Source organism: Malaya genurostris, chromosome 3, assembly GCF_030247185.1.
Source record: "Malaya genurostris strain Urasoe2022 chromosome 3, Malgen_1.1, whole genome shotgun sequence".
NCBI classification, from domain to species: domain Eukaryota; kingdom Metazoa; phylum Arthropoda; class Insecta; order Diptera; family Culicidae; genus Malaya; species Malaya genurostris.
Window position 1 is genome coordinate 304,425,825 of NC_080572.1, and position 288,358 is coordinate 304,714,182.

Genomic DNA, 288,358 nt, shown 5'->3' on the forward strand with positions numbered 1-288,358 from the left:
CAGGCTCACTATATACAAACAAAAAAACTATACTCTTTGTAACTGAGACCCCCCCCCCCCCCCCCCCCTTCCCCCAACGGCCCCAAGAATCATTTGCAAAACATATAAAAATCCTCACGTTCGTCGCCGGAAGGTCTTCCAGAGCAAGAGAACAAGGATGGAACAATCTCACGGATTTAGATTGCCTTCTTCTAAATATAGTGTACATACTTAGGGATCTTGCTGCTATTTTTATGAATTCCATATTTATTTGGTTTTTACGATTCGGGAAAAAAGGGAAGCCAAACACTAGAAGAGTTTATACTCATTTAGTCGTCACTCATTTCACTGTGGTTGGGTGTTGAATAAATGAGTGCCGTTAGAGCTTGATTGGATCCGGCAGTTGTATGCGCCATCAGTCAATGTTACGTAGGTTAGTGTTCCGGAATTAATCATCTGTATACGCAGAAAAATCCCCCAATTGTTTCAAACAACAAAACGGTTAGGCCTATCCAACCAAGATATCGTAGATTTTAGCAAGCAAGTGTATCATTTAAACTAGAGCATGGTTGTCCCAAGCACGTTATTTATTGTTACAATAATTATTTTGCGTGGAGGCGAGGAATTTATACCAAGGAAAAAGAAATCCCTAACGATGAAAAATCCCTAAATACTAGATGGGGTGAAAAACAACCTCTTTGAATGTCAAAATGTGTCGCATTTGCACGCAAAACAAATTATGATGCCTTGTTTATACAGCCATTTGTTTTGTTGTTGTGGTGGCTAAGTAAAACGAAGCATGCTTGGCTCTTCTAATCAATTGGGCTTTCTTATCATGTGTTTTCATATTCAGTTGGTTGGTAGTTTAATTAATAAAACAATTTCCCCGGTTAGGAGTTAGCTACGGGTTCGAGTACCGTTTCTGCGATGAGATTTTCGCGGTTTTCGTCACATAGTTGCAATCGCATGTCGTTTTCTAATCTGTTTTCCCCGTTAGATAATGATCAACGTCAAAATATATACCAATCAATAAAAACCTGTTTTAATCCACCTAGTGGTGTAATGATGCCTTTCCCATATTACTAAAGACTGCCCCAGAAAGTATGGACGCACTTTGATTTCGCTGTAAATAATTCACAAGTGTTAGATATTCCAATTTTATTCGATATACTGATAATATTAGACTACAACAACAGAATATTATTCTCAACATTTGCTACTTACCTTGGGGTGTGGTTAGATTCCAAAGGCACGTGGGGAGGACACATTAGGTTTCTGATAACAAAATGCCAACAAAGAGTAAATTTTCTTCGAACAATAACAGGATTTTGGTGGGGTGCTCATCCGAAAGATCTAATAAAATTGTATCAGACAACGATAATTTTAGTGATGGAATATGGATGCGTTTGCTTTCGTTCCGCTGCAAACTTTCATATTATCAAATTAGAGCGAATTCAATATCGTTGTTTGCGAATTGCTTTTGGCTGCATGCATTCGACACATACAATGAGTCTTGAAGTTCTGACGGGAGTTCTTCCATTGAAGGATCGTTTTTGGGAGCTTTCATCGCGACTGCTAATAAGTTGTGAGGTGCTGAATCCCCTGGTTATTAATAACTTCGAAAGGCTAGTTGAGCTTCAATCTCAAACAAAATTCATGACAGTATATTTTAATCACATGTCACAGGAAATCAACCCATCAAGATATATTTCTATCCGTGTCAGCCTCCTAAATGTACCTGACTCAACATTATTTTTCGACACATCCAGGCAGCGCAAAGTGCGTGGAATCCCGGACCACCTACGCTCGTTGGAAATCCCGAAAAAATTTACAAGTAAGTTCAGGCATAAAATATTTTACACGGACGGATCACGAATTGAAGAGGCTACTGAGTTTGGTATATTCAACAATAATGTTTCGGTCTCATTTAGGCTTCAAGAACTTGAATCTTTTTATAAGGCAGAGTTAGTAGCAGTTCATTATAGTTTGAGTATAATCGTCACATTATCTCCAAACCATTATTTTCTCTTCACAGATAGTCTGAGTGCAATTGAAGCCATTCGCTCAAACGCTGCTGGCAAAAATGAACCGTTTTTCTTGGGCAAAATAAAACAGTGCATGAACGTCATATTGAATAATAATTATCAAATCACAATAGTTTGGGTCCCGGCTCATTGCAGGCAATGAAAGAGCCGATATTTTACTCAAACGTGGTGCTATTGAAGGTGAAATTTATGAGCTGCTTTCAACGAATTTTATAGCGCGACTCGCCAAAAAACACTTGCCAGCTGGCAAGCTTCTTGGGATAGAGATGGTCTGGGTCGGTGAATGCACTCAATTATTCCGAAAATATCGACAAAGGCATGGTTCAGGGGACTGGATGTGAGTAGGGATTTCATTCGTGTGATGTCCAGACTCATGTCCAATCACTACACGTTAGATGCACATCTCCTTCGAATTGGACTTCCCGAGTCTAATCATTGTGCTTGTGGCGAAGGTTATCGCGATATTGACCATGTTGTTTGGACATGCGTGGAGTATCGTGATGTCAGATCTCAACTAATAAATTGCTTGCGTACCCAAGGTAGACTATCCAATGTCCCAGTTCGCGACATTCTTGCTTGTCGTGACGTTCCTTTAATGAAACTTCTTTATGATTTCATTAAGTCCATTGTAGTTCCAATTTAAATTTCATTTTATGTTAGACTGTTTTTTCTTCCATGAGTTCAACCAATAGCCAGCTATCTTATATTAAATAAAAATGATGAACTGATACAAACAAACCTGAAATAGTTATAAGATCATGAACAAAATAAATGTATTTCATTTGATGTATTTTATAATAGCAACTCGCTTGATAAAAACAGTGTTTAGATTAGCTAATAAATACCAACATACTACTCAAGTAGCAAACGTAACTTATTGAAATTTCAAGAGGTTCTAGAATTGTTTTAGAATTGCTTTTTATGTAAGATAAGTTCAGCAAGATTTTTAAATATATTCAAATCGGTTGTGCAACTTATCACTTTTAAGTTTTACAATACTACCGAAAAAATCACTACAGAACAATTTAAGGTACATCTAAAACAATTGTGCAGCAAATCACCAACTTGCCCACGTTGCACTAGCAGTTATAGAAGCTCTGCAAAAATTTTCATATCGTCATGTACAAACGAAGTAACTAAAACAATTGTTCAACTTATCACAAAATTTCCAAATGGCTGTCATAATTGGCATTGGGTACAATATGTGCCGAAATGACTCTATATATCGAGTGAAGAAAAAAATTAGTGAATCTATGCTCTCCGCAAGGCAAAAAATGGTAAGCCGAATTGAAAACCTTGCACTAAAAACTATTTTGCTACCGAGTCCGCATAGTCTCGGCTGCCTCATGAAATTTTAGGTAAGTGTGTGCAGTTTTCTTCATTTTAGGAAAAACAATTCGAAACTTGCAAATAAGTTGTACCAGGTTTATCTGCTTGAAATGAACACAAAACTTGCCGACATGAGAATATTATCATAAAAGTTTCAGTAATACAACATTACATACGCAATGAAAACAAAAATCAAATCAGATAATTTGTATTCGGTTTTCATCTCGCGAAAAAATGAACAGATCTGACATCACTTTTCAAAGATATTGAACGTAAAGTTAAGTTCATCATAGTTACTCTCATAGTTATATATTACCGCTTGAGCAACTTGTTTTTGCAACTAAAGCACATGGGCTCACCAAAATAATACCTACAGTGCGTATCACAAATGTCGGGCTTACTAAGATGAATTACTAAACTGTATTGTGTTTAAGTCAACTAGTTTGATAAAAATAAAAACAACTATTTTGATAAAAATAAAAACAAAAATTTCTCTTTTCAATATTTACATGTTTATAATTTCTTTTATTTAGGTAAAATAAATCATTACGTTGGGTGAACCATTTTCTTTTCAACACACTGTTACCCTAGATGCCATAATGGAAAATATTGAAGAAGAATTCATTTCAAGATTTTTCATAATAATTGAATCATCAATATGATTAAAATCCTCTGAAAAGGTGTATGAATGTTTGATAGCTTTCTTATACATATTTTAAACACTATCTCGATCATATTCATTGGAAAGAATAGATTGTTATTCTCATAGAAATTGATGTTCAATCATCAAAAAACGTTCATTCAAAGGCGCTTGAAAATTAACGTACAAAGACATGTTTCACCATAAAAATGCAGTTCGTTGTTGATTTTCTATTTACTAAAACATAAAAGATCAATTCTACAATATGTAGTATTACCATTTATTTATGTGCAGAATATTTTTAAAGTTCCATGTTTGTTTTACGGGCAGTTGTATTTAAAATCAAATGTGAAACTTATTCATTAGAAGTTATGTATGCTATGTTTTTGTAAACATCAATTCAATTCTTGTTTACATTACGAAGTAATTTCCATGAGTTTCACAATGGTTTTTTCGCTGATTTAATTGCTGCCTTTGTAATGGGATCGATGCATGAGTTTTTGTATTAGTTGCACAATAATTGTGAATAAATCTTCGTAACAACGGAAGTACTTAAAGATATGTTGCCCAACAAAGAAAAATTGCGCTTTTTCCATAACACAACAGTCACCAGAATAGTAATATAAACTAAATTGATAAATTGAACAATCAGTAGAAAAATACAGGACAGCAACTTAACGTGCTACTTGGGTAATATGATATTCGAAATGTATTAGGTTTAAAGTACTATGTATTGTTGATGCCACGGCGAAGAAAAACTTATGTATATTGCCTATGAAATAAACGTATTTATGAAAAAAATAATCAGATAAGATAAACACATATCATAAGCATTCTGTTCTGAATGCTAGAACATCGAATAAATAAAAAAAATCATCTTCTATAAATATTTTGTTCTTGCTATGATATTACAATGATAGAATTTTATATACTGTCGTGATTTTCTCATGCAGACTTTGCTGTGATTTTTGATAATTCAACTCTTATTTCAAACTAAATAATGTTATTTTCAACTATTGAGATGTTTGGTTTCAATAATAAATGTTTGGTTTTAAAAATAAATTTCTACCCGGGAGAAGCACAGCATTTTGCATGTCTCGAACACACAGCAGACGCAGCTTTTCAATACTTGTTACTTTTGCATGTGATATCCAAACTAAATTGGGTAATATTCTTTTATCAGCTGAAGAACATGCTTCCTGAATGGTTATTGTTTTTATTATAACTATATTCATCACAGCACTTGCACCACAACCTTAATAAATTTCGAATACATCACCACTATTGATCCTCTTATCAACAGAGCTAAGCTAAGAATTTACCCATTTCTTTTATTTTAACCACCCTACGCGCACTGAACATTCTCAGAACGGTTCAGGTTTTGTTAATCGGCGAATTTATTCATCATGTATTCTGCAATGAATTGAGATGTAACGGCAATGAAAATTCATTCCAAAAAAATCTTCTGTTCGAGAATCATAAACGATATAACGAATAACCCTTATCACGTCTCACTTATCCGCACTTTATTCTTCACATCCTTGCTCTTCCTTGAGTACTATGGCTCTATGATTTCATATTCTTTCTCCTCTTATAATCTCCAGTTAGTTTGATATCGTTAAAAAACCGAAAAAAAAATAAACGATATATTCAATGTGCGAACTTTATCTTTAATATCATCGAGGAGAATGTTCGCTTGTAAACTTTTACAACTGTTTTTTTGTTTTGCTATGACTGAGATTAGTTTCAGCGAGAATCGCGTTTTCAAAAAATCAGTAGTGAACTTTTCTTCAGTGAGTTTTCTGATCGATGATTTTTTTGTCTAGAAATCAATCCGATTATTATTCGAATTTGAAATAGCAACAAAAAAAAGTATTAAAATAGCATGAAATCTCGAAAAAATTAGCCAAATTGGTTCAGTATCAACCAAGATACAGCCATTTGTAAATACCATTCCGACTGTTTTCGAGGCTTGGTGGTTGGTGTAAGTAAAATAGACATGGTTGAACGAGTGTTAAATGAACCGTTTCAGATTTATTTCTTAGAAACCAGAGCATTTTCCCCCCACGGATAAGCCAGACCATTGTTTTTTTCTCCACGGATAATCCTAGAGACTGTTCCACAAAACAAGCGTATGTATTGATAATTAATATTTCTGCAAATTACGCACATTACATTTTCTTTATTGAAAAAAAAAATCGTGCTGAATCAAAAGCTTGGCTTAGAGGTATTTCAAATCGAATATGCATCGAATGGTATTAAAAAATTCGCTTGCAAATTAGTTCTCTGCTTCGCGGCTCGGCCAACGTTCTAAATATTCTAGCGATAAGGTTCATTTTACACCTTCCGGGGCAGTGATGAAAAGCTTCAGGTGGAAACGTAAGACGTGATCGAACAAAGTATTCAGAAAATAGAAATAAATAGAATTAGTGGCATAACTTACCTAGCGTTCATAGTTTTCGATTTTCCATCGTCATTATCATTGTACGAACATAATCAACCTTCAAAGGCCGCCTTGATTTGAAAGCACGTGACTGAGCGTGGGAAAATTAGTCGCTAGTCGCATGCTTCCCATTCACGGTTACTACAAATTGTATATTTTTCCATCACCTTCTTTCCACCAGACAACAACCAACAGACAACGTAACAAAGCGTTCTCGAGTATTTGATGCAACACTTGCATCGCCCGTTTTGCAACCTAAGTAGGTATAAACACTCACCGATGAGAGCTCTTAGACGTCATCTTCCATCACAAAATCTTATATTACCGAAATAACTTCTCTTAGTTCTGCAGAAGTTTGTTTTTTTTACGGTGGACTAATGTTGCTTTAAATCGAATAAACAGTAGTCCTTTAGTTGAATGCATTTTAAAGTTTTTTAGAATGTTTGGAAAAATGGCTTGTGTTTGTGCGCAGAAATTTTTTGGCATTTAGAATGTCTAAAGACTGTCCCAGAAAGTATGGACACAACCAAAAACCGCTGCCATTTCACAATAGTTCAGAATCTGTCAATTTTAGTGGCTGCGTCCTGTTGTTTAAACTCTTCTCTAACCACTTGTGCAGTTGTTTATTCGTTTTCATTAGTTTGTTTCGAAATGCGTGGACTTTCAGCAAAACATATGGAAAGGAGTAAGTGAGAAAGCCGTGCGAAATGCAATCAGGAAGTTCGGTGAGGATAACACCTTTGAGGATAAACCGAAAACGGGTCGAAAAAAAAACCCTGCTAAACCTCAGTTGGATAAACGTATACTGAAGGCGTTCGAGCAAAAGAAGGAGGTTTCAGTTCGGAATGTGGCCAAAAAAGTGGGCACTTCGAAGTCAAATGTTCTTCGTGCTAAAGAACGTTTGAATCTTCAAACCTATAAGAAGCAGAAACAACCAAAATGTAGTCCGAAACAAGAAGCATCGATCAGGCCGAGGGCTCGAAAGCTATACAATACGATTCTTGCTGGAAATTTGAACTGCATAATCATGGACGACGAAACCTACGTGAAACTCGACTACAAATCATTGCCGGGACCACAATATTATACGGTGCGAGAAGGGCAAGTGTTAAACCAGTCCGAGACATCGATTGAAGTCGAAAAATTTGGTAAGAAAGCTATGTTCTGGAAAGCAATTTGTAGCTGCGGTAAGATTTCGAAACCCTTCATCACCACTACTTCAATGAACAGCGAAATATATATCAAGGAATCTCTGTCATCCGGCCAGATCTTGCTTCTTGCCACTACTCGAAATCAACTGTAAAATGGTGTATTACCAAAAATGTCACTTTCGTCGCAAAAGACATGAATCCACCAAATTGCCCACAACTTCGACCAATTGAGGAATTTTGGGCATTAACGAAGGCACATCTTAGGAAACATGTCTCGGCAGCAGAAACCATTCAACAGTTCGAAAAAGATGGTAAAAAAGTGTCAAAACTTGTCGCCAAGAAGTCTGTACGGAATTTAATGAGGAAGGTGCGCCAGCTAGTTTACAATGGCTAAGTAGCAAATGTTGAGAATAATATTCTGTTGTTGTAGTCTAATATTATCCCTATATCGAATAAAATTTGAATATCTAACACTTGTGAATTATTTACAGCGAAATCAAAGTGCGTCCATACTTTCTGGGACAGTCTTTAACTCTCCACTATACGAAGTCGGGTGTCAATTAGAAAATTCAAAACTAGCCGCGTAACCTTTTTCTGTCATAATTTTGAACGATTAAAACAGTCATTTATTGGTTGATTAATATGATTCAACAGCCAATCGATTTGGAAACATGCGACTTAAACACATATTGCAACGTCGTTATAAAGGGGCCATGCATAAACCACGTAGACTCTGTGGGGGGAGGGGGGTTTGTGCAAAGTCTACGTAGTCTCATTTTTTTTTATTCACAAAAAAATACGGAAGTCAGCCAACCAAGCCAGAATTATGTTTCATCAGCACAGCTTTACTTGAAGCAAGTCAGATTCGAAAAAAAGAAAATATATAGCATGGCTGAAATGCTAATTTGCGAGAAATATCTCTTTCCTATCGTTTATCCAGTAAAGACGTTTGGAAATTATTGTATCTCATTGCCGCTTCTGTATATGTAATAACTGAGCACTGATGACATCTCCCTGTGAACGACTTTCAAATTTAACGATATAACTAAACTAACATTCAACACAAATAGTACACTCCTGCGCTCGCTTTGGGGCTTGTAGTATTATCTTGTTGAAAAACAAAATTTAGCAGCAACCTAAGGGTGAAGCCAGAGATGAAGCGACACGAGGCGCAAAACGATGCGAAACTTGACAGATCGCACTGAGTCGCGCGGCAGAGCTCCATCCATTCAAGTTCAGCAAAAAATGACATGTATGTCAGAGTGAGTGCGATGCGATCGGTCAGTAGTCCCTTCGCAACGCATTGAGTTCACTCTGACATACTTGTCATTTTTTCGCTGAACTAGAGTGGACGGAACTCTGCCGCGCGACTCCGTGCGATTTGTCAAGTTTCGCATCGCTTCGCGTCGTGTGTCGCTTTCTCTCTGGCTTCACCTTAAGACTGTGGACCATCTCGCGAATTATTTTAACTTTTAGTTCAAATTTGACAGTCGAGCAGTTGGCAGTTTGTCGTTATCAAAAATAACCCTGCTCGAGAGCATGATGTTTTTTTTGCAGTTTGATAGTATTTGTATTTTTTTATACTCACAGTAAAAGAAAATACCCCAATAGGAAGTTTAAGAAAATTGTCAAACGAAGTTAGTTTTTCTCGAAGTTTTTCTTGCATTCTCAGTATACCACTTGTTATCAAAAAGTCTATGAGGGGGGACGGGGGAGTTTAAAAGTACTAAATTTTGGTCTCGTGGTCCCTCATAGGTAAATTGAACCAGTTTTTTTCTTGATATAAATGTAAAACAGGATTGAATCCTCATAGATATTGCTGATACCATCAACTCAACTTTTGTTGTCAACAATGAAATTACCCGCAACATTCTTTTCTTTTTTCGTTTGGCTAACCAAAAGTTTTATTCAAATCAAACAGAGATTATTGTTGATGTTGAAGGAAGATATCGGTTCAAAACAGTCATTTCTCTGCACGTATGGAGATAGGATTGGCGAAATATTGACATTTATGCTCGAGCACCGACTTGAAAGCATTCGTAGCATTCTGTAGAAATGGTCATAATTTGCCCATCTACCCTAAATCTGAAATAAATACTATACGTTCTTCTTTCATTGCACATTGATCTAGAATTGAAAAGTCTGCAGAATATAATGCTATTACATTTTTGTAAAAATCAATTCAGCTACCGTCTGTCGTAAGATGTTAAACGTAAGCAATGGCAAACCGAATGCATATCTACAATATGACTGAAAGAAATATGAAGCGATCAAAGCGTAATGTAAAATTAGAAAATTAACCCATGGATGCTATGGACAGCGAATGTTTACTGTTTCCACGTTTCTTAATTGCACGTTCAGCCAGGGCAAGCGAAGTATATTGTTCTGTGCAAATTGTTCACTCGGATCATTTGTTGGCCGAACGACGTAAGATGACCAACCCGATGATCGCATCTCTTCAGTAGTAGTGACAGAACTTCTTGAGTTTTCTGCTGAAATTCTGCAAGATCAGACTTCCGTAACCAGCATTTATCACGTTTTACCAGCTCAATGGGTATAAAGAGCGTGAAAGTGAATCAGTGAATAAAAAATAAACGTATTATGGTAATATCGATTCTTATCACTGTGTTAATTGGATAAATTTTACGATGACAAAAAAAAGTGTATGTGAAATTCATAGCAAACAGTGGCAGCTCCATAAACTAATCGAAGTAGACCGAGCGTGAGGAGAAGGTGTATTTTTTTTCTATTTGTCCTGTGATACCTCCGCCGTTTTTTTTCTTCTTTCGTATACTCACCGATGGCGCGTTCGTTTGAAGACGCATAAGCTGTTCAGTTGTTGTTCTGATATCCAAACGATCGTGACGAAACAAAGATAGTAGATGGCCCGCAGAAGAAGGTATTGCCGTTGGTTTTTAAGTGTCCGCTAGTGGGAGTATGTCGTGATAGATAACAAGATGTTGTGTGGAGAGCATGATACATTTATCAAAAGTTCGAAGCTGCAAAGTTGCGCACTGTGTCGTTTAGATAACGAATACGAAACTCATGTACGAACATCTTATATTAAAACTCACCCGAAAATTAAAATTTCAGATAGTTTTTTGGTTGAATCAAATTTTTGTTCAGTTTGTTGTGTAAATTAATTCACCACGATGACTGATAATTCGGTGGAGCTTTATTCTACGGTTCATTAGATTAAAATCATACAGACCTGCACAATGAAGATGAATAGTTATGACATCAATGCCTTCCAACATCATGCAAAAAACAGAGCAACAGTAAAGTTAAGCGAAGGTTCAAATTGAAAGATGTGAAAAATAAGCAACAAATAGTGTGCTAGCTATTCGGCTATAATCGGAATCGCCACTTGCAACTGGTAGCAAAGTTATGATGGAATAAAAAGAAATGTGATAAATGACAACACGTAAAGCTTTTATAAAGTGAAATTGCTATAATTAACCCCGATTTTTGTGTCGTCTGTCAGTTTCGGAAGAGTTTGGCTTGTCTGCGAAGTTTATTCAACTAGTGATTGTTTCTGTACCTATCTATACTGCAGTAAGTGAAGGTAGCCCAGCGAAGCAAAGCCATTATTGTTTTACAAATCAGTTTGCTACAACGACAGTCATAAATCAATCGTAGTGTCTTTGACAGTAGGAAATGTGCAAATGAAAACACAACTTGTTGGAATGTTAGAATGTTAGTAGCATTAGAACGCTCACTGCGTTATAATGAATTCCAAATACATTTATCAGTACATTAATAGAAAATGTTTTCATCAATTGTGTCTACAAACAAAACATTCCAATACTGTATGTGTTTATATTTTAGTTAACTACTCTTGTGGAACATGAAGCTGCATGTCTACCTTGAAAAAATCAAGATTGGGTGCTTTAATTAGAAAACAAAATGAAAATAGAGTTAGCTGAGTTCAACCAGAAGCTGCAAGATTATAAGAAGCTTCTGGAACGATTGCAAGATGAGCATGAAAAATATCAAAGCAAACGTGATCGGCTTAGGTAAGTGTGCTTATCTTTCTGCTCAACGAAATTTCCGTACATTAAATCATAAGTTTCAAGTCACTAAAAACCTTTGCTATTAAAAGAAAAAAAATTACAAGGAGCACTTATAATATGTAGATACAAACAAGCTTGAATTTAGAAAAAAACTGATTAAAATGGGTTCTCGAGATATCCGAAGAATATGAAATAAGCGTATGGGAGACCAGGGCGAAAATGGTTAATTTTCGTCTTGCGCAGAAAATAAAGCTATAATATTTTCGCAGAAGTTGTCAAATTTTTTCCGAAGAAATTTTAATGAAACTAAAAGGAGAGGAGATATTTTAAGAATCAGGAATCAGAACAAATTGGCTCAAATGGCACGTTCCCCTTGATATTTGGAGATTTGTGCCTGGCCATCAATATGTTTTTAGCATCATTTTCCCGATATATGAGAGGGAAGGATTGAAAGGAAATGGTAAGGGTTGGACTAGGAGGATGGGAAAAATTTACGACACAAAAAACACATAAAAGCAGAAGTAAATTCTGCACTCCTAAGGGATGCTGAACAATCTGCTGAGGATCACATTTAGTGGAAGCAGAAGTAAATTCTGAACCTCTACGAGGTCCCGAACAATCTGCTGTTAATAAAACCTCCAACCCCCGAGAGGTTTTAGAGATCTTACAAAAGCGACACCATTCTGCACTCTCGGAAGAATGCAGAACGATTCGCAGTATGAAGGGCGCAATCCTGCTCGGAGCGCACAAACCTCGAAATAGAAAAGCTCAAAATAGTTGGCGCGAAAATGGCTAGTCGAATTTTGACGCAGGAAACAATCAGAGTTGACCGAGTTCTGTGTTTAATCGAAATTTGCTAATATCTTACAACTGTTTCGTTCATGAAAAATATCATTTCATCTTTTTTTTTTTTTCATAAATACGTTTATTTCTTAAGGCAGTTTACATAAGTTTTTCTTCGCCGTAGCATCACTTTTACATAATATTCTTATCCTAATTTAATTCTAACATAGTCACAACGTTTTGCATTTATTAAAACATATTCTCTTATTACTTAAATATCATCTTAGGTAACTCGTCATTAATTATGAAATCTACTCGGAAATATTATTTGAACCAAACGATTAACTTCTATAAATTATAAAATAAGCTGTTATTTTCAGACATTTTGTTAATAATTTCATAAACTGTTTCGAGTTTGTTTGTATCATTACATTATTTTTATTCTAATTTAGCTATTGGTTGAACTCATGGACGCAGCTGGGATCAGAACTAAGTCTTGAAAGGGGCCTTTGTTAAATTGAAACTCCAGTTTTCTTTATGAAATGATAAATAAGTTTCATGTATGAAAGGTCACGACAAGCAAGAATGTCTCGAACTGGGATATTGGATAGTCTACCTTGGGTACGCAAAGAATTTATTAGTTGAGATCTGACATCACGATACTCCACGCATGTCCAAACGACATGATCAATATCTCGATAACCTTCGCCACAAGCACAATGATTAGTCTCGGAGAGCCCAATTCGAAGGAGATGTGCATCTAACGTGTAGTGATTGGACATGAGTCTGGACATCACACGAATGAAATCTCTACTCACATCCAGTCCCCTGAACCATGCCTTTGTCGATATTTTCGGAATAATTGAGTGCATCCACCGACCCAGATCATCTTTATCCCAAGAAGCTTGCCAGCTGGCAAGTGTTCTTTGGCGAGACGAGCTATAGAATTCGTTGAAAGCAATTGGTCTCTCATAAATTTCACCCTCAATAGCACCACGTTTGGCTAAAATATCGGCTCTTTCATTGCCAGGAATGGAGCAATGAGCCGGGACCCAGACTATAGTGATTAGATAATTATTGTTCAATATGTCGTTCAGGCACTGTTTTATTTTGCCCAGGAAAAACGGTTCAGTCTTGCCAGTCATGTTTGAGCGAATGGCTTCAATTGCACTCAGACTATCTGTGAAGAGGAAATAATGGTTTGGAATTAATGTGACGATTACACTCAAACTATAATGAACTGCTGCTAGCTCTGCTATATAAACAGATGCAGGTTCTTGAAGCCTAAATGAGGCCGAAACATTATTGTTGAACATACCAAACCCTGTCGCTTCTTCAATTCGCGATCCGTCCGTGTAAAACATTTTCTCAGAGTCAATATGCCTGAACTTACTTAAAAATATTTTTGGGATTTCCGTCGAACGTAGATGATCCGGGATTCCACGCACTTCGCGCTGCATGGATGTATCGAAAAATAAAGTTGAGTCAGGGACATTTAGGAGGCTGACACTGATAGGAATATATCTTGAAGGGTTGATTTCCTGTGACATATGGTTAAAATATACTGTCATGAATTTTGTTTGAGATCGAAGCTCGACTAGTCGTTCGAAATTATTAATTACCATGGGATTCAGCACCTCACATCTTATTAGCAGGCGTGATGAAAGCTCCCAAAATCGATCTTTTAATGGAAGAACTCCCGCCAGAACTTCAAGACTCATTGTATGTGTCGAATGCATGCAGCCTAAGGCAATTCGCAAACAACGGTACTGAATTCGCTCAAGTTTGATAATATGAGAGTTTGCAGCGGAACGAAAGCAAACGCATCCATATTCCATCACTGAAAGTATCGTTGTCTGATACAATTTTATTAGATCTTCCGGATGAGCACCCCACCAAGATCCTGTTATTGTTCGAAGAAAATTTACTCTTTGTTGGCATTTTGTTATCAGAAACCTAATGTGTCCTCCCCACGTGCATTTGGAATCGAACCACACCCCGAGGTATTTAAAAGTTAAAACCTGTTGGATCATTCTTCCCATCATATGGAGCTGAAGCTGCGCGGGATCATGCTTTCTTGAAAAGACGACTAACTCTGTTTTCTCCGCAGAGAATTCGATACCAAGATGAACAGCCCAATCGGACAAGTTATCTAAGGTATCTTGCAATGGTTTATGCAGATCAATAGCTTTGGGTCCAGTAACTGAAACCACGCCATCATCTGCCAATTGCCTTATTGTACATGGGGTTACTAGACAGCTGTCAATGTCATTTACGTAAAAATTATAGAGGAGCGGACTGAGGCATGAGCCTTGCGGGAGACCCATGTAACTATTTCTGAGTGTTGCCAAATCGCCATGTGAAAAATGCATGTGTTTCTCTGACAAAAGGTTGTGCAAATAATTATTTATAACCGCTGGGAGTCCATTTTGGTGAAGCTTGTCTGAAAGAACATCAATGGAAACTGAATCAAATGCTCCTTTAATGTCTAAAAATACAGATGCCATTTGTTGCTTTTGAGCGAAGGCAATTTGGATGTCAGACGAAAGTAATGCAAGGCAATCATTCGTCCCTTTATTTCTACGGAAGCCAAACTGAGTATCTGACAACAAACCGTTCGTCTCGACCCAAGTGTCGAGACGTCGTAGAATAATTTTTTCGAACAATTTTCTGATGCTGGACAACATCGCAATGGGTCTATATGAGTTGTGATTGGAAGCTGGTTTCCCCGGCTTTTGAATGGCGATAACTTTCACTTGTCTCCAGTCAGGTGGAACAATATTTTGCTCAAGAAACTTGTTGAACAATTCCAACAAACGTCTTTTTGCGAGGTCGGGCAGATTCTTCACCAAGTTGAATTTAATTCTGTCCAACCCAGGAGCGTTATTGTTACAAGACAAGAGTGCTATAGAAAATTCCATCATTGAAAATGGGTTATTAATAAAACCATTATTTGGAGGAGATTCCCTTATAATGCTCTGCGTAGGAACAGAATCTGGGCAAACTTTCCTAGCAAAGTCAAATATCCATCGGTTCGAGTATTCATCACTCTCATTGCCCACGTTACGATTCCTCATTCGTCTGGCCGTGTTCCAAAGAGTGCTCATTGAGGTTTCTCTTGACAAACCTTCGACAAAATGTCTCAAAATTCTGAGGAGTTCCTCCTCCCCGTTTTAGAAACGTCTTGCAAGCATTTTGTTTTGCGAGTTTAGCCTCTGAGCACTCTTTGTCCCACCAGGGGTTGGGAGGCCTTCTGTTAGTCGTTGGCCCAGGAAAGCGTTTAGTTTGGGATTGTTCGGCTGCCTCCAGAATCGAACAAATGAGGAAGTCATATTCTTCAAGTGGAGGGAGCTCTTCCATTGAATTCAAAATACTAGAGATACTACTTTGGTATTTAATCCAAATTATCGATATTTTTTGTCAAATCATATGGAATACTAGCGGAAGTAGCAATGCAATTGCTACTGCTAATTGAGATGATGATTGGTAAATGATCGCTACCGTGTAAATCAGGCAGTATTTTCCAGGTGCAATCTAGTCGAATTGATGTTGAGCAAAGAGATAGATCTAATGCACTTGGGCGTGCCGGAGGTCTTGGGATCCGTGTCATGCTACCCATATTTAATACCGTCATGCTAAAATTGTCACAAATGTTTTGTATTAAAGATGATCTGCTATCATTGTAAACGGAGCCCCACATAATACCGTGCGAATTTAAATCCCCCAGAATCAATCGTGGTGCAGGAAGGGCTTCAACCATTTCATTAAGCTGTTGCTGTCCAACTTGTGCTTTTGGAGGAATATAAACCGAAGCTATGCAAATATCTTTGCCTTTAATGTTTATTTGGCAAGCAACAACTTCTATACTAGAAGTTGAAGGGATGTTTAATCTATAAAAGGAATAGCATTTCTTAATTCCCAAAAGCACTCCACCATACGGAGAGTCTCTATCGAGACGTATAATGTTAAAATCATTAAAATTTAAAGCTATGTTTGAAGTAAGCCATGTTTCGCATAAAGCAAATACATCACATTTTTGACTATGCAATAATATTTTAAATGAATCAAGTTTTGGCATGATGCTTCGACAATTCCACTGCAGGACAGTGATTGTATCATTTGCGACGGGTGATAAATTATCCATCAAAAGATACAAAACCTGAGACAATTGGCCATTGAGCTGATAATTGCTTCAAAAAGGTTCTAGCTATTGGAAGGAATGCCATTATGAGGGTCTTTAAGGGTTCAGATATATTGAATGCTGAGAAAATCCATTCAACAATTTCCGAAAACTTCAGTAATCCTGTTGGTGGCTGTGAAATGGAGCCCACTGGATTATTATCTTTTTCTGTACTAGATCCTGGATTGGTTTGTGAATTTGACAAACCAGGAGGCACAGTCTTTGGTTTTGACTTTTTTTGTTTAACACGGGGATCTTTTTTTGAAGATGAAATTTTAGGTGACTTTTTTGGTAATTTGGAGGAAGACTTCTTTCTCTTAACTGACCCTTGGGTAGTGATAAACGAATTACCTTCACTATTTTCGTCAGAGTCAGAGTCCTCTGGTTCCTCTAGATTTGAAAACCCGTTTTCGGTTTCCAAAGGGGGGACATCAATGACCGTTTTAAGCATTTCTGCATATGTGCGCTTAGACCGTGCTTTTAAAGAAAGCTTAATTTTGTCTTTGTGCACTTTAAATGCAGTGCATACTGAAATATCATCATGAGGACTATTCCCACAATAAATACATTTTTCAATTTCCTTGTTGCAATCATTATCTTTATGAGGCCCTTCACACTTAATACATTTTGGTTTATTACTACAGTAAGTAGCTGTGTGGCCGAATTTTTTGCAGATCGTACAATTCATTACATTTGGAACAAAAAGCCGAACAGGGAGGCGAATTTTATCGACATAGACATGGGACGGCAACGCAGACCCGGCAAACGTCACTCGAAACGAGTCTGATGGGCGATAAACTTTTTTTCCTCTTCATGAACTACTGAGTACAGTTGTTTGCACTCCAGTATTTTCACACCCTCAAGCATAGAGTTCTTAAATCGACCAACACCATGCTTGAGTAAATCATCTACCGAAAGACTCGCTTCGGTAACAACACCGTCAATTTCGACATCCTTGGAGGGTATGTAAACTTTATACTCTTTATTGAAATGTTCCGAAGAGACAATATCATTCGCGTGTTTCAAATTATTTACCACAACACGAATTTTATCGTTATTTACTTTTATGATCTCTTTGATTGAAGAGTATCGTGATGTCAAACCTTTATTAATTTGAAAAATGTTTAATGGCTTTGATATACGTCTAAAAAAGACTATCCAAGGCCCAGAAGAGCTCTCCTGATATTTTTTCGTTCGTGGGGGTATCGGATTCATGCTAGGATTTACGTCCATGGATTCATCCATTACATTAAAATTTTTAACTAAACTTTAAAATAAAATTTGAAACCAACACTACACAGTACTCAATCAAAAGGAAAAGAAAAAACTTCTACCTTGAAATTGTTGTCTATCTCCGTTGCACTGCCGTGTAGATCCTCGTTGCTCTAGATGTTCTTGTTGGATGTATCTGGACGTTGATACAATGCTGAAGCTCACTGTAGCGATAGAATATGATGTGATGCTACTGCTACCTGACATCCAGCACCACTCGAATTCCGATTTGCTTTCGTCTTCGCCAGCTGTAACCAGCGCAGGTCACCGGTGTATACCTGCGTGTTGTATGGCAGTGGAAAGACCGAGTTGTCTTGTCTCCTTCTTCCTAGTGCTCCGCACCGATATGCTTCTGCACCGAAGTGCCTTCGCACCGGTGTGCCTTTGCACTCTCCTGCTTCTATGTGCCTTTGCACTCTTCCTCTTCGATGTGCCTTTGCACTCTCCTGCTCAGCACTTGTGGCTGTATATTGCGGCCTGGGTAGAGTTTGGGAAACGCCCTTTGTTGTTTCCTTCACCAGCTTGGCCCAGCACTAGGGCTCTCTTATGCAGCACGACTATACGTTTTAACGGCTGCTGCCAACAGGTCTCTACCTGTAGTTCAACCGTTGTCGTATTTAACGCGTGTAAACCAACCAGCGTTATTAAACTGTACGCTTCTATACACAACCTTCTCGGTTGAACGGCTATTACGAACTGATCATTTCATCTTTCTCATATCTCATATTCTCATACATACACAGATAAAAATATTTTGTGAATTTACATCTATTTTCATGCACATATTTGGAGCAGGTAATTAAACATAAAGTTACTTTACAATTCTGTAGGTTTCAATATAATTTAATCGCAAACTAAGCGTTAATTGAAATATACGGTTATATTCATTGAAAATTCAATGCAATCCGATTTAGTTTTGCACCGATGAAAGTTTTCAATCAAAATTTCGATTCAACCCATGTCTATTCCATGTTACTATTGATTTATATGTCGTGTAAATTTCATTATTTCTTTCTGTGTAAATGTGTGGAATTCTCCATATAATTTGAAAAATTGATTGATGTAATTTACACTGATCTTAAAGCTTCTTTTGATACAATTGATCATGAGATTCTACTAGTAAAATTATCTAAACTAGGGATTTCTGAGCGTATAACTAATTGGCTGAGATCATACTTGACTGGCAGAACACTACGTGTTAAGCTTGGTTCAACTAAATCCACAAGTTTCACTAACTCGTCCGGAGTACCCCAAGGTAGCCACCTAGGTCCGATGCTGTTCATTCTATATTTCAACGACATATTACAAATTCTAAGCTTACGTTCAATTATCATCGATCTGCAAAAATTTCAAAAGCTAATCGACATCGAAACCGATTACATCAATGATCCGTACTTTTACATCTGTTCAAATTTTTTTAAATTCGAAAAACCATCTTGCCGATTCATAACACGGATTAAAAATAATTCATTCATGTAACGTGAAGACTACAGTCAGATGGAATTAAACAAAAAAAACCTGTTTTAATCCACCTAGTGGTGTAATGATGCCTTTCTCATATCAACCATACTGTCTTATATAATACTGTGGTATTCTTCAAAATAATTTTCTTCGATTCTTAAAATAATAACCTTCGGCTCGTCAGTGCTTAAAGCAGTTCAAATTGAACTGCCATCTCGTGCCTAGCAGTTCAACTTAAACCGCTAAGCAGACGCAAAGCTTACACAACGCTTTTGGATATTACACAGAAGTGCAATATCCTTTCTGACGTATCGGGCGTAAACGAATGACGACTGGCTACTGGTCGCCGCAGAGATTTGAACATTTAGGGGTTTTTTGTTTTGTGCAAAAAGAACATATTTTGTTTCAATTTTCTTTGCGTTTCGCCTTCGGCTCGTCAGTGCTTGAAGCAGTTCAAATTGAACTGCCATCTCGTGCCTAGCAGTTCAACTTAAACCGCTAAGCAGAAAACAAAAAAACCCTAAATGTTCAAATCTCTGCGGCGACCAGTAGCCAGTCGTCATTCGTTTACGCCCGAGGCGTCAGAAAGGATATTGCACTTCTGTGTAATATCCAAAAGCGTTACATAAGTTGTGTAAGCTTTGCGTCTGCTTAGCGGTTTAAGTTGAACTGCTAGGCACGAGATGGCAGTTCAATTTGAACTGCTTTAAGCACTGACGAGCCGAAGGCGAAACGCAAAGAAAATTGAAACAAAATATGTTCTTTTTGCACAAAACAAAAAACCCCTAAATGTTCAACCGAAATCTGTTTGTTTGACCGTCTACTGATGAAAACTATCAATTGGAAAAGATTTGAGGTCGATTTAGAAGTTTTTAATGTGGAACACATTTTTGTTTTCTATATAGGGGTGCAAATTAGAAACTCAAGAAAAATACACTTAGAAATGTGGTCAGGTTTTGAACAATTACAGCTCAGTCAATTTTGTATCAATTATTAATATTACATCACCATTTGATTGGAAATATTTCTACGTATTGATTTGAATGTTCATAGCCATGTATTTTCAGTTGTATATCATTGAAATGTTGATTAATAGCTAGTAGTGTCCTATTTTGTCTGCAAAAAATCTCCGGCATACCGGATTTCCCTGCCATAGTTGACTGTTTCGAAGGAGTAAACGATGCTAAAGCGAATCTATAAATATAAGCGAAATTATAGCTAACGATTCAGTCCTACGCGTAGCATGCTAGATGTAGGTTGTTGCTAGACAGCAAGACAAAAAGTGCCATAAAACGATTTGAAGTTCTAATCGATATGCTCTGACCTTGTGTCATGCAAGTTCGGATGAAATTCCATGTTAACATATGTCATTTCGCCTGACAACTACTCCCGGGTAAATTTTGAGTGCATATGATTAATTTCTAATTTATATAAGAAGAACTCGATTGATAATGAGAAAAAGTTTATCGCAGAATGGTAGTAATGGTAGAGAAACGCTATAAAAATTACTGCTTGTATACAAAACTTGAACACAAGCTTGGCGAAGAGAAGCTTAAATATCGATATCCGTATCGCAAGCGTGTACAAACATATAATTGCATACATTTGGACTGTTGGTGTAATTTCGTCTGCTACAAAACAAATACAAACCACGACAAACAGAGTCTATATTCTGGGTTCGCGTGTTTGGTGTTGGTTCCTAATAAATATCAATCTAAGCAGACTATCGTGCATTTGCGGATTCAAAAGTGTGACGATTAATTGAAAACGATGATCATTAGAAATTTTGGTTGCCTTGTTCCACATCAATGGCTCGAACAACAACATGGGGCTGATCCTTGTAGTTTTTAAAGGTTTTGCCCCATTTTCAGTGATGGTATACAATTTTTAACCCACTTTACCCTATATTTCCGGATCCGGAAGTCGGATCCGCATGAAATTCAGGAATTACGTATGGGACCACAGGACCTTTCATTTGAATCTAAGTTTGTGAAAATCGGTCACGCCATCTATGAGGAAAGTTAGAGCACATATTTTCTTTTTTTTTACACAGTTTACCCCATAACTCCCGAACCGGAAGTCAGATCCAAATATTATCAGGAATTTTTTATGGGACCTCAAGACCTTTTATTTGAACCTTGTGTGTGAAAATCATTTCAGCCATCTCTGAAAAAAGCTAGTGCAAAAAAACGTTACATAAACACATACGCACATACATACACACACAACACACACACAGACATTTTGCGTACTCGACGAACTGAGTCGAATGGTATATGACACTCGGCCCTCCGAGCCTCGGTTCAAAAGTCGGTTTTCACAGTGATTGCATAACCTTTCTATATGAGAAAGGCAAAAAATATAAATAAACTTTACACACACACGATTGCTCAGCTCGACGAGCTGAGTCGAATGGTATATGACATTTGGCCCTCCCTTCCTACCCGATTTTTCAAGTGATTTCATAACCTTTCTATATGGAAAAGAAAAAAATAGTCGATTAAGGAAATCAGCTAGTGTGTCAAATTAAAATAAAATCGATTATTATTTTTTCATAAATTACCTTTAAAACATGTATACAAGACATGGATGAAATGATTTTTCGAGATTTGAAGTGGTTGAAAAATTACACGCGGAAGAATGCGTTGGATTCCCGTTGGATGATAAGGAGCCCGCTTAACTTTCGAACGCGCATTTCTCAAAACAGGATTTTTTAAAACTGCTGTCATGAAAATCTCGATTTGATTGCTTCTGCTAAAATTGCTATCTCATCTTACAACTTTAAATAGAACTAAAATAATTAAGATTGCTTCAAAAGTTTTTGTTTTTTTTTTTGGACTTTTATAGACCCCTAACATAGTGAAACATTTGGATTTGGAAACTTAGATTCAAATGAAAGGTCTTATAACTCCATACAAAGTTCCTGAATTTTATTCGAATCCAACTTCCGGTTCCGGAATTACAAGATGATATGTGCAAATAAAATGAAAACAATTGTACGGTTTTCTCAGAGATGGCTAAACCGATTCTCGCAAACTTAGATTCAAATGAAAGGTATAAACGTCTTATACAAAGTTCCTGAATTTCATTTTGATCTGACTTCCGGTTCCAGAATTACAGGGTTATTAGTGTAAGAATTACAATTTCAAATTATTTCATCACTTTGCTAAGAGATGGCGTGACCGATTTTACCAAAATGAAATTCAAATGAAAGGTCTCATACTCCTTTACAAAATTCAAAAGTTTCACCCGGATGTGACTTCCGGTTCCGGAATTATAGGGTGTATGTTAAAACTTTGATACCCTCACTTAAAGTGGCAAAACAAAAAACATAAAAGAATTCTAAACTGACCTCGTGACTGCAGCAATTATCAGTGGACGAATAAAATAAACCACTCCCACAAATATCCTTAAAACCATATTTGAGATTTTCAAAATGTATGTATGATTTTAAAAAGTATCAATTCTCTTTAAATAAGATAAATTTCGACATGGCCTCCTCAAATTAGGAACGCTTGTCCTAATGATCATCTCTAAAGAGCAAGAAGTACCTATGCCAAGTTTAATTGCAATACGTTCAGTAGTTTTGGAGTTATGCCGTTAAAAAAATTACACCCCCACATAATCATACCTACGGAATGCAAAATGTTTCTCATGACAATACAATAAGTTTCTGTATCAAGTTTGATAGCAATCCGTTAATTAGTTCCGGAGTTATTACATTACAAACATTACAACCCCTTTTTTAAAGGCACTTGCTTTTTAAAGGCACTTCCACCACCCATATAATCATATCTAATATATGCAAACTGTTTCTATGGTCTAAAAAAGTATCAATTCTCGTCAAATTAGACAAATTTTTTCATGACCCCCCTGTTAAGGACTCTTACTACGCTCCCTCCCCCATTAAAATACCCTCATGACCTTCTCAGAAAAGCAAGAAGTATCTGTGCCAAGTTCCGTTCAATAGTTTCGGAATTGTGCCGTTTCAAATATTACACCCCCCTTTTTAAAGCCACTTGCTAAATTCACCCCCCGTAAAGTCATATCTAATGTATGCAAAATTTTTCTATAGTCTTCAAAACGTGTCGATTGTCGTCAAGTTATATGAATTTTTTCATGACTCCCTCCTATTAATTACACTTGCTACGCTCCCTCCCCTATAGAAATGCTCTCTAAATCATCTCTGAAATGCGAGTAGTACCTGTGCCAAGTTTGGTGGCAATCCGTTCAGTAGTTCCGAAGTTATGGCGTTACAAACACACAAACTTACATCCATTTTTATATATATATAGGTTTATACCGTTACAAAAAGCGGTAAGTAAAACACGTAAACTAATTTCTAAACTTGTCTCAAAACTATTCCAATCGATTGTCATTGTTAGTAGACGGCCAAACAAATTGATGTCGACTTTTTTGATTCCCGGTTTTCGATTAACGACCGGATATTGTGACTATAGACTCAAAAATGGATACCAGTCTCGAACCGGTTGTACCGGTTTTGGAGATTTGTGGACGTCGCACTGGCTGACCACCTTAAGCGAATTGAACGAACGAAATCCTGCGCTCATGTTACTTTTGAATCAACAACATAAAATATATTTGTGATCGATTTTTATTATATGCGCGCTTTATATGAAAGTTTGAAATTTTTTATAGTAACTCTGTAATGTCGGAACCGGAATTCGGATCGGGATGAAATTCAGGAATACCGTACCATTTAAAACAAATTTTGCGAAAATAAGTCAAGCCGACACGGATTTACAGAATTCTTTTTTTTATGGTATCCGCCTTGACTTTCTTTACAATATAGCATATATGTAAAAAGAAAAATCCATCGGAAAAATGGAGAAAATCTAAAACATTGTTTTGTATGGAATCGGAAATTTTTCACTGAATGCATGCTAGATCTTCATTGTTTGACGCGTATCGAGTTATTAAATGCTTGCCCACCGAAAGGGCAAAAAATGAATACTAGAGTTTTAAATAAATCGTTTGGCGCGAAACGAGTTTTTTTGTGTGTAAATTTAGGTAAGCCTACTTGCTCCATGTGCTCCACTATTTCGAACCATATGCTAAATTCAGTATGGGCATCAAATGAACAGCATACAGCCTATCTATTTTAAATGATTTCACACCGGATTGCCAGTGATTGGATGGCTAGTTGTTACGATCTTAATGACTCTGAGAATTCGTCATGGATCCGAGCGTACGAACTTTAGCTGATCAGACTTGTGTCTTGTCGCTTGACGTAGAGCAGTTTTTTTAGTTACTTTAAACTAGCACTAATCGTTCCTCGGCACATGACACTAATTGAAATATCAACAACCGATTTTGTGTGCGCACCAAGACTTTGTGGGTCCAATTTTGCTTACTCGTAATATTCTGTAAATAAATGTAGAATTGAAACGAAACGGAATGATTTTAATCAATGCATTAGATTGCATAATGCTTCTAGTGGCACACCGGTTTGCCTAATCATTTGGCATGACCTCTTCGTGGGCCGCTATAACTCGTTCCTGCAACCACAAAATCGTCATCAGAAGTGAAAAGTCATCATGTAAAATAAGAAATGCTCCCCTGCTATGCGATTAAAAACGCAGAAACAGTTTTAATTGAACCCTAGATGCAAAAAGTTTGGAAGTTTACTACCCTTATGCACTTTCAGAAATATTTACATATTTATGTTCGGTTTATGAACCGAACCAAAATCGAAATCTTAGAATCTATTTTTATGAATGTGCCAAAACATTTAATTATCTCAAAAGCGCGAGAATCAAATCAATCTTTATAATTCAGTTCACTGCATGACGTCGTCCTAGAGCTAAACGGCTCATGGACTTTATCACACCTATCACACACCAGTTATATTTGTATTTATCTGCAGGAGTGTGTTGGTCAATGTAAACATTGTACTACAAGTTTGATTACCTGGTACGTGAGAATTACTGGTTTGCATACATCCGTTCAGTGAAGTAGCTCATTCTAAGTTCAAACTACAGTTATTGTCCATCCGCAATCTTTTGGAAAACAAGGTCCCAATATGAAATAAGTATGAATGTAGAAACTACACGGTGACAGCGTGGGTGATTTATACAAGAGATGGGGTGTTTAGTTGAACATGTGACAAATTCTGATAGCGGCGAGAATGCGACGAATTCCAGCCAGAGTGATAACAGCCAACAATTCGTCCAGTTATCCATATCTTACTGCGATTGTTAAACCAAAACCTGCAAAATTGGTGCACTTTTCGAGCTGATCAGTGTCAGTGCGAGTGAATATGATTTCGAGACGACACATTTTCGTTTCCGTAGATTGTCTCTAATGGAAGTAAATCGCCTTGGCGAGCATTGCCAATTAGTAGATCAACTGTGATCAACAGTGACCAATGGAAACTCCGGGTGAAGTGATTAGCAAGTTCTGCGAGTGACAAGCCTAGTAGTGAAAACAACTATTGATTCGCGTTTTTTGAATGGCTATAAGCAGTTCCGGCGTAGACAATTAAGCAAGCTATTACTCCAATATTGATCCTTCAGATCAGTTGGGGCAATAAACTGGTGATCTGCTGTTTGTGAAAGTGTAAGATAAGAATATCTAAACAATGAAATAGTACGGGAAATTAGATTGTTTAAAGTATTCTATTCTTTCTTTAATCTCTAAACTTCGTATAGTGCTAATTATATTGCGAGTGAAACTCAAGTCGCGAAAACACCGAACAGTTTATTCACAAAATCTTTTATTTCAGTAAGTTTGAGTAAGCGTAAGAAAGGAATAGCAAGAAAGTATCTATTTTTTTCTAATGCCATCCAAACTAACATTTCGAAAAAAGAAAGATGTCTTTAGGTAAAAGAAAGTTAAAATAATGTTGCCTCACTACATGCACTACTTCAATTATAGTTTGAAGAAATGTGAATGAACTGTATTTTAATTGACCGCTTTGCTGAATTTAGTGAATGTTTAAAATTTGTTTCCACCTGAGCATAATCCAAAACGACGACATCATGTTCAACGAATTAAAATTCACCCCGGGAGTCGGCCTTTCTTTGCTGATCGGAGCTGTTGGCAGCGTATATTTAATCATTCAAAGTCATCGATACTTTAGGTAGGTTCATGAAAATAATCTAGTTCGTATAGTATTATGTCGTTTTCACTTGATGCCAAACCTAACCCAGCTTACACTCTAACTGCTGTCAAACCGTTTGTTTGAAGCCAGTTTCGAACCTAGCTTTATCGTTGGTAAACTGAAAATCGAGTTAGTTTCAAACCTGGTTTTTATATCAGGTTTGCTCAAACCCCTGTTGCCAAGTGCGAAATCAACACAGTTTCGTGAAAAGTGTTTGTTTGATGAAATTACACTGTTGGCGATAAAGAAAAAGGGTGTTTCTGCTTTGTGAAAACTTTAATGGTAGATTTACAAATTTCTAAAAGAATGAGAATGATTTAAAGTGGGTTCATTTTTAATAATAAAGTCGACTTACTGCAGTGTCTTTTCGCTACCGACCAACAATTTATCAAAGAAACTGTCTGGAACTCGATACTTGAACCTTCAGAAAGAACTAATTTTACTTTTTTAGTATTAGATTGATCAATTTTACAAATTTTACCTTAACCTTTAAGTTTTAATTCACGCGATTAGGTTAAGTTTTAACTTTGCTATTTTTAGTTTCGAATCCTAAATAGTATTAATTTTAGATATAATTCACTGCACAGTTGTATAATTAATTCTTACCACTATGAAGTTATTCTAAATAGCGATTATATGTAGCTTTAGTTATATCAATAATATCAATAATAATCAATAATTTTTCCAGACAGAACGTGAACCTTTTTTTCTAACTTTGTCTTCTTCTCTCTTATTTCTGTTTACTCATCTCGGCTGTCAGTTCATAGGAGAGTAGGTCGAATGGTGTGTTTAACTTCCGTGGTTGTCTCGACGGGGAATGTCGTTCGCGGTACAAGAATACTCGCTGTTAGACGTCGCGCATGTAACACTCCCCCCTTCAATGCGCTTAGGCTTCGTCTGAGCAGCATTCCCATTTACGCCAACGTCTAATACGGCGAGTTTAACGGCTGGTCGCTCGAAGATACCGTGAGCTGTTTGAACTGTAGCCATTCTCACCTGGCCGTCCGGAGCTACTTTGGTGGCTATTATGCGTCCTTTGGGCCAGCTATTGCACGGGAGCCTCATGTCGACGATTATTACGATGTCGTTGATCTCGATTGGCTTCACTTTCGTAAACCATTTCGTTCTGCGAGTTATTGTGGGGAGGTAGTCATGGATCCACTGTTTCCAGAACTGGTTTGCCATTGCCTGTGATAAGCGCCAACTTTGCTTCAACGCCAACGGATTATCATTGAAGCAAGTCCACGGAGGCAACCCATTGGACGTTCCAGTTATGAAGTGGTTGGGTGTTAGTACTGGAGATTGATCGTCATCGAGAGGGATATCTGTCAATGGTCTCGAGTTAACGATATATTCCACCTCTATCAGCATATTTCTCAAAGTTTCATCATTTGGTAAGTGGCTTGGAAGCAGTTTGTTCAAGTTTTGTTTGACCGTTTGAATAAGCCTTTCCCATGCACCTCCCATATGTGGTGATAAAGGAGGGATAAAACTCCACGTCGTGTGTGATGTCGTTAACTCTGCCACAATTTTATCATGATTCAACTCCTCTAAAGCCATTTTGAGTTCTTTGTTTGCACCCACAAAGTTAGTCCCACGATCGCTGTATATGGTAATTGGAATTCCCCTCCTAGCGATTACGTTGCGTAGAGCCATTATGCAGGAGTCAGCTGTTAGCGAGTGAGCGACTTCTAAATGGATGGCACGTACAGTAAGACAAGTGACTAGAACACCCCAGCGCTTTTCTGTGCGACGACCGATACGTACTATCATTGGGCCGAAGTAATCCACCCCCATGTGACAGAAAGGACGACTGTAGGCAGCTAAACGTGCTGGAGGTAGATCGCTCATCATAGGTGCGTGTGGACGAGCGAGTTCGTTCTTGCAGAGTTGACATTCATTTCGCACTGATTTGTAAACAACCTTTAATCGAGGAATGTAGTAGCGTTGCTTAAGCTCGTTTATTATTGTCGCATGGTTTCGATGCAGTAGTTTTCTATGGACGTCCATCACTATGAGCTTGGTTACGCTGTGTTTCCGTGGAAGTACAACCGGATTAGCGACAGATCTATCAATGAATTTGCAACCATTCGCTCGCCCACGATTCCTTAGAACGCCGTTTTCGTCCAGGAATAGATATAAGCCATAAAGAGGACTAGTTTTGCTGATTTTCGATGGTGATTGTTCCTGTTGACTTACGGACGTGATGGAGACTTCTCGGTTGTACGTGCTTCGTTGAGCAGTCCGGTACAGGTAGGCCTCGGCTTCAACTAACTCGTCTCGTGTGAGTGGTCCGCCGGTTATAGGGATCCTTCGTGTGGTACATTGGAAGTTCCTAACGGCTCTCATTACGTATGCTGTTGTTCTCAGAAGAGTGGACCATTGGCTAAACCTATCTACATCAATAACTGGTTCCTGGACCTTCAGATGAATTTGAAGGTGCGGTCGAAGTTCGGTGTCGGTGACTCCAACTGATGATAATTTCGCTGGCCATTCTTCTTTGCATTTCCAGAGAAAATCGGGTCCACGAAACCACCTACTAGTGCTGCTGAGATCTGGAATGGTTTTCCATTTGGTTCCTTCATCCGCAACATTAAGTTTCGTTGATATCCAACACCAATCTTGAATGTTCGTCGTTTCTAATATTTCGCTTATTCGTGCTCCCACGTACTGACTATAGCGTCGATGATCCGATTGAATCCAGCACAGGACATCTCTGGAATCTGTCCAGAAGAAGCGTTTCAGGATGTTTTTAGAAAGAGACCGTTGGATTGTGTCTGCTAGTCTTACTCCGATGACAGCTGCCTGCAATTCTGATCGCGGAATTGAAAGGAATTTCAGCGGTGAAACTCTTGTTTTTGCTCCGGCGAGGGCGCATTCTACAGTGTTTCCTTCCTCGAAACGGAGATAGATAACTGCTGCAAATCCATTTTCGCTTGCATCTACAAAGGTGTGCATTTCAACGATATTACTTTCATTTGCCGTTGTTGCGATGCGATAGCATCGAGGAATCTTAAGATCCGCAACTCTAGGAAGTGCATGCAGCCATTTGAGCCATTTCTCAAACTGTTGAGCATGGATTTGCTCATCCCAGTCGACGGATGCTCTCCATATCTCTTGAAGAAGCGATCGTAGAAACATTGTAAACTGGCTGATCAAGCCGAGCGGGTCGAAAATCATCATGAGGGTCCGTAAAACTTCACGCTTTGTAGGACATTTTCTTCCAGCCAGCAGATCGGGGTCGTGTCGTGTGGATAATTTGTACGTGAAGCAGTCTGCCGATGTATCCCACCACATGCCGAGAACCTTTTCTGTGGTTCCAATCTGCCCGATATTCATGGTTTTCTCTTCGGTTTTCTCACCGTTCAGCGCGGTTACGATCCTCGATGAGTTTGACACCCAATTTCTCATTTCAAATCCTCCAGACCTATGGATCATTTTTACATCAGTTGCCAACTGTATCGCCTTCTCCTCACTTTCTGCACTGATCAGCATATCATCAACATAATGCTGATGAATGATCGCATCTACGGCATCTGGGTAATCGTGCTCGTAGCGTTTCGCATGCATATTCTTTACATATTGCGCAATGCTTGGCGAGCAACACGCTCCGAATGACAGCACTTGCATGATATACGTGCTTGGATTTGTGTCCGTTTCCTTCTCTTTCCAAAAAAAACGCTGACAGTGTTGATCTGCTGGCCTCATCAGGATTTGATGATACATTTCCCGAATGTCCCCGGAAACCGCCATACGAAACTCACGAAAACGAATCAGCACTGATATTAAGGATGTCAGAAGGTCAGGTCCTTTCAGAAGTACGGAGTTCAGAGATACTCCATAAGATTTTGCGGCTGCGTCCCAGACGAGTCTCGTCTTACCAGGTTTGTTGGGATTTACTACCGGAAACATAGGAAGATACCATATATGGCTTTGCGGGGTCGTGAGTTCTTCGACAGTGAGTTTTCTGATATAACCTTTTACGAGATAGTCACTGATAGTTGAATTAATCACTTGAGCTAGATCACGATCTTTCAACAACCGCCGATTAAGGCATTCCCAGCGCCTTAATGCCATTGTTTTACTGTCAGGAAGCCTAACGCTTTCGTATTTCCATAAGAGTCCAGATTCATATCTTCCATTCATGCGCCTGGTTAATGTTTCCAGCAACTCGCCTGCCCTTTGATCTTCGTTAGATAGTAAGAGTTTGTTCGGTGTACTAACTCCGAGCCCTTCCAACGAGAAGTACTGTTTCATAATCTCGTTCAGGTCCTCATCTGCCTTACCTCTACATTGGCATAGTTGTGCGGTGTGATGATTTACGTAACCATAAGTAGCCTTCGTTTTGCAGCAGCCGTAGACGGTCCATCCTAGTCTAGTCTTAACGGCTATTGGTTCATTAGGCGTTCCTTCACGACATTTCCTTATGTTACTCAAACTTGCGTGATCCAATCCAATAAGAATACGAGGACTAATTTCTTGATATGACTCTATAGGTAGGTCAGCCAAATAGCGGTATTTTTGCTTCATTTCTGGTACTATCAGCGTCTGCGGTCGAAGCTGTAGGTTTCCAACAGTATGTACGTTGGACAGCGGGAATTTCTTAGAAGGATTTGCTATACTTGAGATCTGGCAGGTCACCTTCTGCGAAACGTCTTCCGTTCTTGTAGTACCACCGGTCCATCGCAAGCACAACGTTTTTGCGGGTCCTTTCACTCCTAGTTCATCAGCTAAACTTTGTTCCATTAGCGTGAGTTCCGAACCGTCGTCCAGGAAAGCATAGGCACGCAGTGTCTTCGATGGGCCATGCAGAAATACCGGAATAATTCGAAGTAAGACTTCAGACTGTCCCTGGTGGACGTTACAGCTCGTGTTTGCCCGTTGACTTCTCCCAGATTGTGCGGTATCTGTAGAAATTTCATCGGTGGATGACTTTCTATCGCTGTGTAGGAGCGAATGGTGCAGGAAAGAGCAACCATTTACTCCACATGCCTTATTTTGCTTACACGGGCCGTAGTGTTTTCGTAAACATTTTCGACACACTTTGAACTCTCGTGTGACCGCCCATCTGGAGTCGCTACTGAGTTCATTGAATCGTTTACACTGGCCCAAGTTTGAACAACTCCCTTTGCAACAAACGCATACTTTCATAAGCTCTTTCGACCCCGGGCATCTACTGTTATCCTGCGAGTTTAACGGTTTATTAGAAGGTGAAGTGTCCTCCCTAGAGTGAACGTTCAGGTAACTGTCTTTCTTGCCAACTCTTGAACGGTTTTCGCTGCCGATGAAAATCGAAACAGAGCTAGCGTCTTCTGCGATTGAACGTAACCACGAACTGAATTCCAACAGATTGGGAGTAGGATTGTTACGAGAATGTTTCGCCCAATCCAACTTTAGCGTCGGTGGTAATCTTTCCATTAATTCATACTTCAAGGATGCGTTGTACATGAAGTCCTTGATTTCGCATGCTTCGACCGTTGCTACGAGATTCTCGACGTTAAGCGCAAAGTGGATTACAGTATCCAGCTTCTCTATACTCGGTGGAGGGAGCGCTCGAATTTTTCTGACGATTCCTTGGATAATAGCTTCGGGTCTTCCGTATAGCATCTTCAGAGTTTGCATTACCCCATGCACATTCGAAGGATGCAACAAGCGACATTTCACAGCTTCCAATGCCTTGCCTTTTAGGCATTTACGCAGTCTGAGCATATTCTCTTCATTCGTGAATCCGCAAAGTTGAGTAGACGAGTTAAATATCGAGTAGAAAAGTGGCCAGTCCTCCGGATTTCCACCAAAGTCCGGAAGATCTTTCGACACAGCCTGTCTAGCGGCTAACTGGCTTCGATTTAGCGAGTACACCATTTCTCCATCTTCATTCGATACCGCCGGCTCAGTTACTCTCGATAGTGTCTGACGGACCGGCGTCGATCCTTGTCTGGGGATGAAATCTAAGCCGCCAGTAAACGTTCCGGTTTCTCTCGGGTTTGTAGAATAGCGATGTGATTCGGTACGATTGTACAGATACTGATTGTATGGATCCGGTTCTGTAAATTGGTTCGAGACTCCGGGCCTCGTAGACACGCATCTCCCTGTTCCAGTGAAGGTCACTCTTGGTTCGACATTTTGCCTCGGATTGCCAGCGTTTCTATGCTTGAGATAATTCTGGAGATTAACACAGTTATGAACTGGTCTTTGTGAGTAGTTTCGACCTTGGCCTTCCCCGCCAATGAGCCCTTTCGGTGGCTCTGCACGTAACCCAGGATGATTATGACTTTCTTGCTGATGACTTGTCTCGGGGTCTTCCTCTGGATATAAATCGACGAGTCCCGAGTCGTTGCCGTGTATTCCCGTATCTTCCATCCATTGCTGCACCTTTGACATATTGTCTGCAAAGGATTCCAAATCGCTAGCTACAGAAGATTTCTCGCTTTCCAGGTCCTGCAATAGCTTGTATTTCCGTTCCAAATACTGCATCTGGATTACTCTTTCTTCTTCCAGTCTTTTCAACAGCAATTCGGTTTTCCTTCTGGAAGCACTACTTTTGCTTGTAGTACCAGACGATCTTAACGAAACAACAGCGTTGGGGGGTGGATTATCTAGTATTTGAACATTTGTTAATCTTCGATTCACAGGTTCACTAGTTAGATGTATCATCGCACTGGGGGTTTGCACATTCGTCACATTTGCACTTATCACTTTTGCACATCCCGGACACGACCAGCTTACTTCGGCAATTGACTCACTCACGTCGACGCAACTAAAATGGTACCAACTATCACATAAATCGCATTGTACCATGTTATCGTTATCGAAATTTTCGCATAATTTACAGCTACTGACTCTATTTTCGCGAACGCGGGGGCGTAAGTTACGCGTGACAACTACATCATTGGCTTTATTCTTATTATTCGCACTATTTTGCGCCTTTTGTAATTTAGGAACTGTACCAGTTCTATAACTCTCCGTTCTACTAGTGGTTACCTGTTGGCTAGGAAGGGAAACAACTGCGACCTTCGAATGGGACTCGCTTTGAAGCTGGATTACCTGACGTGGTATTGCCTCTACCTGACCTGTCGAATTTGGTTTAGAAGCTTTCTCCATTTGTCCCACCATCTCCGAAGAAATTGCTGTTTCCGGATGGTTCATGTTGCTGAAACCCGTAGCTACGTCATCAACATTTGTCGAACTACCTTTCGTAGACTTTCGGCTTGTCATGATAATGCAAAATTTGTAATTTGTTGGCGATAAAGAAAAAGGGTGTTTCTGCTTTGTGAAAACTTTAATGGTAGATTTACAAATTTCTAAAAGAATGAGAATGATTTAAAGTGGGTTCATTTTTAATAATAAAGTCGACTTACTGCAGTGTCTTTTCGCTACCGACCAACAATTTATCAAAGAAACTGTCTGGAACTCGATACTTGAACCTTCAGAAAGAACTAATTTTACTTTTTTAGTATTAGATTGATCAATTTTACAAATTTTACCTTAACCTTTAAGTTTTAATTCACGCGATTAGGTTAAGTTTTAACTTTGCTATTTTTAGTTTCGAATCCTAAATAGTATTAATTTTAGATATAATTCACTGCACAGTTGTATAATTAATTCTTACCACTATGAAGTTATTCTAAATAGCGATTATATGTAGCTTTAGTTATATCAATAATATCAATAATAATCAATAATTTTTCCAGACAGAACGTGAACCTTTTTTTCTAACTTTGTCTTCTTCTCTCTTATTTCTGTTTACTCATCTCGGCTGTCAGTTCATAGGAGAGTAGGTCGAATGGTGTGTTTAACTTCCGTGGTTGTCTCGACGGGGAATGTCGTTCGCGGTACAAGAATACTCGCTGTTAGACGTCGCGCATGTAACATACACACTTACCTTTTTTCCCGAATCTCGGCAAAATTTTGCCGAGATTTGACCAGCCGAGATTCAAATGGTCGTAATATTATTTATCTTCTCTTCTGTTGAATACGAAGCCGTTCCTAAGTTTACAGGATCGGAATAACGGTTTCTCTTATTCAAATTGATTTCTCAAATTTTCAATGGCTGCTCTCGTGACTGAGTCGTCATTGCATTTTCAGACGCAATAGGACTTTTCAACCCGAATGTTAAATCATTTTAGATCAACAGGAGGAAAATTCTTTTTTTTACTTCTCTTCTCTCTCACCGCTAGTCTAATACCATAACAAAGTCCTAGTGAATCGATGTTACGAATTGTGTCAGATTAATGTTCTATTAAAAATAAAGCAATGGAATGATAAATTGCTGGACGTTAAAAAATTCAAATGACAGTGGCATTCAATATACTGTTCTTTAACCTGATAATAAACAATGAATTCATTTAAATATACTCACACACACAAATTTTGAATTTTACAGGGAATCTAATCCAACATATGATGTAAATCATTAAGACCTAATTTGTCAAATGACGGAAAATTCCATTAGTAATGACCTAATTCTGGATAAGCCTGAGTTTTACTGGTTCCGAATGTTATTTCTTTTCTGCTAGCAAGTGCAATTGCTTGAATTTATGTGTAAGAAACGCTGATGCGTGCTTCCATGGCTCAGTCGATTAATGGACGTACTTTGCGATCCAATGATTCTCGGATCAAGTCGCCGCTCTAAGAATCGCAATGAGAGACCAGAGAATCAATGTGCAAATAGTGCAATACTTATGTTACAGTGAGGCGAAAATAAGCAATCAGTGTACCAGTACTAGTATTATTATTTGTGCCAATGTATTGAACAGGAACAGCAGATCTTATAAATAATGGTTTTAAGTTATCAGTATACAGACTCTTCTCGATAGATTCATAGCAATGGAAAAAATTTGAGTCATAGAACGAATCTTAAGTAAAACTCAAAAACAATTGTGACTGTCTTCTTTTGAATGTTCAGTAATGACTGCAAATGAGTGTTTCTCTTTGTTTACTTTTTCTTTCGCGGTTTACGGAACTGATTTTATATTTGACACTTTACTCTTCGCAAAACTTTCAAGGTAAAACTACAAGCTTTCGATTTATATTGTATATTTATATTGAATTTGCAATAATGGCTCCGTAATAATGAAAGAGAAAGTAAACAAAGAGAGGTTCTTATCTGCAGTTTGGCCCTTTTGTCGACTAGATTTTCTAGCGATCTAGTATTCTTTTTTTCGGCTGCCAAACACTTATGCAACTCGTTATGTGCCCAACACCTATCGATGATCTAGCAATCATTGGCGACTTTTTCAATGGAAAATTCCATTATCCATACAAAAAAACTTTATGGATTTTTCCTACTTTTTAGGCAAGTTTTCGTAATTTATTTTTTTTTTTTGGTGTACGAACCCGGTGGGAGTAAAAACTGATCAAACAAAAAAGAATCATGTAAATCCGTCCATCCGTTCTTACGTGATGCGATTACAAAGAATGATCTCTGCATTTATATATATACGCAAAAACTAAACAAACGCACCGATTGCCATCTCAAAACCGTACCGATTGTTACGCAAAAACTAAACAAACGCACCGATTGCCATCTCATCCTTCGAGTCAGTGTATTAAACAGAGATTGTAGATTTATCTCAAACTAAAGGTTTGGCATATGGGATGATGGATTGGATTGAATCATATCTGACTGGTCGTAGTACGACCGTGAAAATTTGCGACTGTGCTACTCCATCATTCATAGTGAGCTCTGGCGTTCCTCAGGGAAGCCATCTAGGACCATTCATATTTCTACTATATCTAAATGATCTGAATTTCGCATTGCAATGTATGAAGCAAACATTCGTCGACGATTTCAAGCTGTTTCATCTCATCAAAGATCCGAAAGACTCAAATTTCTTGCAGTCACAGTTGGATGTATTTTCTAACTGGTGCAACGTCAACAGAATGGTTATGAATGCCTCTAAATGCTCCGTTATCTCCTTCTCTCGTAAACGAACCACGACCATGTATGAATACACTATTTCGCAAGCTGTACTAAAACGGGAGACATCAATTAAGTATCTAGGAGTGTTATTGGATTCAAAACTTAGTTTCAAAGGTCACATAGAATATACCCTCTCTAAGGCATTAAAGATGCTAGGATTCATCTTTCGCATCTCAAAAAATTTCAATAACACATACTGCCTGAAATCGTTATATTGCGCTCTAGTTCGCTCTACACTGGAGTATGCTGTCGTTGTTTGGGCACCATATTACCAAACTGATAAGCTGCGCATTGAAGCTGTCCAGCGCAAGTTCATTCGTTTTGCTCTGCGTCGCCTGCCCTGGAGAGATCCATTGAATCTTTCAAGCAACGAAAATCGATGTAGACTCGTACACCTCGATTTACTAACTGTCCGCCGTGATACACTGAAAGCTGTTTTCGTCGCGGACCTCATCCAATCTCGAATTGATTGTTCAGATCTCCCACAACAGCTAAGTTTTGACATTCGTCAGCGTAATCTGCGGTTTAATCCCTTTCTCAGAATTCCTCGTGCTAGAACTAACTATGGTTTCAATGAACCGTTTTCGAATATGTTTCGCGTATTCAATACTTGCTCTGATGAATTTGATCTCAATTTATCTCGTAACTCCATTAAAACCTGTTTTCTTCGAATCTTTTCCCGCTAGTTTTATTAAGATAATTAGACGATATCAATAGTTGTTAGTTAGCTTTGTAGTTTAAATAAGTTTAATCTAAGATTTCGTTATGTATCATTTGGACAAATGTTATCTGTTAATACAAAAGATGAAAGGTTTTATGCTTGCGGGAGAAGGAGAATGAAAATCTCAGCTTCAGCGGGCTTTTCTCTTGCTCCTAAATAAACAAATAAACAAATAAACAGATGGATGGAAAAGAGATGACTAAGATAAATACTTTAAATTTTTAAAAATTTAATAGCAAATCCTTAGGGATTATCGAAAGTAATAAATTGGTTTTGAACGGTTGTCCATAACCTGCTTCACCGCTAGTGATATTACTTAGTCGTGTTTGATGAATGTTCGTAGCATGATATAGTGATTTTCACTGTCGGCTAGAAAAGATTGCGATGCGATAAGATAGCGACAAAATGCCGCAAAGATAGCGAAACTGTCATTCGCATCGATTCAACCCCTTCGAGACCACAAGCCAGAAAAAAATATTTTTTAAATTGACCGTTACAACAACTAAATTTTTTATTTATTATTAAGAAAACTTCAGTCATAATTATTTCATATTGATAATGCGTAAGTGGCAGATTACGGCTACAACTTGCACGGATTTTTTAAGCGTGTGCTATTTATTTTACATAATATACGATTCTGACGATCCGCATCCTTTCGTCACCGTCACCGGAACGGCAGCTTCCGTCAAAATTAGTTTAATACTTTCTTTACCGGAACGTTCACACGTTCCGTCCGTCAAGACGTTCCGTGACGGTGACGTTACGTGTGAATGGCTCCATAACAATGCATGTAATTAATGTTGACGGTGCCGGTGACGGAGATTGACTGTGACAAAAGAAGACTGATCGTCTGAATCGTACATAATGATTATTTTGTGCTTAGTATGTTCCCTTTTAATTTATATTTTGTAATAATCGACGCCTTGGTTTTCAAAACCTCGTGCTTTAATCGATTGTGCTATTTGTCTACTCTAAAAAGGTGGTCGTCTTTGACAGATATACATTTTTTGATGCTTTCGATGAACAATGAAATAACAATTGTCGCTAAGGAATTTTACCAGTTGAAAATGCAATTGGCCTCAATGCAACAGCCGATTAATTTCTCTTTTGCCTCTAATTCTAGTTAATTTCAATACAACAGACAGCGAAGGGGTTAAAACAACTGTCCAATTTTCTGGCAGCGATGCCAGGTGAAATTTTAGGCGTCTGCGTATTAGAAATGGTCCTATGCGACCTCAATATTTAGAAGTATGACAAAAAATCAAACGAAAACCCTACAGTAATAGCAAAAGTCATTAAAATGGACGATTGTTTCTAAAAATTTCGAAAATCTGCAAAAAAGTCTTAATTACAAAGTCTACTAACAAACGAAATTGCAAATTTACATACCAATCTGCAAACCTGGCATCAGTGGTTCTGACGCTCATTATTTCGCAATCATGCGACGATTCCGTCGCATTCTATGACCAGCTGAAAACCACTATAATGACAGGATAAATTTCCAATTAACGAATTAGCGATAAAATGAAAAATTCTTGGACGATGTCATTGTCTTATTTGTAACGAAAACTTTCGTTTTTTGCCGCAGTTGCAAATGCCCGGCCAAATCATAAATTTTCTTGCAAATTTTTCGGCAAAAACAAATTTAAATTTGGCTGGAACATCCCCCGGGCCGTTGCCAAGTAAAATTTTTGACCTGGGACTTGACCGAAGTCAGCCTTGACACAGGTTTCATCGTCCATCAGAAGACACCCGTTGAACTTGGTCAGCACCTGGTCATATAGTTTCCGAGCACGAATTTTGACCACACTATTCTGTTTCATTGTCCGATTTGGCTGTTTGCTAGCTCGATACGACCTGATTCCTTCCCGGAGTCGAGTTCTCCTCACGGTACTATGGGCAGCACCGAATTTTCTGGCCAAATCACGGCCCGACAGATTAGGATTCCTCTTAATCGTCTTCAAAATCTTACCACGCAATTTCCGGTCGTCAGTTCGACTCCGACGATCGGCTTGAGGCTTCCGAATCGTCGTCAATGTTTCCTTACACCGTTTGATAACGCGCCATACGGTATTTCTGGGCAAATTCAGCTGTTTAGCTAGCCTAAATGCAGACCACAATGGATTTTCCAAATAACTGTGCACAATTTTTTTTCCTTCTTTCGACTTCCATGTTGATTGTTTACAAAGTACAGTCGATTTTCGGAATGTCAAAAATCATACGTGAAGCTGACAAAATTCCCGACACGTGGGTGCCAAGAGCTTCCAAATCCGTCCACCAGGAGCGCCACAATATGAGCAAAAGTTTGTTCCAATTCTAAATGAAGCAAGCTTTATTCGCATAGCGGTCCCATCTAAGCATGCTATGCTTATCTCGCACGTGCCCGCATAGCGTTTTGGCTACCTGGGCAGCCATGGCCACCAGACGGCTACCAAAATTGATTCAGTGACGGTTGTCAAATCCTATTTGACAAAACAATGTCGCCTGTATCTAAGTTAGCCGAGCGTTTTTATCTTCTCACCTTCGCTGAAAATGTCAAAGATTTCAATGTGGAAAAATTCTGGTGGATACGGTTGTATCGTTTGAGTTGTATAACTGCCAGCGGTGAGGCAGTCGGTCACCAGAATGTTTGCCAGCTATATTTTTCCAGCTGGCAGCGTTTAGTAAGCCGTCTGGCAGCCATGCGTATGCGGGTGGCAAAATTTCATATTTGAATTTTCATGCTACCAACATCCTTTAGAAATATTATGAAATCTCTTGTTCAGCACAATACGTTCAAGATAATTCCAATTTGAAATATTCGCATATGCCTGTTTATTCCATTTCTAAGCGATAGGCTTCTACCGCCAACAAAATTGTAGGAATCAATGAATCTATGATTTGAGCTTTAACTGGAATGTTTATTTTATCTATATATATATATAAATGCAGAGATCATTCTTTGTAATCGCATCACTTGAGAACGGATGGACGGATTTACATGATTCTTTTTTTTGTTTGATTAGTTTCTACCGCCGCCGGGTTCGTACATAAAAAAAATGCAAAACTTGCCGGAAAACTGGAAAAATCCATTAAATTATTTTGTATGGAAAATGGAATTTTCCGTTAAAAAAATTGCAAATGATTGCTAGATCTACAATTGATGTTTGGCGCGCAAGGAGATGCTCAGTATTTCGCCGTTGAAGAAAAGAATACTAGATCGTTGGAAAATCGTTTGGCGCGCAACGAGTAGTTTTGGGTGGAGATTTTACATGCATGATTGATTCGTCATTTGGAAACACGTGCCTAATAGGGTATCAAAATCATTACTTGCCAAATGACCTCATGGTAGAATGCACATGACGGTTTTAGCTATACCGTAAGCAGAAACAAAAGTTCTAATATCTTTTACCAGTAGGTGTAGTTAGATGAATAATGTTGGCCATCGTGGGCGTGAGTTGAACAAATCAAATAATATAACGATTTTTTTTACGTATCAATGATAGGATTCTGCTGTTGAAATAATGAGTTCAGATCCTTGCATTTAGCATGCTGAAGTTTGTTCAGCCGATTCGGGTAAGTTTTCAAGAGTGGTTTACTTCAAAACGGTCTGCTTAGGATGCACATATTCAAGACATTTATGTATGAAATGTTCAAAACGACGAATGTAACAATGAGAGATTCTCTTTGTTTACTTTCTCTTTCGATTATTGCGAAACATTCCTTCTTTTTGTCGGTAATTTGTTCAGTGCAGATTCAAAGATGATAGCTTCAGTTATTATTATCGGTAAATAATTGGAGTGAAGGATTGTTAAGAGTACCGTACCATTAGTTGTGAGATCTGCTGTTTTGTACATTGGCTTTAACGATAAGAAGAATACTGGTATAATCACTGCTCATGTTCACTCCGCTAGAACAGAATATTGATTCTCAGGACTGAATACTAAGCAAAACGATGTAGTGGCTCGACGAATGAAAGGCCTTTTGATACAATTCTTGAACGAATCCAGCGTTCATGTCAAAGTTAATAGACACAATATTTAAAAAAGGGTAATTTGAACTTTCGATATACCAAAAAGAGTGTCTCCAAAAACGAATTTTGCCGTTCATTCGATCCCACGACCATCCTGTAATGTTTTGGCCAGATTTGGCAAGCTGTCATTACAGCAAAGCCGTTTAAGAATGGTATGCAGAGAAAGTGGTCCAGTTTGTTCCGAAAAACCTTAACCCACTCAACTGCCCCCAGTTCCGCCCTATTGAGAAATACTGGGCAATCATGAAGAGGAGACTCAAGGCAAAGGGAAACGTTGTCAAAGACATCAATCAGATGACGACCTGGTGGAATAAGATAGCTAAAACGATGGACGAAGAAGGTGTGCGCCGCCTACTGAGCCGTGTTACAGGAAAAATTCGAGAATTTCTTCAAAACCGTGACGAATAATTTATCCGTATTTTTCCATAAAAGTATGAAGAAAACGCTACATTTGTATAAAAAAAGATCTTGAATACAATAATAAATAACTGAAATACAGGCAATTGTCTTTGTTCCAATTCTAAATGAAGCAAGCTTTATCTTTTCGCTCGTTAACGAATTTGTACGATAGCGGCTCCTAGATTTGACAAAAATCATTGTCAGCCGTCGAAAACATTTTGAACATCCCTCGATCGCTGCTTGTTACCCCTAGGCATGTCTCACTCAGACAAGTTTCGGCATGAAAGCCACAGTCTGTATAGAATGCAGTGTGAAGAAGGCGAATGATTACTTCACCGTTTTGCCGCGTACTAACTGCAGGTGAGCGCCGATCATGGATTCGGTCATGCAACCTGGTAAGTGTGACTAAAAACGGAAATAAAAACATCATAGCGATCATGTTGGTGATTGTGAGCAGCGGTTGGACGAAATATGTGACCAGATGATCTAGCCACTGCTGGTCCAGGTGAATGGCAGAGAGAATGTGTGAGACTTGAGCGATCTGTGGCTTCAATAGGCCTTTAATGTACGCCACTGGCCTGCAGGTATTTTCCTCGAAGTCTTCTTGAGGAAGGTTAACATTTCGCAATAAACTATTGCATAAGAAATAAATCGCGAAGAAAGAAGACCGACACTTTTTAAATGTACTTTTCGTATCTCAATGCTACTCTTCTTACCGTAAGGTGTTTTGTAACAGTAATGTATTTGTAACAAGTTCGTTTGCGTTGGTGGGTACCGGTAAACTTCTCTCATATTGTCACGATTCACTGATCACCCTCTGCTTTTGTAATGTTTTCATTATTGTTTTATATTTTGCTGATTATTTTATTCCACTCATGCAATGGTCTCTGTATGGGATCGTTTCTAACCATTTTACTCCCGCACACATTTCACCTGTGATGAAGGTGTGTTGGCTTTGGACACTCGACTTCATTTTCCTGGAGTGGAAATGTGCGAAGAATTACACAATTTGTCAGTTGATGATAGAACTTTGTTCAGCTTGGCCACAATAAACTGACCATTCGGATAAACGTGTGAATGAGTGCGATTCGATTGAGGAAGCCCAGAACAAAGCATTGTGAAACCTTGATTTTTTGTATTGTTTTGTGATATTAACAATCCATGTGTGTCATTTGGATAAACGGAACTAACAACTAAACGCTAGATGAAGAATTATGTGCTCTAGAAAAGTTTTGAATTTCGGAATATTTATGTAAGCTTTTCGAAGTCGTTTGATTGTAGAAGTAGACTAGTTTCAACTGTAGCGTACTTAAAGGTATAATACTGAAATCAATGAAAAAATATTAACGGTTTTATGAGCATACAATGATTATTAAAACAAAAAAAAAATACTCTTATAGATCATGAATTCGAAAAGCCAAGTTGCAAAATAACGGGAGAAATCCGCGAAGTTAACGAGCCGTCCGTTGAACTGAAGCCACCAGTACGCATTTTTTTTTGTAGAAGTGGCTTCAATTTCTCTTCCTGTTCAGTAGCAATGTTCTTTCTACTGTTCGTTGGCGATTCCTAATTAGAATGTGTTCAAAGGGTAATAGCGTTTATGTATGCCTACAAGGTACAGTAAGCGAAAGGAAGTGAAAATAGTTCCAGCCCCATTCAGTCTTCCTGTGTTTTATGGAAATTCAATTATTAAAGACAAAAGTAGCAATAGAAGAGCAATGGGGGGAAGTCTAAACATTTCTTTTTCTGGTAATATAGCAAGGGTTCAATTTGAGTTGCGATGTACTAGTGTTTTTTTTTTCTTAATTCAACTAAATAAACAGAGCAAATGAAAACAAATAATCAATGTTGAACATTTATGAAGACGATACTCTACAAAACAGTGCACTGCTGCAAAACCGGCTAAACTAGAATATGAAGTCATTATAAGTTTCGTACTCTGGTGCTATTCCTGCATGTGTCCTTAAAATAAATATTTTAATATTTTCCACAACACAAAAACGAGTAAATTGTTCAGTTTTCTACCGTATGGATATATTTCATCAAAATTTACATAGAAAACGGCAAGCATGTGAGTAACTCACCGAAAACCCGAAGTAAAGTATATGATCAACTTATAGGATTATATTTTTATTGAATGTTGCTTTATTTTTCTCATTACTATGTGGGATTTTTGTTTATTTCCACACATTTGGTATAACTTTAAACGAATGTATTACGCGTGATACACCAGAAAGCAAACCATACAAGATTGCCAACGTAATTCCAAGTTGGCCATTAACACAAATCACTAGTCCTGAATGCCTACCATTATCTCATTGAACCCAACTGAGGCAATAATGTGTGCGATGTACAGTTTTTTGTTCAGTCCCTTCAATTGTCTCGTTGTTTTATGTACATATTATCAGCATCATGATCATCAGCCCGTTACGACTTGGATCTGTCGACTTGATCGTCCCACAGGATCGACTATATTTTCCACGGGAACATGGTTGTTGTTGTTGTTGTTGTTGAGCTCCGCTCCGATGTCCACCGTCTGAGTTTGTGTTCCTCTCGTAGTTGCATTAGTATCCGTAGCGATTCCAGTCTGGGTGATGTACGAAATGAACTTAATGAAGACCACTTCGATTGCACAGAACATAAACAAAAACATAAACACGCCAATGTTTGCCTGCGGTTGGATTTTCCCCAACGGTAACTGGTGCCTGTTGGACATTCCACTAATTCCAGGTGGAGGTTCCACGAGGACGGTTAACGTTTCCACCATAAATGCGGAAAGAAGCATTTTGTTTTTTTTTTTAGTACATTCTTCTATACACGTTACGCAAATATAACACCGCGGAGAACTGATCTATTCCGAAGATCGGAGGGTCGAATTCGCGACGATGCAATCGCTCACTCGAAACTTATTAGTAATCTCTTTAGTGCTGTTGTAACAAACCAGTTCTATACACACCATATTTAATACTAACAAACGGTTCACACTGTCCTGCACGGCATACTAGCCTAGGAGGTTGTGGCGATCGGCACGCTGGAAAGAAATAAAACGATCGTGAGTGGAGAGTGCGTCCCTCGAGCGTTTCTAGACGGTCGGAGACAGCGACACGCGGTCCTAAAAACCACGATTCGCTCGTATTGTTAGCTACACCTGCATAACGCGTTTGCACGTAAACCACGTTTCCCCACTATTGAGCAGCGATTGGTTGCCACCTGCGCCACCGTCTTTCTCCCAGGCTATCTAATAATCTAATAGTTTTATATAAGCACTAGCAATTGGTGTTCTTTCACCAAAAGTAAGTCTTCTTGAAAAAAAAACAACCTGCTTTAATCCATTTAGTGTTGTACTAAGGCCTTTCAAATTACCGGTAATATGCGAAATTGATGCAAGTTTAATTTTAGAATTTGTGGCTACACAGATAAAAATTCATTGCATTGTATCATGATTAAAAACGTTCTTAATCCACGTTGCAGTAATATGATACCTTTTTTTATCAATCCGCATGAGTTATTGCATGAATATTCGCCGGTGTTGTTAGTTTTTCAAATAGTTTATGCGTCTAAAGCTAAAGTAATAATTGTTTCCCATTCCAAACAGGGTTACAAGATATACGGATTTTTCAGTATTCTACTGATTTTCAAGTACATTGGAAAAAATTACTGAATTTCATACGGATTTTGCAAAACATACTGATTTTATACAGATTTTTAAGAAAGTCGTTGTTTTTTCCACCAATGTAATATTACGGAAAGTTTTTCTTGCTTTATAATGTCATGATAGAGGAACGTGATCAATCGGCTCGAACCGATTTCGACCGACAAATCTCATTAGGTTAAATCATTGAAAACCTGCGCAAGTTGAACTCAGTTGAGCTGAACTGAAAATGATAATACTTGGAAGAAGCAAATCATTTTCACTGTGCATACCCACCCACTCAAAACTTTTCATTATATGTTTAATAACGATACCGGCTGTACTACTAAGGAAGGGAAGGAATATTAGTCCGGTACTCGTTGTTTCTAGAGACAGCAGGTACCACTGCATCTCCACGAGTATCACATCAATGGGAAAAGATCTGGAATATGTCTTGATAAACAAAACGATCTCAATAGAAAATAAGGTGTAGGGAACGACAAACTTCTAGAACTAGTAAAACTACAGACAGTCGGCTATCAGGAGATCTGGCACATCATTCATCTGTCAATTTTTCTACTTTTGTCAATACCTAATTCATAGTAATTCATAGTATATCGAAGATCGAACTATTGTTGAACCAAAAATTAACATAAAGCGCGATGAAAAACTATTTTGAAACCTACTACCTACTACCAATATATTCAAATAAGTTTATCTGGGAAGCTGGCTGCCGGAAAAAAAATCCTTGGTTTTTCTTGTAGTAGTGTGAAGTAATCTAACTGAAGATCTATAACCTGTTATCAAGAAAGAAATGATTAATCAGATCAAATATTTACGTTTTTATTCATTCAATATATCATAAAGGCAGTGAGGCAGATTTATTTCATTCCTAATATAGTAATTTTAATTAATTTTCGCGTGGGATGTTTTTTATCAATCAAATTGTAAAACTGAAGATTAGAAATAATATGCAAAAAGAAAATTAACTTAGTAAAATAGAACAATTCTTAGATACTAAAAGAAATTGATAAGAAAGAGTTCTCTCGAAATATTAAGAATACATATTTTTAACACGTATGTTGAATGAAGGGAAAGTTTAATAGAAACTACCAAATTGAAACACTAAGAAACCCTGGTAGTCAAAATTGGTAAAAGAAAATCTCCTGCAAATGTGACATTTCAAAGTATGAAACTGCGCTAAATATTCTCACATATTTCTCTACATCACAATAAGTTCGTTCAATCGAAATTTTTTTAAAATTCATTGTCATTTATTTTAGTTACATACTCGACAAACCAGCGAATCCTGCTCAGACTAACTAATTCGTTCTTCCTTATTACATTGGTATTTCATTGAGAGATCCCTAGTTGGTCATATAAACACTAAACCAAGCATCAAAACACTCTGTTAAGTTAGAAAATGTATGGACTCGATTGGCGTCACCCGGTGGATACGTGTTCCCTTACAATGTCATCACTTTCGCGTACATACGACAGCAAATATGCAGTTGATGATAAAATTACAACACAATTTTAGTTAGCAATGAGATATGAACTGATGGAGAATGATAGCATTACTGACAAATCGCTACTTGAAAAAAGAAATGGCGACAAGGGACACGGACGAAGTGAGCTCATCATCACTTCTGCTCAAGTTGAAGTTTTGTGTATTCCTTTCATACAATACACTCATGCTTCTTATTTTCCTTCAATTGCTCTCTCTTCTCGACAGATTGTTGCAGCTTCTATATATTAATTATTAAGGTGCCAATATTTCAGGGTCATCTCTGATCTCGTTGAGCGGTAGTGCTCAAAAGTTTAATTTTGAAATTTGAGCTGAGTCAGGTATGGGTAAGAGGAACCGTCCGGTGGTCAAAGTTTGAAAAGGTTGGGGTTGGGGGAGGGGGCTAGGGATGTACATGAAATATCCAGTATGGAAAAAAAAATGTTTTTTAATGCCTACAGTCTTAGAATTGAATGAAACGTCGAGATTTAGTGTCATCCCGAAAAACAGTTTTTTAATCGGCTTTCTGGAACTTATTTTAAGATCTCCAAAATAAAAAACAAAAAAGTATTTGATGCCAAATACCTTACAATTATCTGAAACGTCGAGATATAGTGTCATTTCACAATTTTTTGTTGTCTTGGAAAAATTCGACTCGATGGGAGTTGAAAAAGTTTTAAAGTCTCCGAAATCGACATTATTGTTTGTTGTCGGTTACCCTAGCATTACATAAAATTCTCATAACATCAGATCTCCACGTTTAATGCAATTCTAAGAGTTTCAGCTAACAAACATTTGAGAAATCATAAAAATTTTCCAAGTCTCAAAGTCGAGTTTAAAAAAAAACCAGATAATACAAAATCTTGACGTTTCATATAATTATAAGACATTTGGCTGTTGAAACTTCTTTTTTCGACATGGATGTTTTTTCCTTTTGTGTTCAGGTACTTCAATGAGTGCTAATTTAATCTGGAATATTTTTTGTTTCTTGTTAAATAATAAAAAAATCGTTTGAACACCAAAAACTCATTCTTACATAAAAAAAATATAATAAATGTAAAATAAGCTATACGGATTTATACTGTTTTTTTCCTCTATGACCAACCCGATACTAGATGGAATACGGAAATTCAGCGCGCTCGATCTGGAATCGCTGATTCCAAACCATTTAGAATATTTGATGGTCCCGATTTAGACTGAGGCCTTTCAACAAATGTCACGGAACTTTAAGAGACAAACTCACAGCCATGTAAATTGAAGTCAACTACAGTTAAATCTTGCGACAGTTGCAGTGAGCCGTGTAAAGAGCTTCCGAGGCGTTTGTATTTTTCTCTTTTTACTGTGAGCCAGAAACACTCGAAAGCTTCAGGATACAGAAATGAAACATATCATTAAATTAACCCTAAATTTACATTCTATACTAACTCTAAGGTTGTCTGGGTAGAATATCGGACTAACTTCGAAGGATGTTGGTCTTACTCTCAATAGGTGGCGGTTTTTTTTTGTTTAAAATGGTCAGTAAAATCGATTCCACGTATTTAGAAAGACTAGTACTGTCATTCCCATTGTGTTTAATTGGATCACAGATGTTTTGTACGTAACATGAACCAATATTGGTAGGTCATATTGGATCTGCTTCGGGATTGTAAATCTGAAATCAACCTAAAATTATATTTGTGGGAAAATTGGGGTAAAACGATGTAGAACGATTCATGCGATCATGGAGACTCTCTGTTAACTATTTTTTGAGGTTATATGTGAAACATAGAACTGTCTTGTTTAGCCATAATTGGTCCAAACACCGATCATTAGAACTTTTATCTGTAAATTCACGGAAGAAAATGATTTGGGGTAAAAAAGAATACAGGTATTTGCGGCCGGTCTTATAAAAAAACAATCCATTTATCAAACTTATGAACATAAATTAGTCGAATTCATTTTTTCAGAGTTTTGCAGTTAGTCTTCAAAGTAATGTAATGATAGTATATTTTTGCATAAGATATACTATCTGTGAAAATATTTGCTTAGGTTTTAATAAAATTATTGAGCAAATTCGCGTTTTTGATCGTTTTTGACCCCACTGTGCACTGCTTTAAACATCATAATTTCAAACAAGTTTTTTTAAGCACGCACATATGTTGTTGAAATTTCAAGCAAAGTCTAGGCTTTACATTCCTTTTGTAGAATTTGGCCTTTCTGTTTCAACAGACCTCGCAGCCGATTCTTAGCGTACACAGAAAGAAATTATGAAATTTACACGACATGTAAATCAGTAGTGACATGGAACAGACATGGGTTGAAACGAAAGTTAGATTGAAAACTGTGATCGATGCAAAATTAAATTGGATTCCATTAAATTTTCAATCAATAGAACTGCGTCTTTCAATTAACGCTTACTTTTGCGATTAAAATATATTTAAACCTACAGAATTATAAAGTAACTTTACGTTTAATTGTCTGCTCCAAATATGATCATAATAATAGATTAAAATTCACAAAACATTTTTATCTGTGTACAGAATCATTGCATGACTAGTACTACTTCCAGGTCGGGGCTCGAACATATGACAAATGGCTTGTAAGACCAGCGCCGTATGCATTGAACCGCCATCCTTTGTTGTTGAAATGTACCTATATTAAAATATGGCATTGATGGAAGATTAGAGCTCTCTGATACTAGAAAAAAAATAAGCCCAATTTTTGTGGTGGGTCCTGAAATTTACGACTCTATATTCTGTGACCCATATACACACAACCAGACGTAATACTAGACTGCGATGTGAAATATGTTCCTTTTTGTAAATTCTCAAATACGAAATCAATCCCAACTAAAGTAATGAACGCAAAACTGGCTAGTGCACACGTCCCGCATAATCGAATACGAAATCTTGCGATTTTACATCTGCTGTTTCAGCTGTGGTCCCATATTGAATTCGTAAATTTCATCCGGATCATCCGGACATCCGGCTCCAAAATTACAGGGTGGAAATTGTTAAAAAAAATTATACTGTCACTTTAAACGGCGAAGCAAAAAGCGTATGAAATATTCTTAACTTGCTTCATAACTACTCCAATCGGTAGTCATAGTAGTTTATGCACAATTATTTCATGAGGAATGAATTATTTTTTTATGGGGAATCAGCTTTTTTATGATGTGAGAAGAGTAGTTTCATGATATCGTGATTTTTTAATAATGGTACCGGTAATGGATTTGTACACTGTGTACTATTTCCGGTATCGGAATAGGCAAGTAAATTTGTATGGCACTTAACCTAGAAACTCTGTATATAAGATCAGTTTTAAAAATGATTTCGTATTTTCTCTCGTCATTTTAAATGACGGTTTGAAATTTTCAGCTATATTCTCCCTATAATTCCGGAACCTAAAGCCAGATCCGTCAAAAATTTCATAGCAACCAATGGAACCATAAAATCTAAAATTTCAACCTAAGTATGTGTGGTTTTGACTACTAGGTAGTTGATGAGTAGTTGAATGCTCGAGACTAAATCTAAACTGCTCCTGTATAAAAATATAATTCTCATTTATATGAGACCTCATTCTTAATAGGGTAATTTTGTCAAAAAGTTTATTAGTAAAGTAAAATGGATGGTTCTCCGATGAAAGTAAGAAAATGCACAGCATTTGTTTGGGAAGATTTTGATAAAAAAATTAAAAATTCCATCATTACCAGGAGCCTGGATGAACATTCTCAAACTAGTAAGTTTTGGAGCTTTTTCGCGGTTCGTAAGAATATTTGGAATTGGTTTTTAACGATTTGCAAGAATCTTTAGTTTCTTAAGTTTCCTGAATAGACTGAAAATGGCGTCGGTTGAACGGAAAGGGAGTCTTTACGTTTTTTTAACCTTGGGCTTGTTGCATTGCTATGAGAGCTACAAATCTTCATATAGCCAGGGAAACGTGACACTTGAGCCGATTCGTTTAGATTCTGATTTCTGTGCCCTGGTTTTCTCTGTGAAAGTTATTCGAAGTATATAAATTAGGCTAAAGTAGTCTTGGAGTAAACTCCTAGTTTGAATAACACATGGATCAATAAGTCCCGAGGCTAAAGCAGAGATGGCGCTCGTAGTAAACCAGTAACCACGTCTTTCTAGAGTACTAACCATTGCTTGAAACGGGTCAAAATTTTAAGTCGATCCGACCAGAAACAGCTGAGTTATTGAGGTTGGAGTAAAGTCGTTTTGTAGTTTGTTTAAAAAATGGAAAAAACCGAGTTTTGTGTTTTGATAAAACATTGTTTTTTAATGGGTAAAAACACCGTGCAAGCGAAACAATGGATTGAAAAATGTTATCCGGACTCTTGTCCATCAAAAGCAACGATTTGTCGGTGGTTCGCCGAGTTTAAACGTGGTCGTACCGACACAAATGACGCGGAACGCTCGGGTAGACCTGTGGAAGCCGTTATACCGGAAGCTCCGTGAGATTGCTGAGATGACACAGATATCATATGGAAGTGTATTTACTATCCTTCATGAAAAATTGAGCATGAAAAAGGTTTTTTCCAAGTGGGTGCCGCAATTGCTTTCGATGGAACAACTGCACCCTGCCACAAGTCGATGAAAACAATGGCGAAATTTAACGAATTGGGCTTTGATCTGCTTCCCCACCCCCCATACTCGCCAGATATAGCCCCCAATGACTACTGGCTCTTTGCTGATCTTAAAAAAATGCTCCAGGGAACAGATTTGGCTCAAATGAGGAGGTCATCGCTGAAACTGAAGCTTATTTTGAAGCGAAAGATAATTTTTTTTATAAACATGGTATTGAAAAATTGGAAAAACGTTGGAACCATTGTATCACCCTAAAAGGTTATGTTGATGAAATAAAAAAAAATTGCAAAAAAAATGTTGTTTCCATTGTTAGTCTCGGGACTTATTGATCCATGTGTTATGTCTTGAAAAAGACTGATATTGGGTTTGAGTCTTAAAAAGGACTAACTCAGGTATAGACTTGAAAACGACTAATATGTTCGGAAAATATTTCATTGGATAGTTAGCCTTTCAAAAGGTTGATAGAATATTCGTCTTTGAGAAGTGTATTAGTATTTCAGGTGAAAATGACTGTTGGCACTAGGCAGACAAAAAATATTTCAGGAGTCAAGAGCTATTCGTGGGCGGTGCAAACCACTGTTCAATTTTCATCTAACAAATCAATAATATAAAACGATTTTGTGTAATTTTTAGGATCTTTAATCGTGTCGTACGAATGTCACCTGATGTGTGGAACAGACAAATGAATATGTTAATAGTGGAAAGTCTACGATCTAGTGATATCAAATGTTAACTTTAAAAAACTTTATTGAACTTTTAAAAGGTGATGACTTTTTTTGTTATAATAAAATTTTTATTCTGGCCTTTTTGCGTAAAAGCTTTACGTGGCCGATTGGCTTACATTTTTGTTACTAAAATTTTTTTTTGCTATTGAATCTCACTTTTTTACTAGGGGGAGATGAGTTTCCATTTCCATCCAACGAAGATCGGGGGTCACTTCGTCCGCAGTTTATCTCATCATCCTCATCATCGTCGGTGTTGTGTGTGATTTCCGTTTTATTTTCGTTTTCCTTGTTGATCGTAGTCTTGGGCTCGTTGAGAGTTGCTGTAGATGTGCCTTGTTGTACATTGGTTGTAGTTGCTGGTTGGTTGGAGGGTAAATTGTTAACTGCAGCTGGTGTACTTTGTTCTATAGGGGATGCTGATGGTTTCGTTGAAGGGGATGCTCCATTGTTGTTGGTGGCTGTTACAGATGTATTGGGGTTGCTTGTGGTTGGTGTGAAGAAAGTACCGTTGTCCTTTGGTGTAGTTGTCTCCTTGTCCAGTTTATCACATGGCTTACCGTAGTCAACAACTTTTTGGCAAAATTGACATGTGGCCATCTGATAGTCATAGGTGATGATTTGCACGGGATTCTTTTATCCTGACCGAATGTCACGTAAGGAGGTATAGGTCTCTTCAAGCGCATGCGTAACAAACGTACGCCATTTAGAATACCGGGGAAAAAGTTCTTCCACTTTTCTTTTTCGATAGAGAGAATCTCTCCGTATTGTGACATAGTTTTACGAATATAAGGATCGATGACGCTTGAGAGAAGATCATGCACACGCACTTCTATAGCACTATCTACCATATATACTGGAATGTTGTACTTAATGTTCTCGTGCTCCACATAGTGCACATTGTTATTGTCTTCTGCGAATTGAAGTGCATCCAACTCTTTATAAAACCGGATGTATTAAATAACATTATTTGTCTTATTGCATTGAAGTAAATGCACACGTTTAATGTCAAGATGCATTTGCTCCTTAAGCAAACCTTCTAGTTCTCGTATCGAAGGTCGAATTTTGCACTGACTGAAGTCAACAACAATTGTATTCTTTCGTGTCGGCGGTAGCTTTTGTTCGTTTGGTTCACTCATTTCGAGGTCGTTCTATTGTTCACTACACAATACTGTACTTGGTTTCTTCTGTCCCGAACGTAAGCGGTTTTGTTATATCGACTGACTTGGATGAGATGTGAAAGCGAACTGGGGTGATGACTTGATCAAATGTCACATATTAATAGTAAATCATGGTTCGAAGTGATCTAAGTTTTAATGCTGTTTTCTACAAATATTTGGCCATTTCGTTGAAAATTGCAATTTTTAACTTAGGTTGTGTCTCATGTCAAGGGATTGTCAAGTTATTTACAAAGTTTTGGTTTATGGAAACCCATAAGTGTTACATATTATTCGACTCAGCTCGACGAGATCGGAAAATATCCGGGCGTGTATATGCATGTAGTTTTGAAAAAAATATTTTACCGCACAATTATCTTGGAGATGACTGAACCGAAGTTTAGATCATATTCACAGATTTTTCTACAAAACCTCAGATTTTTTGCCTATTTTGCCACACAGATTCTGTGTTACAGAACACAGATTTTATCAAAATTCACAGATTTCTACAGATTTTTATGAATATTTAATAAAAATGACAGTTTTTTTTAAATGTTTTTCACAGATGGTACACATTAATTTTTTTTTTTGTAGACATGATAGAATGAGTGACGTAACCAACTAACCGCACATTTTTTATTGGCTGAATTTTCTCGAAGCAAATTTTTCTTGCTTATTTTAAAGCTAACAATGTCAATAAAACTTAGAAGATTATGGCGTACATTTTCGGCTCGAGTGATGTAATGTTAAAATTACTCGGAGATAAAAAAGAATCAATTTCGAACGCCTTATACTCATTTGAAAACTACTGTTAGGTTATTTGATTACAATACTAATGGCCGAGGATTTTTTAATGAGACTATTTAAATGGCAAGACAATGGCTTTTTCTTTCACCACATTGTTTATTTCAGTTTAGCAGTTTTCGCTTTGCCTTTTCACCACGAGCCTAAGAAAATAAAGCACGTTTAGTAGATGAGAATATCACAACAAACTGTCTTTCGTTTTAAATAAAACATTTATGCTGAGGCAGTGTGCCTCATTAAATATATCGTATAAATAAAAAAATATAATACATTTAAAAATATTTGATAATTTAGCTCACTGTTTCTCATCAACTTTGTATATAACCCCTTAAAAAGTCCTAGTCGATTTTCCTCGACATTCCATGCATTTATAAGACATGATTTGATTTTGAGTATCCTCACTATTGTGATTTTAAAGCTGACATCATTTACCCATGTCCGATTTAACTCAAATTTTTCATACAGACTTTTTTTAGGTGATCAATGTTTGCTTCGGAAATTCGCTATAAAAAGTCCACAATGAATGAATATTAGGAACAGAAACAAGAATGCCATTCCATCAAGATATACTTTGAAGTCTATTTCATTTCATATTCTCTCGTCACTTCAGTCTTCAATTCAACTTGTTCTGAACAGAATTCAATTTGAATAAATTTTTATAGCACCTTTGCCTACAGGCTGCAAGGGACCGTTCATAAACCACGTAAACCAACATTTAGTACTTTCAATCCCGTTACGAATCAAATGTTATAAGGAAATGCATGACTTTACGAGTTGTTTCTACTGACGATAACAAGCTTTAAACTTTACTCAAACTGAGAAGTTCAACACTTCGCAATTTTTATATGGCTTGGAATCCCTCTACTAACGTTGCTACTTAAATATTATGTTTATAAATGATGATATTCTTGATTTTTGATATTAAATCCAGCATATTTTAATTACAATTTCCAGTAAACTCAGCCAACGGCGTTGCTCGTCCATTCGGAAACCAGATGTTGTTTGCTACATGTGTAACACAAACATAAAAATCGAAGATGGTAACAGGTAAATCTTGTATTATTCGATATTCTCTGGTAATCGATACTAATTAGAAAATTCTCAGTTTCGCAACTTGTCGTGGTTGCGAAAAACTAGTGTGCCGGAGTGAAGAGAAACGATGCTGCGAATGGATATCTGCGATTGGCATTTGGGAATGCAAAAACTGCAGATCCAATCGAGTAATTCAGCAGAAGGCCGGAGAATGGCTGCTAAATCAGTTAACAGTACGGTTGCAAAATCCTGGACCAGTGAATCTGAAAGATGAAGATATGTTGGGTTTATGTGTCACAGGTAATCGTATGTAAATAACGTGCCTTATCTGAAAACTGAACACATAATCCGTTTCAGATTCTGACGATGCTAACAGTTCCACGTCTTCAGTTTCGAACAACCAGAAAGTAAAGGTTCGAGAGTTCATCGAAGAACTACTGTCGACAATGTTGAACGGTCCGTTAGACGATGTATCCGTTGGAAAATTAATGGAAAATGAAAGCTGTAAGTACAAAATTAAAACGTTTAATCACCGGATTAAAAACGATCACCGGATTCACATCACTGTGAATTAAACATTCAAATCGTAGCATACTTGAAGGCGAAAACATCATTTAACATCCAAACCATTTCCCACAAATTATTGATTCACAGACATAAAGGTGTTCCACAGGTATCATTCTCATTTGAGCAGGTGTCTGTACAATCTCGAGCTATCGATTCATCAGTCACTGTCGGGTAAGAATAAAGAATTATCTTCTCCTGATAACCTCTGATCTGCCTTGTTCTTAGTCTGTTGTTATGATTCGCACCTCCACCAGCACGTGCATGTTGAACTTCACCTTACGCACAGAATTATCTCATAAAAAGCGGAACTATTTTACTACCGTGAATACAAACCAATTCGAGCATTTATAAAGAACGATATCTTAAACTTATATAATTTTTTATTGACTGGCAACAGTTACTAGGAATGTCATCTATTATATTAAATCTAAACAGCTATAAATATGATATACAAGCTACAAAAGTATGTCATGAAATGGTCAATAAATTTGATCGATTTTTCGCGCAATCAACTCGTGGATCAATAAGTCCCGGTTAGTAACTAAGAAAAACACGTTTTCTTTTTGGAAAACTTAACCTTTTTTCATTAACATATGGCCTTTTTCATTGAAAAACACTGGTGGCGTGGATTGTTCTGGGCTGACATTATGCATCTCGAATCGAGTTTCTCGAAACGATTATTTTCGAAGTCGATTCAACTGAACTGTGGCATTACGTATCGCTTTCGACCGCTTGATCGAGACCCTAACAAGGTGGTACTAGATTTCGACTAGCGCTGTTCGAACTGTCAAATAAAAATAAACAAACCCAGCTATTGCAATCACGAAAAAATGAAACTGGATATTTTTGATTACATTTATTTAGTTCAAGTACTGGAAAGAAGAAAAATGTTTGCAATGCGAAGTTTCTTTTTGGAACAATATGACAATCTAAAGATAAACTTTGGAAATTATTGTTGCTTTGTTACAAGTCAAATACAATTTACGTCGTCCATATATGTAGTTTTAATCAAAGGCTTTTAGGTTCTGCAGCTTTCGTTGTAGTATGCCAGGAGTAGATCATTCATTGTAGTATTTATTGTTTGCACACATACAAATTTTATTTAAATGATACTACCTGTGCAAGCTGATAAATGTGATCAATTTTGATCAAAATTTATCAGTTAATCTTTAAATCCAACCATTAAAACTAAGAGTTTTCCAGATAAGTAAATAATACCCATTTTAAATTCTCCGAAATTCATATTTCATTTTAAGATTATTGGTTAATTGAATAATATAAATCGAATATAGCACAGAAAATCACAACACATTATAAGTAATTCAGATAAGACTGAAAAAAGTCTAAATAAATAAAAAAAATCCCATTTTTCTTCGCTTTTTCCCACTATCCGTTTGAGTAACATTTTCCGTCCACCGGTTCCAGAAGTATTATTACAAACCACAATTACTAGACATAGTTTATTTTCGACTTACTCTAGTTATCTTTTTAAATGCCATGCATCTTTCAATTGATATGATTCTTAAACAATATGCCAAACATGCTAAATATATCAAATCAATATATATATATATATATATATATATATATATATATATATATATATATATATATATATATATATATATATATATATATATATATATATATATATATATATATAACGGTTCATTACAATAAAGATTTTCAACGCTAATATGTTTATGAAAACCCATGATGCTATCGATAATTACCTTTAAATGAAAAGAAACGCATTCGAAAATTCAAAGTCGATAGCAATAAAGCTTTCGACCATTTCTTATCGAGTTTAGTCATTTACGAGCTCGATTGTTTTGGTTTCATAATACCAAAACTTTTCGATAATCTAATACCTCTTCGAGTGAAGTCGAACGAAGCCCGATGATCGAGTTCGAATCGAGAACCATAATACGAAACATGGTCGATTCGAAAAAAATTGAATCGAATCGAGATACATAATGCCATCCCTGGTTTCGGCACTTTCGAGCAGAAATCGCAATGAGAAACACCGTCAGAATATTGTATTTCTGTTCGAAAGTGTCTCCTTCAAGAGCAATACACTGAGGTCTCTTTTTACGCGGGGGATACGCATCGCGTTAAAAAAAACCACGCGAAAAAAACCGCGTAATTTCGAAAATCTGCGTAAAAAAACCGCAAAACTAAACAATTTTTTTTCATGCTTATTGTTTCAGAAATGCATGAAACGTCCAAATCTGGTGTAATCTCGATTTTTTTTAATTTGGACATTGGACTTTAAATCGAAAATTTCGGCATAGCACCAGATCTCAACGTTTTATACATTACAGACAAACCAAAAAAAAAACAATTAAAAAATATGCGTTTGTTTCTACGATGACTTCCTAGTTGGAGTGGAATCTACTTCCTTGGAGCAATTTCAGGCCTAGAAAACAGGTAATAGTCGTTGGCCCAATTAACACAATTTTGCCATAATAGCAAGTGACATAAACGACACGGCGCATTGTCAAAAGCACCTTTTTCGTCTTCATTTGGAGTCGTTTCTTACCGATTCTGTTTTTCAAATGCATCATTTAGCCAATGCAACGTTCGCTGTTGATAGCCTTACCTTTTCAAAGTAGTCTATAAGTCCATGAGCATGCAAAAAATGCAAAATATGCGGCTTTGGCTTCTTTGGACGGTTCTCACCGACTGCAGTCCACTCGGTTGACGATCGCTTTGACTTCGAAGTACAGTGATGAATCCAGGTTTCGTCCATTGTCACATATCGATGTGAAAAATCCTGTTTATTTCGTTGAAACAGTTCCAAACAGTTCAGCAACTCAACGGTACGTTGTCGTTTTTGGTCTATCGTAACGAGGCACTTTATTTGACAAACTAACTCATGCAAATTTGGTTTGTGGATTTCACAACTTTTTGTACGGTTTCCGGTGTAATTACCTCATTTGGCTGACCGGAGTGTCCAGTGTCAGTACGTCAGTGTCAGTGTCAGTACGAGCACGTTTGAACTCAGTATATTACCGGAAAATGATTGTTTTTTATGGAGCAGATTCTCGTAGCACTTTTCAAGCTATTGCTGAGTTTATACTGTATTTTGTTTTACATAAAAAAGAAATGATAAAAAACACACGAGGTTCCTCGAACCCACCATCGAAAACAATTTTAGTGTCATATAGTGTAAAGTGGGCACCTTTCTTTGAATGAAGGAAGGAAACTAACAATATACCATCGATTTGCAGATAAATTACAATCCGCTACTTTTTGCTACCTTTCTGTTGTCACCTCACCAGGTGAATTTACACTGATGTTCTAAGGCACTTCTATAACTACAAACTCAAAAAAGCGACAACTTCCGCAGAGTGGCATCAAAATCTTCTTCACGCTATATCAATAACATTTTTGGATTTTTCCAATACTCCCGTTTGCAACCAATGCAATGTTTTGTCGATCGTATCCAAACCTTCAGTCGTCGAAATCAACCAACAAAGACCTCTGGACATGAAATTATTATATTCCATACATCTGAGTTTAGTTCAGATAGGCGGTGCTAAGTAACAACGACCTAATGCTTGAGTCGGTTTTCGTTTAGCACGTCAGTAAAGACAAATAACAGAAACTTTACGTCTGCTTAGCAATTTATGTTCATTTGCTAAAAGGCATAACCATTCGCCATAGACTGTTATGCACTGACGAGTTAAAGACGACACAAAGAGAGAATTAAAACTGGTTAAGTGCTCTCAGCACAAAATAAGGCTACCCCGAAACGATTAATATCAATAAAAAGACTACTTATTCCCAAACAGATATAGGTATCTAGCAGTACCAGTATATCAATAATTTAAATTTCAATCAATTATAACTAAAAGCGACTACTAAATCCATTACATGAGCTACATGAGTGCCAATTTGAATCTTTTCACACGACTAATGACACAGAAAACCATATTAACTAGTCGATCCCGTTCTTTCCAAAAATAGAGCTTACTTCGATTTCTCAGCAACGGTTTAATCGATTTTCGCAAATCCTGATTTACATTACTGCACTCATTGTTTCAAAAGCACCTATGCTATTTCATTTGGATTCGATTTCCTGTTCCGGAATTACAGGGCAATGAGTATCAGAGCTCATTTGAAATGAAGATGCAAAACCGGTACGAAATGGCACGGAAGAAGAAACCGCCATCGCTATTACGAACAATGCACAGCGAATAATACAATGTTGATCTGAATCGAAGGATCGCAGTAGGCGTACGTGTCGGAAGTGAAAAATTTTCGCTCACATCAAAATTGTTTCGTGCAAAATAGGTTCCGTCGGTTATTGAGATCTCAAAAAAAAAATGAGATCGAAAGGGTCAAATTTCCACGTTCTTAGTTTTTCGTGGTGTTAGAATTAAGTCCAAACAGCTGACAGGATGTTGTTATGCGTGTTTAAACCGGTTAAAACTGTTGAAAGACGAAACAGACATCCAGCAAATTCGTATTGACGGAAACTGGTATCCGGAAACGGAGCTTATCTAACAGTTTGATTCTTCCGTTATGCACCAGCCTGGAATCACAGCCAAGTGAAAAATTGTCCCTTTCGAAAAGACGGTACACAATTTCGGTAGGCAGCACCCGACTGCGCACGGTGTTTTTGCACATGGTACTAGAACTCGACGGGGAAACTGTGATGAGGGCCGACCAGCATATCGGTCTCTTGCATCGTGGCATGAAAAGTTGATCAAGTACCTAAGGGCTGCCATACAGCATGTTGAATACCTGTGAGATCGTTTTATTATATTATTGTTCACTTTTGTGTGTATAATTACGATTATATATTTAAGCTCGTACGTTTGAACGTATGATAGATGACAAATATTTTTCCCATCTCTCGCTTAGAGCGAATTTTAGACCCCTTACCAATCCATATCATCAATGAAAAAGAATGATGAGTCGTCGTTCTTCCGGAAAGTAGGTGAACCATCAACATTCCCTCTCTTCCTTATCCTTTATCCTTTCTTATGAAGGATGGAGATTGGGACAGCCGGTAATGATGGATATCCTACGGATGAAATGTTCAATTTAAATTGGAATGGTATCAATTCCCAATACCATATTCAAAGCAGCTCTTATTGGTCAATCAGCAGAAAACATGTGCATCCGTCAAGATCATCGTCACAACGCAACGCAAACGCCTTCATTATCAATGCACAGCATTTGGAATATTTTTGTTACTGAACTTATTATATGTTGATAAAATTCTATGACACAGATAACCACGTAATTTTCAAAAGTTATTTCAAAACTATTAGTACTTGTAGGGTTGGCTATTTGATGACCGTAAAAGCTTTTTACGACTATGACGATATCCGGGTTCCGGCTCTAGAACCAGATTGTCAAAAATTTGAAATTTGCACCGATTGTTTATGATAAGTTTATTAGAAAGGCATCATCACACCACCAGAAGGATTCAATCAGGTTCTTGATGTGAATACGTCTTACTTTACTATGGGACGCCTTTTCCAAATTCGCCCTGTAGAAGATTTCTTTTTCCATGCCATCTGAAATAGGACCAGCAATTTATGATAGAATTTACAACAATCTTACAATCTTAAATAACTAAAAAATTTAGTTTTCTCAAACTTTTGGAAACAATGAGGAAAACTCATTGCTCACCTTTTCCGCATTCGGATGATGGTTTTGAGGTAATCTCAGTCCGATATTCAACTGGACCAGGATAGAAGGAAAACCATGGTACACTTGAATCCTGAACTCAATTTAAAATTATTATGTAAGACTTTGAATCCGGAATACGGGATCAAAAGTTAAACTTTGGAACTGAATCCTGATTTTTGGAACTGGTTTCTTAACTACATTTCGGAACTGAATTTAGTGCCTTAATTTAATTTCGGAACTAATATCAAAAATTCAATTTCAAATAAAATTCAAGATATGAATTTTAGATCTGCATTCAGAAACCAAATTATAGATCTGAGTTCCGAATCAGAATTTTGGAACTGACTTCTGAACCATAATGTAATTCCTAAATTCAGATTCAGAATCTACTTGCTGGAATCGAGCTAGAAACTTCGGTTCTGGAACTAGAAATTGGGACTGGATGCAGTTCCGTAATTCAGGTTCGGAAATCAAGTTCAGTTCTAGAATTATCTTTGGAACCGGGATTCTGAGAAATTTCTAGAATTATCTTTGGAACCGGTATTCTGAGAAAGAGTTCATTTTCAGAATTCTAGAATTAAATACTGCACTGAATTCTTGATCTGGATTTCGAACTTGAATTTCGAAACTAAATTTGGAGCCCAGGTTCCGAATTTAGTTCTTTAATTATGTTCCGGTTCGTAAATTTCCAGTATTCAGGTTCTGGTGTAGATCAGAAAAAATGGTGGCAAAAAATACTTCACATCGGATGAATTTCACAAATCGGTTATATTTTAAAGTGTAAAAGTATTATGAAAGAGCTATGCGATGATTTCCTCCACTGAATATGTAAATCTACAAAAAAAAAACAATAATTTCAGGAATCAGAACTAATTGGAGATTTGCGAAAAAAGCATGCAGGTTTTATTCGTATTCACATCCTCCAGTCTCTGACACTACCCATTCGCCTTTTTCCGCTCGTTTACTTTATTCCAGTTTTAACCTAGAACACAAAGCCCAAAAATTGGAATTGATAGTACCCTAAGAAAATTCATTGAATAACTGGGTTTTAGCAACTAGAATTACTGAAAATATTACGTATCTGAGGTTCTTCATGGATCTGGATCATTTCGCCGAAAGCCGTTTCTCCGAATGATATTTCGCCGAAAGAGTCTTTTCGCCGAAATCCATTTCGCCGAATTCTTCATTAGTCTTCATTTCGTGATTGGAATTGATAGAAAAAAGACAAATAAAAAATGATTATGTTCACTCCGGTTCAGTTGACCTACAATCGTACTTCTGAAATGATCCAGAGACTTGAATCATTTTTGTGCACACCAACAAAAATTTAATAATACACGTGACTTAATTCCTCATACGATGTAATTCATAAAGACCTAATTTGTCAAATGACGGAAAATCTCATTTGTAATGACTTAATGTTAGATGAGCTTGAATTTTACTGGTTTCGACTGTAACTTGCGTTCTGCTAGCAGGTGCGACTGTATGAATTCAAATGCGCCTTTTACCAGCCAAGCAGATGCATGCTTCTGTGGCTCGGTCGATTAACAGACGTACTTTGCGATCCAATGATTCTCGGTTCAAGTCGCGACGGGTTGCTCTCAGTATTCTTTTTTTTATTTCAATGAATTTCATGTATGGAGTTTTAGACACAATATTAAATGTTCTTCCACGTAAATTTGCGTGAACTGCGACGATCCATTTATGTGTATCTAATAACATGTAAAAATTTAAAAGTGTGTAGGTTTATTCAAGATCCTCAGAACGGAATTCCCAAACAAATGTTGACTTTATTAGTGTACTTATCAGGCAATTGTTTGCGGTATTTTCTGATAAATGAGTGCAGATGAAAAATATCTAATGCGGCTTCGCCACATCGTTTTGTTCGTATGCTATCCGACCTCGCTTCCGCTCGTTCCTGAACCTAACTGAAGCAAAGAAACCTAGCTTTCAGTAGACCGGGCAAACTGGCGTGCCGCCGAGCCATCTCGGCTTCGGTTATGTGGCTGCGCCACATCAATTCAATTACACTAAAATAATATGTTATGTATTCAAAATTACCCTTTCCGTAAAAAATTATGGTCTTTCGGCAAAATGACCCTTTCGCCGAAATAACTCTTTCGGCGAAATGACCCGCTCCCATTTGAAAAAAAATTAAATGTTTCCTAACCCTTCTTAATCCACCTAAAGGTGTGATACTTCCTTTCTCTTGCCGTTTAATAGTTAAGAAACCTTTCTATAGAGAAAGGCAAAAACCAAATCCATTGAACTGTTTAGAGCAAACAAAAACGGCAATCAAATTCTGGCTGATCTGAATTTGCGACCTCATCTATTGATGCTTGAGTACACCACAAGAACGTGCAACCACGTGTAATAAATGAACATTGATTGATTTATGAGGAAAAGATCCTGCCTCAAATAAACCGACAGAGTTATCACGTTAGCCATACAAAACCATCCTCTACGAACCGAAAGCGTCAAAGCATCTACTTTATGCATCATTTGTGAGCGATACTGAAATTGAGTTTGACGGCTCTTTTCCGGTAATTGGGCGCGTTAGCTAGATTGTCCGTCCGGTTTCGGATTACTACCTCTTGCCTACGATATGATAGACTTTTGGTGCACTTCAATGTTGTTTCGATTGAATTGCTCAACAGTTTGTTTTTTATCAGTACTAAATTTTCGCCGGCTTTTATATGACCGGGTTCTTTCAGTATTCTAGAAACAATGGCTGATGACATAATTCAGGTAAACTGTTCAAGGTTTGATATTTTTTTCTATACTAATCGCTATCTTCTTTCATATCGAAAATTACGCAAGATAGGTATGAAGATAACCTCCGAAAGTTGTAAATACCTGGTGCCGTCTCACACTCGGTTCCACTGTATAAATGCTTCATGTCACCAGCTAGCGATAAGATAAAATTAGTAATGCTGGTGTATTATCATAGATAGCAAAGCAACGCGAAAAGTATAGAATATTTGTTTCAATTTGCTAACCGTTGAACCAGTAAATTCGATGCATCTTTATTTAGCTTTCGGTTATCTTTCTAATCTATAGCAAGATTAATGAATTTCCAAAATCCATTTATATGACAAGTTATTGTTTTACTTTACTTATAAAGCACGATCACAACTCCGGTGAACGGAAAATGTAGATTAAAATAAGGGCTAAATAAAAAATACATAATATTAATAAGTCCAATTTCAAATATGAGAACACACAACGAATGTGTAGGGAATAATAGACATAATGCTTTATAACACTATCCAAAATAATAAATATTTAAACTAAAAATGGTTTTACAAATCAGTACAAATATTCGGTGAAACATAGTATTCCTTGTGTGTATAACCTAGAATCGTGACCATTAATATAACATTCGTTAACGATTGATTACTGCATCGCAATCGGTCGCGTTTTGTTACACAACCTCGAACTTTTTTTTGTAGTTTAATATGAGTAAGATGATCGCTTGGTGGAAGTTAGCATCCATCAGAAATATCGTAAATTAAAACTCGAAAAACGCAAGGCAGTTTCCATTTTTCGTCTAGTACTTCAATGAAGATATTGCGTTAGGATGCAATTATAGTGATGCTTAAGTGAAATTAAATTTCACCGCTGCATACGGTACCAGGTTCAATCAGTATACAGATTGTTATTTATAATTCTTGGCATCCCTGTTCCGGCCCCATATGAACATATTTTCAGAGATTTTATCATTGATTGATCACGCAATTTCGAGAAGTCTCGGTTGTTTTAAATTTCTTGAACAACACAATATTTCATTATAAACTACCAGATAGGATTCAGAGTGCGTGAACCGAGTATATTCATTTAGAAACTCTTTCCTTTTTGCGCTGCATATTTCGAAACGACACCCATACTAGCATGACGATGTGTTCCACATCAAAACTTTTATTTCTGCGTTTCGTGCGGGCGTAGCCCGTCATTGAATGTGTTAGTGACAACGCAAACTTTTATTTGCGCACTGCAAACGCTTCACAAAACTGATTATTTTCACTTGCGGTGTGCATATTTCAACAGTTGAATAATTCTTATAGTTCTTCAGTAAACATGTATAACTCTTAAAAGGCTGGTTTGTAAAATTTTCTCCATCGTTTATCACTTTTCGTTGTACTTTTCTCCAATGCAAACGACCAACAATTGAAGGCTGATGTAATTGCCCTTGTTTAAAGCGAAACACACACTGCGAACAGTGCACATCAGAGCAACCACTGCGTGAACTGCGAACGGTGTGCAAAGGCGATATGCAAAAGGCCGATTTGCTAATACCAAGAGAAGGAAAATGTCATAGTCAGTGCGGTAAAACCTAATTTCCATACTCAAATAAAGCTCCCAGAAATCATCATCAATTTAATAACCGTACCTAGTCACTTGAAGTTTTGCTTTCCCAGTTTCAAGTGCCAAGTAGTCTACCTGCTTCATTGTCTTCACTGTTGGTAGCGAGCAAGTTAGAATGAATAAGCATGGACATCAACTGTCTCCGACCAGAATTATGAATAGAGGGTGGCGGTTCTCATTTGAGTTTTCGATTATCACCAGCAAGTTTGAATCAATAGTTTTCGACAGTTTGAAATGTATTGAGATGCGATTGAGATTGAGTAATAAAAATGAAAATTGCAAGAATCTTAGTTTGTAATTTATATTCCAGTTATCATGACTGGTTTACCTTTCATCCATTATTTTGAATCAATTCGAATTTTTGCATAAACCTGATTTGAAGGCCGCTCTGATTCAACTGTAAGGAATATTTTATATTAAAAGCAGTGTTGGTGATTGCCGAACATTTGACAGAAGCTGCTATATTGTAAACAACATTTTCAATCCGGTAGAAGATGCTACAAGAACTCGAGTCGCTCAATGCATGAACCGTGAGAGAATTTTGCTACATTTCTTCGCTCCACTTCATACTCTCTGAGTATTTCACGCCCTTAAAAAAATTACAGTCTGCTAATGATCGTTGCTGTGTGGAATTTTCCAAGAGAGAATCGCAAGTTGACAATTATCGCAGAAAATCGAATAGATGATTCAACTTGATGATTCTCATACTAGGTTGCAATATTTCAAAACCCTTGTGTGGAGCATTCACAGACATTTTCATAGACACAACTTATACAAAGGTTATATGCACATAGTTAGAATAAGCGGCAATAGTAAAATGATTCTATCGCAATTATCCACTGCCCATGCAGAATCGGATCGCGAAACGAGAATAAGCGACCGTTTGTTGCTTCAGAGAGGATCCCCACAGCAGCGTGCTAACCTTTGATTCTCAGAAATGTCATCGATAGAAATTCGCTCTCGCACTTGTGTCGATTCTATGTTAAATGAGCCATGCCGGGTTTTTGTTGTTGCGATGATTTCCGTTTCTTTTTGATGGCACTGATTCATTCGTTGAAGAGTTGCCAGTGAGCGTTCTTTGATACGATAAAAGCCACCCTTGATTAAAAGATCACCTTACGGTGGTGGTTAAACTGAGCTTCGATTTGAAGGGAAGCGAATGAGGAACTGAATGCTACCCGTTCTGTACGTCAGCGAAGGTTATGTGTTAGAATATGAAGTTTACTGCAGTGGAATAATCGTCAATGTGTACCACATTCGGTTTCAATTGAATTGAATGAAGTTTTACAGCACTGAATTCATAGTAATTCTTTGTGAAAAATGGTGTGGGCCCTAAGAAGAATTCTTTATTCGAAACTGATATCTGGAACTAAATGTTTCATTCTGGAACTAGATTTTGTATCTAGATCTGACCCAGGTAACCAGTAAGCGCTAATAATGGCATTAAAATAACCTTTTATGAGCACCAAGAATGCCTATAGCTTTATATCTGCACTCTGAAAGCTCATCTGTTGTAAATCAATCAGGATTCAGCTTTCAGAATGCACATCACACCTACCCAGTAGGTAGCATGTCGCTTACTACATCAAAACTGTCGTCCCAGGTATGAGAAAAGCAAACACTCGTCATAAGTCTTCCTCTTTGATGCTCGTTTAAACCAAACATTTCAGAAAACTTCAATTTTTAATTATTTGTGATTATGATCTTGATTGATGATTTTAACAGTTCGGCTGAAATGTTCGTATCGTTTAATAGAAACACACATTTTTTTGCCAAAATTCGTTTTTATTATTCAACATAATTTCCATCATAGGCGATACAGCGATTATAGCGATCTTCTAACTTTTCGATACCATTTTTGTAGTACGATTTGTCCTTTGCCTCAAAATAGGCCTCAGTTTCAGCGATTACCTCTTCATTGCTTCTAAATTTTTTACCAGCGAGCATTCTCTTGAAGTCTGAGAAAAAGTCACTGGGGGCCAAATCTGGAGAATACGGTGGATGAGGGAGCAATTCAACAGCTCCAAACACTGCTCAGAATCATCAATTCGTTGTTGTTTTTGATCGATTGTGAGCTCACGCGGCACCCATTTTGCACAAAGCTTTCTCATATCCAAATATTCGTGAATAATATGTCCAACACGTTCCTTTGATATCTTTAGAGTGTCAGCTATCTCGATCAACTTCACCTTACGGTCATTGAAAATCATTTTGTGGATTTTTTTCACGTTTTCATCGGTAACAGCCTCTTTTGGACGTCCACTGCGTTCATCGTCTTCGGTGCTCATATGACCAGAACGAAATTTTGCAAACCACTTACGAATTGTTGCTTCACCCGGTGCAGAGTCTGGATAACACTCATCAAGCCATTTTTTGGTATCGGTGGCACTTTTTTTCATCAAAAAGTAGTGTTTCATCATCACACGAAATTTCTATTTTTCCATTTTTTTCACAATAACAAAAGTAGCTTCACTCAAAATGCAATATCTCACAAACTAATAATCAGACAGCTGTCAAATTTATACACGTATCTTTTGAAGGTGGATACTAACTGAAAATGGTATGGATTTAATTCTAGTGGCGCCCTCTCATAGAAACGATACGAACTTTTCAACCGATCTGTTATCAACGACATTTCCTTCATACTCAAAAATCTAAAAGTGCTTATATATGCAGACGACATGAATCTCGTCATGGAAATTAAAAATATCAACAACGCTGTAATATTCCATATTGCTATATGTAATACATATGTCAGACCCATTTTGGAATATTGCAGCCTAGTATGAAATCCATGTAGAATTATTCACGAAGAACTCATTGAATCGATACAAAAACAATTTCTTTTATATGCACTTCGTAAATTAACTTGAACAGCATTTCCTCTACCATCATATGAAGCACGCTGCTTGCTCATCAATATACAAACACTTAAAGAACGTCACGACTTTGCAATGCTTTATTTTATCAGCAACATTATTTCTCAATGCATACAATCAGCTCCATTATTATCGCAATTAAATTTTTATATACCTAGCCGTCAATTACATTCCAAGAAATTAATTTTAGAAAGACATACTAGAACAAATTATGCAAAATACAGTCCATTCAATCAAATAATGCGCCATTATAATCAATATTGCGAACATCTTGACCTTACTATGTCAAAAAATCAAAGAAAATCTCAGTTTTGTCGTAGAAATAATAGGTAGTATGCAGATGAACATTGTAAAACATTTATGTATATGTGGTCTACATTTGCTTGACGAAATAAATATATAAATAAAAAATTTCAGATTTGAAGATTAGTTTCTTAATTTACCTATGTTCGGGTCTCGAACTCAGAATTTTGTTTTAGGATTTCCACTTCATAATTCATCAACAAAATTCTGGAACTAAATGTTATATCTGAACTCCGAACTTGAATTTTAGAACTGACTTCTGAACCAGAATTTATCTCCTAAATTCAGTTTCAGAATTCTAAATCCGGAACGTGGATCCTGGACCAAGATTTTGAAACTGAGTTCAGTTCCTTTACTAAGGTTCGGATTTCAAGTTTAGAATCCAGTTCTAGAACTAAAGTCGGAACCTATATTCTGAAAATTAATTCATTTCTATATTTCTAGAATTAAATTTATGACATGATTTATTGATCTGGATTCTAAACCAGATTTTGATTTTAGTTCTTGAATCCCGTTCCAGAATTCAGTCCTAGCCCAGAATTATAGTTCTGATGTAGGTAAATAAACTATTTTTGAAAACCATTAAATTATTCCCAAAAGATTGAGGGTAATTAATATCTACTGAATATCTAAATCTACAAAAAAAAATCTGTTTTGGCATTAAAAATGCCTTTCTCTTCACTATGCAGTATTCATTTCTAATGTAATCGTGCTCGGTTGTGTCTTGTATACAGCCCTTCAATTTTTGTTCCGAGTTATTTAATGGTTTGTAAAATCTTTATGTCGTCAAAAAGTCGTAATTAAGTATAGATGCGCCGTTACAGTTCTGGAAGCGAAGCAATAAAGCTGTCAAAATTCACTCAATCTACTAATACGATCCATTAAGGAGTGTATCGAAAATAAGCTATCCACATACATTTGTGTTGTACGCATGTATGTGTGATGGTTTTTTTAAGCTCAGATAACAGCATGCTGTGCGTTTGACTGTCAGCTTTTGTTAGTTCACTTGTTTGTGCGGCTGAAATTCTGCCTTTTCAAAATGTCACGTGTTGAAAAGGAAGTGAGAATTAAGATTCTGAACACATGCCTAAGTGAGAAGGGTATCACTATGCCAAAATTGACGAAGCGGTTTGGAATTCATCATACCAGTGACAAAACCATCATTAATAGGTTTGGGGAACACTATTCTTTGGATGAGCTACCAGGAAGAGGCAGAAAACCCGGTTCTTCCAACCCGAAACTGGACCAGAAAGTGGTATCTCTAATCATGAAGAACAAAACAATATCAATACGTGATTCGGCCAAAAAAGCAGGAATGAGTGTCGGAATGATCCAGCGTTTCAAAAGGCGAAATCACCTACAGACCTACAAGAAGCAGAAAATCTCGAAACAAAGTGTAGAATTGTATTCACGTCTTTTGCAGTGTCCGGATGCATGCGTTTTGATGGACGATGAGACTTATGTAAAAGAGGACTCAAAAACCCTTCCAGGTCTACAATACTTTACTGTCGTTGTTGGGGAGGATGTGAGCGATGCGGACAGGTCGATTCAAGTGGAGAAATTCACTCGAAAGGTATGGCGAGCAATATGTTCCTGTGGTTTGAAGTCAACCATTTTTTGCACTACCGGAACTATAAATGCAGATATCTATCGATCTGAGTATCTCCAGAAGAGATTGCTGCCTTTATATAAGAAACATAGTACACCTCCACTGTTTCGACAGGATTTAGCGTCGGCTCACTATGGCAAAACCACTCTCAATTGGCTTGCGGAAAAGGGTATAAATTTCGTTGAGAAAAATATCAATCCACCGAATTGCCCTCAACTTCGACCCATCGAACGTTATTGGGTAATCGTGAAGAGGGCCTTCGAGAGACTGGTAAGACAGCTGGGAACATGCAGGAGTTCAAAATATTGGGGCTCAAGCGACCGAAAAATTCGATGCAACATTTGTCCGGAACTTGATGAAGAGCGTTCGATTAAAAGCTCGAAAATTCGTGAAGGAATAACTTAAATTTCGTCCGGTTTTCATTATGCTCAAGCTTAACCTCGTACAATAAAGGATCAATTTTTAGTTTGAATATCTTTTTTTATCATAATTTGAAAGAAAAATGTGTGGATAGCTTGTTTCGATACACTCTCTATCTATATTTGGAAGTGTGGAAAAAGCATTTAAGATTTATTTGTATATACGTCCTCCATTAATATCGAAGGCATTACCTACCCGCCTTTTTTTCTTCGAGGACAGCTGATTTTGACGTACTTGGGCTTATTTAAAAATTATCAAAAGAAATTATCTTTTCTCCGCATCATTCGGCCTCATTTGAATTTACTATTATAGAACTCGTTATTATATATGTATATGAAGTTCTAATCATCAAGTCTAAAATGAAAATTGGCGCCGATTACAACAATTTTTGATTAGCTGAAAAATCCTTGCATAAATCTGATAAATTTTGCACCTCCGAACTTCAGGAGATTTTATTTTTAATCCCATAGTCTCATAAACCATTCCTGTCTGATGAATGCAATCGGTATCTACTCGATAAAACAGTACTTTTATCGAAGTTAAACAAGATTATCGTTTTGCGCTTGTAACGACCATAATCCTAGAGGGATTTCAACCTCTAAGACTTTTGATTCTTGCCAAAATAGACACCGTTCCGTAGTTACTGCATCGTATATTCAACGAACGTATGACGTTTCTACTATTATTGGAAAAAAAATTATCCAGAAGTGAATCCGTTAAATTAGATGACGGGTCAATAATATGTTCATGGTCATTCAGTTGGTGAGCAAAATAGGAGCAAAAACAGATATTTGATAGCAACGGCTTTCGATATCGTCCATACAAAATTGGCAAACGGTTGCCTATGTCACTAAAGATAAAACGCAACAGGTTGATGGGACACGTGTTGTCAGTCGAAGTCCACAAACAACTCTCTGTGCGCCTCTGCTTACATGCTTTATTCACCTTCGAACGCAAAAGCGTGAACTTCCTCCCATTTCAACCCTTGAAATACAAATCACCGGCGTCATCAGCGTGTTGTGTTTTTTTTGTTGTGTTCGCTCCTTCATTTCTACGCTCGTTCGCATTCGTAGCAAAGCCTTTATATCTCGGTGGAATCACTATCAAGCAAAAAAAAGCTTTACCCACTGACTATGGGAAACCGAACGCACCTGAATGCTTCGTCAGTTCTGAATGGGGCGCGAACAGTTTCAGGCTCAAAAAAGCTTTCTACGCCGGGTGCACGAAATACCTACACTCTTCGTGATCGCTGTTTCAACTGTTTACGTGAAAAGGATCCGGTTGGTGATTTGTTCTAGTGATCTATTCCTACGAATACGGTTTCAAGCCAAGAAGAACTTGTGACATAGTAAATAAATATTCACAGATATTGTACCGAGTATCTCAAAAGCGATTGATTGATGATACGAAAGCACAAATATAGGTGGATGGCGCATTTGAACATACCGAGAATTCTTGTGTTTCTTAGAATTTTTAAATTTGCTTCTTTACTAGAATCTGTTACTTAGTTACTTAGTTTGAGGGAGAAAAAAACTACTATTTATTTAACTAAACAAACAAGCGGAAATCACCTTTACCTTTGCGTGGCGGCAAAATGACGTGAACGACTCGTAACAAACGAATATACTGTGATAGAAAACCCTAGACGGTACGATAATTTCTCTAATTGAAGGCGAACTTTTTGATTAGAATAATGTGTATATCAATTTGTTCTCATGTTTGAAGCATGCAACAAAATAACTCACTCAACTGAAGGTCAGTTGAATTGCATCAATAAATTAACAGTCCGACATGCACTTTTTTTTCTCTTCAAACTTTTATGAACTGATTTATCATTTTCCGCACAATACAATTGTCTGATACAAAAATGAAGTTGGAAGTTAATTCCCAAACCGCTGGAAAAATTACTTAAAAATACTCGATATTTTGATTCCTCATAAACTTTTATAGCGTAAGAACCATATTATAAATTAGCAACTAAACCCGTAATAGGAGAATGTTTCGAAGCCATACCTAAATTTAATGCCTTCCTATCAATCAATTAGCTGAAGTCGGTATCCGCGAATCGCAGAAAGTGGTGCCATAGAGAAAAGGCATTGTTTGAAATTTCTAAGTAATCGAAAGTTGTATCAGCAGTGGATAGGTATTTGTCTGATTTCTGAAGAAAAAATGATTGTGGAAATTAGTTCCTGCAGTATCGCCGGCTGGTATCTGGTTACAGCCGTTTCAACATACCTAATCGCACATCTTCTACAGGTTGTCTTAGGTAAGCAAATTTAAGTTAATTTGACTTTATTCAAATGATTCTTACGCAAGATTTTTAAATATTAATAGACCAGTCAATTTGATTACAACAATTAATGCACTGATAACAAGAAGTGTTGTGCAGAAGTATGGTACAACACTTTCATTTTAAATGTAAATCACCTTAAATCTTATACAAAAAAGTATTAAAAGCTTTAGATATTACTCTTGAGTTCCATCTACCAAACAGTCGATTTAATTCAAATGTTTCACACTAAACATTCAAAAAGCTTGACACTTACAAATTATATCTCAGATAAATGCATATTAACTGATAAGAGTACTTTGATAACAACAGATTTTACTGTAATGCTCATGTGGAATACATTTAAATAATAAACCGCACAAGAAGTGACCGTTGAAATGTCATCAATTAGGTACAAAGATTTGATTAACATGGTAAATATGATTTATTTCTTGAAATTTTTTTTTACGTTTCGTTGACTCATAAATAATTCCTTCGTGTATGAACTGAATGATGTTGTTCGAAGATCCACAATTCTATTATCTGAAAACAAAACCATCTTATAATAATGAAATTTTTCTTGGCGAGTTTCACAAAATGTTTGCAAGTTTTCTTTAAATCATCTATAATTAATTTGAAAATACTTACTGTCAACAAACTCTAAAATATGTGGTTCAAAGCCTGTTCGTGCTAAAAATTTGTTCAAAACTTTTCAAACATATGTTTGACATTTAATATTGCCGCTAAGAACACATATATACTTCAATATGGCAACACTTCAACGTGACATATTATTACACAAATTACACACTTTCATCATATATGCAAAAAAAATCTATATACATCTATACCGATCTACAAATGATTTTGTTCGAAAGGTGACGTTTATGCGGAGGTTTTGGGCTATATTGAATAAGGGAAATCCTTCAGGAAAGTGGACAAAATCTAGAAAATATTTTCTATGGACTTGGAAATTTTCCACTCAATGCATGCTATAGATGTTCTATGATTGTTTCGCGTGTATCAAGTTGTGCAATGCTTGCCCACTGGAGAACAAAATATGTATACTAGATCTATATAGGGTAACGGCTCCCTATTTCATCTGAGCTCCTATTCCCATCTCATCCCTTCACCTCATTACTTTGAACATGAATAATATTTTAAAACCTACCTGAACCAAACTGTGAAATGTTTCAAAATGATTATAAAAGCTATTGTCACACTTTCCTATTGAAAGAAATGGTTTTAAGTTCTTCGGTTATCGTTTTTTTCATTTCAAATAAACTCACTTTTCAATTTAGGACACATTTTCGTCTCAAGATTTACAGTTCGTCATGTTTCTGATTATCTACTAATCGATTCGTCTCAAAACATGATTACTTTTTCGCACAATTACACTACCATTGAATGCTGGATGACTTCATAATTAGTAATGTTCACTTGCTACTTGTTTAATTAACGATTTAATACTTCAAAAACTACCCGACAAACAATAAAAGTCTTTAAAAATATGAGATGAAAGTTTTTCACTTAGTTCACTTGATTGCGCTTTGTTTTCATCTCATTTGGTTTCGCAAAGTTGCCAAGTTATCTCATAATGTTACGAAACAAAAATTGTTTTTCTTCTTCAAAATCTCATCAATAAGTATGTTTTTTGGTATCCGTGACATTAGTTTAATTATATTATTGATATTAATATTTCAATAAAACTGTTTTGGCTTCGAATATTACCAGGAAGAGCATGCTTATTTGATTCATGTGGTTCGTCATTCCGAGCCACGTGATTTTTGGGTATTGGGTATCAACATTATTGCTTGCCAAATGATTTAATGATGGAACGCATATGAGTGTTCTAGCTATACCGTAAACAGGATCAAAAGTTCTGATATTGTTTACCAGAAAATGCATTGTGTGCAATGTAATCAGTGAGATGATTATTGTTAGCCATCGTAGGTGTGAGTTGAACAAATCACATTATAGAACGATTTTTGTACGAATCAATGATATGATTCACCTGTTTAAATAATGAGATCAAACAAAGAGGTTTGTCTTGCATTTAGTTTGCTGAAGTTCGTTCGCGTCGAATAAATTCTGGTGGATTGAAAACCATTAGTTGTGAGATTTTATGCATTGACTCGAACGATAAGCTGAATACTGGTGCAATCACTCCTCATGTTCACTCCGCTATAAAAGAAGAATTGCACATTATTTTCATATAAAACTTTCTGATATAGATTCTCAGTACCGAACTCCACCATTCGTTAATCGTAGGTGGGGTACTAAACAAAATGATGTGGTGTCGACTAATGAGACGACTATTGATAAAACTATTAAACGAATTCAGTGTTCATGTAAAAGTTAATGGACACAATATTTAAAGGAATGTTAAATTGAACTTTCGAATGTCCAAAAATTATTTATTTTATCTTTCGGTTTTTCAACAATATCAAACTAACTAGAGATTGTGAGAGAAGAAAGAATATGAAAAATGTAGAGCCATAGTACTCAAGGAAGAGTAAGGATTTGAAGATAAAGTGCTGAAAATTTCTACGTAACAAGGTTCATTTAAGGGGCGGGAAGGGTCTAACACTTTTAAAAATTCCTCTATTTTTTTCTTTGTATTTTCTGATAGTAAAACATTTCAAGAATATTCTGTGAAATTTTAAAGCCTACCGGACTCAGCAAGTTATGGGCCTTCATCTCATACTGCGAAGAAGTAAGAGCTCGGCACACAGGCTTAAGATTTCTGCTTCGGTTGACTTAAAAACTTGATAAAATATTATTGAAATGTTTCATTATAACAAATTATAAAAGAAAAATATATGATTTTTTGAAAATGTTAGACCCTTGAGTAATAAATTGTTTCCATTGATTTTATAGACAAAAATCTTAAAACGCGTTTTCCTCTAAAACAGGTTTTGAAAGTCCGTGCCCATCGTCATTCAAAAACTACTGCACCAATTTTTTTCAAATTTTGCACACATTTTCTACATATAAAAAACCAGACCCCAAAGTTTTACTTTTCGTTGTTTGGTACTTTAGGGAGGTTTTACAACTACAAAACGGCGGATTTTTTCGTGAAAAATCGTTGTTTTCACTTTGAACAACCACCAAAAATTCAAAAAATTAAAAAAAATCAAACAGAAACGTTGGGGTACAGAAAAACATGTACTCTAACTATGCTGCGTTTATTTGTTAACTTCTGATTAGGCTGCGCTGAGATGCAGTGAACAACGCAAATCATGATTTTTAAGAAGCGTTCTCAAAAATACCTCTTAACCGACTTATTTCTCAATATTTTTCAACGAAAAAATTGCAAAGAGTTGTTCGAATGATGCTTTTTATCATGCAAAACATTTGAATTTATTTTGTTGAACGATAATTCTGGAAAAAATTCGCAAAAATGATGATTTTTTTTCATCGTTTAGACCCTACCCGTTTAGTTAAAACCCGTGTCCATTCGTGGTCTTCAAATTTTACAAAAATATGAATGATAAATACAAGCACTACAATTTCCCGAACGTTGTAATAACATTTTTACCATTACTTCTGTAGCCCTCCTACTATCAAACATTATCTGAAAAATGGCTTCGTTTCATGAATAAGTCATTCGCACGCACCGTCATCATCGCTAAAGTTAATTATAATTGAATTTCCAAGATATCACAACATTATTTTCATTATGCTACTATCGCTTAAGCAAATTATTGTTGGTATCGTCTCAAGTGTGAGATTTCAGATTCAAGACATCATCTTCACTGAAGGCTGGCGTTCGCCGTGAAACCGGTTTAGAGGCTATGTCGTCATTGCCAGGCCGCTAAGTACGAAATATGATAACATCAATTAAATAATCATCTCGTATAATGCACATTACAGGATAGACAAAAAAAAAACAACAAGAAATGGAAAATTAGTGTGAGGGTTACAAATCTTTTTTTTCTGTTTTCATTCGTATATGTTATGACCGGATAAATTGGACCGTTGCCGGTTGACGATAGCTGATACATTTCGGTCGTTTTGGTTTCGGCTTCGTTTTGGATATGTTAAAAATGAAAGGTATCACAATTGTTACCTGTTTCCACGAACGATGCAGCGAAGCGAGGTAGCCCATGTTTGGGTGCCCATCAATCCACTAACGGCAACTAAATAGTTTTATTGGAATATGATTCAAACAAAGTGGTCACTTTATGGAAAAATAATCAAGAAAATCAGGAATGATCCCATACAATATTCATCGATGAAGCTATTCAATTTTGTTCCCTTTTAGCTCGCACGGAACCCCTGAAAACAGTCACGTACCCAGAGGGGGGGCGAGGGGCCCTGGCCTCACCCGAAATAAAAAACATATAATTATTTATAGTGTCTCAGAATGTTAAAAACAGCCGTAAAAAGCACACAATTAGGTACATAAGCAATTTTCAGTAACATTATTTTTTAATCTTTGGGCCTCTCCCGAAATTAAATCCTGCCCGAAAATCACAGTATATTTGAAATAATTAACATTCCAGTTGCTTGTGTTATATTGACAGTGTAATAATGACACACTCTAACCGATCTAGCAGGTAACTGGGTTGAAATCACTAATTTATAAAATGAATCTTAAATTAGCACTAGTTGAATATTATAAGTGGCTGCTGGTTTACAGAAAACAAAAAATAAAGTTTTTTGCACTTTCAGAATCTTTACATAAACTTGCTGTTTATCAAAGCCAGAGTTCAAAAGTAGATTTAATACAGCAAAAATTTTACGACTGTAGTTTCCAATATGTACAAACATTGCAACAGTAGTAGAAAAGTTAGCCACTATAATTTACTGAAAATCAAGTAAAGCATTATGAAATTGCATAAGGAGTGTATCGAAAATAAGCTATCCACAAATTTTTCTTTCAAATTATGATAAAAAACGATAATTTATTCAAACTAAAAATTGATCTTTTATTGTACGAGGTTAAACTTGAGCATAAAGATAACTGGATGAAATTTAAGTTATTCTTTCACGAGTTTTCGAACTTTTGATCGAACGCACTTCATCAAGTTCCGGATAAGTGTTGCATCGTATTTTTCGGTCGCTTGAGCTCAATTTTTTTTAACTCCTGCATGTTCCCAGCTGCCTAACCAGTCTTCTTGAAGACCCTCTTCACGATTGCCCAGTAACGTTCGATGGGTCGAAGCTAAGGGCAATTTGGTGGATTGATATTTTTCTCAACGAAATTTATACCCTTTTCCGCAAGCCAATTGAGGGTGGTTTTGGCATAGTGAGCCGACGCTAAATCCGGCCAAAACAGTGGAGGTGTACTATGCTTTTTATATAAAGGCAGCAATCTCTTCTGGAGACACTCAGATCGATAGATTTCTGCATTTATAGTTCCGGTAGTGCAAAAAATGGTTGACTTCAAAACACAGGAACATATTTCTTGCCATACCAGTACCTTTCGAGTGAATTTCTCCACTTGAATCGACCTGTCCGCATCGCTCACATTCTCCCCAACGACGACAGTAAAGTACTGTTGACCCGAAAGGGTTTTTGAGTCCTTCTTTACATAAGTCTCATCGTCCATCAAAACGCATGCATCTGGACCTGCAAAAGACGCGAATACAATTTCCGGGCCCTTGTTGCTGCTTGCTTTTTCTGTTTTACACTTTGTTCCGAGATTTTCTGCTTCTTGTAGGTCTTTAGGTGATTTCGCCTCTTGATACGCTGGACCATTCCGATACTCGTTCCTGCTGTTTTGGCAAAATCACGTATTGACATTGATTTGTTCTTCATGATTAGAGATACCACTTTCTGGTCCAGTTTCGGGTTGGAAGAACTGGGTTTTCTGCCTCTTCCTGGTAGCTCATCCTAAGAATAATGTTCCCCAAACTTATTAATTCAGTTTTTAACACTGGCATGATGAATTCCAAACCTCTTCGCCAATTTTCGCATAGTAATACCCTTCTCACTTAGCCATGCGTCCAGAACTTTAATTTCCACTTCCTTTTCAATACGCGACATTTTGAAAACAGAATTTCAACCGCACAAACAAGTAAAGAATCGAAAGCTGACAGCCAAACGCACAGCATGCTGCGATCTGAGTATTAAAAACCATCACAAATACATGCGTACAACACAAATGAATGTGGATAGCTTATTTTCGATACACTTCTTATGGAAGCGATTTTCCATAGAATCCTTAGTTGAAGTATGTACACTACTCCATTGAAACATATGCTTCCCAGTCGAGTAGCGCTTCACTTCTTACAAAAAAAACTACCATTGAAAAAAAAGAAGATCAGAAAGCTTTCCAAAAGAGGTCCAACGTTATAGGAAACGATGGACAGTACTTTGAACGAACGAAATTAGCCGGATCATATTTTGAGAATGTTCACACTATAGAACAAGTAATTTAGTATTTAACAAAAAACTTTGAAATGACTAGAAGATTTTTCTCTAGCAAACAACGAGAAAATAAATTTTGTTTTAAAGTTTACTAAACAAAGCATTTCGTGAAACAATTGCCCGTGGAAGTGAGATTAAAAAAATCAACTTGGTGCATATGAGCAGTACAATTTGAGCTTACGGAGCACAACAGTATCAGCTTGAAGGGGGTCCACGAAAATCAATTAGTCATAACATGTCACAATCTGCTGATATCACTGATAACTTTTGCAATAAAATAACCAATAACGTAGAGGTGACAAATTTAGAGTACCATATAGTATTTACGACGTCCTCGATCTTCATTGTTAGATTTTATACCCAAAACCGATCTCGATTGTAAGATTTTATATCCAAAATCGACAAATAAAAGGCAGGTAATTTGCTAACTTTTAGCAAAATTAAAATTATTTCACCGGCATCCATAGCGTGCTTACCACCTTCTTAGTTGTGTTAATTGCAAGACTCAGTGTGGATTGACATTTTTGTTTTTTTGTAATAAAATTTTTATTCTGGCCTTTTTGCGTAAAGCTTTACGTGGCCGACTGGCTTACATTTTTGATGTCGATTTATTCATTTCGGATGTGCATATTTCTGTGAAAAAAAAACTATCAAATTGTGTGAATTATCTGCGATATTTAACACAGTTCGAAGCATTTTTTTCGAACACGAAGCAGTCAAATGCTGTGTCTTTATTCGCACTCGTTCGGTGAAAATTTCGCTTTTCTAAAAGTGCACCGAGCTAATAAAATTGTTAAAGATTTGCACAAAATCGATGATTTTTATTTCCGATTTGCAGAAGCAACCTGTATAGTTTTTGGAGGCTTTATAAGAACCGATTTTGTATAATGTTCCCCGTTGTTGTTCCCTTTTTGTTGTATTTTTCCCCAATACAAACGACCAGCAGCTGGATGAGCAATCGCTCTTGTTTGCAGCGAAACTGATACTAAAAGAAATATATCAACTGTAATGAGTTTTCTTCTTTGATACTCTTTGATACCAAATGGTTCAGAAAACTCTAATTTTGAATTATATGTCATACAACTGAAAATGTTATCATATATTGATGATCATATTTTCGATGGCATGTAGCAAAAATTATGTTGATACGTTGGACACAACAAGAGATATTCACGATCAAAAACTTATCACTCTCTCATAGGGTAAATTTTGAAAAGGCGCCCCAAATAAAGTAAATCGTATTTACGTCAAAAAACATTGACGAATATTTTGCATTTGGTTTCAATTCCTATTTCGGAATTATCGTAGATTCTCCTATCAATATTTGATAAGTCAATAAATTGTTGGTCAATCTTTAGAACCTATGCAAACCTTTCCACCTTCCTTCTACATTCACTGAATAAATCCACAGAATAATAGTTTCACTTTTTTCGATTTGCTTACTTCTATGCTCCTTGTGTGGATAATGAAGTTACGTTATCGTATATTTTTTGTGAAATTACCTGGTATTCGGTATTGAGACAAATCTGCGGATGATTCCTCAGGTAATGAACAGTTCAGAAACCATCTAAAGTTACAAAAAGGACATAATTTCGCCCTTCTTCCCTAGCCATTGAATTATAGCTCTGTTTGTTCGCATGGAAAACGAAGGGATAAACTTACGAAACCAAATGAAATAGGGGAAAAAGGGGTAAAACGTACCCCCGAGGCATAATGCACCTTTTGCTTTTCTCAAAAGTTATCAATTTTTCCACTGGAATTTTAATAAAACTGAAAGTCCGCCATAACAACAGATTACTGTAAAATTTTGGTAGCGTTGGTTCAATCATATCTGGAAAACTTAAAAAAACAATTATGTCTCTGTTATAAGTAATTTTTGATGTTCGTTCGTAATTTTCTAGTATGAGGAAGATGATTTTAATTTTGTAACCAGTGAACTTCTTTGCCAATCATTCGGGTTTCTAAAATTAGTTCTAATACAGACGATGTATTTGCAGTTTTATAAAAAATCGTCAAATCGATCGTCTCATATTTTTGGGGGCAAAACGACCCGAATTGTGTGAGGCAAAATGCTCAAGAATTCCCTTACAACAATTATCCATAAGTTATCAATTTAATGAACATTAGTGAACAATCTTCCACCTGGCAAATATTTCGTCAACGAAAAGTCTAAAACTTTCTTTAAATAAGAAAAAGAAGCTTTATGAGGGTGCATATTGCCCCGTGGTTGTTTAATCCGTTGTTTTGATGGATGTTTACCCGTTGTTTAAGATCATCCTGCCTCTATGCTCATATAATCGTCACTTCGCGTAACTTAAAATGTATATTTTTCAAATTTTTCACGATCGGTAGTCATGCCCCGCATATATTTCAATAGACAATTTTTTAGTATTTGTACGTAATTTTGAGAAATAATGATTACGGAAGATAGTTATGCATGAAACTCTTCCGTGTTATTTTCTATAGTTAAGATATAACTACATTTCCTTAGAGGGTTTTGTTTTGTTTCATAAATACGAACTAATAAAATAAACAATAGTAGTACTGAATGATGACTATGGACGATCAAAAGGCGAACCAACAGAAAGTGTAACATCAAATTTTGAAATTTTTAAAAACATATATGGATTTTCCGCTAAATACATCAAGAATTCATAACGTAAAATATGTGTATCACTCTGGCTTTCTTGTCTAGGGTCCTTTTCAAGCTAACGACTATAAATCAACTAAATGGAGTAATATGAAGACTCGCAACAGTCTTCGTTTCAACAGATGTGAAGGGTAATTAATCAAAAACTTGGTATTTACGCACTTATCACTTTTAAATAAATCACTTTAGAACGTGTGTTTGTTCTTTCACAACAGCAAACAGTACTACCATGCTAACATGTTAACCCTTTTTCAGATCTGCCAATATGCGAAGGTCAAAAGTTTCCCGAGAGCCCAAGCGACAAACACTTTGAACTTCGTAAGCTGATCCAACGCATCCTAGATGAGGTGGCAAAGTTACCGGAGCTACTGAATCAAAGTGGTCATCCATTGCGGCCGGAAGAGCATCTACCCTATTTCAGTCCGAAAAAATACGAGCAGCTGTTGGCGACGGCCGTGCTCAATAAGGTAATCAGTTTGTGCTTCTCATAACGGCTTTAAGTCATGCATTGCCGATTGTATCTTGAATACTAAAATATTACCAACAAATAATTACTGAGTACTTACTAATAGTATCTCGAGTTGATGGTTCAAAGAGTAGGGCGCTGGTGTTGTTTGTTTGAGCCCCGACCTAGAAAAATTCCTATGCCGTTTTCCATTGAAGAACACTGAAACACTGACTTGGATTACTCTGGTCTTGCACTTTCTGTGATTACTATCGTAATCGACTGTCCGAGTAGAAATAAATTCGTTTGCTATACAAACCTTGTTGAAAAGATGTCTGTACTCCGCAGAGAATCGCAAAGAATTTTTCATTGAGATACGATGCAGAAACCTCCCAGTGAACGAGATTGATCTAATCTCATTTCACGGCAGTAGACACTAGCACTGGCTCGTCCATGAAACAAACAAACAAAGGTTATCTATTCGTCAAGGTGTCAATTCTATCAGTCAGGTAGTCTTACTTCACGATGGGGAAATGATGCTGGGGAATATGAATAATAAGTCCAAAGCGTCACTTGTTGTGAAATATGGTGAGTTTTGCCTTTCTAATATAGAATGGTTATGCAATCACTGTGAAAGCCGACTTTTTAACCGAGACCCAGAGGACCGAGTGTCATATACCATTCGACTCAGTTCGTCGAGCACGCAAAATTTTTTTTAGAACATTTTTTTTCGAAGATGGCTAAACCGATTTTCACACACTTAAATTGAAATGAAAGGTCTTGTAGTTCTATACAAAATTCCTGAATATTATTTGGTTCCAACTTCCGGTTTCAAAAGTAAGGGATAAAGTGTGCAAAAAATTTTTGAAATAAAAACACCAACCTTTCTCGGAGATGGCTGAACCGTTTTTTCACAAACCTAAACTCATATGAAAAGTCTTGTGATCCCATACAAATTTTCTGAATTTTGTTTGGATCTGACTTCCGGCTGTTTTAAAGCAAAATGGTCTTGTTTACCAGACGGTCAAACAAACTAATTTCTGCTATCCTGGTTCCCCGATCTCACTCATTTTTCTCAGCGATGGTTTGAGCGATTTTCACAAACTTGGATTCAAATGAAGGTCTGGTGATCCCATACCACAGTGGTTTGAATCGACAAAAACGTGAACTTGATTCTCTAGCTGCTAAACCGTTGACCCGATATACATAGTTCCTTTGGAGAACTCATTCACAAAAATATATCTCGTGATTTGATAACAATAAAAAATGTGCAAAGCCTACTACGAAAAAAGTTGATTTCAACAACTTTTTTCTCTTAAGAGGTAGAAAAACGATGTCTTCTACATAGTTTTAGAACTTCTAATGAGAAAAAACTTTACCGAAGAAGCTATAGTTCTAACGCAAAAAGTTTCGGATATATGAAGAAATTTCGTTTGAATGCACTTAAAATCAATTTTTTTTGCATAACTTTTTTTACAATTATTTTCAGTGTCTATTATGTTCGAGACAATTACTAAAAACGTAAAATTACACATTTTTCTTGAAGATTGTGCACGGTTTGACCTTTTCCTTAAAAAGTTATTTAACATTTAAACTTTTATATGCAGTAACTTTAACTACCAATAGGAAGCAGGGTCGCAAACCAAAAGGCACATACATATACTTTTGGAGCTTAAATTAAATAATACAAAGTTACGAAGTGTGTAGCGTGGCCCTTTTAAATTGTATGAATGAGACAACAAAATATAGAGTGCTTTTTTGACAATTTTCTTAGCAAAAACATTTACTAAATCGACTATGTTTGGTTTATCAAAAGGAGCTTTGTAGGAAATGTTCAAAAATTGGAATCGGTCGTTAGAGTAGCTTTGGTGCAATGGTGTAATAATTGAATATAATTTCATGATGCAATCTTATATGCAATTGAACAAACTAAAGAAGCATGTTAACGTGCTCATTAAAGGCTATAGCAGGATAAGCATGTAAAATCTGCCCTCAAAGGGAATTCATATTGTTATACCACATTCGAAAGGTCATAGACTGTAAACTATTTTCTCAAAGTTTCAACCCTTTAACTGCCATATTGACGGAACTAGGGTGGTTCTATTGATTTTTATTTTATTTGATTTTTGAAGAAACTGCTTCTCCGAAAAATTTGAAAAAAATCAGACATGTTTAAGGCATTATGGGGATGCTTTAAATTTTTTTCAAAATTTTTGAAGATGTATTTCTTTTATTAAAAAATACTAGAAAATTTTGAAACATATTTTTTACCTCTTCCAATTTTTGCACCACCCTGGATTTTTTAGTGATAAATAAAGAATTTTTGGACATGTTAAAATGGTATGTTTTCATATTTTTTAAAATGTGGACGACCAAAATATTTGATTTTTTCTAAAAAATTAATAACAGTCGACCATGCGTCCCCATCGAATTCTGAGAGAAGGAAACGCATGGTGCTTTATCTTAGCAGTTTCTAGTAGTAGTCGACCATGCGTTCCCATAAAGTTCTCTTAAAAGGGAAACGCATGGTGCTTTGTTCTAGTAGTTTATGATGCAACTCAAGCGCAAGGCTTAGAAATCAAAGTAACGAAAAGAAGGAAATGAGTATCAATCTTTGCATAATACATACACGATCATACTTCGGGTACAACCTAGAAAGCTACAAAGCGAGAACTTACTGGTATGTGGTTCATATATGAATGGTAGTAATACATGAACGTCGCGAGTATCACACATATGAAATTCGGTTATGGCAGTCAAGAACTAGAGCGAGTGTCAGTTTTTTACGTGTTGCTGATGGATGTAAAGAAAGAATAATGAAAGAAAGAATGAAAATTTCATTACAGTGTCAAAAGTTATCATAAAGGTATGTTATCGAGGGATGTCTATAGTTTTCTGGAAAAATGTATGATAAAGATAAAGTTGGAATTTTGTGTTTGAAAACGTCAATCGAATATCTTCATGATGGTTTTCATGGTTTGTAGACTGATAGCGCTATATTTTTTTATATTTATTCTAAAATTTGAAACAACAACAGATATAAAAAATAGTGATGCGTTATTTTTCGTTTTTGTTATAACCTTTGCATAATTTCAAGTCAAGCATTTATCGACCATGTCTATTAAAAAACTTGATTCGCTGAGTCGATTTTTACAGGTTTTTACAGGTTTAATATGGTCAAATATCATTGAGCTTCGTGATATGCTGGTGTAAATAAGAAAGATTTATTCGTATTTTTGTTCAAATTGCGAACGGGAAGTTCTAATAAGATAATATTATCAATCCTTGGATTGGAACGAGTGCAACAAGTATCGGAATATAGTAACTCTGGAACAGAAGCTTTTGAAAAGGATGTTCTGCCAAGTAATTTTGGATTTAAAGCTTTATCACGAGATGACCCAATTGAGACACACAGATCACAAAAAAGCTATTCGGGCCGGTAATAAGTCTCATTTTTAAAAGCTTACAAATACTATATCGAGTACACTACAAATTCGACTGGATATTTGGGAATCCAGCGCCGTTGCTGTGAATGCGTTATTGGCAATAGAACTGTTGGTTGCTGTTCACACGAGGCCGCCATTATTCACTACCTTTCCTTATGCTCGGTTTTTATCCAGAATTGTGAGACCGGCGAAAATATTGTCAGAAATGCTTAAATCAGAACAGCTACCAAGTGACGATGATAATTCTATAGAATAAACGAAAAGAATCAGAGAAAAAATGTGTGCATTGAAACAGCAATGTATTTTTATAACATTTTTATCCCATTTCCTATTTAAATGAATAATACAGTCAATAATTTTTAGAAATTTTTTTCGTGACCTTTCTTACATGGAACTTCTTAATCATTTCATAAAGACAATTGAAGTTTCAATTTAATAATTGACCCTTTTGAGTCTTAGTTCTGACTCCTACTGCGTCCATTAGTTCATCCAATAGCAAAATTTTATTAAAAATGATGTGCTGATAAAAAAAAACTCCAAGTGGGTTATGAAATCAACCACAAAATGTATAAAAATTTCAGCTTATTTTAAAATTTATAGCAGTTCATCGTTTGGTTTAAATAATATGATATTTAAAAAATATGAGGAATATGCTTTATTAAACTCAAATTGATGTGTAGTATTATATTAGGATAAGAATTCTATGTAAAAGTGATGCTACGGCGAAGAACAACTTATGTAAATTGCCTTAAGTAATAAACGTATTTATGGAAAAACAATTCTAAGAAATCGATTCCAACCTTCATCAGTGGCAACTTTTGTTTGACACCAATATAAAAAAGAAAAAATAAATTCACTGCTGTTTCAACTCGCTATGTATTTAGTGAAATGTACAGAGCTGGCAAAAAGAAAACCGCGTTGTACGAGACCCAACAGTGCAAAACGATTTGACCATTTAATGAAACACTATCGACTCATCGAATTATATACAGTCACTCGCTCTAGTTCTTGACTGCCGTAACCGAACTGCATATGTGTGATACTCGCAACGTTCATATATTACTACCATTCATATATAAACCACATACCAGTAAGTTCTCGCTTTGTAGCTTTCTAGGTTGTACCCGAAGTATGATCGTGTATGTATTATGCAAAGGTTGATACTCATTTCCTTCTTTTCGTTACTTTGATTTCTAAGCCCTGTGCTTGAGTTGCATCATAAACTACTAGAACAAAGCACCATACGTTTCCGTTTTAAGAGAGCTTTATGGGAACGCATGGTCGACTACTACTAGAAACTGCTAAGATAAAGCACCATGCGTTTCCTTCTCTCAGAATTTGATGGGAACGCATGGTCGACTGTTATTGATTTTTTAGAAAAAATTAAATATTTTGGTCGTCCACATTTTTAAAAAATATGAAAACATACCATTTTAACATGTCCAAAAATTCTTTATTTATCACTAAAAAATCCAGGGTGGTGCAAAAATTGGAAGAGGGAAAAAATATGTTTCAAAATTATCAAGTTTTACTTATTCTTTTAATAGAATATTCCTTATCCGTTCTTTTAATTCCAATCCAATTCATTTCAAGGATAATATCTCACACCAGTACCAGTACGCCTAAAAACAAATACGTTCTTATGAATTAATACATACACTGAAAAAAATAATGAAATTCACACTATTTCTTAATAAATAATACTATGAAATGGACATCAGTTGAATAAAAAAATTCGATTCAAATCCATCCTCGATGTAAAACTAATGGCGTTTTCGTTTTTAATTTGCACTACACCGGTGCAGTGCTACACTGAGGCATGAATAAACGAACAAAAAAGACGAAAACATAAACAGTAACCATTGACTACAATTAACGATTCCATTGCACAGAGCTACACCAAACTTTTGATGAGTGCTACACCAGTGGTGTCGGTGCAGAAAAAGTGTAGCACTGGTGTAGTGCAATTGGTAAAAACGAACGGTTTAGGTGCAGCTTTCACTACACCGGTGTAGTGCAATTTAAAAACGAAAACGACATAAATTGGAATACATTAATTTCAATGAATATTGACGCTTAGTTTCACTCTTAAAGTATATTGAAATATTAGGTACAGTGAAATAACTTTATATTAAATTACCTGCTCCAAATATGCACTGTTGGTGTTGGTGAGAGCAGCGCTGAATATTATTTTTAAGAACACCAAAGAGTTGGGTGATAAAACAAATGCTGGAGCATTTGGTCGATGATAATATTACAATAAAATGCGTGAGTGGTTCAACGTTACATTCAGGCGTACTCGGTAGAGTATCAAATCAAATTATGTAAATTATGAGTCTAGACATTTTTTAAAAGAGAAATGCCTGAACTTGAGTATAAAAACGTGCACAGGCTAAGAACAAAGAATAATAACCAACAAAAACAAGTTTGCTTGGTTTCAGGAAATTTGAAACTAATCTGTTTCCTAACTGCAATTCTATTACATTTTCCACTGAAGTCGGTAATGTCTCGCGATTTTTTTGTGATAACGATCACCTATCAACAATCACTTTGAAGAGGAATCCTGAAAGACTCGGTACTCGCTGAGAGTAAGTCATAATAGTAAGCTACAGTGAAAAGTTTTCTCTTTCGTCTGGTACGTTTTTCCTAAGAATATGGTAAAAAACGTGTTTAATCCACCTAGCAGTGAGATGATACCTATTTTTATCAATCCGCATGTGTTTTTGCATGAATATTCTTCGGTGTTTAAGTTTTCATGACATTATTTTAATGACCGTCGTTTTAAGCGACAATTTGAGATTTTAATCACTCATTACTCTGTAATGTCGAAACTGCAAATCGGATCACATTTGAACCTAGAAGTGTGATAATCGATTAAAAATGCCATGATATGTAAGTTCCACTCTAGAGTTTACGGTAATTTAAGGTACTTCCAGAGCCGGTATTCAGGAACCAGCATAACCCAAACCGATTCGTATGGCCATATGACGAATAAATTACAACAGTTTTGAGTCCAACTTTGAAGCTTTTCGGGGTTGTCATCTTCTATATCGGTTTGAATTTTAAAAATTCATCAAGTTTGTTTTAATTTGAATTTTTGTTTCTGAAATTTGATTAGGCTTTTTTTGAGAAAACGATTGAGCTTTGAGAAACGATTTTATACTGGAACCGGAATTCTAAAAAAGTTAATTTTTTTATCGACTATCCAAATCTGCTAACCCGATAAACCTGATTAATTTATGTGGAATAGACATTTTTATACTATCCCCGAAACCCCGGAAGTTGGATCTGACTGAAAAGCAAGATGTTTTATAGAATTTTGAAACTTTTCATTTGAATCTTAGATGATTCTTAGATTTCATTTGAATCTTAGATCGGTTCAGCCATCTACGAGAAAAATGAGTTACACAATTTTGATTTCGTTTCACATATCATCCTGTAGTTCCGGAACCAGAGGTCGAAACCAAACATAATGCAGGAACTTTGTTTGGGAGCATACGACTTTTCGTATAAATCTGAATTTGCAGAAAAGAAATTTTCCGAGAAAATTAAGTGAAATTATTTGTCACACACGCATTTGCTGATCTCGACGAACTGATTCGAATGGTATATGGATGTTATGTTGTTCCAGCATTTATTGCTGTAAGTAGTTTAAAACAAAATAATTAAAAAAAATTCTGCCATCATCTGGTTTATATATGTCATATTCGAACGATTATGTTGCCAAAAACGAGCCGTGCTAAAATCGGTCCGAGGCTAAATGTCATGAAAAAGGATGCTGTACACAATCCTTTTGGTACTTAGAAACAATTGTATGTAACAGTATAAAAAATCGTGTTTTCCGTTGCTCCCAAGCATTTCTTTGTCATACAGCGCTCAAAACTCCTACTGCTGGAATAGAGGGAAAAATCGCTTACAGAAAAATTTCGATATCTCTGTTAAAAATGGACGGATTTTAACAATCTATGGCTTGTTGAATAGGTATTATCGTGCGGAATCTATGTCTGAAAACATATTCTGTTTTCAAGGTCAATTGTGACAGATACTGTAAAAAAAACGTGATTAATCCACCTAGCAGTGAGATGATACCTTTTTTTATCAATCCGCATGTGTTTTTTGCATGAATATTCTTCGGTGTTTAAGTTTTCATTACATTATTTTAATGACCGTCGTTTTAAGCGACAATTTGAGATTGTAATTACTCATTACTCTGTAATGTCGAAACTGCAAATACAATCGAATTTAAATCTAGAAGTGTGATAATTGATTAAACATGCCATGATATGTAAGTTCCACTTTAGGAACCAGCATAACCCAAACCGATTCGTATGGCCATATGACGAATAAATTACAGTTTTGAGTACAACTTTGAAGCTTAATTGGATAAAATTCATTAATTTTTGTATGTATGTATAAAACTAATTAATTTTGTATATAAGTTTAATTCAATTTGAATTTTTGTTTCTGAAATTTGATTAGGCTTTTTTGAGAAAACGCTTGAGAAAACGCGTTGAGCTTTGAGAAACGATTTTATACTGGAACTTGAATTCTAAAATCGGTATGGCCGAAGTCAGATAAATTCACCTGAATAGCTGTATAGTTTACATTTGTTTCAAAATATTTGAAAATCAGTGAAGACATTTTTGAGAAATCATAGCTCGAATTAAATTTTTAGGTGCCTTCTGAATCGACAACTGAATATCACTAAAACTAAAAAAGTTTTTTTTATCGACTATCCAAATCTGCTAACCCGATAAACCTGATTAATTTATGTGGAATAGACATTTTTATACTAATCACCCTGTATCCCCGAAACCGGAAGTTGGATCTGACTGAAGAGCAAGATGTTTAAAAGAATCTTGAAACTTTCCATTTGCATCTTAGATGATTCTTAGATTTCATTTGAATCTTAGATCGGTTCAGCCATCTACGAGAAGAATGAGTTACACAATTTTGATTTCGTTCCATATATCATCCTGTAGTTCCGGAACCAGAGGTCGGAACCAAACATAATTCAGGAACTTTGTTTGGGAGCATACGAATTTTCGTATGAATCTGAATTTGTAGAAAAGAAATTTTCAGAGAAAATTGAGTGAAATTATTTGTCACACACGCATTTGCTGATCTCGACGAACTGATACGAATGGTATATGGATGTTATGTTCTTCCAGCATTTATTGCTGTAAGTAGTTTAAAACAATATAATTAAAAAAATTCTGCCATCATCTGGTTTATATATGTCATATTCGAACGATTATGTTGCCAAAAACGAGCCGTGCTAAAATCGGTCCGAGGCAAATTGTCATGAAAAAGGATGCTGTACACAGTCTTTTTGGTACTTAGAAACAATTGTATGTAACAGAATAGAAAATCGTTTTTTCCGTTGCTCCCAAGCATTGCTTTGTCATACAGCGCTCAAAACTCCTACTGCTGGAATAAGGGAAAAAGTCGTTTACACAAAAATTTCGATATGTCCGTTAAAAATGGACGGATTTTAACAATCTATGGCTTGTTGAATAGGTATTATCGTGCGGAATCTAAGTCTGAAAACATATTCTGTTTTCAAGGTCAATTGTGACAGATACTGTCAAAAAACTGAAAATTTTGACTTAAAACTTCGAATAACTCAAAAAGTAAACATCCGATCTCAAAACCATTCAATAGCGTTTTGGGTGACGGGGAGACCTTTCATTTGCGACTAGTTTGATCAAAATCGGTTCAGCCATCTCTGAGATCTCGACCTCTTAGTTGACAACACACATACAGACACACACACATACACACACACAGACATTTGCTCAGTTCGTCGAGCTGAATCGATTGGTATATGTAATTCGGCCCTCCGGGCCTCGGAAATATTTTCTAAAGTTTGAGCGAATTCTATACCTATTTTTTATATATATAAAAATAGGTAAAAAGCATTCTATATTTTGTTGTCTCATTCACACAATTTAAAAGGGCCTCGCTACACACTTCGTAACTTTATATTACTTGATTTAAGCTTTCCAAAAAGTATATGTATGTGCCTTTTGGTCTGCGACCCTGCTTCCTATTGGTAGTTAAAGTTAGTAAATATAAAAGTTTAAATGTTAAATAACTTTTTAAGGAAAAGGCCAAACCGTGCCCAGTCTTCAACAAAAATGTGTAATTTTACGTTTTTTTAATTGTCTTGAACATAATAGACACTGAAAATAATTGTGAATAAAGTTATGTACAAAAAATTGATTTTAAGAGATTTCAAACGAAATTGCTTCATATATCCGAAATTTTTTGCGTTAGAACTATAGCTAGTTCGCAAAGTTTTTTCTCGTTAGAAGTTCTAAAACTTTGTACAAGACATCGTTTTTCTATCTCTTAAGGGAAAAAAGTTGTTGAGGTATATTTTTGTGAATGAGTTCTCCAAAGGAACTATGTATATCGGATCAACGGTTTAGCAGCTAGAGAATTAAGTTCACATTTTTGTCGATTCAAACCACTGTGCATACCGAATCCCTGAATTTTATCCAAATCCGACTTCCGGTTCCAGAATCATAGGCTAGTTTCACACTTCAAATCTGATTTTCTCAGAAACGTTGACGAATATGAAAAAAAAACCGACAATCTCTTACAAAATTAGTTTAGATCATTCTGGGAAAATTTCAGAATGATTCGTTAACTTTATCGGTCAAGAAAGTCTTTTTTTCTGAAGGAAGAATTGCATGGCTGAAAACGCCGTCTTTTAACTTGTTCATTGAATATCTCTCCTTCAAAAACATGGATCAAAAATCTATCCTGACAATGTCTAGATAATTTAATTTAGATGCGACTAGTGCATAAAAACATATATGTTGTCGCGATAAGAATAAAGTGAATGTTATTTTTGTCAAGGTAAGTCGATTTCTATGTACGAGCCATTTTTTCTGCTCCAGTTTCCTGGTTGGGTAATGAAAAATGAGAGAGAAATAAAATCGGCTCAGCAAGCAAGCGGTAGCTTTATTGGATGCAAACACATTTTATGCAAACTTGTAACCGAAAATATCGAAACTTTTCTGGTCACCCGGCCCATCGAGAGTCATTTTGTACATATGCGAGAGAACATGGAGAGAAATGTAATACGCAAAGCGAGACACGTGATTATACGCGACCTACTGGCCTCGGCTCTTAATGCTCTTGCTAGAATCCGGAATCGGATTCTTCCACGAGATCATCCATAACATTAACTGATTGATTTAAATTAATTCAGTTATAGTAAAAAAATTAAATTAAATTAAATCTACCTTGTTGGTGTTGTCTCTGTTACTGTATGTTCCGGCTGTACCTGTAGTGCGTTGCCAACGATTTCTGGTGTCGCTTTTATCTCCGTTGCTCTGCCGTCGTGGGCTTCACTGAACTTGGTGTGTGCTGTCTGTACCTGGCCGTTGGTGCAGCACTGTAGCTCTTGATGGTGATTAAATGTGCTACTGTGTAGCACCACGCGATATATGTCGTCTCTTCTGAGCCACCGCAACAGGTACAGTACCCCGTGAAAAATCTGGTGCCTGGAGGATATCGCAGCGGCTCAACCCTTATGTGCCTGTGCCTCAGCACTTCCATGCGTTCGCAGTCCTCTGTGTGTATGAATGGGATGACCTTCCTTGTCTGCTTTCAAGTCGGGAACACCCCGAATATTGACTGTGCACCAACCTTCTCTGCGGCTGTGATTGGCATCAACAGGTTTTTTCATCTGTAGTTAGAGTTGTTTCGTTTCGGTAGCAGCCGTTAACTCACGAGTCAGTTATAACGAAACAAAACCTTTTTGCCTGAATGCTATTTACTGAATGACCTGTAACAACTTATGTATCCATCAACAAACTTTCCACCACACCCGAAGTAGCAAATCGTCAATCAGAACATGAGGTCTGGAACGAAACAAATAAAATTTACCTTTTGTGTACGAGAATATAACTCAAAGACTCCCGACCTACAGGCTAAAAATCATACGTTTGCCTTACCATAACGACAAATGTTTCTGGATTTTTTTCTCTAATTTTTGTAAATTGATCTATTTATATTTGGCTTCTAGCATGATGATTATTTATACACTTTATATGAGCAGTTTCCCCACTTGGAATCATTGCTTCGAATGTGCAATCTGATGATTTCTCACTAATTGAAAATAAAATTGCTTAAATTACTTCAATATTGTGACAATTTTAAATGTAAACGTTCATGTACCCCTCGAATCGATTGCCGATAAGCGAAACATGGAAAACTCAACTTCTATGGTTTCGATATGACCACATTTACAGTACCTTCCATATGAGCCAGTAGCTTGTCTATACGATCAGAATTCTATATTAGTTCACTTCAGTTCTAATTCAACTTCCGAACGGTGATAACTAATTTTTCTACCTTTGCTGGTTGTAATATTTCCGTCGAGAGTGTGCTGGATGAAGTGCTCTTATCACAGATTGTGTTAGTTGATACTCACGAACAACAAATTTCAATTGTTTATTTAGAAAGATGATGTGTCATAGTGTCAAAACAGATACTTGAAGGCAATGACTGAACTTTCCTAAAAGTCTAAATTACGATGGTGTTAACGGTGATACTGTGCGCATTTTTTTTCTATATTGTCTGCGAATATTTTCTCCTAGGTGGTGGAGGACTACCGCAATCCGAAAAACTTTGAGCACGTTAATAGTTCGGCTGAGCCAACTCCAACCAAGCAGCAGCTGGAAGTAAAAGAAACTGCTACGGAACCGATCATCTCAGAACCGGTAACAACAGCCACCTTCGACATCAATCACAACAAGGTATCCGGTAAGTCTTTTTGTTTTTTCATCTTTGTGTTATCATAGAAATTCGCATAATATTCAATGTCCAACCACGTGATAAATAGATAAATGTTTAAGTCCAGAGCTAAAACTACATAAATACAGAAAATCATCTAAACACAGACAGCAAAAAATTATGAATTTTACAAATGACGTAAATTGACACATGACTCAATTTATAAAAACATATTCCGTTGACTTCAATCTGAGTAAAAATATACCCAGTCTTTCTCGCAGATACGTAAAATATCCAATCCAAGCAAGCCGTATTTACGTAGGCATTGATTCATTTTTGCATGCTTTGTGGTGTGAATTCAAGTGAATTGGGACGTTTTTTTATGTGCATCAATCGAGACGCAAATTTATAAGATTTTTCCTAAGTGTGTACTGTGATGTTCTCTGATTTCAAAAGAATTAAACATTCATGTATTTTACTGAACCACGCGTAGTTTCTTTACGGCCGAGATTTTCCTGAATAACTTCCTACAAAAATTACAACCAACTTAAATTGAAATCCACCGTTCCAATTTCAATTTTGCAACAAAGGTTGTTTTCCAAAAAATTGTCAATTCCCCGTTGCTGATCTGGATCAGTTGGGAATGATCAGGAATCAGGAATCAGAACAAATTGGCTCAAATGGCACGTTCCCCTTGACATTTGGAGATTTGTGCCTTGCCATCAATTTGTTTTTAGCATCATTTTCCCGATATATAAGAGGGAAGGATTGAAAGGAAATGGTGAGGGTTGGACTAGGAGGATGGGAAAAATTGACGACACAAAAACACATAAAAGCAGAAGTAAATTCTGCACCCCTAAGGGATGCTGAACAATCTGCTGAGGATCACATTTAGTGGAAGCAGAAGGAAATTCTGAACCTCTACGAGGTCCCGAACAGTCTGCTGTTAATAAAACCTCCAACCCCCGAGAGGATTTAGAGATCTTACAAAAGCGAAACCATTCTGCACTCCCGGAAGAATGCAGAACGATTCGCAGTATGTACGAGCAGAAGTAAATTCGGCACCCCCTAAAGGATGCCAAACAATCTGCTAAACCCTATTTAAGGTGAATACAGAAGGGATTCATTCACTCCAGGAAGAACGATGAACCCTTCTGACTATAGCTCCTTACCACATTGGGTGAGAAACGAGAGAATATCCTTCAATTTTAGCTCCGCATACACAGACTCAACCATGTATGGAGAACCAAAAACCCGGATACGTAGCTGCGTCAATGCGGGACAGTTACATATCAGATGATATGAAGTACCATAATCGCATTCACACAAATCACACGAATAATACTCAGCACGTTGAATAGTTCTTAAGAAACTGACATTAAAGTCCTTAGACTTCGAAAGTAACTTATTTAATCTGCTAGCCTCGTTGAGACTAGAGACATTTGTGCAGAGGCTTTTCCAACCACTTCGCTCAGACGATCGAAGAGCATTTTCATTCATTTTTGCATGCTTTGTGGTGTGAATTCAAGTGAATTGGGACGTTTTTTTTATGTGCATCTATCGAGACGCAAATTTATAAGATTTTTCCTAAGTGTGTACTGTGATGTTCTCTAATTTCAAAAGAATTAAACATTCATGTATTTTACTGAACCACGCGTAGTTTCTTTACGGCCGAGATTTTCCTGAATAACTTCCTACAAAAATTACAACCAACTTAAATTGAAACCACCGTTCCAATTTCAATTTTGCAACAAAGGTTGTTTTCCAAAAAATTGTCAATTCCCCGTTGCTGATCTGGATCAGTTGGGAATGGTAAATCATCCCTGAATGTACTACAGCCTAACCCGAAAGTAAATCGGCTAAGGAATAGAGTGAACCATTAGTATATCATACGGCGCACTCCACAAGTGTCACGGACTTAAAAACTATATCTGGTAAGGACCTATCGGAGATTTGGTAGCTATTTATTAAAACTGAAACGCCAAATCTAGGTTTATTTGATTTAAACTGCTACCAAGTAAAAACTATTGATTTACCTTGTACACCCAAACCTCCGTTTACGCACACATTATTTACCTTACCTCTTTCTACATACTTTTTTACGAGCTAAATCCCAAATTACGCAATCTTTTTTTACGAATCTACATCGTAAGATGCGGTTTTTTCATTAAAAAAAACCATTTCCGATTCATTGATGTTCCATAGAAACCACTATTATATGGGAATTTTTGGAACGAGTGTATCCGGAAAACGGTATTTGAGTTCCTTACGTAATCTACCGGTTTATTGATATTTTTTGAAAACCTTACAATATTGCTATTTTCGGAACAAATTTTAACAATGTTTGGGGTCGCTCCGAAATCCAAGATGGCGACTTCCAGTTTAAAGATATTGAAAACACTGATAATTTGGGTACTTTCGGAAAGGATTCTTGAATTACGAGTTATATGAACGAAAACAATGTTGGAGATTGTTCCCAAATCCAAGATGCAACTTCCGGTTTGTCCACATTTCTTGAAAACCCTTACAATATGCATATTTTTGAAACGGGTCTCGCTCATGAGGCTCATTTCAACTATTCATCAGTTCACCTCATGGTTTAAGATGCCTTTCGTAAAATTATGGTAAAGATGAAACTCATCACTGATCTAAACAAACACACTCACATATACAGAGCACCACTGAAACCAAATTATGGTGGTATTGATGGTGCTCAGTTTTGATTTCATAGTACCTAACTTTTAATCAGAGTTTTAAAAAGTGAGTACTGAGTTTGGCATCACCGTCCTGAGCTACGCTGGTGAGTGTATGTTGCCAACACAACCAAGATTTTCGGTTTTTTTAGCTGGTACTCAAAACGAGCATGAGCATTAAAAAAAAAAAACAAAATATAGCGTGATTTTTTACGGCACACGATTGAATTTTATATTTCGAGCTAAACACAACTGAACCGAGAATATGTGTTTAAAGTTGGATTGCAATGACATCGGTTCAAATATCAACCACCCATGGTAACTCTGGTAGATGGGAATTCAAGTGCAAACACATCAAATCACAAATCACAAATCGTCTCTGAGTGTGTTCCAATATTTGACATGCGCTCAGAGCTCATCTGCTGATTGCTTGACACTACGAAATTGAGACGATGTTTTCTCTATCCAAATGGTTGCCCAGTCACTCAATTCGCTCAATAATGCTACTGGAACCTAAGACAAGACCTGACAACTGGCTTTTTATTCTACCTTCCGAATCATCCTTCTCATCATTTTCGCCCTGTGGAATAAATACCAATGTATCGGCTACAGTGTAGCCATACTTACAGATTTTTTAATAATTTTATGCTAAGAAAAAATATATTTATTAAATTTAAATTTTTAGACTCGGTTTTTCATTTGAAATAAACATGAAAAATGCTTTGGTGAATGCATTTTTTATTATATATTGACGCTTAAAAACAATTAATTGAGCTTTGATGACAAAACACGAAATATCTCATCTCCTGTTGAACGCAAAATCGAATCCATTGTTGACGTATTACCGGATCTTTTGGAAACCAGAAAAGGTTAAATTTGGATAGAAATGCTTGGTGGAAGACAACTGAGGGGGCTGCTTTTGTTCCAAAATGGACCAGTTTCTGATTGGCTGATTTTGATGTTGCTACCCTCACATTGTGAAAAGAAAAAAAAAATTGCAGGGTACGCGAGCAACGATGCCAAGTAGACACCAAAATAGAGAAAATCAGAAAACAAGTTTATTAAAATGTATAATTTTAGCACATCAATGAAAATGAAAAATCTCATTTGCAATAAATTTTTATAGTGGCAGCACTGTGTAATTAAAATCAGCATCAAGTTTTTCTTTTTAGTGAATTAAAATGTAACCAAAAAAGATTTGTTAAATTAGTGTAAACTCGAAAGTGTGTGTGTGTGAAAGTGTCCACACTGTTGTCGCACCAAACATTTCTATCCAAACTTAACCTTTTCCGGTTTCCAAAAGATCCGGTAATACGTCAACAATGGATTCGATTTCGCGTTCAACATGAGATATTTCGTGTTTTGTCATCAAAGCTCAATTAATTGTTTTTAAGTGTTAATATATAATAAAAAAATGCATTAACCAAAACATTTTTCATGTTTATTTCAAATCAAAAACCGAGTCTAAAAATTTAAATTTAATAAATATTTTTTTCTTAGCATAAAGTTATTAAAAAATCTGTAAGTATGGCTACACTGTAGCCGATACGTTGGTGTTTATTCCACAGGGCGAAAATGATGAGAAGGATGATTCGGAAGGAAGAATAAGAAGCCAGTTGTCAGGTCTTGTCTTAGCTTAGTACAGAAGAGTATCCAGACTTGAAACATCGAAAAAATCTCGTAATTGATAGTAGGCAAAAAATTGGACTATTTGGCACCTTTTACGACATGGAAGCAGGAGCTCTGTGGATCTATCCTTGGCTAAGATTTTTTTTTTTGCACCAAACAAACTATGTCGTGTGGTCTGGCCTGGCTTAGTTGGTCCTACCAGATACTTTCAATCTCTCCGTTGGCCCCGACCTTTTAATAGTTTCTGGGTTGAATTCACATCACATGCATCTTCAAATAATATACCATTAAAATGGTGTGAGAACATATGTAACTTTTGACATTTTCAATTCATTGACTCAAAGTAGATTGTTGCTGTGTCACTTTACGGAAGTATCAATGTTTCACGTATGAATAATGGGCTCAAAATGCATCTTTCAAGTGCAGAACATCGGAGGTCATCTCCAATCGATCGTGGGTCACACGAAATATTTACCAGGATTTTTGTAAACAATTTTCTTGTTTCCAGCGTTGTTTTTAATCCATTTACTCCAGCTGGCGCCAAATGCAATAACGACACATTTCAATTTGCTTGTCTTGGAATGTTACAGTTGGGTATTATGCTACACTGTACGAGGAATGACTAGACTGCATTTTACCAGGATCCCGATTCCTCTTATGTTTCATTCTATGTAACGGATCCCACGCTAGAGTTGATAGTGCTTATGTCGTAATCTAAAGTGACCAACCATTTATGACAGCGATCTAAGCGATTACAACTTTCCTACATTGTGGAACACTAGCAAAATAAATGATTGACAATAGGACAAGAAAAACACAGACAGAACCAAAGTCCACTTTAAAAATAGGTTAGCAGACGGTGAACACAAAAGGAAATAATTGCATTACGTTTTCATCATTGCTGTTTTGGACGTTCGCGATCGATTTTAAGAAATTGACATATTTTACTGCACTCTTCGTTCGTTTAGCTTGAGGAAGGTGTCGGTTAGAAATATGACATTGGATTGAAAATAAAACAAGGTTATGCTTTTTACTTGGTTAACAGCTGCTTTTGCTATGTGCTACTTGATTTTGATTTGTTTTGTTAAATTTGTTCTTATTATATAATTTTACAACTATTGCCGTACGTTTTTGCACAATGATTTGATTCGTTATATATTCAGTTCGTATTTATCTCCTATTCCAATAATCCAACATTGTCTTTCATTTTTCATTTTTTTGATAACATCAAGGTAATAGTGAATTAATCCAAGACAATCTTAGGCAGATGTCCATGAATGTAAGTATGATAGATGTAAGAAACTAACTATTCGAACATTTTTTAAAATGCTATTCAAAAACCAATTATCTTCCTCAGTTTAAGTTTCAAATTTCAGACCGGATTGCAAAAGTCTCTAAATCCAAAAAAAATGTCTGCAGGCTTTCATTTCCCTATACAATATGAAATACAAAACTGACTAAGCTAGCAAAAAAATCGATGCGGCCCTTTTCAAAAGACTGCAAATTTTTGTGAAAGTCTACAAAAAAAATCGATTTTCAAAAGTGAAACAAAAAAATGTCTGCAGTACTACAGATTTACAGACAAATCTCCACATCTGTCATCTCTGGACAGGAAACGAAATAAATTATCCCCTCTTAGTGTCTAAGTTTACACAGGAAAAATATCTGAAAATTTTACTCACGGAATGCCGAATACACAAATTTTGTGAATTGCCCTTTTAAGGATGCATGATTGTATCGAATTGCTAAAGCCTCTAAATTTTCCTGAGGATTGATTTTAGTTCGAGCTACGCACGAAATGATCACAATTAGCTCAAGGAACTAAAAATGTTCCTGCTTTAACCAAGCCTACTTCGGTAAGACGCAGTTTGGTTCTTGTTGTGCTCTTAGCTTTCGCAGAAGCAAAGACATCATATTAACAAGATATCCAGCTTTCACATTTCCCAAACAAATCATTGAGAACATACTTTTTTTGCGAGTATGGCGCCCTCAGGTGAGTCCGCTTCGAATCTCCTCCATATAAGTAGAGGAGAGAAATGTCAAATTCGTGCGCACCAAAATAGCAGCACTGCGCACCCATACAATTGACATAATATGTTGAATGTGATGCCGTGCGATGTCGTTGCTGAACTGAAGATTGATTTCACTCCAAACTGACAGGGTCTGGCAGAAGTTATAAATGATTATCATATAAGCATAATTAGGTTGGTTCGTCAGAACAAGGAAGCCTTCAGTATTTCTAATAATAACAGAGCAACTACTGTGAATTCATAGACTCTAGCGCTTAAAACAGGAACATTTTTCTCGCACACTAGCATTACTACAAATGTCACATGTCGTTCACATCAGGGTTATCAGGTTGAATTTTTAAACAGATTTGAAAAGTTTGTGCAATCAAACTGCTTCAATGACAGTGGGAAGGATCGTTTTAGCCAGTAAAAAATAAAAGTCAAGTACACAATATTTTTAAAAATGTTTATTTAACATGTGAGAATAATTGAAACTGTGGGTCAATAAATATCTATGCGTGAGAGTATATGCTACTGAGCAGACCAGTTCCCTTGCTTGGTAAATTGCCTGTGCTCTCAGTCTCAGTTAACACATGAATTAAGCAATCCATGGAAATGCAATGAAATGAAGGGTTCGCTCTCGGTGTACTGTACAAGAAAGAAGAACTTTGCTTCACAGCGTACTACGAGCCGTGAATCAAGGTCATACAGGCAAAGTTTACGGTGTTTTTTCAGCGTAGGTTTTCAGAAATCATTTTTGATCATAATGTTTGCATTCCAAGACCAAGTTTGATCAGATTTTAAAAATATTTCAAACATTGTATAGCATTATTTTTTGGCATTCAAGCCCAATTCCAAAACGACCAATTTGTTTCTTGGAATATTCATATTGTTATATATTCTAGAAACACTAGAAGCAATGTTTTTTTTTTCAAGTTATATTCATCGGAATTAAAAGTTATGAATCTAGTTTTCTCATAGGCATCTTCAATATTAAAACCGTTCATCAAATGCTAACCTCATGAAGCATAGTCATCAGCTGGCGCACATCTTCCTGAACTAATGAACGAACGAAGCAGCTCTCATTGCTTGGGTTGCGAAACCACGCTTTCTATGACTAAATAATGACTCAATTATTTAAATTACTCACTTATACTCAATTAACGAAAAACTAGCGAAAAAATTACCTTTTTGATCAGGAATCAGGAATCAGAAATTGGCATAAGTGGCACATTCCCTTGGTTATATGGAGATCTGTAACTTGCCGTGGTTTCTCATCATTTTCCTGATAAGAAGGGAAGGATAAAATGAACACGGAAAGGAATTGTAAAATGGTTGAGGTGGGAAAACAGCACAAAAAAAGAACAAATCGTTCTGCATACCCGAAATGATGCTGAACAATCTGCAGGTGCCAAAATGCACATTTAATAAAAACCTCCGACCCCATTCTTCATTCCCGAAGATTGCAGAACGATTCGCAATATTCATGAGCGTAAAGAACCGTTACTAGGCAAGTGCTACGATCCTACTGACACTGAGAATTCTTCCAGATCAGGATTCGAACACACATTTCTTGTGGTGGTGTTATTGTCAAATATATGTTTAGCTACGTTTATATCATTTTGATGTGCACAGAATATGGTTACAGAAATGAAATCTTATCTGATACTGAAATGCCTGAATTTCTAAATCCGGAACTGAGGATACAAAAGTCGAAGAAGTTATATGATAAATTTGAAATGTTACGAACTTTCATTGTATTTAATGTTAATATAATTCTAGTTAGAAGGAAGATATGATCTTTGCATAAATACAGCATCTGGCAGGAAAATTATACCAAAAAAACAAAAATTTCATGTCAATCATGTCAGAGGGGCAGTTGAAACATTTTCTAAACTGAAATATGAAGAAATTTTTCGATGGTGCAGTGAGCAAAGTTCATTTTATAGATTTTGTATTACGACTTATTGTCGATAAACGAATGAATGAAAGAAAATCAACAAATAATGTTTGAGTAGTTCTTTTTTGGATTTTCATACTCAGTAGAGGAAAACTTCGCATAATCCTTTGGCAATATTTTAATGATTCTAAAAAGTATCGATTTGCGAAATTTATCCGATCAACTGTTGAGTACTTTTTGCTATCATTTATTTATCCAAAATTCTGGTCCAGAATTAAGAAAATGAAACTGAATTCTAAAATTTTATTCGGAATACGGAACAATCTCAAATGGAAGAATTGAGTTCGTGAATTTAGTTCTAGAATTATGAAACCTGTATAAAGGAGCTGAGTTCAGTTCCAAAATCCAGTTCCAGCACTCAAGTTCCAAACTTAGTTCCAGCATGCAGGTTCTTAATTCTGAAAATGAGATCTAACACTGCATTTAGAAGTTGAATTCTGAAACTAAGTACAGGAAATAAATTTCGGTTCGAAAGTCAATTCCAAAAATTCAGATTCGTTGTTCAAATCCAACATTTAGTTCCAGAACACAGATATTTGATCAAATTCTGTTTCTGGATTCTACAAAATTCTAGGTTCAAATTCTGATTATACAATAAGGAACTAAATTCGGTTCCAAAATCTAGTCAAGACAGCAGTTCCAGAATCCAAAATCAGGAATCGGTTCCAGAGTCATAGTTTTAATTTCTAAACCCATCGTCTGGAGCTAAATTTTGAAACTAAATGCTAAACCTGAACTTACGTTCAAAATCCAAGTGAACCAGAATCCAGCTTCTGAATTAGGATTTTATCAAAGAATCCAAATCAAAAATCCTGCCCAATCGTTGGAGGCTCTATATCAAGTAAACGTTCAGTTCCGTGTGAGGCGCAGGAAGAAATGACCGGTTTTCAATCATGGTTTGTAATTTATGCTCGGGTACGAGAAAGTCAAGCAAGTGTGATGAGTTTCTCTCATTGTTTCAAAAAGTTGCAGGAAAATGAAATATAGTTTATTGCTGATAATATTGTTGATGGCATGGAGAAAGAATTATGTTGTTGCGTTTAGTAAAACTCAAGATATTCACAATTAAGTTCTACCCATTGTTCCACAGGGCGAATTTTTTAGTACACGCGAGGTCTCTTCTTACGCGGGGGATATGTACCGTAAAAACAAACCGCGTAACTTCGGAAATCTGCGTGAAAAAACCGCGTAACTTCGGAAATCCGCGAAACCGCTTTAAAAAACCGCGTAAAAAGAGACCCCAGTGAAATAAGTCATATTCACGTAAAAATATCAAAATGGCGTACATATTGAGCAACGAAGTTGAACTTTGAACCATTCAAAGGGTATATCACATTGGTCAGGAGACTTTTTTCAAGTGCGTGAACCTGAAATAACATAAGACTGTTAAATATTTGCATATAAAAGAAAAAACCACTGTCAACTAGCTGGATAAAGCACAAGATTCGTTTTTAGGATACATCCAAACATGCCAGCTACTACTACCAGATTTGAATCTGAAAATGTCAAAATATCTATCGCATTTCTCTAAACACTATTGCAGGTCAGAGCTCTGACTGAACATTACTCACTCAACTATCAAAAGGCTACTATTCAGAGTGCTGAGTATTATTCGTGTGATTTGTGTGAATGCGTTTGCGATACTTCATATCATGTGACATGTAACAGTCCCGCATTGACGCAACTACGTATCCGGGTTTTTGGTTCTCCATACAAGGTTGATTCTATGCATGGGTAGCTGAAATCGAAGGATATTCTATATAGCTATAGTCAGATGGTTCATCGTTTTTCTGGTGTGAATGAATCCTTTCTATTTCTACTTTAACACTCCTAATACCAAGCCTAAAAAAGTTACGCGAAGCACCAAGCCTCAAAAAAAGTTGGAACGGTAAGTTTGAGCTATCATAGCTCAGTTGTTACTTGACCAATTTCGATAAATTTTTCACCCTCGAATTTTGTGAAATTTGTAGATTATTTTAGGTATATCATTATTGACGATCTTTTAGGAAAAAATAATGAAAATCAGATTTTTCCCGTTCCAAGTTTTTTTTCAAGCTCAAAACGTGCCCAATCTGCATTCATGCGGCACCTGCATCGCGAATTGGATATTGAAAACTTCAACTTTACCGAGTCATAACTTTGTTGTTAGTCAACCGATCTTCAAAATTTGTTCACCATTGGAAAGGTACTACTTCCAAAAATAAAATGCACTGAAAAAAACTAAAAATAGGGTTGTCTACCCAAAGTTATAATGAAAACTGTAGATAGATGTCCTAAGAAAAGATGAGACTTTTTACAATGATCGTAAATATCTCGAAATTCAAAGCGATGACCTATATATTTTTATACATCATTCGATTGCTAGTGATACCAGCTACAATTTTCGCTTAACTACCATTCCTGCACAATCAAAAGAAAACATTAAACAATCGATGAATTTATAAATATATATGAATTTTTCATTTTTTTTCACATGTTTGTATATAACTCAAAAGTTAAAGCGATGACATGTACATTTTCTTTATTCAGAATATTGGAATCATTACCAGAATCAATAAATAATATAACCTAAAACTCTAAAAATAGTTATATTTTTGTATTGGACAAACGATCTAAACAATTTATATGCACAACCCAAACGCAATTGATAACTACTAAAATTCTGATTTTGTTGTAGGTTTGCCGTAGAATCTCAAAAAATAGGTAAAAGATCGGAAGTTTTAAAATTTCCGAGTTAAATTGCATTGCACAGTGGTCCGGATCCACAATTTAGGGAGACAAAAACATTTGTGGCTTAACCATATACTTTAGAGCTGTTTTCAAAACAAATGATCAGTGAAGATAAGCCATATGTCGATGTACATGGTATTAGGGTGGCTCTTATTATTAAGGTGATCCAAAACTTATTTTCCGGATGTATTGAGATAGAGGACTGCATTTTTCGGCAAAATTGTAGATAAACTTATATCGAGCAGCTTTGCTGAGGACACCATAGTAGTATCTGCAACGGTTTTAGTGTTACAGCTATTTTTAAAGAGCAACTTAGAATGTTCCTCAAAAAATCAGATTTTTTGCTCTAGCTTTTATAATATTCTCTTTTCGAATAGGTATCTTTGAACATCTTTTAGAGTTTGTTAAAACCAATTTTTTAATGACTGGCGTATTTAGGTAGCGTTTCTGAACCGAGGTTATGAGCAAAACTAGTTTAAAAACAGGTTATTTTGAAACTGCTATATCTAACATTGAGCAAATGAAAAAAATCCGTTTCTTGTATTTGACAGAAAATATTTTCGAGCATGTTTGTAAAATAAGGCGGAGGAGATATTTTTTAAACATTTTTTAAATTATTTTTATACATTGGGTTTTTTCATTGAAAAATATTCGCATTCTTCGGGAAATGCAGAATGGTGTCGCATTTGTAAAACCTCTATGGCCTCTCGGTGGTTGGAGGTTTTATCAACTGCATTTTGGCACCAGCAGATCGTTGAGCGTCCTTTCGGGGATGCAGGACGATTTATTTCTTTATGTTGTGTGCTGTTTTCCCACCTCACCCAATTCCCAATTCCCTTCCATGTTCTTTTTATCCTTCCCATCCCATCAGGAAGTTGATGAGAAGCTACGGCAAAGCACAAATCTCCAAATAACTAGGGGAATATGCCACTTGAGCCAATTAGTTCTGATAACATAGGTGTAGGGTTTCATTCAGTAAAAAGCATTCAAACGAAGAGGTTGTTTTTCGAGACGAAGACAACTTTAAGCTGCAAATAGATTGCACTTCACTGAGAAAGATGGCCTAACCGATTTGAGAACTGTTTCATTTTGTAGGTTACACTAGTTCATGTACTAGCTTTCATGTTTTTCAAAGATCAAACAAAACTGTTTGAAGAATACATTTTTTTATATGAGAATAAAAGAGATATAAGAAAGGCATCATTTCACAACTAGGTGAATAAAATCAAGTTTTACTTAATTTTGTGTGATTTTTTGTGCTAAATTCAGAATTCTACTTTTTCTGAATTGTTTACTAATAGAAAATTCAAAAAAATTTCGAACTCTATACATTCCGAAATAATTCTAAGTTTGTGATATTTAAATTTTAATATTCTATCGATTATAATTGATATTGTTTAGGATAGCGGAAAATTTAAGATACATGTTTTTGTTCTTAATTGTTTGTAAAACAAAAATCAAGCAATAATTTTTTTTTAAATTGTAGTTGGTTTCTTTTGCCATGGGTTAGTATATGAAATTCATATAATTTTACGTTCTATTTCTTATTGTACAGCCATTGAAATAATTTAAAATTTTCGTGTTGTCACAAAATTTATTTTATTAATAGAAACAAATTCTACGTCTCTTTGAAACAGATGAAATCAAAACGGATTCCAATATTTTCACTTTGATTTGCAGAAACGTTGGATCGCAATATATATCAGAAATTTTGAAATTTCCGATCTTCTACCGATTTTTTGAGATTTTACGGAAAACCTAATTTGAGTAGTTATCAATTCCATTTGGGTTGTGCATAAAAATTGTCCAATACAAAAACATAATTATTTTTAGAGTTTAGGTATATTTACCAAAATTTTCAAGATTTTCGGTGAAATCCAAGATTCAGTTTTTTTGTAAAATTTGTTCATAATAAATTTCCAACTAAAGTAATAAAAAAATATATGTTATAAAATTTCAAAATTTTTGATTTGTTTTTTTTCTGGCAAAATTTTCCCAATAATAGAAATTCTTTGTATTTGTACCAAATTTCTTGAGTTTCTTTGAACGGATATATAATTTTGATCATCAGTACATTGTTTCTGGTAATGATTCCAATATTTTGAATCAAAAAAATGTACATGTCATCGCTTTAATTTTTGAGTTATATACAAACATGTGAAAAAAAATGAAAAATTCATATATATTTATAAATTTATCGATTGTTTGATGTTTTCTTTTGATTGTGCAGGAATGGTAGTTGAGCAAAAATTGTAGCTGGTATCACTAGCAATCGAATGATGTATAAAAATATATAGGTCATCGCTTTGAATTTCGAGATATTTACGATCATTGTAAAAAGTCTCATCTTTTCTTAGGGCATCTATCTACAGTTTTCATTATAACTTTGGGTAGCCAACCCTATTTTTAGTTTTTTTCAGTGCATTTTATTTTTGGAAGTAGTACCTTTCCAATGGTGAACAAATTTTGAAGATCGGTTGACTAACAACAAAGTTATGACTCGGTAAAGTTGAAGTATTCAATATTTTCTATGCGACGTTTAAGCCAAAGGAACGAAAATTGGGAAGCAGATAGGGCATATTGGGCGCGTGAAAAAAACTTGGAACGGGAAAAATCAAATTTTCATTGGTTTTCTTTTACCAATCGTCTGCTACAAAGTTTTGGAATCAATCTACGAACTTCACAAAATTCGAGGGTGTAAAATTTATTGAGATTCGTTGAAAAACAGCTGAGCTATAACAGCTCAAAGTTACCGTTCCAACTTTTTTTGAGGCTTGGTATTTGGAGTGTTAAAAGGTTTCAGATTGTTTGGCATCCCTTATGTGGTACCGAATCTACTTCTGCTCATGAATATTGCGAATCGTTCTGCGTTCGGCTGCGAAGTATGTTCAAACAGAAGGTCAAATTCCACCGGCTTTGCTAGGGTTTCAATATCAGATCTAGAATCACACTAATGTATATTCTCAGAGACTGCTCTCAAAATAAACTGTACATATACCATGATCATAACGACCTGTTATTATTTCCCCAGGCTGAGGAAGTCCAGTTAAAAGAGGAACTTTCCAGCCGATCACTATCGGAATCAGACGAATCATATCTGAGTGATTATATACAAAAACACACAGTTCCACTCCCGGATCTGTCGGACACGACCGGATCAAGTCCCGAGGACGACATAGTGTCACTTAAATCAAACGCCACCGACGGAACGTGGGAAGAAAATTGGCTATTCAAAAGGCGTCAACTGAAATCGAAGGAATCCTCCATAGCAATGCTTGTGCCATCGCCGACAGAAGAAGTGAAAGCGTTGATCGGAGACCAGAATGCCGATGAAGTGAGTGACTTATCAGAAACCGGATCTGACTTCGAGGGATATGAATCCGATAGTGTCGGAAAAGACGCACCCCTGCCTTTTTCAACTTCGTCGATACCTAATACAGCAAAAACTTTAGAAGATATCGTGCTAGATAGCCTGATTTCGATTAATTCAGTTGCTTCTGATGAGCAGGCTCTCTCGGAAGCAAAAAATAGTCTACTATTGACTGAAATGTCAAATAATGCATTAAAACAAAGCTTTCCGACCGATGGTCTAGTAAGTATAGAAACAGGTACAGGAAAAGCGGAGGCATCGAATTCGACATTGCTTAAGACTAGTCAGAATCAGTTGGCCAATAATTCCGAATCTGAATTGATAAGTCACCAAAGTTATGGAGCAGCTGCAGTTGAAACAGATGATGTCAAACTAATGCAGGAACGCATTCAAAATGATCAAACGCAAAAAGATATCGAAGGAAATATACTGCATCCAATTGGGATTGCTCGGTAAGTAGAGGTGATCATTTTCAGTAGATTAAGCCGGGCGACTACAGCTTCTGCTTATGCTTGGCTTTTTGATTTGTGTAGAATTGAGGGTTCGGGTCGGAAATCAAATATCTTCTAACACAATACTTATATCAACTTTTTTTTAATTTTCAGAACAATCGGCAACGTCGACAACCAAACCTCTGAGTGTGATCGAAAAGAAATCCCAATAGACCGAGGTAAGCACGTGTTTCAATTTTCCATATCCTATGTCGGCAGAAAACCTGCTAGTTAGAAAAATTGTCTCCATATATGTAAAGAGCGAAACTGTGATTCTGTTGAACAATTGTTCTTTAAAATTAAGTAAAATTTTGAGATTTCCTTACTGGGAACACCGCGCACTGTCTCAATTTCGCCCTTGTCAAATCATTGTTAGGGGTAGTAACTAACAGTAATTTGTTATTGTTGTACTTTTCCACTTACCAATTACACAGCATACACAGACATCGAACACATTCGCCCAAGTATTTTATTCCAATCCGTAGAAGTAGATCACATAAATAACGCAAATAATCATAGTAGTGATAGCAACTCTGACGAGTCTAACAATAACTCCTATTCTAATCAAACTAACATGATGAACATAAGCACAAAATCTACCGCAAATGCTAGTGAACTAGTTGAACAAAATCCGCAGCCCCTTTCACCTCATCCAGTAGCGCTGACAATCACGGAGCTATTCGATCGTTCCGTAAAACCAACGCTCACCTCTATTTCAGAGAAAGTCACTGAACCGGATGGGTCCATGGCTTCTCGTTGGGTTCTTTCACCTGCGGACAGCTTCAACACCGCTGACGAAAGTGAATACAAAACTGTCTCCATGGGTAACTCAGAAGCATCGGCAAACGTTGAGCTTGATTCTGATGCCAGCTTAGTGCTTGAGGATCAATACTCTCTCGATTCACTGGAAACATCTTTACCATACGAGAAATGTCGGAACAACGAAGACGCTAACGCCAGTGATCAGAACATTCTATTCGATGTTTCGGGAATAGAGCAACTGGAGGCTATAAAATTTCCTCCAAATTTATTCGAGATCACTGAGTCACCTGCTGTTGTTTTTTATGTGTGTGAACCGAATATGCATGATTTTGCTGCGCAATCAGATGATGAGACAGATGAAGAAGATCAGGGTGCAAGAATCGAAGAAATTACAGAACAGGACATAGACAGAAGCGATCAGAATCCTTGTGAACGAATTTCAATTAGTTTTGAAGAGTCAAGTGAGCAGCCCAGCGATGAAGAAAATGCGGAAACATCTGCCATTGTTGTCAATACATGTGATCCAGAAATACTGGAACTGACTGAAGTTGTGACTACAAAAAGCGAACAAGTTATAGACCTAAATATTATTAACAATAACCGAAGCTCCGACAAACAAGTGGATATCAGTTCTGATGTCTCAAACGAAGAAGATCCTACACTTTTGCATTCTTCAAACAGTTCTGATCAAATGAATCAAGCATCCTTGGTCGAACGAGAACAGATCGATAAACTGACAATTATTTCAGATGGTACTGCACATGCGAACGAGTTGAACGCATTCAGTTATACCTTACAATCTCAGACTGAGCCAAACGGGACCAATCTTTCGGACCTCAACATTGAATGCACCACTAGCTCCGCATCAGAATTTAGCAGTAATGCTGACAAGCCAGATACGGTGAGCAATGTTATTGGTGTCAAGGAAAATATTTATCCACAGAATATCGACGATGACACGCAGTATGGGAAAGATGAACACCATCAATGTGCGGAAAATATAGTAAATTTACAGCTTTCAGATTTTCAAGATCTTTGCGCACCAAAGGTTGTATTGAATGTTACCAATGAACTATTGAGAGATTCTAGTCAGAAAGTGCCTGATGCGTCCACTGCATTGGAATCCGATTTAGCTATCACAAGTGAGAATCAAAACGAAATTCTACTGATGAGAGAACCTCAGAAATCCGACAGTCAAACTGTGAAGAGTAAACAACCATTGAGTCAGGAAAGCAGTTTGGAATCTGAAAAATCACTTATCATACAAACAAATTCCGTAAAAGGAACACACGAGCAAAACAGTGAATCAAAAATCAAACACAAATTGTTGAGTGATTCGAGCCATGATTCACAAGACACAACAGAATCTGCTGATTCGGAAAGTAGACATTCAGCAATTATGGTGAGTTCACTCACCGTTGGAAATCAAACATTCACTGATCCTTTGCCAATCAATTCATCCACTGAGTCGTTCGCACATCAGGTTGAGTATGATGACTCGATTTCGATTCGCAATGAAACCACAAATCCAAATGAGAAAACGGACAAATGTAGTGATCCACTGTCAGGAAAAGCTGATAACAATCAGCAATTAGAGCAACAAAGCATCGAGGAACCCGAATCAGTTTCGATTGAGAATCTGAATGATCAGGATGCTACCAAGATACCATCCTCAACTAATACTTCGTCAACGAATTTATCAGTGAATATTTCTCAGATACAACAAATTAGAACAAGCGATGAAAATGATGTTGGTTCAAATAACATCACTGTTATGGAACAAGAAAGTAATCCTATAAGTGATATTGGCTCCTCCTGTGATAACCCGCAGCAAATGTCGGAACAAACTGATTTCGAGAGTGACACAATCGAAAAACAGCAACAGTTGAGTTCTTCGCTAGACGACTCCGTCAACACAGCTGTGCCTCTTTCTGATATAGATAATTCAATAATCATAGAAAATGAACCACCAAATTCTACTACCCGAAACGGTGAATGTGATGAACATTGTTTGACTGTAGAAAACAAAGTCGACAGTACATTAGAAAACATGAGCTCTCTAAAAATGCATAAAAAATCGGATCATAGGGTGCTAACCGTTGTCAAAGATGATGGATCGGGAAATTTGCAAGAAACGGAAGCTACTGAGCTCGATACAATTGAATCATCTGAGCTTTTGAGAATCGATTCTTCAAATCAAACTTCTAACGTTACCGATTTCGATGGATCAAAAATCATCAACAAAAGCATTGAATGTGAAAAGAAGAACATCGAAAACGAAAATTTTCCGACGTTAAAAACAACAGGACGCAAGTCACCGCCTGCTTCGATCATTGAATTGTCTGCTCTGATGGAAGATTCTGTTCAGAATACGAACGAGACCGAAGAATTAGGCTGCCGGGAGAGTGCAATTGCGTCTACTGCAGCATATGCTTTAGACACTAATGAAATTCAAATACCCGAGGATTCGTTATCCGACGATTCACTAGATTCAAACAAAAGCATGTCGAAAATCGAAATAGAAAATTTGGCCCTTGATGAGACTAAAGTTGACAGCAACATCACAGAAAACAGAATTGAGCAAGAATGCACCACCATATCCGGAGATGCCTGTCAGAATGTTCTGATAAATGTCGACAATATTAATACTGAAACAGAAGAGCTTGATACTATTGGAACTGATGTTAGTTTAATTCCATCCAAGGTCGAGAGCATCTCACAAAGTATCAAATGTGATGCACTGAATAACATAGACAATAATTCGAATGTTGAAAATGAAGCAACTATTGTAACGAGTACAGGTGATGGAAGCCAAGCATCAGAAGATCTGGTGACAAACTCACTTTTACACAAGAAGACAGATTTCTCAACTGTTGAAGAGACTTTGGATGCTACTGAAAGTCGACCGGAAATCGATGCTACGGAAGATGTTAATACACAAGATGCTGGAACACCCAATCCATCGATGCCACTCGAGGAAGCCGAATGTTTTGCTCTCACAGATAATGATGTTAACACTGAAACGATCAAGTGTAACAATCAGATCGCTGAATGTGAATACAATAATGCATCGGGAAATACGACAACATCACCAACTGTTGATGAAACCCCGTTAACATGTGTTGAAGATATCAATTCACTAAACGCAAAATCGCGGGAGACAACGAAATCAATGGCTTTTGATCAAGATACAACTGAAAAGCAACAATCCACGGAATGTTCAAATGAACTCGAATCCAACAAAGTAGATCAATCCAATAATGAAAATCGCTTTTCTGAAGGAATTGAAAATTGCTCACCCACAAATTCGGAGACAGTTGATGGACAGCTTCAGGAAGAATCACAACATCCGGTAAATGTTTCTTGTCTAGAGATGCATGACAACATTGAAGTATCAACTCTCGAACCAGAGTCACCCGTTCAAGTAGTTTCGGATATGGCAGTTGACACTTCAGAAAAGCAATCATCGGATCAAAATGCAAACTCCTTTGAAATTATCGACGAAAAAGAAATAATTGTAGCAACACCAGATAACTTCCAACACAAATTTCCTATTGTTGGGGAATTTGAAGACGCAACCACCGAACAAGGCATAGCTTTGAAAGATAATACAACTATGCGTAATGAACTTGACACAATTAAAAAAGAAAAATCAATGGAATCGTTGAAGGACCATAACACGAATGAAACGGTACACGTTTCTGACATAGAAAATTCAAGCACTTCCGAAAATGCTAGTGAAAACCTGACTCTCTCTGAAAATGAAAAGAATACACAAAATATGGAATGTATTGAATTGAATATGGTAAAAGAAAGTGATTCAGGGCATATTGAAGCGGCTAGTGCATTCACTGCGATAGAATTGTCTACTATTGAAGAGACATCCGATACTAGTAAATTAGCAGATGCAGTGATGAACATTACTGAGACCAATACATCATCAGATGTCGAAAATGTCATTGACGATTGTGAAAAGCATATCAAAAATTCAGAAAGTTCCTTAATGTGCAATTCAACTGTTGAAGTAGAATCGTTTATAGATGTCAAAGATACCGATTTACGAAACGAGGAAGAAATGATAAATTCAGTTGCTGCTGAACTCCAAACCTCTGAAAAACAACAATCAGAGGAATTTGTGAATGATCGTTCAATCTATCAAGCAACAGAGAGCATTGATGTAGACCAATCAGAAAGTGAAATCCAAAACAATAAGAATATCGATGCAGTAGGTATCGAGCAGCATACAGAAAATGATAAAAATACAATGCAACTTCAGGAACATATCGCAGGTGGATCACAACAACTGGAGATACCCGACACAAATCAAGTACCTTCTGCTAAACCATCCGTTCAAATTGAATTGGAAACCGCTGAAATACAACAAGCAGATAATTGTTCACGAGCAGATCCTTCAGAACAAAACATAAAATCACAGAAACAGACTTCCGATACTGATACTGATGAACCTGAGAGTTTCGAACCAAAAATTCATATTGTAAGCCAAGCAGTAAATGAGAGTAGCGTCGCCAGTGATGAAATTATAGATATTGTTCTCGAGAATTCGAAAATTACAGAAAACGCATATCAAATCTTAACTCCCTGTAAACAAGATAATAACACACAATCTGTCGAATGTGTCGAGCTGGATATGGCAAAGGAAAAAATATCTAATATTGAAAATGAAACAACAATAGAAGAAACGCACCTAACAAACTTTGAACCTTTGAACCGAACATCAGAGGATCTGGAAATAAACGCAAGTACACTCCCCATGGAAGAGTCAATTGATACTATTCAGAAGAAAGTACCAGATACCATTTCAGAAACACACAGTCTCTCAACATCACTTAAAGATGTAGAAAAACCTGATGATTATGTAACGAGTAAAGAATGTAATGAAACAGTTCCAACAAGCAGTCAAAGTGTGCACGAAAACTTGCTGGAAGATGTTCAAGATGGCAATTTACTGGAGAATGATTCTCAGGGATCAATCGATCTAGTGGATATTGAAAACCCTGTCATCGAAAATAATCAACCAAAGGAGTCAGAGGAATTACTTGCAATAGATCATTTACAATGCAAATCAGATACCACGAGCTTTGACAATATCGCTTCAAAAAGCATTGAAATTGACAAGCAGGATATAGAATCTAAACAACACTCGAATACGCAATTGAATCAATATTCAACAGAAAATTTATCTATCGTTTCTGTGCAGATTCAAGAACATGTCATGGGAGAATCACAAAAAAACATTCTACAAGATGTGAAAGAGGAACAGCTACAGCTCACCTCCGAAAACTTGAGCTGTGCATCGACCAACCAAACCAGAAATGCCACCGAAATCGAAATGTTAAGCGGTATCGAAAAGAAACAAGCAATGGACGATTCAACGAGTACGAACAATTCTGAAAAAGATGGCGTACCTTCGACTGAAAGAGATTCTAACATCAATCATTTAAATGAAAATCCACAAGAACGTGAAGATTTCGAAAATGATACACACTCAGTACAAGAAAATTTAGATAATGATGAGAAGCCTCTATTTATGCAGAAAGGTTCATCAGATACTACTGCTTTCTCTGATACTGTCCCAATTCAGTCTCTAGAAGAAATAGCTAACGACATCAAAAATAAAGAATGTAACGAACTGGTCGTAGAAAAAGAACACGACAGCACTGAAGAAAATATAATTACTTCAACACCTAATCTTACAATTGATGATAAACCGTCAAGTGCTGTCAAGACCATCGAATCACCGAACGCGGATTTACAGCAAGTATCGACTCCAGTTGATACCGAGCTGGATGAAATTGGAAATGATACATCGATAAAACCTACAGAACAGATTGATGGACTAAATGTAGATGATAAAAACGATACAGATAAAAAAGAGTTTCATGCTAAATCAGAAAACACGACTTCCTCGACCAACCAGACGATTGTCGATGAACGCGAACGATTGAACGAAAACACTCAGGAAACAACAAAAGTAGTAGATGAAATGGCTACAAATGAACTATCACAAGAATCCTTGAAAGTTGACACAACCGTAGATGTTCTTGAAGTAACTGAAGCTACAAGCGATATCTCCGACAAAAACAATGTCGATCCAGAAATTACTGCTGGTATGGAAATTGAAGAACTTGTGATTAATTGTCAGATTTCGGATCAAAGCTCGGAAAATAAACCTACAGAAGCGAATGAAGTAGCAAATATAGTAGGAGAAAATTCACCTAACGAATTAAATAGTATCGCTCAACAACAAACGTTAACATTAGCTAGCCTCGAACAAGACGTGATCGATATCGAACCGAATGAATCTTCTAAGCTCGACTCGTCAAGAACAAGCGATGAAATTCTTGATGTAGAGTGTCTTACAAAAGAACTAGTAACAACAGAAAATAATGTTCAACCTGCGCCTGAAAACACAACTTTCTCAACAAGTAATCAGATTATCGAAGAAAGCTCACCGGCAGATGTTGGAATAAACTATTCCCTGAACGAGGATTCCCAGGATACAATGAAAACAGTAGATTCTAAAATGGTTACAAATGAGCTATCACAAGAATCCTTGAAAGTTGGCCCAACTGTAGATGTTCTTGAAGTAACTGAAGCAACAAGCGATATCTCCGACAAAAACAATGTCGATCCAGAAATTACTGCTGGTACGGAAATTGAAGAACTTGTGATTAATAGTCAGATTTCGGATCAAAGCTCGCAAAATAACTGCACCGAAGTAAATGAAGTAAAAGAAGAGCAATCAATGCATTCTTTGCAACAGAATTCACCAGTCGTAACAGTAACTACAAACGAAGGTGTTCCTCAAGATGAGACAACAATACATGCTCCAGAAAAAGAAACAGAAAATATAGTATCTTTCACAGACAATCCAATGATCGGAGAAAATTCACCTAACGAATTAAATAGTATAGATCAACAACAAACGTTAACATTAGCTAGCCTCGAACAAGACGTGATCGAAATCGAACCGAATGAGTCTTCTAAACTCGACTCGTTAAGAACAAGCGCTGAAATTTTTGATGTAGAGTGTCTTACAAAAGAACTAGTAACAACAGAAAATGATGTTCAAACTGCACCTGAAAACACAACTTCCTCAACAAGTAATCAGATTATCGAAGAAAGCTCACCGGCAGATGTTGGAATAAACGATTCCCTGAACGAGGATTCCCAGGATACAATGAAAACAGTAGATTCTAAAATGGTTACAAATGAGCTATCACAAGAATCCTTGAAAGTTGGCCCAACTGTAGATGTTCTTGAAGTAACTGAAGCAACAAGCGATATCTCCGACAAAAACAATGTCGATCCAGAAATTACTGCTGGTACGGAAATTGAAGAACTTGTGATTAATAGTCAGATTTCGGATCAAAGCTCGCAAAATAACTGCACCGAAGTAAATGAAGTAAAAGAAGAGCAATCAATGCACTCTTTGCAACAGAATTCACCAGTCCTAACAGTGACTACAAGCGAAAGTGTTCCTCAAGATGAGACTACAATACCTGCTCCGGAAAAAGAAACAGAAAATATAGTATCTTTGACAGATAATCCGATGATCGGAGAAAATTCACCTAACAAATTAAATAGCATCGATCAACAACAAACGTTAATATTAGCTAGCCTCGAACAAGACGTGATTGAAATCGAACCTATTGAGCCTTCTAAACTCGACTCGTCAAGAACAAGCGATGAAATTTTTGATGTAGAGTGTCTTACAAAAGAACTAGTAACAACAGAGAATGAAGTTCATAATGCACCTGAAAACACGACGTCCTTGACAAGTAATCAAATATTCGAAGAAAGCTCACCGGCAGATGTTGGAATAAACAATTCTCTGAACGAGGATTTCTTGAAACACAACCCACCAGTAGATGTTCTTGAAGTAGTACAATCTGAAAGCCAAATCTTGGACAAAGACAGTATTGCTTCAGAAATTATTAAGAAGCAAGATGTGGAAACTGAAATACTCTCGAATTTGGGGACTAAGCCATTACTCGATCATCTACCGCTTGATCAGCAAACATCACACAATCAAGCGAGAGATTCAAATCAAAGTGTTCAAGAAACCAGTATAAAAAGTAATGAGACTCCGGTTACACTTGAGAGTCTTCCTCAAGATAAGAAAGAAAAAGCGGAAAAAGAAACAGAAGATATAACAGTCAATCTAATGAAGAATGAAAAAATAGCTGACCCCGAACAAGATGTAATTGATCTTCAGCAGCCAAATGTGTCTTCTAAACACGAATCGTCAAATAAAATTGCCGAACCCCTTGATGTTCACCGTCCGACACAAGATATTGACGGCGGAGAACTGGAATCAAAAGAAAATACAATTCGTAGTGTTGATGAAAACCTACTTACAGAAATTATAGATAACGATTCAATGATCGAGATCTCTCAAGAAACAAAGAAAGTAGTAGATTCTGAAAAAGGTACAATTGAAAAACAACAATCACAGGAATCCTTAGAAGTCAAACCATCAGCAGATGATTTTGAAATTACTGAATCTATGTGCGAAATTTCCAGCTTAGATGATGTCAGCTCAAAAAGCTTTGATGGTGAAAAGCCAGACACGGGAACTGAAGGTCACCCGACTACTGAAATTGAGACATGTTCAACTACGAACACATTAACCAACAATGCACAGGTTGATCAGCTAACGTCACCAAATCTATCGATCGATTCAAATCAAGAAACACAAGATGCCTATATTGAAAATAATCGAGCCGTGGTTACGCACGAAAGTATTCCACTAGACGAAACAAATGTAAACACAAGTGACTATGGGTGTGATGTTACTGATAGAGAAACAGAATCCTCAAAAGTCAATCCAATTATCGATGAAAACTCATCAAACGAACTCAATAGTATCGACTTGGTAGGCGATAACTCATTAACTGACCTTGAACAAAATGAGATCGATCTTCAACAACTCGACAAATCTCATTCCCCAACAACAGATTACGTCGAATGTCATCCAAACGAGTTGGATAAAGTTAACCATGAATATAATAACGATTTGATTAAAGATAATACTGTTAGTTCAATAACGAGTGAACCACACATGGAAATCCAAACAAACGAACAAACATTGCAATCACTACACGATTTATCGATTGTCTCAAACCATAACGATACTAGCGATGCATCAAAAGCTTCGGACTCCAATGTAAATGTCGTCGATACAATATCCTTCGAATGTGACAAACTGTTATCAGAAAAGGATGGTAATTCGACAGTTGAAGATATGATGGATATAACGCCAATCGTTCCGACTACAAACATACAAATTAATTCAGCTGATTCTGGCAACAATGAAAACCAGGTCACATTAGGAGATTTACAGATGGAACTGCCTCTGGAGGACCCATCTGTACTGCACGGTGAAAGCAAAAATATATTCACTGGTGAAAAAGACAGTGATGTAAACTCAAATGAATGTCACGAACAATTAATCGATAGCAAAACATCAGAAAATATGATTTCCTCGTTGAATACATCAATTGAGGATGAAAAACCACCAGCAGATTTCAAAGATATCGATTCGTTAAGTGATATAAATTCGACTGTTTCGGTGGAACATTTAAGTATCGGTTCAATTTCTAACGCTAAGGACGACACTCAACAGTTTGTGGAAGAGAACCACGAACTAGCTATCGAGAGTTCTGAAGATACTCATGTGCATGAAGAAAAAGGCAAATCGGAACCAGTTTCTGTCGTACGTTCCGTAACCGAAGGGTCTACAATAGATAAAATTATTCAACTACCGGTCACCATTAGCGAACAAAATCAAGTCGAATTTCAAGTATTACAGAACACTGTACACAACTCAGCAGAAGTTACAAATTCTACTATTGTTTCTGAATCTACATTCGACGAGACCTTAAAGACTACATCTACACATACCAGTACTGAACATGAAGATCACCTAATTGATAACACGGCTGAATCACTTCCAGATTACACGGGTTCCGATCTTACCGAACCATCCAGCCCGGAAGATACATCGACGGAAGCGATCGCTGGATCCATTGACAGAGCATCTAGCCTCGAGGATGTTGATTCATCATTTACGGGAGAAAAAACGGCGGAGACTGCAATCGCTGCGGTAACAAGACAGATGCGACAATATTGCGAAGAATTGAAAGGTATTCTCCATGCTCATCAACCGCTGGAACAACACGGAGAAGAATTGGAGAATGTCGCAGATCTTAATGACAATACATCAATATGCAAAACAGAACTTGGTGTAGAGGCTGACGAACAATGTGTAGTAGCAAATCCACTCGACGCTTTTGAACTGAAATCAGCGGAATATAACCAGAGCTTACGACATATTGACTACGTAGAGGAAGATGTAGCTATAACCGAAAGTGCGGAACATTTTTTAATGGAAAATCTGAATCTTGTTACCACTTGCGAAGCAGTTAATGTAATACCGAGTGCGGAAGAGCATGCAGTCAATTCATCAATTCTAATAGAGCATACACCGACCCCGGAACCTTTTCCATCGTACGTTTACGAAAGACAAATAACTGCCAACATTGAAGATGTTGAATCACTTCCTCAAAGTTCCCAGCTTACTCTGCAGGACAGCATCACTTCAATCGATGACATTGATCGTCTATCAAATTCTCCGGACATGGCAGAACAAACCATAGATGACATAACACCGCCGTTCAATCGAAGTGACTCGGAAATGTCTTCACTATGCTTCTCTTTACCTACGGTTTGTGTGTTGAATGGCACTAATAGCACTAACCAAACCACTGCTGATACTAACACCCTAGATTTGCATGATCAACCTCAAAGTTTTGTATCGGAAACCTCTTTCTTGACAATAGCATTAGACTCATCTGAACCTCCACAACTTTCAGCACAATCAGAAACCAACGTACATAAACCAAATGAAATCGAGGATGTAGACGAGGGAGCTTCAAGTGAAATGTTAATTCCTGGTAAGTGATTAGTTATCTCAAGGGATCGTTAGATTAGATGACCAAACATTCCATTTTTGGTCAGGATCTATTGCCGAGCGTGAGCACCTAAAATGGCGAAACGCAACTCCAATCGCCAACAATCCTTACTCGGCAGATATTCTGCAGAAGAGGCTATCTGAGTCAAACCACAAGTCGACATTTGATGACCTTAGTCGGCTCACAAGCAAAGATACTTTAGAATGTCATCTCGAACCAGAAGGCAACAGCGAGATTGTGGAGAACGATCGATCACTGCAATCGGTGATTGATGGAAACCCAATTCAATACACGAGGTAACGAGTGAAGTCATGACACTATTCCTTAAATTCCATCCACTTGATTCACATTACGCAGGTATGGTCGAGATTACTATATAAACGACGCGAAACGTGCCTCAGGGACCAGGAAACAAGCTAGTGTTGGTCAAGCTGCTTCCCACAGTACAGATGATGAGAAAGTGAGTGAACGAGAATTTTTTTCATTGTCCAGTTCCTATATCATGAATAAGTTTTTATATCATAATGATAATGATTCATCCGAAGTTAGTCAAAGGTTCCCCGTCAGTTCCGTCTCCCCTTTTCCACTACTGCCATTATCCGTACGATCTTCACAAGGTTTACCTAGACAACGGCGCATTGCTCCACGACCGGCTTCCGTAGACCTAGGCTATTTTACAAAAACTTCATCGAATGCAGACAGCGATAATGAAATACCTGCACACATTATAGCACAATTTGAGCAGGAAATGTTGCACAATAATTTCAAACGAGACAGTTTCCGCGCAAAGAATACTTCAACGCGCCAGTTCGTTCTAAATCCCATTTTTGATGAATCAATTGGATCCTCGTTTGGCAGTCAGGAACGTACCGATAATCGTAGCACCCAAACCATACAAGACAAAAGCTATATTTCTGAAGTAGCTAGCTCATCTGAGTTTGTATCAGCAGCAGGTCCAGCAGTAGTGGTAGAAACAGTTTACACCGATCTGGGAACATTACGCCGTAGTGCGAGTACTCGTAGTAGAACTGGAAAATGTTCCCCCGTCAGTTGCCATAGAAGTAATAGCAGTAGATAGAAAATAATTAGTAAATTATACAGCGGTAACGGTCGCAGACTGGACAGGGAAAAATTTAGTGCCAAAATGCTATCTCAATGTAGTATTTGACGTTTCATGTTAGTCGCAATAATACAATGCAATCAAATTCTTCAGACCAATCAATAAAACTATTACTGTTAAAACTCTGTTGTGTTGTTGTATTCTAAGAAGTACAGTTGGTGAAGAGCTGAAGCGATTATTTAGGAATGTTGTTTTTGTTTTCTTGCAATACACAATACAAGCACACAGTAAAAGAACCATCGAACATTCGCACATTTCTTGTTATCACGAATCCTGGTAAGTCCATCCAAATTCTAAGCTGAAACATACCTGTTTTATGTTATGCATAAGTGCTGAACAATTGCCGTATATTGGAATGGTGATGGTGATGGTGATGAATGATAGCTGTTTGAAATTGCATTAGCATTTTTCGCCGAACAAAAAACTCAATAAATAACACAAATCAAATGTGTCATACACAATTAGCCTCATCAGCCAAATTAGACTTCTTCTCACACCAATTGTCTTCTAATAGTACTAACCAACCGAGTTTCAACATTTCTTCATTTATCAAAAAAAAAATCCGATGTGTACTTCAAAAACCATACGATGATGCTAACAATGATGGCTTCCAAGCAAACGCAAATCGTCCTAAACGATGAAGCCTTTAGGACGACATCAATTGCAATACAATATGCTTGCATGTCGTAGGAGCTTGATTTGCCTTTTTCGGCCATATGGGGATTAAGGTGAGACAAAATTAAGATACCAGCTCCACCAAACCTATCCGTGTTCCTTTTGGGTCCAATAAGAACTAGGCAACATTTTAACTCGATCGGTGAAACTATTACCGTTTTCGTTAATCGATCAGAGTAGCCCGAGAGCTGAGCCAGAGTCGCCCTAACGACGTTTGAGATGTTTGTTTTAGCAACCTGGGATCGCTCTAGTTCGTAGCGTAGTTTCGCTCTGAAATTTTTCTCGGGTCGCACCGTGACATCCGCGCGAGTTTGTTTATTTTTTCGTTTATTTTAAGAGTTGTTGTTTAGGGCGCGTACCACGTGTTCGTTTTACTCGGAGTCAGAGTCGCCCGCGTGTAGGTTCAAAAGCGAAAACGGTATGAATTTTAACAAAAAGTTTATAGTCTCAAAATCAGTGCATGTGTAATTTTCGTAGAAAATTCAAAGAGGAAGAAAACCTTCAAAGACCGCCAAAAAATCCGACATTTGTAGAAAAATAGATGCGTCAGAATAATGGCCCATTCCCTACTATATATCTGACATCACTGCTGCTAGTGGTCGTAAGATTATTTGACTTTCTTTTGAAGATTCATTTTAAATAAAAATGCATGTTCCAAAACTCACTGTAAAGACACAAAAAAGCCCAACTTTTTAATTTAAAAAAATAGGTTTTTATTGTCTTCGACAATGTTATAACAGTTCAAATACAATAACATGAAGCCGGAGGTATGAACTCTCTATCTCATGTAGTTTAGAAGATATAGACAATACCATTTTATGCAAACATAAGATCAATGTCCATTACTTTGTTGCATTTACAGTGAGTTTTGGAACATGGGTTTTCACTTAAATAGAATCTTCATACTTTGCTGTGTAGCTTTCGTGAAAATATCAAACAGCTAATATCAACCTTATAACTTATACAGCTAATATCAACCTTATACTTATAACAGAATTAAATGGTAATATTTAAAAAATTTATCATTGTAAAATCATTCTGTTCAAACACTCAAACGAAAAGTTAATAATATCAACCGTTGTAGCACTATAAAAGAAAATCAAATCATCGAGTAACAGAGGTAACATTTTGTCCAATTTGGGAAAATATCCACCAAATGTTGTAATATCTTTGAAAAACTCTTCCGCAATAGGTAACTCAATGTGATTAGCCTCAAATTGATGCAACATGGGTTACTTAATATCGATTAAATTCATAAAGTTTGTTAGGCGGGCCAAAATATATGAAATAGTCAAAATACCTCTGTTACCCTATAACAGGGCTTGCAAATTGAAGCAACGAATATGAACAAAAGGGTTTCACCATCCGTGCTATTCACACACATTCGTATGTCAGGTAGAATTCACAGCGCAACCCAAGCAAGGAGAGCTGCTTCGTTCGTTCATTTGTTCATGAATATGCCCGCTTGCTGAGACCTATGCTTCATGAGGTTAGCATTTGATGAATGGTTCTCATATTGTAGATGCCTATGAGGAAACTAGATTCATAAGTTTTAGTTCCGATGAATATTAATTTAAAGAACATTGCTTTTAGTGTTTCTAGGATATATACACAGTGTAAACTGCCAAGAAACAAATTGATCGTTTTGAAAATGGGCTCAAATGCAAAATTTCTGCTATAAAATGTTTAAAGTATGTTTGAAATGTGATCAAATTTGGTCTTGGATTGCGAACATTTTGTAAAAATGATTTCTGTAAACCTACACTTTAAAAATAAACCGTAAACATTGCCTAAATCACTTTGCTTCGCGTCTTGTAGCACGCCGTGAAGTAAGGTCTTTTTTCCCGTACAATACTAACGAGAGCGAATCCTTCATTTCATTACATTGTCATGGATTGCTTAGTTCATGTACTCTCACGCATCCAGTTTCTCTCTAATATAGGTCTCTCATTCAGCTATATCAAGCAAAGTGTTCACAGCAGATGTTTTTTGTTGCTTCGTTCGTTTGAAGATTCACAATACAAGCCCTGCCCTATAACGACCACGACCCCAACAGTGATGTCCGGATATGTTCAAGAATGAGCCATTGTTCGGACCTTATATCGGTTTTCCTATTCCACAAACATCGGATCGTTTTGCAACATTCAAAAATTTTCATCCTTGTTCAATTTGAATGTAGATTTGTTTATCGGCTATGCAGTCAATAATGGATTAAAACGATTATTTTTGTTTTAACGCCCAACGTTTCGACGCTACTGGTTTGCGTCTTCTTCCGTGGAACTGTATTTAAAAATAGACGTCACAAACTATGTTCAATTTTCTACGAAAATAATACATCCACTAATTTTTACAGTCCATAGTGTGATCTCCAGACGATTTTTGTTGTATAAAGTACAAACTTTGAACCTCGGGCGCATAAATATAATTTCATCAGTCGAGCTACAATTTTACATAAGGATCCAATAGGACAAGTTTGATTGAGCTGAAATCTAAATTTGGCATTAGGGTGCCAATTTTTTTGGAAACATCTCCAATTTCGTAAAGCGGTAGTGCTCAAAAGTGCAAGCATCTGAAAAAAATCCCTTTAAAATATTCAAGCAAAATTGAATATGGGTAAGTAATGCTACTTGAAAAAAATCGATCTTGAAAAATCACCATAGGGAGGAGCGGTATAGGTAATTTATGGAATCGAAAAATCTCAAACGATTTTTTTTTTAAATAATTTTTTCCCTGAAGACACTAGATTTCGAATTTCCTATACTATCCTACCCCCAATGGTGACTTTTCAAGATCGAAAACTGTCAAACTTTAACCGCCGGGAGGCACCACTTCACCCATATTCGATTTAACTTAAATTTTACGAAGGGATTTTTTTGACGTGCTTGAACTTTTGAGCACTACCGCTTTGCAAAATTAGAGATGACCCCAAAATATTGACACTCTAATGGGGATGCTTTTGATTTTTTTTAGCAGACTCTATGGTTTAACCAAAAATTTCGTGTGGGTGTTTTTTTTATATGATTTGCTTTGTATTGTTATTCCTATTATCATTTTGTCAGTTTAATAATGAGTGATTTACAACGTCGGCAACGTCATGTTTTCGATTAGCTTTGACAGTAAAATGAAATCAATTCAGATCACATTGAGTCACTATGCTTTAAGCTACAAACCAAGTACCGCTTTTCACTCGGGTTCTACCAATACTAGTCTGTTGGTAAAACTACTAGATTAAACTTTGACGTAAAAAAGTAATAATAATAATAATAACAGTAATAATATTCATAATAATAATAATAATAATAATAATAATTCATATAACTATTGGCCACTCCAATCACTGTGAAAAGCAACTTTTGAACTGAGGCCCGGAGAGCCGACTGTCATATACCATTCGGCTCAGTTCGTCGAGTACGCAAAATGTTTGTATTGTGTGCATGTGTGCGAATGTATGTATGTAACATTTTTCGCACTGACTTTTCTCAGAGACGGCTGAACCGATTCTCACAAACTTAGATTCAAATGAAAGGTACAATTGTCTTATAAAAAGTTCATTAATTTTTTTTTCGGTATGACTTCCGGTTCCGAAATTACAGGATGATTAGTGTAAAAATTCCAATTTCATATTACTTCCTCACTTTTTACAGAGATGTTGTGGCCGATTTTTACAATCTTAGGCTCAAATAAAATGTCTCGTAAATCCAAATTCCGACAATCGGTTCCGGAATTAAAAGGGTAAAGGGTTTCAAAAATTGAACACCGTCACTAAAAGCGACGAAGTTAAAAAACGTAAAGTAATTTCTAAGCTTACCTCAAAAATTATTCGAATCGGTAGTCATTGTCAGTAGACGGTGAAACAAATTAATTTTGGCATTCCTGATTCCCGGTTTTCGATTAACGACCGGAATACCTACCAGGAAATGAACAAGAGGTTTGCGCAGCAAAGGAGGTACTAGAAATTGTAACAGTGTTTGAAAACAAAGTAGATTTGAAGGAAATTAAATCTCTGATCCAACCGAACAAGCTGTTTGAAATTATAGTTCTGGATTTTATAACCCATAGTTGCTCTGACCACATATCTGAGACTATACATGGATTTATGCCCAAGCGTTCAACTTCTTTTGCAAGCACGGCTGCAAACTGATTCTGTATAATTTCTAATTCGGCTCTATCTGACCGCAAAATTATAGGGAAAAGAGAAGACTGTACTATTTCATAATTCGCTGTTACCTATAGAGTTCCTCAAGGACCGTCTTGGACCGTTCATATTTTTACTTTTTCTCAACGATTTAAATTTGTGCATCAAAATATGTTTTATGGATATTATCGAATCCAATTCAAAGTTCTTACGGGAACAATTGAATAAGTTATGACAGATAGATAGACAAATAGATGTTATATTATTAGAATGGTTTTAATATCTCTAAATATTCCTCAGATTGCTGTCTAATTAGTTTTGGCTTGGTTTAGTCTAATCAGTATTAATACAGCTTTAGTCTAATTAGTATTAATAATATTAATTTAAGTTTAGGAAAAATGTGTCATTTGGATGATTTTTTTTTTGTAATTAAATTTTTATTCTGGCCTTTTTGCATAAAAGCTTTACGTGGCCGATTGGCTTACATTCTTTTTCTAGGGAGAGATGAGTTTCCATTTCCATCCAACGAGGATCGGGGATCACGGGTCGTCCACGGCTTATCTCATCATCCATTGCTTCATCGTCGATGTTGTGTGTGATTTCCGTTTTCTTTTCGTTTTCCTTGTTGATCGTAGTCTTGGGCTCGTTGAGAGTTGCTGTAGATGTGCCTTGTTGTACATTGGTTGCCAGGGCCGGTGAAAGAGGTGGATACGGTGGGTAGTACTACCCACCCAAAAATTTTCAAGGTGGGTAATTACCCCCCTGAAATTTCGAGCGAAAAACAATGATAATATTGTTATTATTTATAAAGTCAAGCATATTTTTATTGTAACTAAGAATAAATAAAATCAAAATTATCGAATGCTTGTACTCGAGGTAGAGCAAGGATGTAAAGATATTCAAAAGAAAGATGAGACGTGACAAGAGCCATTTAAACCTTCAGCCAGAGGAGTTTAGCTTTAGCATCTCATCAATGCAAATCATTCGAATCTCTTGTGTGCCGGAAAGTACCTTTCTAACCATTTACTATCCGGACCGGCAAAAGAAAAGTTACCAGAAGTTGTCACTTTCTGTTTGCGACAGCATTCTCATACACAATGAGTTCTTCACTGTATGGATATTTTTTTATCAATATCTATATAGCTGTAAGTTCGTCTCCTCTGGTAGAATGTGAAAGTTTAGTTGCTAAAAGATTTCTGCTTGCTCAAATGAACCTTGTAATGTCTCACCTTTCCGTTCTATATCTTCGCATAAATAAAATCACACAACATCTTTTGACGTAGGTCTACGCCTTTGTATTCGATACCGGAGTGCAAATTCAAAATACAGGAAAAAAACCGTACAAACAGTGGTCAGGTTCCGAATATCGACATCTCAACCATTACTTAACTGATTTTCAATATCATTACAGATACTGCTTAGAATCGTATCAGTATCGAATCGACTTACACTCTGTGCGGTTCGATCAAAAATCAAAAAGTCCAGATAAATAAAATTTTTTGAGCATAATGCAATTGAATCGTTCTTGTATTTTTCGATACCATACTTATAGAATGATTTGTCCATGGCTTCAAAATTTGTTGATAGTGCTTTCCTTTTCCAGATAGTCGATGTTAATCATACCTCGAGCATCTAAAAACTGACGTCATGATTGTTCTAGCTATGTGTTACATTCTCGGCTGGCTTTCCCCGTCTGATTGCTGATAGGACTCCGAAAAATGATGGATCCATGTTTCGTTCACTGTTTTATACCAACGCACGAAATTCTCTTTCTTTGCGACTAAACAGTGCCGATGTTGCTTTTATTCGATTGTGAGCGAACGAGGCACCAATTTGGAAAAGATCTTTGTCATACCCAGATTTTCGCGTGAGTTTATTCATTTCAGCACATCTAATCTCACAAACTTTGATTTTGCGTTCATTTAAGACGATTTTCAAAACTTGTCTAATTTTTTCGAGATGAATGTTTTATTTCGCCATGTTCCAAATCAGAATACCATAAATCTTTATTTTTAGTCGATCCTGGTAACATTTTTCAAACCATTTATCAGCTGGCACGGTTTTCTCATTTAAGAAAGCAATGTTTTATCAACACACGGAATTCGTTATTACTATTTTATTTTTCAAAAATGAATATGTAACGACCCTCATATGTCGGTAGGTGCTATTGACGAGCAAAATTGACATATGTCATCTAAAGGTTGATACTTTCGGAAAAAGAGGTTAGTTGGACATTACAAACGTCATCTCTGGCTCAGTCCCGGAAGTCAGTTTTGAACAATGTGTTATAGATATCAGCGGTTGTTTGTAGATTTGTTTTGTGCGCCGTTCGATTCTCGCGAGACCCCTTTTTGATCGAAAATTCTTAAAGAATAATTTTCGAAAATTCGCAGACACAAATAAGTTTTTGTGGAACACGAAAGACTGCTACCTTAATATTCAAAACTAATATTGGCAGTGATTTTGAAACTAACTGGGTAGTCCTACGTCAACAGTTCGAACAACCCCACAATAGATTTATGTCGTATTTAGCCCTTAAATACGCAATTTTGTTTCAAAACAAAGTACAGAAAACTGTTCAAACTTCTAATTTACGCGATTCATATAAAGTTATGTCGAAACAAAACATTATAAAAAAATCGATTGCACGCTTTTAAGGGATAAATATGTATTATTTCAATAATATCGTTCCCCCCGGTACGAAAAATACCTACCTGAGCATAACATGTTTCACAGGCCTTGTTGGTTGCAGTTGCTGGTTGGTTGGATGGTAAGCTGTTAACTGCAGCTGGTGTACTTTGTTCTATAGGGGATACGTTGGATGGTTTCGTTGAAGGGGATGCTTCATTGTTGTTGGTGGCTGTCACAGGTGTACTGGGGTTGCTTGGGGTTGGTGTGAAGGAAGCACCGTTGTCCTTTGGTGTAGTTGTCTCCTTGTCCAGTTTATCACATGGCTTACCGTAGTGAACAGCTTTTTGGCAATATTGACATGTGGCCATCTGATTGTCATAGGTAACAAGTGATTTGCAAGGAATTCTTGTATCTTGACCGAAAATCACATAAGAAGATATAGGCCTCTTCAAGTGTATACGTAACAAACGTACGCCATTTAGAATATCGGGGAAAAAGTTCTTCCACTTTTCTTTTTCGATAGAGAGAATCTCTCCGTTTTGGGATATAGTTTTACGAATAAAAGAATCGGTGACGCTTGAGGGAAGATCATGTACACGCATGTACCTTCCATATATACTGGAATGTTGTACTTAATGTTCTCGTGCTCCACAATTGTCTTTTGCGAATTGAATCGCATCCAACTCTTCATAAAACTGGATGTAAACAACATTATTCGTCTTATTGCATTGAAGTAAATGCACACGTTTAATGTCAAGATGCATTTGCTCCTTAAGCAAACCTTCAAGTTTTCGTATCGAAGGTCGAATTTTGCACTGCCTGAAGTCAACAACAATTGTATTCTTTCGTGTCGGTGGTAGCTTTTGTTCGTTTGGTTCACTCATTTCGAGGTCGTTCTATTGTTCACTACACAATAATGTACTTGGATTCTTCCGTGTCGAACGTAAACGGTTTTGTTATATCGACTGACTTGGATGAGATGTGAAAGCGAACTGTACTTGGATGATTGTAATCTGTTGATGCAAAAGTTGGTGAGGTTTTATTCCTGCTGAAGAGCAAGTTCGCCCGAAACTAACTCCGGTGAGCTTTTCCTTGCTAAAACAACATTAAAACCGTCGGCTCGGGTACGAGAAAGGCAAAAACGCGTCATGAGTTTCCCTCTTTAATTCTAGTTGATACCAAAAATTTCAGAAAAAAATAATGTTGAACTATTTGAGATTAAGTCATACAACTGAAAAAGTTATCATAAATAACGTGTATACGTAACAAACGTACGCCATTTAGAATATCGGGGAAAAAGTTCTTCCACTTTTCTTTTTCGATAGAGAGAATCTCTCCGTTTTGGGATATAGTTTTACGAATATAAGAATCGGTGACGCTTGAGGGAAGATCATGTACACGCACTTATATAGCACTATCTTCCATATATACTGGAATGTTGTACTTAATGTTCTCGTGCTCCACATAGTGCACATTGTTATTGTCTTTTGCGAATTGAAGTGCATCCAACTCTTTATAAAACTGGATGTAAATAACATTATTTGTCTTATTGCATTGAAGTAAATGCACACGTTTAATGTCAAGATGCATTTGCTCCTTAAGCAAACCTTCAAGTTCTCGTATCGAAGGTCGAATTTTGCACTGTCTGAAGTCAACAACAATTGTATTCTTTCGTGTCGGTGGTAGCTTCGCCCGAAACTAACTCCGGTAATTCGCCCGAAACTAACTCCGGTGAGCTTTTCCTTGCTCCTAAATAAACAATAAGAAAACTATGAGAAATCAAACAGAGCATTCTGTCAGCTGTTGACCAAACAAGATAGAGAAGTGTGGTCCTATCGAAACTTCGTTTAGGTCATCAGAACTAATTGGCTCAAGTGGCACGTTCCCCTAGTTATTTGAAGATTTGTGCTTTTCACACAGCCCACCTGGGGGATCGAACTCCGAACATGGGGTCAGAAAGCTTTACTGACCCGATAAGGCGAATGACCTTAAGGTTAAAACCTCTATAAATGTAACAATAAAAAGAACGAACCTCGATGTAGATTTCGTAATGATGCACTAACGATCAAACATATTTTGGCCACATGTCCAGGGTTAGATGAAGAACGATGAAAAATTGAACGAATGAGTGAATATACGAGAAGCATTGGCGGACGATCACGAAAAATCAAAATTAGTGATTAAATTTCTAAAAGCAACTATTAACTATTATCATAGAATTTAAGTAAATGACATGTACATATGGTTATGGACTCTAGTTAGAAGGTCCTTAATAAAAAAAATAATGATAATAATAATAATAATAATAATAATAATAATAAAAAATTTAAAAAAAATCAAAAACGGTAATCAGCTTAAGCAATGATATTTCGAACACAACTATCAACATTTTCAAAAGAATAAATTTTTGGAACATAACTATTTTCCATCTCGTTTCCTGACAATTTGATGATAGGAATCACTGGAGCAGACTTTACTTGGGTTTGCAAATAAAATCTCAAAATATATTAAGACATTCCCTGAAAAAAAAATTCATAGTTACTAATATCAACTTACTAACACAATGTATTCATCCCGTCACAATGTCGGGAAATTTTTGGCGTTCTGCCAGTCTCTTTTTTTGTCACAGAAACAGGATCACCAGGTCGATGAACCTTTTGCTTCGCTGTCTAGTCCCTTAGTGAGTGAGGAATTGAAATCGGAAGAAAACTCACTTGAAAATTTCCAAAACCAGCATACAATTGTCAGCGGCAGGTCCGCTAAGGGTGTCGCAGACAGTCCCGTTTCAAATCAAGTTTCCAGTGGAAATTATCTTAGTACCGTGGCACGTGAAAAATTTCTATCACCGGCAGATGAATCGACAGTCCCACAAACAGTCGACTCATGTTCAGAGATTAGTATCAACTCAAGAGCTGATGAAAGTCTAACATACAGTGAAGACTCTGATGTGACTAGGATCTACGAAATCGGCACCGGAGAAACAAAGTTGGTACACGGCGACATCTTGGCCCAATCATGTACTAGTCAAAATGATGAGGAAGCAATTAGCAGCTATAGTAACAACGTAGTTTCCGAAGAAATAATTGAAATTATTCCTCAAACTGATGTCTTCACACCAATGCAGCAAGAAAGAGCCTCCAGCCCTACTATTGACCGAAGTAACTTGATAAAACCTCGCTACGTACGAATGAAGCAACTGTCACCACAAACAATAAGGTTCTTTTCACCAAAAAAGGGTTTCTCACAAAATGATAGCAGTCTCACAAGCTCCGCACTGTTGTCACAATCTACTGATGAAATTCGGGATCTGTCTCATCTGGTAAGTTTTGAATACGTTGTACACACACGCGCGTTTAATTAATTTATTTATTACAGCATTCCAATCAATATCACTCATCATTACACCTCGATTTCCCCGCTAGTCGTAGTGTGCCTTCGCACGAGTTTACCATTGAAAAAGAGGTAATGGAAGTATTACCATCGGTGAAGGAACTTGCGAAGTGCTACATAAACTCTGAGGTCGCAACGGTTCCAAAACCCATCCTGAAACCAAGGGTAAGATTATGCTTCACCTTTTTTTGAAACTACATTTGCTTCACGACACACCACCAATTAAGGCTTGGACAGATGGTATAATTATCTAATTATCTACAATTTAATATATTAATGAGCAACCGACAGAAAGGAAAATTGAAAAAGGGAAGGAGTTAAATCTCACTCAGGTTTTGTGCAGTTTCACGCACAAGCGTATTCTGCACATGTTCCAGAGTAGCGTGCATCGATCCAAAATATCTAAACACGCGGCGCTAGACCACAGAAATCAATTTTTTCGCAATAAAAGATATACTTTATATTTCATGAAAAATACTTAACCCATAGACGAATATAATGACGAAATTTGACCATTCTGTTTCAATAGACTTTGCTGGAGATTTTCGGCATACAGAGCCATTGCAATTCTTTGATATTTTGGTAAAGCGCATTTTGTTACCGGCGGAAATTCGGTGAGACATTTGTCCTCTTATGCCATTTGTCGATTTAGTATCGCAAATAGATTGTTTGAATGAAAAATATTTCGATGGTTCTATGACCTATCGAGTAGTTAATGTTAGTCAAACACGAAGTATCTACTTTCCAAACTTTTTTGTCTACGACTCACTTTAATATAGAGCGCCTTTTCAAAAGTTACCCTCTGAGAGAGTAATGAGATTTCCATCGTGATTATCTCTTGTTGTATCCAACGTATCAACATATATTTTGCTACATGTTATCGGAAATATGATCAGCAATTTATGATAACTTTTTCAGTTGTATGACTTAATCTCAAATAGTTCAACACTATTTTTTTTCTGAAATTTTTGGTATCAACGAGAATTAAAAAGGGAAGCTCATGACGCGTTTTTGCCTTTCTCGTACCCGAGCCGACGGTTTTAATGTTGTAAGCGATATTTCATTTCTGCGTTAGATTTTCAGTCATAAATTTGAATGACTTATGTGATATCCACATTGAGTATGATCGGGTTAGCGTGTAGCAGGGGGTGACAGTGCGGAAGAACGGTGGCTTGCGTTGAGTCAGAGGCCGCGAACGAGTGTCTGGAATATAAGTGGATATCCCCGGAAAGGAGAATATCACAATCTGTAGAGGGATTTATATAATATAACTACCAATAAAATAAAATAAAATCAACTTAAACATGTAATGCAACAACATTGAAGCGGTTCAATGATGCACTATTAAAAATCTGTTTGATTTGACCCATATCACCACCAGCCGACCGGAACGCGTACAAAATATCTGCTGCTGGACAACTGTTTCGGCATAAAAGTTGAGCATTCAACTTTGTCCCATTATTTTCTGTGCAACGGTTGTCAAAGCAACACCGAACACCTCACCGACGACACGACCTGCCACTCGTCTATCAAAACTCTATCGCAAATTGAAGTACCCCTCAGTAAATCGTTATGTCAAAACGAAATCACTTATAAAAATGTTGAAACTGGCAACACATGATGATAAATTATTGATATTTAATAATAGCTTCTTGGTTACTATTTATTGAAGACATGTATCAGGTGTACAACTTTGCTTCCGCCGTTTTCCGATAGGGTGCTGTACCGGCTAAAGCTGGTCAAAATACATTGATGATAATGCCTTTAAAGTGAGTGTGTACAGTGCCTAACGAATTGTCGTCGCCGTTTCAGTGACAGTTGTTCTTGTTTTCGTATTATTCACGCTCGAAAATGTCTGTTTATGTGCCCAATTCTCGCCATTTGCGGGAAGTTTTACTTTTCTGTTACAATTCGAAAAAATGCAACTGAAGCGCATCGAATGCTCTCAAAAACTTTCGGTGATGCTGCTCTCAGTAAAAGAACGTGTCGGGAGTGGTTTCAACGTTTTAAAAATGGTGATTTCGATGTCGAAGACAAACATGGTGGTGGAAGAGAAAAAACCTTCAAAGATGAACAACTAGAAGCATTGCTTAATGAAGATTTGTGCCAAACCCAAGAAGAGCTTGCCGAATCGTTGGGAGTGAGTCATCAAGCCATTTCAAAACATCTCAAGGCCCTGGGCATGATTCATAAAGAAGGAAACTGGGTGCCGTACGAGTTGAAACCGAGTGACATCGAGCGCCGTCTATTTGTAAGTGAGCAACTGCATCGTAAGGGGTTTTTACATCGAATCGTAACCGGTGATGAAAAGTGAGTTCGATACGATAATCCTAAACGCAGAAAATCATGGGGAAAGCCCGGGCATGCTACTTCGTCGAAGGCAAAACCAATATTCACGGCGCCAAGGTTATGATTTGTATTGGGTGGGATCAGCTCGGTGTGATTTACTACGAGCTCTTGAAACCGGGTGAAACCATCACGCTAAAAGAAAAGCGGCCACAATATCAAGAGCGACATGACAAAGTCATCCTCCAATACGACAATGCTCGGCCTAACGTCGCAAAAGTGCTCAAAAAGTACCTGGAAACGCTGAAATGGGAAATCTTGCCTCACCCGCCGTATTCCCCAGATGTCGCCCCTTCTGACTTCCACCTATTCCGTTCGATGGCACACGACCTGGCAGATCAACATTTTCAATCTTTCGAAGAGTTGGAAAAATGGATTGCTTCATGGATAGCGTCGAAAGAGGACTTCTTTTTTCGAGCACGCTTTTAAAGCGTGGTTGGACCTAGTTCATAAACTGTGTTCCGATCCGAAATAAATTTAGGAATTCCGTATGGGACCATAAGTCTTCTAATTTGAATTTAACTCTTAACTCAATTTAACATCAATACTGTCCATACTATAGCAGTTACAACGAGAGAATAATTGCGAAAAGATTCGTGAGCGAAATTTAATGAAAACTTGAAAGCCATTTTAAAATTTATTGCTTATATTGTAACACACTATTTTGTAACAATAAAACCTAAATAAAAGTATAATAAGCAGCTATTATTTTTCAATAAAATAATTTTTTTTCATCGATGAAACAAAAAATGACTCCAATATTTTCTCCGCAAAACATTGTGGAGGGGGTACAAAAAACTGTGCCCCTTAGGGAGGAGTGACAAAAAAAGCCCTGCTTTTAAGTATTTCATTCTGGGCGAATGATCGAGCTTTCAGGTTTGTAACAATATTTTTCGGTTTTTCTGGACTAGTCTTCCATTGGCTAAAAATCTGAAGTAGCGAAAATATTCCACAAATTTTACGGAACGATTGAATTGAAATCCTGAAAACAATTCTCTCCGAAATGCAAGTTACTGGTGCGACTGATGTAGCGGTTGACATACATATAACGCCAAGATGCAAATAGAGAACCTTCCAGCTTTGCTACGTTATCTCCATACACTCTACTGATAAAAAAAAAGTCCAATCAGACGTACCTGATACAAGTCCTTTTCCATATTCCGGAATATCTTTTTCACACTGTTTGTTTATTTATTCTGGAATCCCTTGGTAACTAGCTCGTAGCAACTTAAACAGTGTTGCTCGATATAATTACTTTTATTGTTCCCTAGGGGTCGCTAAATTTATGGTGACCGGCGGTAAATCGTCAACGGACATTTTTAAAGCTATATTTTCTTCGGAGTGTCTGGTCGTGTCGTCGACCTCACGCTTTTGGAATGAACCACACCGAAGGCCTGTTAAACCTGTTGGAATGAATCGGGCAGTAGAATTGTGTAATTGGAAGAAGTGTTTCCAGTGTGTAGCAGTGGAAGTCGTCAGAGCTTCAAGAAAGCGCTGTATTTGAAAACACCGCTGCTTAGTTAAGTTGTCTGAAATTTGAGTCGGAATTATTTCGTTTTCACGTCAATCCGATTATGTCTCAGACATTACCCACCCGCCATTTTTCATTACCTATTTCCAAGACGAGCCGTTCAGAAGTACTAGAAACAAGTGCTCTAAAGTCGTGTAATTTTTGTTGTGTTTGTTTTTCTTTTGACGTGAGTACGTCTTGATTTACTATGAGGCACCTTTTCAAAATGCGTCCTGTGGAAGAATGGGTAGAACTTACTAGTGAGTATCTCGAGTGGCACTAAACGCAGGAACATAATTTTTCCCCATGGAATCAGAAATATGATCAGCAATTCATAATTAAATTCATAAAGTGTGAGATAAACATAAATCACTTCAAAATTCCAAAAGGTAAACATAAATCACTCCTGAGTTCTGAACTTTATTAAAGGTTTAGAATTTAGTTCCAGAATTTAGCTCACGAACACAGGTTCAAAATTTAAACATTTAAAGCGCTATTCGCACTAGGCCGTCTTAACAGATCAATGAAAATATCTTCAATACACTGCCAGCCTCTCTCGGAGAGTCACTGTTAATCGGAATGTAGTGTCATGCTTTTTTAAGACACGGATGAATTTTACTCAACAGCGAGTTGAAACAAGCTTCTGACATTCGGAAATATTCCTTGATCTCGTCATTCACAAGCTGCTTATATAAGGTGATAAAATTCACCCTCAACTGCTCTTTTTCGCCAAAGTTCGTGCATCCAAGTCTTCTTTCTTCATTTTGTTTGTATTTAAACTGCTGATTATCTTCATCATTCAGAGCAATTGCAATTATGGCCAATTCTTCGTTGAAAAAATGTGCCATTTTCGTGAGGAACAGAAGCACATAAAATTCAACGATTGTGTATGTTACTAATAGCAATGGTAGCGACACGGAAAGTGCACGGTATGATGAGAATATTCTACAAATAAATCCCGGCACGTTGCGGTCCCGTTCCGGATACGTCACGGCCTAGTGTGAATAGCGCTTAACTCTGTAACTGAATCCTAGTTCTAGATTCTGGAAATAAATTTTTGTATCTGAGTTTAGTGCCTCAATTTAAGTTCAACATTCGTATGCCAAATTCTGATTCAAGAATTTAACCTCAGAATTCTCAAGGTATGAATTCTAGATCTGAACTCCGAGCCAAAATTTTGAAACTGACTTCTGAACCATAATTTAATTCCTGAATTCAGTTTTAGAACTTTCTTCCTGAATTCCTGTTAAAAATTTTATGGCTAAATTCAGTTTCAAAATTCGTTTCCAGAACTCAGAAACTGCATGCTGTAATTGAATTCGGAACTTGGGTTCGGGTACTAGATTTTGGAACTGATTTTAGTCAATAAATTCAGGTTTAGTTCTAGAAGCATTTCAGTTTCATTTGTATTTACGTATTCCTCCAGTTATGGCTCTAACATTACCCACCCGCCTTTTGCTTTTCTCTATAGAAAAAATTTAGGCTCATTTGAAAGCTACTATTAGATTATTGATCAAGATCGATGATCATAAATATATAATTATGGGGGGGACAGTTTTGCGAGATCTGATCGGCATTTTATCAGAATTTGATATTCAGTGAAAAGTTCTCTGCCCCAGAAACTGCCTTTCAGTGTGATCACTGTGTGTAGAAAAACTGTCATAAACAGAGTAGTTTCTATAATTTTGTCTGTAACCAGTTTTATCTCACCGAATAGTGTAATCACAATACAGACATGCTCAAAAACTTTGTCAATTACAGTCAATCATAGCAACTTTCGAAATATTGACTATCAACAGTCAAACTTGACTGTTGCAGTCAGTTAACTGAGTATACACTGAGGTCTTTTTCACGCGGGTTTTTTACGCGAATTCCCAAAGTTACACTTTTTTCGGATTTCCGAAGTTACGCAGTTTTCTTGTTTATGGCTAAATTCAGTTTAAGTTTGTTTTAAGCCAACTCTCTGACACATTTGGCATCGAAAATTTCGGAAATCACAATCAAAGTTTCGAAAATTTTACACCAAATCTGAACATTTCATGCATATCGAAAACATTTGGCATAAAACAAAATTGTTCAATTTTTCGGTTTTGCAAAACCCGGTTAAGTATTTATCCGAATTCGCCATTAATTATTTTTTGTCCGCTAACGATAATATAACTAAACTGTTCAAAACTCCAAGTATGAATTTTAATCCGATGAAATAGTAAAGAATATATATCCGGTTTTGAAAAATTGCTTCCACCAAATTTTAACACAAATTCCACCAAATTCCAAATATAGACAGAAACATCAACTTTACCTTAGCTCATGTTGCGGTTTATGTAATAGACTTTGCAGAATGAATTTTTATTTTACCTAAATATTTAAGATGTTATGTGACGATTTGTTTTTATGGTGTATTGTGATATTTATTTTGATGGTGATTTTTGAACCCGTTTGGCAATATGATGTTCAACTCAAAGCGAATTTTTCCAGGGGCCTTCAATACTGATAAATAATAGATAAATGTTGAACTGCTATATGGTATAACAGTTCAATATAAACTTTCATGAACAGATGAGTCGGTTGAGTGGCGTAGAGAAAAATTATATCAAACTCCCAAATGACATTTTCCGATTAAGGAGTGTATCGAAAATAATCGAAATTTTCCGTTCAAATTACAATAAAACACGATATTTTATTCAAACTATAAATTGATCCTTCATTGCACGAAGTTAAACTTGAGCATAATGAAAACCGGATGAAATTTAAGTTATTCCTCCACGAATTTTCGAACAATTTGGTGAATTGATATTTTTTTCAACGAAATTTATACCCTTTTCCGCAAGCCAATTGAGATAGTGAGCCGACGCTAAATCTGGCGAAAACAGTGGAGGTGGTCTATGATTCTTATATAAAGGCAGCAATCTCTTCAGGAGACACTCAGATCGATAGATTTCTGCATTTATAGTTCCGGTAGTGTACAAAATGGTTAAATTCAAACCATATGAACATAATGCTTGCCATACCAGTACCTTTCGACCGAATTTCTCCACTTGAATCGACCTGCCCGCATCGCTCACATCCTCCCCAACGACGACAGTGAAGTATTTTTGAAAAGTTTTTGAGTCCATCAAAACGCATGCATCCGGATACTGCAAAAGACGCGAATACAATTTCCGGGTCCTTGTTGCTGCTCGCTTCTTCTGTTCTACACTTTGTTTCAGATTTTCTGCTTTTTTGTAGGTCTTCAGGTGATTTCGTCTTTTGATATGCTGGATCATTCCGGCACTCGTTCCTGCTTTTTTGGCCAAATCACGTATTGACATTGATTTGTTCTTCATGATTAGAGATACACCTTAATTTTCACTTCCTTTTCAATACGCGACATTTTGAAAAAGGCAGAATTTCAACCACACAAACAAGTAAACAAACAAAAGCTGACAGCCAAACGCACAGCATGCTGTGATCTGAGCATAAAAAAGCATCACAAACACATGCGTACAACACAAATGTATGTGGATAGCTTATTTTCGATACACTCCTTACCGGCTGATTGGGAAGAGGAAACGAGGGTACGAGTCCTTCCTCTGGGAGATACTTTTTCGCAAAATATCCATTTTTTCGCTGTTTCATGCATTTTCTCTCCGTCTGTTGATCATTAGTAGCGTTGTGCATAAATTGAGTTCAAGACTGCTTTATGTCTTGACACAAGTCCCAAAATAGTGTTTGTTATATAGTTCTGTAGGATGAGGGCTCAAAATTTGTAACGATTTGTGATATTGAGGTAGGGGGTTTTGGTTTTTGGTTTTTGGTAACGATATTTGTTCATGAAGCCTAAGAGATATTTAAGACACTACCAATGTTCGGAATCTAACTGGATGTTATGATAGTGTTATATGTGAGAAAAAATAATAAGCTTTCTGTGGTGTCTTTAGAATAAAAGATGTATGATTGTTGCCACCTGTCCAACAACACATAAAGACGAGAATGTTCAATTATGAAACACAATATCACATAATATGTACTACTTTTAATAACACACGCCGTCTCCGGAACGGAATTTGAAATTTCCAGTTCACTCTATACGGTAAATGACAAATCTACAAATAACCAGAGGAACGTACCACTTGAGCCAATTTGCTCCGAATCTGATTTAACAGATGTTGTGTTGATATACAGTGCTTAATAATTATATATTCAATTTCTTTCACGCCTCCAATTCCATAACTGCGACATTTTGTGCAAAACAAAATAAAATAACAATCACGCTGTAGATCAAGCTTCGGAAGGTAAATTACACGCTTAAAATATTCAGTGATGTTATATATGTGTGAATCAGTAAATAATTGGCTCATTCATCTTGAACTTGTAAGACCTAACAGGATAATAAACTCTCACTTTACATCTAGTTTGAAAAAAATGCACTTTTTTTTACACTTGAAAATGAAAATTCCGAAAATTTAATTTTCAAATAATAAATATATTCAAATCATTCCACCGCAGCATGTTCCATGTTTCATCTTATTTCGGTAAAACTATTGTCAGTAGACCTAATACTTCTATTCCTCAATGCAGGATTTCATCCGCCAATCCACGGATACGATCAACGAAAAGTCCCAGGCTGACGACGGTAGCGGTATGCCCCAAATGAAGGATAAAAATCAACGGATGTACAAAAGTACCAGTAGCATCAGTGCGGCAGATGAAATTCGAGAAATTCGTCGACTGAACCTGGAAGTGTACAATCAGCAAACATTCGTTCCGATGGCCCCAGGGCACAGTATTACAGCACGCAGTCTGTCTAAGCAAATCAGAGAAGACTTGAAGTAGTTATTTGGACAGTTTTATAAGTGGTATTGAAACCTATAGTTGAACTTGTATTTCAGGACTAACGCAACCGATGACCTTAAAGTACACGGTGGACATGGACACAGCAGCCCTGAAAGACCTAGCAGCCCCGTTTTCGAGCCCGGCCATCTTCGCACTAGTATAGAGTTTTTCGAAAATCTAAAGAACAAATAGTCTAGAGTCTACAACGTAGTCAAATATTTATAAAATCGAGCTATTTCAGCAGTGCCATTATGATGTCAGTACATGAAAAATGATACCAAAATTTGGGCAAAACATTATTTATTTAAAATTTGCATTTATTTATTTTGAATTTTAACTGAAATATTCAGTTTACTGAGATCATTTGACATTTAGTCAAACGTTGAAAAACCAATAGAAATGAAATATTAATTCCTTTTGCAATACAAACATCATCTTAATTTTATTGCGTATTCCAAAAGACAAATGAACAAAATATTTTGTGTTTATGTTCTCATTATTTTAAAAATAAACTGAATTTTGCGCAGTCAAAGTATTTTGAATCTACATATATATTGAGCTATGTGTCATTGATCTGAGATCCGAAACTTCTGGTATTCACAATCGTGTGAGCCCAAAAGCAAAGGGCATATGCACCTATCCTCGGTTCCTGCTTAGGCGTAGCATAAAACAGGCCCGAAACGAATTGAGCCGTACGTCAATCTCTCCTTCCTCTAGCTACAAAGAAAAATTGAACATCGAAAATATTCACAAACTCCATTCACATACTTCATCAAATTTGTAAATTTCCTGATAGCACGAAGGTGAAACGCACTCTCGAACACATCGCGTCTTCTGAATTCCGTCGAAGATTGAGCAGCGGGCACTTTGGTCACAAGCAGACTCGTACTCTCGGAAGGCCATTTCCTGTATTGATAATCAGAACTGAAGAAATTTTGAGAATCCAACGTAGTCATAGAACATTTCATTACATTTTTGCTTGTTTCCTTGTAGTCATATTCGGGAAATTGAAACACTACTTTGCCAGTATCAGTAAAAACAACTCGCGGCAATACAATTAACACCGGTAGAAGATTTCGGATTAGAACGAACTTTGAAATCATTTCGATTTCGATTGAAGAGCATTGAAGATCGAACCGTGCAAAACTTCGAAGTTCTATTACAAGACAGAATAAAAACTAAACATGTTTGCCTACAACAAAATGACGCCTGCGCGTTTGGTCATCGTGTATGAAACGTCAAGTTCTACTATTAATGTTAATTGTTTATTGCTTTCACTAGGTAAAATCGTTACTGAAGCAAATACACGTTTTATGTCTTTCAAATGAATGTTTAATGGGCCTCCCATATATTCCACAAATTATATTTTCCAAACTTTGACATGAAAAGAGATTTTTATAATCAGAATTTGGTGGCACGGTTTTTTTAATTTTTTCGGATTTTACAATATATACCGTCACGATATGAATAATATATTGTTATTGACGATATAATATCGATTGTAGACAAAAAGTCTCATTTCGGATTTGCAAATTTCATTGAAAGAAACTATCAAGATGCTGTACAGGATTCATTGCTGTCTTTTACAAGGACCAAATTGTTGAATTCTCTACAATATTTAGCACAGTTTGGAACATTTTTCTCGAACGATCTTCGCACAGCGAAAAGTGCACAAAGCAAATCAAATTATTTTGGATTTTCACTAAACTGATGATTTTTACCTTCGATTTGCAAAGAAGTAATCTTAATAGTTCTTTAGATAACATTTAGAGCCATTAGAACGGCTAATTTTAAATAATGTTGTCCACTTTTCGTTTTTCGTTTTTCTTTCTCTCCAATGCAAATGACCAGAAACTCTGTTGCATGATGCAATCGCTCTTGTTTGAGTTGAAACTAGCGTGCCAAATAATGCGAAACTGGTTTAATGCGTCTTCTCGCCTTGACGACCGGAAGGCAAATGAGAACTACGACCTGAGCGTTTGAGGTTTTTAACCACGCAGAAGGTGCGCTCTCCGATGCCGCTGTTTAAACGCGTCTTCTCGCCCCGACGTCTGCTTCCATCCGACGCACAAGAAGAAATGATCAATTTTCGACCACGGTTCCCCTTCTATAACGTTCAGTTGAATATAACACATGGATCAATAAGTCCCGAGACTAACAATGGAAACAACATTTTTTTTGCAAATTTTTTTTTATTCATCAACATAATCACCTTTTAGGGTGATACAATGGTTCCGACGTTTTTCCAATTTTTCAATACCATGTTTATAAAAAAAATTATCTTTCGCTTCAAAATAAGCTTCAGTTTCAGCACTGACCTCCTCATTTGAGCCAAATCTTTTTCCCTGGAGCATTTTTTTAAGATCAGCAAAGAGCCAGTAGTCACTGGGGGGCTAAATCTGGCGAGTATGGGGGGTGGGGAAGCAGATCAAAGCCCAATTCGTTCAATTTCGCCATTGTTTTCATCGACTTGTGGCAGGGTGCATTGCAGCAATCGCGGCACCCACTTGGAAAAAACCTTTTTCATGCTCAATTTTTCATGAAGGATAGTCAATACACTTCCATATGATATCTGTGTCATCTCAGCAATCTCACGGAGCTTCACTTTACGATCTTTCATTATAATTTTTGTCACTTCACTCACATTTTCCAGTGTAACGGCTTCCACTGGTCTACCCGAGCGTTCCCCATTTGTGTCGGTACGACCACTTTTAAACTCGGCGAACCATCAACAAATCGTTGCTTTTGATGGACAAGAGTCCGAATAACATTTTTCAATCCATTGTTTCGCTTGCACGGTGTTTTTACCCATTAAAAAACAATGTTTTATCAAAACACGAAACTCGGTTTTTTTTCATTTTTTAAACAAACTACAAAACGACTTTACTCCAACCTCGATAACTCAGCTGTTTCTGGTCGGATCGACTTAAAATTTAGACACGTTTCAAGCAAAGGTTAGTACTCTAGAAATACGTGGTTACTGGTTTACTACAAGCGCCATCTCTGCTGTAGTCTCGGGACTTATTGATCCATGTGTTATGTGCCTGACTACCTCAAAATCGTCGTCCAAATTTTGAGAAAACCTAATTTTGGAGTTGTTTGTGGTTATCTCACACTGTTCAAAATATTATCCTAAATTCCTGATCATATTTTTGATGAAATAGTGAAAGAATTGTGTTGCTGCCATTACCACAAGTCGAGATATTCACGATTAAGTGCTGCCCATTCTTCCATATGGTTAATTTTGAAAAGGCGCCCCATAGTAAAATAAGTCGTATTCACGACAAAAGATAATAAAAGAAGTCTATTCGTAGTTTTCCGCGTTCAGTTGGGTTAAAAATAACAAAGAAAATATCAGCAAACCCTTGGTAATACATTCCTTTTGTGGAATTTCATCTTTTACATTTCAACAGATTTCGTACCCAATTGATTTACAGCGTACAGAACCATTGCATCCTACTGACACTAAGAAACCTGTCAGGTCGGGAGTTGAACATATGACAACTGGCTTGTAAGTCCTATGCATTGAGCCGCCAACCGGGGATATACCTTCTATAAATAAACAAATATGATATGGTATGAGAGCTTTCCGTCTAGCAAATCCACCTAACAAAAGGTCGAGGAAGTGGGGGTAAACCCGTCAACCTAAGAGTTTCGCTAAATAATTATTTTTCCAATTTAATTACCAGCACAGACTATTTCTATATTTCTATATTTTGGACTGATATAATGTGTTTTCAAATGATAAATAATTGCATGTTATAAAGGGAGCAACCGGAATAAGAAGAGAAATATTTTTCTGGAAAAAGAAGCCAGTTGTCTGGTCCTGTCCTAGGTTTCACCTTCCTTATGTCGTTTTCGTTTTTAAACTGCACTACACCTTACCTCACCTAACAGCTATAGGCCTGGGGTGTCCTTTACTGTATCAAGCATACGTCTCCACATAAATCGGTCCATGGCTGCTCGTCGCCAGCCACTCAAGGCACGGACGCTTCTGAGATCACTCTCCACTTGATCGATCCACCTTGCTCACTGCGCTCCTCTTCTTCTTGTACCAGTCGGATTAGATTCAAGAACCATTTTCACTGGGCTGTCGTCCGACATCCTTATGACATGCTCAGCCCATCGTAGACGTCCGATTTTAGCTGTCCGTTCTCCTAGCAGCTGTTGCAATTCGTGATTCATACGCCGTCACCACGTTCCGTCTTCCATCTGCACTCCGCCATAGATGGTCCCCAGTACCTTTCTTTCGAAAACACTGAGGGCGCGTTGGTCCTCTGCCAACATAGCCCATGTCTCGTGGCCATAGAGAACAACCGGTCTAATGAGCGTTTTGTAGATGGTCAATTTCTTGCGGTGGCGTACTTTTTTCGATCGAAGGGTTTTTCTGAGTCCAAAGTACGCACGATTCCCTGCCAAAATACGTCTCTGTATTTCTCTGCTGCACTATACCGGTGCAGTGCTACATCATGGCATGAATAAACGAACAAAAATGATGAAAACATAAACAGTAACCCTTGACTACAATAAACGATTCCATTGCACAGAGCTACACCGAACTTTTGATGAGTGCTACACCAGTGGTATCGGTGCAGAAAAAGTGTAACACTGGTGTAATGCAATTGGTAAAAACAAACGGTTTTAGTCAGCCGGGTGGCAAGGATGGGGCGCTCCAGCAAGTGCTATCGTAGCCAACATCTGGGGCATTTGGTGGGCAATCAGAGTGCTCGAAGTATGGTAAACAAACATTCGAGCATTTCAAATCGAGTAAAATCTAAATTTCCTTATCCTAGTGATGATATTTTGATCGATAATTTGAGGGGAAGTGTAGCAAAGGGTACTGAATAAACAAGTAGTTTGTAATATCCAATTTTTTGTCAGCCATTCTCGTTCATTGTTTTGGGTTTTGCAGAATGATTCTGGCCACAGTTTCATGACGTCATAACAGAGAGCTGGTTTTAGTGCAGTTTTTGCTACACCGGTGTAGTGCAATTTAAAAACGAAAACGACATTAGAAAAACACAAGTCCCTGCTGGGCCGCCATGTTTTTGTGACCATCATCTTTTCCGCAAAGACGAAAACAACGAAGAAGTATCTAAACATAAATAAAAACATTTTCATGCTAAATATCTGTTATTTGTTGAAACAAAGTTGATTTTTATATGTTTGATTATGAATGTGATATCGTTATGGAACGTGCGGTGCCAAATTGCAAGACTGACTTTCACAATCGATGAAGTGTTGTATTTGTTTACTTTGCTCTCACTGACTTGCTAGCTTTGAAGGCCCCGATGGACCGAGATGTTGGTTACGATAGCACTGGCTAGAGCGCCTTATTGTTGCCACCGAGCTGGAAAAACCACCCATCTGACACCGGTATGTGAGCACCAGCCATTTGAAAGTATACCGATTATGTTGAGCCCCTCGTGTATCGAGCCCCAAACACTGCGATGTTTTGATACTCATCGCGACTCTCAAATTGTGAAAATTATCTCCACTTGATGTCCCAAAACACTGTCTGCTGTATTTTAAGTAAACCGACAAGTTATTGTGAGAGAGTCGACCCAAAATTAACTAATTTTCATGCACTGAACAAGGTAAACGCGTAAAACAAATGTATTGCTGTTTGTTTGTTTACGTTGCAATCAGCTGATTTTGAAGTTCCGATTTTGATCTCATCAAGATGGCGTCGTGACAGAGTGCCGGGAAAAACAGCTCGATTTTAAACAAATCGATATATCTGTGCTATTAATCGATTAATCGATAGACATTCTGACATCCCTATAGTAATGACAATAATATTGTCTAGTTAAGGGCCACTATTTTGGAGCCAAATTTAAATTTCTTGAAATGGGTACTCTTTCTCCAGCTGAATCTGGCGAATTTATTGTAAAAAATGCCAAATTTCTGAAGATCAACGAACAAGGAATCAAAACTTTAGTGAAAGAAGTTGAAAATTGAATTTATTAAGGTTTTTATCTCAAAGTAACACTCCTTTTTTTACAGGTTATAACCGGTGTTCGAACGAAGTTAATTGATGTAGATAATTTCTCTCAGCATGAATATCACCCGAAATCAACGGATATATTTGCCACTAATTGGATTTTTCTGGTTGATACCCTAAATTTTTGCTTTTGGACCCCGGGTAATGCAACTAAGTGGAAAGTCGAAGGTCAAACCGGCTATTTTGCACTATGTGCTGCCGTGAATCGCGCTTTGAAAGATGGAATTAATATTACAAATCCTACATTTTATTCAAAAATCACACTTCCCGAACTTGAACAGATTCTCCGTTCTGATGATGGCCAAACAAAGGTTCCGCTTTTACAAGAAAGAGTACAATGCCTTCACGAAGTTGGCAAAACATTGTTGCAAAAGTATGATGGAAAGTTTGAGAACTGCATTAAAGCATGTTCGAATTCTGCTGGTGAGCTTCTAAAATTAATAGTAGACGAATTTCCTTGCTTCCGAGACGAGGCTGAGTACAATGGTCAGCAAGTATCAATCTACAAAAGAGCTCAAATTTTGATCGGAGATGTATGGGCATGCTATCGAGGAAAAGATCTGGGATATTTCAGTGATATCGATCGGATTACAATGTTTGCTGATTATCGAGTACCTCAGGTTTTAGTTCACTTCAAAGCCATTCAATACAATGACCAATTGATGACACTTCTGAAGACGGATAAACTTCTAACAAATGGTTGCCCGGAGGAAGTTGAAATTAGAGGAGCTTCTATTTATGTAGTTGAGCGTCTTAAAGAGATGGTAATTGCGGAGCTAAAAGCAAACCATCCGGATATTTCGGTTAAACACGTAAATGCTGTTTTGTTAGACCACTTTCTGTGGGACTACCGGCGTAAACATGCCACAGAGCTGGAATACATTCCCTTTCATAAAACTGTTAGCGTTTATTACTAACAAAAAGCATAATTTGATGTTAAATGGGTTTTGAGAATAAAGGTTTTTTTTTATTGGGAGTACAATCCGTTGTTTTTTTTCGGGTTCAAAAATGCATTTATTTCAAAATAAAAAAGGCGGGTGGGTAATGTCAGAGACATAACTGGATGTTGTGAATACGAAAACAACGGACATGTTCCTAAACACTTCCGAATATTAATTAGTTGATCAATTGTATGAATTATGCAAGCATTCCCCTTTTCCACATTTTTCGCGAAAACAAAGAAGGCTTTACTTGATCTAGATTAGTGTGAATTCCACATAGCGAAAAATGCAAATATCAAATCAAACAGTTCTAGATTTGCACTAAACTGAGGATATCTCCCTTCGATTTGCGAGCAAGAAATCCTAATAGTTCTTTAGAAAAATTTTAGAGCCATTAGAACGGCTGATTTTGTGTAATGCTCTCCACCGTTGCTTTTTCACCAATGCAAAAGACTGGCAGCTGTGACGTAATCGCTCTTGTCGGAAGCGAAACGTGCTTTGCAAACGACACAAAATACACCTGCTCGCAGTGGCGATAGAATCCAAACTAATCCAATTTTTGTTGAGAGGCTTGTTTTTACCTGATTTCGTTTGTAGCTTTTTCACTAATGGGCGGTCCTAACGGCTATAAAAATAGCCGCATACAGAATTTGAATGTCGATTATTTCATTTCGGATTTGCATAATTTATTGAAAAAAAAACTATTAATATGCTGTAGGGATACGTTTCTAGCATTCAGAAGGACCAAATTGAGGAACTCACTACGATATTCAACACTTTTCGGAATATTTTTCTCGAACGATTTGTTGTACAGCAGCAGATATTTTGTTCTCTTCCTTAGAACGCGTTCTGATTGGCTGGTGTCGACATGGATCAAATGAGACAGGTTTTTCAATAGTGTACTATTGAAATACTTCATTGCTTTTGCTATACACGTTTAAGTTGAAAAATTGCGATTCTTTTGGTAGTTAGATTATATCAATCCTTTCACAGATAACTGAGCTATGAGCTTTAAAATACGAGCAAGCCAAACGCGCCTTATGGATTATCCTCTTTGATACTCGGTTATACCAAACATTTCAGAAAAGTTTGATTTTAAATTATTTTAGATTATGTCACACAACTGAAAATTTTATCATAAAATTGTGATCATATTTCCGCTGGGGTGTAGAAAAAATTATGTTGATTCGTTAGATACAACAAGAGATATTCACGATCAAAAACGTATCACTCTCTCAGAAGGTAAATTTAGAAAAGGCACCCCATAGTAAAGTAAGTCGTACACCCTCATTCTTGTTTACGTCCGTATCCGCAATACGACGAACGGGTACTTTCGAACGAATACGAATAAGCCATTCTTGTTTTCACTCGAATGAATTCGAACGCGACTCGTTTGCCACAAAATATTCAAATATCAGTAAACTTCTTAAAATAAATGCTAAGCCTTGATGTAATCAGTCCAATTCATGTGATTAACCATATGCGAAACGCTAGAATGTATGCCATTTTAGTTTCAAACGAAACGTGTATTCGAACATCATTCGTACGAACGAAATGTCGCATTCCCGTTTACGGACGAATAGACGAAATGCCGTGGTTTCGATTCGTCAGTTTAATGTTGCGAATCAACCGTTCGAACACATTGAAAAAAGTTTAACCGATCAATCAATTTTGCATCTATTATGTACTTTATGGAAAATTCGCCCTGGGTAAACATGCTTTATTTTATATTAAATGCATGATTTTACCAATGAAATAAATATGTAGGCTATCGAAAACATGACAAAATTGCAAGAAAAATGCAACATATTTTTCGCAGATACTACTGATCGGACTGCTATTTCAAATGCTTTTTTTTACTTTGCACGAAGTTTAATTTGAAAATTTCATTTACCGACTGGAATAAAATTGGTCCTGAGTACGATATTTATTTATTATGTAGCATTCGTCACTTCCTTGATGCTTGGAATCTTCCTTAAAAAACTACCTGCGCCACCGATCCATCTTTTGCACAGGAATCGCGTACGTACACGTTCGAGTGAAAACAAGAATGGCTTGTTCGCATTCGTTCGAAAGCATGTGTTCGTCGTATGGTCGATACGGACGTAAGCAAACACGATGATACAAAATCAGTGTAAAAAAAGTCAAATAACAAATGATATCAAAGATTTTTATTTACAACTCAAATCTGTACCAGAGCTGATAATTTAAAGTTGGATGGGCGTTGTTTTTATGCATGTACGATGTTTAAAAGTGTGATTGATTCGAACGTAAACGGGAATACGAATTTGCTATACTTTCGAACGTAGAATGAGGGTGGTATTCACGACAAAAAAAATTAAAGATTAATCAAAGTTCCGTCCATTGCTAGTTATTCACCCCTATTCTGTATTTCGATCGAATCGGATTTTGTCGAACGTATGTAAAAATTTGCATTCTCTATTTCGAACGAGTGATGCTTTTGTATGGAAAACTCGAACTCGATCGAGCTACAGAATGCCAAATTTCGTATTCGATCGAAACAATCCGATTCGAACAAAGTACAGAATCGGGGTGATTGCTTTTTCCCACCTCTCAGGCAATTTTTGTGTTCCATATCAAAAAAATATCTCGTCTTTTTTTAAAACCAATTTTCGATTTTTGCGAAAGAATTAAACCGATGGCCTACCAGATCGTGCTGCATCCGTCGGAACAAGTATTAATCAAAATGAGCAACATCAGGAGAATACGGCGGTTGCGGCGAAATGTCCTACTTGAGCGTTTCCAATATATTTTTACCGACTTTTGCCTTTCAATGTTTTTCGGTTTCAGTGCATATGGCAGTCAACTGAAAACTTCCCAAAAAATGCTGCTTCGTTAACACAAAATTGCTCATAATTAACACCACAAAGAACAGATCTCCAAGTAGAGATTTCAATGTCTGTAAGTAATTCAACTGTTGTATTAAAAAGTAATCTCCAAGTAGCAATTCTCCTGTAGAGGCGCTTCGAACAGTCCAGTAATCCCTTATGGACTCTTGTGTTCGAGCCTTTATACAATGGTAATTCATGCGTGCGAAATCGTACGCAACGGTGATTTTAACGGATTTTCACTTGTATGCTTTAAGCGGCCCTTACACTAGAATTATTTTTGTCATTTTTAATGAAGTAATGATATTTCAAATTTGCATAGAAAACTCGTTATAACTGCTCCATACACATTCATTAAAATGATGTTATTTTTTAGTAATGACGCTTTTAATGATTGTGCAAGGTCCGCTTTACACAGCTTTTCTGAAAAAGTTTGTACTAGCTTGGATGTCTGTTCTCTGAGCTAACACAGTGAAAAACAAGTTTAAGTCGAAAACCCGTTTTCGTTCTGCACATGGCACTTCGATGCTAAACAAAAAGTGTTCTGCAAATAACACAAACTTTACGTCTGCTTAGCGGTTCAAATTGAACTGCTATGCCCTGATGAGTCTAGAACGAAACGTAAGTAGTATTCAAAACGGTTATGAGCCCTAAGCACAAAATTAGGCTAACCCCTGAATGAAATGAAACAATGTCGGTGTCCGTGCAGAGTACCGCACCGACACTGAACCAAATCGAAAAGATATGAATAGTCCTGAACAAATGTTTTCCGGGCGGCTTGTTAGGGCCTGCACCAACATCCTGTCTCGCCGGCGGGCCATCGTGTCAGCCCTGTTCAGAGTCCTACGTTGACATAAGGACTCAAAAGAAAAGACAACCCCGAATTATTCAATCGTTTACCAACCAGTGATATCTTCGACATACAATGAATGAACAAATTTGGAATGGTTTCAATTTTATTTACATAAATTTAATGTTTTACTTTAGACGATTGCAAAGTGAAACTTGCTCGTAATATATTTGTTTTTCTTTTTTTTTTCAATACACAGGCATCCTGTCAACTATCTGTTTATTGTTCATTTTGGTTTCATCTTCCGTTTACGGTGTTGGCATGTGTAAACTCGTCAGAACCGAATGAAAGGTTGGCATATAATTTGAACGAAAGTTTGGATGATCATCAAACTACAGCTTGTAACATGATATAGTATATTTTTCTGACTTGACCGTATCGAACATAACGATAAATTTAGCTACTTTAGAGAAATGGCGAGCGACAACCTTGCTAACACTAGTCAGTTTGACCAATCCTTCGTATCATGTTTACACACCAACCAACCAACCAACCAACCAACCAACCAACAAAATCCATCTCTATTTATCGTTGCTATATATTTTCCATAAATTACTGCTTAACTTTTTTTGCACTGTCTAAAATCGTGAATCCTTTTCAACTGCTCCCTAGTACGAAAATCGAATGATAAAAGGATTGCTTCTTATACAAAACAATTAGTTTAAGCTAGTTTAAATTACACAATGCATAATAAACAAAAGTATTCAACAACATTAACGAATGCCAAAACGGAGTCAAAAGTTATAATTTAAGTTTTTCTTGGTAGAATATCGTTGAGATTTCTGCCGAAAATTTCAACCTGTTGTTTAACCGAGAGTCAGCATTATCGAAACATCATGAATCAGCTTTATCGAAAAAACTTGAAACGGACTGAGTGTATGTAGCGATGTATATTTTATTTGCAGGACAGCAGCTGATTGTGGCTTCTTAGACTTTATTTTCAACCATGTCAATGTGTAGCTTATAGTACACGTAAGGATAGTACTCCGATTGTCCAAATCCAAGACCAGGAATGTCGACGTTCTAGAACACAAAAATCTTTTTAGATCACATGCGCCACTTCAGCTGAATTAGTACCATTATCAGAAATGCAAGTTTTTCTAAGGGTAGATTTACAATTCGTACTTACATCCGCATTGCCTCCCGATGATGCTGCCGATCCGTCCAGATGACCGTAGAGCTGGTTCAGCACGTCTCGCAGACGTTTAGTGCTCTTTTTGTTAGGATGAATTAGAATGGCTTGAAAATTGACTGGCAATCCATATCTGCAACACAACGAGTCAACGTATAAGGCCGACGAATATTGAAGTTTCGTTAAATATTTGTCTTTTCGTTACCTGAGGACCGATTCGACAAACACACGCAACGCCTTCACATGTATCCAAGCACAGAAGCACTCACTGAAATTGACCTTAAGCCATCTGACAAGAGGACCCTACAGAAATAATCATTTAACCTTGTGCTACCAACATCGTCTACGATTCTACGATTCAACTTACGAATTGTTTCTTCTTATCTGTTACCAGCTTGGTGATTTCATTTTTGCCTGCAGCCAACTCTTCCTCGTTATAGGTGAAATCACGCACCACGAACTTACGCTCACGAGCGTGTAGCTTGAACTCATCTACGACCTTCTTGAACAGCGTGACCGTACACAGTGCATAATCGTTATCCTGCTTAATGAGCTGTGATGAACGGGGAACTATCATGTCAGTGATTTTTTCGTAGTTGGTGTTCCAATCGTTGATCATGGGTCTAAAGGAAAGCAAAGCAAATTAATTAGACTTAGAATGGCAGTGGATACAAAGGTCACAACCAAACCTACTTGGGTACAATGACGAGTAGCGTAGTCAAGTATTCTGAGTCCAAAATAAAGTGCTCCCTCTTTACCAGATCAGCCAAATTACGAGTCAGTAAGCTCCCACTATAATAAAGCAGAATTAAAGTTACTACTACTTACTCGCTCTTAGACAATGGCTTCTTACGTCTGTTTCTTTTCTAAATTCTGAAGATTTCCTTTAAGATTGTTGTAGGCAGCAGATTTCGTTTTCAAATCAGCATCGATCTGGCCCACTTGCTTGGAAATAATGTCTGCAATGTTCCGCAGCGATTGCTTTGTCGGGTACTTGGCTAAATCCCACTGGAAACGCGTGATGTAGCTTGTCAAATCGTCTGCAGGAGGATGGTGAAGAAAGTGCGAAATGTAAAACTATACTTCTGTCTGCAGCAGAACTAATAAAATTGGATGGTAACAGTTTCAACACACATTTTGAAAGCAAGGGAATGTATCGAAAAGCCTCAGCTTTGGGTGTTTTTCTGCTAAAATACAAACAGATCACTTGCATTTTAACCAACTTTCAACTGCTCGAAATATAGTTAAGATTAAGAGATTCTAAACAACTGAGAAAGTTTGGGGTTGGAGTTGGAATTGGCGTGCATATCAAAGGACAAACCTAAAACGAAAAACAATATAGAAAATTTCTGTGCAAAAGGAATAATCAGCTGAAGATAAATGTCATCAGTAGCTCTATAGGTGATTTATAATTTATGAATCTAATGTGTTTTTTCGTGATCAATGAGTGCGAACTCAACAGTTGCTAACAGAGTTTGAATCAAAGAAAATGAAAGTGTTACAAAACAGATAGACAACTATTTTGGACCAGGTGCCTGACCTGGGCTGATTGGACTATATGGTGAGGGCATTCCACCATTTTTAACTGTAGTTCTCCTAGCGGTTTTGGTAGTGATGGTCGATACAGGCGTATTGCTAACATTTGCACCGTATATTTCTTGTTCCATTGTATCCGGACTGGAGCGACCCTGACTTCCACAACAACTGCTGACCGGAGACGACCGAATAGTATGACTCGCTCCGACTGTTCCACCACAAATGTGACTTGATGAACGGCTCCTAAGCACACAACAAAATAGTGGAGTGTCGAACGTTTTACAATAGTTTTGATTTGGTAAAACTTTGGTTTATAACTCGCAATACGGAAGCAACATCGACACAAACAGAAATGATAGATGTTGATTTTTTTTTCATAAATTTCGTTGTAACAATCGCCAATTGTTCCATCCAAATAATTACTATGTACAGCAGGAAAGAAAGAACATAACTCTCAAGAGAAATGCAAATCATAATCAAGAATGGATCAGGATTGTAGCTCATTCACTAGTTTAAATTTATGCATAATTATTCTTTTACTGTGAACATACTCATGTCGTTGACTGGCAAAAATGAAACAATTCTGTTTCTTTTTTCTACTCAAACAGTTGTTCGTGAACTAAAATCCTTCATATCGCGTGAGAAAATTTAAACCAACAGTGAGACCGATTCTAGACAAATCAAAAGTTTCATACAACGCAAGAATATACCGAAAATTATAATTATATATTCAGAACACAAATGTGATTACGTTGATAAATTATATACAAATATGTTGTAGGTGTGATAATAAAGATTACTTAATGACGAAACAGTAACGAATGGCACATCTGCGAATGTTTCCCACGCCCACATTTACGAGTCATTCCGTGGAAATTTTGCGAAACAACTTCAAAGGAAAGTACAACAGAAAATACAGAGAAAGTTGACTTATAGAAAATCGCGTGGTGCATTCAATAGCTTCCTCTTATCGGTACCTTGGTTTGTGGGAGCTTTTGCGTCTGTGAAACCACCATTCGAAGCTGTTATCATGATCGTCGTGACCATGCTCTCGGTCTGGGTCGGTTATCAGTGTGTTCGAATTATTGCTGTCGGTACGTTTTCTGCAGCTCGACGCCGGAGGTCCACTCGGAGTCGATAGTATTTTCTGCTGTTGTTGATTGTGACAGTAACAGCCAGAGATTTCAATCATGGTAGGAGAATCAAGCATTGAAATTGACTCAGGGCAGCCACAGGTCGTTAATTCTGTATGCAGTTCCGATCCGGATCGCGATGTGTTTGTAAGTTGACAACAGCAGCAACAGCAGCAGCACGGTGTAGAAGTGTTATAACTGCAATCATCGGAGTAAGAACGTGACCGATAGATGTCCTGATGTTGTCGCTGGTGATACTGACGTGACGGTGATGACAAATTAGATTGTGCATCATCCGCATCTTCCGACTGATCGATACCTTCATTTCAAAGATTATTCATTTTTACTGAACGTACAGCTCGCTTGAATGTAAGTTAAAGCTTGTGATGTGAAATATCGTTAAATGATTTTCGTGTATGAAAACATAAATCGTGCCATCGAAAATTTGTTCGAAGCAAAATATCATCATGCAATGGCTTACGACTTACGTCTGAATAGAGTATAAATATCATGCTGATAACATCTTGTGCGAAGTGTATCTTCAACCCTATATCTAAAATGAACAACCTCACGGATAAGATTTAACCACTTGAAAAATTCATTTTCAATCAGAATTAAATTGAAAAAAAAATGCTATAGCAGTATTGAAAGTTTGGAGCGAGAAAAGTCTGGTGCAATATTGTAACCGAAAAATGACTGGCTGAAGACTTTCGAAAATGACTTTGTCACATTTTTAGATCTTAGTACGCATCGTAGGAAAGATACTCAATATCAATGGTAAACACTCACTGTTATTAGCTTGCAGATTTTCATACAGTTTATCTCGCTGATCCTCGAGCACATCCCCCAAATACGAGGCAATTTTACGAGTCGACTGTTCTACGTACGCATCCAGTTTTCCTAAATCGTCGGACAGTCCTACAAGCTGATCGAGAGTACCAACCTACAAGCAATGAAATTAAAAAGTTACACAATTTAATTCAATCACGACGAAACCGTAAGACTAATTACCTTTAAATCCGGTATATGAAACTTATAGTTTTCGCAAAGATTATTTTGTGTTTTTGTCAAGTGGTTCATGGTTTCCCAGGTTTGCTGACAGGTTTTATCACCCGGTGCTGATATCAACCAGTACTCGGACATTGTCGATTTGGTTTGTGCTTAGTTCACTGTGATTGATAATACGGTGAATGGTGGATTCGGTAGCTACCTGTGAAAGTGAAAGGAAAACTTGATTAATCTGTGAAAATCACCTGTTAATTAAAATAATATAGATCGACACACTCTTGTTGCATGGGCTCCATCAAAGAAATTCAATTTTCTAAAACGCACCCATATAAAGGCTAAACATATAACATTACCTATGCGTTAAAAAAGCCAATAGTGAGCTAATCACAATAATGTATTTCCACCTAGTATCCATTATTTACATTACTCTCGGTTATAAATTTATAGCAATCGAGTTATGCAACCCATCTCACTCTTCGTTAGATTGTCACAGCGAGAAAGAGATAAACTACCAAGAAGTTAACAATGGTCAGCTGTTTTGACTGATATGTCACATGACATATTTTTCTTGATTCGAATTACAAAAAAAATCTACAAAATATGCAATACAGTTTTCTTTTTCTCGCTGTTCCTCAATCAACTCGTACGCAATATAATTATTAAGTAAAAAAAATAATGATACCAACTGATTCCGATAATACAAATGATACCATAATTATTGATTTTTCATCCGAAGTTTTCACGGAATATAGAATCTGATGTATTTGAATCGAATTACACATTATGTGCCAGCATTATGCCCATTTTGCAAGTAAATCTGTAGAAACTTAGGCCCAAACTCACAGCGGAGGTGCTATAGTTTTTCTCATTAGATTACTGAAAGTATTCACTTTTTTCGAAATCTGCAGCTCATTAAATTCGTGATCGAACAACACACCTTATTTATCTATTATCTATTGGGTTTGTGCAATGCAGCAAACAAAGTTTCCAGCTCAGAGTGCCAACGTAACTACCGAAAACTCGCGTCGGAAACACAGAAGTTCTAGTAGAACGGACAATAGACGAAATTCTTCAACTTGTCTTCACCAGATCTTCTCCACCATTGCAATTCACGTGACAGTAGTGCGTCAGTGAGCATGTATACTTCCCTCTCTGTCTGACAGCACGAACGCTGTCACAATAATTGTCAGTTTCTGCGTGATACTTTATAGTCACAGTTTCATGGTATGAACATTTGACATTCCGAATACACTGTAAACTGAAAGTAAGCTTCTGTTCACTTCCACAGTTTATGTTAATTTTTACACTGAGAAGAACGGCATGGAAGTTTTGAGGCCATGATACACTGAGAAAAATATTATAGTAACTGAAACCAATTTTTCATAGTCTTTTCAACTACACGCTTATATAGTAGCAACGACCATGACATCAAATTATTCACCATCTGTACTGTACGAAGTACTAGATAACAAAGACTACAACTTGACTAAACTATTTGTATTTATAACTTATCTGGCATAGTCATTCTGACAATAGTTGTCATCAGAACAAATAGTTAAAATTACAATCGTAAGTAGGGTGAAATTGCTCTCGAACATAATAAATTTAAAAAACGATTTAGTTGGTGATACCATGTGAGTATGTTCCTCTTTACACTATATGAATGTTACCATGAATACGGATGGCTAGACAATTGGGAAGTTTGAGCAAACTATCCATATTGTTCACATCAAAATAGTTTATGTTATAAGCACATTATTGTATACTGCTGACTATAAACATTAGAATTCAATGTATCTACGTTTTTGTCGTGAATACGACTTACTTTACTATGGGGTGCCTTTTCAAAATTAGCCATATGGAAGAATGGACAGAACTTAATCGTGAATATCTCGACTTGTATTAATGGTAGCAACATAATTCTTTCACCATTTCATCAAAAATATGATCAGGAATTTAGGATAATTTTTTGAACAGTGTGAGATAACCACAAACGACTCAAAAATTAAGTTTTCTCAAAATTTGAAAACAATGCCAAAAACTCTTTACTTTCGCTTGGGTTTTTCGCGCAAGGACGACGATTTTGAGGTAGTCAGGGGAACCGTGGTGAAAGTCGATCATTCATCCATCTACTAGCAAATCGTGTCCCAAACGTGCTGAGTTCACAAAAATTCGACAACAGGCGTCCCGTAAACAATTAACGCGCAAGAATATTCCACAAAAGGATGAAATCAATTTCCCACGGCTCCCACCGAAAAGATATATTCCAAATTTGCCGCCACTTCCTCGCAGCAATCCAAAAGACTCAGCCGCTGGATCACAAAAAGAATCGTCCTCAAAAATCCCTCCTGGTTGGGCAATAATCAACCACAAACAAAGGATGACTCTGGTGACTTATTCTCTGCTTAACAACTGATCGTCATTTTTGAAACAATGGCAATAAAACTACGAAACTTCAGAACGCGGTTAGATCAAATCAACGCCTTAGGCAAATTCATCATCGAATATGCAATATAATGAGTTGATTGTAGTAAATTGGAATGCTTGCTCACCCAGCAGCAAAACTGCTGAGTTATCCGACTTTCTTCAAGAGAAGAATGCCGATTTTGCTATTTTAACTGAAACTCATCTTAATCCTGAAATTTCTATTTTTATTTCCAATTACAGGATTCACAGGCTCGACAGGGCAACTACCAGAGGAGGGGGAGTTGCCATTGCCATTAATCGATCCATTCAGCACAGGCTTCTGTCAGCCTTTAAATTGCAACTTATAGAAGCCATCGGAATTGAGATAACAACGACGATGGGACCCATCATCATCATTGCAGCGTATTGCCCCAAACAAACCAATCTTCGAGATGGTTCGTGTGCATCATTGAAGCGAGATCTGGCTATGCTCACTCAACGACAGAACAAATTCATCATTGCTGGGGACCTGAACGCACGGCATGAGCTGTGGGGAAACAAAAGACAGAATCGAAACGGATTCGTACTTGCCGAAGATTACGAAGCTAGACAGTACAACATCCTTGCTCCGTATCAACCAACGCGACTTTCCTGATCAGGAGTTCATTCTATTTTGGATATATTTATCAGCAACATCGCCATAGACAGCTCTCCGGTTGTCTTCAACGAGCTCTTTTCCGACCACTTTCCAGTAATATTGACGTTGGGATCTTCACCAGAAACAGTGCCTATTCAACCACGGAGGAACTATTATCGCACCGACTGGGTCCAATTTCAACAAATCGCCGACCAACTTATTAATATCGATTTACCACTAGATTCCCCGATGGAAATCGATGCGGCTCTTTCTTCCTTCCAGCATTCAATCACAGTCGCTCGTGATAGGACGGTTCCGGTACAACATATGCCGAGTTCCTCTCTTCAAATTGACAGTGTCACCAAGAAACTCATCCGACTTCGAAATATCTACCGGAGGCAGTATCAACGAACTGGCATCCTAGATAGGAAAATTTCTTATAACAACTTAACTAGGATAATCCAGGAAAGGATATCTGAGCTTCGCAACAGGAACTCCCAGCAACTTCGAGAAATTCTTCCACATTCAAAGCCCTTCTGGTCCTTAACGAAGGTGCTTAAAAAAACCGAAGCCTATTCCTCCTCTAATGTCACCCCAGGAAGGAGGTGAAGGAATACCTTTAATCACACCAGTAGAGAAAGCAAATGCGCTAGGCCAGCAGTTTGTGTGTTCTCACAATTTAGGATTCAACATTGTTAGTCCACATGAAAGAGCCGTTGCTGATAGCGTAGCTGTGGTTGACCAATCAGACAGCTTGGTTCCTGAGGAAAGTAGAGTCACTGCGAATGAGCTGATGGCTGTTGTGAAAAAATCCAAAAATATGAAGGCCCCCGGTTTCGACAACACATTCAACATTGAGCTGGATCATTTGAGTATTCGCTCATTTGTCTTCTTAGCTAAAATTTTTAACTGGTGCTGGGAGCTTGGTTACTTCCCTTCAAAGTGGAAGTTAACTAAAGTTATCCCAGTTTTGAATTTTGGACATTCCATTCCATTCCAGGTTTCTCTGAATAATGCACTTTCAGAAAGATTTACTATTCCTGCTGGTGTACCCCAAGGAAGTATCCTAGGTCCCATTCTATACAACATTTTTACATCAGACATCCCACCTCTTCCGAGTGGTGGTGTTCTGTCACAATTTTCTGATGATACTGCCATTCTTTACAAAGGTCGTGTCATTAATGCTCTGAAGAATAAACTACATACAGGTCTGGACGCTCTAACTGAATATTTTGCAAGCTGGAAAATTGTGATCAATGCAGTAAAAACTCAGGTCATCTTGTTTCCACATTCAAGATCTCCAAAACTTGTTCCATCAGACGAATGCCGAATACGATTCTGTGATGAGGTCATTCAATGGTCCGACGAAGTTATCTATCTAGGACTCACCTTTGACAGACATCTGATATTCAGGTCACATGTTGACAAAATCGTTCAAAAATGCAGCATACTCATTAGGTCCGCTGATTTGTAGAACATCTAAACTGTGCCTGAAGAATCAGATGGCTGTCTATAAACAAATCATCTACCCCGCAATTGAATACGCAGTCTCTGTTTGGCGGGGCTGTGCACGAACACACAAACTTCAACGCATTCAAAGTAAGATCTTAAAGATGATTCTAAATCTACCCCCTTGGACAACGACTATAGAAGTACATGATATGGCCTCCCTGGATATACTAGAACAAAAATTCGAACAATAGGGTAACAGAGGTATTTTGGCCACTTCATATATTTTGGCCCACTTAACAAACTTTATCGATTTCATCGGATTTTATCGATGTTAAGTAACTCATTTTGCATCAATTTGAAGCTAATCACATTAAATTACCTATTGCGGAAGGGGTTTTTAAAGATATTACAATATTTGGTGGATATTTTTACAAAGTGGGCCAAAATAAAATCAATCCTAAAGTGGGCCAAAATACCTCTGTTACCCTATCTGTTGGTTACCAATCCACTTCTTTGTTCAGAACTGTTTGCGATCAGCCAGACGAACTTCCACAATGTTCAACTGTATTTGCAGATCTGCATCAGATTATGAGTTTTGTGATTTTGAAATATCCTCTCATATCTTTATTTCATTGAATTATTGGTTGTAGATTAAATTTTTCATGCTCCTTATACAAATGATTCCATTTTTTTAAAGAAAGAACTTAAATGAAATAAACAAACACATTAGCAATAGAAATGATAACGAAGTTAATTACATAATTCTCTTCATTTGGATATTTGATAACTCACTTGTCAAAACATAATTTAAGGGTGCACTCGCCCCGGGTGTAACGTTTTTTTTTTTTGCTCGACCAAGTCATCTTTCCGGAGATGGAGTTCAGCATCGCGGGGGTGACAAATCTCTGATTTTGCCCCTGGCGCCAAATTTCCTCGGTACGCCGCTGCAAAGGGGTATTATTATTTATATTTGGTCCAAGTACCACCTGAATTGGCTTGGTTACCAGACCGCACTTAAATCCCAACAATTTAAATTCAATTTATATTGCAATGAATAATACAATTTAAAAAAATGCTTAATTATTGTTTTACTTCAGGATTTTATCACAAGCTTAAAGTAAGCCTAAAATCAAATACCGCCATGCAAAAACTGTACGCTACGGATTAGTTCTCTTCAGCATAGTTCAGGTGTCATCATAATACAGAACAGGTAGGTGTATACAGGTTTACTGAAGTCGTTACAAAATGTCTTATTATTTGTAATCATTCAATAATATGTTTAGTCGGGCTTATTATCTGCAACCTGGATCAGTTTGTGATAGTGTCGATTTGACCCGAATTAAGAAGTGGCTACGAAGTAACTATCTATGTGTTCTACATCATGTTATCTAAACCAAAAATTCCAAGATTACCAGATTAACGACTAATAAGTTTGTTACCTTAGTATTCCACACTTATCAAACTTGTTCCAGCTCTGTGGATGTACATATGTAGTTATAAATCGCTTATATGTCTCATGTTCTAAATAGTTTTGTTTCGCTATGATGTGATACAAGTCAGGCTGCACTCTTCAATGGAGTTCAGCTTGTTATGTTCTACAGCTTCGATATCACTGAACTAACTCGAGTAGTGAGATAACCTTGTACCTCCCATGGGGTTATTGCTTCGAAAAACACTCGCTATATAAGAACCGTTGGTCTAACAAGAGACATACAGTTGCTGACTACAGGTAGCTAAGTATGAAGTGTGGACTGATTATCGCGACAGTAGGCTTTTTAGCTATAACAAACGTTACACTAGGACTTGATAATGGTTTAGCTAGGAAACCGCCGATGGGCTGGATGAGTTGGGAACGGTTTCGGTGTATTACGGATTGTGACAAATATCCGGATGAATGCATAAGTGAGCAGTTATTCAAGAGGATGGCCGATTTGATGGTATCTGAGGGCTATCGAGATGCTGGATACGACTATGTGAATATCGACGACTGCTGGTTATCCATGAACAGAGATGACAATGGAAAGCTTGTCGCTGATCCAACACGATTTCCAAATGGAATGAAACATCTGGCGGATTATGTACTATATATGGTGATGAAGTTGGTTCGGAATATAGGACTGTAGGATAAATTGTTTTTCAGATACATTCGAAGGGTCTGAAGTTTGGTATGTATCAAGATATTGGAACTAAGACATGTGCAGGATACCCAGGAATGAAGGATTATTTCGAAATCGATGCTCAAACTTTTGCTGAATGGGATGTTGATTTTATTAAAATTGATGGATGCTACGCTGATGAGATCCAAATGGTCAATGGTTAGTGTAGTTAGCAGTACAAATGTAAATTGTATAGTCAATCTGTGCCATTCTCTTCTGTTTCACTATTAAGATTATGTGCTGTTTGGCGAATTAATGAACAAAACCGGAAGACCAATGTTATACTCCTGTAGTTGGCCTGTTTACCAGGAATACAACGGAATCATTGTACGGCCGTTTTAGTTTGAATTTGATCGAATTAATCCACTCATTTTTTGTTTCTCAGCCGAATTATGAAATTTTAAAGAAAACGTGTAACATGTGGCGAAACTGGGGTGATATTGAAGACTCGCATAGTTCAGTTGAAACCATCACTCGTTACTTCTCAGACAACCAGGAACGCATTCAACCTCATTCGGGCCCAGGTCATTGGAATGATCCAGATACAGTAATTTCATAACGCATCACAAATATATATTAACTGATATTCTATCCTCGTCTATTTTGTATAGCTCGTTTTAGGAAATTATGGACTAAGCTATGAACAGAGTAAATCCCAACTGGCAGTTTGGACAGTTCTTGCCGCTCCTCTGTTATTATCGAACGATCTGGCTACAGTAACACCTGAGATTAGAGGTCTTCTTTTGAACAAAGAAATAATAGCAGTGAATCAAGATGCACTCGGGATACAAGGATTGCTGGTTAAAACCATCAACAAGATCGAGGTGAGCAATGATAACCACTAAAATCATACTAGCGAATTTCCTTAAAATTTTTCGTTTATGAAGCAAAAATAAGAACAACTATTTAGATACCATTTTCATTGGTCTAATTCAAAAGACCGCATTGAGATCAAAATATAATACTCGGCCAGTTTCTGATTCGACTGCAAACGATGATAGTTTGTCAGAGCGATAAGCGAAATTGTCAGTCTATAACTAATCAGTATAAAATAATGGTTCACCTAAGAGAGTTTTTAAAACGAGGAATCAACAAAACATGGTCAATTTGGAACAGCAAATGTTGAAAGCACGTGATAAATGTATGTCTATGCTAATAATACATACACGGGTAAAAATCCATTACCGGTACCATGATTAAAAATCATGAACCATATCTATCATGAATAATAATTCATGATTTCATAAGCAAAATGATTGATATTATGAACAATAACACATCTGTCATGAATATTTTCATGATATCAATCATTTTGCTTATGAAAATTCATGAGAAAGCATGGTTCATGATTTCACGAATAAAAAATCATGGTACCGGTAACAGATTTTTATCCGTGTATATTTGTTTATGTTTCGAGTTTCTGAGAATTCAGAAAAATCATTATTTGTTTGAATTTCGGTTAAATCACAGAGAACAGACATCCATGTTGACGTTTGTATGAGTTTAAGAAAATTTAACGATTGTTTGGCGAACCAAGTAACCATTTGCCTATAGAGACGCCTTGAGCAACCCAGCAGTCGCGTATGGGCTCTTGCGTTCGAGTTAGCGTACAACGTTAATCTTTGCGTGCCAAATCATTTGCAACGGCGATTTTACAATACAACAATGAAAACTTGTATGCTTTACACAGCTTTTTTGATTTTACTCGCTTGGATTGGATGTCTGTTCTATGTGGTTCAATATCGCTTCACAGTATTCGGTATTACTTTTCGCCAGTATCACTTAGATTTTCAGTATGTACTACCTTGATCAAAAAGCTCCCTGAATTTATTCAGAAAACTAAAAATACAAGATTATTTATCAAAATCGATATTGTTCTCTTCAACGTACTCTCCATTGACTGCAACACCCTTATGCCAGCGCTTGAACCAATCCTGGAAACATTTTTTATATTCAGTTTTCGGCATGGCCATCAGAGCCATCTGCGATGTTTCCATAATCTCATCTCGGGTGCTGAAACGCGTTCCACGAAGCGGTTTCTTGAGTCGACCGAATAGAAAAAAGTTGCAGGGAGCCAAATCAGGTGAATTCGGTGGTTGCTGAATGGTATTCATTTCGTTTTTAGCCCAATGTCCACGGATAACGATGCATCTCTTGATCCCGTAAAAATATGTTTCTTCTTGTTTAACAGTAATTGTAAAATTTTTTTCATAGATTTGGAAACGACCGATTCTTCCTAGAGTAAAGGATGAACTGACACAAGCTATTGCTTTTGTGAGCCGACGTGCGGATGGTGCACCATATGCTGTTAGAGTAAAGTTGATAGATGACCTCGGGCTTAGCAATAAAACTTATATAAATGGATACAAAGTTATTGTAAGTGAAAGCTAACATCATATACTGGGCCAAAAAGTTTTGGAAAGAAAATGCAGTCAAGCCCGCATCATGTTATTTCTGTTTTAGGACCTTTTCGACGTCACCCGGAAACCGTTCTTCGTACGCATGGATGGTCACTTTGAGACGCGCATCAATCCGACAGGAGCCAACTTCTACAAGTTTGTTCCCAAACTGAATATTATTTTGCGTGGTGTTACTGATACTGACTATTGAACAACGAAATGTATTCTAATATGAAAATTAACATAATATTATGTTAATCAGCTGAGCTTTTATTTATCTGACATCTCCTATGCAAAAACTGCTATTTGGGTATTACTTCATGTTTCACCATATTATTATATTACCATATATTAAAATCATTAGCTAACGATAAGATTTGCTATTTCTGTTCAATTCTTTCGCTCAATGGATAAAAGGAAAAAATAGATATTATACAGTTCACACCAAATTGAACTGCACAGTATGAAAGTGTGCATAATCAAAAGTGTGATTCAACTGCTCTGACCTGACGTCTATGAACGACAACACAAACATATGGTTCTGTTCTTTTTTCTTCGTTTCTTTTCTGATCGTTGTCAAATTTGTGAACAGGGTTACCAATTCTGCAAATATTCAGGAAAGTTCCAAAGAAAAACTATTATTTTCATAAATTTGAACAACTTTTTCTCTATCTTTACAAGTTACAATCACTAATGTGAATTTTGTTGCAAAGAAATTTATCTCTTAGTATTATAACTGTACGAAAAATGATAGCCACGACTCACGAGTACCTCACATGCATCGAGAGCCAATTGCTTCTGATATCCGATTCTTGTTCCGATTATTGTTTTTATTGCCACCGCATCGCACCATCCACTCACCCATATCCGATTTAGCTAAAATTTTGCATAGGTACGTCTTACTTTACTATGGGACGCCTTTTCAAAAATCACTCTGTACAAGAATGGGTAGAATTTAATCGTTTCCAATTTCCGAATACACGAAAGCATAGCAATTGGCCAGTACGAATTCTGATCGTGATCCTGGTTTTTAAATAGCATTCATGTCTCCAGTTATGTGGTACAATGTTACCCTCAATGAACTTTTAGCAGAATCTTCAACAAGTTAAATTTGATCCTATCTAACCCAGGGGCTTTATTGTGACATGTCAAGAGCGCAAGTGAAAACTCCACCGTTGAATGTCGGGACGTGGAATATCTTCAGTTGCGGAGCAGAGTCAGACCTTCTTGATGAATACGAATATCCAGCAGTCTGAATTGCGCATTCATCGAGCCGTGTTCCAAAGAATGCTCATTTTGTTTTAATAAACCTTATAAATTTTGTTTTAAAAATCGAGATAAATTTAAAAAATAATATTTTCAAACGAAGCATATTGCTGAATCGAGAATGGGACAGAAATTGGAAAGCTGCCTAATGATATTTTTAGTTTATTCATATTTTGCAGCGACGACAACTGCCAAACTTGCATAGCAGAAAGATGTTATGAAAGGTGTTTGTAAGAAAACTTTTGTTTAGAAATGTCTTGAATGCTTAAAAAAATTTATAAACTTCATAATAATTTCCCCTAAGCAGGTTGTTTTTAAAATCTTTAATAAAGGTACGAATGATAAGAAATGTGTAAATATTCATTTTAAAGACCCACCCAAATTCATTGAAATATGAACAATCTTCCAAATGTTTAAAATGATGGTAGCAATATTTACGAACTGACATCAGTTCGTTGGAAATGAAATTTTTGTAATATCTGTCTGCGGAATTAACATGAAAGTAAGATCCGAACTGCAAGCTAACGGCTATTGTAATGAGTCAGTTTGAAGGATAAATATACAACGACAATTGTTTGTTTGAAACAGTTACATCATGAGCTCGTTGACTATTTGCTGTCTGTTATGCGATTTATCAGGGAGCACCGTACAACTAGAAAGGCTCTATCACATGAAACTTCGCAATGTTTTGCACACAAACGTGTCAGGCTGCATTTATATTAGTTTCGTTTATTAGTAGCATCGTGGTTCAAATTATTAAAACTTGAATTCCACTCTATTGCTTTTTCCTCGTTATATATTGTAATCATCTGCCGTCTCGACATGGTAGGAAGTTCTATTATTAAAATAAATAAGAGCGAATAGAATTATTAAACATCAATGTTACCCTAACAGAGAATAATTTTCAAGTTATCTTTTTTCTAATTGAGCGTTGTAGATGTTGCTGAGGATCGAAAATCAGATACCAAAACTTCATTCATAATATGTAAACTATTTTGTGATGTGAAGCAGATTCGATGAGAAATTTATTTATCTTTCTCGCTTGCAAAGGTGTCCAGAAAGAAATGCAAACAAATATGTATTATTGAGTTGAAAACCGAACAGTACCTACATGCGCCCGAGTCTGACGCAAAGAGAGAAGACAACGTGCTAAATGTCGTAAGGTTTCAGAAATAAGCCGATTGCGATAGCAAAATTTGAATTTCAAATCAGGGCCAGGGCAAGGTACTTCTTTTCGACTAAGATCATCACTACAACAGTTTAAAACCCAAATCGAAGCATCACCTGGAGAAAACACATCAAGCAAATGCGTATGTGTGAAACCTGATTTTATGTTTGCTTATTCCAGTATCGTTGGAATTTTAGCTGAATGTATCTAACTAGGCGTTGATTCAAATACTGCAGACTTCACCATGGTGATGATTGAATGCAAAGATTGATCAAAGCGACAACCAAAAAAAGTCTATTTATGAGCTGATATCGCTACGAAACCGATTTTTTATTTGATAAATGCCATAGTTTAGTAGCATTCTACCTGAAAATCATTACGGAATATTCTTAAACAAGATTCACAAATCTAAAAGTCAAACGACGATCGAAATTATAAAGCTATGGCCACACTAGCAGTTTATTTTGAGATGGACTTGCGCTGGCAAATCGACGCTGAAACATTTAAAGTAAAGCACAATAATTCTAAAATATTGCCTTAGTTCGAAAACAAGTTCACTAATATATATCTTAAACTGTAATTCAAATTTAAAGAAAACTGTTTTTATCCACCTAGTGAAGTGATGATGCCTTTCTCATGCGATTCTCAGCAATATTACTGTGGTATTCTTGAAATAAAATGCTAATTGAATAGAAACAGGGAGGTTAGTGTGATGTACTGCTTATTTCCAGTGAAATAAGCACACAAGCTGTCAAAGTTGACAAAAGTAAATGATTTGGCTACGATAAGTCATCGAGCATCATGATCCAAGTCAGCCTTTACACGTGACGTTGACCTTGATTTCTCGTTAATATCAATCGTCCTCTTTCTCAGATAGGCAGTCGTCAAGAACGGACGTGAAGAAGCTCGTAGCACGAAGCAATCCAGCCAGGAGAAATCTAAAGTTTCACAGTTAAGTTAAATGACAGTCTGAAATTTCAAACACATTTTTTCTTGTAACTCCGGAATACCTATTATCTGGGCCTTTTGTTTGTGAAAATCGGTTTCAGGGGAAAGTGAGTGAGCTCCGTTTCGGAGATGTTGAGCCGAAGTCGGTTCTTATAGCGGTTCGTAAACTTGCGAAAATGCTTGGTTTTCCTGCAAGCACTGTCCATAATATTCACAAATCTTTCGATACACGTTTAACAAAAGTCAGGAAGACTTAAAATGTCTCCAATTTTCGTGCATACTTCCAAGTGCCGGCAAGGTGAAGTCGTTCTAGGTGAAAACTGTACCGAACCGTAGTGATGAATACTGAAACACGGGTTCGCAAGTTGCGTGATAATGGACGAGGAAACTGATTATGGAAGACTTCAAGCAGCTTCCCGGAATGTCTTTTTATACTGCTATGCAGCAGAATGGCGTAGATGAGTATATCAGGACTAATAAAAAGACAAGTTTCCCAAAAATATTTATTTTGGTATGCAATATGCAGCAGGCCAAAGCTTCATTACTACCGGAACGGTAGACAAGGAAATATACCGAGAGTATATTTATTTTATTTAACCCTTTCACGACCATAAGATGTGCAGGACGAAATATATCAGTACAAGACAATATTTTAGCTATTGAGGGTGTAAATTAAGAGAATGTATCTTGAAAAACATAGCAGGGTGCCCAAGTTTCCTATAATTTCATGGGAAATATTTTCCCTATGATTCTTAGAAATAAATGTAAGAAGAGTCGTAATTTAATTTATTGCTTTAATTACTTTAATTATAAAAATAGTAAAATAAATAGTTAGTTATGGCATTCTACGAAACGATTTCATGTACTTGTAAACGTTGCACACAACACATTTATTATGTGTTCTAGTTTCTATACGTCATTTTGCACAAACTTTTTTAGTGCAATAAAGATTGATAGTTCTTTTTACTTATTCGTTCAGAAACACATTTGTCGCCTTGGAAATAAGTTTTCTTTAACATTCAGTAAAAAACACATCGATTTAATGGAAACATATTTCGCTTCAGCGTTAAGAGGTTGAGCGATTGTTACCATTCCTGCGCAGCCTTGACGCTTCCACGCTAATCTAGCTTGATTTGGCATTCTGTCACTACACCAAAGATGTTTTGGTATGGTATAAAGTGAATGGAGTACAAAACCGAAATAGGCGAATAGGCGACCTAACTGCCCGGAGTCGCGACCTATCGAGCGGTATTGGGCTCTCGTGAAGAGAGAACTCTCTCAATATAAATAACAAGTTGCAACTATAGAAAAAAAAAAATTTCCGGCTCATTGCTCCATTCCTGGCAATGAAAGAGCCGATATTTTAGCCAAACGTGGTGAAATTTATGAGAGACCGATTGCTTTCAACGAATTCTATAGCTCGTCTCGCCAAAGAACACTTGCCAGCTGGCAAGCTTCTTGGGATAAAGATGATCTGGGTCGGTGGATGCACTCAATTATTCCGAAAATATCGACAAAGGCATGGTTCAGGGGACTGGATGTGTGTAGGGATTTCATTCGTGTGATGTTCAGACTCATGTCCAGTCACTACACGTTAGATGCACATCTCCTTCGAATTGGGCTCTCCGAGACTAATCATTGTGCTTGCGGAGAAGGTTATCGGGATATTGATCATGTCGTCTGGACATGCGTGGAGTATCGTGATGTCAGATCTCAACTAATAAATTCTTTGCGTACCCAAGGTAGACTATCCAATGTCCCAGTTCGAGACATTCTTGCTTGTCGTGACCTTTCATACATGAAACTTATTTATCATTTCATAAAGAAAATTGGAGTTTCAATTTAATAAAGGCCCCTTTTAAGACTTAGTTCTGATTCCAGCTGCGTCCATGAGTTCAACCAATAGCTAAATTAGAGAAAAAATTATGCAATGATACAAACAAACTCGAAACAGTTAATGAAATTATCAACAAAATGTCTGAAAATAACAGCTAATTTTATAATTTATAGAAGTTAATCGTTTGGTTCAAATAATATTTCCGAGTAGATTTCATAATTAATGACGAGTTACCTAAGATGATATTTAAGTAATAAGAGGAATATGTTTTAATAAATTCAAATCGTTGTGACTATGTTAGAATTAAATTAGGATATGAATTTTATGTAAAAGTGATGCTACGACGAAGAAAAACTTATGTAAACTGCCTTAAGAAATAAACGTATTTATGAAAAAAAAATATAGATAAATTTCGAACATATTGGACAAAAACAACTAAATCGGTTACAGAGACCCTAATGGCTAAAGTAAACTCAACAGTTCATAGTTTTCTCATGCAGCCTAATTGAGTAACCGCAATCAGTTACTTAATGCAGAATCAAATAAATATAAACCTAATGCCTTTCTCTTGTCATTCACACAGTCTCATTAGAATTTTTGTGTTTACTAAGATTCATTCTTACGCGAACTTGAACTCATTTTTTTACGAATCTGATGCAATTGTGCGGATAGAAAATAGTTTGTCGGTTGCGTCGAACTTGATTCAAGAACCAATAGTAGCTTTCAAACGAGCCTAAGCTTATTTAAATCGGTTCGGTCATCTTCGCGAAAATTGAGCGTATAGAATAAATCTTCGAAAAATGCACACATACATATATACATACATACACACACACAGATATTTTTCGATCTCGTCGAGCTAATTCGAATGGTATATAACACTAGGAGGACCTCCGAGGATCCAATCAAAAGTCGGGTTTTTCAACTATTCTGTTAACTTTCTTCAAAGAACTTCTACTCCATATTTAATCTGTCAAAATTTTGTCGCAAATAAGTCTTATTGTCGTTTCCGCTGTCGAAAACTGAAACTGACCAAGGGTAGTTTCATCAACCAACAAACACTTATCACGAAACTGTGTTGGGTTAGCACTGAGCAACGAGGGTGTCAGCAAACCCGATTTAAGAGTCACTGACTCGGAGTCAGTTCAACACTGAAATAAAAGTATAAAATTTTACATTACATATCCTGTATTTCCGGAACCAGAAATCAGATCCAGATGAAAATCAGGAACTTTGTATGGGACCATAAGACCTTTTCAACTGTATCAGAGTTTGTAACACAAACATAATTACAGACATTTTGCGATCTTCTATGAGTCTTTGAAGAAAAAAAATGCAAGCAATCTCGAAGTGGATCCCTCCCTATCAAGTTGTATTTATGAAGAATTTTAGGTGTGAAATTAAACTTTTATATAATTTAATATATAATACAATCGTATATTACAATCATGTTTTAGTTTCGTTTTAGAAAAATAGTCTTTTAGAGAAACAAACAAAGATTTCAGAATAATAAGTAAATATTCAATCGGTATTACGTTTAATCGAATTTGTATATTATATATACTATTGTTCGATCAAACTTTTGTGGCGCTGTGAAATGTATTCAAGGAATAATTCGGAATGTTCTTCATAAAAAAAATGAAACATCTTTTCTAAAGATTGAAAGCCCAATTGTTTGAAAGTTTCTTTCATTTATACAGGATGCCTAATTCATTTCTCATTGAGCAATATACTACTACGTACGTCATAAGAATTGTTCTGTACTTTGATCTGGAAAACAATAATCCTTGTGTGTGATGTGTTCAATATGATAAATGAGTCGAAATATATTTGAATATTTTTAGTTATTTCTATCTACATCTTCAGTATCTTCGAGCCCTTTCTATAAGTTGGTAAGATTTTTTACCGTCTCTCAACGGTTCCTACATAAATAGTTACTAGTTATAAAAATGACCAGTCTTCTAATTATTTAAGTTGCAGAAATGTTACACAATCCGGAATTCATCACCTAGACTATCTTATTAAGTAATTTACAGATGGGATTTACAGACGTGCAAAAATTGTTCATCAACATACTTTGCACTTTATCTAATAGCCTAACAATTAAACGGCAATGATCGCGGAAATATTTTGTTATATTTGTAAGAACTGTTTTCAAAATAGCCTAAATATTGTCACATTTTCCCTTGGTACAATCAATATAAAAACATTTACTTTGCAAAGAGTAAAATTTCCCCATCCATTTTCCGTGACTCGTGACTAGGACGTTCCGTTGGTGCTTCGTGGAATACGCTCATACACACGTCGGTGCATCTTGTCCACTAACTTTAGGAAATATGTTCCAGGGAAGAGAACGTCCACGTTTCCGGTCGGCTCGTAAGGGGCAGCATGATTGTTTTTCTCACGAATCTCCATCAGCCTAGTAAAATCTTCAGGGAACACTTTAATTCGAGAATCTAGTAATGGTTGCACATAGTCCAGATGGGCCTTGAAAGCTCTAACTGCTTCTACATCAGAGGTAATCGAGACGGAATACATTGACGAAGCCAAACCAGATCCATAAGAAAACACACCAACTTTTTTGCCTGCCAGTTCTGCTATGTCGCTATTTATCAGCAAAGAAACAAGACCTCCGTAAACGGATGGAGTGTACATGTTCCCAATTTGGTTCGCAAGATGAAGGGATGGTTTTGTTTTCGAGTTGAACAATTGTTTGTAATGTGCCATGAAAGCCTTTTCCACCTCACGATCAAAATACGTATCTTCCAGACTTACATTCTGGAACATATCAAATCCTGGATATTTACTTGCACGCTGGTCAGCAGGAGTTTGAATGAAATCATTCAAGCCCAGCCGTGCGAATGATTTATGAATCAGTTTACAGTACGGAGTATGAAATATAACGGAATCAAAAATGTTGAGATCGACCTCATCCGATACTGAAGGGTTCTGTTCGAGAAACTGCTGTTTGTACAGTTGGTAACAGTTGTCCAGTGCACTTAAATAGCATTGTATGGATAATTTTCCATCAACGACCGGATATTCCGAACTAAGGTCTGGTTTATAGAAATCATAAGCGTGTTTCATGAAAGTTGCCCGAAGCCCTCTATCAATAGAGAGTGGAGCATTCGGTCCGATTAACATTGCGACAGCTCCTGCCCCTCCTGTTGGACGTGCTGTACCTTGAGCATAAACAGCAATATCGGCACAAACAACCAACGCTAGTCGTCCTTGAGAACTGGATGATTCGACCCAATTCAAAGCGTTGAACAAGGCAGCAGTTCCTCCATAGCAAGCGTTTGTAGTATCGATTCCCTCGATATCGGTAACCTTCTCAGCTTCAAACAGTTGCATTAGTACCGATTTAACACTTTTAGATTTATCTACTAAAGTTTCGGTTCCTACTTCTAGCCTGCCAATCTTCGAATATGGAATACTATGACGGTCCAGTAAATTATTCACCACTGTCAAGCACAATGAGTTAACATCTTCACGATCCGAACTAAATCCCATGCGGCTTTGACCTAATCCTATTGTGTACTTTCCTGTTGATACACCATCAAATATTTCCAGCTCAGTTTGGTCTACAAATTGCGATGGGAATATGATTTCCAATGCCAAAATACCAACGTTTTGTGGCCATTCCTTGACACTTTTCCCATTCAGGTGGTTGCAATCTGTGATCAGATTCATGTTCGTCTCTTGTTCGTTTGTCGCTAGTGATACACGTTCATATGATCGGCGGTGCATCTCATCTACCGATTTAAGATAGTATGTTCCAGGGAAAAGTGTCTCTATACAGCCGGTTGGTTCGTAAGGTGCCACATGGTTGTTTTTTTCCCGTATTTCCATCAGTTGGGTAAACATTTCTGGAGTAACTTTTTTTCTAGAATCCAGTAAAGGCTGCACATAACTTAGGTGAGCTTTGAAAGATGTCAGTGCCTCAATATTATTTGTTATTGATATCGAGTACATTGTAGACGCCAATCCAGATCCATAGGAAAATACACCCACTCGTTTACCGATGAGTTCAGAACTTTCGCTTGTGATCAGCAGCGATACGAGCCCACCGTACACAGATGGTGTGTACATATTTCCAATTTGATTAGCAAGATGAAGTGATCGTTTGGTTTTACTATCAAACACTGAAGCGAAATGATTCATGAAGGCCTTCTCCACGTCACGATCGAAATAGGTTTCCTCGAGTTTCACAGCGTCAAATTTATCTAATCCCGGATAAATACTGGCTCGTTGATCGGATGGAGTCAAAACGAAATCGTTCAATCCTAACCGTGCTAATGATTTTTGGACAAGCTTGCAGTAGGGAGTGTGAAATATGAGAGCATCGAAAAAACTTAAATTAATTGGACTGGCATTTGGGTTTGAGTCAGCAAACTTTTTCCTATACAATTGATAGCAGTTATCCAGTGCACTTAGGTAGCATTGTATGGATAGTTTTCCATCAACGACTGGATATTCTGAGCTGAGATTTGGTTTGTAAAAATCATAAGCATGTTTCATATAAGCAGCTCGAAGCCCACGGTCAATTACCAATGGAGCGTTCGGACCAACAAGCATTGCCACAGCTCCGGCACCACCTGTAGGGCGCGCGGATCCTTGAGCGTACACAGCTATGTCAGCGCAAACAACAAGTGCAAGTCGCCCTTTGCAACTGGAAGACTCGAGCCAATCCATAGCATTAAATAATGCAGCAGTTCCACCGTAGCAAGCGTTTTTCGTGTCGATACCTTCGAGATTACTAAGTCCATCTTTCTCAAATAGTTGCATCAATACTGTCTTTACACTCTTAGATTTGTCCACAACAGTTTCCGTGCCAACCTCTAATCGGCCTATTCGTGAACGTACAATTTTATGACGATCCAGTAGATTGTTCACCACCGTCAAGCACAAAGAATTCACGTCTTCTCTATCAGTGCAGAATCCCATTCGGCACTGTCCCAATCCAACAGTATACTTTCCAGCAGAGACATTATCAAAAATTTCCAACTCTGTTTGCTCCACGTATTGCGATGGAAATACAATTTCCATCGCCAGAATGCCAAGATTATCCGAACCAATACTCATCTTGATCTTATTCACCTTAAAAAACTTTCTTTGCAATATATTAATAACACACCGCTGACCGTGACCAAACGGAATACTGATTGATGAAAACTTTCTTTTTCTCTCTTCTACGCGTTTCCACGTATTTAATTCATTCAAGGCACTTTCTCTGTACTGTGGTTTGTGAGACACCGTTATTCCGTTAGTAGGACAACTGTTTATATCCTCATCGCCGCGAATTCCTGTCCTCAGTGTATTATATAATTCCACACACGTCGTAATTGAACCTCGAAGCCACGTTTAACAAGTCGACTTCAGTTCTGCAAAAATGTGTTACAATAAATAGTTATCCAATTCTGCTGATGCACGCGGACACGAACCATAGTCTGTGATCACATCAATGTAGTTGATTTTCGAGCAGGAAACCTATACGCATCCGTTTGAATAAAACTCCACGCGATGACTGATCTCAAGTCAAGTTTGGTGTTCGCTGGGCCCGAAGAGAGGTGAAAATCTCTGGCGAACCGTGAATGGGAAACAAGTTTTGGCTTTTGCCTTCTTCTGACTGACACTACTTTACCAAAATAACAAACGTAGTCTGAGGTTTCATCTTTTCGAATGATCGCTACAGAACTTAAACCTTATTGCAAATGATTACAATGAGAAAGATAGAGCCGTCAATACACGAGGCAGAGAACGCTGTATAAATCATGTGGTTTAATTGATGGAATGCACATCGAAGTGTCAAGTTGAAACATAAAAAGGAACAGCACGTTCTCAGTTTGTTTCTCTTACCTTAACCGGATGATAATTGTGATAAATTTAAAAAAAAGGTGCTGTCACCAAGCGGCAATTTATTTGCTTATTGATTCTTGAATTGGATATTGATTGAAAAACCCATGAAATTGCTAATTTAGTTCGATATAATAGATTGAGCTATCACAAACTCGAAACAAGTGATCAAAACAAATCAACTTGAATGTACATAAAGAGAACGTCAAAACTCACATCATGCCCTCTGACGGATAACAATATATTACGTCAGGTTTGGATATTGGCTGGAACTCTACACAACTATTTTACTCGTTTTCCTTTTTGTCAAACAGATGGCTTTCATTCCATTCCGATTCGGGTAAATACCGTCACGGCACCGAATACAGACCAACGATATTCATTCCTTTGTATTATATGCGCTTATAGTCCAATCCACGTGCGAATGTGTTGGTGTGGCTATTCTCAGCAGTTGAAAGGTTAATGCTAGTGTGAGTATGTCGAAATAACCCAGTGAATTTTGTCGAACCGCATCTTGCCAATTATTGAAGACATAAATGCTATAAAAAACACTGCAATGCCAAGAGAACAGTTGAGAAAGACATAAAATCGTTCATGAAACTCTACATCACGTAATGGAACTGTCTTCTACTTGGTTCATTAGTTCATAGCTTACGAAATTCTATATGCATTTTTCGCAGTGTATGATTATGAGTCAAAAATGTTTTACCTCAGTGTAAAATTGAACCCACAACAAACTTTGACTTCGGCTCGCACACATTCTAATTTCGTATATGAATAGATCTGCGCACTCTGCATCGGTGTGAGTAACAGAGACGTCAAATTGCTCAATTAACACCAGACCACCCGGTAAGAAAAAAAAAACGTTCAACGAAAGTCCTTCGTTGAGCCAATACGTTGCACAGTTGATCCGATGAATGACCCCATTTCGCAGTGGGTAGTCAGTGCCGCGTCCGTCCAACAAAATTCGTTGGCGACGATGTTTTTTTCTGTTCACTGAAGCCGGTTTGCCAGTGATTCGAATTTGTTTTGCACATTTGCCAGGTCTCCCGATTTTTCTGGAAATCTACAGATTTCTACAGTTTTCGCTTGAGAAAACTGAAACTGACCCAGGGTAGTTTCATCAAACAAACACTTTTAAGGGACGGGTAGGGTCTAACACTTTTGAAAAATCATTTATAAAACATTAAACATTCCAAGAATATTCTGTGAAATTTTCAAGCCAATCAGAGCAAAACTCTGGAAGTTATAGAATTTAACTTTTGCTAATCTCCTACTGCGAAGAAGCAAGAGCACGGCACACAGGTCCAAAAGTTCTGCTTCGATTGACTACCCGTTTTCCCATAAAAATAAATTGTTTCCTTCGATTTCATGGACTATGAACTTTAAACGCGTTTTTCTCTAAAGCAGGTTTTGAAAGTCCGTGTCCATCGTCATTCTTCAAAACTACTTCACCAAATTTTTTTTTTTTTTCAAATTTTGCACACATTTTCGACATGTAAAATACCAGATCCCAACGCTTTCCGACATGCAAGGAGGTTTTACAGCTACAAAATGGTAGGTTTTTTCATGAAAAATCGCATTTTGGATTGAAAACAACCACCAAATATTGAAAAAAAAATCAAGCAAAATCATTGGGGCCTAGAAAAACATCTACTTTAGCTATGCTGCTTCGTTTTTTGACTTCTGATTAGTCTGCGCTGAGATACAGTGGGCACCGCAAATCATGATTTCTAAGAAGCGTCCTCAAAGAACTTCTTCACCGGCTTATTTCTCAATATTTTCCCCGACAAAATTACGGGCTATTGTTCGAATGATGCTTTGTATGATACAAAACATTTAAATTTATTTTATTGAACGATAGCTCTAAAAAATTCGCAAAAATAATGATTTTTTTGTTTCAAACGAGCACCATGGCAGAATTCGTGTATGACAAAAAAATGGGCACGCATTCGACGCATGATTTTTACTCTCGCAACCGATTATAAATCGAAATATTTGGATTATAAAGCAATATTTGGATCAAAGAGAGACATTCCCAGGTCTACATAGCTAACCGGTTACAGCGGTGGGCACTAACGCTACTTCTCTAAGAGTTTAATATCTGTTATGTATCCACAGACAATTTTGGTTATGCTGACGTGCTCACGCGGCTAATGATTTGTCACGTTCGACACGATGAAGAATTCATAATCGCTCATCTCGAACTAGAACATAGTATTCGCAGCATCATCAACTAGTCAGTATAACAAGCTTTATCACTTTAGATCGAACAAGTCAGAGATAGAACCACATAAGATTTTGATCTACAAAATGTTATGCGGTTCGTCAATGAAAGCGAGTATAACCGATGAACAAGTTCAACAGTTCTATTTACTAATATATGGTGAGAGATTGGTGGTGCCATCCTGTTCTATAAAACGTGTGCAAAAGCTGTTAAATACTGGGCATCCGAAAGTTGAACGCATGCGGTCAATAGCCAGCCAATATTTGTATTGGCCAAACAACGACGAAAATGTGTCGAAGCTCGTACGATTCTGTGGCTTATCAGCGTACACCGTGGAATTCAAATAACCCCACGAAAAATAACCGGGTGATCTTTGAGGCCATTCAAAATCACCGTTTTTCGATATGACTCGTTCGAGGAACAATGGTCGTAACGAATCGATTGTTAATCGAGCTGTATGGCATGTTGCACCGTCCTGTTGAAACCAGTAGCCATTCAAACCATTTTCATGAACAATGGGTATTTTCGTTGTTCGTTGTTCTATCATCGTGTTGGAAAAATGGGCCAATCACCATATTCGTACAAACACCACTCCAAACTGTAACATTTTGGTCGTATAGAGGCTGTTCCTCAATTAATTGAGGATTTTTAAGTGGCATAGAACCGACAATTTTGTTTATTAACGCATCCATTTAACGTGAAATGTTCCTCGCCTGACATGATAATTTTTCGACAATTTGAAAAGTTGAACAATTTCTCCGCATTCTTTTGGTGTATAAGGGAAGATGTTCGGTTGCCGGCAGTGTTCGGTTGCCGGCACTCCACCAAAACTTTTGACAGAAAGAAAATAGCGTCATTCCGACAAATGTCATGTGTGTGTAATAGCAACACGTTCTTTTTGTGCCGAATGCCAAAGCAAACAGACGCTTGTACTTTTTGCTGAGCTCAAAACAAATTTTAATTGTGTGAAAATCAACACAAAACTTTTTACGACTTTTTTATAGCGTCATAAATTGAAAAGTATCAGTCGAAAAGGTGAATGGATTGAATATTTATGGGGTGAAATCGATCTATTTCGTGATGTAATACCGGATGCTATCAAAATTTTCGCAATCAAAGTTTTTCTTCATCATTTTCAAAATGTCTACCGATTTCGGTTACCGGCACCCCATTTTTTTCGACAAATCACGAAAAATTGTCAATGATATGCAGAGATGCCAACTCTGCAAATTTGTCTGTAAATTATCAAATTTCTTAGTTAACATGTAAACCTTTTTTCGTCTAAAGATTTTCACAGACTTTTGAAACTTCGATTGCTTGCACACATTCGTCAGAAAACACAGACTTTTGAAAATTGGCGCAATCTTTTCGTTTTTGCAAGCTAAACTTACTGTTTTACCTATCATCTTTGGTGATATGCAACTCGTGGACAACATGACGGCTTCAATACATCTGCCATATAAGTAAAAACTTTGGTTCTCTGGTTCTGTTAGCCATGGCGACTTCAAACAAATTTGATAGGATGAATTGGAGTAACACTACATAACATGATTCATGCGGTCATTGAATCTATTTGTAATCTACTTTTTATGGTATTCTACATAATATCAATCGATTTTAATCAACAGCAATCAGCCTTTCTTGAAATGCAATAGAAAGTTTAACTAATGATACGATTTACAAAATTAATTGGAGTAAAACGGGTTAAAAGAGCTAGTACTGTCATTCCCATTGTATGTACGTGTATCACTGAAGTTTTCTACGAAATATGGACCACAATTGATAGGTCGCATTGTTTCTGCTTCAGGATTGTAAATCAGAATTGAATTTAAAAATAAGTTTGAAGACAAATTGGGGTAAAACGATGTTGTGTGATTCATGGGATCATGGAAACTATCTGGTAATTAATTTGTAGGGCTGTATGCGTAACATAGAACTACCTTAGTTTAACCTTATTTCCCCAAATAGAGATCAGCAGAACATTTTTATCTGTAAATTTATGGAAGAAAAAGATTTGGAGTAAAGCAGAATGCAATTATTGGCGGTTGTTCTGACAAACAGCAATCTATTTATAGAACTTCTGAAAATGTCGGGAGTACATTTTCATTAGCCGAATACATTTTTTTCAGAATTTTACAGTTAGTTTTTACGAAGTAAGGTAAGAAAAAACAAAAACTTGGGGCAAAACGGACATGGTAGTTAATATCGCGGCTATTGTAATTGTTATCAATCGATTCTACAGTCAATTCTACAGAAGGTAAAACTACTTTGAAAATATTTACAAAGATTTCTGTGAAATTTTGCATTTTTTCCACTTTTTTCGCTATTAGTAATGATCCTAAAATATTAAATGAGTGGTAAACCTGAGATGATTTAGGGTACAGGTACCCTATGACACTCAGCCTCGTTTCTCAAGTTTGTTGACGCAATAATTTCATAGCTTTTCAAAATCAGAAGAACAAAAAGCACGTTTCACTATCCATGAAAATACCGTTTCTATTCCTACCCTAATGGCAACAACGATGGCGGTTTCTATTCCTACCCTAATGGCGGTGCTGATCTACAGACAGCTCTATTTATAAAAATGCCTTCTAATACATGTTGGAAAAGTTTCCAGCTTCACGGGCACAGGTAACGTATACGCGGCACAAGATTATAATCCAATGTACTATAGATCATTATCAATATTTTGGCGATTGATTATTTTCCATTTTAGCCAAACTGCCTAAATGTGTGCAATTTCGTACTACCTGTCTTGTACACAAACGAGTGTACATTGACAGAAACTACCAGCTAACAGCTTTTTGAATTTATACAGTTTGTCATATCGCAAAATTGCATTCCACTGGAAATTATTCGCATAAAAAAACGTGATTAATCCACCTAGCAGTGAGATGATACCTTTTTTTATCAATCCGCATGTGTTTTTTGCATGAATATTCTTCGGTGTTTAAGTTTTCATCACATTATTTTAATGACCGTCGTTTTAAGCGACAATTTGAGATTGTATTCACTCATTACTCTGTAATGTCGAAACTGCAAACACAATCGAATTTAAATCTAGAAGTGTGATAATCGATTAAACATGCCATGATATGTAAGTTCCACTTTAGAGTTTACGGTAATTCAAGGTACTTCCAGAGCCGGTATTCAGGAACCAGCATAACCCAAACCGATTCGTATGGCCATATGACGAATAAATTACAGTTTTGAGTACAACTTTGAAGCTTAATTGGATAAAATTCATTAGCTTTTGTATGTATGTATAAAACTAATTAATTTTGTATCTAAGTTTAATTCAATTTGAATTTTTGTTTCTGAAATTTGATTAGGCTTTTTTGAGAAAACGATTGAGCTTTGAGAAACGATTTTATACTGGAACCGGAATTCTAAAATCGGTATGGTCGAAGTCAGATGAATTCACCTGAATAGCTGCATAGTTTACATTTGTTTCAAAATATGTGAAAATCAGTGAAGACATCTTTGAGAAATCATAGCACGAATTAAATTTTTAGGTGCCTTCTGAATCGACAACTGAATACCACTAAAACTGAAAAAAGTTAATTTTTTTTATCGACTATCCAAATCTGCTAACCCGATAAACCTGATTAATTTATGTGGAATAGACATTTTTATACTAATCACCCTGTATCCCCGAAACCGGAAGTTGGATCTGACTGAAGAGCAAGATGTTTTAAAGAATCTTGAAACTTTTCATTTGCATCTTAGATAATTCTCAGATTTCATTTGAATCTTAGATCGGTTCAGCCATCTATGAGAAGAATGAGTTACACAATTTTGATTTCGTTTCATATATCATCCTGTAGTTCCGGAACCAGAGGTCGGAACCAAACATAATTCAGGAACTTTGTTTGGGAGCATACGAATTTTCGTATGAATCTGAATTTGTAGAAAAGAAATTTCCAGAGAAAATTGAGTGAAATTATTTGTCACACACGCATTTGCTGATCTCGACGAACTGATTCGAATGGTATATGGATGTTATGTTCTTCCAGCATTTATTGCTGTAAGTAGTTTAAAACAATATAATTAAAAAAAAATCTGCCATCATCTGGTTTATATATGTCATATTCGAACGATTATGTTGCCAAAAACGAGCCGTGCTAAAATCGGTCCGAGGAAAATTGTCATGAAAAAGGATGCTGTACACAGTCTTTTTGGTACTTAGAAACAATTGTATGTAACAGAATAAAAAATCGTATTTTCCGTTGCTCCCAAGCATTGCTTTGTCATACAGCGCTCAAAACTCCTACTGCTGGAATAAGGGGAAAAGTCGTTTACACAAAAATTTCGATATCTCCGTTAAAAATGGACGGATTTTAACAATCTATGGCTTGTTGAATAGGTATTATCGTGCGGAATCTAAGTCTGAAAACATATTCTGTTTTCAAGGTCAATTGTGACAGATACTGTCAAAAAACTGAAAATTTTGACATAAAACTTCGAATAACTCAAAAAGTAAACATCCGATCTCAAAACCATTCAATAGCGTTTTGGGTGACGGGGAGACCTTTCATTTGCGACTAGTTTGATCAAAATCGGTCCAACCATCTCTGAGATCTCGACCTCTTAGTTGACAACACACATACAGACACACACACACATACACACACAGACAGTTTGAGCGAATTCTATACCTATTTTTTATATATATAAAAAAAGGTAAAAACACACACTTTGAGCAATTCACCAGAAAGAAATCGTATAAGGCAATACACATAACTTCGTCATTCCACATATATGACACCGGATTGGAAATCTCAAAAATATAAACCAGTCTGAAACCAGAATGCAGGAATCAACTTTATTTCCGCTACATCAAAACTCTTTACTATTTAGCCACTAGTGTCACGAAATAGTAGCAGACGCAAATTCTAGTGCTTCGGTGTGCTGTTAGCAACCTTCACCAGTGTTACAGTCTGTTACACTGATGAAGGTTGCAAATAGCACACCAAAATACTAGTATCTGCATCTGTAACTATTTCGAGAAATTAGCATTTGTAAAAAATGTCCAATATAGTAGAAATAAATGGGATTTGTTTTCTTTGAAAGAGATTTAGCTCATTCCACTAACCGCTCAAGAAGATATTTCTGTACATAATTATGCATGATAAATGATATCCTATCTCATATCCAGTTACTTTACGACATCCACGAGGGCCACATTCACAAATGTTTGAAGCACGACTAAGATTGTTAAATCTATGATTTTCTCCAAACTGTTCGATTTTCAGGGTCCCGAGCCGCTTAAGACTAATCTCATATTAAAAACATTGACAGGATTCTACTCTTACGAATCGGTCGCGACGGTCGTTGATACGGAAAGACAAGTTCCGCATCGAAATGAACTACCCTTACTTTGCTTTACTTTCACTCTCTTATGGTGGCGCAACTCCTCCGCGGGCCACACATTCAAGGGCCCACACAGAAAAAATATTCGAAAAACACGAAAAAATATTTCAAAAGTATCTATAGAGAAAGGCAAAAAAGTTTTAAAAGTTGGAATAGAATCTCGATCATATAAAAATGCAGAAGTTTAAATGAAAGGGAATTACACCAATGTTTCGATATGTAGTTTTCAGTGCGGTATTCAAAAACTTTCTCGTCAAAACACATTCATTTATTTTGACGAAAATGTGTTTAAAAAATCTCTTTCCAGCTTCTCAGACTATCTACGTAAGCACATGCCATTTCAGTACACGCCGGCCGGGCGAAAGTGAATTCACTGATAAACATAAACATGGACTTGCGTATTTCCATTCATGCTCACGGAAAAAATCGATAGCACGTGCTACATAGAAACTTAACCCCACAATGTTGACGAAATATTGAGTAAAACAACCCTCCGACTATGCAACAGTCGATTGCTCAATTTTGATTTCAATATGATAGAGAATTCTCTCATCCTTTGGTGAATTGTTTCCTCAAGACAAACTTCCGGACCACGAGTAAAATGTAACGACAAAGCTATTTCGACGCCAGTTGAGTGCGAGATTTTGGATTGTGCAGGTCGAGTTACGAACGGGCGTTATTTGGGCATTCCCTATCCGGTATTTGGCTTTCAGCGGTGGTGTCGGAAAAGGTGGACATGGAAGAAGATCCATCAATGATTATTAAAGGATAACATAAAGTGAGGTTCAACTCACGATAGCGAAACACTCATCATTAGTGTAGTTAGGTCGATTGATGGTGTTGTGTTTTTGGTTCTAAGATGCTTTAAACAAAACTTGGTTCAGTTATTTTTGGAGAAGTGAAAGAGTGAAGTTTTTATGATCGTCCACACGTAAATTCAATGCTCTTTTCTTAAAAAAAAACTCTCTGGCTGTTGGTTAGGAAAACATAGTGAAAAATATGTGCTTGTGATATTTTTGGATTTAGTCCAATGTTCGTTTTATTTGCGTGCTGCTTCCAATACAAGATAAATTAAAAAAGAGTTTTTTTTGGTAGCGTGCAGTGGGTTGTCACATAGTGTCAAGAGGCTAAAGGTTTACAACATAAAACATAGAGGATACTATATGTGCTCTAGTGAAGCATGACATACCTGTAATCGATATGATAAACAATATGAAGGGAAAATGAAAAAAAGTAAGTAAACAAATCATCCGTTTACTAGTTTACAGTTAATAATAATTACACTCAACGTTCTAATTAGATTAGTGAATTAAAATTAATATGATTCATATTCACATCTCGAATTCATGAAAATCGACAAAAAAAAACATGTATGAAGAAGGCAATTTATCACATAAGTAATGGTGCAACCATTTTTAAACTTATAGTCAGTCGTAAAATTAACTGTACAAATAAAGTAATCCTAAGCTTTTGAGAGATCCAAAAAAATTAAATAACATCAATTAAAACGTGTAATAAAACACTGCGTACAGCTCCCTTTTCATGACATTTTGCCTCGTTTCGATTTTAGCACGGTTCGTTTTTGTCAACATAATCGTTTAAATATCGATCGATACATATCAGTAAGATGACAGTTTCATAATTATATTGATTTAAACTATTTACATCATACATTACATAACTTCTTACATCCATATACCATAGACTTTTAGATGGCTGAACCCATTTCCTCCATCCAAAATTCAAATGAAGGTCTTATGATCCCATAAAAACAACTTGTTTTTTAATCAGAGGCACTGGATGGTTAGTGTAAAAATGTCAATTGCGCATAAATTAATCGAGAACATTGGGTATGCATATTTGGGTAATCGATGACCAAATAAACTTGTTTTAGTTTCACCATTACTCGGTTTTCGGTCCCGGAAGGTATCCAAAAATTTTATTTGGCCGATCTACAATTCCTCAGCGATGGCTACACTGATTTTCAAATCCTTCGAATCAAATGAAATGATGTACAATCCCGGCTACACCGGTTTACAAATTCCGATTTCGAAAGTATCAGAAATAAGAATAGAACTCAATCGTTTTCTGCAAAAATAAAAACCCGAATTTCACTAACAACAAATCAAATTAAAGAACTTTTGGCCCCATACGAAATTGCTAAATTTTATCCGATTTCGACTTCCGATTCTGAGTAACAATGTGACTCGTTTTTAAAACTCTAACTGTCTTAGAAGATGAGAAAAAATCGTAAAAAAAACAAATTTCTTCAAATTAGGGCTTGAAACTATTCCAATTTGCTCGTCATGTCAATTCATGATCAAATGAACCATTTTGGGTTATTACATTTATTTGAGTTACTGGTTAAACGAACCGAATTCCATTCTATCAACCTCTAATTTTCGGTCCCAGAATTACCGGGACCAGTGATTAACATTTCTTAAAATGAAGCTCACAGACAGCTATCGTATTGGTTATGGTATCAATGAAAATAACCAGAATTTTCAAGGAATAAAATGTAAAGATACCGAAAATTTTGCAAGAATGTGACAGAAACTAAAAAAACCTGAAATAAAAAAATTATTTTGAAAACTAAAAACACCGATGAATCTTCATGCGGATTGATACAAAAAGGTATTATATCACGTTTCAAATATATTCGTTACACAATGAGTAAAATTTAAGTTCGGTTGTCACAAGTGGTGACCTATCAACCCTGTTATATTATTACCCAATTTAATAAACCATAAGGACATCATTTACATCATTTTGTAGGGAAAATAGTAAACCTACTTGCAGTGTTGGTGATTGCCGAAAATTTGACAGAAGCTGCTATATTGCTATCTATATTGTATACAACATTTTCAATCCGGTAGAAGATGCTACAAGAACTCGATCTCTCTATGCATGAACAGCGAGAAAATTTTCTACAATTCTTCGCTCCACTTCATACTCTGAGTATTTCACGCCCTTAAAAATTTATTTACAGTCTGATAATGATCGTTGCTGTGTGGAATTTCCCAAGAGAGAATCGCAAGTTGACAATTATCGCAGAATAATCGCATTCACAGACATTTTCATAGACACAACTTATACAAAGATTATATGCACATAGTTAGAATAAGCGGCAATAGTAAAATGATTCTATCGCAATTATCAACTCCTGTATAGAATCGGATCGCGAAACGAGAATAAGCGACCGTCTGTTGCTTCAGAGAGGATCCCCACAGCAGCGTGCTAACCTTTGATTCTCAGAAATGTCATCGAGAGAAATTCGCTCTCGCACTGGTGTCGATTCTATGTTAAATGAGCCATGCCGGGTTTTTGTTGTTGCGATGATTTCCAACTCTCTTTGATGTCACTGATCTAATCGTTGAAGAGTTTCCAGTGAACGTTCTTTGATACGATAAAAGCCATCCTTGCCTACTTGTAACGTGTAACGAGGGAAAGGAACTAACTAATACAAAGAGTGAATCGATTCGATTGAACTTTTTGTCGGAATACGCGTACTATCAGACCCTGTCAGCTTGGAGTCAAATCAATCTTCAGTTCAGCTACGCCATCGCACGGCATCACATTCAATATATCATGTCAATTGTATGAGTGCACAGTGCTGCTATTTTGGCGCGCACGAATTTGACATTTCTCTTCCCTACTTCTATGTATGAGATTCGATGCGGACTCGCCTGAGAGCGCCATGTTCACAAAAAAGTATGTTGCCAATGATTTGTTCGTGAAATGTGAGAGCTGGCTATCTTGTTAATATGATGTCTTTGGTACTATGTTATGTGACACTACATCTAAATAATGGTAGTATATTTGTGAGTCTGGGAAACTATTTTGTACTAAACCAGAGAGGATGCTTCAAGATCATTTTCAGAATTTTAGTGATTAGTGTTTTAATCAGTTTTTTGCCATTTGAGCAACTGGAATTTAACAAGTTGGTTTCAATATATTGTTTCAACATACTAACTATATTTTCAAGATAAGCATATTTGGACTATGATCATATTCTAAAAATTTATTGCAAGTTCAAATTCTTCTAATGCTATCATAAATTTGAGATTTCAGGACTACATTAATGAACATAAAGATATTTTGAAAACATAAAAAAATCTAGAACTTAAAAATTGTATCTCCTGTGATGGTTTCACCCGGTTTCAAGATTTCGTAGTAAATCAAACCGAGCTGATCCCACCAAATACAAATCATAACCTTGGCGCCGTGAATATTCGGTTTGGTCTTCGCCGAAGTAGCATGCCCGGGCTTTCCCCATGATTTTCTGCTTTTAGGACTATCGTATCGAACCCACTTTTCATCACCGCTTACGATTCGATGTAAAAACACCTTACGATTTTGTCTTTGAAGCATTTGCTCACATACAAATAGACGGCGCTCGATGTCTCTCGGTTTCAACTCGTACGGCACCCAGTTTCCTTCTTTCTGAATCAAGCCCAGGGCCTTGAGGCGTTTTAAAATGGCTTGCTGACTCACTTTCAACGATTCGGCAAGCTCTTCTTGGGTTTGCAACGAATCTTCATCAAGCAATGCTTCTAGTTGTTCATCTTCGACATCGAAATCACCATTTTTAAAACGTTGAAACCACTCCCGACACGTTCATTTACTCAGAGCAGCATCACCGAAAGTTTGTGAGAGCATTCGATCCGCTTCAGCTGCATTTTTTTTTTTCGAATTGTAACAGAAAAGTAAAACTTCACGCAAATGGCGAGAATTGGGCACATAAACAGACATTTTCGAGCGTGAATAATACGAAAACAAGAACAACTGTCACTGAAACGGCGATGACAATCCTTTAGGCACTCTATACACTCACACCCCTCAGAACTAACCCAAACGACCAAAGTAAACTAGCTCTGAGGAACCGTTGTTTTGGTCTTTGTATGCTTTTACGAAAAAACATGACAGCCAATAACTATATTTTGTAGTAAACAAATTCAATAATAGTGAGTGCTTTTTAGCAAATATTTTTACCCATTTGAAGATCGCGAATGGATGTAACTTTTTCTATACTCTAAAAAAACGCAGTTATAGGTTATCGATTTCTTCTATTTTCATTGTAAAGGATAGAGAACTATCATTCTTTAAACAAAAACTCTGGTTCATTACCACATCTAGAGAAACTAGTTGGCGAACGGATTGCCCATCTCTAAATCAAACAGCATAGCGGTCTTATGGACTATTTACACCTTTCCGATCGGGTTCAATACCGGCACTGTTCCGTGCAAGGACGGTAATATTCTTTTACACGTTTCAATGTTTGTTTATTCGCATTTGTCCGGTTCAGTATCAACACGAAACTGTCAGGCAAATTTGAATATTACTGTGAGCAAAAAATAGTAAGACTTTGTTCATAAATTCGAAATTCTTGATTTACTCTCCCCAATCTATTTCATCCCCTCAAAGTAATCCCCCCTGGCCCCAATACACTTGTTCCAACGTTTTCTTCCAATCCTCGAAACAGTTGTTAAAGTCAATTTCCGGAATAGCTTCAATGCGCGTAGCCATGTTTGATGTCTTCAATTGATTTAAAATGGTTTCCCCGGAGCGGTCGTTTGAGTTTGCTGAAAAGCCAGAAGTCACACGGAGCTAAATCAGGCGAATACAGTGGTTGCGGAAAGATATTGGTTGAATTTTTAGCGAAAAAATCAATGCAGTATGCGACGGTGTAATAGCGTGGTGGTAAAACTAAGAGTATTCGGCGCATAATTCCGGCCTCTTTTTACGAATATCTTCGCGCAAATGACGCATACCACTGAAATAGTATTCCTTGTTGACAGTTTGGCTGGTCGGAAGGAATTCGGAGTACACCACACCTTGATAATCAAAGGAAACTGCCAAAACTGCCGTCCTATACGTGGTTTGTCGTCAACGCGTTCTCGAACCTCTTTGAACAACTTGTATCAATAAAAAAAACCTTTCTCGCGACATACAATTATCACCGAAGGCCTTTTGCAACATTCTGAACGTTTCGGCACTAGATAATTGATTCCGCACTCAAAATTTAATGGAACTTATTAGTTGAATAATTTCACTCATTGTAAAATGTAAATTGTAAATCGTCGATTGCACCTCCTAATACTGACACTGACAGTCATACCAACCTATAAAAAAATATTTCGTCGAACAAGGTTTCCGCGCGAAATATAATTCAAAAGTCTTAATATCTTTGTTCACGCATTGAAAAATAACGAAAAGAAATATTACCGTCCGTGCACGGAACAATGTCGCCACTGAACCTGATCGGAAAGGTGTGAATAGTCCATTATCCCACCGATGCACGCATTAATAAACACTCAATCATTAAAACGATTTTATTCAAACTCACCTTTCTTGTAATAATATACTAGATGGTTTGTAATGGAATTCACCTATTACTTTAGTGTTATTAGCTTAAACTTATTCGCTTGAAAATAACACTCGTTCTTTCGTGGCATTGCTCCTTGTTTTTACTTGGCATTTGAAAGCTTACAGTGATTTCAGTGTGTTTCAAAGTGTTGAAAATCGAAAATATTTTAATAATATGTGTTGTAAATGTATTAGAACAAGGATTTGTAGTGAAACACTAAGGATAGCAGGCTTACCCACAATTCCCTTACTCTGAAATATAATGGTTTGATGCACGATAAATCGTTTAGCCAAAGTGAAGAAAACTGCTTTGCATTTTTCAACACTGGCAGTACTTCTAAGATGGTAAGTAAAACCTCAGCGTTTATGGGATGCTGACTTTATTATTATTATTATTATTATTAGACAGTGTTCTCGAACCTGGGCCCCGTCTAATGTGCTTTTGAAAAGCACTCTACCGCATGATAAAAGTGTAGAAATGGTAGCAAACTACTGGACTGAACGATACAATACGCGATGAAATTCAGAAACTCATCAACTCAAATTGCATGTCATCCCATCTTTATCCATCGTTTATGCTGCATTTCTGATGCTCTTTCTGTCGCTTGCTGACGGTGATTATGATGATGATGCTCGTGAACATTAGACATTTGCATTTTAGAGAGCTTTACTCTGAGCTTGAGTAGTGATACTGTTACCTCGGTGCTCATTGGGTTCTGCAGCTGTTCGAACGACTGTTTCGAACTCTAGCTCGAAGCCAATGTCGACGATGATGCAAACACTCGACATAATTAATAGCTTTTGTAATTACTACCGCGGAACAAGCATTTCTGCATTGACCATAAAATGCAGAATCCGAAAAAGGTTGCGTTCGAACGAGATAAACTCAATGTGCGCTCGTGGACTTGGGAAAGTGAACTATGACAAGTTAATTTAACAAGATTAAGCTCTAATGTGAAATTGGAAACTGCGGCATTGGAACGTATTAGAACAGTTGCAATTGTTTTTTGCCGTAATGTACGTAGGGTTACCATCTCTCCGGTCTTCGCCCGGAGTCTTCGGGTATTGAGGACAATATCCGACTATGACGAGCGATGAATTTGAGAATTTTTTTTTATCGCGATCTAACTCCTTTTATCAAATGAAAAGTATACCAGGAATAAAGGGTATAATTTCAAAAATAGAATTATTTTGCTGTGATCTCTCATTTCTTGACAAGTTTAAAGTATATAATATATAAATAAGATGGCAAACTATAATCAATCAATTTTTTTGATTATAAGAAAGATAAGGATAAAAATGAAAGAGAGAAAACTAATGTTGTTTTCGTTTTTAAACTTCACTACACCGGTGCAGTGCTACACCATGGCATGAATAAACGAACAAAAATGATGAAATCATAAACAGTAACCATTGACTACAATAAACGATTCCATTGCACAGAGCTATACCGAACTTTTGATGAGTGCAACACCAGTGGTATCGGTGCAGAAAAAGTGTAGCACTGGTGTAGTGCAATTGGTAAAAACGAAAACTACATAAGTGAGTTTCACAGAAGACGAAATGTTAAAAAATAAATTGGTTTAAATCAATTTTTGAATAAAATCAACTTTGAAAAAAACCTGTTTCAATCCACCTAGTTGTGTAATGATGCCTTTTTCATATCACTCTTACTCTCACATACAATAATGTTGTATTCCTCGAAACATTTTCTTTGCTTCTAGAAAGAAAGCAGAAAAGTTTGTTTCCGTATTAGCAAGTACAACCTACAAAACAGTTTTGACTTCAGTTTAGATTTTTTCCTTTTTTTTTATTTGTTTGCGCATATCGCCTTGTAAGTCTGGAGCCGGGAATCGGATACAAATGAAATGAGGAAACTTTGTATGAGACCACAAAACTTTACAATTGAGTTTAAGTTTGTTGAAATTGGTTCTGCTATATTGAATTACTATCGGAAATCTCTCCAATTTCTCAGAAACGGCCAAATCGATCTTCACAAGCTCAGATTGAAATAAAAAGTATTATGCATTCATAAGTTGATGTTGAACTTTACCTAGATCTGGCCTCCGATTCCGGAGATACAGTGTTGTGTGAATGAAATTGCAACCTGTCATATAGAGCGATAATGCAAAAAACGTAAAAATTCTTCTAAATTAGGTTCAAAACTGTTTGTTTCAATTCATGCTAGTTGCTGATCAATTTCGGCTATACCGGTTACCCAGCTCCTGGTTCCGGAAGTACCGGAAATAGAAGTAGAAAATTCAAAAACGGAACTCTCTTTATTTTTCCAGAAACAGTTAGCCCTAGTTTTACACCCATGGCAGTTGACAATCAATGTCAACTTCCCTTTCTGAGCAGCCTTGGTTGCCGTGTAGTGTCGGTAGCGGTTTCCCAACTGGCTAAGAATAACGCTACGGTCCACCTGTACCGTTGGTATAAGTCCACCAAACAGGTAAGCCGTGTGGCATCCGGCGGAATTATTTTTTACCAAAAATTGATCCACTGGTTTCCTGTTCCATGTCGTAAAAGGCCACAAAAATAGGAACTCCTAAGTCAAGGTGTATTTCCGTGCCGATGGCTGGATGGCTGCAGGAGGTTGAACAATGCAGTCGTGAACGGAATATATTGGGGTTTTCCCTTACTGTGTTAAGCAAAGCTCTGGCACAGTGGACGACTTCTTTCTTCGCAACTCGTGGGATTTAAATGATTAAAACATTTAAAAAAAATCCTTACATGGTTCGCTATAGGCGATTATAAGCCAATATATTTGGTTTCTTCTGGTTGTTGTACGATAAGTGCTGGAGATGGAGTGTTCATTACTTTAATTGATAATGGTTAGAGTAGCACAAATCAATCTCCAGCATAAACGTACAGCAACTATAAATCTATCCAGACTTCTGCAAGAAGGTAAAGCTTCTATAGCTTTGGTTCAAGAACCATATTTCCAAAAGGGAAACTTCTACGTTGGAAAATTGTTAAACCCAGTCTTTGTTGCCTTCAACAAGAACGGTATGACTAATCCACGTGAAATGCCTCGAGCATGCATACTTGCAAATAGTGCTCTTGATGTTTCTCTTATATCGGAGCTCACAACTCGGGATATTTGTGCTGTCACAATTGGTATGACTATTGATGGGATAGACAGAAAATATGTCTGTTGTACGGCATATTTGCCGCATAACCAACCTTCGCCAAGCGATGACTTCAAAAAGGTTGTATTATACTGCTGCAAAAGTGATTTACCGCTTATAATCGGCAGTGACATAAATGCTCACCATATCATTTGGGGCAGCACAGATATAAATTTAAGAGGTTCTGATATGATGGAATTCGTGAGCAGTACAAACCTGCACATATTCAATGCAGGAAATCGTCCAATTTTTGCGAGATCTGGAAGAAAGGATATTTTGGAAGTAACTCTCTGCTCTGATAGAATTGCGCATGAGCGTCTCCGATGAGCTCGAACCTTCGTTATCTGATCAAAAGTACATCTTTTTTTTTTATTTAAAAGATATTTTATTCAGGGCTATTTGCGTACAAGCTTTACGTGGCCGATTTAGCTGAGTTTTTAGAAAAATTTTGCACTGTCTGAAGTCAACAATAATTGTATTCTTTCCTACCGGCGGTAGCTTTTGTTCGTTTGGTTCACTCATTTCGTGATCGTTCTATTGTTCACTACACAATACTGTACTTGGTTTCTTCTGTCCCGACCGTAAGCGGTTTTGGTTTGTCGACTGACTTGGATGTGATGTGAAACCGAACTGGTAAGTACATCTTTGATCATTCGAACGTTGAATTTGATATTATCACATATCGCAATACCAAATCTACAAACTCGGACCTCTATGAAGAGGGCTTGGCGACTAGATTTTACTGGTAACAACCAACAATTGAAACCCCAATTGATTTGGAAAATGTTGTCGACGAGACAAACTTGCTAGACTAAGGAAACTATGCAGAAGAGCTTGGAACCACCGACGCAGAGATGGGTCGGAGGCATTCGTGTCGGCTCCAAGGGCTCACAAAAATGCTCTTCGATCGTCTGAGCGAAGTGGTTGGAAAAGCCTTTGCACAAAAGTCTCTAGTCTCAACGAGGCTAGCAGATTAAATAAGTTACTTTCGAAGTCTAAGGACTTCAATGTCAGTTTCTTAAGAACTTCAGATGGTGAACACTTGTCTGATGAAGGTGATGTACTTCACTATCTTTTTAACACTCACTTTCCAGGATGTATGGATCCATCACCGACAGCTCTTTACGAGAAAGGATGGAGTTTTCCAAGTGTTACTGCAGAAAGGGTATGAACATTTCAAACATGTTTTGAAGAAAATACTTACTTTTAGTCTTGCGACAGGATATATTCCAAGAGCTTGGCAGAAAATAATTGTGAAATTTATTCCCAAAGGCGGTCGCGACACTTATGAGGAAGCGAAGAGTTTCAGGCCTATCAGTCTTAGCTCATTTCTTCTTAAAACAGTGGAACCACAGATAACAGATTACAGGCTCACATATGAACTGTGTGTAAAATTTACTCAATCAGCGTGGCGATCACTTGCAGATGTCACCACGATCGACACGAGGTGTCACCACGATTTGGGTGCCGCTTTCACATGAGCTACAGTTTTGGGTGCAACATTCACTTCACGCTAGATTTTTGTTTTGCTGTTGGTTAAAATGATAAGTTTATTTTTGTTTTATTCTGATCGAATTATCGTGTGATTTATGCGACATGGAAATAAATTTGTCTCTAACACTTGGGGAAATCGTGTAATAAGTGTTAAAATTGTTATAGTTCGAATATTTATAATACAGGCAGGAGGATTTTGTTATCGTTTTAGAACGTAGTGGAACGTTTTGAAAGATCACGGCGAATAGTGGAGTAGGTGGCAGTAGAAATTTACACAGGATTTTGAAAATTTTTGTTCGAGCCTCTATTTCTATTATCTGTGGTGGAACGCATAGTCGATCACTATATCAGGAATGTTAGTTTGGGCGTGCATCCGCTACATGGAATGCAACATGTTTACCAGCGTGGAAAGTCCACTACAACCCTGTTACATGACCCTGCTTTCTCACAAAAGCAATCTTGCTTGGGAGTTTTCCTAGATATTGAAGGTGCCTCTGATAACGTGTCTTTCAATTCAATTCTGGAAGCAGCCCGTGGTCATGGCATACCTTCAAGTATCACAATTTGGATACACGCAATGCTTAACATAGTAAGCGACTTCTTTGTTCATCGCTTCGGCAAGCAGAGATTAGAAAGCTGAATGTCCTCAAGGTGGTGTACTATCTCCGCTTTTATGGAACCTAGTCGCTGATGGTTTGTTAACGAAACTTAATAACCTTGGATTTCCGACTTATGGTTTTGCCGACGATTATCATATATTGATGACCGATATAAGCATTAACACTCTCTTTGATTTAATGCAGCAAGCCCTGCGATCTGTTGAGCAATGGTGTTGTCAGGTTGGATTATCTGTAAATCCGGGCAAAACATCAATGGTGCTTTTTATTCATCATCATCATTTTATTCATTTTATTAATCACAGGAGCTCGTCCGTGACAGTTCTTCGCTTCAGAGATCCCAAGTAACAATTTTAATATTAATAAATACTTGTAGCTGTCTTCAATGCTACATAATAAATCTTGCATTAAAACTTTAAACTCCACGAAAGCCCACTGAAAACCTCTATAAGAGCATGTTCCTGCCAAGTGGACCATTCTTCATAAGGTTTATAAAGCAAAGTGAAGAATTAGCATAAACCTGCGATAAAACTCCAAATTCAAGAAAATTTTGAAACCAGCTTTACGATCAACATTTAAATTATTCGGAAGGAATGAATTCAGCTATGAATAAATTGTCGTTTTGATAATATTTTTCATGGCTATGTGTGTGTCATGTATGGTTTGAATGCAACCAGTAAGAATATATTAGATTTTATTTACAAGTTTGAGGTTTTCTCCGAACGTAAAAACTTCATGCGCTTTTATTTTTATCGTGAATGTTTGGATAAAAATAAAAATTATAACTAATTGCCTTGAAATAAATGCAGTTTTTGCGAAAATCTCCATGATTTTTAAAAATTATTTTTTGTGATTCTTCGTCATTTTGGTACAAAACTATTTCGTGGCATTAAAACCTTATCCTTCGCTTCCCATCAGGAAATTGATGAGAAGCTACGGCAAGGCACAAATCTCTAAATAACTAGGAGAACGAGCCACTTGAGCCAATTAGTTCTGATTTCTGATTCCTGGGTCAAGTTTTACAAACTTAGATTCAAATAAAAGAGTCCACGTCTATAAACATAGAATCTCTCTTCCGGTTCTGGAACATTTTAAACTGTCATTTCAAGCGAGAATGCAAAAAACGAAGAATTCTTATTAAGTTGATTCAAAACTCTTAAAAACTGAAAAGGTTTTTCTAGAGTATGGCCAAACAAACATTTTTTCTTAATCAATATTCAAAGTATATTGAATAATCTTATGAGAAAGGCATCATTACACCCCTAGGTGGATTAAAATAGGTTTTTAAATATACCATATGCAATTAGAACTTAGTTACGTTGTTTACATTATAATGTCATCGCAGGCAACATAACAAAGTTCTGATTAAGTATGTTATATCGAAAACAGCATACAATATTCTAATGTTTAAGACTTGGCTTTCTTAGTCATTTTGTCGATCATGCAATGAATAGTTAATTTCCAGAATGATTGCACAGCACCTCTATTTCGATTGACTTGCATAATGATTTGCGCTTTGAACTTTTCATACAAATTATTTACTCCGAACCTTTGTGCGTCTGGCACTCGTAGCTTTTCGCGTGGATTTTTCTCTCATTGAATTTTCCAGCAGCAAGGAAAATTTCTATTTTCGAAATCATCGCTATAAATCATTCAGAAGCTGAGGCAAACCTATTCGGTGTTATGTGTTTTCTCGGACTAGAGGAAGCATTTACTTTTTTCCCTCTTTCATAGTGAAAAAATAGACCTGGTTTAGACTAGCACGTGTGTTGGTACGATTTGTACCAGAGAGTCTAGCAGATTTGGGAATGGTTATCAATGGTTTTTTTTCAGCCTATCAACTTCCACCTGGGTGGTTTCAAAATCGTCAGCAAAATCATGATAACTTTATTTGCAACTTTTGCTGATTCATGGTAATAATACTGTTCCGAAGCAGAATCTGAAATACTGAACCATTTAGTATTGCGTGAGATGAGTATTGCAGTAAAAAGTAAAAATGACGTTAATGGGGATGAAAAACATTCGCAACATTTGCTGTGGGCCACAAACCGATGTGTAAAAAGTGCGTTAATGAAAATCGTCTCACGATTGAGTAGGATGAGGACGCAACCTGTCCTAGTTTTTGATTTCTAATTCAGCTAATAACAGCAGCTAATTCATGGTATGTTGCAGCTGTCAAATTTTGCAGAACACTTATACTAACAGAAGTTAATTTGCTGAAATATATAAGTTCTGGGTAATGACTACAAATATTTTGTTAATGTAGTGAAAATAACAATTCTGGTTTGATGAAACAAGCAACATTTGTTTAAAACAAACAAGCTACGATTCGGTTCAAATTTACGATGTCCTGCTAGAAGAAATGAAAAATCAGTAAAAATTGACTCAAGTGACACGTTCCAAGTTGCATGTTTAAGTAAACGAAGTAAATAAACGAAACAATATAGACTACATATTTGGATAAAAGACGTTTAGAGATGAACTTAAGTGATGTGTTGAAATTGCAATAATTGCAAACCAATTTAATTCCATTCCGAGCTTATTTATCTGTATTATAGTACTTGAAAAATAAACGGATTTCACTGGAATATTACTGAAATATCATGCTCTCCAATTTACGTTCTTATTTTTCATCCTCTCTAGCCAGCGTTGTTTGAATAATTTCAATAATATAAACAAACTAATACTGTTTAATGTCGCTTCTACTTACAGGTGTTCCGTTCGGTCTGGAATTGATCAAACGTGTCAAAGTGTGGTTTATCTACCTCTACAGCATAGCCAATATATTCAGTACCGATAATGCAACCAACGAGTAATTCCGATGCCGCCAACCGTCAATGCGCTTCCACAGCGAAAAAAATCAAGAATGCAAGGATGCGTAGATCGTCAACATCTTCGTCATCCAGTGGGGGAAACCCGAGATCTAAGACCGACAAACCCCTCAAAGCGATACAAATTGAAGCACAATTGAAATCCGAGAGCCCAAAGAAACGTAGCTGCGACGATGTTTGTCGAATAGGCGATATCAAATCTAAAATTGATGAACCATCGGAGTTACGTAGAGAACTTCAGCATGTTTACTACATGTTGGTGGCATTGGTATGTTGTGTTTTTGGGCTTTCATGCTGGGGGATCAATTACGTCAATGGCCGACTATACGAGAAAGTTCCGACGAAGGTCAGTTCTTCCATCGTACCAACGATACTAAACGAACAAAGAGTTACAGAAATTGTTAGTAGCTATTTTAAGAACAACATCGATAAACTTAGTCAAGATTTATTAGCACACCATCGGGTGTCGGCTGAGATTAGGTAAGTACATGTATTACAAAATTAAATGTGATTTCATCATCGGTCACTGAAAATAATAACTAATCGGTGCAATTGGTCGAACGTTTCGTCTTGCTAAGGTGTTCGGTCATCCTCAGCGGTTATCTAAACACTAAATTTTAACACTTTACTGTCTGTTTACACTTTTTCAACCGTCATACCTTAGCACTATCTCTCTCTATCCTTTCTCTTTTGTTTGTGTAGGGGTTTTGTCACCTAGTCCATTGTATACCGATCAAAGCTTTATATAATCTCGCAAGACGTTAAACGAGTTCGACTCTCCTCTTATTTTTATACGAACCATCCCAGCTGTTGAACGAGAGTCAGTTCTTTGTATTTCGTCTAAAATTTTTACATTTTCGAAATCAAATCAATCACCCTCATTTATACTGTGCTAAACTAGGCCATTTTCACAATTTCACACTTCGAGAGCAATTTTTGATTGAGTCAATATAACTCAACTGTTGAGTAAATAGAGCTTACCATTGAATGGATATTACTCACCTTTCAGTACATTTTTGCAAGTGTCTTGTGGAAACTACTTAAGGGTGCTATACCTAAAATTAGGTTACTAAACATCCTCTTGCTTTAGAACAAATCTTTCGAGAAAAATGTTCCGAACAGTGCTTAATATCGTAGTGAGTTCCACAATTTGGTCCTTCTGAAAGGCAGGAATGAATCCCGTACAGCATCCTGATAGTTTCTTTCAATGAAATGCAAATCCAAAATGAAATAATCGACATAAAAAATCTATATACTGCTATTTTTAGGCCGTTAGGACCGCCCATTAGTGAAAGAGCCTAAAACGAAATCACATAAAAAAACCTCTTAACAAAAATTGGATCAGTTTGGATTCTATCGCCACTGCGAATATTGTGTGTCGTTTGCAACGCTAGTTTCGCTTCCTACAAGAGCGATTACGTCACAGCTGCCAGTTGTTTGCATTGGTGAAAAAACAACGAAAAGAGGACAACGGTGGGGAGCATCACACAAAATCAGCCATTCTAAGGGCTCTATAAGATTCCTAAAGAACTATTAGGATTTCTTGCTCGCAAATCGAAGGCAAATATTCCCAGTTTAGTGCAAATCTAGAACACTTTGATTAGAATTGTGCACTTTTCGCTGTGTGAAATTCACAGTAATCGCCTTCTTTCGACTTTCTGGAGAATTCCCAGTCCCAGAAAGTCAATTTTCCGATTAAAATTTTTTTTCAAGATGACACCAAATCTCGACGTTTCATGCAATTCTAAAACTTTGGGCATAAAAAAAAAAATTTCGGTTTCGGAAATTTCATGTAACCCGCCACTACCTCCACCCTTATGGTGATTTTTCAAAATCTATGAAAATTCCACTAAGTGGACTAAGGAGGGTTTTGCCTTTCTCTATGGTTTTAGATTAGCATAACTTTTCTGAAAGTTAAAAATCAAAATCAAAAATGAGCCCAAATTAGTGTCAGAAATTATTTTATAAAAAGATTAAAAAAATCATGAGACTATTTTGAAGAAAGAGAAAGGCATTATCATTATCATTGCCGTTTCAACCTTCCGAGCGAACAGACGTGATTTGGATTTACTGCGAAAGCATTGAAAACCAGTTGTGTGTGTGATAAAGTGGTCGGACGATATTGCGTGATAGACAATAGTGCTTTTTCCTCTGAGAGGTTTTTTTTTTCGCGTTATATAATAGAACAGTGCCTTATTGTGAGCGGTCGATCGAAACGGTACCGTTAGCCGGTTATTGTTCCGCCGATCAAGGCCAAGTGTGCGGATTATAAACAAGCGGCCATTGTTCCCTGTGTCGATTGTGATCGAACATTGAAGTGAAGTGATACCGTTAGTCCATACAAACTATAAACAGTTTATTTGTGCCTTTTCCTCGGTGAGGTTTTTTGCACCTTCGCACCGAACCGTTAGCTGGTGCTTTGTGCTTTTCCTCGTAGAGGTTTTTTGGCGACCGTTCCTTGCAACTGTACAACAAGCTAAGTATTGCTTTTTTTCTTTATTCTGCCCTTATTACAGTTTATTGTTGCATCCCTCTTATAATTTACCACTTGCCTAAATATAACCTCGTGCTACAGTAAGCACAATGAGTCCTCCCCCTCCAGACGAAGAAATGAAGACAGATCCTAATCCGCCTGTTGTTGACAGTAATAAAACCCCCCGGATTAAGGAATATTCCGATGAACCCTCGCTATCGACCGGTCCATATGTGGTGTACTTCCGGACCAAATCTAAAGATAAAACATTGAATTTATTGACATTAAATAAGAACCTGACGTCACATTACCCGACTATCACACAAATAGTAAAAATGCGCTCCGACAAACTCAGGGTCTCGTTGACCAGCTTAAAGCAGGCTAATGAGATCGTTCGAAATGAGCTCTTTACGCGGGATTATCGCGTATATGTACCAGCCCGCGAAGTCGAAATAGACGGCGTGGTCACAGATGCAGGTTTGACTTGCGCAGATATTCTTGAGCACGGGGTTGGCGGTTTCAAAAACCCCTTACTCAAGAATCTGAAGATACTGGATTGCAAACGCTTGCATTCAGTATCGATCGCCGAGGATGGGTCAAAATCTTATCCTCAATCGAACTCGTATCGTGTGACCTTCGCTGGTTCGGCTTTGCCAAATTATGTCCTTCTGGACAGGGTTCGTCTACCCGTACGTCTCTTCGTGCCGCGGGTTATGAACTGTACTAATTGCCAGCAATTAGGACACACAGCCTCCCATTGTGCGAATCGGCCCCGTTGTTCGAAGTGTGGAGAGCGTCATGCGGATGGCTCTTGCGGAAGAGATATTGAAAAGTGTCTCTACTGCAGTGAGGGTCCGCATGATCTCTCAGCATGTCCCACCTACAAATTGCGTGGAGATAAGCTAAAGCACTCTTTGAGGGAACGCTCCAAGCGCACATTTGCAGAAATGCTAAAGAGTGCTACACCACCAAGCCCATCTGCAAATCCCTATGCTTGCTTGTCAACAGACGAGTGCGATTCAGACGACCCTCTCGAAGGCACATCTTCGGCCATCCCTCGTAGCAACAGGAAAAGGAGAAATATTTCCTCTCATAAGCTACCTAGTAAGGGTTCGAAGGTGGCCCTTGAGGGGCCTCCAAAAGTAACAGCTAATGGTAGTGTTAGTAAAACACCGAAGCAAAGAATAGCTCCTGATCTAGAAAAACTGAGATCTGATAAGGAGTTTCCAACACTTCCTAAGACAAACAAAAACTCAATTGCCCCTAAAGACCAGTCAAAGAATCAACCAAATGCTGGATTTATTAAATTCTCTGATATAGTGGACTGGATTTTTAAAACTTTCAATATCTCTGACCCCTTGAAAGGTATTTTGATGACCTTTGTACCCGTAGCTGAGACGTTTTTGAAACAGTTGACTGTAAAATGGCCCCTTCTTTCAGCGATTGTATCCTTCGATGGCTAACTTATCCAATGAGGTCAAGGTTTTGATCACTGTTTTACAATGGAATTGCAGAAGTATCATCCCAAAAATTGATTCCTTCAAACATCTATTATATACCACGAATTGCGATGCATTTGCATTGTGCGAAACTTGGTTAACTTCTGAAATATCTCTCAACTTCCACAATTTTAATATTATTCGTTTGGATCGAGAAACCCCCTATGGAGGAGTACTTTTGGGAATCAAAAAGTGCTATTCCTTTTATCGAATTAACCTCCTCTCGATACCAGGTATTGAAGTTGTCGCATGTCATGTTACAATCAAAGGTAAGGACCTTTGTATTGCTTCCATCTACATTCCCCCTAGAGCCTCGGTTGGGCATCAGCGGCTCAGTGATATCATAGAACTCCTTCCCGCACCAACGTTGGTTTTAGGAGACTTTAACTCACACGGTACGGGATGGGGTTGTCTTCATGACGATAACAGATCAGCTATGATCCATGATATTTGTGACAACTTCAATATGACAATATTGAATACGGGAGAAATGACACGGATTCCTGCACCACCAGCAAGACCAAGTGCGCTGGATTTATCCCTTTGCTCGACATCGCTACGGTTGGATTGCAAGTGGAAGGTAATCCCCGATCCTCACGGTAGCGATCATCTACCTATCGTAATTTCAATCGCCAACGGATTAAGACCATCGGAGACAATCAATGTTTCGTATGACCTCACACGAAATATTGATTGGAAATGTTACGCAAATGCGATGTCTGAGAAACTGGAAACAACACAAGAACTTCCTCCGGAGGAAGAGTACACGCTTTTGGCTGGCTTGATTCTCGACTCCGCGATTCAAGCTCAGACGAAACGTGTACCCGGCGCGAAAACTAACATCCTTCCTCCCAATCCGTGGTGGGACAAAGAGTGCTCATCACTGAACGCGGAAAGATCTTTAGCATTCAAAAAGTTCAGAAAATATGGAACACCTGATAATTATAGAAATTACGCAGCGCTAGATAAGCAAATGAAGAATATAGTTAAAGCAAAGAAACTAGGTTACTGGCGACGGTTTGTTGACGGATTAACAAAAGAAACATCGATGAGCACTCTTTGGAACACAGCCCGACGAATGCGAAACCAAAACACCACGAACGAAAGCGACGAATATTCCAACCGTTGGATATTCGATTTCGCTAAAAAAGTATGTCCAGACTCTGTTCCGGAACAGAAGATCTCCCGCGCCGCGACGTCAAATACAAACGAAACACCGTTTTCGATGGTAGAGTTCTCACTTGCGCTCTTGTCATGTAACAATAAGGCCCCGGGGTAAGACAGAATCAAATTCAACTTGTTGAAGAATCTGCCTGACACCGCCAAAAGACGCTTGCTGAATTTATTCAACAAGTTCCTCGAGGGTAATATTGTCCCACACGACTGGAGACAAGTGAGAGTTATCGCCATTCAAAATCCTGGGAAACCAGCCTCCGATCACAATTCGTATCGGCCGATTGCTATGCTTTCCTGTATCCGGAAGTTGCTCGAAAAAATGATTCTCTTCCGTCTAGACAATTGGGTCGAAACTAATGGCTTTCTTTCAGATACACAATTTGGTTTCCGCAGGGGTAAAGGAACGAACGATTGTCTTGCGTTGCTCTCAACAGAAATTCAAATGGCATTTGCTCGTAAAGAACAAATGGCATCAGTATTTCTAGACATCAAGGGGGCTTTTGATTCAGTTTCTATAAATATCCTATCTAAGAAGCTGCACCAGCATGGTCTTTCGCCGGTTTTGAACACCTTTTTATATAATCTATTGTCCGAGAAACACATGTATTTCACACATGGTGATTTGTCGACAATAAGATTTAGCTACATGGGTCTTCCTCAGGGCTCATGCTTAAGCCCCCTTTTATACAATTTTTACGTAAAAGATATCGATGAATATATCAACACATCTTGCACGCTAAGACAACTTGCCGACGACAGCGTTGTGTCCATTATAGGATCCAAAACTGCCGATCTGCAAGGACCATTACAAGATACACTCCACAACTTGTCCACGTGGGCTCTTCAACTTGGTATCGACTTCTCTACGGAGAAAACTGAGCTGGTTGTATTTTCAAGGAAGCGAGAACCAGCACAACTACAGCTTCAACTAAGGGGTGAAACCATAGCTCAGGTCTTCACATTCAAATATCTCGGGGTCTGGTTCGACTCCAAAGGCACCTGGGGATGTCATGTTAGGTATCTGAAACAAAAATGCCAACAGAGAATTAACTTTCTTCGTACAATAACCGGATCATGGTGGGGTGCCCACCCAGGAGACCTGATCAGGCTGTACCAAACAACGATATTGTCCGTAATGGAATATGGATGCTTCTGCTTCCGATCCGCCGCGAACACCCATTTCATTAAACTGGAAAGAATTCAGTATCGTTGTTTGCGTATTGCCTTAGGTTGCATGCAGTCGACTCATACGATGAGTCTCGAAGTGCTTGCGGGCGTCTTACCGTTGAAAAATCGATTCTGGGATCTCTCATATCGATTGCTAATCCGATGCGATATCTTAAATCCGATGGTGATTGAAAACTTCGAAAGGCTTGTCGAGCTCAATGCTCAGACCCGTTTTATGTCCTTGTATTTTGATTACATGGCTTAGAATATTAATCCTTCTTCGTTTGTTTCCAACCGTGCTCATTTGTTGGATACTTCTGATTCTACTGTGTTTTTCGACACATCCATGAGAGAAGAGATTCGTGGAATCCCGGATCACGTGCGCCCTCAAGTGGCCCCAAATATTTTTTATAATAAATTTAGAACAGTCAACTGTGAAAAGATGTTTTACACTGACGGATCAAACATCAACGAGTCCACAGGCTTCGGCATCTTCAATCAGAACATCACCGCTTCGTACAAACTCAGTGATCCGGCTTCAGTTTACGTCGCAGAATTAGCTGCTATTCAGTACACCCTCGAGATCATTGAAACGTTGCCCAAAGACCATTACTTCATTGTCACGGACAGTCTAAGCTCAATAGAAGCTCTCCGGGCAATGAAGCCAGGAAAGTATCCCCCATATTTCCTGGGGAAAATACGGGAACACTTGCGAACTTTATCTGAACGGTCTTATTCAATATCGTTAGTCTGGGTCCCTTCACATTGTTCCATTCCGGGAAATGAAAAGGCAGACTCATTGGCTAAAGTGGGCGCATTAGAAGGTGATATTTATGAAAGACCAATCTGCTTCAATGAATTTTTCAGTATTTCTCGTCGAAGAGCACTTGAAAGTTGGCAAACTTCATGGAGTAATGACGAACTGGGACGATGGCTACATTCCATTATCCCTAGGGTATCGACGAAACCTTGGTTCAGGAGGATGAACGTGAGTCGCGATTTCATTCGTGTTATGTCTCGGCTCATGTCTAATCACTACACATTCAACGCACATCTTCGGCGTATTGGGGTCATGGAGAGCGGTCTCTGCACCTGTGGCAACGGTTATCAGGACATCGAGCATGTCGTATGGTCATGTGTGGGGTATTGTGACGCCAGGTCTGTTTTAAAGGACTCCCTCAGGGCCCGAGGTAGACCACCTGATGTTCCCGTTCGAGATGTGTTGGCGAGTTGGGATATATCATATATGTTACTCATATATAAATTCCTTAAACACATTAATATACAAGTGTAATCTGCGTTAGTTACCCCTGTTCCTCGACTGATGCGAAGAAGAAACTCCACCCACAGGTTCGACACTAACATCCGCCCGAATCTCCCCATCCCTCGCCTGTCCACCATCTTCATTGAAACTAACAAGATCTTTCTGCTGTCACTAAATTTTCTGCTTCCCCCTCCCACGTTTTTTCACCATCTCGATGTCAACTAATTAGATCTTTGTCGTTCTTAGTCATTTTGTTCCCATATCCCCTTTTTACTCTGTTCTCCGTAATATTTACTTCTCTGTATATTTTTTTTTTCATTTTCCTCCGTAACATCATCACCATTACCCACGGACGGCCGCTGTAGTCTATGAGATGAATATGGGCCACCCGCCTGGTATTCGTAGCCTGGGGGTGTCCCCCGCGAACCCACACGGACAGAAAAAAGCGGCTAATACCAAGATACTTACCAACGTGTTACATTCAGTACGCCGGCCGGTGCCGATTGCCAGCTGAAGGCGGGATCTGCCAAAGTCATTACATTATCTTAATATACTATCCTAGTTTTAAGTTATTTGTTAATTAAAATTAGAAAAAGCCCTTGGCATCTTAGAGCTTAAGCAGTGTGCCTTAATAAATTATATGATTGAAAAAAAAAAAGGCATTATCACACCACTAGGTGGATTAAGAAGGGTTTTTTATCTAATATTTAAACTTTTCACTGGGTCACTTTATCTGACCGAAAGTATAAAAAGAAATTACACAGAGGAGATTTTTACTAAATTTTTCAGTGTCGGAAAATAGCTATCGAATTGTCAAATCTAACTATGCTTTTGAGCAAGATTATTTTTGACAACGACAAAGTTAATGCTCGACTGCCCAATTTTAACTAAAAGCTCAAATAATTCGCGAGTTGGTTCACAGCCTGAGCCAGCGAACATTTTTTTTAAATAGTCACTATCTCGTGACATTATAGGCGAAATAGTAAAAATCTGTTAGTGAAATTGTGTAGAATTATTTTTAGTTTAAAGCGATTTACAAGTAGTATAATATTTGCAATAAAGAGAGCGTCAGGAAAATACCAAGTAAAACAAAACACTCGTTTCAGCGAATGGAATAAAAACTGAACTAGCCCCTTTTTGCAAGATTTTTTCCTGTGTCTGAAATTAATAACCAAACAGTCAAAACAACCGTGTTTTTGTGCATGGTTTTTTGACGATGGAGTAAGTAACTGTTCGACTGCCAGATTTCAATCAAACGTTAAAATTGTTCATGAAGTGATTCACAACCTAAATGTCCTTCCAGCTCAAAACCCAAACAATCGACAACCGACTTATTTAAATAAGAAATAATCACTCATGTTCGACATATGTTATTTTAATGACCGAAGTTCCTACAACTGGTGTGTTTATGCTTCACATATAGCATGGTAGAATAAAACTTCTTCTTTGTGGTTGTCCTTTAATAAATTCAATTAGCTATGTTATGTGCGCTTAAATTAAATTAAATCAAAACACCCCCGTTTTCGGTAAGGCTGACTTTATTCCACTGCTCGTGAAATTAAAATTGGGCTTCGCTCCAAGATATAGGCAAAATGTGGAAACATTTTCGGATATATTTTCATGTGAAGATATAGAGGAAGCAGAGCATAATTGGGGTGTAAAAATTTTACGTGAGCACAGTAAACTCTCTAAGCAACTGCGTTTCTATGCCTCATATTAAAAGAAATGTACAACCGGATGTAGACGTATGGAATATATGTATCTACACATCAATGAAAGTTATTCTTGGGACGAGCAAAGCTAGATGGCGGGTAAAAAAGGGTCATCTTCTGAAAAGGTCACACGTACCTATCGAAAGTCAATTCTGTAAGTAAATGTATTCATTTCCTAATTACGAGCAATCAATTTCCTATCGCTTTTACAAGAACAAAAGACTGAACAAGAGAGCCAAGAAATTTAACTCTTCTTATCGATACTGTCCATACCAAAGCAATTTCAACGAGAGAATGTATGAGAGGATTTTCGCAGAATCCTCAAATTAGTAAGCTGCTTTATTACGTATGTTATGAATTCTTTTATAACGATAAAACCTAAATAAAAGTTACCCTATATTTCCTGATCCGGAAGTCGGATCCGCATGAAATCCTGGAATTACGTATGGGACCATAGGACTTTTCATTTGCTCCTAAGTTTGTGAAAATCGGTTTAGCCATCTCCGAGAAAAGTTAGTGCAAAAAAACGTTACATACACACATACGCACATACACACACAGACATTTTGCGTAGTCGACAAACTGAGTCGAATGGAATATGACATTCGGCCCTCCGGGCCTCGGTTCAATAGTCGGTTTTCACAGTGATTGCATAACCTTTCTATATGAGAAAGGCAAAAAGCATTTTGTCGGTTACGTCACTTATAACATTGTATCCCAGGAACCGAACCAGTAGCCAATCGTCACTCGTTCACGCCTTAGACGTCAAAAAGAATATTGCACCATATCCATAAGTGTTACATAAATAGTGTAAAGTAAGTCTGCCTTACGGTTTATATTGAACTGCTAGGTGGATATGGCAGTTCATATAGTGACCGATATTGCAAAAAAAACTGAAAATTTTGACATAAATCTTTGTGTAACTCAATTTTTTCTCAAAAATATTTACGTTAAGGCTTTCATTTGCGACTAGTTTGATCGAGATCGATCCAGTCATCCATGAGATCTCGACCTTTTTATTTACAACACGCATACGGGCACATATACGGATATTTGCTCAGTTCGTCGAGCTAAATCGATTGGTGTATAAAACTCGACCTTTCGGGAATCAAAAATTTGTCTAAAGTTTAAGCGAATTCTGAATGTATAAAATGTAAAATTTCGTTTTTAAATATATCTCATAATTTTTTTAAAAAGTTTTTTAAGAAGCGATACCACCGATAAAAAGCTCGAAAATTGTGCATTAGTACTATTTTAGCGACGCGAAAACTTTAAGTGAATGTACCTATTTTCATCTTACGCTTAAAGTGAATCTATCGAACTAAAACAGCTAAACACTCTAAATAAAAGCTTTCTTATACAAGATGACTACTGGAGCTGAGATGAGATGAATGGGGGTACCGTTAGCCTATATGAGAACGACCGAACTGGTTCTTGACATCTCCCATACAACCCAAATTTTCATATTACATTCATAATAATATTACACAATGTCGATAAACTGACCATGACTGTAACTATTTTTCAACTAGAACAATGAATTGGTGTTGACGTTCTTAATATTTTCTTAAGGAAAACGGGATATGGTCTGATCTCAGGCTAAATTAAATGAAAGTTTCTTTTTTCAGCTCTGCCTTGCCTTACTTACGATCACAAAACGAGCGAAAATCCTCCAAGCCCCTTGAAGGAAATAGAGTCAAGAGAGATCACAGTATTTTTGATGAAAATCTTGTTCCAGACCAAGAAGGTATTTGACAATAAAAATAACGCAAATTATCGCTTAACTCTAATTCATAATTTCAAATAAAGAGATAGCTTTTTGGTCAATTTGTTTCTCGTCAAAACATTAATTTTTCGTTAAAAGCCAACGTTTCGAAGGTTATACCTTCATCTTCAGGGCAACTGTAATTTTATGTATTATTTAGTCACAGAATTTTTTTCACAAAATACAATAATTTTACAAAATGTACTCACAACGACTACAAATATTTTTCGTCAAGTACGGTGTAACATTTATAATGGTTGGTTGAAGAATGGCTACTCTACACTAAAACACAAAACGAGTCATACGGATGCAATTTGTTTAGAAATTTCAATTCGAATTATTTGTCTTGCCAAGAACTTACACAAGCACATCCAACGCACATCGACTTTTTTTTAAAGATATTTTTTATTCAGGCCTATTTGCGTACAAGCTTTACGTGGCCGATTGATCCGATTTAAAAAAAAATTTGGGTTAGATCTCGTTGTAACCCTTTTTCTAGGGGGAGAGGAGCTTCCATTTCCCTCCTGCGAGGATTCAGGGGCACTTCGTTCGTGGTTCGTCTCGTCATCCATTGCCGCATCGATGGTATTATTGTCGAATCCGTCGATTGCTAGTTGCTGTAGATGCACCTTGTTGTACATTGGTTGAAATTTCTGGTTGGTTGGAGGGTAAGTTGTTAACTGCAGCTGGTGTACTTTGTTCTATAGGGGGTGATGATGGATTCGTTGAAGGGGATACTTCCCTGTTGTTGGTGACTGTCACAGGTGTACTGGAGTTGCTTGGGGTTGGTGTAAAGGAAGCACCGTTGTCCTTTGGTATAGTTGTCTCCTTGTCCGGTTTATCATATGGCTTACCGTAGTGAACAGCTTTTTGGCAATATTGACATGTGGCCATCTGATTGTCATAGGTAACAAGTGATTTGCACGGTATTCTTGTATCCTGACAGAAAGTCATATAAGAATGTATAGGCCTCTTCAAGCGCATGCGTAACAAATGTACGCCATTTAGAATACCGGGGAAAAAATTCTTCCACTTTTCTTTTTCGATAGAGAGAATCTCTCCGTATTGGGACATAGTTTTGCGAATATAAGAGTCGGTTACGCTTGAGGGAAGATCATGCACACGCACTTCTATAGCACTATCTTCCATCTATACTGGAATGTTGTACTTGATGTTCTCGTGCTCCACAATTGTCTTTTGCGAATTGAATTGCATCCAACACTTTATAAAACTGGATGTAAACAACATTATTTGTCTTATTGCATTGAAGTAAATGCACACGTTTAATGTCAAGATGCATTTGCTCCTTAAGCAAACCTTCAAGTTTTCGTATCGAAGGTCGAATTTTGCACTGCCTGAAGTCAACAACAATTGTATTCTTTCGTGTCGGTGGTAGCTCTTGTTCGTTTGGTTCACTCATTTCGAGGTCGTTCTATTGTTCACTACACAATACTGTACTTGGTTTCTTCTGTCCCGAACGTAAGCGGTTTTGCTTTATCGACTGACTTGGATGAGATGTGAAAACGAACTGGGGAACACACACATCGACTTGGATTGAGCACTGAAATATTGCAAGCAGCGAATATAGAAGACACTAGAGCAAAAATTAGAGTGAGATAGATGAGTAGTGATAGACAGCGAAATCGGAGACGAGATTGACATTTAATGTGTGAGAAAGAGAGAGCAACAGACCGGAGTATACAGCATTCAAGTTATGCGTGTTGGTCCTGAAATTAATGGTTGAACTGTCAGTAAAAATATGACACATTTCCAATATTTGTAAAGCATTGCTCTCTGTGTTTTCGGAATCCGACAAAATGAATTTTTGATATCGTTGTATTAATGAACGATGTCCAGATCAGTTGCTGTGTAGTCAGACCAATGTAAGAACTATCGCAATCAATGCATGGTATGCGATAGATTACATTGCGTCTGACAAGTTTCGGTCTCGGATCCTTAAATTTGAAGAAGGCCATATTTTACTGACAGTTCAACCAGTGCTCAATCGTAGCCAAGACAGGCAAGACGTAGGCAAGACAAATAATTCGAATTGAAATTTCTAAACAAATTGCATCCGTATGTCTCGTTTTGTGTTTTAGTGTAGAGTAACCGTTTTTCAACCAACAATTATAAATGTTACACCATACTTGACGAAAATTATTTGTAGTCGTTGTGAGTACATTTTGTAAAATTATTGTATTTTGTGAAAAAAATTCTGTGACTAAATAATACATAAAATTACAGTTGCCCTGAAGATGAAGGTATAACCTTCGAAACGTTGGACTTTAACGAAAAATAAATGTTTTGACGAGAAAAAAATTGACCAAAAAGCCATCTCTTTATTTGAAACAACATTAATTGGTCACACCCGCATCAAATAAACTCTAATTCATAGTATTATAACCATTACCGATTTCTCCTCTCATACGTTATAAGGACCCAAAGTGGAGTTTTTCAATCCGAAGCTGAGGAGCGAGCTGGAAAAGAAGGATGCTGAAATCATTAAGAAAACCGGCATGAAAGGAGCCGCCCCCGGTGGCGATACATGGGTTTGGCTGACAAGCTACTCTCGGATTCCTGTAAGTTCAAATAAATAAGCAGTATGGGAATCTCTCAAAGCAAAAGATAGAATTCATTGTTTTTGGAAAGAATTATAGTATGTAATCCAAGACCGACTTATGTTGCAGTGTATATAAATATATTTTCCACATATTTTTTTTCCTCCTTTATGGCCTACTCTGGCATTGGGTGATAAATAAATTTTCTACATAATCATAATTATATTTCATAACATTTGGATTATGAAATTGTTTGTTTACAGTAAAAAATAAGTTGGTGGTATACTACTAGGCATTTGAAACAAATAATTATTAGTCATAGCTTATAGCCAAATAAATGAAGTGCATATTGTTACCTAAATGATGAAAGTATTCATTGTCACGACCCTACTGTCAACACAAGGTAGTCATGGAGCAAACTATCTAATTGTCATTAATTGTAATGCCTCCTGTCCAAATATTTGCGTTACGTGATAAATTCAGATTCAGATAACGTTTTGCATTGTATTTCCGCGTTCACAGTTTGATGCAATTACCGGTTTCTGCCGGGCAACAAAAGAGTACTGTCCGCCTGGTCCTCCCGGTCTACCTGGTATTCCTGGACCAAAGGGTAATCGAGGGGATGTTGGTCTACCCGGTCCGGCTGGTATTGATGGGCGCGAAGGCAAACCAGGCCCACGTGGCCCTAAAGGAGAAATCGGATACCCCGGGAATCCCGGGTTGGATGGAAGAGATGGTGTGCCGGGAGAACCCGGTCTCGATGGTGTCCCTGGTCGAGCTGGAGCGGATGGCATTCCCGGTCGAGATGGAAAAGATGGCACCCCAGGTGTGAATGGACAGAACGGGATAGATGGTAAAAATGGTAAGCGACCGTTGTCGACAAAACGAGGGTATAAAACTTTTACCTAACTTAAACAAAAACAATTACGATGGCTTCACTGCGGTTGTTTAGAGGTTAATTGCTAGTTGTTTTTGTTTCATTATCAAAACGAAAAGTTTTGCCCTGAAGATTTTTTTGATAACGTTAATAGCGAGCTTTTTATATACTTGTAATAGGTATTCCCGGACCCATGGGACCAGTTGGACCGCCCGGTGATCCAGGACCAAGAGGTTTGTCGTTCATTATAATAGTTTTAATTGAATACTTTAAATTTGAAGATGACAAATAAGCCCAACGAGAAACTTTTGCATCTCTACACTGCTCTATCCTAATTACAATTATTTTCAAATTGGAATGTTTTTTACATGGCAATACATTGTTCTCCATCGGCAACAATTTCCATTTTCGCTCTAATTTCCAACTGTCAGTTTCGATAACACTTATAAAGCAACACGTTTTGAAGAAAATCGGAAAAAAGGAAATCTCATCTTGTTTTTGAAACGACTTCCAATATCGTTTCCTACAGTCTAAGGCTTGTTCGCGCAAAATATGGACAGATAAAATTTTGAATGAAACGCTGCTAGTTTAATCCAAGATACATTTTAAAGAAACTTAGAATTTGGTCATTTAGGAATTAGAAATAATTAGCTAAAGTGTCTGCAACCGATTTAGCTACTTTTGTCCAAGACTTTCGTTTGTTCTATAATTGTAGCTTATTGTTTATATACAGAGAGTTTTCTCTTCACGAATGTGTAGGAATAGTAACAATTGCTTCTTTAGGTATTGTTCACGGTATATTTTCTTTTTTACCGTTCCGGAGGTGAAGAAATTTTGGCTTGCTCGAGCGCAACTGCATATTGCCTGCAAAACCAAATATTTGTTTGGGGAAACTTGGCCTTTTTCTTAGTCGTGAAATACACCGTTCCGTTGCGTGGCAGTATAAGAAGAGTATTGTATTATCCCAATCCAATCATGTCTCGATTTCATTACGTTGTAACAGTATTGACCCGTGGTTTGCTGCCTTTCATAACTTACCAGTGATCTACCTGACCACCTTCCATCGTATTCGAAGGTCACATAAGATGGGATATGTTTCGTAAGCGCATGCGTAAGACGTTCAGAAAACCGGGAGAAATTTCTTCGATTGTTCCCTCTCGAAGGAGAGAATTTCTCCATATTGCAACAAATTTTTTTGAATGAATTCATCTCTCCAGCCTTAGGAGGGAGAACATGTACGCGCGCTTTTTCGTGTGTTAGATTTACTCATTACTCATTACGTTCTCTTTACTCTACTATTCTGTATTTCGTCCCGGCAATTAGCGGTATATAATACGAACTGTATCAGATCAGATAGCAAGATAGCGAAATGTGATTTTTCGCAGTTTTCATTTCATAGTTGCATTTGTCAGGGTCTTCTTTCGATGTGCTACCCACGTCAGACATAGAAGAAATTTAAAAAAAAACCTTGTTCTAGTCGGCTTCACGTCTTTACGAGACTAAAATAAATCTTTGAAAACTTCATTTGAAAACTATCAACCCCAATGAAAAATAAAACATGTTCGGAGCAATGAAAAGGTTGTTATCAGCTCACTGCTAGGTGGATTAAGTACCTTTTTTTCGCTACAGGCTTGCACGGACCTCGTGGTAAACCTGGACGTCCAGGTATAAACGGTACGCCGGGAACGCCTGGAATCAACGCCTGGAAGATTAAGGTCAATGATACGTTCTCTAACGAATTGCTCGTTCCACCCACAATAGCAGGTGCTGGAACACCGGAAGCACTTCGTCCGATTGTGGTAAAGGAAGGCACTCACTTGAGACTCCGTTGTGCAGCTACAGGGACACCCAAACCACATGTTGAATGGCGACGTGAGGATGGAAAAACGATATCCAATGGTGCATGGCAAGGTAAACAGGAAAAGTGCATTTTGGTTTTTTCTAACCGTTCTTCTAGAGAGCTATTTTTTTGTTGTGCAATACGTCTAAAATTTAAATTACAGATTTTATTTCCACTGTTTTAATTCTTTTTCCAACTTCATTCTTTCATTCTAATGTGACATCGGCTCAGCTTCATCCATGGCAGGACACACTCTCAACGTTACCAAAATCAACCGTGTGCATATGGGAGCTTATCAGTGTTTGGCAGACAACGGTATTCCTCCACCAGCGAATCAGACATTCAACATTGAAGTCCATTGTAAGTTGGCGTTTATTGAGAGTAGTTGTCCCTTAACTATTCATAAAAATTGTCGAATTTAGGAGATTCGCCACTAAGTGCCCAGTGAAGTATTTTTTTTTATTTGTGCATTTTCGTGTAGTAGCAGTTATTGTTAGAAACATCCGACGGAATACTTAGTCTTTATGTTATTTTTAAAAAATCTCAATGTTGATGACCTTTTAAGAGATAAGTATTGTTTTTTTCCATTCTTTATTTAAAAGAATATAGTTATAGAGTTGCTAGATATCGGGTTTTGATCGGATCTAAGGAAGTTCCTAGTGCTATAAACCATTCAACTCAGCTCAACAACATTCAAGAATGTCTCTGATTGTTGATACTCTTTCATCGCGTATAACAAACACATAAAAACTGACAGAACGATGACACCACTCACATCCGTTAGCATATTTATTAAGCTAATACTGGCACCAATACATGCACATGACGTATACCTACAAAATGATCATTTGTATTCGAACTTATTGAACACCGTGTATTCGCATGCTGATAAACCGCCCTTTATTCCATTCGCTAACTTTTTTCAGAGATGGCACAATTTTATCGTTTAATTTTATTTAGTTTTAGTCTCATTTGTAAGGTAAAATGTGGTCACAGATCACGTGTGAATAACTTCCGGATCCGGAGACATAACCAAATAAGAGACCCACTCGGCTAATCGATTTGTTTCTATCCGGGGAATTTCCTTAAAAGTTTGGTAGTGGAAATGCTGCCGAATAAGCGATTTTAACGTTAAATCACGCTTTTGTGATTTACCCGTACCAATTTTAAAATGGTAAATTCCATTCAATTTCACTATATTATAAAAATCTTTACTATTTCACCTTTAATATCACTAAATAGTAATAGACTCAGATACTAGTACACTGAGGTCTCTTATTACGCGAAGGATACGTACCGGGTAAAAAGAAAACCGCGTAACTTCGGAAATACGCGTGAGAAAAACCGCATAACTTCAGAAATCCGCGTAAAAAACCGCAAAACTAAAGAATTTTTTTCGATGCCAAATGTATTAGAAATGGATGAAACGTCGATATCTGATGTAATAAATAAAATTTTGTTTTTATTTTTAAATAATCGAAAATTTGCTTAGTGTCGGAGAGTCGACTTAAAAAAAATTGGGAGAACACCAGATCTCGACGTCTCATGCACTTCTAAGACAAAACAAGAAAACAAGAATTTTTTTTAAAGCGATTTGGAATATATTGTTGCTTGATTCGCGTAACAAAATTTGTGAAGTTTAACAAAAATATGTTGATTTTTTAAAGTTAAATAAATTTTAGTTCAAACTGAATTGTATTCCATGCGCGAGATATTATTGCTTAAATCCGTTTTCATTCATTTCAGTTCCGCCACTAGTACGGGTGCGGAATCAAATGGTATACGCAAATAATGGATCGACTGCTACTTTCGAATGTGAGGTATGTAACGGAAATGTGAGCTTAAATAATTGTGATTTTCTAACAAAAAAAATTATCTGCATGGAAGTTTCAATGTACTACTCATTCGATGATTGTGCACTAAGTAAAAATTGAGGGAAAAATGCCGAGTGTTATAGCTTAAGTTATTTTTCTTGCCAGGGTTGATTCTGGGGAAAATATCAAATTGTAAGAAAAAATCTCATATATTTTATTGCGAATTTATCACCAGTACAAAGTTTGTCGCTTGAGAACGGCTTCAGTAACATTGCGTTTTGTTTTGTACTATACCTTCTTGGGTTTGATAAATTGTGGATAACTTTCGATTCAAAATTTAACATATGAATTCTCAAATGTCATAAAAATGGAATTGCTTAAATTTTTCAACAATCGCGGCATGCCATATAATATATTCTTCATAAAACGTTATCGAAACTGAGGAACACTTTAGCTATGAGTATGGGCACTAACACATGGATCAATAAGTCCCGAGACTAAAGCAGAGATGTCGCTCGTAGTAAACCAGTAACCACGTATTTCTACAGTACTAACCTTTGCTTGAAACGGGTCAAAATTTTAAGTCGATCCGACCAGAAACAGCTGAGTTATCGACCTTGGAGTAAAGTCGTTTCGTAGTTTGTTTTAAAAATTGAAAAACCGAGTTTCGTGTTTTGATAAAACATTGTTTTATAATGGGTAAAAATACCGTGCAAGCGAAACAATGGATTGAAAAATGTTATCCGGACTCTTGTCCATCAAAAGCAACGATTTGTCGGTGGTTCGCCGAGTTTAAACGTGGTCGTACCGGCACAAATGACGCGGAACGCTCGGGTAGACCTGTGGAAGCCGTTACACTGGAAAATGTGAGTGAAGTGACAAAAATTATAATGAAAGATCGTAAAGTGAAGCCCCGTGAGATTGCTGAGATGACACAAATATCATATGGATGTGTATTTACTATCCTTCATGAAAAATTGAGCATGAAAAAGGTTTTTTCCAAGTGGGTGCCGCGATTGCTTTCGATGGAACAAAAACAGCAACGAGTCGAAGCAGTTTATCGCTATTTACTCGCAAACAAAAAAGATTTCTTGCGTCGTTACGTGACCATGGACGAAACATGGATACATCACTACACTCCAGAGTCGAAGCGGCAGTCATCTGAGTGGCGCACAGCTGACGAAAGCCGTCCGAAGCGTCCGAAAACACAGCAGTCAGCTGGCAAACAGTGATCAACAGTGATTATCATATTGACTCACTGGTGCGTTTGAAGGAGGAAATCGCAAAAAAACGACCGCACATGCAGAGAAAAAAAACCCTTTTTCATCAAGATAATGCACCCTGCCACAAGTCGATGAAAACAATGGCGAAATTGAACGAATTGGGCTTTGATCTGCTTCCCCACCCCCCATACTCGCCAGATTTAGCCCCCAGTGACTATTGGCTCTTTGCTGGTCTTAAAAAAAATGCTCCAGGGAAAAAGATTTGGCTCAAATGAGGAGGTCATCGCTGAAACTGAAGCTTATTTTGAAGCGAAAGATAAATTTTTTTATAAACATGGTATTGAAAAATTGGAAAAACGTTGGAACCATTGTATCACCCTAAAAGGTGATTATGTTCATGAATAAAAAAAAATTTTGCAAAAAAAATGTTGTTTCCATTGTTAGTCTCGGGACTTATTGATCCATGTGTTATATTTTTTTGCACTTACTACTTTGTACGAAGTGTTACCACATCAATCTAAGAATATAAAAGAAAAAAACTCGAACTTCTCAAAAATAACTAGGTTAAAAACATTAACATACTTTTTTTTAAGATATCAACTAAAAACATTAAAAAAATCGAGCTCATATTTTAAATGTTTGTTATTTGAAGTATTTCTGACAATTTCATTGTTATTTTCATCTTTTGTCAAATTCACGCTCTTCACGAAAACATACAATCAAATATTTCTGAAACGGAAAATTATTTGAAAATTGGGATTTATATTAAAACTGCTGATTGTTCCCTAAAATGGAGATTTCCAAGATATGTTTGATAAAATACTTCATATTTATTCCAATCGATAATGACTGGGCATCATATTATCGCCAAAATTGAGGTATCCAAAAGAACATCCTTATTTTCATAAATCGACTTACTACCAGTTAAACACTGCATCTTTATTATTATTAAATTTACGATACGCAAGATATGGGTTCCATTGCTTTCGTGATCACTCTACCAATAGGAACTGAGGATGGATCAATCTGTAACAAGCCTACATATTCATTTCTGACTTCAGCAGCGTGAATAACATTTTGTCTTACACACCAAATTTCTCTTTTGGAGTTCGGTAATTATGTTTGCGGTAACGATTTGGAGAATATTATTTTTACTGAACAATACGTGAAATTTCCCTAACTTAAGGTCATCTTTCGAAACATTTACTGACACTGACACTCGATAAGCTTTGAAATGTCATTTATTTTGTCAATAGCCGGAATCGCCAACAACTCTACTTGGCATTTTGTATCTTTGTCTAGGTATTGTTTTATAAAATTTATGACATGATTTCGTTGATTATACATGCGATTTATTAGTATAATGAATAAATAATCGAAGAAATCTTACTTCGTGCGATGCGAACCAAGATTTCTTCGATTATTTATAGAACTGCGCGCCGCCGCGCCACGCCGCCGCCGCCGATAATTTCGACACGTCGCCAATTTAAGAAAAAGATGATCAGCGCGCCGGTTATCACATTTTAATCGTACCGCCGATAATATTACATCAGCCGAAAAAATGATTTTATCAATGTGGAAAATTGTTTACAGTTTTCATGAAAATTCATTGAAAATTACAGTACAGTTACTTTCTTCCTACTTATACTGAAAATCAGTACAACCGATGTCAACCGAAGCCAATGTCATTTGATTCAAAGCCTATTTTCTGTCTTTATTTAAAAGGTTTTGAGCTATTGGCACATTATCGGTCGCGACATCTGAAAATGAAAAATGGAACCAAGAAAAGGAGGGTTCTTCCGAAAAAAAATAATGTTAGGTTTTTTCGGATTACCAATTTTTCAGAAACCAGTGTAGTGTTGATTTCTCAGGTACTAGAATGTTTAGTGATCGAGTACCATTTATTTTGGATACTTTATTTGTTATTTCCGGGTATTTGAAAAATGGTATTGAACAAAGTTTCATGTTTTCCATTCTAAATAAACGTTAGTTTTCGCACAATAAATTAAGATCAACGTTACCAACTCAAAGTAAAAACATTTTCTTCTACTTCTACTATGACTTTTCAAATGAATTAACCCGTTTTTATAAGAAATCGTTACAAATGTGAAGTAATTAATATTTGAATTTGTTAATTTGATATTATTTTTGATATCTGAATGAATTTGAGCACCAAATCGATTCTATGTTAATTACATACGTACGAAAAAGATATATTTATTTTTTTGAGTTGATAACGATTTTTATACATGATAATTATCAACTTTGTAAAAAGCGATTTGAAAAATAGTTCCGAATAAAACTTCATATTTCTTGCTCATAATAAAAAAACCCTTTGTATATGAATGAAATATTTATTTAAACAATAGTCAACCATCTCCAAATATCGCACTTATATTCATCTCAATTTCTCCTCTAATTCGATGCATTCGAAACCATTTACCATCTCTATTCACTACGTTGACTTTAATGGATCACATAAACATAAGGATCTTTGATTGTAGGTCGACAAAACAATAAGATAGATAAATTGTCCTGTGTGAATCAATATTAAAAATTTTAATATGTTTATAATTGATTACGCCGAATCGCGCCGCCTCCGCCGCCGATGTTTTTAGGAAATAGCGTCACGCCGATTCGCCGCCGCCGCTGGTCAAAAAGACGTTTCAGCCGCCGATGTTGACAATTTTGATCGGCGCACAGCTCTAATTATTTATTCATTATACTAATAAATCGCATGTATCATCAACGAAATCATGTCATAAATTTTATAAAACAATACCAGAAAAAGCTACATAATTTAATGCTATCCTTTATCGAAAAATTTGTCATATAAGCGATATGTACTAACACAGTTTATGAAATTTGTGAAAATGTTTATGGCATGCGGCATTATTCAAATTTCGAGCTGCTTAATCTCCCCCATGATACTTTGTCATGAAATTATTATTACCTTCTTTCCCTAAGAATATTTAATGCATTATTTTTTTAACAGTCCCTCGTAGGACCGATATTGTTATTATTCATAATATTCATGTGATATATGTTGTTACGTGTTACAGGTGGAAGCTTTTCCGGAAGCTCTAAAATACTGGGAGCGAGTACCGGGAGGTCGCCTTCTGGAACCAGGAGACAAATACCAAATGGAAACACACAACGACGGGTGAGGAAAACAAGTGAAATGAACTCGAAATTATATATCCCTAACTATTCCCTACACCTATTGTTTGGTCTAACCGTAACAAAAGGTAGATACAAACCCTTGTTTGAATAAATTTTCATTCTGCAGAGTATGAAGCATTGAATGTTTGTGGTAAAAAACTTATTTTACCTTTATATGCTTAATCTCTCCACCAGCACTTTGCGCTCTAATATAAATCGACATTTGATCCTTTTATAAAATATGGCCAAAGTTAAACGTTTGGCATACTAGTTTCAAACACTTTTTATCTTTCCCTAGAAAGGAATGTTATGCAACCATTGCAGATATCTATTTTTGTTGTAACAGATCTGTCCATTTCCAATTTTTGAATTCACATTTGGTGAACATATTTTCTCTAATAGCTGATCTATCTATCTAATAAGATTGGATACAACACTAATGCGAATCTTTTTTTTTATCCGATTTTACCCAACCAATCAAACCAGAATCTGAACTTATATTTTGATAATTTCAATTCAAAATATTTATATTGTGTACAATGCTCAACACTATTTATAAGGCTATTGATTCAATAGTCTTTGCTTAGGCTATATAAAGTGATACCGCAGCAGAAAAATGATTTTCTGTATCTGTTTGGATATGTGGCACCGGTCGTGAGGCGGCTATGATTTCGTCCATGTTCGATGTACGCTTTACAAAATCCGGTCGTGTGGTAGAGCCTTGACTATCACAAGGCTTAGGTTGATGTCAGAGTGAGCACGGAACGCGGAGCGATTCAATGCGATGTACTGTACGATTCAATGCGATGTACGCATTCACTCTGACCGGTTTGCTTTGATCAAATGTAACTAGGTCACATGCGCGTCCGGACGCTACGCGTGATGCTTTCACTCTGGCAGCAACCTGGCAAGTGGCGAAATGGTAGCGCGTAAGCACGGATTGCATAAGAACGCAGGTTCGAGTCCTGTCTCTGAGCGTATCTTTTTCCAAAAAATCGTCTTTTCTATGAGTTTATCATTCATTTGGCTTCACCAATATATGTTTCCGCACAGTCATTGCAAAAACTGATGCACAAACAGTTAACAAGTACGGAAAATACAGGAGCTATTGCACATAATACATTAATACGTACAGAAAGTACAATAACAAGTACAGAGAGTACATGAACAACAACAGTTCAGGTACAAGAACAGGAAATGCAGGTACAATTACAGAAAGTACAGGAAAAGATACAAACAGTTCAGGAACAAATTTAGAAATAGTACAAAACACAGGAACAAATACAGAATGATCAGTAACAAATGCAGAGAGTACAGGAACAAGGACAAAAAATACATAATAAATACATAAAGTACAGGAACGAGTTAAAAATGTAGAGGAACAATTACAGAAAGTTCAAGAACAGGTACAGAAAGTACATAACCAAGAACGTACAATACAGGCCAACTTTAGATCATACAAGAACAAGTACTTAATGAACAACAATACATAAATAACAGGAACATTTTTCTTATGTTGTTTTGTATAGTGTCACTTACATTAAACGGCAAGTACATAATTACCATAAATGACGTTCAATAACCGTTTAGAATTGACCATTTAAACAAAATATGTTTCTAGATTCAACATGGTAAAATCCGTTCTCTTTTAACAAATATATCGATATTTTTGTATAAGCGACTTTTTCTTCCTGTATCAATTCACCTAGTGGTGTAAAGATGTCATAACTCATGTTTTTATGAAAATTAGTAAGGAATTATCCTAAAAACTTTTAATGTTGTATAAGAACAAAAAAGTTTGTTTGGGCATACGCTAGCATAACATTTTCAATTTATAAACTATCTCGAGCCAAGTTCAGCTCGGATTGGCGGTTCAATGTACAGGGCGCTAGCCCTAGTAGGATCGTATCACCGGCAATGAACCTTAACGTTATGCATCGTCTGCGAAGTCTGTTGAAACGGAAGATCCAATTCCACAAAAGGGATTTAATGTTAATGGCTTGCTTTTGATCCAAGTTGTAAGAAGTTCTTGTTTTTTCTTTTGAATTTTAGATCTTAAAGACGATTTAAAATTTTAGAAGTGAAGTGTGACTCTGTTGCTCCGGAACACGGAAGTCGGATCCGAACAAAGCTTGTGAAAATTTACTCAGCCGCTTCTGAGAAAATGAAAGTATTCACTCGTCTTTTTGATATTCTACATTAACTTATGGGAACATAATACTTTTCATTTGAATCTAAGTTTGTGAAAGTCGGTCCAGCGGTTTTTGTGAAATTGAAGTGATTGCCGGTTTGTAGTACACAATCACTTTTTCATCAGCCCAATATCAATGGGATCATTAACTAACCAGATCTGTGTAATTTGAAAATTATACAGTTGAAAGTTTTTGGCTCGATTTATTCATGTCAAGTATAAAAACCCGCTCTCAAAATTAGTATGTTCAAACTAATCAGACTGTAATTGCGGAACCGGAAGTTGTATTCGATTGAACGTTGGTAGAATTCTATTGGCTTGTATGGTCTTTCATTTGAACCTAAGCCTGAGAAAATTAGTTCAGCGGTCTCTGAGAAAATGAAGTGCACTTTTGTTGGCACATTTTTCTCCGCAACTCTGAAACTGGAAGTCGGATCCGGAGGCAATTCAATAGAAGGCTATAAGAATTTTACAAGGCCTTTCGTTTGAATCTGATTTGTTCCTCGAAACTTTTTTTTTATATTCAGTTTTAGATATTTTTTTTTTTTGTTTCGATTATAGAGACTTTAACATCTTAGGTCATTCGCCTCTTCGGACCAGAAAAACTTTCTGACCCTATGTGCGGGGTTGGGAATCGAACCCAGGCGGGCTGCGTTAAAGGCATCGACTATCCCATCACGCTATACCCGTCCCCGGTTTTTGGATATGGCCATCAGAGCCATCTGCGAATTTTCCATAATCTCATCTCGGGTGCTAAAACGCGTTCCTCGGAGCTATTTATTGAGTCGACCGAATAGAAAAAAGTCGCAGGGAGCCAAATCAGGTGAAATCGATGGTTACTGAATGGTATTCGTTTCCTTTTTAACCCAATGCTCACGTATTACAATGGCATTGTGTGACGGTGCGTTATCGTGGTGCAAGATCCACGAGTTGTTTGCCCACAAATCTGGTGTTGAACGGATCCAAAAGCAATGTCCAACTCTTCTGCCATCTCGTTAATAGTCAATTTGCGGTCTACGGTCATCCATTCTTTGGCCTACCGCTTCTCTCATCAACATTCACAGACTAACGGCCACTTCTGAGACGTTCGTGCCACTGATCATCGACAAGCTTCTTCAGAGTATTGTTGCCGAAACATTCTTCTAACATTGTAACGCAAAATTTAATGCAACCTCGTTGTTGCAAATTCAATTCCATTTTGAAAATTGTTCAAAATCGAGGACACGCACAATCGCAGATGTACTCAATACAGCGTAACTTTTACAGATGTACAGGCATCAAGCTGAAAATTCAATAAATGAATATAATTGACAGATGTGGCAACCTAACAAAAATCTAATCGTGTGACTGAGAGTGCCACACGGTGGTGATTCCGAGAACTTTTTGATCAAGGTAGTAGTTTTCCAACTTAACTTTTTTCATGCATTTTTTAAAATTTTCAAGTGTTCTGAAAATATGTTTTAATACATTTTAAAATATATATATTTGTTAAAGATAGCACTATTAGAATATATAGCAATTTCTATTTTTTTACAAAATCAATTCAATAACACGATTCATTTTGATTTTGGTTTACAATTAATTATTTTTGCCTTTCTCATATAGAAAGGCTATGCAATCACTGTGAAAATCGACTTTTTAACCGAGGCCCGGAGGTCCGAATGTCATGTACCATTCGACTCAGCTCGACAAACTGAGCAAATGTCTGTGTGTGTATGTATGTGTCCGTGTGTGTGTATATGTGTGTGTATGTAACAAAAATATGCACTCACTTTTCTCAGAGATGGCTAAACCGATTTTCACAAACAAAGATTCAAATGAAAGGTCTCATAGTCCCATAGCCTGCTATTGGATTTCATTCCGATCCGACTTCCGGTTCCGGAGATATGAGATGATATGTACCAAAAAAGTGAAAAAACATGCACTCACTTTTTTCAGAGATGGCTGAACCGATTTTCACAAACTAAGATTCAAATAAAAGGTATTATGGTCCCATAGCTTGCTATTGAATTTCATTTGAATGTGACTTCCGGTTCCGGAGTTATATGGTAATATGTGAAAATTTGAGAAAAAGTTTACACTCAATTATCTCTGGAACAACTCAACCGATTATTGCTTACTAAGATTCAAATGAAAGGCCTTATAATATCCAAAAAAAATTGTGGAACATTCTATCAGGATCCAACTTCCGGTTTCGGAACTAAAGCGTGATAAGTGGAAAATTACCAATTTTATTAGTATTTTTCCACGAACGATGGTTAAAAACAGGTACAAATCCCATAAAACTGTCCGATAAATTCTTCTAGTTTGCAGAGCTTGTTAGTTTGTGGGCATGGAAACTTATTTCGGCACTACTGGTCCTCTCTTTTACTGTTCCGAGAGCACCGAAAGTGGAGAAGAAAAACTCCTAAAACTAAATTCACTTCGATTTCTCTGCGATGCTTGACCCGATTTTCTCCTATCTTGATTTGAATTAAAGTTCATACTGTCTTTAAACCTACTGTGAAATTTCATCCGGATCCGACTTCCGGTTCCGCAGTTGCAGGGCGATGAGTGTCAAAGTTTTCAAATCGCCATATAAAGTGACAATATGTACAAAACCGAAAGAAGAAGAAAACACAAAACGAACAAGGCGTGCTTTATTCTATTTCGTACACGTTGTGTAGTGATGTCATTAATAATAATAATAATAATAATAATAATAATAATAATAATAATAATAATAATAATAATAATAATAATAATAATAATAATAATAATAATAATAATAATAATAATAATAATAATAATAATAATAATAATAATAATAATAATAATAATAATAATAATAATAATAATAATAATAATAATAATAATAATAATAATAATAATAATAATAATAATAATAATAATAATAAAATTAATAATAATAATAATAACAGAAACGCAGGTTTTTTTCGTTTGTTAGATTTCGTTTAATTGGTTTAATCGAAATAAAACATGAGATAGTAAGTATAGGTTTAACTACGTTCAAAACTGTTCCAATTTGTAGGTCATATTTGTTGGTAGCAAACGAACCAACTTTGGCTATTCCAGCCATCTGAATCCGGTTCCGGATGTATTGGAAATTATGATCAAAAACTGCAAAAAGGATCTCACTTACTTTTCTTGGAGATGGCCAAATCGATTTTCACAAACTTATAGGTTCAAAAGAAAGGTCTTACAGTTTCATACGGAATTCCTTAATTTGTAGTGGATACTACTTTCGGTTCCGGAACTACAGGGTAAACAGATTTTTTTGAGTTTGTAAGATTAGATCCGAACAAATTATCATATTTCTATTTAATAAACAGTTGTTTTTGCGAATTTCACGATTATATTTATGATGTTATGAGTAATATGAGAAAGGCATAATTACACCACTAGGTGGATTAAAATAGGTTTTAAAGTATATCATAAGTTCCAAAAATTGACACTGAATTTCCTTACAGAAAGTTTTAACATATAATCAAGCAACATTTTTCATGTTGCAGAAATGTTTTGAGTTATAGATGACCTACAAATATCATACTTTTTTACCATAGGTTAATATCTTGACAACATAATTTTCAGTTCAGTTTAGTCTACGTTAATCTCTTAGTACTTACCTGTGTTAAAGATATAAATAAATGATATAATAATGAATATAGTTTTGTGCTGCTGCGTGGAATCTCTCATGAATAAGAACATGCCGCATTAAAATCAAGGTTGATAGGTGGACATTTGTACTACAAATGATTTAGTTTTCCTCTAGTATCACATGATCCTTATGCAGTAGAGAAGGATTAAATATAAATATAGTAAACACGGACAAAACAAACGGTACTCAATGTCACGCTGTTTCACTTCTGGTTTGCCCGACCACGTCTGACATCATTCACAAACAAACTTCACCCCTAATGAAAAGAAAAAGCAAAGGCATGAAAAATAAGATAGAAAAGCCACGTCCGAAGGCTATGTAACGTACTTCTACAGGTATACGGGGGTGAATAGATGAAATAGGTAAAAGAAATTATTTCGTCATATACATGCATTTATTTTCATTTTTTTTTCGAAATATCTTTGCATGTACTTTTGGATACTATCCTAACAAATAATATTGAACAGCAACATTATGACCCTGTATCCGGTAGAATCGAACCAAGGCAGACTTCGAGAAAAGGCTTAACTCGGAGCTAGTTTTTTTAATTCTCAAAAAGCATGTCTTTTTGATACGAAAAAGGCGGGTGGATAATATCACAGACATAACTGGAGGACGTGAATACGAATAAAACTAACATGCTTTTTTACACTTCCGAATATAGATAATTGTTTGTATGAGTTGATTGAATTTGGCAACTTTAAATTTTTTGAGAAGCTGAATGCGATTATTGATAATCTGTTGCTGCTGCTAGTTAAGAACTGCTCGACATGACGTCCGCAAAACTAATGAGAGCGCGTTGGAGCGTTTAAGGCATAATACCATGTAAAAGGTCTGGTTTTGCTGCCGTTGGTGCCGACAGCTGATTGAACTGACTACTGTAATGTTTTGCAGATATGCACTCATCTATTTTTTCATGCGAGAAATACGCACCGCATAAAAAATTACATGAAACCCACTTAACTTCGAAAATTCGTTTGAAAAAGCACATATCATTGAAAATTCATATTAAAAGTTCGCATAACTTTGTAAACTCGAATAAAGAACCACAAAGCTGATTGTTTTTGTTATCTTAGAAATGTTAAGATCTCTTTCATCATCACTAAATTGTTTTTTTTTCATAATTACTTTAACTTCTTAGACCAATGTACATTAGTTTTTCTTGGCCGCAGTATCAACCATATATAGAACTTTAAACCTAATATATTTCGAACGGTTAGTAAGTGTCCTTTGGCGAGAAGCTGCATAGTATTCATCGAACGCAATCGGTCCCACATAAATTACATCCTTCAAGTGCAGCATATTTGGCTAAATTATCGACTCTCTCATTGCCTGGAATGAAGCAATGAGCTAGGACCCAGACTATAGTGATTTGATAATTATTATTCAACATGTCATTCAGGTACTGTCTTATTTTGCCCAGTAAAAACGTTTAATTCTTGTCAGCCATTTTTGAATGAATGGCTTCAATTGCACTCGACTATATGAGAAGATGAAATAATGGCACAGAGAACAGACATCCAAGTAGAGATTTCAATTTGTGTAAGAAATTTAACGGTTGTTTTAAAAAGCAAGATGGTCCAAGATTCCACACAATTGCATGGATGTGTCTTAAAGGGTGGATTTCCTGTGACATATGGTTGAAATATACTGCCATGAACCTTGTTGAGATTGAAGCTCGACGAAGCCAGTAATTGAAACCACGCCATCATCTGCCAATTGTCTTAGTGTGTATGGGATTACTAGACAGCTGTCAATGTCGTTCACGTCACAATTATAGAGAAGCAGACTGAGGCATGAGCCTTGCGAGAGACCTTCTGTTCAACCTAGGAGCATTATTGTTACAAGACAAGAGTGCTATAGAAAATTACATCACTGAAAAGGGGCTATCAATGGAATCGTTATTTGGAGGAGAACCTCCCAAATAATGCTCTGCATAGAAACAGATTTTGGGCAAACTTTCCCAGCCATCGGTTCGAGTAACCCTTTACTCTCATTGCAAACGTTACGATTCCTCGAATACGATTGGCCCGAAGTATGTTCTTGTATTAATAATTTTTCTTGTATTAATAATTTTTAAAAAGATTCTTATAGGAGCTCCTCCTCCCCGTTTAAGATTCGTCTCAAAAATGATTTTGAAAAATATCGATTCAGAAACTTGAACTTGATAAACCTTTACACGTTTCGTGTTTTTGTATGACAATGACAGATGCTCATCTTGCATTAAAAAACCACATAACTTTGAAAATTTGCTAGAAATAAAACTTCATAAACTGAATGCGAAACTCATCGATATATGTTAATTTTCATGTTTTTTGTACTCTCCCCAAAAACAGATACAAATCAATAATGAGGTTGAATATAACAAACATTCGCCTATCAGACTTTGGCGAATACCATTGTATTGCCAAAAATGAGCTAGGCATAATACAGGCAGAATTTCATCTGATGGAACATTCACCATATATCATCCATCGACCAGGAGGACTCGGCGAAACACAAGAGTATGGCAAACCTCCACCAAAGGTGGAATCATACGAGGAAATCTGTGGACCTCCAACAACTTGTCCGGAATGTCCAGATCCGAGGTGAGAAAGTGAATTTTACTCCTACTACAATTTATATACAAGACTGGTTATCTTTCCTTTATGTTCTATTGCTGTACACTACTTCCCATGCAAAACAAACAAAGGGACTTCAAGTGCAAAGACACAATTGTTTCTCTTTATGATCTAGTGGGAAACTTGGAAATCAAACAAACTGGGAATATAAGCTATCCTGGATTACCTAACAGAACAACAGGTTTGTTAGTTCGCCATCTGAATATTATGAACTTTTTAGAACAGGTTTTGAATCATTAGAGCTTCATACCTTTTTATTATTAATCCGTTGTTTAAAAATTGTGTTTTCCTCATCTCAATACATTAAATGTTAACATCCGTCTGATTTATTACTACAATTGAACTGAGAAGTCTACGTGGAAAAAAAACGTTGCGTCTGGGGCTCTCCTAGATACGCTACTGTGCCAAATTATTTCTAACAGAGTTATGTTTTGAGTATTCATTTTTTCATATGAAAACTAGCATGTTTGTAGATACACATATTATTAACTTTCAGTTTGCCTTTTTCAGTATTAAAAAATTTATCAGTATTATTCGTTGACAAACTATGTTCACTATACAGATTGCGTGTTGTATGCTGTCGGAAAACCAGTCTATCACAAATACACCGATCAAAACTATGGTGCTTGGTTGAAAGACGCTGCGTCAAGGAATGAAGCAATAGAGAAAAAAATTTGGGCGACGCGAGAAAATGATACAAGTCGCTTGTTCGAATTTGCTAATAAAACCACCTATCGGAACAATGTAGCCACTAAAACGTACCGTTTGGATAAAGCATTTCGGGTAAGAATTTTTCTTATTTTACTGCAATACTTTTTTGATTTATTGTCATTTTTATGCGAATATCTCAAGTAATGCACTTTTCATAAGATGTGCGTTGTTCGAAACAGACCCTTTTATAATTTTGCTTATTGTGTTACAAACAGGGAAACGCTCACGTAGTATACAACGGATCATTTTACTACAACGAACGAAACTCACCACGAATCGTCAAATATGACCTCAACTCAGAACGACAAACAGGTAATGGAATGTTCACATTTAAAATTTATGCTCTTTTGGCAAAAATTCACACTAGAAACCATAAACTTCTGAATATGACAGTATCTGTCTATAATAAATTGGTTTCATGATTAAATTATGCTTATATAAAACTATACTGGCTTCTTGCCAAATCTAAGTGAATCATTGCATGGAATATAGATAACTAAAACCAGCTACAATCAATAAAATTAAAAAAGTTCTATACCAATGCCCATGCCAACGTTCCCCCCATGAATGACGATTCAATAAAAACATTTGTATAATGTAATATAAATTGTGTTTCTTACATAACTGATTCTACATGAGCACTTTAATTTGATTTCAACAAAACTTTTTTTTCTCGCTTATTTGCCACAACTGTTACATTAAACCATGCTATGAATTTATATTTTCTATTTGCTACTTCCCTTTGTTTTACAGCGGTCAAAGAGATCGAAGGTGTGACTGTGAATGGTTCCAATTATCTTTACACGACTGAGTTCAATTACATGGACTTCAACGTGGACGATAACGGACTTTGGGTCATCTACAGTACACTGGAATCCAACAACACAATCGTCGCCAAGGTAAGAGCATTCTCATTTGCTTCGATTTCATGTCTATTCGGTGTGATTATTACTCTTTTGGCTTGTTCTGAAGTCGACACACACACCGAGGAAATCGGTTATGCGCATTTTCGAAATTTGCTACTGCTATTCGGTAAAAACAATTCTCGAACATATCTCGGTGTGCTGACCACAATGCATTCACTTCCGACTGGATGCATTGCATGATTGGATAACGTTCATTTAGTGATACCAAGCGTTTTTGGGACACTTTCCTTGCAGCTTAACGAGTACAACCTGGATATACAGTATAGTTGGAATATCAGTGTGAACCATCACAAGGTGGGCGAAATGTTTATCGTATGTGGCGTCCTGTACGCCATTGATTCCGTAACGGAGCGCAACACAAAGATTAGACTGGCACTGGATTTATATCACAGTAAGCTTCTCGATGTCAGTCTAACGTTCACTAATCCGTTCCGAAAGACCACAACTGTTGGATATAATCCCAAAAATAAGGTAAATGTGAAAAATTTCGAGTCACAACAATTTTTATCTATGACATTATTCACTTCGAATTTCAAACATCTTAAAATGACAGTTATTAACTTTATTTATTAATTTTATCATTCTTTTCAGGAACTATATACATGGGACCGAGGCAACCAGTTGACCTACCCTATTCGGTATCATGTTGCTGAATACAACACAACTGCCAGCGAGAAGACCGACGATGCCCTGAACCCACAGATGCAGACCGGATATGATATCTTTAATGATCATGATAATGACGACGATGGTGTTAATTAGAGACTCGTTGCAATACTCTAAATCAATAAGTAACTGTCATGTGCAATGTGTAACTTTGAATAAATATTTGCCCGGATTCTGAAGATTTTCTAAATCATGGCTGATAGTGCTTAGACTAATAAAACTGTATTGTGGATCATATATCTAAACAAAACAATTGAATATGGAACGCACGAATATTTTATAACTATATACAGCAATAAATCAGATATTTTACAGAATAATTCACGATGAGGTGTATATTTCAAATGATTTGATCTATTGACTAGATGACTACTCTTCAAACTATTTGTATAATATGCATTCAGTTTTTCATCCGAAATGTTTTCCAAAGCTTTAAATAATTCTGCAACAAAAAACTCAGACAGATTTCGGAAAGTGTTACTTGTGTAATCAATATTCAATCAAGTAAAATTAATTTTTTAGTTTTCCAAAGCTTAGTATTGTTTAAAAAATTGTTCAAGCTCTTTTTTGCACAAAACTCTACGCCCTTGCAAGTGGACTTCGGCAGTTAACCGGAACATTTGTCATGGCGGACAATAACATGCTTGTAGACATGAACGACACAACTTCCGACAGGTATTTCGTATACAAATTTCCCAGTTCACAGTAGCACCTTTTTCACTTCAGAGCTCACTTCATTCGTGGGGGAAGAAAAGTACGAAGTGCACTGCCAGTCGTTGCCATCCAGGATAAGATAGGCTAGTCCACGTCATACCAATCCATGCACGAGCCCGACGCTTCGTCGAACCCAAAGAGAAAAAAATTCCATTGAAGACGAGTATAGCGTAGAGTATAGTATAGTATAGTATAGTATAGTATAGTATAGAGTATAGTATAGTCGATGCCCTTCACGCAGTCCACCTGGGTTCGATTCCCAACCCCGAAACGCTCTGATGTAATACCGATACCAAAAATACCCAATTCTTGAAAGAAAGTATTGATACCTCAAAGTATCGACTCGGTATCGTACATCCCTACTGTTTGACCGGTTGCACCGACCTCCCGGCCAAGTACACGCAGCGATGTTGTCACTTTTCCCAGGATCGTTCAGGATCGTTAGCCGTCCGGAACCGGGCTTTCTTTCGATGCTCTGACTGTTGTCTAATCATGTCAAAATGTTGTAGATGCCAGAACGGGCTTACTTGGCGTGCCACAAAGTGCCACAGGAAGTCCGTTTTCGACGAAGACGCACTTCTGAATGGAATTACTTCACTGTTTTTGCCATCACAGTTATGCCGTTTTCCATTGAAAAACACTGGTGACGTGAATTGCTCTGATTTTGCATTTTCGAGCAGAAATTACAATAACACACCGTCAAAAAATCGCACTTCTGCTTGAAAGTGCAAAACCAGAGCAATCCACGCCACCAGTGTTTTTCAATGCAAAACGGCATTAGAGTTCATCTTATAGAGCGGTCAAATTTTGTCTTCTGACTCATGGGTTACTATGATTGATGCTGCATGGGTAGTTTCGTTAGTGCGAGTGAAACCATGAATTAATTTCGTCAATATTTTTTCATGCAAATGGTAAAATAAATCCAGTTACTTTTCACTAAATCTCGTTCATTTTTCTCATCACTGTACAGCAAAAATTTATTCAATTGATTATGTTGTCGTCCATGACTTCGTCGTCACTATTGTTGTGAGAAGGGCCATTACGGGATAGTTTTGCTTTTTTATGGTTTTTCACTAGAACTTGAAGCGTTGGAACTGGTACAATTAGTGTACAGTGTCAATATACAGTGAATCAGTAAAATAGGCGGTAAATATAGTCTGGATTTGGTTCAATGATTGTTTTCACTATTTAAATGAGATATTTATTGCATAGAAAACTTTTCCCTGTTTTTACTGACTAATAATCCGACTAAAAACAAGTTTTATCTTAAATATTCGATACGTTAAGTAATTGCGCAGAACGATTTAAAAGTTTTTTGTCCCGTTTTACCTTATGTAAAGCTTGCTTCAAATAGAATTGGAACAAAGACAATTGCCTGTATTTCGGTTATTTATTATTGTATTCAAGATCTTTTTTTATACAAATGTAGCGTTTTCTTCATACTTTTAAGAAAAAATACGGATAAAATTATTCGTCACGGTTTTGAAGGAATTCTCGAATTTTTCTTGTAACACGGCTCAGTAGGCGGCGCACACCTTCTTCGTCCATCGTTTTAGCTATCTTATTCCACCAGGTCGTCATCCGATTGATGTCTTTGACAACGTTTCCCTTTGCCTTGAGTCTCCTCTTCATGATTGCCCAGTATTTCTGAATAGGGCGGAACTGGGGGCAGTTGAGTGGGTTAAGGTTTTTCGGAACAAACTGGACCACTTTCTCTGCATACCATTCTTAAACGGCTTTGCTGTAATGACAGCTTGCCAAATCTGGCCAAAACATTACAGGATGGTCGTGGGATCGAATGAACGGCAAAATTCGTTTTTGGAGACACTCTTTTTGGTATAGTTCCGATGTCATTTGTCTTATTTGTAACGAAAACTTTCGTTTTTTTTTTGCCGCAGCTGCAAATGCCCGGCCAAATCATAAATTTTTTTGCAAATTTGTCGGCAAAAACAAATTTAAATTTGGCTGGAACATCCCCCCGAGCCGTTGCCAAGTAAAATTTTTGACCTGGGATTTGACCGAAGTCAGCCTTGACACAGGTTTCATCGTCCATCAGAAGACACCCGTGGAACTTGGTCAGCACCTGGTCATATAGTTTCCGAGCACGAATTTTGACCACACTATTCTGTTTCATGGTCTGATTTGGCTGTTTGCTAGCTCGATACGACTTGATTCCTTCCCGGAGTCGAGTTCTCCTCACGGTACTATGGGCAGCACCGAATTTTCTGACCAAATCACGGTCCGACAGATTAGGATTCCTCTTAATCGTCTTCAAAATCTTACCACGCAATTTCCGGTCGTCAGTTCGACTCCGACGATCGGCTTGAGGCTTCCGAATCGTCGTCAATGTTTTCTTATACCGCTTGATAACGCGCCATACGGTATTTCTGGGCAATTTCAGCAGTTTAGCTAGCCTAGATGCAGACCACAATGGATTTTCCAAATAACTGTGCACATATTTTTTCCTTCTTTCGGCTTTCATGTTGATTGTTTACAAAGTACAGTCGATTTTCGGAATGTCAAAAATCATACGTGAAGCTGACAAAATTCCCGACACGTGGGCGCCAAGAGCTTCCGTCCACCAGGAGCGCCACAATATGAGCAAAAGTTTGTTCCAATTCTAAATGAAGCAAGCTTTACTGTAGCCATGTGCGGGGTACATTATAAAATTTCGCGATAATGCCGTTTACATTAACAAAGATTTATGAATATTCATGAGGCCAATATATCTTCAACAATTGATGGTTAGAATTTTTTGTTTACCAAACAAGTTCAAAATTTACATTTAATAGAAAATTAAATTTGCGTACAACTCTGTCGAAAAAAAAATACATCGAATACAACGAAAATTAAATTGTTAAATAAATATAATACTTCTACAAGAAAATTAACAAAAACGCATGGTAACGTTCGAGGGTGATTCAAATCTAATTTCCATTTCCATCGAAAATTTTTTCGGTAGCTGGCACCAAAAGAGATTCCGAGCATATCCCTCTTTGTCGACGAATAAGTTTTCCGCGTTCTTACTACTCTTTGCCACAGTAGTATAGTATAAAATAAAAATAGGAATTTTGTAGCTAAGTAAAACTTCTTTGAGTTATCCCATAGTAAATCGCGAAAAATATATGGAATTTAATAATGATATCGTATGGTTTTTAGCCACAATAATATCGTATGCGAATCATAGGACCGCCTTATGAAGAACGAAAATTGGAATTCCAATAAAAAGCCTTAGGAATATTTAGGGTATATTTTTCATATTATTCTTTGGAAATCATCATACGATTTGCCTTATAATTTTCACTAATCATTTTGCCTGAGTGTAACACCAATAACAGGTGGATTAAAACATGTTGTGTGTGTGTTTGTTATTATGTTGTTGTTGTCAAACTTTATTTGTTTATTTGTTTATTTGTTTATTTGTATAAATAGTATCATCTGACATATTTTGTCTTAATGAAAGAGAAATAAAAATAATGACTAAAAACTTAAAGCTAATTAATCACAATGTGGAATTGGTTAAGCAATCGTTGACGAAACACAACAGGTGACACATTAAAATCAAAAAGATGAAAAAATTCGTTGAACCGCATGCAGACTATTCGAAAAGGTTCGTGCTGTCCATACACTCTGTTCCTCTGTTCCTATTTACGTCAATATTATTCTTAAGGTGTGTCCTGGAAGCTGTTCTTTGCACATCTGATTTCTTCATTTTTTTCGTTACTACAAGCAGAAGCAGAATAGTTTTTCTCGTAACTTTAAATACCAAGATTTCACCTCCGTTTATGAAGTCTGTGTTTTCGTTTTCATGTGGCCTAGTAAAATGTAATGAAGGCAGCCCACCCGAAAGCAAAACAGCAAGCGTACTTATAAACAAGTACACTCTTATGAAGTAAAGAGGATGTAATGAAAACTCGTGAAGATAATCAAAAGTCCGGAAAACGACGTAGGAAATTATACCGTGCCGCATCGCCCCTTATGGAACATGATGTGATTTTGAAATACTTCATTTTTGACTGCTGCGTTGATCTTTCAGTGTTAGATTGTTCCTCAATCGAAAGGCGTGCTACTATCGACACAGAAATCAGAACAACTAAAAAATGATGGTTCGAAAATAAGCTTATATTATTCAACAACAACAAACTTTAGTTTGAGTTCTCTATAAAAATGAGTAGTAGTATGAGAGTATTCATAAAAAGATGCCGATTTAAACCTATACCACAGAGAACAGACATCTAAGTAGAAATTTCAATTTGTGTAAGAAATTTAACGGTTGTTTTAAAAAAAGCAATCACCAAGTAGTAATTCTCCTGTAGAGGGACTTCGAGCAGTCCAGTAATCCCTTATGGGCTATTGCATTCGAGCTTCATACAATGGTAATTTGTGCGTGCAAAGTCGTGCACAACGGTTATTTTTAACGGATTTTTACTTGTATGCTTTACACAGCTTTTTTGAAAAAGTTTGTACACTAGCTTGGATGTCTTGTTCTGTAAATAAACCATTTGTAAGGTAAATTGTCTTAATATGTCACCCCTAAGAAAATATTGCGATATTTCTAAATGTAGTTATATATTTGCTTCCAGAATGTGGGTACAGGGCCGGCTCAAGATTCATTTTTGGTGTAGTAATTGTACCAATAGTTATCTCATTATTCACGTCGTCACATTATTTAGAAAATTACTCAGAATTTAATAAACAGATTATTATGTAATCAAAACCAGTAGCCTCGGTTCGGCCCTAAGAAGCAATGTCATGACAAAATTTATATGGAAAATGAACAAAACTTCTTTTGTAGTAACACGAAATTTGAATCATTCCTCTACATCTTAAACTTTGAACCAGTGAACAGAGATTGCAGATCAAGCTCCAACTAATGGTTTTTTAGATTAAATGAACGGAGGAATTATTCACGGATCCCTAACATGGGTGTGTAAATATTATCGAATTAAATGACTTTAAAATACAACTCACCTTCAATAGAAATGACCAGAGGGAAGGAGAGAATATGAACTGTCAGGATCATGTCAGTACTAACTATGTTTATTACCTTTCTAGTCAATAGCATAATAAAACAATCCGGATCCGGCAATACGCTCACCATACCGAGCTTCTTCCTTTATTGAAAGACTAATTAATGACTTTATATTTACGTTCAGTGCAATATTACTTTACAATTGTGCAAAATAGCATATAATCTGGGTATGTAGGAGAAACAGTTTTCAGCACGAGTAGTCAATTATAGTATTTCAATTGTAAATCACTCACAGGAACGAAGCAAAAGTTTTGCCCGCTTAAATCTGTTCTTTTGTAACAAATACAATCAATAATCTAAACATTTTTTACACAGAACCACCGCGATTACGCTAATAAAGAATATTTAGTTACGAGATTTTGTCGTTTAATATTGATTATTTGTATAAAGTAGCATGCTCACAAGTAGATGGTGATGATAGGTTCCATTCCTTTAATTGAATAGTTGAACTCAACTGCATCTACACAGAAGCACCCCAACTTTATCCCAACACCGGAGATAATAACCCATAAAAACTTCATTTCGTTTTACGTGATGAGACCACACTGCCGTACGCGAGAAGAACAAATTGCATTGCACTACGAATACAAATACAAAGTGATGATCATTTCTCGAAAAGGATGAAATTTAATCAGCTCCGATTGATTTTGAAGCTATTTTCTAGACATTGTCATAAAATAAGAAAAAAAAGCTCAAGAAAAATAAAAAATTGTTTCATTTTCATATGCAATATCAAATTGAAGTATCCCTAATTTTTAGGAGACAACAACCTTTCGTGTTTCTTGGAGTAGAGTAGTAAAAGGTAAAATGAACACTAAGTATTTTATCAAACAACGTTTGATTGAATGGACCATTAGCCATAGTATAGTCTTCAATAAGTGGTAAAGTGATGTATTAAGGATTTAAATTCAATATAATTAACTTAAACATACATCATTGACATACACCCCGATTCTGAATTTCGTTAGAGTCGGATTGTTTCGATCGAATACGAAATTTTGCATTCTGTAGCTCAATCGTGTTCGAGTTTTCCATACAAAAGCATCACTCGATCGAATTAGAGAATGATAATTTTTACATTCGTTCGTCAAAATCCGATTCCATCGAAATGCAGAATAGGGGTGATTAGTTGATAGCAATGTTAGCTTGTGTTTCTCAACAGGCCGCCATTTGCAACTGTCATTTCTTATTTGTTCAGAATATTGCCAAGGGGATTGTTTTACACCTGTAAGTCTTGCCTTGCTAGAGCTTGGATTGTTTTACCTTGAGAAAAGATTTATTTGGTTCAGTAACAACCGATTTCAGGTCATGTTTATGAAAAAAAATATGTTCACTGTCGTTCCATTCTACTCCAGTGGCTTGTTTCACCCTTTTTTCCTTTGTGACAGGAAAGCTCCTTTCAAAGGTAGAATCAGCAGATGAATAAACTAATTTTCATGCTCAATTTCGTAAAATTGCGATATGCAATGATACGAGAAATTCAATTATTTTATTAGACAAGGCAGACAATCTCACAGCGTTTGTTTTTCTTTTTCTCATTCTTGAGGTGCTTGTTAGAGCTAGTTCGCCAAAGTAATCACATTACACACGTTTGAAAATGTTCTACATTGTTGGAATGTCAGTTGAAACACGAAGCAGGGATAGCTTAGGTGTCTTGAATTGATTAAAAATTTGATTAAAATGTTGAGCACATTTGCAGTGATACACGCAGAGAAATGGAGCATGTTTAAACTAACAAAACAGTTAGTCGATATTCAAGTTTGATTTATGTTGATTTCATGCTAGAATCAATTTCTCCCATCTACATCAACAATGACCTCTGTTTGATTTGAATCAAAATTTTTGTCTATAACTCTACAACCGAACGAAAATAAAAATTGTTGCGGCTGATTTCATTCCTGAAGTAAATTGACTATTTATTACATGTCTATATGGATTCAGTCCTGCTATACCTTTATACCAAGAAAAAAATAAGTTGAATTTATCTATGATCTTTTTACCTTTCTCATATAGAAAGGTTATGCAATCACTGCGAAACCGACTTATGAACCGAGGCCCGGAGGGCCTCATATCATATACCATTCGAATCGAGTGCGCAAAATATCTGTATGTGCGTGTGTAACTAACTTTTCCCGGAGATGGCTGGACCAATTTTCATAAACTTAAATTCGAATGAAAGGTCTTACGGTCTCATACAAAATTTCTGAATATTTTTTGGATCCGACCTCCGGTTCCGGAATTATGAGGTGAAATGTGCAGAAACATGTGAAAATAAGTGAACCAACGTTTCTCGGAGATGGCTGAACCGGTTTCCACAAACTTAGATTCAATTCGATGCGTAGAAAAATTTTCAATCATTTTGTGAAATACATGGTGGACCATTTAAAGTGGAAGCATATGTTTCTGAACGAAATATACAAAAAAAACTTATTTATTTTAATTTCGACAATAAATTATTTTGGTTCAAGGAGATATGTTACAGTTATTTTTTTAAAATGATATAGCGTAAATGGCCGTCTTTGGTCTTAAAATGCGTATACTTAATCACTCAGGCTGCACTTAATGTTCCGTTTCAGGAAAGTCGATGAACTCAATCAACATGAGCACTAATTCCGTATAAACAGCAGTCATAACATTGAATTCTTCATACTCTGCTCAACCCGACCTTTCTCTTATTGTCATTCCTGAGTTGTTTGAGCTGGTCGTTCTGGGGCCCATTTTTTTAATCACTGCACGCAGCAAATCGTATAAATTCAACACGGGAAAATGCCGAAACGTTCCACTAAAGTTCATCAAACGGACGTTGTCTACACGGATCTCTTCGCTGCTTTTGATAAAAATAATCACGCTATTATGATTTCCAAATTGGACAGACTGGACTTCAGTTCCCACTTTCTTCGGTAGATGCAATCGACATTCAATGATAATATTTCTAAGAAGTTTTTGCTTTTCCTGGTATTTCACAAAACAGTCATCTCGGACCACTGGTATTTCTACTGTATTTCAATGACGTGAGCTTGGCGTGAAAGGCACACAATAATCTTCTACTGATGACCTAAAGTTGTTCCAAATCATCAAGACTCCTAACGATGCCTTTTCCGACAGAGTTAACTTGAAATTTTCTCGAAGTGGTGTGAGATTGATTTAATAAAACGCGAAAATATACAATGGTTATTATAATAAGTATTCACCATTTGTTCTCCAGTGTTTAAAATAACGTTCAAGCAAGAGGAGCAGTTTGTCCAAATTTTGCTCGCACAGAAATCGCACAAATCGATCGTGACCAACGTTTTAAAAGTGCTTGGAGGAGCGTCTGTCGACCGCCAGGAAATTTGTAAGCGGCTGCAATCGTAATCCGGACGTGGTAGCGATGACGAAGAAGGTAACGGTCCCGAAAGTTGTATACGAATATGCTCACAAAGTTCTACTGTGTCGTCATGGACGACGAAACTTATGTGAAGCCGGATTTCAAGCAGCTTCCGGGACAGAAGTTTTTACTGCATCCGGAAAAGGAAAGGAGTCCGAAATTTTCAAAACCATCAAACTATCGAAGTTCCCAAAAGAATACCTCAACTAGTAGGCCATATGCACGTGTGGTCTAAAAAGCGGCATTTTCATCCCAACGGGAACCATCAACCGAGAGATCTACGCCCAGGAGTGCCTGAAAAAGCGACTGCTACCATTCCTGAAGAAACCTAGTAGACCTGTGCTGTTCTGGGCGGACTTGGCGAGCTGCCACTATGGGAAAAAAGCAATCGAGTGGTATGATGCGAACAACGTGGTTGTGGTACTCAAAGATCACAACCCTTCCTCCCAACAGCCCAGAACTTCGTCCTATCGAACGGTATTGGGCCATGGTCAAACGTATTCTTAAAAAACTAATAAATCCATGAAAAACGAGCAGCAGTTTAAATCTAACTGGTGTTCGGCAGCGAATAAGGTCGATGAGACCACTGTACAAAAATTTAATGGAAGGAGTTAAGCGGAAGGCACGGAGATTCAGATTTAACAAGCCAAATGAATAAACGAATATTTTTCCTTTAAATATATGAATTGAATTACCGATTTTTGGTCGACCAATTTTTGCGCTCGATGTTAGATGTTCGATTATCACGAATTCAAAGAGTGTTTAATGGTGTATATATCAGATTCGATTTCCATTTTCCAAGCGTTTTTCAATAATCTTAGAAATAATCATTGAGACTTAAGTTTGTCTTTGATTAAAATACAAATGAATTGATAAATAAATGGTATATAAAACTAGGAATGATTTGGGTTAAGCAACTAACGAAGTTCATAAATAGCATTCTAAGCAGTCAATTAGTAAAGTAAGAAGTCAATTTTTATCCACACTTGAAAGTTCACGCGAAGCAACTGAACGAATTTCTAAGCTGCTTCTTGAATGCTTTTATGCAGCAAGAAAGTTTGTTCTGTACTTCCAACTGACAAAAATTACCACGTGTTTTCTCAAGTAGCGAGAAAGTTTTCGTGGAACTTGTTCTGTTCTGGTCAAGTTCTCAAAAATTCCGCGTGTACGCTTAACCAGTAAGAAGTGGATGTTTTAAGTAATTGTGGAACTTCTGGTTGCTTGAGGGTTCTCCGGAGCACCGACCAAAAGTCCGTTTTTCCTGCAATTACCGCACTACCCTTCTGTAGAGCAGAGAAAGGGCTAGCAGACGAGCCAGTTCTCATACAGCCCGTGTGCTGTGCCTTTTCAAAAACACGCACACGAAGTCTGAAGCACACGCTCGTGTGCCGTGCTGCTACTAGATCGAGAGTCGTATGCTTCGAAGAAGCAGCTCGCGATTCAACTGGTGTGCTGACTCATGTGCTGACTTGAGTGTCCGTTTTTTTATTTAATAATATAATATAATGTTTAAGCACACAGTGTCCGCTCTTGTATTGTCTCTTGTCAGTAGGTGGAATACACAAATAGCACACGCTCATGAGTCTGGTTTGAAAAGTACAGCACAAGAGCTTAATAGGCACACACTGCAAGTATAGAGCAGCTTGTGTGCTGAACTCGGATTTCACTGCTGCAGAGAAAGGAATAAAGAAAGAAAGGAAAAAGTGTAAACAATGACTCAATTTGTCTATTTAAGATTTAGAAATTACATGGTAAACTATTTTTGATGGATTTTTTTTTGTTCATAGGAAGTGTGGGACATAAACGTAATTATTACACATGAGCTAGCGTATTCTTTATTAGTTCTTTTGTAGTTATTGTAGGAATATGAATACATACCTTATCAAAATAATCTCTATGAAAGAACCGGTAAAAATGATATAGCACTGGGAATAACATGAGGCCGTATCTATCGTTTGATTTGGATATATCAATCAAAGTAAGCGATACACAAACTGATTCGTCCTCTTTTCAATTTGAAGCTTCGAACAGAACGGAAGTGTAAGTACACGGCTCTAATAAACAAACGCATCCCTTCACATTAATGAGAGATCACAAAAACAAAGATTTTCACAGGAAGAACACATAAAATTGAAACCAATAAATTTCAGTGAGATTTGAAAAGGACTTCCAAATTTTGTAAAAATAAATCGTTTAAAGTTATTTTTTTTAATTTGAGCTATATGAGAAGGACACTAGAAATTTTAGCTTTATTTTTATGTTATGAAATAGTGTGAAATATATTTGTCAGCTTTGACGATACAAATATGTCACTTCCTACCATAACCCAGTCCCCTCTACCCATGCGAAGAAAACATCTTCGGGTGAGGACTGAGGATAAGATGGTAACCCTATCGACATATCCCAAAAACGTTGCACATAGGCTCAGAAAGTTAAAACCTCTCTAATCGAAACAAAAAAATCCCAACAACCTTGCTGTGAAATGCAACCATTTAAATATGCAATCAAGAAAGTTAGACTCTAGATTTCAATCCAAACATGGATCACCCTTGTGTGATCAAAAAAAGCGCCATTTGATCAGAAACAACTTTTGTGAAGACACCAACTGAAAATAATGTTTAATGTAGAAAATATTTTTCTCGCTAATCTTCCGTTTCGGACCACTGGGCATTATGATTCATAACTGAAATGGAAGAAAGTAATGATATAAATAGCGATAAAACTATATAATAGATGTTTTTATTGATAGTCATGTTCGGTACAATTACTATTCACTGATAGAATTTTTAGATGCAACCTCTTTCATTGCAAGTTCTAAAAAATTAGTCATCAAAGGGTACACCACATCGTATTGTGATATATTTTTTTGACGAACGACCGTCCGATATTTCTGAAGAGCTCCAACTATCAATTCCAGTCGATCTGCCTCAGACGAATGTGACTCCAACCACTTTATCAATTTTTCGTTCGACCAACCTGCGGTAACATGAGGACTGGCCAGATCTGGGCCAGCGAATCCAAACAGCATGAACAACACAATATATGCTGGCATAATTCCTTCTTTTCCGGATGTTTGCTGAACCAGTTCTTCGGGAGACACAACAAGCAGTGACGCCATTGCTCTCAACAATCGTAAACTTTTTCCTAATACTGTCAAGTCCGGAACAATTGGTTTAAGTGCCAACTCAAGATAGTGTGAATCAGATTTGAGCCTTTCCCGACCGCTGTTTGAAATAGGCCGAATAATTGCAGCATTCTGAACGAACAGTTCAATGCAATGAATAGCCAAGTTTTCACCACATTCTTCTATAATACATTTATCGGAAAAAGGAACAATATGAGTATTCCATGAACGAACTAGAAAGTCGTTTAACTCTTTCATGTAAAAAGAAGGTCCAGCAGTAGAAATTGTAGTTGTGTTCAGTCCAGGTTCTCTATGCATACTTAGCAAAATTATGTTTACTGCCATGTGAATCGAAGCTATTAATTGTTGAATGATTGCAAGCGCAATATTACGACCATCATTAAGACTCTGTTTCAATTTAATGGCAGACTCTGAGCTTGAAAATTTTGATCCCAATTGTTGAACCAAACGATTTACTGCATCGTTATGATAATAGATCACATTGGCGAGTGTGATGTTCTGTGATTGAGATGAGTTGGGGTTGTCTGTCAAATATTCTAAATGTAATTTTATTCCAGTGAATATCATATAAATATTAACTTACCCAAAACTTGATGCGTTTCTCCGCCAAGTTTTATATTTCGTTCAATTCTATTCCAAAGATCTTTGATGGATACGCAGATTACATCAGTTACTTGCTGTGTTAAGCGATCATCGACACAAGCAGCACTCAATTCAGTTGAAGCAACACGTATTAGAGCATCTATTACTTCTTGGTTAGGAAAATCTATGTCAACCATTGCAGCTTTCAGATTGTTGGCACATTTCTCCAAATATCCTGCCTCCAGAAAGTTAAAAACATTTTCATTGAATATAAATGTGTTGTCGAATTTTTTTTCCAATCCTCGTGCAATCGACAGCAACTTAGGAAGACCCTGTTGCAAGGCTTGCTGTACATGTGGTAGAGCTGTTTCAAATGACTCGATCAACTGATTTTGTAATTGATCCCAGAATCTCTCAGCGATGGTTTTGGCGATCGTAATACAATCACCTGTGAGAGGTAACTCAAGTAAACAGCGCTGCAAAAATTCTATTTGCTGACAGTAGCTGTTGAATTCATCCATGAATAGCCACTCTATAGATTGCCACAGTTTTGATCGAAATTTGGATGAATTAACCAACGTTGGTGCCTTACCAGGTCCCTTCATCTGATTACGTTCAGGTTCTTTTATTAATTCCGTTTGACGCGATTTTCTAGCATCTGAAGCCGTATAACATTCTTTAATGGAATCTATAGAACAAAAACATTGAATTATTTTAAATAAAACTTGTTTTTAAAATTACCTTTTGTATAACGTTGGTATGTTTCCAGAATGTTTTGCAAACATTTAGACAATATTTTCATATTTAGGAAGATTTCCAAACACTCTTTAGTTTCATCTTCTTTTCGATTTTCAATATTTTCAAACAAGTCTCGATTGGCAACCTGCAGTAAACGCGCTTTCACCGTCGACACAGTACTAATTTCATCCTTCAAAATATCAATTTCTCCTAGTGGCACATCCTCCATTAAACTGTCTAGCTCATAAACGATGCTAGCTTGTTCTGGAAGTTTTGTTGTATTTTCCAAGCTTTCGTAGATCTGTAGAAATCTACCACTTTGACGCAACAAATGTGATGTTTCGTGGAGTCGGCCTAATATTTCTGTCTGGGTTGCAAGTTGTTCATACGGAACACTAATTTGTTTCTTTAGTCTTTCAGCACTCTGTTGTAGTACTTCAATATGACCGGATATAGAACCAATTGCTTCATTGAGATGACTGACATTGTTTGCCTGGGATAAAAGTGAACCGTACTGACTGCGCACTTGAGTATGAATTTGGGAAGACAACTGATCCAACCCTTCTGACAACTTTGCTATCTGTTCCTCAATAGTCATTGTAGCGGAAAAATCTATTTTAGCCTTTTCATCATCATCCAAAAAGGCACGAAAAAACGCTAGAGTGTAAATAATTGTTAGATTTCGCAATACTATTTTCATTATAATCTTAATACAAAACATTACCATCGTTTTCTATACTGCCAGGATTATTATTCTTAACAATGTCGTTATCACCCATTGCACAACAATTATTAGTAGTAATAAACTTCGAACATTAACGGATTTCAATACTCCGATAAAATATTCACAAGGCCAACAAGAAATAGTTTTTCTTTTACTTTCTTATTTGATTCTTGTGGCACGATTATGGCAATATTTCTTAATTTACGCGCACTGATCAAGAATTGTAATTTTTTTTTAATGGAAAAGTTTGCGAAATTGTGTTAGCCAAAACATCACTCATAAAGAGAACAAAACAAGCAAACGTGGGAGAATGAATAAATTGAGTAGATGAGAAAGTGAACAAGATAATTACTGATAAGCAGAGATGTCAGGTGAACATGTCAACCTCAGACAGGGTTGAAAATATCTGTGCTACACGCAGAGAAATAGAACTTGTTTAAACTAACAAAACGGTAGATTTTATATTTGGATTATGTTAATTTTGAGCAAGTATATGATTCACTGAAACGAAAGTCATGGTAATCGGTACTATATTAGACGGTTAAGTTGAGACTTGAGGACCAATAAATTTTGGCAAACAATTTAACATGTTTAACTAGAGAATGATTCTTGTCACTTTTATCATGTTCATTTAAAAACATTTGATTTTGATACCACATATTTTACGATTAAGAAAAAAAATTAGAAAGAATTTATGCCTATATTGCACCAATTCTTACTTTTTATGTTATACACATGAAATATAGAATGGATTGTTTCTATTGAACTACACCCAGCACAAGCATAAGATACATTAAATTAAGCATAGTAAAATAAAGTGGTCTTAACATTTGTAGTTCCCAATTTGTGCTTGGATGTCCCTGGCACCGGTATCCAGTTTACATTACTGGATTATCGTAATTTTCAAGAGGACAAAGAAAAAGTTGCACTGAATTCGAAATACTGCTTTTGTGTATGTTTCACATAAACTATTTGCCAAAGTTAAATTGCAGATCTAACTTTGCTTAAATATAAACTATTGCCAAAGTTAAATTGCAGATCTAACTTTGGCAAATAGTTTATATGAAGACGAAGTCAACCGCAATAATTTCAATATTATTATGCAAGGATGGCTTTTATCGTATCAAAGAACGTTCGCTGGCAACTCTTCACCGATTGAATCAGTGCCATCAAAGAGAGTTGGAAATCATCGCAACAACAAAAAACCCGGCATGGCTCATTTGACATAGAATCGACACCAGTGCGAGAGCGAATTTCTCTCGATGACAATTCTGAGAATCAAAGGTTAGCACGCTGCTGTGGGGATCCTCTCTGAAGCAACAAACGGTTGCTTATTCTCGTTTCGCGATCCGATTCTATACAGGCAGTTGATAATTGCTATAGAATCATTTTACTATTGCCGCTTATTCTAACTATGTGCATATAATCTTTGTATAAGTTGTGTCTATGAAAATGTATGTGAATACTCCACACAAGGGTTTTGAAATATTGCAACCTAGTATGAGAATCATCAAGTCGAATCATCGATTCGATTTTCTGCGATAATTGTCAACTTGCGATTCTTTCTTGGTAAATTCCACACAGCTGCGATCATTATCAGACTGCAATTTTTTTTAAGGGCCGAGAAATACTCAGAGTATGAAGTGGAGCGAAGGAATGTAGCAAAATTCTCTCGCGGCTCATGCATTGAGAGACTCGAGTTCTTGTAGCATCTTCTACTGGATTGAAAATGTTGTATACAATATAGATAGCAATATAGCAGCTTCTGTGAAATTTTCGGCAATCACCAACACTGTTATTATGTTAAATAATCACTATAAATTCTTTCACGCACAGCAAGAGATATTTACGAATTCTTCGCAATATGACGGCTATTTCATTCACGTGTAAAAATTACCTTGCCCACAGTAATTATAAAATTTAAATCATGTTCAACTAAAATTCATTACTAAAAAAAATTATAATTTTATCGACCAGGAAAAACAAGTTTGTATTAAACATGCAAATAGTAAAGAAGACAATGAATGTTCGATTGGGACACGTGATCGTTTCAACAATGTTATGCTAGATTCATTATCATCCATGGTTCAACTCACAATTTATTCAACATTGTTTTTCTTCTACGCCCACGTAGTTAAAACTAGTGTATTCATATTTTCTGTGTTGTCTCAAGCAAATTTTTTTATTGACGATCAACTTATGAAAACGAGATCTATGCCCTAGTCAATGACATCTAGATCTATCTAGTCAATGACATAAGCGGAACAATAATTTCAAAAAATAGTTCTGGTTTCAAAAGAAATTCTTGAGTGTAAATACTTCGATTTACACACTTACACACTTAGAAAAATTCGCAGTATTGGGTAATTCTTTACCGAATTTTCAACAGCTGTACGTTCGGTAATCAGTTCGGTAATTGAATTGATTACCGATCGTTCGGTAATTGCTGAGCTGTCAACCAACTACCGTAAACTGTAAACCAAATGGATCTAACAGATTGTTCTATAATTTTTGTTTGTTTTTATCCTTTGGTTAAAATTCTGTATTTTCGGATTTCAAAAAACAACACATATTCACAAAAACGAATGAAGAAAATGGTTTTATTCCACGAGAAATTTAAAAAGTGTCAGAAGTTCCGACTGACCGGAATTATGAGCGCCTTCCAAAACACTGCACAATCCGTCGAGTCCAACAAAAATTACCCTTGAACGATTTGTGTTGGCAGCAAGTGGACAAGTGATACAAAATTATTTTCTGCCTATAAGTAAACAAAAAACAGTTAGTGGCTCTAATGTCTTAAAAACTTTTATCACCTGTTCCTCAATCCGTTCGGGTTCATCCCATCAACATTTTTTCGTTTGGTTATTAAAAAGACACTCACTGAATATTTTAATAACTGTTTGACAGTTAGTTTCATGGCAATCAGTTTTCACAGAAGTGCGGTTATTAGAAGATAACTTTACCAAACGGACAGTATGATTTTTACCGTATTCGGCGACTATTTAGGTTTACCGTATCAATTGTATATCTAGTACAGAATTATTTAATGAAAATTTACGTTAAACTGATCATTCGGTGAAAATTTACATAATTGTTGTAAAATAAAACCCATGTACCGAAATATCGGTTATTTCTATAGATTACCGAAAGTTCTCGTCAAAAATATTACCGAACAAAGGAATTAAATCTTAGTGTGTAGTATAAATTAACAACAGATATCGACATATCGATGAAAGAATGAGAATTTTTTTTAACGTTTAGACCCGGCTTTAACCTAGTTACGGTCGTTCCCCAGATTTGAATGAGAATTGAATATTGACTGATTCTCCCTGCAGTCGTTATTTTAGTTGCGTCATGTCGTAGGGGAACGAGTGACGTTAACTTTGATAATCTCTTTTTTGCAAAAAAGGACGAACTTTTTGTCTCTCATCGTTTGTTTAAGAGGCGATCATTTACGAATGAGACGGTAAAACAACAAATATGAGGCTGTTGGATTGGATTCTTTCATTCACTTAGGCAAAATATATTTGGAATTTTATAATGATATTGTATTGTATTGTATGATATTGATATGCCTCATAATGATAGAATATCGTATGCGAATCATAAAACAGTTTTATGAAGTCACGAATATTGGAATTCCAATTAGAAACCTTATGAAATTCATGCAAAATATTTAGAAACATTGTGCAAAATTTCTATGACAAACAAAACTATGAGAAATCATATACTGTGGAATTCATTAACTGTTCCTATGAAAACTATAATAGTGATCTATGAGATAAAACATATTGCAGTCATAAACATTATAATAGAGGTGTAATTATCATATGAATGTTTTGAAATGATGATTTTGGTCATTTTCGATGCATCATAAGCGTCATTTGCCATATGATTTCACTGCACATTTTGTCCGAATCGAGGCCTGAATGTTGAAAATGCTTGACAATTTTAAGCTCTGATCAGCGTTGCCAGGTTGCCAGATTTGTCTGGCAAATGCTAGATTTGTCTGGCAAATGCCAGATTTTCCTCGTTTCGCCAGACACTCAAGTAACCAGATCTTTTGCCAGATTTTCCAAATTTTCCCAGACTTATAATTTTTTCCTAGTTTTAGTCAGATCTTACTAGATCTTTACGGTTTTGGCAGACCCTGTCAGCTTGGAGCGAAATCAATCTTCAGTTCAACAACGCCATCGCGCGGCATCACATTCAACCTATCGTGTCAATTGTATGGATGCGCAGTGCTGCTATTTTGGCGCGCACGAATTTGACATTTCTCTCCCTTACTTCTATGTACGAGATTCGATACGGAGTCGCCTGAGGGCGACATGCTCGCAAAAAAGGATGTTGCCAATGATTTGTTCGGGAAATGTGAGAGCTGGATATCTTGTTAATATGATGTCTTTGGTTTTGGCCTCTATACGATAGGTGGGGAGACCTTTTTTTTTTTGCTCATTGAAAATGAAGCCCGGGAAAAATTTTCTTTGTATATAGTAGACCCAGACAAATCCAGATAAATTTTTGAGTTTTAACAGATTTTTGAAAAAATAACCTGGCAACTCTGGCTCTGACTACATTAGTATTTATTTTTTGGTGTATCCAGTTTACCGCTATTGCAACCCTGTCTGAAGATATTTAAAATTTTTAACCTGGCATCCCTGCTCAAAATCGTAACGTGCAGAGATGCCAGGTCTGCCGATTTGTCTGTAAATCTGCAGATTTGGGGTATAGTGCTGCAGACATTTTTTGTTGTGCAGACTTTTACAGACTTTTGAAATTCTCGCAGACTTTTGCAGACTTTTGAAGTTCTCATAGACTTTCGTCTATATTTACAGACTTTTGAAATTCTTGCAGACTTTTGCAGACTTTTGAAGTTCTCGTAGACTTTCGTCTATATTTACAGACTTTTGAAATTTCGGCGACCTTTTTTTTTTGCTCGCCAAGTCAGTTTTGTGTGTCATACTTTATAGAGAAATTACTGCCAGCAAGACATACTTGCCGAATGCAGATTTTTTTTCAGATTTACAGACCCTGTCTGCAGATTTTTGAAATTTTTACCTGGCATCTCTGGTAACGTGAGTTGTCTCATCTTGTCTTATAAGATTTTAAGATAGATTCATATGTTGTTCAGAAGATTGGATTAGCCAGGATGTCCTTTTTAGGAAAAGTTTTTAAGCGGTGTAATCACTTCAAGACTTTAAAACAGTATGCAAACGTCCAAATCGCACAAGGAAACCAGCAGAATTTAGTGCATAATATTTCTCCGGCAGTAGGAAAAAAATGTTTCTTGGCTTGGCATCCTAAACCATTATTTCAATACGAATACTCGAAACCAATTCCAATTGAAAATATTAAGTTTAGCTCGGCACTAGTGAAGGAAGATTTATTGGCAGCAGGCGTTACCGGTCTCAAATCCAAACACCCGGAACTCGTTCGTAGTGGATTAACAAAAATTACTCACACAACTAAACATCGATGGTTTCCACGAGCACGCGATAAAAAAGCCAAAAATAATGCCATGGATCGAGAGTTTTTATAAACATGATTTCAGCTAGTAATCAATAAATGAACAAATTGTATAACAATGAAAAGGCTTGTTTATATTGTAATTTATTCTCAAATACTTAAAACATATTATTCTATCTTACGCTTTTTCACCAATGAGCCGAGCAGATCAGAAATGGAGGTTTGGTCGAATGTCGGTTTTGAACTAGACGACGGAAGAGCTTCCATCGATTCCTTAGAAGCGTTTTTCAAATCTCGATGGTGGGGAAACGTTGGCATCAGCTTCGGATCACATGGTAGCGGTGCTTCTTTGAAGTAACTACTCTGAAGGCATTCCTCAGCAGTCGCTCTCTTATTCGGATCATACATAAACAGAAAATTGAGCAATCGAAGTCCAGCGGATGAAAGCCAAGGAAATTTGGGCTTCAAATTGTTATAAGGTTGAGATTTTAAAGTGAAATTTTGCACAGCTGGCAGCTTTGGAAAGTCCGGCCAAATTGTTTCAGAAGGAGTTCCAAGCAAATCTATAATTAGTTCTATCTGCGAAATTTCGCTAACTCCGGGCATAAGCGGTTTATGAGCTAGTAATTCACCCATAATGCAACCAGTAGCCCACATATCGACCGCCGTTGTTTGTTCTTTGATTCCGAATAAAAGTTCCGGAGACCGGTACCACAGGGTCACCAGACCGGGTGTCATAGATTTTTCCGAGTCGCTCAAATATCGTGCCAAACCAAAGTCTGCGATTTTCAAACATCCCTTATCAGTCATTAGTAAATTTGACACTTTAAGATCTCGATGAATGATGTAATTAGAATGCAAATACTTCAAACCCTTCAATAGTTGGAGAACAATACATTTAACTTGAGACTCGGAAAAAGGTGTTTCCATATTGTCGAGTAGTGAAGCCAGATCTTGTTCGCAGTATTCCATAACTAGAAAAATGCTTTCTAGACTATTTCCAACAACTACCTCCTTTAGCTTTACTACATTATCATGGTTACAGTTTTTCAAAACTTGAATCTCTCGAAGACCACTGATTGGAAAGCCATCTTTGAAAATTTGCTGATCGATGCGAACCTTCTTTAATGCAACAATCTCATTATTTTTTGTATCTCTTGCTCGAACTGAAAATAATGGAAAGATTTTTAGAATGCTTTTATCTTAAACTGCGAAAAATTAATCACAACGCGAAAAATTAAGAATTTAAACGATACTTACACACAATTCCGTATGTCCCTTCGCCAATCCGGTTACACTTTTGAAAAACAGAAACATATCGGCATCTACCAAACTGTAAATGAGAAGCAATAAATAACACTAAAATTTAGCTCCAGCATGATACTTACAATATCTTTACTAGGAATTTCCATGAACTTCTTAGTTCGAAATGACATAAGCGATCCCTTACGAATGATCGGTCCGCAAGGATCACTGCCTCCAACTGAAGCCGTTTGTGCACCATCTTCGTCTGTAATACGTTTATCTAAAATTAATCGTAAGGAAAACAAGAATTATTCCTACCCGCCGAACGACAATTGTGTTGTAAAAACCGGGGTTAAATAAACGAAATGAAGATAGTTATTGTTTATGAATATGAAATGATTATTGTTTAAAATAGTTATTGTTTATCATCAAGCATAATGAATGGCACCTTTTGTCATGGCGTTAAATATGTCAATTTATGTCTTTATGGGGCTACGTTAGAAAAAAGTACAATTACAGAGTATAAAATTACAACTAATGATCAATATTTATTTCTGCACGAAACTTTCAAAACAACGGAAGTAACATTTCGATTAACACATTGTCGCAAAACTGAAATGTAGAGGCGCTGCTTGTTTAGAGATGATACTTTCAGCAAGAGCTGTCAAATCAGCAGGAAAATTTCTAATTCTGTATAAAATGTTCATTACGACCTAAGTAACAAAAGTAAACAAACCGAGTTTTTTATTGCATTTTGTTAAGTTTGTTTTCATCTATGCACTACCCGAATGCCATTGTTCTACATATTATGGATTCGCTATAAAACCTGGCAACACATATGACGTATGTCAAAGGCAAGTTAAATTACCGTCAATGCTTCATACGTCAATTGGCAATGTTTTGTCCAATGTTAAAAAACATACACAAATCAAAATATTGGCACTTACGACAAAATATTTCTCTACACTCAAGCAAATTGAGTAGTGAAAATCATAAGGCAAATCTTATGATGCATCAAAAATCATCAAAATCATAATTTCATAAGATAAATATGAAAAATATACCTCTTCAATATACATCTCATCTATCACTATTATAGTTTTCATACGAACAACTTATGAACTTCACAATTAATGAGAGAAGTTATGTTTGTCATATAAATTTCGCACAATGTTCCTAAAAATTTCGTTTGAATTTCATAAGGCGTTTTATTGGAATTCCTATTTTCGGGATTTCATAAGGCGGTCTTATGATTCGCTTACGATATTCTTGTGGCTAAAAATCATACGAAATCATTATGAAATTCCATATATTTTTTGCCTGAGTGTATACCAAACTGGCTTTCTAGAACACAAACGGCCTATCCGATGCGTGATGTCTCCAACTTCTGTGGTAGACATGAAGATTCTTATTGGAGTAATAATATCACCATTAGCAATGTTATTGCCTCGACTCCAATCGGCAATCGAAACGAACGAACGGAATTAAATGTTTCCCTTGGCTTGTCATCGTCAGCTACGATATCTTGTGCTCCTTCCTTTAATGGAATCGAAAATATGTTCAACGAGCCACTGGATTTACGGACCGAACGAAAGATCGAACAAAAAAGAACTAATCCCACGTTCTTTGAGGCCTTAGATTTACGAGCCGAATGTAAATTATCCCAGTCGAAAAGCACTGTTGATTGTAGTGCAGAAGAAACCGGAAATTGTTCCGAAGATTCAGACTGGATTCCAGAAGGAGATGTTACATTGTTGAACGATTTTACTATTAACGAATGTTTCGAGAAATATCGTTACAATTTATCGGACGCCGATGAAAGTGAATATGACACTGACGAAAATATACCTACAACAGCTGTGCGACGATTCAAACACAAAAAAACAAGCAAAGCATCTGCAGCGCAGTACACTTATCCAAAAAGAACAACCAATAAGAAAATTGAAAGACTGCGTAAAGAAAAGGGAGTCAGCTACATGCGGACAAAGACCTCATATTAACAAGATATCCATCTCTCACATTTCCCGAACAAATTATTGGCAACAATCTTTTTTGATAGCATGTCGCCCTCAGGTGAGTCCGCATCGAATCTCATACATAGAAGTAGGGGAGAGAAATGTCAAATTCGTGCGCGCCAAAATAGCAGGGCTGCGCAGCCATACAATTGACATGATATGTTGAATGTGATGCCGTGCGATGGCGTTGTTGAACTGAAGATTGATTTCGCTCCAAGCTGACAGGGTCTGATGCGGACTAACGTAATCTTAGAGCCCAGTCGGCGCATCAGGTCTGATTGCCACTGCAGAATGAACTGTAAAGACAAATTTTCGAATGACACTCGCGAAACGCTCCTTAGGAATTTTTTTAATCTTAAAAATTCTGTGCGAAACCAATTCATATCAAGTCATATCGCAGATAAACGGACTGCTCGCTCAAAGGTTGTATGGGTAACATTCAATAAATTATTATTTCTAAAATTGTTTACTTTTCTTGCTGCTTAGGTAATAAATTCACGCAGGCAGTATTCACGAGTTTATTCACTACCCGACATATGGAAGTCGATAGTGTGCATGCAGCTATTGAACAATCCAATCAGCGTGGTCACCACGAGATAGCGTTATGGTGATTGTTTTGACATATCCCATGTATTTAGAAAAAAATTTGACGAATTTTTCAATTTACTTGAGTTTGAAAGAATGCAGATGGCAAAACCTTACAAATATGGGTAAGAAAAACGATTATTCACGTGTTGTCATCAAACATATGATTTCAAATTGTCCTATACTCTTGACAATCTCGGATGAAATTTGAAATTTTCAGTTGAGATTTATATAATAAAACATGAATAAATAGACTAGTCAAAAAACTTTTGATCATAATTTATCAATTAATCTCAAAATCCAACCCAAAAAGCAAAGAATATCCCAGATATGAAAACAGTACCCAACCTCACTTCTTCGAATTTGGTATTTCATGTTACGATTTCTCCATGAATATCAATCAAACATACCACGGAAAGTTACTGAATCATTAATGATCGATTTTTTAACAAAATTTTCACACGTTTTTGTATGGTAGTATTCGATTCATAAGAAAAAATAATAAAAACCCTGCATTTTGTTCGAATCTTCAAGCAAAATCTGAAAATTATCACCATCGCTTAGTTCAAAGCTCGCCACTCGGGCAGCGCTGCGATCGCAAAAGAGTTGGTTGGATTCTTCAATTGAACGAGCACCATTATAAATAGAGGTGGGAAACTTATCGATATTTATCGATAATATCGATATTACCACGATATCGACGATATCGATAATTTATAGCATTGAGCATTGATACTGCAACCATGGAGTTCAGTAAAATCTAAGACAAGACCTGACATCTGGGGGAGCTGCTTTTGTTATAAAATGTACCAGTTTCTGATTGGCTGATTCTGATGTTGCTACCCGCACATTGTGAAAAGAAAAAACTTTTGCAGGGTACGCGAGCAATGATGCCAAGTATAAAGAAAATCAGAAAATATGTTTATTAAAATATATAATTTTAGTTCACCGATGAAAATGAAAAAATTTAGAGGATGTTTCACTTTTTTTTCAATTTCATTTGTAATAAATGTTTATAGTGGCAGCACTTTGTAATTAAAATCAGCAGCAAGCCGTTTTTCTTTCTAGTGAATTAAAAAATGATTTGTTAAATTAGTGTAAACTCGAAAGTATGTTTAGTTTTGCGAGAAGAATGAACTGTTGTGTTCCACATTGTGGTCGCACTAAGCATTTCTATCCAACTTGACTTTTTCCGGTTTCCAAAACATTCCGTAATACGTCACCAATGGAATCGATTTCGAGTTCAACATGAGATATTTCATGTTTTGTCACAAAGCTCAATTAATTGTTTTTAAGCATTAACATATAATAAATAAATGCATTCACCAAAACATTTTTATGTTTATTGCAACTCCACAGGCGTTGGTAATTGCTAAGTTGATCAACGGAGAGATTGATGCTCCTGAATTGCTTTATGACCATAATTTTCGAATACCGAATAGATCACTGCGTAACACAAACCTGCTTCAGAACAGATTCCATAGGACTGTATTCGGATACAACGAGTAAATTACCGCATGCATAAGAACATTCACTGCAGTAGAAGAGTTGTTTGAGTTTGGAGAGCCTTCCCGCCGCTTCGTTGAAAAAATCAAGCGATCTGAAATAATCTGACTATGGATAATTTAACTTGTTATAAGTTGTTTGTAATAGCTTTTAAGTAGTTGTGTAGTTATCATGTAATTTTGTGATTGTTTTAAAAGATAGTGGTTTTTATGTCTATCTATTTGAGCTATGTTTAAAAATAGGTAAATCCAATCAGCTGTTTTTCAGCGATGAATGTTTCGACTTTGGTTTCAAATCCTATTTAGAAATTGTCATATATTCTCAGATCAATTTTTGATTAGTAGATGAATTGTTTGTTTATCTTTAATAGGCATGCAAACTTTACCACTTTTCTTCTACATCCACTGAATAAATCAACATAAAAATAGATTCACCCATTTTCGCTTTGTTTACTCTTATGCTTCCTGTGTGAGTTATGAAGTTAGGCCCTTGCGCAGTTTTCGTGAAATTGGCTGGTTTCCGCGCCTAAGACAAATCTGCGGGTAATTTTATCGTCTCATTCACTATTTCCAGTAGTAAAAGGTTTCGGAAACCATCTAAAATAAAGAAAATAAATAGTTTCGCCCTTTCTTACTAACATTTGAAGTATCGCCCAGTTTGTTAGCATGAAACACGGAGGGCGAAAATTACGTAAACAAATGCATTCCAAGGTTTCGCCCTTCATAGTTCTTTGTATTACTAAGATTGCGATTTTTGTTAGAAACCGAATTTTTTGGCAAAATTGTAGGATTTTAAAGTATTGATTGGTAGAAAACTTTGACAAATAGCTGAATTCTTTGAAAAGCAGCTGAAATCTTACCTAAAATCAAAGACATCAGATTAACAAGATATCCAGCTCTCACATGTCATGAACAAGTCATTGGCAACATCCTTTTTAGCGAGCAAGGCACCCTCAGGCGAGCCCGCATTGAATATCTTCTTCTTCTTCTTTTCTGGTTGGCGTCACCTCACTTGAGATGACGCCGAATTGATGGCACAGCAACTAAGGCTATATTGCCAGTTAATTTTCGTCTATATTCCAGTGGACTTTCTTTTCACTTGACTACAAGCGAAAATCTCGCTGTGTGGCTGCATCGAATCGTCAAAATACGGTTGAAAATCCTTTCTTTCTTGCGAAATACGAAATTTCTCCGGTCTAACACGATGCAACGTGCTCACCCGTTGAGAGTTTCACCGGAAGTGCATTGAAATTCATACATAGAAGTAGGAGATAGAAATGTCAAATGATATGTTGAATGTGATGCCATGCGATGGCGTTGTTGGACTGAAGATTAATTTCGCTCCAAGCTGACAGGGTCTGCTAAAATTGACTTCCTGCACGCAACCCTTCTATAGGACGAACATGACTTAAGGTCAAGTATTTTGTTGGCAACTTGTGTTGAGCAAGCACCAGAGAAAACTGATATTTTCTCTTATTGGGAAAATTACACAGCATGCAAAGAGCTGAAATTTATTGCACAGCGTCATTTGATAACTTTAGCAGCATCAGTTGCCTCCGAAAGAGTCAATTCAACAGCGGGAAACACGGCTTGTTTGAGTCCAGGGAATTTTCAATTTTTGAAAATCTAATTTGTTCGGCTGTGAACCTAAATTAATTTTTGCAATCAAATGTACTTTCTTGTTTCAATAAATTTTTATTTCGGCGGTGAAAATATCGATATTTATCGATAATATCGATATTGAGCTGCGAAATATCGATATTATCGATAACTGATTTTATTCGATATTTCCCATCTCTAATTATAAATATCGAAACCCCCCGAAAATGGGAGCTGCTCATATCAGGTATCCGAAGAACAAAACCAATCCAAGTGATACCAATGAATTTGAATGATTTTTTGGATATAAAAAATTTAGAAGAACGATATACTATTCCAAAAACTACAATGTATGGAGTAAATTTTAAATTCAAAAGTCCAATGGTATTTGCATATAACTCCAAGCTCCTGCGGTTCAAATACGTTATCAGCGATTCAAATTTTTCATACATCTAAATTAAAACCGAAAGGGAAATTGATGAGGCCTATCGAGACCAGTTTGATTCCACTATCTACAGCGAAGTTGAACGATTTAAAAAAACTATTACATTATTACATTTCTTCGATGTTTGACTCCTGCAAAGAAAGGACGAAAACCGAATAGAAATATACCGGATGATTATGAGGCTGACATATACGATTGTGTCATTGATGACTAAGAAAAGAAATTAAAATTATTAATAAAATTACACTGCGTTTTGCTTTATTAATTAAATTCAATTATCATCTAAAACTCGATTACATCCTTTGGTGCTAATTCTATGCAAAACACAATAACGAACTGTATACTTGGTATGTAACATATTTTTCGATTAAAAATGTTATAAGAGTTTCATTTGATGTTCCTGAAGCATATGAAAACGACAAAAGAACACTGAAATGTTTCCAAAACGACATAACAAACAGAAGCAAAACGACCTATGTACCCAATCAAACATAAATAACGACGTATCACACTGTCCAATGTACACGATCCAATTTCAAAACGACGTAAATGTCTTTTTCGCTCAAAAGTCCTTTTTGTGGCTAAAAGTTGCTAGTGTGTCCTTATGATATGATGCGTGCTCACAAATTGAAAAATTTTGTGAAGAGAACAGAATAATTTACTTTTGTATTTTTAAGGGCATATTCAGGAGTGTTCTAGTTCTAGATGCATAATTTATGCCAGTTTTAAAATTTAAATCTAGAAATTATAACAAAATAAACTGGCAGCCCCAGCAGCGTTTTATCTGTGTTTCAAATATAGAAAAAATAGAACGGCAGTGTATACCAGTTTTAAATTTGACAGTAGAACTGGTCGAATAAATAAAACTAAAACGGATTGCTGGGGATACGTTTGTTTCAGTTTCATTTACATTATAGACCACTCATATGAATCTTGCAGCTGCTGAATTTGCTCTAAATACGATTTAAAATTCAACTACCATTTTTCAACATCGCTTTTCTCGGTTCAGCTGAAATGTCACATACGTCGTTTTGAACATTTTATGCAGAAATACAGATTTTAGTAAATATGACCTGGCAACGCTGGTTTCGTGTACATTAAATTCAGCGCGGTGGCAAGGATAGGGCGCTGCAGCAAGTGCTAGCGTAGCCAACATCTGGGGCATTTGGTGGGCAATCAGAGCGCTCAGAGTACGGTAAACAAACATTCGAGCATTTCAATTCGAGTAAAATCTTAATTTTCTTATCGTAGTGATGATATTCTGATCGATTATTTGCGGGGAAGTGCTTTAAAGGGTACTGAATAAACAAGTAGTTTGTAATATCCAGTTTTTTGTTAGCCATTTTTCTTCATTGTTTTGGTTTTTGCTGAATGATGCTGGCCACAGTTTCATGACGTCATAGCAAGGGGCTGATTAAATTACACTGTGCATTGCAACTTCTAAACAATAATGGATCATTATAATAATGCCTACATTAAGGTAGAATAATGAAGAGCGCTTGCCAACAAAACTCCAGACAATGTTTTTATTGCAGGCACTTGCGAACAATCAACAGGAAACCAAACGTTGGCAAATTTACCTAGATGATCAACGACAAGTCTGTGATAATCTTACAATGTATCAAACCCAAGTTAAAGTTGACATTCTAATACCGATAGGCTCGAAAGCGTTTCTCCCGGGACAACTTTATCATACGGGTGAAGTGGTATGCTCTCATGGAAATGGCTATTTTTCAGATTGCTCCGTTGATCAAGCTAAACTTATCATAGGCCACCGAATAAGAACTGCCGACAAAATGTTAGCAAGTTACAAACGTGAAGAAGGACTGTTTACCGACAAACTACAAATGCCATTCGCAGAAGATGTTTTCGGAGGACACGAAATTATAGAGGAATATGACGAAGAACAGGAAAAGCTTTGGCGAGTGGAACATGGCAAACGATTGAAAGCATCTAAAAAGCTCGAAGCTCTAACTGGAAAGGATAGTACAACCGAAGGTCAAGACATCTTTGAGCGTTTAGAAGAGCTGGAACTTATGGAAGAACTAGAGCAAGAGATGGAAAGTCTCGACCTACCAATCGAAAATGACGAGCAATTACATGAATTGATGTACAATGAAATAAAAATGAATACTAAAAAACGAATAGCACATGTTCCTGCGAATGAACTTATTAGTAATTGTACGGATTACGCATCCATTGCTAATCAAACAACTTCTTTAGAGATGAATGATGGCAAGGATGATGAAACAAATGAAATAGAAACTACTGATGATGAATGCACTAGCGCTTCCGAAGATTCAAACAGTGACGTGTCTCTAGAGTTTGTCAAACTGCTCCAAGCAACGAAATCGATGAATAGACAGGAAAAGCTTTTAGTATTTGAAAACAAATTGAAAGAAATCGATGATAAACTTCGGCACAATTCCATAACTGTAGAAGAGAAATTAAACATTTGCGATCTCCGTTATGAATTAGAAGAAGCTCTTGATTTTCTTGTACCTTTCTGGGAATCAAAGGACACTATAGAACAAAGCGAGCCTTTAATAAAAACTAAACGAAAAATAAAATTTGCTGACAAAAATAGTGTTAAAATTATCGAATGTCAAGACTCAAATGATAGTAGTTCTGCGCTCACAATGAATTGTAAAATAAATCATTCTTTAGAAATGTGCAAAGTGTCTCAAACAGCTGAAAAGAACGAAATTCAAAGCCCACTTGATATTTATTCCATGTTCGAACACTGCTTTCAAAAAGAAGACAGTGTTGATCCAATAAAAGAAACCAAATCAATTCTGAAGAATCGAGATATGGTGTTGGCTGAAACACATCACTTGGAGACTCCTAAATTGACTAGATGTAACAAACAGAAAGACCTATTTTCTGTTCAAGTGAGTAATACTCAAAATTTACTTCAATAAAAATTTATGTTTATATTTCTTTCAGATCATTGGCGATGTAAGAGAACACTTGGAACCTTTACCTGCTTCAATTCCTCCTGTAACAGGGGGCTCAAAAAAAGTTAGCCGTTTTAAACAACAAAAACGCTAGTATATTTGTATGTATTTTGACGCGAATCATAAAAAAAATTGTTTTATGTTCTGTCTATCGAATTTTATTTCCGAATTTTCCACGTCCATTGAGTTGTCAATCATGTCGTGTCACGATCGTACATACGAAAGGATACTTATATTTTTTCGTTTGGAAATTCAAGAGAGCTTCTACTTGACATGATTATCAAAATACTCATGCAAGCTGTATATGTAGCGGTAATTCTTATAGAATATAGAATAATTCAAAAGATTTTTTTTAACTTTATAGTAATCTTATACAAGGAATGGTTAGAATTCGTAATTTTCAGTTCGAATGTAGGAACTATTCAAATTCACTGGTTGTTCCTCGGTTTGTTTATTGTTTTGATTTGCGTTCTCATTTTATGATGACAAAAATCCCTTGCTTTCGCGTTCAATTTTAATCTTAATATCATTTCATTACAAAATTGATTACTCACAGTTGCTATTCCAGAAAGTGATGTTCATTTGAAATATTTTTTCTCCCCATTTGCATAGTTGTGAAAAAAAATTTCGTGATGACAAGTACCGCCCAACGGGCAAGGATGGCTTTTATCGTATCAAAGAACGCTCACTGGGAACTCTTGAATCAGTGCTATCAAAGAGAGACGGATATCATCGCAACAACAAAAACCCGACATGGCTCATTTAACATAGAATCGACACCAGTGCGAGAGCAAATTTCTCTCGATGACATTTCTGAGAATCGAAGGTTAGCACGCTGCTTTGGGGATCCTCTCTGAAGCAACCAACGGTCGCTTATTCTCATTTCGCGATCCAATTCTATACAGGCAGTTGATAATTGCGATAGAATCATTTTACTATTGCCGCTTATTCTAACTATGTGCATATAACCTTTGTATAAGTTGTGTCTATGAAAATGTCTGTGAATGCTCCACACAAGGGTTTTGAAATATTGCAACCTAGTATGAGAATCATCAAGTTGAATCATCGATTCAATTTTCTGCGATAATTGTCAACTTGCGATTCTCTCTTGGGAAATTCCACACAGCAACGATCATTATAAAAACTGTACATTTTTTTAAGGGCCGTGAAATACTCAGAGTATGAAGTGGAGCGAAGAAATGTAGCAAAATTCCCTCACGGTTCATGCATTGAGAGACTCGAGTTCTTGTAGCATCTTCTACCGGATTGAAAATGTTGTATACAATTCTGTCAAATTTTCGACAATCACCAACACTGCGGCAACGGGTGTTGCACTCAGGTTTGTGTTCATAGATTGCACATAGGTTTGGACAGTTCTTTCAGTAAATTTCGGTGTAAATTAAACAGTTAATTATTGAAGCCTGTTGTAGCATTTATTTTAACGTTTTAGCGAACTTATGAGTTCTGTGAGTGTTATACGGTTCATTTGCACCGCTCGATAATATCGATATTTAGCATACATTGAATCAAACATTGACTTAAAATAACCCTTCGATGAAACTAATTTTATCCTTCTATGCTACTTTATAAATCAAGTATATGAAAAAAAGTGTTCATAAATAAAACTAACTATTATCACATATCTTCAGCTCATTCAGTTATGGCATTCTACTTGCCATTCCTATATCAGTTGAAACCACCTGCATTTAAATCTTCATCAAATTAACATAACTTGGAAATAAAACCTAAAGTTCTTGGTTTGTTCATGAAGAAAGTGAAAAAAAAACAATCGAATACAATTTATAATAGAAGAGCAAGAATAAGCCTATGACGTTTATCACTGTGATTATGTTATAACTTAATGCGCGTCTGTGTAGCTTTATATACACTTGGTAGTATCGATGTTTATTATAGGGCTAGTTGTTATTACTCACATAGAAAGCTATCGATGCTTTTGCTACGACTTTCCGGTTTACGTCTCATGTACTCTTGACTTTAGTGTTTGCATGGATAAGTCATGCAATAAACGAATAAGTCGATAGCTAATTTGAATATAGAATTCTGATTCTGGTTATGATTTCAAGTTCTAATTCTCTGGAATTGTTGGTAAAGTTTGTTGCACCAATGAGCTTGTTGGAGATACTTTGCCCGCAAGAAGAGAATTGCCATGGACGGACGTTAAGCCTCCACTTCCTGTTTGGGAACTGCTGGGTAACTCAATGTTCAACTCAATATCCGGCACAGGGTTGCGCCAATAATTGAAACTGGTAAATTCACTGTCTTCCTCTTCGATATGCTTGATGGGCGGAAATAGTTGGTCCACTATGTATGCCATATTTGCGTACCTGAAAATATTACATTGAAATGAGTCTTCATTTCATTAACGGGAAGTTTCTTGACAGTTGCGATACATAATTTCAAGTAATGTTTACAATGATCATTTGATATGAAAGGTTATAAATTTGAAAACTGACTTGATAGATATCCAATCAATGAGTAATTGTAGAGATTATCTAGCTTGAATGTTTGTTATGCTATGCACAGAACAAAATGTTATAAAAAGCTGATGAAATTAACGAGCAATAATATTGATGATTTTCTAAATTAACTTGTTGCTTACCAGCAGCTTTGCGATGAGGAAACAAAACAAAAAAGCTATTACAGCACATTTACTCAAAAATTTATGAAGCATTGATCAGTTTAGTCATATCGACATTTGGATCGGTGCATGATGTTGAGTAGATACTGTTATCAAAAAAAAATCTCGAAAATGCAGTGTATGACACTCAAACATATTCTTGCATGAATTTGCCTTTCTTTTGGAGTATTTGCTGTCTAGTATTCGATGTCACAACGAAACTGCAATTCTACATGATCACAATCTTCATTGTCGCTTTTTGGTTGCTGCCGTTTTAGGTAGTTACGATGCATGGCAGGGAAGTAATTTTGCCCACTATCCTCTAAGCGGTTATCTGTTTCACCGTCATCTAAATGCCTATCGGGTTCGTCATCGCCATCATCGCAGTCTAAGCCTTCAGACGCTGATGATGACTTGCGAATTACAGGTGGAAATATATCATTTACCACCAGTGACTGGCCGGCGTAACTGAGCAGGTTCGTTTTTCGTTATAAGATTGGAGGGTTGGATGAACCATTTGAAGAATAGATGACAAATCAAAAAGAAACAAGGAATATTTTGAATAAAGATTCAAGAAAATATTTGATATGATTTGGATGTCCATCTTCAGTGATATTTCTTACAATATCTAACGTTAAGATGATTACAATTTTTTTCGAAAAAATCAGTCTCCTGAATGACTGTTAAATTTTTCACCAATGATCCTACATACCCAAGTAGTCACTAAGCCTTAAATACACTTTTTGTGTGCATATAAATTGGATTTACGTTGCTTTTTTTTGTGTTACTTGGACTTTGCGTTAGTAAATTCGCTGTGAAAATATACTGATATGTATACTTACGTCGATTGGAATGTTTGGGTCAATTCATGCTTCAGCTCCCCTTTGGTATTGATGGTGAAGATACGAGAAATCGGAATTCCTACGGCTCGGTATGCCCAGACATCCTGATGAAATAGAAGCATTTAAAGTAAAATTTCTCAAGCGCGATAAACAATTCTCACATTTATTCGATTGCCATAACCAGCATAAAAAGGATTTTTATCCGGAAACAGCGCCTGTATATCACTAAGACATGCAATCTTAAACTGTTCCGGTTTTTTTTCGATCACTTCTCTATGGAAAGCCGACATTAACGAAGTGGGATTGAGTAATAGTGGTCCATCTGGTAACTTAACATCCCCTTGACGTATTGATTGTAAATAATCTCGTGTAGTCTAGAAAAGTGTAAGTTCTATGTAATATTCTACACCATCGATTAGTATCACATACCTTCGCTTGCCCAATGGCTCTTGCAGAGAGATACAACATTTTATATCCATTTTCTTCAATTTTGGAAAACAATTGCGCTACGCCAATTTGCTCCCAAGTTTTTCCTACCATGGGTAGAATGTGGCCTAGAACATCAGACCTGAAATAAATCATGAAAGTTTAATAATATATGTTTAAAACGTACTACATCACAAATACTTTGTTATTGTTCCATCGATGTCCGAAATAACGACTTTATCGTTATGTTTCCATTTGAATAGGAAACATTTGCATCGTGATGTGCCTTGGTAGGCAGTTGTTACACTGAAAACAATTTCATTCACTCCATTGTTCAAATTCAAACTATCAATCTGGTCAGATGACAAGCGAAGCGTTTTGCGATACTTTTCGGATAAAATATTGAGTCGACTGTTAGTCCTCTCCATGCTGAAACTTTGCTCAACAGGTAGCTCTAGATCTTCCGAGCTCAAGGAACCGTTATAACTATCATCTTTAGGTTTGCTTGTACATTCTACTGTCGATACAAGACCATCTTCTGGGGAATTAGATCTAGAGGTTTGTGTTGCCGCCGCTGAGGTTTTCGATTCTTCCGAAGAACGTTGAACTATCTCATTTTCTGTTTTCATTGACGACTTGTCATTAGATCGACGCCAATACCACCAACGGCCACCACGACCACCATCTGATGACTGGGCTTGTTTTTTCGATTCCAATTCTTCTTGACTCGAGGCTTCGGATGTAGCTTTCGGAGGTTTAAATTTCATTACTTCACTAAAGTCAGTTGGAAGTGTTTTTTGAAATGCTAACATTGTCATTACTTGTGGACAGGCCGCTGCCCATGTGTAATACTTGTCGTTGATACGAACAACTAAGTCTGGAGAGGAGAATATGATCGGATTAGCGCAAACATCCGAGTATGACAATCTGTGTTTGTCGAACTCTTCGGGGGTTGGACTGCCATTTTCCAATCCACCACACAAAGACATTGCAATGAAATCCAAGGACAATTTTTCGACTTTGTCGTCGTAGTCGGAATCGAGGCATTTTATTCCTTCAAGCGATGTAGGACTTTGAGGTAATGATGTACCATTCCCGCTTTCCCTGTCCTCTTCGTTATGTGTCTGTTGAATATTGGACGATGAGGGTGGGAAATAGAGAGCTGCTATTTCCGGGTCCAATGATTCATCAAGATCGGAGAGATAAAGTCCGTCTGGGACATTTTTACGAAGTTTCTTGTTATATTTCATAAAGCTTATCAACCCGCTAAGCATTGAATTTCGTTGAGCTTGTTTGCTTTGAGTTGCATCAAAATCTTCCGATTCATCGGGTTTAGTTGGTAGTTCTCCCCATTTCCAAGATGCTGACATATTATTATCTTCAGTAGTGTCTCGTTGGGAAATTTCAAATTCTGTATCGCTCTGAACCGGTGTTGATGGGCGGGACTGCCGTGGGCTAACACCAGTGGTTATTTCAGTATCACTGAAAAAATGAATATCTATTTCATGGACACGGCTAACTGGTTCCACAGAACCTTTCGTTTCCGGTTCATGTTTTGATTGTTCTGCTTCCTTCATCTGCTCTTCCAAGAACGATTCCTTTTCTTTGTCCTTAGGGGAATCACTAACCGAGGATGCAGTAAGCTGAGATGCAGTTATACTGTCAGTTTCTGCTCCATCATTCTGGTCTGAATTATTCGATCCCGCCGAACTGCTGGATGAGTTTTTGCGTTGTGAGTTTTTTTTCTTCATGATAGACTTCTTTCTCCGTTTTTTCTTAGTTTTAGAGTCCGCATTCAGTTTCTCCTCAGCACACGTATTTTGTTGTTCTTCAACAACACTCGATTCAGTACTTTGGTCTTTAGTCTGTACGGAAGTTGGAGCTACGTCGATCGGTTTGAAATGCATTTCTTTTGCTTCAGTAGTCTGTAGTTGAGTGCTGCTGCTTGACCAATCGCCACTGATTGCCTCAATCGCTTCCATTTGAAATATCTGTTCTTGTTCTACTTCGGCCCATTCTTGACGAATTTTTTGGGTAGTATATTCTATTTTAGTTAAAGTCAAATCCGGCCTGCCGGTAATATTATCTGTGTGCCGTCTCTGACTATATTCAGACTTTTGATTTTCAAATTTATTTTTTTCTATCTCCGCAACATCTACAGAAAAATCAATAGAATTTCGTCTAGGTCTTGGAATGGCTTGTTCCTCCTTGCCAACGTTGGTGATAGAACTTGGAAAGTTTGCATTAAAGGAACTGCTTGGTATAGGAGACGTCGCCATATGTGCTGGAACATCTGCGTCGTCTTCAAGACATTCTTCGACGAAGAACGCTTCGCCCGACTCGCCTAACTTCATATGTATATCCACTGGTTCGCCATTCACTTCAATATCAACAATTTTTTCTCGACTACGCAGCACTCCGAGCTTGCCGAAGCGCACGTGAAATGGTGAACACATGTAGGAGCCATCTGGTTGCTCTACGATTATTACATCTATTGCTCCCGTGAGCGTTGCACCGTTGATTTCACTGTAGAATTCCTTGAAATTACTGAACACTTTTACAATGCTGTTCATGTTGATCTGTGTTTTTATTTGATGTCCTATCACACACTATCAACTGTTGAGCACCTTTCCTGAATCTATAAATAAAAGATAGACATGATTAGATATGACACCGACCATAGACTATCAGTAATGTTGAATCGAACGTAATACCCGACCGATATTTATTTATTGATAAAAAAAAACACATGAAATGCATATAAAGCTGTGTCATGTTTTGGGAATAAAAGCCCAAATCGCAACTCTGGCTTACATAAAATTCAATAGTGATATTGTACGAGGGCTATATTTCAAATCATGATAAAAAAAATTCATTTACCATCCAGAAGTGATCGTGAAACGTGATACTCCGTAAAGAATTTTATCAATAATCAATTGGAAAAGATTATCACACACAGAATAGAGAATGTTTTAAAATCAAAATCACATATGCGAGATACGAGATGTATGTTGGAAGCACAAATTAAATATTCTCATTTTTTGTGTTATTTTGCAAGTCAAATCTGTTTAGTTCGGGAGCGGGTCATTGCGCCAAAAGCCATTCCGCCGAAAGTCGTTTCGCCGAATGCCATTTCGCCGAAAGTCGTTTCGCCGAATTGGTCATTTCGCCGAAAGGGTCATTTCGCCAAAAGGGTAATTTCGAATACTTAATTTTTTTGTGTTATTATGCCTCCTGTATAACTGATGTGGCGCAGCCACATAACCGAAGCCAAGATGGCTCGGCGGCATAAAGCCGCCGAGGCAACGCCGGCTGAATTGACCGCCGACCCGCCGTCGGAAGCGGCGACCTCTTGCATACAAACCTGTAACCGCCTTATTTGCCCGGTCTACTCAAAGCTAGTTTTCTTTGCTTTAGTTAGGTCCGAACGAGCGGTAGCGAGGTCGGACAGCACACAAATCAAATCGATGTGGCGAAGCCGCATTAGAAATTTTTTTATTTAGTAAAAAGAAAATACCACATACATTTTCGTGGTAGATACCTATGGAATTGCTTTGATGATTAGTAGTCAACAAGTTTCTTTGGGAACTCCGTTCTGAGGTTCATCCATCAATCTTTATTCAAGAAGTACAATTGTAGATCAACAAAACGGGCGTTAACGTTATCATCTTTACTTTGTCTTTATTTTAAATCGATTTCCATTACGATTTTAAGACAATTGCAGGAATCGGCGAAATGACCCTTTCGGCGAAATGGCTTTCGGCGAAATGGCTTTCGGCGAAATGGCTTTCGGCGAAATGGCTTTCGGCGAAATGGCTTTCGGCGAAATGACATTCGGCGAAGTGGCCAATTCGGCGAAATGACATTAGGCGAAATGACCCTTTCGGCGAAATGACTTTCGGCGAAACGGCTTTCGGCGAAATGGCTTTCGGCGACATGACCCTGATCCGTTTAGTTCTGGTTTGAAAGTTATGCGAACAGAAAATGTTTCCTTATAGTATCCTTATGAAACGTTTTGGTGAGGAAATCCGAAAGGGTACCGATCAGTTTTGTAGCCCTATCCAAAATGCTTTCACTTCCCGTTATCACTTTATATTAGGCTGAATTAGCACATGCGCACCATATAAACGCCTCTTTCAATATGAGTAAATTTATAATATTACCAAACACTTTTGATTATTTATTAATGTCCGTTTCCTTACCTTTAGCCATTGTTTATATCTTGTTTTATTCTATTTCTAGTGGTTCCATTTTAATCATTCCATATTGCGTAGGTGTCTTTTGTTATCATTTTAATTTTTTTCTTGAATATAATAGCTAGTTGTAAGCAGTATTCTTATCTTATATTCCATTTCGTATCTATTCTACATTTTTCAGTGTTTATCATCCTTCTTAATCCGCACTACACCATACTAGCAGTGTTTATGTGATGTTCATTCAAATGCATTTAGAAAAACCTGAAATCTTCAATAAAAACTTTGGCGAACTGACATTCTGACTTCTGCGCCCCTCAACAACGATCCTCCAAGATTGTAAGTAAAATTTTTAAGATGAGATTAAGAAACACCCTTATCTTGTGGAATCCGATTGTGATGATGACAATGATTTTAGATGACATCGATGTTAGAGACGGCCTTGTTCCGCCCGATTTCGACTAATTCGACGGTGATGTTTCTTCTTTGAGCTTGAGCTTGAGCGATGATCCAACCTGGGACTGGTAAATCATCCTTCAATGTACATCTTCTGGTAACCCCAGGCCCGAACGTAGACCGTGTAAGGAATGGGAAGAGATGTTATTCCAACGCTTGTTGTTACTAGAGACCGTATATACTACTGCCCACTCCACAAGTGTCACGGGAGAAGGATATTTGTTAGCATAAAATTCAGTAATGGGAGTATTCGCGTGCGACCTAGTATGTTCTGGTTTCAAGATGCAGCACTAACCTCACTGGCTTTCCGAGTGAAAGTTTTAACAATATCTTATATTGAAGTCCCGGGAAGTCTTGATTCACAGCTCTTATTCGAGCAAATTGAAGAAAAATTTGTAAGAATATCGCGTAACGAATGAAAACTTCCCTATTTTTTCTAAATGAAATTACCTACTATAAAATAAACGAGTGAAAAGGGATTTAGACAAAATAGTTGATTTATTGTAGTGACATATTTTAAATTTTTTTTGTAAAATCATTTTAAATAACAAACAAAGGTCAACCGATTTCACGCGCGACTTGATTTCTTATTATTTACGCTTTATTATTTTAATTATTTATTCAAATTAATAATTGGTTATAGTGGTTGATCTGGGCACCCGGCTACCGAGAGAAAATTATTAATTTATCAAACAAACAAGTATTTTTAACTTTCTATTCAATATACCGATATATGTTATCTCTGTTATTAGCTTTGTAATATTAACGAATTTGCGCAATAGTTGATTTTTATCATTCAATTTATAATTTTGAAAGACAAGCAATAACATAGAAGAAGAAACCCAGTTCGTGCTCGCATCTCACAAAAATCATTTACGGTCAGAAACAAAGACAATACAGTACAGTGAACAATAGAGTGTACGGAATGGTCAAATACGATTTAACAAAGCCTGAATCTTGGCCTACAAGACCAAATTCAATTTGTATAGATTTCAAGCGTTGCAAAGTTAGTTATTTTTAGTTTGACGTAAAGCCGCCATGACTAAGTTCAGTTTTTGGAATGACTGAGCGGAAATATATATTAGAGAAGCCAAGTGAAAGAAAAACTAACAGAAAAGATGAATTTTTGGAAAAAGATACGCTCAGAGACAGGACTCGAACCTGCGTTCTTATGTATTCCGTGCATACGCGCTACCATTTCGCCACTCTGATCTTGCTTTAGCCACACTAAAACTCACAGACATGGTAGCAACGTACATCGAACATGGTCTACATCCTGGCCGTCACCCGACCGACACCCTATATCCAAACATCTTCTCTGCAGCGATGCCAGATAGTAGTAGTGTCATTTCCGTAGATTGGCATTTTTCTCGGAAGCTCTCACGGTGAAAACCTTTTTTTTTTTGTTCGCCAGACAAAACTAGTTTCCATAGTTCTCCGTTGATAAATTGTAATTTCCGTAGATTTCCGTAGAAAAACTCCAATTTCCGTAGATTTTGTCTACGGATCCGTAGATCCGTAGAAAATGTTCGAATCCGTAGATCTACGGAGATTTCCGTAGATCTGATATCGCTGCTTCTCTGTCCATCAAACACTAGTCCTCTCGCTTTATACCTATTTCTCCGATCAAGCATTGAGTAGGAGAGTGTATTTATAATCGCTTGTCACCTTCTTTAATGGTGCCAGTCGCTGGCTGGACATCATCCAAGGCTGGACATTAACCAAGGCCCGGATTGCCGAATGGTATATACCATACGATTGCTCGACGAACTGAGAAAATGTCTGTGTGTGTACGTGTGTATGTGTGTAGCAAAAATAAGCACTCACTTTTCTCGGAGATGGCTCAACCGATTTTCACAAACTTAGATTCAAATGAAAGATCTTATGGTTCCATAGCCTGCTATTGAATTCTGGTTAACAGATTTTTACAAGCAAAAACCGTAAAAAGATTTCAGAGCTGAGTACGAAACTATTACAACCGTTAGTCACTGTTAGTATACGGGCAATCATATTAAATCCGGCTATTCTGGCTCCCGATTTCCGATTCTGGTAAATGGTAATTCTGGTAAGTCCGGTAAATAGTGTTGAAATACTCCAAAATGAAACTCAGACTATGTTCTCAGAGTTGGTTAAGCGTTAAACATTTTATACTGCCACCTAGAGAGACGAAGTGAAGGGCATCTTGGTTCTTGACAGTTTTACCAGGCACTTTTGTGCATCTGGTAGACACTGACTCACAATCGCAATAAATAAAATTTCATTTGAACTTGAGTTTGTGAAAATCGGTTCTGCCAATATTCAGAAAATATTTGTCTCACACACAGACATTTACTCAGTTCGTTGAGCTGAGTCGAATAGTACGAGACATTCGGTTCAAAAGTCGGTTTTCACAGTGATTGTATAGCTTTTGTTTATGAGAAAGGTAAAAACATTCCTGAAATACGTATCTGTTTTCTAACGTTAGTTGTACTTCTTTGAAAGTTCAGTGACTTTTCGAAAATGCTAGTGACGTTCAATAAAATACAGTAGAATCAAATTGTATATAAAAAAAGTAAAAATGTTCAAACAATGCTACTAACTGATCTTGACTTTGATGAATTTTATATCCTATGTATGATAAAGACAGAAAGAGAAATACAAAATTTAACATTTATTAAACTACACTTCACCGATGTAGCAGCGTCTATATGTTCACTAATTTGAGTGTAATAATAGCATTTCTTTCTGCCGGACATTGGTTTTGCATTAGTGTATAGAGCGGAATCACTGCTGTAAATATAACACTTGATTTGCTGCACTATTTCTGTGTCCCAAACATTGCTTTATCATTATTTAATTAGGTTTGTCTATACATCACTATGCTTCCGTCGCAAAATACGAATAACAGTTCACGAAGTAATCACACCATGGTCAATTTTGACGTATCAAAGCAAAACACCTAATATGCTCAGATAAGCAGACCACATGACATACGAACTATTGCGTCGAATTGGTATATTTCAAATCAAAAGACATTTGTCGCATGCGGATATTTGCTTCAAGAACATGCTTATCAACTTTTTACATAAGAAGCTGATTTAGATGAGATATGCTCTGGAAAATTGACTCAATTGAAAAGTGTGCACTTCACGGAACACGTTATGAAGTCCCATGCCAAATGTTTGCGCATGTTTCCCTAACTAATACACGTAGTTTGAAAAACCTGTCGCATATAATATGATATTGCAAAAATATTACTCACCACTGTCACAATATTTTTTTTTTGCATTGGCACAACCCGAACAGCTTTGATCTATAAATAATATCTACGAAATTGAACCATTTTTTCAGGGAGCGCACGTTCCTTTTTTTCAATATTTGTTGGGCATTGTACTAAGACATAAACTATTATTCGTTTGAACTTTTGAGTTTCTATAAAAGCTGCAAGTCTGTTTCAAACAGACTATAATAATACGTCTTCTATATGCTGCTATACAACTGACTCTGTTTACTCTTAGAAGTTAGCCGGTCGACTAAAACCCGTTTTGCGAAGCATGCAGTTCGTTCTCGTTGAGTATAATTTGCTATGAAGCAATTGCTGATATGTGTATGTGTGCAATGAAACGATACACGAACGCATGAAGAGATCGGTTCGCTCTAGTAATGAGCTAACAGCTCCATTGCACTACTATTCACATTCAATCTGTGACATATTGTACTGTTACCGTTCACAGCAGGTCCATCGTCCAAAGCGCAGGCAGCAGGACCTAACATTACAAATAGGATTGCCCAATAATCCATTTGAGTTGGAATGGTAAAAGTACAATTCTCTAAGCAAGACATATTATCTGATCAACACGATAAATTTTGTGAACCGTTTGCAATTTGGAAAAAAAAAGAGATCGCTTTGTGCTACGTACTTGTTATTTATGGTTACATACAACAAGAATACTGAAGTTAAAAAAAGAATAATATTACATTAAAAAATTGTAATCAAAATGTTTGAAATATTATTTGTTATTCGACTTTGTTTATCGCTGATTTTGTATCATCATGTTTGTCTACGTCCGTATCGACTATTCGACGAACACATACTTTCGAACGAATGCGAACAAGCCATTCTTGTTTTCAGTCGAATGTGTACGAACGCGATTCCTGTGCAAAAGAAGAATTGGCATCCCAGGTAGTTTTTTAGGAACATTTCAAACATCAAAGAAGTGATGAATGGTACATAATAAATACATGTCGTACTCATGATAAATTTTATTCAAGTCGGTAAATAAAATTTTAAAACTAAGCTTAGTGCGAAGTAAAAGCATTGAAAATAGCAGTCCGATCAGTAGTATCTGCGAAAAATATGTTGCATTTTTCTTGCAATTTTATCATGTTTTCGATAGTCTACATGTTTATTCAATTTTGTAATATCATACATTTAATATAAAATAAAACATGTTAACCCATGACTTATTTTCCATAAAGACCCTAATAAATATGGTTAAATTTATGCATAAAAACTTGGAACCGCCCATATATTCGAAGGCTCGCCAGAAAAAAAACAAGCATTTTACTATGATTGTTATGCTTTCTAAATGGTTTATTCGAAAAGCAAATTTATAATTTAACTTCAAATTACTTTTACATTCCAAAAGCAAGCTGTTGGAAATCGATTAAACTGTTTTTAATGTATTCGAACGGTTGATTCGCAACATTAAACTGACGAATCCAAACCACGGCATTCCGTCTATTCGTCTGGAAAACGAGAATGGGACTTTTCGTTCGCACGAATGATGTTCGAATACACGTTCGAAACTTAATTGGTACACGTTCTAGCGTTTTACTGATATTTAAATATTTTGTGACAAACGAGTCGCGTTAGAATTCTTTCGAGTGAGAATTTGTTCGAAAGAATCCGTTCGTCGTATGGTCGATACGGTCGTAAACAAGAATGAGAGTGAATGTCTGGTGTGATCGTTTTTATCGTCATATTACTAGTTTATCATTTATCAATTCAAATGTCTTGAGCTCCTTCTGTGTGCGCATCTTCCTCGATTTTACACACCTAGCAAGTGCAAGATTTACCCCGTAGTCGACGACATCTCTCAGGTTCTCTGCTGAGCATCACGTAGGCCATTATCTCTTCCGGCATTCTTGTTACAAACTCACTGTAGTCTGCTGCGTTTTATAAACCTTCCAATGCCCTCATGTTTGTACACTTGGTACAGCTCGTGATTCGTACGTCTGCGCCATTCTCCATTCTCTTGTTTACCGCCGAGTATTGGCGCAGGATTTTTCTCTCAAAGACGCTGGGTACTCGAATATCTGTTTCCTTCAACGACCGTGGCCATATAGGGCAACAGGTAGTATCAACGACTTGTACAGAGGAAGTTTTGTGCGTGTCTGCAAGCTACGAGATTTCAGCTAGTTATAGAGTCCGTAGAAAGCCATATTAGCAGCTGTAACACGCCATCAATCTCCACCTCGGATCCTACACCGTTAGGGATGCTCTATTCTCTCTCAGCCACCATGTATTTTGTCTTTTTCTGGGAAACTTATCGAGAATTTGTCACACTCTATAACGTACCATGTTGAGGAGTGTTATGCCTCTATAGTTTTTACTATCAAGTCGGTTTCTCACTCACAAAACTCACGTTTCTTACATCTATGCAATGTTTTCTCAGCTGCTCTCAACTTCTTATATCTCGATTGATTTTTCAAATGGCCGTATGATCAAGTGATAGTTTCTCTTTGTTTACTCTCTCTTCCGATTATTGTGACGTGAATAGAAAGGTTTAGAACTTGTGAATGTTTGCCGCCTATCAAAACATGGTCGATTTGGGAGCATGTTTTACAATTTGAGTGTCCCCGATGTTGATTTTAACGTCGTGTTTAGGGTACTCGTCGTAGGTCTTGTCTAGACGACCATAAAATTCGTCTTCCACGTCTCCGAGTCAGACACTGTTTTGATCCGCTCCTGACATGGGAAACAAACGCTCAACGCTCCATAGCTCCCACCGGGGTTTGTTACCCTCTTTTAGTACCTTAAATAATCAATTCATAGGGTACTTTATACATTCTCATTTTATTTTCAAATGTACTTTTTAGGTCGTCTGGAGAATGGTTTGATAATGACTTATCGAATTGTTTTGATTGTTTGTGAGATGTGTTTATGTGCGAAGGATTTATTATGTGAGGAAACACGCACAACTCAGTCTGAGTGAATCCGAACATAATATTTTGTAAGGTATTCAGTTCGGTCCAGCCCACAGTGGTTCGAATCAATAAAAACGTGGACATAAATCAGTAGCTGCCAAACCGTTCTTTTAATGCATATAGTTGCTTTGAAGAAATTATTTACAAATATATACCGCGTAATTTGATCCTATCAATAATTGTTCATGGCCTACTTTGACAAAAAATGTAACCATAACTTTTTTTTCTGAAGAGATAGAAATTTTTTTTTCTTCTACAAAGTTTTAGAACTATTAAAAATAATTTACTTTGTCAAATATACCAAAAGTCTAGGTCGCACCGTTTCGGATATACAAAGCGTTTTTATGGCAACCCCCTTAAAATCAGGTTTTTATTTATAACTTGTTTCGAGTTAGTTTTTTATGCATACTTTCTTTGGAATAATTGAAGAAAATAAAAAATCCCATATTTTTGTTGAAGGTAGTGCATAGGTTTCTTGTTTTCTGGCAAAGTTATACAACATTTTACCTTTTTTTTACCTATCATAAAACCTTACACAGAAGCGAAATATGCAATTTTATGCAGCTGATTTTTACAAAATTTGTAGGAAAAGATGTGCCCAATATCATTTAAAAAAATCCAAGTGGAACTCGGTGGAACTTTTTTTTTAGGTCTTTTCAAAGTTAGTTTTAATTACTGAATTATGGCAACCCCCTTAAAACTAGTTTTCTAGTCATAACTTGTTTCGTGTTATTTTTTTATGCATACTTCGTTTGGAATAATTGTAGAAAATATAAAATTTCATAATTTTGTAGAAACTAATGCATAAGTTTATTCTTTTCTGGAAAATTTATGCATAATTTTACTTCTTACCTAGAAAACCTTGTGCCGAAGCGAAATATGCAACTTAATGCAGCAAACTATTATAATACTTATAAGAGAACATGTACCTTATCAAATTTATTTTCCAATGAGAATTTCTAGAGTAATATTCGTGTGACTCATTTACACTATGGCTATGCTGAAACCATAAATGGTTAAGAAACAGAGGGCGCACAGTGGTCCAAAACTGGAAAAAGACGGTCACAAGTCTGTACCTTTCACTGATTTTAAAGAGCTAACGTGTCTTCGAAGAAGTTTTACAAAATTATATAACGCTTCTTTTGAAAGTAGCACCTTAATTTTTGTTAAGGGGGTAGTACCGATTTCGAAAAAAAATAATTTTGTTTTTGACGAAAAAAATTTTTTTTTCTATCTCTTTTCAAAGATAAAAAACATTTCAAGTATTTTTGCTGAAGATATGAATAATGTAAAAAAAATATTTTTTTGAGATATTCGCTTTATTTTAAAAACAGTTTTTTTGGATTTACCTACGTAGAATTTATCTCTATTACCTAAGTATCTACTTCAAAGTTAGCAAAGTTACTTATTTAAGTTTTCCCAATACTTTTCACAACCTAATCAATCAACTAGGTAGTTAATGTTACCTAATAAATCATTACAATATGTCACTTAGTCGCATTGCATTCGATCAATCAGTATCAGTCACGCTATCGTCCGAGTTTTCTGTATCGCTAATTTCTTGTTCTGTTGTAAGTTCTAGCATATCAATTGCTTCCAGTGACAATTTCTTTCCAGTTTTGATAGGTTTGTAATAAATATTCGAAATCAGTGGGTCAGACGCTACTAGGAGTCGAAAAAAAATTTGTCATCGCTTTTTCACGGCTGTTTTTCCTCGTGCCCAAGTTTGGATTTTTTTTATTTGTTTATTAATTTTTAACTTTTTTCATTCAATAAACTATAAAGGTTGTTTTATGGAATGGCTTATTTGAAATCTAAGAAAAAACCGTACATTCATGCCTTGGACGAATTTTTGTATCTTTGTTATATTTTACAGGCTGTTGAAAAAAGGCTTTGTGCGAAATGCTCCATGGATTATTACTTTGTTACCTTTTACAATTGAATTTTTTGTTACTTTTTACAATTGACGATATTAGAATAAATCTAAGTGGAACTAGATGCAATTTTAGGCCTTTTCAAAATTAGTTTTAATTATTGAAAATCCGAAAAATTATCAAAACTTCAACACATATTTCAAAAATGGAAAAATGTTTTCTAGACAAAATATGATAAAGTATTGTTAAAGTACAAACCTTTACGAAGAGATTTCATGTTTAAACGTGTAAATAAATTGAGTTATCGCGAAGCAACACGATTTTTAAGACGAGATGTTGATCGGGCGACTGCAAAAGTGAGTTACAGAAATAGCAGACGCGTGACGCCATCTGTTTCTTAACCATTCATGGTTTCAGCATGGCCATAGTGAAAATGAGTCACACGAAGAGTACTCAAGATATTCTCATTGGAAAATAAATTGGATAAGGTACATGTTCTCCTATAAGTATTATAAAAGTTTGCTGCATTAAGTTGCATATTTCGCTTCGGCACAAGGTTTTCTAGGTAAGAAGTAAAATTATGCATATATTTTCCAGAAAAGAATAAACTTATGCATTAGTTTCTACTAAATTATGAAATTTTATATTTTCTACAATTATTCCAAACGAAGCATGCATAAAAAAATAACACGAAACAAGTTATGACTAGAAAACTAGTTTTAAGGGGGTTGCCATAATTCAGTAATTAAAACTAACTTTGAAAAGACATAAAAAAAAAGTTCCACCGAGTTCCACTTAGATTTTTTTTTTGATATTGGGCACATCTTTTCCTACAAATTTTGTAAAAATCAGCTGCATGCAGTTGCATATTTCGCTTCTGTGTAAGGTTTTATGATAGGTGAAAAAAGGTAAAATGTTGTATAACTTTGCCAGGAAACAAGAAACCTATGCACTACCTTCAACAAAAATATGGGATTTTTTATTTTCTTCAATTATTCCAAAGAAAGTATGCATAAAAAACTAACTCGAAACAAGTTATAAATAAAAAACTGATTTTAAGGGGGTTGCCATAAAAACGCTTTGTATATCCGAAACGGTGCAACCTAGACTTTTGGTATATTTGACAAAGTAAATTAGTTTTAATAGTTCTAAAACTTTGTTGAAGAAAAAAAATTTCTATCTCTTCAGAAAAAAAAGTTATGGTTACATTTTTTGTCAAAGTAGGCCATGAACAATTATTGATAGGATCAAATTACGCGGTATATATTTGTAAATAATTTCTTCAAAGCAACTATATGCATTAAAAGAACGGTTTGGCAGCTACTGATTTATGTCCACGTTTTTATTGATTCGAACCACTGTGCGTCAGTGTAAAACACCTTTTCACAGTTGACTTTTCTAAATTTATTATAAAAAATATTTGGGGCCACTTGAGGGCGCACGTGATCCGGGATTCCACGAATTTCTTCTCTCATGGATGTGTCGCAAAACACAGTAGAATCAGAAGTATCCAAGAAATGAGCACGGTTGGGAACAAACGAAGAAGGATTAATATTCGGAGCCATGTAATCAAAATACAAGGACATAAAACGGGTTTGAGAATTAAGCTCGACAAGCCTTTCGAAGTTTTCAATCCCCATCGGATTCAAGATATCGCATCGGATTAGCATTCGATATGAGAGATCTCAGAATCGGTTTTTCAACGGTAAGACGCCCGCGAGCACTTCGAGACTCATCGTATGAGTCGACTGCATGCAACCTAAGGCAATACGCAAACAACGATACTGAATTCTTTCCAGCTTGATGAAATGAGTGTTCGCCGCGGATCGGAAGCAAAAGCATCCGTATTCCATCACGGGCAATATCGTTGTTTGGTATAACCTGATCAGGTCTCCTGGGTGGGCAGCCCACCACGATCCGGTTATTGTACGAAGAAAATTGATTCTCTGTTAGCATTTTTGTTTCAGATACCTAATGTGACATCCCCAGGTGCCTTTGGAGTCGAACCAGACCCCGAGATATTCAAATGTGAAGACCTGAGCTATGGTTTCACCCCCTAGCTGAAGCTGTAATTGTGCTGGTTCTCGCTTCCTTGAAAATACAATCAGCTCAGTTTTCTCCGTAGAGAACTCGATACCCACTTGAAGAGCCCATGTCGACAAGTTGTCGAGGGTTCATTATTTTTTTGATAACACTAACAACTAGGTTCACATTAAATAAAAGAGAATATCAAGGATGGTAAACACTACAAATAATTCTGCTAATGACGGTTTATCTATATAATTTTTTTTGCAATCGAAGTGAGTAGAGAACATTTTCTGATTTAATAACTTTTTCATGTCGATTCTTATCATTTTCATATACCGCTTTTCAATAAAGAATTTTGATCACCCGATACAGATCTAGAGATTTTTCTTCTGAAGAGTATAGATTTAAATGTGACAACTTTGCACGCTTTACGAACTTCAACGCTGCGTACTTCGTTCCGAAGACGGTGGTGTTTTTTTTTCGTACCACCACGTAACGGTTCTGCATCGTCATTTTGTATGAGGGTTTGAAAGTTTCGACACTCATCGCCATATAATTTCGGAACCGAAAGTCGAATCCAGATGAAATTGCACATATGCTATAAGACAATGAGAGCTTTAATTTGAATCATGAATTGTGAAAATTGGTTTAACCGTTGCTGAGAAATCGAAGTGAGTTCCGTTTTAAGAGCTTTTCTTCACTATTATTGGTGCTTTCGGAAGCGGAAACCAGAAACTAAATGAATTTAGTATTAATGAATTTTTAGTTTTATAAAAATTTGCACCTCGTTTCGTCAGCATTTGTGGAAAAATACTCAAGAAATGAAAGAAATTTTAACTTAACATGCTGTAATACTGGAACCGGAAGTCGGATCTGGATCAACTTTTCGGGGACTTTTTAAAGAATTTCAAGACTTTAATTTTTGAAAATCGCTTGAGAAATATCCGAGAAAATCGAGTGCGCCTGTTCTCATAGATTTGCACATATTACGTTGTAATTTCGGAACCGGCAGTCCGATAAAGATGAAATTCAATAGTAAGCTATCGAACCACAAGTCCTTCAAACTTGCTGTGATCGGAAATCCAACATAAGTGTGTTCTCCCCGTAATTCCAAAACCGGACAAGTTTCCTTCAACCATATCTGAGAAAATGACGAGAGCACCTTTTTGGAGTTTGGCCATTACTTTCGGTACATTCGGAACCGGGAACTGAGATCTAGTATACCCGAAATAATCACATTTCGGGGTGAATCCTATAGACACTTTTCATTTTATATTGTTATACAAGTGCGATTCTAAGCTAGGTCGGGTAGCTTTCACACGACATTAACTCGTTTTTCAATTGGATGCTTTTCATTATATTTTCAAATACCATCAACATTTTTCTGATTTCTGCATAGTGATAAAAATCACTTATTTACACACATTACGTCCACTATTGGTTTGATTTGAGCTACTATGCTCTGCGGAATCAAATACGAATCCATACGCTATTATCCTAATCTTATCACAAGTTAATAACTCACCGATTAAATATTATCAACTGATATTTCTTTAATTTCTGCCAGTGCCGCAAAACAAAAAACTAACTTCATATAGACGAAGATTTTTTTTCTTATCCCACTACATTTGTACCTCAGAAAACTGCTATGAAAACGCTTGCCAATAATGATAAGTTTAAAAATAGCTTGCAGGCAAACAAGCCATGTTGTGTTGAGCGTTTCAATATAATAAACACTTGTGACAGTAAGTATTTGAAGGTCATAGACATATCTTCATAGTAATGATACAAAATAAAATGATTCTGTTATTAGTTAATATCTAAATAATACAATATTTTTATTAAATCAAATTGGAAAAAAATCGACTAACAGAAGCTTTCAGCTAGCTTGTCGATAAATGGCTTTGTCCCAACGAAACTAAAGTGTAGTACAAAATAACTGCCGATTTTCGTGTAATTGAATAGTTTATTCCATGATACCCGATCAAAAGCCGAGAACTATGTCGTAAATTTGAGCAGTTTGAGTTATAAGAAGGAAAGTACCCTACGTAAAGATCAAATTAATGTGCCAGTCGCGAATAAAACAAGCGGAAGCTAGTTGAATACATTGGCATCATCTCATGTCCTCATGCAACGTTCACAGAAAACATAATAAACTAATTTGGAAGATTGGTGACACATAAATTCAATTGTATAGGTCTAAAAACAACTTATTTTAGAATGGAAGCAGATTATTTGAAAAGCATTGCACTATGGTCCGAAACAAGAAATTAGCTTGACAAAAATATTCTCACTATTAAATAGTAGTTTTTTGTAGTTGGTGTCTTCACAAAAGTTGTTTGTAATCAAATGGCGCAATATCGAAAGAAAATAAACATGTTTACAAGTTTTTTTTCAATGAACTAAAGGAATTACTTGGTTTTGCCTATTCACAAGTAATCCCGGGTAGAAATGAACATCTCAATGGTAGAAATTACAATTATTTAGTTTTATATAAGAGTTACAATATCAAAATTCACCACACAGTCTTCATGAGAAAATGTCAACAAAATATAAATTTCTGTCATTGAAATTTCAAACCAAAAACAAAATATTTACAGAAGAAGAATTTTTCAGTTATTTTATATTCTTGCGTTCAGAAATAAATAATACAATAATAATTTCACTTATCTGATTCTGATGCAGGTTATTCAATTATATTTTAATAGTACACTTGAACTTGAGGTTGATAAACGACTGGACAATGCGCAATTCAGGCCCCAATGTGGTTCTTAGCCTCTTGTCCAGTAACTCCTATCCCTACCTCCCCGCAGTGCTGGCTGGGGTACGAGCAACCATAGGAAAGATCGGGTAACCAACCCCGGTGGGACCTTGGTCGTATGGTGACAGGGAGCGGCTGATTACCGTTCTTGTGTCAGTGTATGACTCTAAACAGTACTGACACGATGGTCCTCCGGCGAGACAGGAGGTTGGTGCAGGCCTAAAAAGCCGCCCGGAAAACACTTGTTACGAATAATCAGGATATAAATACGACTCGGAATAATCGGCAAAGACCTACGCGACGAACTAAGAACTACGATTGGAAGCTTGGCACATGGAACTGCAAATCGCTTGGCTTCCCAGGATACGACTGAATGCTGCATGATGAGCTTCAAATCCGCGGCTTCGATGTCGTAGCACTGCAAGAACTTTGTTGGACGGGACAGAAGGTGTGGAAAAGTGGGCATTGAGCGGCTACCTTCTACAAGAGCTGTGGCACAACCAACGTTCTAGGAACTGGATTTGTAGTGTTGGGCAAGATACGCCAGCGAGTGATTGGGTGGCAGCCAATCAGTGATAGAATGTGCGTATTGAAGATCAAGGACCGTTTCATCAATTACAGCATCATCAACGGGCACTGCTCACATGAGACGAGACCCAATGATGTGAAGGAAGCATTCTACGCGCAGCTGGAACAAACCTACGACAGCTGTCCACGGCGGGATGTAAAACTCGTCATCGGCGACATGAATGCTCAGGTAGGCCGGAAGGCAATGTACAGGCCCGTGATCGGGCTGGAGAGCCTGCACGCGGTAACAAACGACAACGGTCAACGATGCGTAAACTTTGCAGCCTCCCGAGGAATGGTAGTTCGAAGCACCTTCTTCCCCCGCAAAGATATCAACAAAGCCACCTGGAGATCACCTGATCAACATACGGAAAATCAAATCGACCACGTTCTCATCGATGGGCGATTCTTCTCCGACGTCATCAATGTCCGCACTTACCGCAGTGCCAATATTGATTCTGACTACTACCTTGTCGCGGTTTGTATGCGCTCAAAACTATCGACGGTGCACAATACTCGTCGCACAGGAACGCCGGGACTCAATCTCGAGCAGCTACGTAGCATTCGTACTGCAGAGGAATACGCGCAACAAGTGGAGCTAGTGCTACCAACGGAAGAGCAGCTTGGCGCGGCGACTCTTGAAGATGGCTGGAGGAACATGAGGCCCGCTATGAGTAGCACTGCTGCAACCGTTCTAGGTACGAGGTTATCGAATCGAGGAAATGACTGGTTTGACGGCGAATGTCAGCAGTTGGTCGAAGAGAAGAATGCAGCAGGGGCGAGGATGCTGCAACACCGCACTAGAGCGAACGAGGAACGATACAGACAGGCACGGAACAGACAGAAAACGGTTTTCCGGAGGAAAAAGCGCCACCAGGAAGACCAATGTCGCGAAGCGATGGAACAGCTGTATCGCGCAAATGACACACGGAAGTTCTATGAGAAGGTGAACCGCTCACGTAGAGGCTACACACCACAGGCCGAAATGTGCAGAGATACCAGTGGTAACCTTCTCATGAACGAACGTGAGGTGATAGACAGGTGGAAGCAGTACTATGACGAGCATCTGAATGGCGAAGCACAAGATACAGAGAACGGTACAGGAATCAATCTGGGTGCACGCTCAGCCGACGACAGATTTCCAGCCCCTGATCTTTTGGAGATAAGTGAGGAGAGATTTGATAAACAAAGCCGCGGGCAATGACCAGTTGCCAGGCGAGCTGCTCAAACATGGAGGAGAGGCACTAGCTAGAGCGCTGCACTGGATGATTTCTAGGATTTGAGAGGAGGAGATTCTGCCGCAGGAATGGATGGATGGGGTGGTATGTCCCGTCTACAAAAAGGGCGATAAGCTAGACTGTTGCAATTACCGCGCAATCACATTACTGAACGCCGCCTACAAGGTACTCTCCCAAATCTTTTGCCGTCGTCTATCACCAATAGCTAAGGAATTCATAGGGCCGTACCAAGCGGGATTTACTGGAGCCCGCGCCACTACGGATCACATATTCGCGATAAGACAAGTACTCCAGAAGTGTCGTGAATACAACGTACCCACGCATCACCTATTCATTAACTTCAAAGCGGTATACGACACAATCGATCGAGAACAGCTATGGCAGATCATGCACGAATACGGTTTCCCGGATAAACTGACGCGATTGGCCAAAGCAACGATGGATAGAGTGATGTGCTACGTCCGAGTATCTGGGACGCTCTCGAGTCCCTTCGAATCTCGGAGAGGGCTACGTCAAGGTGATGGACTTTCTTGTATCTTATTCAATATTACCCTGGAAGGTGTGATTCGAAGAGCGAGGATCGACACGAGTGGCACGATCTTCCGAAAGTTCGTACAACTTTTTGGCTTCGCTGACGATATTGATATTGTGACAAATTCATTCTGTCGGTTGCGTCTCTATATACCATGTTACAGCGTCTTAATCTTTAAACTTGATTCACAACCTAATAGCAGCATTCAAACGAGTCTAAGTTTGTTAAAATCGGTCCAGTCATCTCCGAGAAAATTGTACGAAGAAATATTTTTAGAATAGTGCACACACACTTTGCTGTGCTGTTCGAAGCGCCTCTACAAGAGAATTACTACTTGATGATTGCTTTTCAAAACAATCGTTGAATTTCTTACACAAATTGAAATCTCTACCTGGAGGTCTGTTTTCTGTGTTATGACATAGAAAAACCTTGAGTTTATTTTAAGTTTTACCAGTATCCATCGAAAATAAAAATATTGAAAAAAGAATAATAGTCGAAAAAGTTACCGTAGAAACGAGTTTCAAACTTGTAACATTCTCTTATCCAGGGGAATCGTCTGCCAATCAAACTTCCTGGATACTCACAAAACCATAACGTCATAAAGTTTGGATCTGACACAAAAAACGCTCACAATTTTTTTCTTTCCTGAACACCAGTACCGGTAATTGCCCAAGCGAATCTGTCTGATCGAGGACATAATAAAAAATACACCTATTGGCCAGTGTAGAGATAAAAGAAAGCTTAGAATCATATGCCGTCATATTAAATAAATCCTGTTTTCGTCAAACAAGAAATTAAAGAATGTCAAGAACTACATGATAGTATTCAAATTGTGTTCATATATTTATTTCTTAGGAACCGCATGTTAAGGTACTATGTTATAAATCTATGCAGACTACGAAATGCGTATTACTTTGTAATGCAAATATCACTTCGTGTGGTTGAAAATATCGCAATTGTGTCTTTTTAGATATGATGCACGTTAAGCATGATGAATTATTCTTGAGCTTCAATTGTGTTATATTAATGTTGATGTGTTTTGTGAAACACGGGCGATCAACTAATCTAAACTTAACCCATTATGTCCTAGCGTATGATATATCATACGTAGAAATATCTATTTTACAAAAAAATGTTTACTGTGGAACTGCACTACCCAACAGCTTCACGATAACAAAAACAGATAAACAACACTACGCAACTTCTTTGGGTATTAAATCTGCTGTTTGTTTTTCAAAATTTAATTGTATTTTGATCCTTGACCTTTGACCTACTAACGACTAGAAATGGTAGTGCAAAGTAAGTTATATATTGCTTTGTATTTTTTGGTCAAATTATGCGCTTATACTTATATCTTGTGTCAAAACAATAGCAGAGGCTCTCAAAGGGTTACATCTAGAAAACAAATCTCAAATAATGTGTAAAATAATGTAAAATTTGATGCTAACATTTGTGTGTATGATATATCATACGGTGGCATAATTTCGTTTAGAAAAGATTTTTAACAGTGGGTTCGTGTTTCCCATAATCTTCAACACATAATATGATGGAACTGATGATATCAGTTCATTTGATTTAAATTTTAAAAGCCCCGGGTTATAATGGGTTAAAACGAAAACAGGTAAATAATACAATCATAAAATTACAAGGACCTTATCTGGAAACTCGTCATCATGACGTCAATAAT

At 36.8% G+C, this 288,358-nt stretch overlaps 11 protein-coding genes and 1 long non-coding RNA gene across 34 annotated transcripts in view; 6 read left to right on the plus strand and 6 right to left on the minus strand.

The window, feature by feature from the left end:
- Positions 1 to 10,372: 10,372 nt before the first annotated feature.
- LOC131436309 (uncharacterized) lies at positions 10,373 to 142,286 on the plus strand. 8 transcript variants are annotated; one of them, XM_058604968.1, is made up of 19 exons: positions 10,373 to 10,486; positions 11,416 to 11,603; positions 54,817 to 54,909; positions 54,968 to 55,194; positions 55,252 to 55,398; positions 55,549 to 55,632; positions 82,239 to 82,450; positions 94,490 to 94,655; positions 100,180 to 100,226; positions 108,678 to 109,468; positions 109,622 to 109,686; positions 110,227 to 121,248; positions 121,313 to 121,562; positions 121,624 to 121,726; positions 132,439 to 133,146; positions 133,203 to 133,382; positions 141,333 to 141,347; positions 141,634 to 141,884; positions 141,945 to 142,285. In XM_058604968.1, the coding sequence occupies exons 2-19, from the start codon at positions 11,494 to 11,496 to the stop codon at positions 142,078 to 142,080; spliced, it is 14,607 nt and encodes a 4,868-aa protein (XP_058460951.1). In that variant the 5' UTR covers positions 10,373 to 10,486; positions 11,416 to 11,493; the 3' UTR covers positions 142,081 to 142,285. The 8 variants fall into 8 exon arrangements, with proteins under 8 accessions (XP_058460951.1, XP_058460947.1, XP_058460950.1 ...); XM_058604964.1 differs by lacking the exons at positions 10,373 to 10,486; positions 11,416 to 11,603 and adding an exon at positions 26,152 to 26,398; XM_058604967.1 differs by lacking the exons at positions 10,373 to 10,486; positions 11,416 to 11,603 and adding an exon at positions 26,152 to 26,398 and having other exon boundaries at positions 132,457 to 133,146.
- An 82-nt stretch (positions 142,287 to 142,368) lies between these two features.
- On the minus strand, positions 142,369 to 143,578 carry LOC131436310 (uncharacterized). Its single transcript, XM_058604973.1, has 3 exons — positions 142,860 to 143,578; positions 142,657 to 142,794; positions 142,369 to 142,605 (listed from the first exon to the last, which is right to left on the minus strand). The coding sequence occupies exons 1-3, from the start codon at positions 142,989 to 142,991 to the stop codon at positions 142,525 to 142,527; spliced, it is 351 nt and encodes a 116-aa protein (XP_058460956.1). The 5' UTR covers positions 142,992 to 143,578; the 3' UTR covers positions 142,369 to 142,524.
- A 4,097-nt stretch (positions 143,579 to 147,675) lies between these two features.
- Positions 147,676 to 148,874, plus strand: LOC131438710 (queuosine 5'-phosphate N-glycosylase/hydrolase). Its single transcript, XM_058608908.1, has 2 exons — positions 147,676 to 147,837; positions 147,895 to 148,874. The coding sequence occupies exons 1-2, from the start codon at positions 147,739 to 147,741 to the stop codon at positions 148,807 to 148,809; spliced, it is 1,014 nt and encodes a 337-aa protein (XP_058464891.1). The 5' UTR covers positions 147,676 to 147,738; the 3' UTR covers positions 148,810 to 148,874.
- A 3,746-nt stretch (positions 148,875 to 152,620) lies between these two features.
- LOC131435930 (V-type proton ATPase subunit C) lies at positions 152,621 to 158,480 on the minus strand. 3 transcript variants are annotated; one of them, XM_058604235.1, is made up of 11 exons: positions 158,279 to 158,480; positions 157,345 to 157,543; positions 157,099 to 157,276; positions 156,178 to 156,652; positions 155,205 to 155,443; positions 154,518 to 154,704; positions 154,358 to 154,456; positions 154,032 to 154,287; positions 153,870 to 153,967; positions 153,662 to 153,797; positions 152,621 to 153,555 (listed from the first exon to the last, which is right to left on the minus strand). In XM_058604235.1, exons 2-11 carry the CDS (start codon positions 157,474 to 157,476, stop codon positions 153,460 to 153,462), a joined length of 1,896 nt encoding a protein of 631 aa, XP_058460218.1. In that variant the 5' UTR covers positions 157,477 to 157,543; positions 158,279 to 158,480; the 3' UTR covers positions 152,621 to 153,459. The 3 variants fall into 3 exon arrangements, with proteins under 3 accessions (XP_058460218.1, XP_058460216.1, XP_058460217.1); XM_058604233.1 differs by lacking the exons at positions 155,205 to 155,443; positions 156,178 to 156,652 and having other exon boundaries at positions 157,123 to 157,276; positions 158,279 to 158,472; XM_058604234.1 differs by lacking the exons at positions 155,205 to 155,443; positions 156,178 to 156,652; positions 158,279 to 158,480 and adding an exon at positions 158,185 to 158,205 and having other exon boundaries at positions 157,123 to 157,276.
- Positions 158,481 to 163,388: 4,908 nt separating this feature from the next.
- Positions 163,389 to 166,654, plus strand: LOC131436386 (alpha-N-acetylgalactosaminidase). The gene is made up of 7 exons (XM_058605089.1): positions 163,389 to 163,914; positions 163,977 to 164,151; positions 164,225 to 164,319; positions 164,378 to 164,539; positions 164,604 to 164,816; positions 166,207 to 166,368; positions 166,456 to 166,654. Exons 1-7 carry the CDS (start codon positions 163,576 to 163,578, stop codon positions 166,600 to 166,602), a joined length of 1,293 nt encoding a protein of 430 aa, XP_058461072.1. The 5' UTR covers positions 163,389 to 163,575; the 3' UTR covers positions 166,603 to 166,654.
- A 6,604-nt stretch (positions 166,655 to 173,258) lies between these two features.
- Positions 173,259 to 177,615, minus strand: LOC131435800 (uncharacterized). 2 transcript variants are annotated; one of them, XM_058604008.1, is made up of 2 exons: positions 177,470 to 177,615; positions 173,259 to 177,314 (listed from the first exon to the last, which is right to left on the minus strand). In XM_058604008.1, exon 2 carries the CDS (start codon positions 176,693 to 176,695, stop codon positions 173,870 to 173,872), a length of 2,826 nt encoding a protein of 941 aa, XP_058459991.1. In that variant the 5' UTR covers positions 176,696 to 177,314; positions 177,470 to 177,615; the 3' UTR covers positions 173,259 to 173,869. The 2 variants fall into 2 exon arrangements, with proteins under 2 accessions (XP_058459991.1, XP_058459990.1); XM_058604007.1 differs by having other exon boundaries at positions 173,259 to 176,994; positions 177,055 to 177,488.
- An 8,079-nt stretch (positions 177,616 to 185,694) lies between these two features.
- LOC131435039 (uncharacterized) lies at positions 185,695 to 233,153 on the plus strand. Of its 2 annotated transcripts, none has more exons than XM_058602508.1 (18): positions 185,695 to 185,764; positions 186,162 to 186,299; positions 199,387 to 199,985; positions 210,425 to 210,543; positions 212,998 to 213,140; positions 213,642 to 213,981; positions 214,176 to 214,229; positions 215,626 to 215,907; positions 216,068 to 216,196; positions 217,583 to 217,656; positions 221,936 to 222,036; positions 230,221 to 230,472; positions 230,577 to 230,686; positions 231,068 to 231,288; positions 231,432 to 231,528; positions 231,970 to 232,115; positions 232,377 to 232,613; positions 232,734 to 233,153. In XM_058602508.1, exons 3-18 carry the CDS (start codon positions 199,474 to 199,476, stop codon positions 232,902 to 232,904), a joined length of 2,988 nt encoding a protein of 995 aa, XP_058458491.1. In that variant the 5' UTR covers positions 185,695 to 185,764; positions 186,162 to 186,299; positions 199,387 to 199,473; the 3' UTR covers positions 232,905 to 233,153. The 2 variants fall into 2 exon arrangements, with proteins under 2 accessions (XP_058458491.1, XP_058458490.1); XM_058602507.1 differs by having other exon boundaries at positions 185,707 to 186,098.
- Positions 233,154 to 237,050: 3,897 nt separating this feature from the next.
- On the plus strand, positions 237,051 to 237,653 carry LOC131435089 (uncharacterized). Its single transcript, XR_009230446.1, has 3 exons — positions 237,051 to 237,132; positions 237,193 to 237,274; positions 237,342 to 237,653. It is a non-coding gene; the product is annotated as an uncharacterized LOC131435089 (long non-coding RNA).
- A 6,985-nt stretch (positions 237,654 to 244,638) lies between these two features.
- Positions 244,639 to 247,437, minus strand: LOC131437200 (conserved oligomeric Golgi complex subunit 5). Its single transcript, XM_058606380.1, has 4 exons — positions 247,111 to 247,437; positions 246,390 to 247,043; positions 245,650 to 246,336; positions 244,639 to 245,590 (listed from the first exon to the last, which is right to left on the minus strand). Exons 1-4 carry the CDS (start codon positions 247,163 to 247,165, stop codon positions 244,689 to 244,691), a joined length of 2,298 nt encoding a protein of 765 aa, XP_058462363.1. The 5' UTR covers positions 247,166 to 247,437; the 3' UTR covers positions 244,639 to 244,688.
- A 5,270-nt stretch (positions 247,438 to 252,707) lies between these two features.
- On the minus strand, positions 252,708 to 254,410 carry LOC131437584 (cyclin-dependent kinase 10). Of its 2 annotated transcripts, none has more exons than XM_058607038.1 (4): positions 254,270 to 254,410; positions 253,965 to 254,101; positions 253,837 to 253,909; positions 252,708 to 253,742 (listed from the first exon to the last, which is right to left on the minus strand). In XM_058607038.1, the coding sequence occupies exons 1-4, from the start codon at positions 254,277 to 254,279 to the stop codon at positions 252,745 to 252,747; spliced, it is 1,218 nt and encodes a 405-aa protein (XP_058463021.1). In that variant the 5' UTR covers positions 254,280 to 254,410; the 3' UTR covers positions 252,708 to 252,744. The 2 variants fall into 2 exon arrangements, with proteins under 2 accessions (XP_058463021.1, XP_058463022.1); XM_058607039.1 differs by having other exon boundaries at positions 253,965 to 254,086; positions 254,140 to 254,276.
- Positions 254,411 to 261,085: 6,675 nt separating this feature from the next.
- LOC131437817 (unconventional prefoldin RPB5 interactor 1) lies at positions 261,086 to 263,067 on the plus strand. 8 transcript variants are annotated; one of them, XM_058607411.1, is made up of 5 exons: positions 261,086 to 261,165; positions 261,222 to 261,265; positions 261,358 to 261,450; positions 261,506 to 262,861; positions 262,917 to 263,067. In XM_058607411.1, the coding sequence occupies exons 3-5, from the start codon at positions 261,421 to 261,423 to the stop codon at positions 263,019 to 263,021; spliced, it is 1,491 nt and encodes a 496-aa protein (XP_058463394.1). In that variant the 5' UTR covers positions 261,086 to 261,165; positions 261,222 to 261,265; positions 261,358 to 261,420; the 3' UTR covers positions 263,022 to 263,067. The 8 variants fall into 8 exon arrangements, with proteins under 8 accessions (XP_058463394.1, XP_058463395.1, XP_058463393.1 ...); XM_058607412.1 differs by having other exon boundaries at positions 261,086 to 261,160; XM_058607415.1 differs by having other exon boundaries at positions 261,095 to 261,450; positions 261,506 to 261,568; positions 261,630 to 261,676; positions 261,741 to 262,861.
- Positions 263,068 to 264,338: 1,271 nt separating this feature from the next.
- The window catches only part of LOC131435031 (phosphatidate phosphatase LPIN3), a 25,575-nt gene continuing 1,555 nt past the window's right edge, over positions 264,339 to 288,358 (minus strand). Inside the window, exons 1-7 of one of the 4 annotated variants that reach the window (XR_009230425.1) lie at positions 274,724 to 274,992; positions 267,035 to 269,471; positions 266,837 to 266,975; positions 266,569 to 266,781; positions 266,408 to 266,511; positions 265,548 to 266,033; positions 265,133 to 265,272 (exon numbers count right to left, since the gene is read on the minus strand). Coding sequence is in view for 2 of the 4 variants with exons in the window: in XM_058602496.1 (XP_058458479.1) it covers positions 265,763 to 266,033; positions 266,408 to 266,511; positions 266,569 to 266,781; positions 266,837 to 266,975; positions 267,035 to 269,406 (3,099 nt within the window). In the remaining 2 variants the exon portion in view is untranslated. Of the gene's footprint in view, positions 265,273 to 265,547; positions 266,034 to 266,407; positions 266,512 to 266,568; positions 266,782 to 266,836; positions 266,976 to 267,034; positions 269,472 to 274,723; positions 274,993 to 288,358 lie in introns of those variants that run through there. The other 3 variants (XR_009230424.1, XM_058602496.1, XM_058602497.1) reach the window with 3 other exon arrangements.

Bases quoted from the DNA above. Each gene is read 5' to 3' on its own strand.
- LOC131436309 (XM_058604964.1), top strand. From the start codon at position 26,250: ATGTTTAAAATTTGTTTCCACCTGAGCATAATCCAAAACGACGACATC. The intron at 82,451-94,489 runs GTAATCAGTTTG...ATTTTCTCCTAG, and splicing joins CGACGGCCGTGCTCAATAAG to GTGGTGGAGGACTACCGCAA. The intron at 121,249-121,312 runs GTAAGTGATTAG...ATTTTTGGTCAG, and splicing joins AAGTGAAATGTTAATTCCTG to GATCTATTGCCGAGCGTGAG.
- LOC131436310 (XM_058604973.1), bottom strand. From the start codon at position 142,991: ATGATTTCAAAGTTCGTTCTAATCCGAAATCTTCTACCGGTGTTAATT. The intron at 142,795-142,859 runs GTAATGAAATGT...TTATCAATACAG, and splicing joins ACAAGGAAACAAGCAAAAAT to GAAATGGCCTTCCGAGAGTA. The intron at 142,606-142,656 runs GTATGTGAATGG...TTTTCTTTGTAG, and splicing joins AAATTTACAAATTTGATGAA to CTAGAGGAAGGAGAGATTGA.
- LOC131438710 (XM_058608908.1), top strand. From the start codon at position 147,739: ATGGGTACTCTTTCTCCAGCTGAATCTGGCGAATTTATTGTAAAAAAT. The intron at 147,838-147,894 runs GTTGAAAATTGA...CTTTTTTTACAG, and splicing joins TCAAAACTTTAGTGAAAGAA to GTTATAACCGGTGTTCGAAC.
- LOC131435930 (XM_058604235.1), bottom strand. From the start codon at position 157,476: ATGTCCGAGTACTGGTTGATATCAGCACCGGGTGATAAAACCTGTCAG. The intron at 154,457-154,517 runs GTAAGAAGCCAT...GCTTTATTATAG, and splicing joins AATTTAGAAAAGAAACAGAC to TGGGAGCTTACTGACTCGTA. The intron at 153,556-153,661 runs GTAAGTACGAAT...TTTGTGTTCTAG, and splicing joins CATCGGGAGGCAATGCGGAT to AACGTCGACATTCCTGGTCT.
- LOC131436386 (XM_058605089.1), top strand. From the start codon at position 163,576: ATGAAGTGTGGACTGATTATCGCGACAGTAGGCTTTTTAGCTATAACA. The intron at 163,915-163,976 runs GTACTATATATG...ATTGTTTTTCAG, and splicing joins TGAAACATCTGGCGGATTAT to ATACATTCGAAGGGTCTGAA. The intron at 164,817-166,206 runs GTGAGCAATGAT...TTTTTTTCATAG, and splicing joins AAACCATCAACAAGATCGAG to ATTTGGAAACGACCGATTCT.
- LOC131435800 (XM_058604008.1), bottom strand. From the start codon at position 176,695: ATGAGTATTGGTTCGGATAATCTTGGCATTCTGGCGATGGAAATTGTA.
- LOC131435039 (XM_058602508.1), top strand. From the start codon at position 199,474: ATGCAACCAACGAGTAATTCCGATGCCGCCAACCGTCAATGCGCTTCC. The intron at 216,197-217,582 runs GTAAGTTGGCGT...CATTCATTTCAG, and splicing joins ATTCAACATTGAAGTCCATT to TTCCGCCACTAGTACGGGTG. The intron at 222,037-230,220 runs GTGAGGAAAACA...CCCCAAAAACAG, and splicing joins ATGGAAACACACAACGACGG to ATACAAATCAATAATGAGGT.
- LOC131437200 (XM_058606380.1), bottom strand. From the start codon at position 247,165: ATGGGTGATAACGACATTGTTAAGAATAATAATCCTGGCAGTATAGAA. The intron at 247,044-247,110 runs GTAATGTTTTGT...TTTACACTCTAG, and splicing joins TGGCAGTATAGAAAACGATG to CGTTTTTTCGTGCCTTTTTG. The intron at 246,337-246,389 runs GTAATTTTAAAA...TTTGTTCTATAG, and splicing joins ATACCAACGTTATACAAAAG to ATTCCATTAAAGAATGTTAT.
- LOC131437584 (XM_058607038.1), bottom strand. The intron at 253,910-253,964 runs GTAAGTATCATG...TCTCATTTACAG, and splicing joins AAATTCCTAGTAAAGATATT to TTTGGTAGATGCCGATATGT. The intron at 253,743-253,836 runs GTAAGTATCGTT...CATTATTTTCAG, and splicing joins AGGGACATACGGAATTGTGT to TTCGAGCAAGAGATACAAAA.
- LOC131437817 (XM_058607410.1), top strand. From the start codon at position 261,421: ATGGATCATTATAATAATGCCTACATTAAG. The intron at 261,451-261,505 runs GTAGAATAATGA...TTTTTATTGCAG, and splicing joins ATAATAATGCCTACATTAAG to GCACTTGCGAACAATCAACA. The intron at 262,862-262,916 runs GTGAGTAATACT...TATTTCTTTCAG, and splicing joins AAGACCTATTTTCTGTTCAA to ATCATTGGCGATGTAAGAGA.